The 238,671-nt window shown below is 41.4% G+C and overlaps 2 protein-coding genes and 2 non-coding genes across 5 annotated transcripts; all 4 read left to right on the forward strand.

Annotated features, from left to right (window-relative positions):
- The first annotated feature begins 4,809 nt into the window (after nucleotides 1–4,809).
- LOC102504600 (superoxide dismutase [Cu-Zn]-like) lies at nucleotides 4,810–5,481 on the forward strand. Its single transcript, XM_032494614.1, is given in 2 exon segments — nucleotides 4,810–4,843; nucleotides 4,846–5,481. Coding segments are annotated over 2 exon segments (459 nt in total). The 3' UTR covers nucleotides 5,271–5,481.
- Nucleotides 5,482–9,122: 3,641 nt separating this feature from the next.
- TRNAA-AGC lies at nucleotides 9,123–9,194 on the forward strand. The gene has a single exon. It is a non-coding gene; the product is annotated as a tRNA-Ala (tRNA).
- A 12,557-nt stretch (nucleotides 9,195–21,751) lies between these two features.
- Nucleotides 21,752–235,364, forward strand: AK5 (adenylate kinase 5). Of its 2 annotated transcripts, none has more exons than XM_032494623.1 (14): nucleotides 21,752–22,060; nucleotides 26,047–26,233; nucleotides 29,688–29,855; nucleotides 33,957–34,126; nucleotides 34,228–34,341; nucleotides 68,398–68,589; nucleotides 135,360–135,450; nucleotides 142,300–142,376; nucleotides 174,380–174,422; nucleotides 176,525–176,569; nucleotides 202,651–202,814; nucleotides 204,908–205,024; nucleotides 216,085–216,276; nucleotides 234,019–235,364. In XM_032494623.1, exons 1-14 carry the CDS (start codon nucleotides 22,001–22,003, stop codon nucleotides 234,085–234,087), a joined length of 1,689 nt encoding a protein of 562 aa, XP_032350514.1. In that variant the 5' UTR covers nucleotides 21,752–22,000; the 3' UTR covers nucleotides 234,088–235,364. The 2 variants fall into 2 exon arrangements, with proteins under 2 accessions (XP_032350514.1, XP_032350515.1); XM_032494624.1 differs by having other exon boundaries at nucleotides 21,761–22,060; nucleotides 29,760–29,855; nucleotides 234,019–235,359.
- TRNAV-GAC lies at nucleotides 160,443–160,514 on the forward strand. Its single transcript has one exon. It is a non-coding gene; the product is annotated as a tRNA-Val (tRNA).
- Nucleotides 235,365–238,671: the final 3,307 nt, after the last annotated feature.

The following is a 238,671-nucleotide window of genomic DNA, read 5'->3' on the forward strand; positions in this document are numbered from 1 at the left end:
CTGTGCTGTCTGGAACCCATCAATCATCAGCAGCAAACTCTCCTATTTTTTTGCTCTCTTCTCTCATCATTTTCTTCACCTTCTTGCTTCCTTGTAAACCTGGCTCTCCCCTGGGATCCTCCACATACTAGCGGTTTTTCCTCCATATACCTGGAAACATTGGGCCTGCGGGTAACATAAGATGTCCTCCTTACTCCACCTCCAGGTCATCCTCTTGTGCTCCTCCCTAAAATTTCCTGACTTTGAATCTCAGACCGTCTGTCCATATCACGCATTACCTCTTCTTCTTGCGGCCATCCGCCAGATTTCAAGTCCTGGCTCACGTCACTCTCAGCAACACAGTTACTGTCTTCATTCTTCAAAATCCAGACAGATGATCCTTCCAATTGTCTAACCTAAGGTCCTTTACCTCCTCTCTTCCGTGATCTTGTCCATCACCTTACATCAGCCACTCATTCCTATGGTATAGCTTAGACCTGGTATTTGCAGAACTTGCAAGCCTTCCATAATCTACATTTCCAGCCTCTAACTTACCACCACCACCTATTTTTCTAGCCTACTTTCGTAGAACCATGTCTCCAAAGATCTCTGACCATATCAAAACCAACAGTTCATTGATTCTACCACCTTTTCGCTTTTCCTCCCCTCATCAGAGGGGCTCACACCCCTCTTCATCTAACTTAACTTTCACAGTCAATCATTACCATCCATTGTCTTGTATTCATATCCACTTCATCATATTCCAGCATATAGCAGACATGCTTTCCTAAAGCCTAACCCTCGTTACATCCAAGTCTCCATCGACAGCATGTCGAAACCTCACATCTAATCCATCACCAAATGTGTCTTCAGAATACAACGTGCATACGACTGATTTTTTCACCTCTACCATCAACTCCCTGGTCCAACCCACCATCAGCCCCATCTCCCTCCCTCCCGCCCCAACTGGTTTTTCTGCCCTCGCTCTCTAAGCTCTACTCTTCATACAATAGCTGCAGTAAACTTGGTACCATGTTGAGTCAGATCACATCACCCCTCTGCTCAAAAACTCTAATCCCTTCCACCTCGCCCAGAATAGAAGCCAGAGGCCTTACAATGACCTACCAGGGCCTTTGTACTAAGTAAATATTTGTTGAATAAGTGAATATTTATGAGTAAAGAACTATTCTAAAAATGTATCCATGGTATCTAAGGATGACCTTCTGGACTCTCCTCCCTACAGTTAAGAGCTCAGGCTCAAAACTCAGGCCTGACCTACCTACCCTCCAGGCCATTAATGGAAACTTTTTCTTAATTTGACTTGAACTCTGTGAGGTCAAGAATGAAATGCTAGTTATTTTTACCACTTTATCACTTAATACAATGACTGGTACAGAGTAGACACTCATTATTTGTGGTGTTTACCACAAAATACCATATGTGAGGGAAGAAAGGACCTATGTGGAATTAGTGAACCTGCCCAGGGTGGCTTGAGAAGCTCATTAACCAATATAAAATAATTAGATCCCTGCCACCAGTCATACTGCCAAAACCTCTCACATGATGAAGACCTTCATCAGAAATCAACAGCTGCAATTTGGAGCACCTTCTTCTCTGGGTTTCCAGTTGGGACCCATGTCTGAAATCTGACTTCAATTTCTCTGCCCTTGACCTCTTCATCTGTACGGCACTTCTCTCCCCTTTGGCAGCACACAAGCTCCCTGTGTTTCAGTATCAGTCGCTTTCGAGGACAACTGTCTGCTACTTTACAATGACGCAACAGACTCTCCAAAGTGCCCTTCAACTGTGTTGTGTGCTCTGTATTTTAAGCCAAACCATCCACCATGAATTCCTCTCAAACATGATGGAATCTCATCCAGGTGTTACTGTATGATACTGTAAACACAGAGGCAATCTGAGAGAAACTTTATTGTATTTATTTGAAATAAAAATATACATGCTTCTGTATTTATAGATACTTTCCAGAAGGAAAAATAAGACACTATTAACAGTAGTAACCCTTGGCAATGGCATAAAGCATTCACATAGATGGTAAAAGAGGAGAATTTTCCTTTTTAACTTCTATATCTTTTGAAAGTTTAAATCCTTGGGTCTATGAGTTTATGAGCTCAAAACCATCCTTCCCTAGCCAGGCAGACTGACTGCGTCTGCCTCCCAGCTTGCATGTCTCCTCCTTCCAGAGCCCTTGCCTAGAGCTTCTTCAATTTGGGAAGAAAGGTTCTATTATTTTATACATTTTGTGAGTATATATCCCCCTCTATATCTTTCCTGTCTTCACTCAGGTACTGCACTTGGCCACAAAGTTCAAGCCTACCAGCAGTTTTCATGAAAGTGAAATAAAATAAAGAAGCAGTAATTTTACTGAAGATTTGGTGTCGGGCAAGTGGCATCTGGTGTCTATCACCAGAAGTCAAAGTCCAAGCTCTTCTGCCCACTGCTTCTTACTATCAAAGTCGCCAAGGAAACTGCAACAGAAGGACCTCGTCCCTTTCCTGCAGGGGACAGATACAGTAGTGGGGCTGGTCAGGTGCTGTATGGCACACATACGCTTAAGCAGAACAAAGAAGTACACATTGAGGGTTAAACTGGGAGAGAGAGTCCCACACAAGGTGACAAGTCTAGCCCCGGCTGTGGGTGCGTTTTATCTCATGATAAGGAAGTGTTCCAGGTTCAGGGCCATCCTTCTGTAGCCAAGAGGGGCTCGAAGGACTTGTGCATGAGACTGCATTTCCAAATATTTAGAAATATTATGGGTGAGTGATCTAGAAACTTTCTGGGCAACCAAGTACTAGGAAGCTGAAGGGGGAGTTGAGTGAGGAGGGATTAGAGCAGGAAGGCAAGGGTAGGAGGAAAAGGATAAGAGAATGTGTTGAGAAAATGGGACATTAAAGTTAGAAATACATAATCTTTTTTCCTAATGTGACTTAAAATGTCTTAAGTGAAGGATAAATATGACATATTTAGTTAATACTTTAAGTGGCTCAAATGCTTCTTTTTTTGAAGCTGGAAATGCTAAAAATAAAAAAATTGCTTAAACAAAATGAAATGTGCTGTCAGTCATTAGATCTGAAAACATTGGGTTAGTAGCAAAACGTGGAGGAAAAAAATAACAATTCCAAGGAAATTTCTAAGTCAAACTGCAAAGACATTAACAGATAACATTATCGTTTAGAAATAAGTTTAGAAATAAGTATTGTGTTTTATTCTCAAAAAGATATTATCTCTTTTGTAAGCCCTGCACTGTTTGTAACCTTCTGAAGCTAGAGAAGATTTCAGTTAATACTTCCCCCTGTCCTGTCACCCATCCAAAATGATGCAAAATATTTGAGATTTCAGACATTTCATTCATTTTACTCTAAGTCTTAATGTGTCTGTGGGGTTTTTTGTTTTGCTTTTCTCTAGCGGATTCCCTACTTTATTTCTCTTTATGTGGTGAAGTTCCCTTTATAGTCTCTGAGAGTTTAAAAACATATTGAAGGAACTCATTCTGACAATTGTTACTGGTATTATTATTTAATGAATAATTTTAATCAGCTGCTCTCTGTACAAACCTATTTTTTCACTAAGCAAACACAGAATCATAAAGTTCAGGCCTCAGAGGGGCTTGAGATGTTAATTCATACAAATCTCTTACTTTACAAATGAGAAAACTGCAACTCAAAGAGATTAAGTAATTCGGCCAGTATTATACTGTCAGTTTATTAGCAGTTTGGTCAGGACTCCCGAGTCCTTCAGAGCACTGAAAACTATTGAAGTGGAAATCATTTGTGTAATTTTTCATGTATAATCTGAACTCCCCCACCCTCAGTAAAAATAACACACTAAATTAAGCTCTGACAGAGGAGGAACTGTCTGTTTTGTCCTCTGCTGCATCCTCAGTGCCTAGCACAAGCTCTTGTAGTTAACAGGTACATAAAAAATATCTGTTAAATAAAGGAATGTATAATGGCTGGATAGATTCAACAAATATGTATGCAGATTCTACTGTGATTTAGATACAAAGATGCAAAGATGAACAAGACTTGGTTCAAAGAGAGGCAGACACAGAAACCAAGGGCTACAGAGGCCCCAAGGAATGATTCACTGTGGGAAGTGGTGTTTCTTCTCCTCTAATGCGAAGGCAGCCCTGGGAAATACAGGCTGAGAACCTCAGCCCTGGAGCCCTTCATGAGCTCCTGCGAGATCCAAGACATAGATCTCCACTCAAGACCTTGCACACCATTGCCCCCTAGACAATTGCATATTGCATTTCTGCTCCATTTTATTTCAGAAGAGTGGCTCATAGCAAGTTAAAAATACACCAGTGTGTCCACAATTTCAGCAGAATAGATGACTCACAGTTCAAATCACATGAAAAGAAATTGTTATAAGTCATCTATGAACTTACTGGTTCCAGAACAATTTAAGGCAATAACTAGCCTGCCTAGTTCAGCGAAGACACTGGTGGAATCTTTTCCACAGTGGCTCACAATGTGTAGAATTGATCTCCTAGGCTCCTTCAAATCCCTGTGATGCTGCCATGGGGTGCTGCAATAGAAGAAGTTATGTCACTGTCAGGTTGAATTATTTTTTTCCATCCAGGGAAGCACTAAAGGAGAGAGATGAGAGTCCTTCTCCCTGTCCTCACATTCAAACTGTCAGTCATGAGAAGTCAGAGGCCATAAGAAGTAAGTTCCCTTAGTTCACATTAACCACTCAACAAATCATTACCAGAGTCTGTCCTCCTAACCACTAGTAAGAAAGTGGTGAGGGGTCTCTGGCTTCCCCTGGAGCCCTAGCAGCCCGAACCGACACGCACCCCCACCAGTCATGGCAACCACGGCTGTGTGCGTGCTGACGGGCACCAGCCAGTGCAGGGCACCATCTACTTCCAGCAGAAGGGAAATGGGCCAGTCGTGGTGTCAGGATCCATTACAAGATTGACTGAAGGCGATCATGGAGTCCAAGTCCATCAATTTGGAGACAGTACACAAGGCTGTACCAGTGCAGGTCTTCACTTTAATCCCTTCTCCAAAACACATGGTGGGCCAGAGGTTCAAGAGAGGCGAGTTGGAGACCTGGGCAATGTGACTGCTAGCAAAGATGGTGTGGCCATTATGCCTATTGAAGATTCTTTGATCTCACTCTCAGGAGACCATTCTGTCATTGGCCATACAATGGAGGTCCATGGAACACCAGATGACTTGGCCAAAGGTGGAAAGGAAGAAAGTACAAAGACGGGAAACACTGGAAGTTGTTTGCCCTGTAGTGTAATTGGGATGGCCCAATAAACATTCCCTAGGAATGGTCTGATTCCTAGTAACTCTTCTGTTATCTTGCTAGCTGTAGAAGTTTAACTTGATAAACATTAAACACTGTAACCTTAAAAAAACTTTTTTTTTAAAAGAAAGTGGTTAATGCCACTGAAAAAGTAGGATAAATACTCTCCCCAAGGGCATCGGTTGTACCCATCCTTTAGATCTGCCTTCTCTCTTCCAGGAGGATACCCACACTAGGAACTACACCAGATGGCTGAGGTAGAAATGAAGATGCAGCTGCTGGATGTGCTTATAGTTGAAATACAAAGTAGATTTATAGAATTCTGTCACCAGTCCCTGACACTGTCATGGATCAAGTATTTCAAAATGAAATGCCTTGTCTAGACATTCAGCAGTGGGCAGTGGCCATCAGTAGATTGTTATCCATGGGGTAGTTGAATAATATAGGCCTTCTGTATAGAATAAAATAATTCAGAATTTTGGTTAAATAAAAAGATAAGATAAACAAGAAAAAACAGTATATCAAATCATAGAGAAAGTGGGAAATATATAGCAGAGATATTCAACACAAAAATCTTTACTATTAATAGAAATTAAAAAAAATTAAGAACTTGGAAAATTAAGAACAAAGTCTGTAGTAGTCTCAAGGGAAAAAAAAAGGAGTACTTATGCAATGCAATCTGCAGCCTGGCTGACAGAGACAGATGAAATGACCAAGATTTTGAGATTTAATGTATAGCATTGTTAAATCAACAACTAAAATTGTTCTGTAATTTCTAGCAGAAACGGTATAAGGAAGCAAACAGAAAGAGCTCATTTGCTTCATTGCATGGAGAGTGAAAGTGTATCTGTGAATAAAGTAGAGTTGATCGCAGGGTTGACTGAAACCATTTGTACATATTCATATATACATTCATATTGCACAGCATAATTCATACGTACTCATATTAACGTGAAAGGGAAGATGATGGCCATTACTGCAGAAAGAGGGTAAAATTGGCAGTATCAATGGACGTGCAAAACCATACACAACTGTTCACTGATTTGGTCCAACGTATTCTTGTCCCTTCTGGATGTTGATGACTGCCATAAAAGCCATGATAGTTCACCATCAGATCGTATTTACTCATCAGAGAGCCTAAGAATTTAATAGACATCTATGACCTTTAGTAATATTTGTACAAACACAAAAAATGAAGTTACTTTGTCAATGAATAATTTAAATTATTACATATTCTCAAACTTTAGAACAATGAGTACCTAATTACTGCTATGGAAAGTATTTCTTATGACGATGCAACATACTTATTGGTTGAATGATCTAACGACATGTGAAGCAAATGAGATTACCAGTGAAATCCATTCTTTCATCAATAAGTAAAACAGTTTGATGCTTTAGACATTCACGCTTTTCTAAGAATTCAAGGCTTTTGAGAGATGGTTCAAGGAAAAATAAGCCAACCTACCCATATTTACCAAGAACCAAGGTAACAACCTCACTTTGAAGTTGTTCATAAGGACTTATATGAGCTAGTTTTAATGTCTGGTTTATTGCCACCATTCCTACCTTATTTTAAGACATAAAAGCAGCTTCCTGAAGACAATGAGAAGAAAGTAAAAGTGGTGAAGAGGGAATAGCAAAGGTAAATTGAGGATTGAATATGAGGAAAGTTGAGCATCCCTGTTCCATACTCCATTAGTTTCTTTCCATTTCAGAGGTAAGATTCTTCCATCATATCTTCCACAAGCTTGAATTGACAAGCTGTTGCCACAGTTATAATGTTTCAATGCATAGATATTAATTATCATTCTCATTCTGATACTCAGTGTACCATATGATGCCTCATAAAAACAATCATTTAAAAAATTAGAACAAAATGCTACAGGATTTTATGGGAAGCAGTTATTTCATGCTGCAGAAACCAAGGAAAGCTTTATGAAGAAAATTATATTTCATCAAGACCCTTGAAGCAGGAAAAATTTAGACATGCAGAATTGGGGAGGTATTGTAGGCAGAAGGAAGAGCCTGAGCAAAGGAAAAAAGGCATCAGGCAAGTGTATCTAATAGGAACAGGAAGCAAATCCTTTAATTTGAGCTTATGATGTGGGAGAGGGAACAGTGGTAATCAGGATCAGGGTCTTAAATGACAGAATAAAAAATTCAGTAGGCAATGAACTGGAATCTGAAGGCAAAGAATTAAGTTGGATTTCAACTCTGACTTAGCAGCTCGATTAACCCTCACAGTAACTCAATGAGTTAAAAAATGAATATTCCCATTTTTATAAAAAAAAAACCTGAGGCTTAGACTGGTTAATAACTTGTGGATATCAGATAGTCTTACCCAGCTAGCGTGTCTCTGTTGTCTAAAAACCTAGCACAGTGCTTGGCATAGATATGTGATCAATAAATGTTGGCTGTATTCAGCCATAAAAACTGACAACATACGCCATTTGCAGCAACATGGATGCTCCTGGAGAATGTCATTCTAAGTGAAGTAAGCCAGAAAGAGAAAGAAAAATACCATATGAGATCGCTCATATGTGGAATCTAAAAAACAAAAACAAAAACAAAAAGCATAAATACAAAACAGAAATAGACTCATAGACATAGAATACAAACTTGTGGTTGCCAAGGGGGTGGAGGGTGGGAAGGGATAGACAGGATTTTAAAATTGTAGAATAGATAAACGAGACTATACTGTATAGCACAGGGAAATACATACAAGATCTTATGGTAGCTCACAGAGAAAAAAATGTGACAATGAATATATGTATGTTCACGTATAACTGAAAAATTGTGTTCTACACTGGAATTTGACACAACATTGTAAAATGATTATAAATCAATAAAAAATGTTAAAAGAAATGTTGGCTGAATGAAAGAATGAGTATCTAGCAACCTGTTTTAATGACAGAACTAAGCACAGACAAGGGAGAGGCCAAGGATGGAGATAAACAGATGCACAAGTCACCTGTGAAGAGGTCACTGGTGTAGTCAACAGATAGATGAGTTGATACATGCTTATAATAAATTCAAAGAACAGTTAATGAATATATGAACTTCAGGGTGACCATAAGAATACTTTCTCTTTCTCCTCTTGTTGAATGGTAGTTATCAAGTCCAGAGATATCAGGATGACTGTCCCCATGAAGCCATCAGGGTCATGTTAGGAGACACCTTCTTTGAAGGTGGGTACTCAAGATAGCAGAAATAGAAAAAGACTTCCTCATCTCTTTTCACAAAGGCAATTCCAACATTGGGACTTCCAACATTTCATTAGTATGAAATAATCTTCACAAATAACACTGGCCAATTTCTGAAAATTACAAATGAGAATGCTGTGGAAGACACGAGAAATGAAATTCAAAATTTCCCTACACGGAATGTGCCATGGTCTTGTGCTGTATTTTCTAGAGATGAGAGGAGTGATGACTTCCGGGAATCCATTTGGACCCTATAATTTGAAAATAGGTTAACGGGTGAGAGGCTTTGTTTTGCTTTAAAAAATGGAAGTGTAACAATGTCCAACAGGTTTTGAGAAAGGCATAAACAAGGTCATAACAACCTTCTTCTGTCCTGATGATTGTGATTCTGCAAAGCCAGTGACCAGAGACAGCTGACTAAAAATACATGTAGCGCCTAGTACCAATTATCAGGGATTAGTAGACGCTCTTTGTTTGATTGATTTAAATTGCATCCGGTTTTTTAGCTACAGGCATGAGACATAATGGAGAAGGCAGCTGAAATGCTTACATACTGAATTACAGCCAGGAAAAGATGTTTCTAAAACTTAATCCCCTTGTGCCTGTCCCTATCTAGGCTAGTCAACATAGATGGGGTTTGAAAATGGTGATCCTGGGGAGGAGGGTATAGCTCAGTGGTAGAGCACATGCTTAGCATGCATGAGGTCCTGGGTTCAATCCCCAGTACCTTCAATAAATAAATAACCCTAGACCTAATTACCTTCCCCCTCAAAAAAAGGCCTGAAAAAAATTTTTTAAATAAAATAATTTTTTATTTTACCAGGGGTTAAAAGGAGTGGGAAGGGACAAATTGGGAATTTGAAAATTGCACCTCTTGGGGAGTGATGGAAATGTTAGCTATCTTGATTGCGGTGGTGGTTTCATGGGTGTACACATCTATCAAAATTCATCAAATTGTACATCTGAAATATGTGTAGTTTACTGTATAGGAACCATACCACAATAAAGGTGTTAAAATTTTTAAGTGATAATTCTAAAAAATGGAGCAAATAAATTTACAAATTCAAAGCACGTCAAATAGTCCGGCTGTAAATACTCACACTGCAGAAGAAGTAATATTTAAATTTAATATAAATTACTCAGATCAATACTTTAGAATATTCATTATGCACATGACACTGTAGTAAGCTGCATAGTGGTCCACCCATGAAGATACATTTTAGGGGCTGGAGCAGATGACAGAAACAAAAGTACATAAATACTCTACCGGGTAGGATAGAGAGACAGGTTTTCCCTGCTCTCTGGAAGTAGAGCTTTCCTACGAAACCTTCCAGAAGCCAGAGTGGTGTAAGGCAAAGAAGCAGGTACCCTGGGACACATTTTGATAATAAAGGCACAAAATAAATCAAGATATGGCTGTCAGCCAAAAGGAGCAAAGAAATAATAAGTACTGGTGAGAATGTGGAGAAAAGGGAACTCTTGTGCACTGTTGGTGGGAAACAACTATGTAGACACTATGGAAACAGTATGGACATTTCTCCAAAAATTAAAAATAGAAATACCATACAATCCAGTAATTCAACCTCTGGATATTTATTTTGAAGAAAATGAAAACACTTATTCAAAAAGATATATGTAGCCCTCTACTCATTGCAGCAGTGTTTACAACAGCCAAGATATGGAGGCATCCTAAGTGTCCATCAATAGATGAATGGACAAAGATGACGTGAGATATATATGTGTGTATATATGGAATATTACTCAGCCATAAAAAGGAATGAAATTTTGCCATTTTCAGCAACATGGATGAAACTAGAGGATATTATGCTAAATGAAATAAGTCAGACAGACAAAGACAAATACTGTATGATTTCACTTATATGTCAGATCTGAAAAAAAACCAAAACACATGAAGAACAAGACAGAAACAGACTGATAGGTCGAGAACAAGCTGGTGGTTGCAAGAGGGGAGTGGGGAGAAGGGACAGGCAAAATAGGTGGAGGCTGATTAAGAGAAAGAAACTTCCAGTCATTAAAAAAAACAGGTCACAGAGATGTAATGTACAGCATAGGGATAATAGTCAATAATATTGTAATAACTTTGTATGATGACAAATGGTACATTTCTTAATGTATAAAAATATTAAATCACTATGTAGCACACTTGAAACTAATATAATATTGTAGGTCAATTATAATTCAAAAAAAAACCTAAAGAATGCTAGAAACAATAACAAATCAAGATAAACACAGATGCTCACAGACACAGTTCAAAGCTCTGGCAGCTTGATGCTGAAATGCGGTGGGTAGCTCCCAGGGGAGGAGCTCGGCGGTGCCGCTGTACTGCTCGGAGTGCGCGCTGCCTCTGTAACGCTAGCTGCAAAACAAACATTGAACGTGATTTTTGCTTTTCTCCTTTTTTCATAAAAGAAAAAACCTTCAGATTTCATTTGGTTAGAGAAAACAAGTACTAATGTCAGTCCTTCAAAAGGCAAAGGGACATAAAGCAAACTCTCAAAAAGCAGGGAATCCCTGTACAAGCACACTCTGGAGAGTGCAAAGACATTACTTCCATCCTCTAGGGCCGAACATGGCTGGCTTTTATGAAGAAAAGTGTGTTTAAGTGGATCCTTATAGATGTGGGAATATCTTGCTAAGTGGAAAACAGGGAACTAATAAGCTGAGGGAATCAAATAAGTAAAGGCCCAGAAATTTTAAAAACTATAGGACGCACAGGTCACACGTGATCAGTACAGTGGGAGGTATACCTAGTGCAGTAAACTGGAGTGAAATTGTGGAGGGTTTGGAACGCTATGCTAAAAAAAAAACTGCAAGTTATTCTCTCCACCAGCACTTTCCAATAGAACTTTCTGTGATGATGGAAATGTTTTGTATCTATATCTATATCTAACTCCATCCAACATGGTGGCCACCAGCCACACATGACTATTTAGTACCTGAAGTGTAGCTAGTTCAACTGAGAAACTGAAGTTTTAATTTTATTGTGTTGAAGTTACCATTAAAGAATTAATGTACTAAATTCAAATAGCTATATGTGGCTAGTGTACCATACTGGACAGTGCAGACAATGGTGGTCACTAAAATGTTTGCACAAGAGAATGACATGATTGCAGAAATGCTTTAGCATTAGTTTTCTTTTGCACAATCTAAAATGATGATTTATTCGGGGGAAGGGAACTCTTTAAATTAATCACCGCTCATGTGATCTCTACTAGGTCTTCAGTTTTATGACTTCACCTAATTAGACAAACAGCTAATAGAGAAAATGTGGCTAAATGGAAAAGATTTTAAAAAAAACAGTAGCAGATGGTAAATTCTGTTAAGTTTTAAATTTTTCTAGCACATCAACATGAATGTCATTTGACTCTTGAGAAACAACATTTCATTCCTTGGATGGAAAAAATGTATCTTACTCATCCTAAGCTGATTAATGTATGTTTTACTAATAGACTGTTCACAAGACATATAGTAAAAACACAAAAGTAAGCAGTGTAGACACTTAAAAGGGCATACTGGTTCTGACACATAAGTGTGATTTAGAAATTTTAGACCTTTAGGCTCACAGAATTGCCATTTGTTAATAATGATAAAAAAAGAATAATAAAAACTCAAATGTGTTATTTGCAAAACAAACTTAAAAATAAATTGATGTCATAGATTTGTTTTTCTCTGGGGCTTCTATGAGATTCAAAAAAGCTTTTACTTCAAAGCGTATGTCAGAATACTCATTTAAGTCAAAATGAAAATGCTTCTCCATGTATTTTAGCTACGGCATTTAAATTTAGAGGCTCCTTGGGGTTCGAATTGTTTCCTTATTTATATTTATCATAGCCAAGGTAGGCTGACTGATGAAGACCCGATTTGATGGAATTACAGATTTCCCACCTGGGACGTAAAATAGTTATACTGATGATTGGACATTGAAAGTCTAAAACATTAAGTTCTCAGTGTTCCTGAAATAAGTGGAAGTTTCTCTCTTTTACCTGCACAAGATGTTGACTTGGTGCAACATGTACATTAACCTAACATGAACTCAGAAGGCTGCCCTTAAGCCAAAGGTTGTGCATGAAAACAGAAGCATGGTCAGTAAATAGGACAGAGAACTCGCCATGTGCCAGGCTCCCTTCAAAGCCAATCAAAATTCCATTGTGTCTCTGTTTTTATAAGTTAGCAAGCTGCTTGTGGCCAATTGGTTAATAGTCTCCTACTATCCTCAGGCCGAAAAACATGAAGCCATCCTTGATGTCTTCTCTTTCATCTATTGCATTTGATCTGTCCGAAAATCCTGTTTGTTGTATCTTCAAAATACAGCTAGAATCTAACCAGTTCTCATCGCCTCTACTGACTTCATCACTCATCTGAGTCACATTAGCCTCTCAACTGTTCTCCCTGCTCCTACCTTTGCCCTCTTACCTCTTCCCAAACCAGCAGACAGATGTGCCTTTTAAAATGTGAGTCAGATCATATTAGTCTTGGCTCAAAACCCTTCACTAATTTCCCATTTCATTCAGAAGAACTAACGGGTTTACAAAGTCCTGTGTGACTTGGTCACATTCTTCTCTGCCTTTCCCATCCTTCACCTTGCTCCAGCCAACCGACCCCCTTGCTGCTTCCAGAACAAGTCTGGCATTCTCCCTCCCTAGGACATTTGAACTCACTGCTCCCCCAGATACTGGCAGGGTTAACTCCCTCACCTTCTCAAATCTTCACTGGAATGTCACCTTCTCCATGACACCTTCCCTCACCACTCTATTTAAAATTGTAACCAGCCATAGGCACATGAAAAGATGCTCAACGTCACTAACCATCAGGGAAATGCAAATCAAAACCACAACGAGACACCACCTCACACAGGTCAGAGTGGCTATCATCAAAAAGAGCACGAATAACAAAGGTTGGTGAGGAGAAAAGGGAACCTCTGCACGCTGTTAATGGGAATGTAAATTGGTACAGCCACCATGGAGGTTTCTCAAAAAATTGAAAATAGAACTACCATATGACTCAGCAATTCCACCCCTGGGTATATATGTGAAAAAACCAAAAACGTTAATTCGAAAAGATACATGTACCCCAATGTTCATAGCAGCATTATTTACAATTGCCAAGATATGGAAACAACCTAAGTGTCTATTAACAGATGAACAGATAAAGAAGATATGGGGCGTGTGTGTGTGTGTGTGTGTATCACAATGGACTACTACTCAGCCATAAAAAAAGAATGAAATTTTGCCATTTGCAGCAACATAGGTGGCTTGGAGGGCATTATGCTAAGTGAAATAAGTCAGACAGAGAAAGATAAATACTGTATGATATCACTTATATGTGAAATCTAAAAAATACAACAAATTAGTGGACATAACATAAAAGAAGCAGACTCACAGATATAGAGAACAAACTAGTGGTTATTAGTGGAAGAGGACAGTACAGGGGTGGGAGAGTGGGAGGTACAGACTATTGGGTGTAAGACAGGCTCAAGGGTATATTATACATCATGGAGAATACAGCCAATATTTTGTAATAGCTGTAAATGGAAAGTCACCTTTAAAAATTGTATAAAAATTTTAAAATTCTTAAAAAACTTGTAACTGGCCCCTGGCCCTCCTTATTCTCATCTACTTTTTCTTTTCCCATGATGTTTATCACATTCTAACAACATATGAAACACTAATGACTTGTGGCACATGTATCTTACTGTTTCTCTCTTCTAGATGCATGTCCCGTGCATGTGTCTTATTTGCCTGTGTGTTGGCAGCTCATAGTAGGTGCTCAAGAAATACTCGACTGAATGAATTATTGTAAAATGCTACTTTTGTTTTATGTAGCCTAATCATGTAGCTATAGACCATTATATTTCTAGACATTACAAAGGCATTGCTTGAGCTAGATTTTCTCAGCACCTGAACTCCCATATGGTAAATTAGAAATATCTACAAATGGCATTAACTCTTCCAAGTTAACATGGTGTAATTTTAAAAGGTTTCAACCTATTTGGATTTTTTTTGTTAATATTAGAAAGCTTACTCTTTCCTGCTAGGATATCTTTCTAAATTTCTTTGGCTGAATTCTAAGCATTCTATGTATTCAGATATAGATAGTTCATTCCTGCATTCATGTATCTATTTTAGGCCAGGCAGTGTCCAAAGCACTGGGAAAATGAAGATTTCTAGGACATGGCGGTCCAGCTGACGAGAAGCTCAGAAGCTTACACGGAAAGAGACTAAGCTACAAATAAGTTATTACTTACAAACGGCATAGTGTTGATAGCAGCAATTTGACTCTAAGTGAAATAATAAAGGCAGAAGCAAAGGGCCATGGATTGCAAATTCTCTTCTGATCTGCTTACTAAATGATAAAATAGCATGGAACTGTTAGGAGGGCATGGGATTTAAGAATGAGACGGTCTTGGGTTTAAATCCCATAGTTCACCATCTTTTACTTTTTAGTATGTCTCTTTATTGAAGTATAGTATACATACAGAGAAGTGCATGTTCTATTTGCACAGCGGAATGAGTGTTCACAAGATGAGCACACCCATGTCACCTGCACCCAAACCAAGGAGCAGCGTGGGCAGTATCCCCCAAACCTTCCTTGAGCTCTCTCCCTCACTTCATGCTCCTATGGGTAACCACTCTCCTGATTTCTAGCAGCATAGATTCTTTTGCCTGCTTTTGTACTTTATATAAATGAAATCACATAGCTTGTATCTCTTATGTCTGGTGCTTACTCAATATTGTGTCTGTGAGACCTGTCCATATTGTTACATGTAGCTGTAGACTGTTGACTCTTGTGGCTTATAGTATTCCACTTTGTGAATCTAACACAATTTCTGTATTCTATTGTTGGTGAACATTGGAGTAGTTTCTAGTTTAGAGCTATTTAGAATAGTGCTTCTATGAACATTCTAACACATCTTGGTAAATACAAAACTAATCAGCTTTAGTAGTTATTCCCAAATGGTTTTCTAAAGTGGTTGTCTAAGTTTGCGTTCCCCCAACAGTGTATATGTGTTCTGATTATTCCACAGCCTCATTAACACTGGTATTTACTTTCTTTCTTTCAATTTAACCCTATTGATGGGTATGGCTTAATTTGCATTTTCCTGATGACTAAAGAAATTGTTGCTTTTCACATATTTATTGGCCATTTGAATTTGGATATAGAGATCCCCACTTGAGAAGTGTCTGCTCAAGTCTTTTGTCCATTTTTCTATTAGAATTTTTTTCTTATTGATTTGTAGAAGTTCTTTATATATTCAAGTCCCTGACTGGATATATGTATTGCAGATATTTTCTCCTACTCAACAGAGTGCCTTTTCATTCTCTAATGATGTTTTTTGAGGAACAGAAGTTCTTACTCTTAATGTAGTCTGATTTATAATTTATTCTTTTACTACAAATGCCTTTTTTAAAAACCATTTTATTTTATTTTATTTTATTTTTGCATATATACCAGAAATCGACACGTTGTAAACTGACTATACTTCAATAAAAAATATATATATACAAACATCCTTAATGACTATTTAAGAAATTGTTATCTACTCCTTGGTCACAAACATGTTCTCCTTCGTTTTCTTCTAAAAGCTTTGTGGTTTTACCATTAATATTTAGATCTGAAATCCATCTGCACTTGATTTCTATGTATATATTTAAATCAGTTTTTACTTGTGTAATCTGCGACTCATTTTCGTTATCTTCTTATCTAAAAGTGGAAAATAATGCCTACTTCAAGATATTTTGTGAATTAAACAAGACATTGCGGTAAAGTATTTCATACGTTAGGCCTTACCACAATGTGCAAGAAACTGCACTGGGCACTGTGGCAGATACAAAGATAAAGTCCCTCCAAAAGGTGTTAACAGCCATCAAAGGACATGGACAGTTTTGCAAATAACTTCTCTATAAGGCATAATATAGTGAATACTATAATAGAGTCATAAACAAAGCATGATCGTGGGAGAACAGCAAAAGAAAGATAATGAAAGAAAAGGGAGTTATGAAGAAAAGGACCCAAGTGAGAAAGGAAATAACAGAAGGTAGGACTTATCAAGGTAGATGAGAATTAAGTTATGATGAAATTCTTTAAATGTGTAATTTTAATCTATTAAGGTAAAATTGAGAATTAAAAATAAATATTTCCTTCTTAGTGACAGTGTAGTAAAACTGGAACTCTCAAACACTACAAATATTGCTTACGGCACTGTAAATGGATTAGACCCTTCTGGAAATTTGATAAATAAATCAAGAACCACAAAATGCATTTTCCATTGTATCCAGTAACCCCATTTGGGCACATTTTTCTAGGGAATAATTTAAAATGTGAAAAAAAATATACACTGACTTCTTCATGTCAGATTTTCTTATAATAGCATAATGGTAGAAGCAACCAAAAATGTGCAGCCATGGGAAAAATTATTAAGTTGCTTATGCCAAAACTTCTGAACAAACTCTTAAAAAGTTATTTTTAAAGATAGCCATGTAAAGCATGGAAATGTGTGTAATTACAGTTAGGACAAAGTTTCTGAAAAGATATGTATCTGGGGGAAATTTGGAAGGGAAAACAACTGAAAAAACAAACACTTTTTGAGGGTGGTAAATAAATGCTGAAAGAAAGTATTTCTTTTTTCAACTTTCTAAGTGCTTTTTTTTTTTACCATATACATATATTTTTAAAAATTTTGTTTGTTTGTTTTATTTTATTTGGTTTATGTGGGGGGTAATTAGGTTTATTTACTTCTTTATTTTCAGAGAGGGGACTAGAGATTGAATCCAGCACCTCATGCATGCTAAGCATGTGCTCTACCCTTTGAGCTAAACCCTCCTACCCACCACCATATACATATTTATATGAGTCATACACGTTTGTGTCCCCACCAAAACAGCCTACCTCCACATATCTACTTCTATCATGTTATTAAAACATATCATTACATTTACCTGTACTTAATTATTACATCTCTCCCTACCAGGCAGTGAACCCCTTGAGTCTTGTTCTTTGTATTCCAAACATAGGTCTGGAACATAAAAGGTCATTTCATAATTGTTTGACCAATGGATGTATTACTGAATGAATAGTTAGACGAGTATATAAGACTTTCCAAATCTTAGCTATTCTTGGTGTATAAATTATATACTTGGAAATATTCCTTATGCTGTCAGACATTGTAGGAAAGTTTTCAATCTCTTACCTCTAACCTCCACTAGCCAAAGAATTTCTAGCAGTCTTTGAGATCCAGAATCCAAGTGTCTGGCTCAGCTACTTGGCCAGTATGGAGAAAAGAAATAGAGCATAGAGAAATTCTGCTTTGGCTGAACAATTGTGTTATACACTATAATTTCAGCCTGCATTTACCCAGATTCCACAGACCAGTATGTGTATTCCACACTTACAAAAAAAGTAAAAGACTCAGAAAGACAGTCTAAAAAAAAATGTAAATAAGGGGCATATTTATCAGGACAATATACCCAATATGGAAAGTCTTATATATTTAGATTTTTTTCTGGATAAGCAAAACATTTACAAATGTCCCTGAAAACACAAATGGCCCACTGGGTTGTCAATTAGTGAGGGAAACAGAATAATTAGGAGGGAGATTTTGGTGTGTGTGCCAAATGAGAGAAATAAACACTCAAGAATTCAATACATAGGAATGTTGTGGTGTCCGTTCAAACTCCAAACCCAGAAAAAACTTTCAAATAGAAAAGGATCTTGAACAATTAGAAAATCTATGAGGATAAACTTGTTATTGTACGTGTTCTGTGGTGGGGCCTGTGTTTTAAACAACATACTCCCCCTCAAACACAAAATACACCTGCTGAGAAAAAGAAAGGAAGGAAGGGAATAGGAGGAAGAATGAAAGAACCTTCAGAAAACACTGAAAGGTGCAAAGGAAAAACAGCTGCAGGCCTTTGTAACCATGAAAGGCATGATGATGACATTCTCAGGGTGAGGACGCTCAGGGTTTAGCAGTGGGACTGACAGTGACCACCAGTATAACCCTGCAGTTAGGCTCTCTGAATCTCAGTTATTTCATTTATATAATGAATATAAAATATATCTCACAGGTTGATTTAAGAACTAAATATGGCATATGTAATGCACTTTATAAAGGACTTATCACAATGCCTGACTTGTAACACTCAATAAATTTTTACCTTGTATTATGGCCAGACTTGTCATCATGTCATTACTATCAACTGTACCAGTGCTGATGACTGATCCCATTAGGGCCCCTCTCCTGGGGTGAGGAACTGTAAATGAGAAACAGTTGGCACATTATCAGTAAAATTTCCTGTGGTTAAGCTGGCTCCATTTAAACTATAGATGGGGTAAGTACCTGTTAGGAATGAATGAGGATTTAAGCATAGGCCCCAGCCATCTCTGTGGGTTGTGGGAAGTGCTGTCCTGGGTTTAGAGTCTTTGAGTCTTCTTTGTGTGGATGGAGCAAATGGTCTCTACTCTGAGACATCTACTTAACAGGGAGAGAGCAAGGGGTGGCCCTTTACTGAGACACAGCCTGTGTGCCAACACTGAGCTCCCTTTAGGGATCATCCAGAGAAATTCCCACCAAGAGACGCCTTCTCAAGGATGTCTAGACCTTTGGAAAGTTCTAGTTATCATCCCAAAGTTTATCAGGACTTCCTCCGCTACGTCCAGCAAATAATCTGGACTCCGCCCCCTTGCTTCATATCAACAGTTAAGCATTTTATTTTTTTAATTTTAATTGAAGTATAGTCAGTTTATAATGTGTCAATTTCTGGTGTACAGCATAATAGTTCAGTCATATGTTTGATTTTCATCATTACATTGATCACTATCTGGTATCTTACTTACGTCTTTTGGAGAGAGGGATAATTGTTTATCTGCCCTTCATTTATCACTACCCAATGTTGTTTGTGCATTTTTACTTGCTTATTGACCATCTGCACTTCTTACACTGCACTCACCAGGAGAATGTAAATTCCTTGACAGCAGGAATCATGTTTGTCTTATTCACTGCTGTATAAACTAGCACACTCTCCCAACAGGGGAGCAGAAGAGATTCTGCCCAGAGACACCAGGCATGCAATAGGCATCTTGATTTGTCAGAGTTGCAGGAATGCATCCCCAAGAGAACAAAGGGCAAAGGGCCATGAGCCCTTTATATACCCACCCTCAGAATTTCATGTCAGGAAATAATGAACCGGGTCTCCCATGGCAAGAACGTATTTGTTGTCCTTTGTCCTTTCTTTTTCCTCTCTTCCAAACCATCAGCTTGCCTTTGAAGCATTATACTTCCCCCATATAGCCCTTCCATAACAGGCTACAACTCCCATTGCAAAAGTAACTATGAGCATCTTGCTGCTCTCATACACTTGGAACACACCAAAAAGCACTGATTGTCAGTGCATAAGGCTACCTGAAAATCTGCCGTATCTCCAGCTGCTACATTTTTCAGGCTGTCCAGGGTATTTAATGCAATGCAGTCTTATCCATTCTCTTTATACAAGCAAGTTGCCATCCTTGCCTGACTACACTAAAGTGCTTTTAGTATCCTGTATCCCTTCAGGATCCATTCCTCCCCAGGAGGGAAGATGTGAGCTGTGCTCTGCCGGGTTCTTGTCTGTAAAGGGTGACCTTGAAAGGTCCGGCAGAAAGTGGCCTCTTCAGTCTTAGGTGCTTTGCCTTGGCTGTACCTGCTCATAAAGTAAGCTTTCATGCCACGGACCCTGGTATTCATAGCGTTGTCACGTTGGGAAGAGACAACGCTTCACTCCTGCCCTAACCTGCTCTTAAACAAGAAAAAGAATGTCAGAAGCTGGAACAGTAAGTGATGTGGCATATTCTGAGGGCAGAAACCCACTTCTATGGAATAGGAACACCTGCCTCATTTAAAGCTACCATATGACACATGGTTTCACAAGTGTTCAGAAAACTTCATTTACTTTACAAAACTCAATTAATTTTTGAGCCCCTCCTTTGGGGAAAACAAAACTGCAGCTATAGTGAAGGCATGAATAGCAGTTTTTCGTGTGACAAGAAATAGAACCAAGGAAAGATCGGCAAAGATGAACTTGAAATGGACATTCAGACACTGGTTTTTGGAAGCAGGTGCAGTGTTGCCTCTCTCCCTGGCCTGACCCCAGCTGTCAATGCCTATCAGAGCCTCCTTCCCTCTCACATGACCTCACAGTGTCAGGCCTTGCACAGAGTTAGAGGTCATGTTCTCAGGACAGCATGGACCATCTTTACAGCTGGCAATGAAAAGACATCATAATGGGGAAATGAGTCATGGAGGAGGATGTGTGCACTTTTACGATGGTCTGTAACAGGAAAATACTTGACCTGTATAGCTGCTTTAGCACATCCACTCACATCCACCCGTACCCACCCATACCCACCCATACTGACCCTGGGATGCTCCGACGGTCCACGGTCCACCAACTTCACACTCCGCACATCAGGTTAATGCTGGCACCCACCTCACCTACTAAACAAATTAAGCAGTCTCCAGTTCTCCACTGCCACCCACTTCTTTTTTCCACCTTCCCTCCCTCTCTACAGAAATAACTAGCTGATTACTTACTAATCCTTCTGTTAGTGAAGATTGCAACCTCACTGTAAAACCTTATACCGAAATCTGTAAGGTTTTGTAACACTAACAGAGAAAAAATTCGAAGCCAGCAACCAAAACTTTCCTGAAGGATAGAAATATCCAAGGTCTAAAAATTATCTTAAGGGGATGGATTCCGCACCGTCATTCCCGTTTTCTCCTTACTCCCAGTTGCCTATTATGAAAGATCGGTAGGTAACCTTAGGAATGAAAGATAAATTCTGTGACAATTAGGTGTCTTCCTGGGAGCTCCTTGGGCATGCAGGAGTAACTCGTGCGTGTGTGTGTGTGTGCGCGCGCGCGCCCGCCTGTGTAAAGAGGTCCGGAGAGGCGAAAGGGTGGCAGGTTCCTACAGACCCCCGTTCTGTTCCTCCGGCCACCTGGTCCCAGGTTGCTGCGTCCCGGGGGCGGCGCGCGCAGCGCCCAGGCGATGGTGTGACACGGAGGGGTGTGACTGCGAGCCCCCCGCGCACGCCGTCCCCACCCCCGCACCCCGCGCAGCCCACGCGCCGTGACTGGCGGCCGCCGCCGCAGACCCGACTCCGGAGGCGCAGAGCGCGGTGCGCGGAGCGGGAGAGGCGGGCGGGCTGCTGCCGTGCGTCCGCCGCGCGGTCCTCCCTCCTCCGCTCCCTCCGCCCCTCCCCCGGCGGCCGCGCCGCCAGCAGCCCGGGGAGCCGCCGCTCCGAATCCGCAGCTCGGGCGCGGGGACCAGCGCTTAGGCGGGGGCGGCGGGAACGCTGAAACCACAGCCCCCGGGGAGAGGCGGAGCGGGGGTCCGGCCTGGGCGGCCAGAGCTGAGCCTGTGAGCGTTTGCGCGTGAGAGCGAGGGCTGCACCGTGCTCGGCGCGGAACCCGCCAGCCCCAGCGCAGGTCTCCGCAGCCTGAGAGCCTCCCGCCTGCGCCCCAAGGCACGCGCGGCACAGCCATGAACACCAACGATGCCAAGGAGTATCTGGCCCGGAGGGAAATACCTCAGCTTTTCGAGGTAGGGGGCTAGGTATGGCAGAGAGGGACGGGAGGGTCGGGAGAGGGCACCTCCGGGGCTCTGGGTGAGGCAGCCGCGCCCCGTCCCACCTAGCTTACGCGGGGCACGGAAGTGAAGGTGCTTGCAGAAGCTCGCTCGCCCTCTTGCCGCGGGTAGCCGCCTTTCTGGTGGGTTGCGGGGGTTCTTGCGGGATGGCTGCGCTCAGAAGCCCCCATCTTGCAAATTAAGTTTCAGTCTTCTAGCCGGGTTATAGAAGCAGGCTGCCCCCAGCCCACCCCTCAGATGTGGACACCCAGGGTGGGCTACAGGCAACGTCTGGCCGCGCTCTCAGGGGGCCGGGGCCAGGCCAGGTGGGCACGCGGGCGCCCAGCGGCAAGCAAAGATTCGGAACCGAGGGGTCGAGAGCCCTAGTCCCTCCGCGCGCCCAGAGTGGGGACCCCCCACACCCCGCGTTGAAGAGGAAGTGGGGATGAAAGCAGCCCTCCCCCAGAGACCGCTTGAAAGAGAGGGATGAAGATGCAAAAAGCAAGTCCAAACCCAGCGAGTGCAGCGCTGCCTCTCGGGTGGCAGGCACCCAGCGCTGCTCTGCGCTTTCGGTGAATGAACTCCTGAGCACGTTTTCTGTCGCCGTGGAAAGGATGATTCTCCTTGCTCGCCTCCCCAGCCCATAGCTTTCGCCTGCCCTCTTCATCCCACTTAGAGAAAAAGAGTGGAAAGGGAGCAGCTAGGCGGGCGTTGACTCCTGTTGCTCTGTCTTCCGACCTCATCGCAGCATCGTCTGCACCAGGGACCCGGAGGATGAGGGACACTTTGGGAATGTGGGAGAGGAGGCTTGAGGGATGAACTGGAACCTTGGTTAGTTCTAAACCGTAGCTTATGTCGCGGAACGTTTTGCATCTTTCCTTCTCCCCGTATTTGAATTTTAAAACATTCCTGAATCCTGTGTTTTTACTTAGATTAAAAAAATAAAATAAAATGGAAACGAGCCAACCTTCACAGAGCGAGCCCTGAAAACTGGTCCCCCATTTCTGTGGACTGATGTAGTAAACTAAGTCATGCGTTGTTCTTTCTCCTGTTTGGGGGATTTGTTCTGCTAAAAGGAATTTTATAACACTACTTGGGAAAATAATTTTGGCTCTGTTTTCCCAAATTATCTTTAAAATGGGCCGCCATAATTACAGATCTTCATTTTCTCTCAGCTCTGTAAGCCACGGTTTACAGGTCCATCTGAAGCCATGATTTCCAGGTAAATCCCTCAATGAGCACAAGCCTGGTATGCGAAACCCAAATCTAGCAAGCGTTTACTAGTATTTGAAAATAACCAGGAGGTGTTGCATAAGGACAGATCTTGGGAGTATGTTGGATTCTTGTTAAAAGTTTTTTTTTTTTAATTTTCAAAAAGTAAATGTGGAAATGAAGAGCTGAAGGTTTTTGTCATGAATACTGCTACTGAAATTAATTTCATCCCTAAAATGGTAATTAGAAACATCCACAGGAAGGTCACCTGATTGCAAAGTGCTGCTTAATAGTACACCTTTTTTCTTTATAAATTTGGGGACTGTTTCCTCTTTGATAACCACAGAGAATTTTGATAGTTTGTTCATGAAAATCTATGCTGTGTATGCAAATAAGTGATGGCAGGCATTTTTGTTAAGGTACGATGCTTTTCCTTGGCCATTCTAAGATGTTTTAAAATAGGGCACACCCAGAAAAGGAATTCAACTTGCTTAAGTGAAATACAGAAATACAGTGTACTCAAATGCAATCCCAGGCAATAGGAAGATGGAAGGAGACTGCTGGTGACCTCCAAAGACTCCATCCTTCCAGTAGGAAGAGTCTGTGCTGTGCACAGCCCGAGAGAGAAGTCAAATCTGGCAGCTCTCCATGCAATGAGTATAGACAGCAAAACCAAATGCTTCAAGTTTCCAACTGGATTTTCTCCCTCAAAACCACGATATAGGTATACAGAGTTTCCAGGTATACGAAGTTTAGCAATTAGGTATCTACCAAACCCAAAACATTGGCCACAGTTGTGGATATTAGATATCGTTATAGACCAAGTGACTGATTATTGAATCTGCATATTGTCAAGCAACTAGCTGTATCTAACCGACCTTTTCAGATTTCTTCCTGACTTGAGACATCATGTAGGCTAAATGGGATATCTCTGGTAGGTTCAACTTTGAAATGTGTTTCCATTTTTAGATTAAATGTTTGAAACAAAAACCACTTTCCCCTGATTTTGTCTGAGTTCTTAACTCTAGTTAACCTAATGGTGTATATATTGATCTTGTATTGCTGCATTTTAGAGCAGAGATTTGGCAATTAATTTGAATACTGGGGAAAGTCAAATTAGATTATCCAAATTCTTGAAGGATTAATTCAAATAGAGTGATTTTTTTTTAATCTGCTGGTTGTTTTGGATCCTGATGGTGGCTGATTGTTAGAAGAAAGGATTCAAATTATTCACAGATAAGTGGAACCTATTCTCCCTCCTAAAATCAGTACCCTTTGGGGAGTCAGAGTCATTTAGGGAGGCTGGAAATGTATATTTTCCATTAAAAAACTGAGTTTGTACACTCATTTTAGGCAATAATAGGGATTTTTTAAAAATTAAAGACCTAATCTTGAGTGATTTGATGGAGCACAGATAATCTGACATCTCCTTTTTATCTCATATCATATTTTTGCAAGGTGTGGAAAAAGGAATGTATGGTTTTTGGAATCAAAACTACAGCGTAAGCACTGCCACGGAGTTGACTGGGAGGAGTGTGAGGCATTAATGCAATGTGCGTGTCAGTGGGTGTGTGGATGGCCACAAACTGGGTGTGGATGCTCGGGTTAGTTTCATCTGCTCCCTCTGCAGTTGACCTCCCTCTGCAGTCAGTCCTCTGATTGAACACTCTATCCCACACTATTTAGGATTTCAGAGGACAAATGTACCTGGTAGCAACTGCCTACCATTTTGAGCAAATTGCACCAGAATAATTTGACAATAAAATACTGTATTCAGGAAAGATGTCAGTCTTTCAAAGGGTGTGTGTTTTGTGTACAGATAATGGTGATAATAATCCTCTATGCTTTTTCCATGAAATACTCCGAAGGAAATATTTTGCACATCAGTTCAGTTCCAAGGAATCAGCATTTCCAGGTGTGTAGCATTTTTAGAAACTGTACATGTGACACATCAGACACCAGGTTTTCCTCTGTAACTTGAACAGGTACTGTAGTGACTTACTGTATAGCAAATATTTTTTTAGACTTAGACTCTATGTTTTGCTTGAATTTTTTCCTAATTAGAGAGCAGTCCAGTATGCACCTACCATGTGCAAGGGACAGTGTCAGAGGCTGGATATTGAAAAATAAATAAGACCCACAGTGTATTGTTGAAGAGCTTATAGGTTAAAAGAGGTGACCAACCAAAAACTGATGATTTTAGTATAAATGACAGGTAAGTTTTTTTTTCTGGGTGTCATGAACACCCAAGAAGGGATCCGAAAGCCAACCTGAGGGCACAGGGGAGACTTTCTGATGATGATGATGACAAAACCACCAACATTTGTTATTTACTATGTGTCAGGCACTTAATATGTACTTCACAGATATTGAATGTTTTAAGCCTTTAAAAAAAAACGTTCTGAAACTGAGGCTTGGAGACTTTAAGCATGGGTAGGAGTGAGATAAATCATGACTGGGGCATTTTACACGCTGCATTTTATCCCATTTCAATAGGTTTCTTCCATGTTAAACAATATAGTTCCTTTAATTGTTTTAAAAGACAGTGCTGAGTTGAAAACTAATTGGGCAAGAATTTTAGGGGTTATCTTAACTACTCAATCAGAGCATAATTTCAACTCAAATGGTTTATTTTCATAAATGCAAAGAACCAAAACAACCCAGAATTCAAAGATGGGATATACACTATTTCCACAAAGGTGGTTTTAAGACAGTATTTAATATGCGCACATTTTGTTGTTGTATTTCAGAGCCTTTTGAATGGGCTGATGTGTTCTAAGCCCGAAGACCCAGTAGAGTACTTGGAAAGTTGTTTGCAGAAAGTAAAGGAACTCGGCGGCTGTGACAAGGTGAAATGGGATACATTTGTGAGCCAGGAAAAGAAGACCTTACCTCCACTCAATGGAGGACAGTCACGGAGATCCTTTTTAAGAAATGGTAATGTGTATGTAGAATAATAGACAGTTTATAGTTAGAGCTGTTCTTTTTAATACCATACAGACTGCAGGCAGTGATTTAATGTATTCGGTTAACAAACGCCAGAAAGGATATTTGGTTCCAGAACATGACTGATCTCTCTCAGCTACTCATGGTAGGACAAACAAAATTACATAGCATCGCCCAGCACTTCACTAAAGGCTTGGTGAAATTTCTCATCACTGACTTCATTATTTTGCAAAATGAATTGCATTAGCAAACTATGACTCTTTCTTAAAATCGCAAATAAGACTTTTCCAAATAAGTGAGTAGAAGACAGACAAAATTGGTGGTTACTATATAACAACATGTTTTTATTAGCTGAGAAGAGATTTAACTTATCCGTGTGTTTTCACATTCAGAGTTCATATTATAAACGCATATAAAGTTTATACTAGTTCATTCAAGCAAGATTTATTTAGCAGCTACTGAATGCAATGCATGAGATTAGGCATCTGGGTGCTATAAAGGAAATGGAAGACATAAGCTTGTTTAACAATTTCGGTTCCTTTGGAACTAAGAACTGGAGTTCACTAGGGGAGATTCTTGGTATTCTGATAGCTTTCTGAAGTATGTGCTTATCAAAATTGGTAGTTCAACAACAGCCAATCTGCCTTTTAGGCTCCAGATAAAATTAAGATGTGTGTGCAAAATGGAGTCCGTTCCAATCAGAGGAAACTAATTAATTCTTTCTGAGTGACCAAGATCATTATATTTTCAAAATTTAAACCATTCTCAAAAGTTGCACCACAAAAAATTTCAGCTCTAAAGACAGAATTTGAAGTGAAGACAATTATTCTATTTGCAATAAATATATGGGGCAAATAAGTCTTAGTTTGTTTTATCTTACTTAGTCATGACCCACTTCGATTTTATTTGAATGTGGTGTGGGGAAAAGTCATAGTGTGTTAATTTTTAAGAAACACAAGCAGGGAGGGAAAGCAGAAACAATGTTTTCTCAGAAACATCTCCAGATGTTCCCTATCCATGCAGGGTCACCACTAGGTGATTTAGGATTGGGGTGCCTTTGGCCAGTTACCACTGCAGCACACCACTTAGTAAATTACTGCTTAGGTGAACCAGATGATATTTTTGTGAGCTTGAAAAGTTCACGCATCTTCCTAAGATGGCTAACTTACTTCCCAGAGTGTCTTCATTATGTTAGAATCTGGCTCAGTGTGAAATACATGCCCTGGGCCCTTATTAAATCAAGCGAGGTAAGTATGGAGAACTCTCTGAACTTTTACGCATTATGCTAACAAACCTCAGGTATTACTGGATTTAGTCTGAAATATTTTTACATTTTTTAATTTAAGTCTAAGAGGATATGACAGTCACTTAGTGGAATGGCTGCTTTCAGCCTAGTTATATAAAGTGACAGTTTTGTAACAAAATGAAATGTGAATAATGTGAATGCTTTTATTTTATACTGACTGTTACCTGATTATATGTAGAAGCTAGGCAGGCCAAGTATGTCATAGAGAATGAGGGTAGGGGGGACAAGAGAGAACAGTCATTGTCTAAGAGCAGTGAAACATAAATTTTGGGAAAATGTTGAGCTAAACAAAATGCGTCCAAGGGGCTACATTGGGCCAAAAAATGACTGGTTTGGAACTCGATCTAGCAGGATAAGCTAAAACATGAGTGGAAAATGTAGGTTTAACTTTTATTAGAATTGAAATTGCTTGTTAATTTTAATCTCCATACCTACTAATACTTTACTAGAATTTCCACTCAGAGGTCTCGTAATTAGTCATCAAATAGAACCTTTCACCTACTATAGTGACAAGAATGTTGTATCACATCATCCTATTCCTGGAACATATGCTAAAAGACAGAAAATGGTTTCCAAACTGAGTTATCATGTAATAGTAAAATTTTATTTTATGAGATGCTTTACACATTTGTGCTTTGTAGGTTTTAACTGTCATTTATGGAATAGCTTATTAAGATCAACAAAATTGCTTACTTCCTAGTAACTTAAAGCATTATTATTATTTCTAGAAATAAAAAGTGATTCATGCATTTTTGCTGAAATATTGTCATAGCTATGCTAATATCTATTAATCATGAAAAATTATTTTGTGAAGTGAAACATTCTAATAATTTTAAGCAAATTACTTTCCTAAGTAAAAATATGATAAAAGCAAAGATAAATTATTAGCTGTCAGTTTTTGAAAGCATTGTATCATAAATGTGAGATGAGCATCCATTTTTTTCTGCCATATGTGTACAATCATTACTCATGAATAAGAGTTTTAGTCCCATAGCTCCAAATGTCCGTAGAACTTTCCTTCTGAAATATCTGATTATCATCTTATACTCAACAGGTCCAAAACCAAACACACCATATTTTCTTCAAAACCAGCACTCCCTTCTATTTTTACTTCCGTGAAGACAGTCAATGAGTCAGTTGAGCAGTAAAGTAACCATTTATTGAGTACTACTATGTGTCAGACACTCTTTTAAGAATGAGGCTGTAGCCATCAAGAAAGAAAAAACATGGCACCTGCCCTCATGGAGCTTACAGTCTAGTGATGAAGTCAGACATTAAAAATATAATCAGAAGCATAATGGATGCAGTAGGAACAACCATATGCTATAGAACTAACCATATTAACAGGGGGATGGATCCAGCCTAGCCTTCCTGGAATCAATGGCAAATATTTGTTGTCGTGGTAGATGTGAATTTAAATCTTCATAGTTATATTTTTAAATCAAGGAGATTAAAGAAAACAAATATTGGGAAAATAAAATGATGTTGAAAGATATTTCAAATGTAGAAATTGTTTGCTGCTCTTTTACCTGTCTTGTAACAATATTTATGCCACCAAGCCATTCCACTGGACTACACTGGAGTCCCTGGATCATAGTGACCGTATGTCTATGTTTATAGGTAAATGAAATAAATTATGCATAAACATTGCCTCCATGGGCAGGAGCATATGGCTGTGAAAGTTTTGAAGGCTGTGCACTGCACAGCTCTGAGGAGCACCATTTTTGGAGACCAGGATGTATACCAACTACCAGACAAAACAAGGCACTACTTAAGAAGTTTCCACCAGGGCAGAGGTTGGCAAACTTATGACCCGTTGGCCAAGTCTGGCTCACTGCCTCTTTTTATAAACAAAGTTTTATTGGAACACAAGTACATCCAATTGTTTATATAGTGTCTAAGGCTGCTTTCCTGCTGTTGTGTCTGAGTATGAGACTCTGTGTCCAAAATATTGACCATCTGGCCCTTTAAGAGAAAGTTTGCTGACCGCTTAATGGATTTTTTAGAATCTTCTTCCCGTTGAAAAAGTCAAACTCCATTAAGTTTAATTTTCTAAATTTCTTCTCCTAATTGGTTAAGTGCAAAAAATGTTTTATTGTGCTTTTTTTCCCGTTTCAAAGTTATCTTACTCTTTTGCAGTAATGCCTGAAAATTCAAACTTTCCATATCGACGGTATGATCGGCTCCCTCCAATCCATCAATACTCCATAGAAAGTGATACGGACCTCTCTGAGACTGCGGAGTTAATTGAGGAGTATGAGGTTTTTGATCCTACAAGACCTCGACCCAAAATCATTCTTGTCATAGGTATGAGGCCGGAAAGCAGAATTCTCACACTGTTGCTAACTTTGTTTCTATATTTACATTTCAAGAATTATGCCAATTATGTATTGTATTTGCAAATACTTAGTTGGATAATGACAAACAATAGAAACAAGAGCTCAAGAGTCAGTAGATGGAAATATTAGCATAATTTTCAATAAACCATAAATTTTTATAATTATATAATTTAATGTTTATTACACGTTTATAGACTCTGTTTATGTCATAGAAATTCTCTATTTTGAATTGAAAGTAATCTCTTCAAGATTTATTGTCCTGTGATTTTATCTGCTTAATTTTAAACATAGATAACTGAATCCATTAGAAGTTTTCACCACATAATATGGTTTTCTTCCCTTTAACTCCACAAATTGAATTTATACTCACTATTAACTTTAGAGCAAAAAATAAATGTTAATAATAAGTTGGTAAAGACTCACAGATGACTCTTATGACAGACTGGCATCTACAATAAAATCTAAGTTTTGGTGTAATTAGACGAGCAAATCTAGTCGAATTGTGTTTTAGTTGGCACATAACATGAGTATTAATCAAAATAACAAGGATAATAGTTAATTTTAAAAATTGCCACTATGAATCTTATGTTGATTCTGAAAATATCAGTCTGATGCCATTTCACAAGGAATAGAGACGTTAAAAATGTTTTGAGCATTTTTACCACTCTTGCAAATTCTAAGTTCCTCAAAATTTATAAAATTACAGAGACCTGTGAAAACACAACATATATAGTCATTGTCTCACTGTCCAATTTGACTCAGCTTTTTACAGAGATGACCAAGAGCAGAAATCTATTGTGAGATGTTCAAAGCTATTCCAGCCAGAACTGTTAACAGAGGGCCAAATGTGTACAGCCCCAAGGAAGGAAGTGCTACTCCTAGGACATATAACGATGACGGCAATTGGGGGGAAAAAACATGCAAATAAACACAGCAAGTTAGAACAAGAATTTAAGATCACCAGACTGGAAGGAGTGACATTTGTACATCTCTCAGTGTAATGAAAATGAAATTGCATATATATTTAGCCCTAAATTGCTTAAAATAATGTAGAAAGAGAGTATAGAAATTGGCTTTCTAGAAGTCAAAATATTCTTATGGCTTTTGGTAGCCATCATTATGCCATAAATATCTGTTCTTGAAAATGGAATTTTTGTGTGTATGCTTAAAAATTTGAGGTTCCTACCTAGAAGATAAGGAATTGCTTTATTAAGAAATAGAGGGATTGGGGGTGTAGCTCAGTGGTTGACCACAAGCTTGCCGTGCATGTGGTCCTGGGTTCAATCCCCAGTGCCTCCATTAAGGGAAAAAATACATATATAGAGAGAGACAGCTACAGATAAAGAATAATTGGAAATTATTTCATCATTTTGTCATGAGATATTCTTTCAGTTTTGTTTTTCTTGTTGCTGTTAGTATGATACTGGTGATTATTAACAGGATGAGCAAACGAAGGCTTGATTGTCCATGAAAAAGTGTAATACATAAGTGCTCTCATATAAAACAGCATATATATGTGAAATTTTTGTGCGTTGTGGATTTTATATGGAAATGATTAAAGTAGTTCAGTAAACTAAAATCCGTGGAGAAGGTGTAAATGCTTAAACCTCCTCCACTTCACAGTTCATTTTTACTCAGTAAAATCAACTTGCTTCCCAAGGATGTGATTTTGGTTTTAGACTTACTTACACAGTGTGTTGTAACATTTCATGTTTTACGAGAAAGATGCAGAACCAGTGAGTGTAAATAACCTTTAGAGGACTGAGATAAGAGAAGAAAGGCAAAGCTGAACCTTAGGTTATCTGAGAAAATTAGGGCAATTTTATGACTTTTCTGTAATTATAAAATAATTGTGCCTGAACGTTAAAATTTTTTTATTAGTTCCAACCCAAAAAAGAGTTGAAGAGGTACAGATAGCCACATAGTATTACATTCAAATAAATAACATTTCTCTTCTGGCAATACAGATTTTTTTTTCCTTAAAGCTTGCCTTCTTGGCACAGATATGAATGAATCTCTCTTATGCTAGCATAAAAATCTGAGTTAGATCGATCCTAATATTTATAAGTAGTAAAGATAAATAATATAAAATTAAGCTCACTCTGGTTTCAGTGAAAAGAAAATAAGATTAATTTGTTAGGAAGCCTTGGTAATCTAACTTACCCAATAAATTAATGCCATTACCTTTCAGTTGTGCTAATCATATTTTTTTTGCTGACTGCTATTGCCGCCATTAATTGATAAAATTTTTTGTTTCCTTGAAGGTGTCATGACTTTCTTACCGTGTTTGAATTTTTTTAATTCAGTGGAATTTATAATCTGTTATTTTGATGATTTTTTGTAATCAGGTGTGGATATACAGTTTATGAAAGATAACTTTCATTCTGCAGGGATCAAGTCAGTTTGAATTTGTTAACAGCGTTGGTCATGTTATTTTTTTTTTTTTCTTTCAGTCAATACATGGTTTGCCCGTGGCTTAATAGACCAAAAGCAATTATTTGGAACCAAACTTACTTTTGATTTGCAAAGTAATGAATTTAATCTAGTAGTTCATAATGTTAAGTCTAATAGGATTGGGTTTAGAGTTTCTTAAAAAGCGAATGTCAAAAACGTAAACAGATTCCTATCCTAAATTTAATAAAGCAATGAAAAGGCAAAGCCAGCTTTATTAGGTGCATTATTTGGAATTGGGGTTAAGAAATTCTGCACATTAAAAATTTTAAAGAGGAAATAAGCCCTTGCCAACCAAGTCCACCCACTCAGAAGTCTTCTTATGGAAAACAAAACAAAGCAGAACAAACACCTTTCTTTTTCACTTATGTTATTTGCAACATGAATAAAAAATATGTGCTAAATAATATGTAAAATGACTTCTACCCTCTAAAAAACTTAATAAATTAAATTAGTAGGAAGAATATTAACTCACTTTCCTATTGAATTTTTATGTTCAGTATAGCTTAATCAATTATATTTCAGTGAATGTTACCAAAAACATTTCATTACTTATTATACATTGACTTTTAAAAACATTTTGTCTACAGTCAATAATTTATGCTTAAGAACTTGAAAATACTTTATTTTTATAATTGCCAACAAATAGCAAATCAGATTGGGCTGATTGTTACACATGCTATTTTGAAATTTATTCAGACCGTAGCTTCCAATTAGTCTAGGTTGTCTAGAAATATAAATTAACTAAAATAATGTAATATGACCTGGAAATAAAATCTGAGGCATATGTTTTATAATTATTTTAGTATTTATACTTTTAAAAAGTAAATGGCAGTTACTGACAATTAGTATTGAATTATGTTGCAAAATATTGATTGTTTTGTACTAATGAGTCACGAAATCAAAATTATCATGAGTTCTATGAAATTGTTCTACCTTAAAGACCTCTTCCATTCACTATACATATTTATTGAGTAAAGCTTTTGCATTCAAAGGCAATAAGGCAACGAGGTACATGAACAGACAGAGTTCAAATTAAGATTTAAATAAGCTGTATCAATATTGGTGTGGCTTTGATTAAAAATAATTGTTACATTTCACAAAACTGCTTATTAACTCTTTGTTGGCATGTAACCCATTTCTGTCACTTCCATCATTGTCTTCTTTTTATATATATATATATATATATATCTTTTTTTTTTAATTGAAGTATAGTCAGTTTACAACATTGTGTCAGTTTCGGGGGTACAGCATTGTCTTCTGTATCTCAGATTCTTCTTTGATTACAGAGGGAAAAACTATTACAGTTTACACAGAAAAACAGAAACGGTTTCTTTCAACTGCATTGTTCAATGTTTTAAATTAGTTGTTCACTAAAATAGGTAAAGCAAATAATGTTTCTTTCATCTAATACAGTCGATCACGACAACTCTACCTTTCCTTGGCTAAGTCTACACATGCTCTGCATTCAGGGGTAGCACCAAGAATGCCGCAAGTAGAATGGTTTCCACCCTGTTACTAGTCTGGACTCTGCATCTCAAAATGAGAAAAGTAATTGTGTAAAAGGGAGTTTCTTATTGGCTCAGAAATTCACAGTTTTGCCTGTTTTAAATGATAGGTGGTCCAGGAAGTGGAAAGGGTACGCAGAGTTTGAAAATCGCAGAACGTTATGGATTTCACTACATCTCAGTGGGAGAATTGTTAAGGAAGAAGATCCACAGTACCAGCAGCAATAGGAAATGGAGTCTTATTGCCAAAATAATTACAACTGGAGAATTGGCCCCACAGGTACTGTTGTATGATTTGCTTCTATCCTGCAAAGATTTTTGTACCAGTTGTGAGTATAAGTTTAACTGGGTTTTTTTTTTAATCTCTTTTCTTGAAAAAAGGAAACAACAATTACAGAGATAAAACAGAAACTGATGCAAATACCTGATGAAGTGGGCATTGTTATAGATGGATTCCCAAGAGATGTTGCCCAGGCTCTGTCTTTTGAGGATCAAGTAAGAACGTCTCCTTATATTTTAAATGACCTTTTTTTTTTTTTTTTTTGCTAAAAACTTTGAGATTAAAAAAATATATACTTCTTGGAAGACTTGCTGTTATTTTGAATGAATTTTGGCCTGAAAATTGGCAAGTACATTAGTGTAGGTTGGCAGAAGGTCATCTCCTTGGCACACATGCTTAAAAATTGAAGACGGTCTCTGCCAAAAAGAAAGGATAAAAACAAATAATAGAATTTGTTATTTTTATGAAAAGAATGCAAATCTCTCTAACCTTTATTTCAGAATACTTTCCCTAAGATTGTGGTTTTTTTAATCTTTAATTACTTAAAACAAGCCTTATTCAGCACAGCCCAGGGATATAAAATGCCACCCTGCATTTACATTGTTACCAATTAAGGAAGCCCTCTTCATGGGGATATGAAGTAATAAACCACCTGCCTATAACAAGGTAGCATTCAGTTTGCCAAAATTTACTCAAATTTGAGTAGACTGTGCCTGCTTAACACTCAGCACACTTATTTTAAAGAGAAATAAATCAATTAAAATGTTTTGTGTATCTAATCTTCAAAAAGCTAGTGTGACTCGTTTTTCATTTAAAATTTTAAGTACAAAAATAACAAATTTTAAGTCCTTGTGTACAAAGTGAACATCCATTAATACCCTCCTCCCATTCCTCTCCTGAGAATAGAAATACCGTTAGGCTTGTTATATGTCCTTTTTCCGGCCTTTTTCTGTGCATTACACTTGCACACACACCCGTGATTGGACATGTGTACATGCCCCTATACAAATGCAGTTTTAATTTTCAAAGCTGTTTCCAAACTGTCTTCCAAGAAGGCTTTCCCAGGTTCATCCCAACAGTGTTGAATGACAAAATATTTCTCCAGACCCTTTCCAACCAGCTATATAATTCATATTTTAAAATTTTGCCAACCTGGCAAATAAGAAGCAGTATTTCACTTTTGATGTTTATATTTCTTGAATTATTTCTAAGGTGAAGTATTTTTCAGATTCTTATTGACCATGTGTGTTTCTTCCTTGTGTGAATTGCCTGTTTTCCTTTGCCCATTTTTCTACAAACTTACTTCTCTTTCTCTTATTTAGAGAAGCTTTTATTGAATTACAGGTACTCCATCAAAGAGGACTTATAAATAAGTTGTAAGTTTATGTCTCATATAAAAGAAGTCTGGAGTTAAGCAGTTCAAGGCCAGAGGTCAGCTTCATGAAGCCTGTCTTTGAATGTTCGCATTGACTGGGGGCGTCTGTTGTGCTATGGAAAGTCTTTCCCCTCCTCAGGTTTCTCCCTCCCACAGCAAGTCCTGAACTTCTGGTGCTTACTCAGGTTAAGGACTTGGTTCTAATTGCTCTGGCCTTGAAGAGAGAAAAACTAGAAAAACCAATTTTTTGTTGTTGCTGTTGCTGCCAAGCAATATTGCTGTTGCAGATGAGAGCTGTGTCAGCCATTGCACGTGGTGTGTGGCCGTGGTGGAAGCGTGGTTGCCGGGCAGGCAGGAATTCACACCGAAACCTGGTCCACCCGACATGTGGAACAAAATGCCCGTGGCAGGTGCCAGCAGCAAAGCGGCGAGCTGCTGCCTGTTGCCTTTCAGATGTGCTGTGAGTCCCTCGCTTCTTCCCTGGGTAAGTAACTCGGGCCGGTTCTATAGTTTTCCTGGTCACTTTAAAATATTGGCAGATGGTTTCATTTTCAGGTATTAAAAAGCCCATTCTGCAATTACATCTCAATAAAGCTGGGAAAAAAATTTAATTAAAAAAAAAGTCCAGTCCAGCATACATCAAAACTTCAGTTTCTCATTCAGTTTAATATATGTCTGCTGTCCTCAGCTTGGACCTGGTTCGGGCTCAGAAACCTAAAGTGATGTCTCAGAATCCTGAATGTCTTCCTCATGTTCGCACTGGGGCAGGTAGTGGGGAAGGGGGCAGAAAACACGTGACTCTCCAGCAAACCTCTCTGGATACCTGATCAATCTTCACCTTCCCTTATGTAGCCCAGACATGAGTGATAAGCCTTCACCACAGGGGGTGAAGGGTCACCAATTGGTTTGGGGACAGCCGTTAGCAAGTTCTATAAGATGGTCCGGCATCTCTGTAGGATGTGCAGTCGCTTGCATTGACTGTACTCAACCATACTTCCGAGGCTAGAAAAGTCCAATTTAACATTTTCTTAGGCTGGCATGGTAGCAGCCTGGAGGTTCTCATCCTCTGCAGGCAGTGCAGTGGTGTCAGGTTTGTGCTATTGTTGCTGACCTGAGGAGTTTAGAGAGTGCAGAGGCAAACTGAGGTGTTCATGTAAAGCAAAGTGTTAGGGCCAGCCCTGATTCCTTCACACGCTATGTAGGCTTAAGCTCCTGTGGTGTCTTCTTTGGGGGTACCATTACTGACACCAAGTGCTGAGGGTGATATTCCACACTGATTATCCAAACCTCTGGCACCAACTAGATGTCCAATAATTGAGTTCATCTCTGACACTAAATACCCAGAGTTAGCGCAAACTCCACAGGGTAAGGGCTCAGTCCCACGTGACTGTCCCCCACTTCAGACTTCATTCAGACGTCCCAGGGGCCACCTGTACTTCTGTCCAACAAGCTATAAATCTGAAGGTTTCCACAAACCCTTCTCAAGTTTGATAATTCACTAGACCAACTTCAGAACTCAGGAAAATGCTTTACTTACATTTACTGATTTATCCTAAAAAATACAACTCAGCCAACAGCCAAACAGGATAGCTGTGCAGGGCGAGGTATCGGGCTGGGGACGCAGAACTTCCCTGCCCTCTCTGGGTGCACCACCCGCCCAGCACCTCAGTGTGTTTACAAACCCCAAAGCTCCCCAAACTTCATTGCTGAAGAGTTTTTATAAACCGGTCTCCAAATCCCCTCCCCCTTCCTGGACATTGGGGAGTGGGGCTCAAAGTTCCCACCTTGTAATCTCACATTTGGTCTTTCTGGCAACCAGCCCCCATCTGGATGCTATGTAAGGACCCTACCCTGAGTCACCTCATTAGCTCAGACTCGGGTATGGTCAGAAGGTGCTAATTATGAACAACAAAAGACACTCTTACCACTCAGGAAATTCCAAGTGTTTTAGAAGCTCTGTGCCAGGAATTAGGTACAAAGACTAAACACATATTTTTATTGTACCACACTCTTCAAGGTTTTTCTTTAACCAGCTTTTATTTTAACTGCACATGTAGGCATATATAAACACATGCAGAAATTTTCCCCTAAGATTTCCTCACTGGTTCAGAGTGTACAAAAAGTTGGATTTCTGACATGAGCATCTATATGAGTGATGGTAAGACCATTGTAACAGAAAGACCTAAGATGTAAGTGGATTTTTCCTATAGGGAGTAGTGTCAGTGTGAACAGTCAGACTGCCGGGGCAGCTTTTCTCCTTGAGGTCACTTAGGTTCCTGCCAAGTTGTTCCGCCACCTCCTAGGACACTGTCATCATCTGCATGGTCGAAGCAGGGTTGGTTGGCCTCATGTATGGGTTCCAGCTGGCATGTAAGGGGAAGAGGATGTGAAGGTCTGAAGTCCCAGATCTGGAAGTGGCATTCATCACCTCTGCTCACATGGCACTGCTGAGAATGTAGATGTGTTGTAATCACGAGGCAGGCTGGGACGTTTAGCTGGGTGGCAGTTCTGTTACTATGGGAAGTTGGGACAACGAACTAGCAGCTTCTGCCGCAGTTCTGCATGCTCCCTGCTTCCCACACGTAGAATGTGCTCGCTCACTTCCCGGGGGAAACAACCCAGAGCCCATCATCTGGTGCAAAAGTTGGGAATCTCGACTTGATGTTTAGTTCTCTCCGTTAGGTCCAGATTCGACCCCTCATCACAGCCACCTGTCAACTGAACACCAGGTTATCTTCCCTCCCTGCCAACAATAAACAGTGGCGGAGCAAGACCAGGAGAAGTGAAATAAAGGCCCCTACTCAGAAGAGGGAATTTTGGCACTGTGTGTGGTAGTCCCTGAACCGTAGCAAATAACAAATCCTGTGAGGCAGGGGTTGCCAACGGTCCTTGCCCTGGAAGTGGAGTGATTTCCTGGGTTAACCCGTTGGCAACTCCGTGTTCTCTCTTAAGGAATCATTGTTTGCCTGTTCTCTTCTGAGGCCCCTGGCCCTCTGAGAAGTTATTCTTATTATCCATTATTCTGCATGGGCCCATCAGAGTGATGTGTTGTGACTATGCCCTCCTTGGGAGCTATTTTAAGTTTGAAAAAAAAATACAAGCTTTTTCTGGGTAGGCTGATAGTTACTTTGGTAAAACCACTTCCTCAAAAATTTGGTAGGCTTCTCTTTTTGCTTCCAGTTAGTTCTATGTACAAGTAACTACATTCAAAGTTCTTTTCTGGATAATGCTGCAAATGGCATTATTTTATTATTTTTTATGTCTGAGTACTATTCCACTGTTGTATATATACACCACATTTTCTTTATCCAGTCATCTGTCGATGGACATTTGAGTTGTTTCCATGTCTTGGCTATTGAAAATAATGCTGCTGTGAACATTGGGGTGCATGTGTCTTTTCAAATTATATTTTCCTCCAGATATATGCCCAGGAGTAGGATTGCTGGATCACATGATAAGTCTATTTTTAGTTTTTTGAGGATTCCCCATACTGTCCTCCATAGTGGCTGCACTGATTTACTTTCCCACCAACAGTGCAGGAGAATTCCTTTCTCTCCACACCCTCTGCAGCATTTATTGCTTGTGAGCTTTTTAATGGTGGCCATTCTGACTGGCATGAGGTGATTTCTCATTGTCGTTTTGATTTGCATTTCTCTAACAATTAGTGATGTTGAGCATCTTTTCATGTGCTTGTTGGCCATCTAGATGTCTTCTTTGGAGAGATGTCTATTTAGATCTTCTGCCCATTTTTTGATAAGGTTGCATGTTGTTTTTTGTTTGTTTTTGATACTAAGCTGTATGAGCTGTTTGTATGTTTTGGAAATTAGTCCCTTGTCAGTCTCATCATTTGCAAATATTTTCTCCCCATCTGTAGGTTGTCTTTTTGTTCTGATCCTTAGCTATGCCAAAGCTTTTAAGTTTTAATCAGATCCCATTTGTTTATTTATGCTTTTATTTCCATTACTCTAGGAGCTGGTTCAAAAAAATATTGCTGTGATTTATGTCAGTGTGTGTCCTGCCTATGTTTTCCTCTAGGAGTTCTATAGTATCTCGTCTTACATTTAGGTCTTTAATCCGTTTTGAGTTTATCTTTGTATGTGGTGTTAGAGAATGTTCTAATTTAAGTCTTCTACAGGTAGCTGTCCAGTTTTCCCATCACCACTTGTTGAAGAGAATGTCATTTCTTCATTGTATATTCTTGCCTCCTTTGTCATAGATTAATTGACCATAAGTGTGTGGATTTATTTCTGGGCTTTCTATCCTGTTCCATTGATCTGTATGTCTGTTTTTGTGCCAGTACCATCCTGTTTTGATTACTGTAACTTTGTAGTATTGTGTGAAGTCAGAGAGCGTGATTCCCCCAGCTCTGTTCGCCTTTTTTTTTTTTAATATTGTTTTAGCTATTCAGAATCTTTTGTGTTTCCATACAAATTTTAATATTTTTTGTTCCAGCTCTGTGAAAAATGCCATTGGTAATTTGATAGGGATTGCATTGAATTGATACATTGCCTTGGGTAGTATGGCCATTTGAACAATATTGATTCTTCCAATCCAAGAGCACAGTGTATCTTTCCATTTGTTTATGTCATCTTCAATTTCTTTTATCAGTGTCATAGTTTTTGAAGTACAGGTTTTTGCCTCCTCGAGTAGGTTTGTTCCTAGGTATTTTATTCTTTTTTGGTGTGATGGTAAATGGTATTATATCCTCAATTTCTTTTTCTGCTATTTCATTGTTCATGTATAGAAATGCAACTGATTTCTGTATATTAATTTTGTGTCCTGCAAATTTACCAAATTAGTTGTTGAGCTCTAGTAGTTTTCTGGTCACTTCTTTAGGATTTTCTATGTAAAGCATTGTGTCATCTGTGAACAGTGACAGTTTTACTTCTTTTCTAATTTGAATTTCCTCTATCTCTTTTTCTTCTCTGATTTCTATGGCTATGACTTCCAAACTATGTTGAATAAAAGTGGTGAGAGTGGGCATCCTTGTCTTGTTTCTGATCTTAGAGGAAATGCTTTCAGCTTTTCATCATTAAGCATGATGTTAGCTGTGGGTTTGTAATATATGGCCTTTATTATATTGAGATACTTTCCCTCTATGCCCACTTCCTGGAGAGTTTTTTTTTTTTTATCATAAATGGATGTTGAATGTTATCAAAAGCTTTTTCTGCATCTATTGAGATGATCATATGGTTTTTATTCTTCAATTTGTTAATGTGGTGTATCATATTGATTGATTTGCAGACATTGAAAAATCCTTGCGTCCCTGGGATAAATCGCACTTGATCATGGTGTATGATCCTTTTAATGCAATTGTTGGAGTCGATTTGCTAGTATTTTGCTGAGGATTTTTGCATCTATATTTATAAGTGATATCGCCTGTAGTTTTCTTTTTTGTGATATATTTGTCTTGTTTTAGTATCAGGGTGATGTTGGCCTCATAAAATGAGTTCAGAAGTGTTTCTTCCTCTGCAATTTTTTGGAATAGCTTGAGAAGGATAGGTGTTAACTCTTCTCTAAATATTTGGTAGAATTCACCTGTGAAGCCATCTGGTCCTGGACTTTTGTTTGTTGGGAGTTTTTAAATTACTGATTCAATTTCAGTGCTGGTAATTGGTCTGTTCATATTTTCTATTCCTTCCTGATTCAGTGTTCGCAAATTGTACCTTTCTAAGAAGCTGTTCATTTCTTCTAGGTTGTTCTTTTTGTTGGCATATAGTTGCTCATAGTAGCCTCTTATGATCCCTTGTATTTCTGTGGTATTGGTTGTGACTTCTCCTTTTTCATTTTTGATTTTACTGAAGGTTTTATCTATTTCTTGTAAAATGTTGCCAAATACAACAGAGAATAGTCAACACATAGTAACCTTCTAGCTCTTTCTGGGCATTTCTTCTCTAGCTATGGGCCCCATAGGAACATGGTATGCCTTCCAGATTATCATAATATTTATACCTAATATCTTGCAGTGGCATAAAAGGGGTCATCAACTTTCCAGTCTAAAATATCTGTGCCCTTACTGCCCAAAAAAACCAACCAATACCACATATTTCAGCTTTTGATATGGTAATATCCCACTTATATGACTATTGTCTGTATTATTTAGACTAAATCCAAGGTGCTATAATAATAAGACCCCAGTGATACAGTGGCATCCTCATTCCTCTTATATGTGACAGCGTCACCATGAATGAGGGTTCTTATTCATTCACAGCGTCAGTCCTCACAGTCATTCATAGATGCAGGTTCTTTTCAAGTTATTGTTCCTCCAAAACCTAGGGCAATAGTTTTCAAATTTTTTGGTCATAAGACCCTTTTACACTTTTAAAAATTATTAAAGAACTCAAAAAGCTTTCATTCACATGGATTATATCTGTTGATATTTAGTATATGAGACATTAAAACAGACATTTAAAAATATTAAGTCATTTAAAAATAACAATAAAACCATACAAGTTGACAAAAATAACACATTTTTATGAAAAGTAACCATATCATTGCTTTACAGTTTTGCAAATCTCTTTAATTTCTGGCTTAATAGAAGAGAGCTGGATTCTTATGACTGCTTTTACATTCCACCTGCTATGATACCACACTTCACATAGCCACTGGAAAATTGTGCATTTGTGAGAGAACGAGAGTGAAAAAGACAGAATTTCTCAGTGTCAGTATGAAAATTGTTTTGACCCTTCACCTCCCTGAAAGAGTTTCAGCAATCCTCAGAGATCTCAAGACCACACTTTGACAACCACAGCCCTAGGACATGGTTGACGTCCGCATGGTGAAAGCTAGGTTGTGCCATGGTTGTTTTCAGGTGGTTGGAAGAGGGAGAAGAGTACAGAAGGGACATGCTCAACTACTTCAGTCCCAGACCCCAGGGCAGTACACATCACTACTCACAGCCCAGTAATGAGAACTCAGGTCACATGGCTACATCCTAACCATCACAAAAGTTGGGAGATGAGTCATGTGGTCAGGCATGAGCCTGGCTCTAGAGTTGTTATCATGGAAGAAAGGAAAACAGATTTTGAGAGACAAAGAGCCCTTTCCACCAGAAGTGACATGCTGCACCCCATCTTTCCTTCCCACCCCTACTTCTCAGCCCGAGCTGAGCCCTCCCAGCTCCCATCTGCCAGTTGACGGGGCAGATGGCGACTCTTCTCGTCACCATCACCATGGTAGAGTCCTGGTTCCCTTCCTTGCATTTTACAGTAGTTCCTTCCTCTCTGAAAAAAATCTCTTCTCGCCTTGGGTCTGATTGCTGAAGAGAGGTAACAGACTAGTGAGGGAAAGAAATCAAGCTAGGCAGAAATGGGAGGTCTCAGATCTCTTCACCACTGACCAAGCAGACTGCATAGCCAAGATTTACACAGGCAGTTCAGAGTCCACAGTTAGAACCCAAGCAAGGTGCTTTTTAAACATTGTGGAATTTCATTTTCCACGAGCTAGGAGTGGGGAGAAAAGCTGGATCTCTGTACTGAGGCTTTATTAACCAAACAGTAAAGCTGAAACCAGTGAGAACTCTGAGGTGCTATTATTAAAAATGAAGGCAGAACGCCTACGCTAAACCAATTTTTTTTAACTGACAATAATTAACAATATATTCAACTATCTGGCCCCAGCTAATCCTCCAGTTCTTTGTGTCTGCTTATGCTTTCTCCAAGCCGGATTACTTCCTGTCTCTCACAGTGACCTGCCCCTGCTGTTTCCTCAGTGCTGTTTATATCAACCCTTAATGTGCTTTTCTTCACTGTGCATTCTGCCTTTGAGCTCTGTCTGTTTTGATACATACAGACCAAGCTCATTCTTATGGCTGTTTCATAATGTTACATCATGTAAATATATCATATTTTATTAGTGGAATTTCAGATCGCTTTAAAATTACTATTACCAACAGCACGGTGAACAGCATTTCTGTACACATCTCCCTTGGCATATGTCAGAAAGATGTCTCAGGAATATTTCTAGAAATGGATTTTCTAGGGTAGAGGGAAGCTCTGTGTGTGTTTGTATATGTGTGTGTGTGGTTTTAAATCTACATTTTAGATTTTGTTAATACATTATTAAAAAGTGATCTAATAAATTTATGATTACTTCTTTCCTATTTCCCTGCATCGCACCAATACTTAATTTCAGGTTATTTTTATTTTAGGCTACCTGACAGATTAGATATGTTTTTGCATTGCCATTTTAACATGTATTCTCCTAACCACTAGTGAACTGAAACATTTAAGAGTGTATTTATTAGCCATTTGTATCTCCTCTTTTGAGAATTGTTAAAACATAACCTTGGCCCCTTGGATTACTTTTTATTAGTGATTTTGACATTCGTGATACTAATTCTTTGTTATATATCTTGATTACCTATTTTCCTCCACTGATATTTTTCTAAGTCATGCTTGAAACACATGCAGAATCATGACCTCTCTTTTGTCCTACAGAAGTTTTAAATGTTAATGTGGTAAATATATCAGTATTTTGCTTTTGGCTTTTGCATTTAGATATTAAGAACATGTTCTATCTATAGCCTCAAAAATATTCTATTTTTTCTAGCTATTTTAAGTTTTTGTCATGAAGATTCAGCTGTTTATTTTATCTGCATTACTTGCTGTGTATAGTGTGAGGCAGAGATAGAATTCTATTGTATGTTTTAAATGGAAATGAAAAATGTATCCAGTGGTCCAAAGATCATGTGTTGACTTGTACATCTTTTTCCCACTGAAATGACTTCTTCCTATATAGACATGGATCTGATTTATGGCTTCTCTCCTCAATTCTGTTGTCTCTTTATGTTCATCTGCGTCAACATCATGATTTCAGTCAAGGAACTCTAGATTATACCCTGATGTCTGAAAGACAGCCTACTCCCTTTCGTCTTCTTTTCTCAGTTAGTTACACCTATACATTTACTCTTCTTTATGGATTTTAGAATCAATTTGTCAGACTCATAAAAGCTATAGAGATTTTTATCTGAATTTCAATATAGATTATATCATATAGAGAATAATTTTCAGAGAACTGACATTTTCCCATCATGAGCATCGCCATATCGCTGTATTCATTCAGATCTTATTTTATGTTCCTCAGTAAGTAAAGTTTTTCAGTTTTCTGTAGAAAAGCCTTGTACATTTTTTGTTATCTTTGTTCCTAATTATTGCTACTGTTATGAATGAGCTACTTTTTTTCTAACCAATTATTCTCAGTATTCAATTGATCTTTGTGGAATTATTGTGTTTGTTTCTGTCTGTCTCCCCTCCAAGGCTGGCTTCTATTCTTTCTCTGTGTCATCCATGCCGTAAAATTCCATGCATTCTTCCTTTTCTCCGTTACCACCTCAGGACCCCCACACCTGCTCTGCTAATTTAGCACTTTCCTTTACTATATTGGGTTCCAATAAATGTTTGTCGACTGGAATTGGAAAATAAGTATTAGTGTCATGGATATCCAGAAAAAGAAGAATTTAAGTGACTGTTTGAAAAGTGATCCTGAGTTCAATTTCTCAGCTGTTCATCTAAATTATAGCAGGTTTGGACTCATTTAATCTGTGCTTTTGACTAATTTGCTGACCCTCTGGAGGCCTCAGTGTTTTCCTTTGAAGAATGAGGATAATAATACCTCACAGGACCATTATAAGGTTAAATAAGGTCGAGGGCCTGTAGTTCTTAGCAGTGTGTGTCTCATGGTAACGGCTCACCAACAGGCAGTGGTTCTTACTCCTCGGCACGGTGAGGATGGATGCTCCACAGATTTATGCTGTGGAAGGGTCTCCCCCAACTCTTCCCTCATTTTTGTCAGAGGCTTTGAAGGCAAAAGGGCCTCCAGGTCCCTTCTAGGACTGTTTTTTGAATTGATCGATGGCGCCCAGAGGCCGCCTTGAGATGCAAAGGCAGCCAGAACAGCTCTGCTTTATTTTATGTTTGGGCTTCCAGGTGAGACTCTGTTCAAAGACATTTTTCTGCTGCTGAAAATGGCTGGAACCACTCCAGTGATCTCTCCGCCAGCCCTGGGACGTTCACACTACGAGGCAGAAGCACTCAGAAGCTCACTGATTAGTGGCGGTGTTCTCAGTATGCATCTATATATATAAGCAGACCCCAAACTCCCTCCATTCTGTGCACCCACTTGGTTCCAGCCAGCTTCCTCCCAGCCTCTCCCTCTTCAGGGGCGGTCCCACAGAGCGGCCTCGGACCCTTTCCTGGCGAGGCTTGTGCATCCACGTCCATGTGATTTTCATGTGAGGAGTGGTTTGGTGCCTCTGGCTGCCTTGCTCAACATTTATGCAGAATTTGCTTGATGACAGTGCTGGTTGGTTTTCTTCCAAGTGTAATCAAAAAGAAGTAGGTTACGTGTCTTTGACCCAAATGTCCCAAGATCCAGAATTTTACTTCTATTGTATTGATAGGCATCAATTGGTGCTTCCACTGACTTCATTTTTCCATTGTTCCTATGCTTCTGATTCTGTTTTTGGTGGAAGCAAAGTATATTGTTTCTAGACATTTATATTTGAATGCACTAATTTTAAAATTGATTTTTATTATGTTATCACTTGACTCCCCAACTTTAGCTATTGTTATTCCACTCTGCAAGGTAAGGAAGCTGAAGCTCAGACAAGTTAAGTAACTTGCCTAAAGCCACCAGCAAGCAAAGTCAGAGCGAGGATTCCAAGGGAGGGAATACAGATATCCAATGCTGCTAGCTTTCAGTCAGTTTGAGGTCACACGTTCGCAGCTCTCAGGCTGAATGTGGGCTTCAGACAATTTTTAAAAGTGTGTCAAATTCTCAAATTGGAGGATTTCATATAAAAAGATTTCTGGCTTGTTTGGAAATTTTTGGAGATGTGGTAGCTCCCAGTCCACCTCCTACATGTGAGCAATGCTGCTGGCACAGTGTCGGTGCTGTCTGCTGCAGGGCCGTTCCCCGACTCCCTCCCCTGCCGGGAGCTCGCCTTTGCATCACCAACCTGGCCTCTAGAAGGCGTTGGAGTCCATACCCTGTGGTGCCATTGTCCCCCCCCATTGTCCTCCCCTTGTCTCAGCTGTGGCTGGTTTTCACTGTTGCTTTGTCACCAGAAGAATACCTCACAAAGATGTGTAGACCCTACATAGGTGGCACATGGCTGTCTGACATGGTGGGGGCCACACTGTCAGCCTATATGTTAAATATTTGTGGAGCTTAATTTCTCCCACTTGTCAAGTTTTAAAAGTTGATTTAAACAGAGGATCTAAGAATTCCTCCTGCACTCCAGTTCATCACCTTGAACCATCCTCCGGGGGTGCACGCATCCTACTTAAGGAATCCAGGACCAGGGGATTCAATAAGTCGGCTTCATCAGGGATCATTTGCAGAATATCTGAAGTAATGGCTTCTTTAACACACGTCCAGACTCTTGGTTAAATCAGCAGTTCGCCGTGGTTTGTTTTCTGAGATGCGTTGTCATAGTTTTGAGGTGCAATGTTCGTAGTTAAAGTACTGGTGCTCAGTAGTAGCAGGCACTAAGCATTGTCACTTGGGTGGTAGTGGAGTGAGTGGTCAAGTCGGGGAGTAGTGGGGAGGAAACTTGAAAGGCCCCCTCAAGACACCCTCGCTTTCGCCAGTGCTTGGGAATAATTATTTTAAATAAAGTAATGACCCAAGATTATCCCTATAATAATGCCACTCTTAATTTGACTCCTTTAGGCTCCTTGAGTGAGAGGTAAGGACTCCAGGAATTGTGCTTCCGAGGGTTGTGGCCCCCCCCAGCAGACACCGCCCTTGTGAATTCCATTTATGTTGCATCGTGAGATAACAGAGGGTGGGACCTGCTACAGCAGGTGTATATGACTGTTTTAAAATTCATTCTTTTTCTAGTTGTGATTTCCTTTAGAATCTGTAATTTAGCCTCACCTTTGCCATTTAAAAGGAGTCTAAAAATAGAGTTAAGTTCTGAGTCTGAGTGCGTGAGATTGAACATGTAAGAAGTTCTCGACTAGATAAATATAGTTTTAAAAAAATGCTTAGAGATGAAAGAAACTCAGTCCTCAGAGGGCTATCATCCTCCTTACATAGTGAATTGATTTGACAGACTCATAATTTGATTTGCTGTTCCTAAGGGAGACAAATTCGATTTGCTCCTAAGGGGGGATGATTTAATTTTAATTATACAAATTTTTTTTCTAAGCATTAGCACTTTCATGCAAAATAGTAAAGAAAATGTGGATATTTTCCCCTGCGACTAATTACTTGAAGCTTGCTTATAACTATTCAATAATTAGGCTTTGAAATTGAGAATATATTACTGAACGATTATTCATTTATTTTTATTGTGATGTGCTGTGACTACAAAAAAATTGAAGTTAAAAGGCTGATGAGATTTTTATAATTGCCCTATATAAAGTGAAAAGACAATTTCCAACTTTCCTACAAAGATAAGATCTGAGTCATCTTTGACTTTGCCACGCAACTTAGGTACTGTTGCTGCATAACAAATCACCTGAAACTTAGTGGCTTAAAACAACAATATGATAATTTCAGATGCTTTCGATGGTTCAGGAAGCCACGAGCTGCTCAGATGGTTGCTTTTGACTCAAGATCTCTCAGGACGTTGTACTTACATGGTGGTTGGAGTTAGTTAGATTTCTTTACTAACATTTGATGCCTGGTTGGGGAAGAAGACTCAAATAGCTGGGGGCTGGAACAGCTGGAGTTCCTCAGGCATCTCTTCTTATCCCACCATATGCGGGTCTCAGGGTGACTGGACTTCACTGTAGCCCAGGGCTCGGAGGCATGTCACCCACGGGAGCCAGGAGGAAGCCCTGTCACTTATGCTAACCCAGCTTCCAAAGTCATGCATCACATCTACCACTTTCTGTTTGTTAGAAATGAATCACTAAGTCAGCCCCATATTCAAGGAGAGGCAAATTAGAGCCACTATTTTTTTTTATAGGAGAGTGTGTAAAAAAAAAAAAATTTGGCATATTTTAAACCACAACACCCTGACACTGTAAATAAATACCTGCTCAGTCCTCACTTTGCTCACATCTGTTCCTTCCCTTCTTTTCTTTTCATCCCAGCCTTTTCATGCCAGGTACTCTTCCAGCTATTGGGACTTTCAGAGTCTTCACTTTTCTCCCTTTCTCGTCCTTATTCTCTCCACATCCAGCCTGTCTTGTATTGGCCAAATTAATCTTTCTAAAAGACCACCGTCATTAATTCGTGCTTCTGGTTGAAAGCCTTTAGTGTCGGTTATTGTTTCTCCCAGTGTGGTTTCTCCCTCTGTGGTTTGTATCAGAATCAGGTACACACCTTGTCAAAAAATGCGCATTCTTCAAGCCCCTTCATAGAATTACTGAATTAGAATTTGTCGTGGGTAGATCCCAAGTATCTGCAAGTTATCAAGTTAAAAGCCTTTAGCAAAGCTGACTCTTAGGCACGCTGAAGTGCAAACTGAATTGGTGTTTAAAGCACGCAGCAAAGGTTCTCAGCCGCGGCGTGTTGCTGTCGTTGTGGACCAAGCCAGCTGCTGCTAATCATACTGAAGTATGAGATTTGAGCACATTCACAGTTATCCAATAATGTCATCTTCCCTAGTCCTCATGCGCGCTTTCTTGAGTAGGAGAGAAATTCCTCAGAATGGGAGGGATTTCACACAAGATGGGTTCTCAGTATTAAGTGTCGTGAGGTTCTTGTGTCTCTGTGCAGTCACTGCCCCATGCAATCTCATCTGAGCCCGACGTGGCTTGTCTTACCACCATTTCTTGAACATGTTCTGCTCTAACTCCCTCGTTATTTGTGTCTCCTTGATAGTCATTTTTTACTACTTGTCATATCTCACCCTCCCCTGGACATCCTCCCTTAGGATCTTAAGCCTTGGAGATTTCTTTCTACTCACAGCTTGTTCAGCAAAATATTTTACTGTCTGTAATATTTACATGGCACTTAACATATGGTACCTTACATTAGTAACTGTTAGTGTTACGGAAACGACAGGCCAGCCAAGAAACAAGCACCACTTGGAGGGTTGGAGTGCTCAGATGTATTACGCCGGCGGGCTCAGAGGGGCTTCTGCTCCGAAGCTCTGAGCACCTCCAAGACGTGCGCATGAGGTTTTGTAGGGTAAAGTACAAGCTTGGGGGATTCGGCCAATAGGCATGGAACAGCTTTAGCAGCATCATTATCACAAAAGTGGAGGCGGGGAGGCAGCAAACCAACATTCCAAAGCCAGATATATCTCTTTGAAAATCCAGCTGGCTAACAAAAAAACATGAACAGCAAACCAACACTAATTAACTTAGATTTACGAGTTAGTCCAGCAGAACTCAGATCAGTATTCCGATACTTAGATTTGTGAGTCATCTTGTTGGGCCAGCCCGGCTTTTCCTTAACATTAGTTCATCAGATTTCTATGTCAGTCAAGTGCCAACAGGAAAGATATGGAACAGGCTAAACAGAAGAGTGTTTAATAAAGAAACTATTGAAAAAGGACACAAGGAAACTACAAAGGTTAGTTCAGTATCATGAGGCTGGTGAAAATGGGATCAGTTACCATCCATACCCAGGCTTACAGATTCAGTAGGAGGAACAAGTTACTTGAATCTAGAAAAAAGTCAGATAAATGAAGAAGCCTCCCTTACAGAAGCCTTGACCTTCAGCCTGTGATGACCCCACAGGACAAGAACCAAGAGAATACATGTCCAGGCTTTCCTCTCCTCCCTTCCTCAGATCTCCTGCTCGTGTTTACCATAGGCCAAAAGCAACTGGAAGCCAGAGGGAAGAGAACCCATAGATTCATTCCTGAAAGTCAACCAGCCAGGGCACGGAGTTGGGAAGAGAACGGTGGACAATGGGGCCAGAGAGACAAGGGGAAATAGACTGCATAAATACAGTTCATGAAGGCAGAGAGTTCTGCATCTATTTTTTGTCTTCCTCCCCGCCTGCGTATAGTCATTGTTCTGTAGCTACATCTTCATTTTTTTTTTAATGCCAATACACATTGGTTTTATTTCCCCAGAACGCTTGATAAAAATGAGTGATAAAAGGCTTTCCCAATGTTAACATCTTGCATTTCTTGCACAATGATTCACTCAAACACAAACTCCTGTATTTCCTTCATTTCCAGGCTCAATTCCTTTAATGTCTTTAATAGAAAAGGCCAGTTCCTTGAGAAAATGCAGATGCAGTTATAATTTGAGTCTCCTCAGTAATTACCAAAAATATAAATTCAAATTAAACTAGCTGTTGTATATTTTGGAAGCCCACGATACCGTTCTCAGATCCTCACTGTCACTAAGTGCATTACATTCTGTGTAGAGTGAATACGTTCACAGGTGTGCCCCCATCTTATTAAAAAATGTCAGAGATGCTGAATTTCTGTGACGAATAAACAGGGTTGTTTTCACTACAAAAGGACTCTTAACTTTACAGAAAGATTCAACTGGGATTTTTATTATTTGGGTAGAAGCATACTTTAGTTTTATAAGAGTTGCTTTTTAAAACTAAAGGCACAGACAGGTTGAAAATAATGGACAGAAAAAAGGTGTACCCTACAAATACTAAATATAAGAAATCTGGAATGACTTTATTGGTATTAGGGTAGACTTTAAGACAAAGACCGTTACCAGAAGTAAAGAGGAACATTTCATTGTGATAAAAAGGTCAACTCATCAGAAAGACAGGAAATTTATAATGTGTATATATGTAATAAAAAGAAGCTTCAAAATATGTGAATCTACCAACAACTGCAGAATAGATATTATTTTTGAGTACACGAGAGACTTTCATGAAGATAAACCATATACTAGGCTACAGCACAAATCTTAATAAATTTTAAAAGCTTGAAATTTTATAGAGTATGTTCTTTGGCCACAATGGCAGAAAAAGCCTCTGACAACATTCAACATTGGTTCATGGAAAAAACTCAGCAAATTGAGAATAGAAGGGAATTCTTTTAGTCTGATAAGGAGCATCTATGAAAAAACCAATAGCTAATATCGTACTTAATGATGAAATATTGAGTATTTTCCCCCTAAGATTGGGAACTGGAGAGATGTCCACTCTTAACTACATCTGTTAAACTTTGTACTGGAGGTTCTAAATAATACACCAAGGCAAGAAAAATAAATTAAAGGCATAAACATGGGAAAGAAAGAAGTAAAACTGTCTGTACTTGTGTATGGCATGATTGTTTACAAAGAAAATCTTAAGGAATCTACAAAATGACTACCAAAACTAATAAATTTAGCAAGGTCAGAATACAAGGTCAATGTACAAATCAATTGTAGTTCTATCTGTTAGCAGCAAATTTCTATGTCTTATAAAAACAGGGTGAGCCACCTCTAACTTATTGTTTAACTTCCCATCATGATCCTTTATTAAAATATTGACTCAGAAGGCTCTCTCATGCGTCTAAGCATTGTTTGAATACATAGTCATTGGTACTTGTCCATACACGTGGATGGGATGAAGGGTAATATGTGTATATCTGTTTACATCAGAAAAGTGTAGTGACAAATTTTCTAAAGTACTGAGTAGCACTTGACTATTGCATTTAATCTGGTGTAGTCCTCAGTTCCTTCTCCTTTTTTCCTGTGAATCATGGCAAAAAAAAAAAAACAAAAAAAACTTCCCATTCATGCTTTAAATAATGTCCTCCATGAGTATGAAGATTCACAGAAGCACAAATTTTAGAGGCTACTTTATCCTGCATGTCATAACTGTTGGTCCCTGTCTCTGGGAGTTGCTGAGTCATTCCAGAGACAAACAAAAGTAGGCAAAATAAGTACTTTCTCAATCAACTGACAGCAAAAGTATAGCTTTTACTACATGGAAATTCTTAGCATCCTTTTTTAAAAAGCTTTAAAAAGAATCTTCAAATTTAAAAAGCTTGGTAGCTACTGATCTCCTTTTGTAAATGAGAAAACTGAGGCCCAGAGAGGTTAAGTGACTGCCTGGGTTTCACAAATCTAGTTAATGTGAAAGCTAGGGTAAGCACCCCCAACTCCTGAGCCAGAAGAAGCAACCCACACTCCTATGTCCAGTGCTCTTTCCACCCAACTGCACTGTCTCCCTGAGCGATTAAAAAGGTCTAGGCTAGTCTCCAAGGACTAGGATTTACCACTTAAAAGAACCTCTTTAGAGTTAGATCCAAAAGGCAGTCCCAGAAACATTCTGAACAATGGACAGCATATTAAAATGAATTTTTAATTTCCCAGAAGGTCTGTTTTGAAGGAGAGAGCGCATTTCGTTTTACAAGTTCTGTTTACTTCAGTCGTTACTTGTCTTCATTGTCATTTCCTCGTAACTGTTGTCCCAAGCATGTCTAAGAATTTTATAAATAGTATATTGTCTGGTTCTTCTCTGCTGAGTAAATGTATTTGTATTTAAGAAAATAATTTTGAAGTACAAATGAGGAAAACCTCTTTCAAAGTACCAACTGTTAAGCATTAAGGCAAACTGTTAGAGCCAAACATTGATTCTTCTTGTCTAGAAATTTTAGGAATTCTTTAATATTATTTTTGCACACCTTGAACATCAGTATTTGCTGAATGAATGAGTATATGATTAAGTGATAATAAAATGGATGATGATTTAAAATCTCTGGTGGGTCTTTCCATATCCATGATCCTTTGCTTTCTATTCCAATTTAATAATGAGCCTTCTGGAAATTTACCCACGTATGTTTTTCTTGAACTTCCAAATATTCTAATATGTATTTTCATATTCACTTTTCAACAGTGTCTGTGTATACATGTATATATGTTTATACCTACACAGGGATGGATAGATAAGAGAGTGATAGATAAATAGGTAGGAGAGAAATATTTGGAAAGGGTTTTCATCTCAGATTTGTTTCTTCCCAAATTATTCCTGGATTTCAAAGCACTAAATTAATAATCTAAAAATATCCTGTTAGAGTGATTTTATTTCAGCACTCTGGCTCCCTGTTCAAGCAGAAAGGCGAAGATGAAGGCAGCTGCTGCTGTGGCCCCAAAAGACTTGAAAGTCTGGTGTCAACTCATTGGCACCAGGACGGTTTGAAAAGACCCATTTTTATAAAGGCTGTTTTCTTCTAGAGCCTTGGGAAATTACTCATTTATTAATGAGGAAGTACGCCATAAGTTAGCCTGCTAAAAACACTGAGCAGAACACTGAAAGTAGAAATCAACAATTTTGGAGGAAAATTTCATTGGCTTTAATTAAAAACAAAAACAAAAACAAAAAAAACCTCTTGTCTCCACCACTACTTAACATTGAAAATCCAGTTAGGGGTGTGTGTGTGTGTGTGTGTGTGTGTGTTACTCAGCATGACTATGGAGTGAGGCTGAAACTAATTTTCATGAGTGGCATGTGGAGCCACCTCACTAATGTGGATAAACCAGCAGTAGCAAAAATATTTCATCTGGTGTACTGTACTCAGATGATTAATGGCTCTCTGGCCTGCTGTGTTGAGAAAGCTGTCGAAGCTGAGTCCAGAGCGCTGTGGTCATTAGCAGCGATGACCCTCTGCCCGTTCCAGATAGAAAGCCTTCGGATGGGCCACATCTGTGGAGTATAGACTGGAGACTATAACACTGAATTCCCATCCCAGATGTCCTAGAACAGTGAATCTATCAAGCCATTTATTGGGTCTTTTTAGGAAAAAACCAAAACCTTTACCCTCCTCCTGGAAGTGGGGTTGTTTTTAAAGGAGCATGGAGTGGGATGGGGGTACCCACAGAGACTACTCCTGATTGTCAGGAAGAGTCCTGATTTTACATACAGTGCCAGTCATTTCACTGGGGAGTCTCAGCTTAGCTCACTACTCTGGAAATGGCAATGACTACCAGACCATCCATGTCTTAAACCTTGAGTTCATTACTTTCTGTTACATCAGAGCAATTTAGAGCTGGAGGCCACATTTTGAGCTACATTTTTAATACAAAATGCAACTACTATACTTCTGGTGCTTGGCAGTGTTGTGGGCAAGAGGTTCTTGTCGCAGGAAGAATTCAGAAACAAGACACGGAGGTCAAGAAGCAAAGCAAAGATTTATTAAGGAATAGACAGTATGCTTTCAAGGAAAGAGTGAGCAAATCCAGGTGGGTAGTTGCCCCAAGTTTCCTTGGCAAGCTCGTTATATGCGTGTAAAAAATGAATAGGCAGAATATTCATTGATGGGGAGGGGTTTGGGGTCGTCTTTCCTGAACTTCCTCCCAGCTCCACCTTCCCAGGTGGGGAGGAGGGATTTTTTGTCCTTATTTATTCTTGATCGGGAAGTTGGATGAGGTCATAGTGAACAAAAGGTTACATTCAGATGGGGGTATCATAAGCAAAAGGTTACATTTGGACAGAGGTCATAATGATCAAAAGGTTACATTCAGAAAATAGGGATTCCTGTCAGTCCTACCCTTCTGCCTCCAGGACACTTAGCAACCCAGAAAGTATGTTTTTTTATCAGTCCAGAGGATCCTGTTTTTCTTAGTCTATCCAAGGACCCCCGTTGTTCACAAGACGTATGGATTTCTGCCATTTGGCCCATGTCCCCCTTTCTCTGCTTATCTAGCTACCTGCCTGCTCTAACAGTAGTCCTCAACAAAATCTCACTAAGTGAATGAGTGAGTGATGGAAGGATAATTTGATTGTATCAGCAGTATTTCTCATAGACCCATGTTTGCTTACCAAACATAGACTTGGCTATAACTTCTTCGTTTCTTCTCTCTGTACACTTTCTCCAGGAAAAGCAGAGCCCTGGAAAGTTTCTGGGGAAAGGTGACATCCCATATAGCTGCGTGGTATTCACATGGGCCACAAGCTTCACAGCTCCAGGCCCTATTCTGTGCCTCTATTGTATCCTGCCCTGGCTTCCATTTGGAATTGTATTCCAACAGAGTGGAATGCCCACTGTATTGAAATAATAGTTTCTGTGTCTGCTTCAACACAGGACTGGGAGATCCTTGTGGACTGGGACCATGTCTTCCCCCCTTTTACATCTCTTTCAAATAATATGGTAGCTGGCTCATAGTAGCATGCTCAATGAATGTTTGTTGACCTGAAGGGGACACCTATAAATGCACTTCCAAGTAGCGCTAGAACTCTGCTTGTCAGATTTTTAAAAAGAAAAAGAAATGAATAGTTTAACCCCTTATAAGCACATATTAGAATAGTTTAAAAAAGCACTTGTGAATTGAACGAGTGGAAGAATGAAGAAATCTTCCTTAGTGATTCTCATACTTAGGGTGCTCGTGAAAATCTTGAGAACAAGATGTTCTAAAGATACATTCTCAAATTCTGACTAGAACTTGTTTGAGTCTTAATGCCTCAAATGTCTGAGGATATGAGTTTAAAGTAGTTTTCATCATTGTCAATATGAATGAGAAGAGTTACTCTAAGATAAGCTAAATGGAGAGATAACGTAACGTCTAAGGAATGGAGGGGAACCATCACCCCTCCTCCAGCCGCTAATAGCTTAATAGTCTTTTCTGCATTTCCTTGGAGACAGCCTTTGTGCTTGAGTGAATGCTAAGCAATCAAGGCAGATGAGTGTGAAAGAGACCTGTATTCAGCATACATCTTCTTTTGAAGTGTTAGCTTCTTTCAAGCCACACAAATCAAGATAACTTAACACCTGAGAAAAAGATACCAGTTTTTTCTTTGGAACGACACCAGAGTTTAAAAAAAAAAAAGTATTTCCATCTAAACTAAAAATGGAAATCTTCAATAATGGCATTTTGAGGTGAATTTTCAGCCAGTTTTCCACTCAGGAGTCTGCGCCTGGCGTAGTATTGGAACTATCACATAATTTCTTGTCTACTGTACATTCCTATATCAGTAAGCATTTAATATACTCTTTAATTTTCTTCCAAGAAATGCTTTTAAAAGATTTGAAAAGGTACTTTTTCTTTAATTTCTTAATCACTTTAGAATTCTAATACTGCCTTTGAATGGATACAGTATGTCTCAAAGCACAAACTCCAGTCATCTAAAATAGATAGGTCAGGGAGAAACTGCACTGCTCTTGCTTTATAAAATGAATGTATTTTATCTTATTTGATGCAAGTGAAAATATGTACTGTATTTAGCTCTAGCAGCTTGTTTCTTGGGAAACTGATTGCTAACGCGGTGGATCAAACAGGGATTTGGACCACATGGTCTTTAAGAATCCTTCCCTATCTTCTTTGCTTCCATGAATTTAGAATGTAGTTGACAATGTACGTCAGGACTGTGCCTGCCTACCAGTGACAGGATCTCATGGAGAGGTACTTCTATTGTCAATATTATGGATTTAAATGTTTGTAAAGAGGCGTAGTATAGAGAGGGGCTGGCTTAGAAGTTGGCTTAGGGTCAGGATTAGCCATAGGCTGAGATATTCCACTTCCTCAAGGTCTGTCCCTGCGGTGATTTCCGTGGCTGGGTCTGGCACCATCACCCAACAGCATCATACAGTCATTTGACTGCCTTTTGATCGATATTGTTTTCTGTGGTCCAGTCAGTCCTGAATCACAGGCAGCAGTGGTGCAGAGACATAATCTGACCACTACGACCCAGGCAGGCATGGCTCGCTCATCCCACCAGTGTGGAACAGCTGATATATTTTTTGGTTCTACCCATTTGCCTTCATTCCACTCTCCCCTCCAATGTCAGAACTGGGGCTGTTTGCCTAATGCTGGCTCTAGTGGTTTCTCCTGTTTCCTAAATAATCATTAAAATCAAGCACATCTATAAAGACAATATTAAGAATAATGATCATGTTTTACTTTATATTTCATTTGACCACTATTCATAAGGGGCACATCCCATAGACAGTTCAGGTGCATTAGCATTTCCAGATGATCTGCTTGCCTCCAGTCTCGCCCCATCCAATCTACTCCCTGCACTGCCATTGGCACTCATTCTAAGGCACAAAATAAATTGCTTCCATGTTTATAAGATATATTCCCCAAATGCTTAGCGTGGGAGGCAATGCCAGCCCATCTAGTCTCAGTCTACCTTTCCAGAACTTCAATTTCTGGCTGGTAATAGGATCTTAGTAAATATTTAATGAATGAATAGACACATGAATGAAATGGTTGCCTGCATAATCAAAGCACTGCTCAGGAAAAGACGTCTTGAAAAAAGTAGCCATGTAAGTTTACATTCATTTCTATATTGTCAACATGGTATATATTAAATAAAACCTTAATCTTTTCCTCTTCGTTAAATTCCTACATCTTGGCAGCTTAATGTTCCCCAATTGCTTTTATTGAAATAGAGATTTGCACCTTAAAAATGAAACCACAGAAATGTACTTTTCGTAAACTAATGATTTCTTTTTGAAACCGTTAATGGTTTACTCTCTTCAGAAGATATGATTAATCTGGCTTGTGACAAATTATGAAAGGACAGAGTAACCTAGATGACTACCTAACTCATGTAGTAGAAGCAACATGTATGTGAACTGTAAGAGGTCACTGCAGGGCCATGGAAATGGATAGAATATAGGCTTCCAACAAGAAATGCCCAAACTATAAAAATAAAGTTTCACATAGTAGTTTTCTCCTTAAGTGAAACAGAACAATTTCTTTCATTTTCGTACTTAATCAACTTGATCCACTTCTGATTTTTATTGTTATTTTACTTTTAAAGACCCTGCAACTTCATGAAGTTACTATTTTGAGTGTCCATGTCTACCTACAGGGTTTCTTGTAATACAAAGCTGAGGTTAAAACACAGGTTCCTGGTTCCCATCTCCAGAGCTTCTGACTCAGTAGACTGGAGCAGAGCTCATGAACGTGCATTTCTGACAAGCGTCCAGGGGATGCCCCAGCAAGGGCAGCTGGCGTAAGGACCACAGTAACGTGGCTGTAGGGTTTTCTTCACATTATTATCAAAGTGTGTCCCAGTGAAACAGACTTAATATAATTCCTGGAATTTCACGTAATTGTAACAATAATGGAGAGCTGGAATGGCATTTGTCTTGGAGAAAAGAAGACTTAGGGAGATTATGTTAACTGGCATCAGGTATTATAAGAATTGCCATATGGAAGTGGCCCTCCTCTTTATTCTCATATTTTTTTAAACATTGTGGTAGTCATATTGTATTATAATTATCTGTTCATCTCAACTACTAACCTATGAGCTCCTTAAGGTCAGAGAAAATGTCTTACTCCTCCTTCTAATCGAAGCCTAATCCTCCGTACTGATCATTGGAAGTATGAGAGGTTGGAGTTATATTTAGGGAGCAAGCAATCCTATGCTCAGTCTGCTGGTCCTCTACCATGATCCCTAAATCAAATATATGCAGGGACAGCAGTGTGTGTGTGTGTGTGTGTGTGTGTGTGTGTGTGTGTGTGTGTGTGTGTGTGTGTGTGTGTGTGTATTCTTTTACTGTGAAACTTTGTCTTTAAACCCAGTGGAGCCCAAAGTATCATCTGAATCACATGGAGAATTCTTTTTATCCCAGCTACTGGCAGGTTAGAGCCTAGGGCCAAAGCAGGCCAGGAGACCTCCTCCAACCATCATCCCACCCCCTAAGTCTCAGATTGTCACACTGTTGTCACAGAAATGTTGATCCAGGGAATGCCATTGGAAAAGCCAGGAAGTAAGGGCAAAAAACCGTAAATGGTGCCAGTGCTTAGAGCTGCCCAGTGCAGGCCTTCTGAAAATTAAGTCCAGCTGATCTCACTTGCTGGACAGAAAGAAGCAAGTTCAAAAAGAAAGGTGAGCAGCAGAGAGAAAGAGAAATGGGTATTACTTCTCAACCTCCTGGAAATAAAAGAGAGGATCCCAGGTGAGAGAAATCACACCCCTACCTAGGATGATGGCTCAGTGAAAAGTCCGACTCTGACCAACTTTTGCCACATCTTTCTCCTCAAAAGCGAAGAGAGGAGGATGAGGAAGAATGGAAGGGAGTCTTGAACTTGCTTTCCTTAGAGATGCACATTCTTCTACTTTTTGTCCTTTTCTATAAGCCCAAGGGTCTTAATAGCTCAAGTTATGGAGTTTATAACCAAGCTGCGTGGTGCAGAGCCCACGCGTGTTAGTTGGGAAAAGAGAATAGACCCAGAAGACAGATGATGGAACTTCATATATGCCAGGGTCCCAGTTCATCTGTTCCTGTGTCTAGAACCTTCCACCTGTCCACGTCAAACTTAATTTGGAAAGATCCCCCATCGAGATTAATTGCTTCTCCTATCCTGGGGAAAAAAATTGCCTACCTGTTTAGCTGGTCTCCTCTCTAGGAGTATGGTGTCTAAAAGATTCTCATTTGTGAGCTGCAAACTTCAGGCAAAATTTGGGTGTTGCATTCCTTTTTCATATTTATTAATGTGATCATATGATTTTTTTCCGCTTTTATTCTGTTGGTTTGGTAAATTACAGTGCTTGATTTTTGAACAGTAAACACATTTTTCATTCATGGAATAAACCCAAATTGGTCATGGTGTATATAATCCTTTTTATATATCAATGGATCTGTTTGTTAATATTTTACTTAGAATTTTTGCATGTGTGTTCATGAGTGAGATTGACCTATAATTTTTATTTCTTTTAGTGTCCTTGTCAGGCTTTGGATTCAAAGACTATGCAAGTCTAATAAAATGAATTGAGAAATACTCCCTCCTTTATATTTAGTAGAAGGGTTTCTGTTAGATTGGTGTCTGGTACAATTCACTGGTGAAGCCATCTGGATTCAGAATTTTCTTTGTGTGAGAGTTTTGAATTATGGATTTAATATCTATGAATATGGAACCATTCTGGCTTTATTATTATTTTTTTTTTTTTTTGATTTGGGAGAATTGTGTTTTTCTAGAAATTTGTCCATTTCATATAAATTTTCCAACTTGTTTTCACGAAGTTTTTCTTAATATTTCCTTTTATCGTCTTGTTTTCTGTAGAGTATTTGGGGTGCATCCCTTTTTATGCTCAATATTTATTTGTGCCTTTTCTTTTCCTTGACTAGTTTCACCAGGGATTATTAATCTTATTAGTGTTTGCAAAGAACGAGCCCTTGGCCATAATGTATTAATTATGCATTTAAACTGTGTTTGTATGATTTCTACTCATTATTTTCCCTTCTTTCTACATTTTAGTAGACCTTTTTAAGGTCTAATTTTTTTCTTTTTTCTTTTTTTTTTTTTTTACCATTTTAGGATGGATGCTTAGATCACTAATTTCAGCCTTTGTTTTTTCCCCTGATTTATTCATCGAAGGCACTGAGTGTCCCTCTAACTATAGACACAGTTCTATCCCACAAGTTCTGGAAGGGCATCATTTCATAATAATTTAATTAAAAATATTTTGTATTTCTATTGTGTTTTCTTTAACCCAGGAATTATATGGAAATGTATTGCTTATTTTCCAAACATGGGGGTTTTCTATTTATATTTTCATTATTTATGCAAAGTTTACTTCCACTGTAATCATTAAAGATAAAGTGATGACTTGAAATTGGTTTAGGTTTCCTTTATGGCTCAGAACATGGGCAACTTTTATAAATTTTCTGTCTGTGTTTTAAAAGTGCCTATGTTCAACTTGATGGTTATACTTTATAAAAATACATTAATTTGTTAATTCTATCTTCTATATCCTTACTGATTTTTTTTCCATACTGATTTTTTTTTTTGCCACTTGTTCTATCAGTTACTTGGAAAGGTATATTAAAATCTCCCACTATGGTTGTGGATTTGTAATTTTCTTCTTTTAGTTCTGTCCAAGATCAGTATACTGTGAGCCTATATTATTGGGTCATGCAGATTAAGAGTTGTTATTTCTTCCTGGATAATTAAAGCTTGTATCATAATGAAGTGACACTCTTTAGCGCTAGTAATACTTCTCTTCCCTAAGGTCTACTACTTTGTCTCGTTACTTTTTCACCTTTTTTGAGGTATAATTGATAAACAAAAATTGTATTATTTAAGGCATTCAATGTGATGTTTTGGTATATATGTACATATATATATGTATATATTGCAAAATAATCAGCACAGTCAAGCTAACTAACACATCCATCACCTCACATAGTAACAGCTTTCTTCTTTTTTAAAAAAAATTTTGTGATGAGAACACTGGAGATCTACCTTCTTAGCAAAGTTCAAGTATACAGTACAATACTGTTGACTATATGTAGTCACATTGCTGTACATTAGATCTCCAAAATTTACTCATCTTGTGTCACTGATACCTTGCATCCTTTGACCAACATCTCCCCATCTCCCCCTCTACCCAGCCTGACGGCCACCATTCTTCTCTTTGCATCTGTGAGTTTGACTGTTTTAGGTTCCACATGTAAGTGAGATCACGCAGTATTTGTCTTTCTATGTCTGGCTTATTACACTTAACATTGTGTCTACTAGGTTCATCAATTTTGTCACAAATGGAAAGATTTCCTGTTTGTTTAAGGCTGAATAATATTTAGTTGTGCATATACATATAACACATTTCCTTTACCCATTCATTGGTCAAGGGACACTTAGGGTGTTTCCATATCTTGGTTCTTGTGAATAATGCTCCAGTGATCCTGAGGGTGCAGATAGCTCTTTGAGATACTGGTTTTATTTCCTTGGATGTATCCCCAGAAGTGGGCTTGCCGAATTATGAGGTAGTTCTCTTTTTCAGTTTTTTGAGGAATCTCCATGCTGTTTTCCTTTGTGACTAAACCAATTTACATTCCCACCAACAGCACACAAGATTTCTCCTTTACTCACATCCTCACCAACACTTGTTACCTTTTGTCTTTTGATAACAGCCTTTCTAACAGGTGTGTGAGCTGATATCATTCTGGTTTGATTTGCATTTTCCTGATTATTAGTGATTCTGACTACCTTTTCTTATACCTATTGGTCATTTGCCTGTCCCCTTCTGAGAAATGTCTGTTCAAAGTCCTTTGCCCTTTATTTTATAGAAAATGGATTATTAGGCATTTTATTAATTAAAAAATTTTATTGGGGAATAATTGACATAACATTGTATTAGTCTCAGGTGTACAACCTAATGATTTCCATATTTGTATATATTGCAGAATGACTACGACAGTAAATCCAGTTAATATCCCTCACCCCACATAGTTACAAAATCTTTTTCTCATGATGAGAGCTTTCCAGATCCACTCTCCTAATAGATACGTTCAGTTGATACTTTCCATTTTTTTTCCTTTGCCTGTTTTTTAACCAGATTTGATATTTGTATTGTTTTCCCATCTTTCTCTTGGCTAATGTTTCCTTGGATGTGTTTTCCATCCCTTTCCTTTTCTGTATCTTTATATTTAAAGTGTACTGCTCCATCACGCACCTCTGATGCCCTACCTCATATTCTCTCAGGCCCCCTTGACCTTGGTCTTTGCTGCTGTGACCAGTTTTGTGCCTGGGTAATGCTGCCCAGGACAGCAACTCACTGTTCAATTTCCTGCTCTGAGACATACACAGTGTGAACGTATGAGGGAGGCAACACGCCAGGGGCAACTCTTGGCCTATAAGGGACAGGATCTGATAAATAAACACTCATCACACATGTCCCCTCAGAAGGCCCAGCAGCGTGGAGTCTAGGCTCCCGTCGCAGTGACTAACCCAGCACTGTACCTCTGCACTGGCTCACCTCCTCCTCTGCATTGGCCCAGCCCCACTCCTGCTTTCCTGTCCATGGCTGCTTGGATGCTACCAGACCACATGGCCTTGCAAAGCCTAAAAAATTTGCTATCTGGCCCTTTACAGAAAAAGTTAGCTGACTCCTGTTCTACAGATTATAACATCCATCATTAACTTATTCATGTCTCATAGAAATCAGTAGTTTTCCAACTTCCTGAACAAGACCTTGGAACAGTGAACTTCACTTAACCTGCCTCATGACTAATCTCTGTTTTTAAATACCACAACATGCTTTTAGTATTCTTTTATAGGGTCAGTCTTCACTTAGGTTCATCCACAGATTTACCATTTCATTGCTCTTCATTCACTCCTCTGGGCCAGCTTTCTAGCGTGGATCATTTTTCTTCTACCTGAAGAACATTCATTAATATTTCCATTAGAGTAGAATTTCTGATGAGAGTGCTCTCAGTTTGTGTTTGTTTGAAAAATATCTGCATTTACTCTTATTTTTTGAAAGATATATTTTACTGGATATAGAAACCTAGATGGGTAGTTATTTTTTTGTCGGCACCCTAAAGATGTCATTTCATTGTTTTCTGGCTTTCATTGTTTCTTTGGCAAATCTAGCTGTCTTACTGTTGCCCCTCTAAAGGTTATCTATCATTTCTTTCTTCTGGCTGATTTAAAGACTTTTTTTGTCTGTCTGGACTTTCAGCAGTTTTACTATGACATGCTTAGATCTGAGTCTTCTCTTTATTCTCTTGGTTTTCATATTGATTCCTACTTCTGGCACTTGATATTATTTGCGAGTTTGGAAAATTCTTAACTATTCCATTTTTAAACACTGCTTCTTCATTTTTCTCTCTTCTTCCAGAACTTTCCAGCTATTGTCTCATACATCTCTTTTGCTCTTTTCTGTTCTCCTCCTACCCTTCTCTCCCCCTTGTTTCATTCTGGATATTTTCTCGTGACCTTTTAGTTCACTAATTCTCCTTTCAGTGCCTAATTGGCTGTTAAACACATTTAATCACCTTAGTATAATGAGGATTTGAGATGATTCTAAATGGAATTTAGTCCTGGGAAGGCTGGTTCACACATGGTATAGCTGCCCCTTAGGATTCCAACCAAAAGCCTAAGGTGGGAGTAACAGCAGTAGTTTCTAGAGCTCCTTCTTCTTGGTGGGCCCCAAAGTCCAGTTTTTGTCCCTGAGCCCCATAATCCATTAGGAGATCTGCCCAGAAATTATCTCCATGTTAAATGATAAAGTCCAGTTACCCACCCTTTTTTCCTTTCATGATCTAGTCTAGCCTATGTGATAATGGTGTATATTCAATAAATGTTTCATGGGCGAAAGGAATCATTTACTTTACATTTTCCCTGTAGGTAGAATTAAGGGAGCAAAATTTAGCCCAGTATTAGAAAGAACTTCCCAGTGATTAGAGTTGTCCGGTAATGAAAGGGGCAACCTCATAAGTAGTGAGGCATCGCAAGAAATGCTCCCAAGAGCATTCAAGTTTAGAAATCACGTGTCAAGAGATTGTGGAGATGATTACAGGGTTGGCATTAATTGGGTTAAATAACCACCAAGATTTTTCCATCTCTTAGTTTCTATGATTCCAGTTTTTGTTCCAAGTGTGATCTTCTCTCTGTTTTTTGTTGTTTTTTTTTTCAGACTTTGCCTTTTGGTTTCTGACAGTGTGATCTGAATTACGGTGTCTAGGCCTTCTAATACATCTTCATAAACGATAGGGCAGTCAAAACCACTGACAGCTAAGAACAGGGACTATTAAAATAGGCTCACTTGGCTGTCTGACACAGTGAATATGTCTTTGCTCATCAAAGGTGATCATAAGGTCTTTTTAACAGAATAATTATTCAGGTAGAAAACTGAGACAATGGATAGAGGAAGACTGACTTGTCTGTATAATGACAGAAAAAAAAAATTGATCTCTTTGATCCAATGGGAAAAACAGTATCAGCGGTTGGGAAGTGTACTTTCATGCAGACAAAAGCGGTATCTCAGTCTTTGTTCTCACTGATATACTCATTTATTCAATCAGCAATAAACTTTTGAGGACATAGGCTAATAAAAGATGTGCCAAGGGTCCACTTTGGTGATAACTTTTCAATGTTTCATGAGTGAATTTCATGAAAACTTTCCTGGAGCTTCACATCTTCTGGAAAAGAATGGTGTCTGCTTCTGTTTTACATTTTGGGGAAAAAACCCAAACAATTAACATCTCTCATCCTTTAAAATGGAGCAGTATTGGAGGACGAGGGCCCTTATGTGTGGACATATGTGGGGTTACTAGGAATCAGATGAGCATCTTGTGGCTGAGGTCCCTCAGTTGAGCAGTCAGCTGGTTATCCCAGCTGCCACAGTGCTCTCGCCTGTGCCACATTTTAATTTTTTTTATTCTTAGTTATATGTAGCTTAATTTATACCAAGGAAAGACAGCAAGTTAATCACAATTATAAAATTAAGTAATTTTGCAGAGTCACTTCAAAGTCATCTATATCAGACCTGAAGTTGCATTCATTGATCAAAAATCTTAGATAGTCCACGCAAGTTATCTGTAAACTTACAACTGCTTTTTTAAAAAATCTACTAATTAAAATAAATAAATAAATTAGTTTTATTCGAAGTATAAAAAAGTCTTAGATGAATTTTAAGCTGCCTCTAGTATTTTGAAAACCAGTACTAAAAGGGAAAATATAGTGATGATTACATTCTTAAGTCTCTCCATGACCTTCTTGTGTTATGTAGGGAGAAGCAGTGACATTGTGTCTGTTGCAAAACACAAAATGTATTAAAGTAAACCATTCAATTTGTTGAAATGCAAAATGCAAGAATTTCTAAATGCAAGAAGTTTCTATCTGCTTTCAATCCTGAGTTAGTAGTTGAGGATTTTTCCATATTTTAATATACATTATGAATAAACCAAGCACAATATGTCATTTTAATTTATTTGTCAAAAATTATCTTCTCCCTTATATAATTTATTCAAAGTAAATTTTAAAAGATGTCATTTGTTATATTGGGTAAGACTGAATATTGCCAAAGATTTTCTTAAATATGAATTTTACACTATAATATGTGATAAGATAAAGTTTTAACTTCAGATAATCCTTTTATCATATATCACACAAAAATACAAAGTGACTTTCTAAATTGCTAAGGCTTCCCAAAAACTATTTAAAAGTGTTTTAAAAATTGGGAGATACTAAACCACTGGGATTAGAAGAGTTTCTTCTTTCTGTTTTTCTTACAATGGAGAAAACTGAAGCTCAGAGATATTGAACCATTTACCCATGGACAAACAACTAGTAGATAGCAGAGTCAAAATATAAAATCAGGATGATCTGATTCTAAAATTCATGCTCCTAATCACTTAGGCCAGTGTGTGCCTGTGCATACACAGTGGCCGTGGGAATTTGGGGAAGAGGAGTCTGAATAGTGTTTCAAGACAAAAATCCATAGTCAATGGTGAGAGCTCGGAGAGACTGAAGTTTTATAAGGATTAGAAATGATATTAAGACTTCTAGCTGAGAGAGTCAGGAAAGTAGTAGGGTTGCTATCATAAAAATAAACAAACAAATAAATGGCTCAGCAAGATGGGACATTCATGTAGATGAAAAGGTGCTGGAATTGATCCTGTCCTTGCTGGGTCACATGTAACATTAAGACTTTCAGGTAGAGCTGTCATGTAAGCATTTGCAAATATAGGATATAAGTGCTATTGAAAGTCGGTGCTGAAAAGTGTAGATTTAGAATCCATCAACACAGGACAGGTGGTCGAAACCAGAACAGCGGAAGGTTGCTGAGAGAATGAGAACTTGGAGAGGGAAAAGCAAAACAGAACATGATCTAAGCCTTGGAAATACCATTACTAGTGCGTTTAAGAAGGGGGCAAAAAATGAGAGCAAAGGGGAAAAAAACAACAAAATAAAAACCCAAAAGTTAAAGGAGAACCAGGACAACATAGAATCATGAAAACCAAGAGATAGCAAGCATTGCTAACATTCTTTGAGCACTTACCATCGGTCAGGTTTGTGTTACACATTTTACATACATTATCTTATTTAATCTTTATAACTCATGCAGGTAGGCTCATCTGTCTCTTCTGACAGATGAAGACATGGAGGCCTAGCAAAGTTAAGCCATATGCCGTACCTCAGCTGTTAAATCCTGGGGCTAGAACGGACCCCATGTTTCCCAGCCTCCAGGCTCCAGTTTCTAAACAGTGGTCTCCAGAGTGTGCAAGGCAAACCACTGTGATGTGGGAAGAAAATGTTAAAGTTATGATTATCATATCCCATTCTTTTTAAATTGCATTTTTGTGTTTATTTTACAGTATGCATACTATATTAGTATGGTTAAACATGCATATTATATATTCAAGCACATTTTATAAATTAATAAGTATATATTTATTGGGGTATATGCACAAATAATTTACTAATGTGAGGATACAATAAAAAATTGGGGAGATCATTTCCTTAAAGCACTGTGCAAAACTGCCCTTTTTTCTTGTCCCATCTTCAGCAAGAAACAACATTCATTTTATATGGCCATGTTATCTTTTAAATGTAGTACTAGTTCTAATTAAATTAAATAAGAACTCTTTATTACATAGGTTTTTTTCATGTCATTCCTTGGTATTTTCATAAATTCCTGAAGGTTTTTGAACCATTTGATTCTTTGTAATAGTGGAGGGAACACAGGCCATAGACCCGACAGACCTGGGTTCAAATACCACCTTTGACCTTGACCATGTGACCCCCGGAGAAGTACTTAATTTCTCAGAGCCTCTGTTTGCTCTTTATTTTATCTTTTTTTTTTTTTTTGGCTCATCTTTAAAATGGAGATAATATTTACCTTGCTAATTGTTCTGAAGTTTAGCAATATCATAGGAAATAACTTAGCATTGGGCCTGGCATGCAGTTGATACTTTTTAAAGGGCAACAGACAGTAATAATAGCAGGCCTTGTTTGCTGTAGAGAATTTCTGTAGCCCCGTGGTCATCTCCCCTCTGAAGTCAAGTCATGTCGGCCTTTGGCAGAGTTTGGCCTATATTGTTCTTTTTTTTTTTAATTTAATTTTTTTTTGGCCTATATTGTTCTTAATTCAACTTGGAAATGTATTTGAGCATAGACAAAAAGTCTTTTCCTGAAATAGGCGGGCCACTGCACACAGCTGTGTGGGTCGAAGTATGCCATTTACCTGGACTGTAATAACAATAGCTCCTCCTGGCTTTGCGTAGAGCCGTAGCCCTGGAAACACGCTGGCAAGACCATAACTGGTCAAAAATATGGCAGCCTCAACAGACCCAAAAGACTTGAATGCCACTACCCTCTCACCTTGTCTACTTGTTTGATGCTCTCCACAGATATGTACTCCCGACTTGGTGGTGTTCCTGGCTTGTGCCAATCAGAGACTCAAAGAAAGATTACTGAAGCGTGCAGAGCAACAGGGGCGACCTGATGACAACCTGAAAGCTACCCAAAGGAGACTGATGAACTTCAAGCAGAACGCTGCTCCGTTGGTTAAATACTTCCAGGAGAAGGGGCTCATCATGACAGTAAGTTAGCTGTACTTTTGCATGTCCAGTACGTGAACGACCTTTCAGATTTCTAATTGTCCCATGTTCTTCTCATTTAGAAATCTTTCTACCTTAAATATGTGGCTTCTGTTGGGTACAGATCCAATGAAAACAACTGGTAATTTTGACCTGATTTGCCTTTATTAAACCATTATTAAACCTTTATTAAGTCATTAAAAAACACTTTCACTTTCATTTAATTAATTTTTACAAAAAAAAAGTGGTAACCCTGGCTAGAATCTTATGGCCCTCAAGTTAAAAATAATTTTAAAATAATTTCTTGATAATTTTAAGCAAAACATGCCCAGTTTCTCAACTCTTCTATCTTTGGAAACCAAGTAAAATTGATAGACTTAAAATTACATAGTTGATAGTGTGTTATATTAGACTTAAACTGTAAATTAGACCTTATCATAGTGTACTGCTTAAAGAAATGAGGTGCTGACAACCCAGAAGACATTTGCGGAGAGTCTGACTTGTCATGGAGAAGTGATATTGTCTCAAAATGGAAGGCCTTGCTCTTTCGGCCCCACTGAACAGCGCAAATACTAATTTTTTCGTAAACATTCAATTTATGTTGTGGTTAATGATATTCAGTGCGCCAAAGAAGAATGAGGCTGAATCACTAGTTATTACGGTCATTAGAAGTTAGAGGAAGCTGGAGGTGAAGATGCAGCCTAAGTCATGATCCCTACATCAAAGAATCAAGTCTAAAATAGAGGAGACAAAGAGGCTCACTGGCCACCTGAGGAAGGCGTTTTACAGAAGATGACACTGAGACCGGAGCAGCTCCGTGGTGCTCCATGGTGGTCCCCGAGCTCCACAGAACCCTCCCCTCAGCCCTTTGGTCTTTCTCACCAGAGTAGAGATTCTTGCCTAGTGGGGTTTTAAGCCCCCGTGGAGAATCCTGTGAACGTGATGCGTCCCCATCCCAATAAAATGCACAGAGGACGCTTCTCATAAATTTTAGGTAAATCTGCTAAATCCCATCTGCAGAGCTCCTATAACCTAACAATTACTGTGTTAAAAAAAAAAATCTCTTCATTAGCCTAAAATGCCCTTAGACTGAAAGAGACTGTCACGACATTTGAATAATAGTTTTGGTCTTTCTAGCACTATAAGGAAATACTTATTAGAATTTGCCCTTTGAGTCAACGTTGTCATGGCAGAGAACTGTAAATCTGATCTGAAAAGTGTTCACAATGCCAGAGTTCATTTTTGGTCTAAAAGAGATATGAGTGATATGAAAGATTCAAGAAAATCAGGGTGGGTGTTTCTGTGGCTCTTTTTTTTGTCGGAGTTGTTGTTTGTTTCTCCTGCAAATTACCATTGCTGACTTCTGCGCTATGTCATGAAAATAGAAATTTACCCTACAGACCAAACCCCAAGCACAAGCTGCAGGGCCAGAGTTTTAATTGATGTTTTCAAGGCTTAAAGGTATTACCGGAGCGTCTCTGATTACTCCCTGTTTGTCACGTTCGTCATCACAAGCAGAGCAGATTTCCCAAATGAATGCAGAGTGAGGACTGTTAATTTACTAATATTTTGCATGGAGGTGAAATGCCATTGCCTCTAATTGAAGGAGTCAATAACAATGCAGATGACAGCCTGTAACCTCCCTGCTAAACCCAGATGAGCTTTAAGATAAACGCCTCTAATTACTGGGAGAAGCCTTGCATTGGAAAGTCACCTTTTGAAAAATGGTGAGCACAAACGCAGGCTGAGCTCTGGGAAATAGAATTTGAAAGTCTAGTCCGACAGAGGAGCAAGTACTGTATCCTGAACCACATGTCCTCCTGCAGAACCTGGATCGTAGTTCACTTTTGGAGTTAAAATATATTTGGTAGCCTTTCTGCTTTTAAAGATGAATTAAATCATTAAAGTGATCATCCTTACTAATCAAAAGCATATTAAGATCTCAGTAAAAATCAGGGAGTTAAAAGATTAAACCCAAATATTTCTTTTTCTCTGTAGTTTGTTTTCTTTTTCTTCTACTTGCTCCTCCTAATTAATTCATTTATTCATTCAGTAAATATTTATTAAGAACCGATGGGTGCCAGACACTCTGCTAGGTGTTAGGGGTGCAAAGCTAAATAAACAAGAGGTAAAGATCTTTATTTTATTTCATAACATAGTCCAAACGCCTGGAACAGTACCCCTCTGGTACATAGTATGTTCCCAGTAAATGAACAGAGCTTGCAGTCTGTGGGGAAACAGATAGTTAACATCGAGTTATTAAGTGTGATGACTGTTGCAAAAGAGAATGTACAGGGTGCCCTCACATATGTCAGGCACTACAGGAATTCCTTGTAGTGAGGAGAACAGACTCTCTCCCCAACCCTACCTCGCGAGTGGGATTAATCACTGATCTTGGTGTGACGTTCTTAAAGATCACAGAGACCACATACCGCTTAGTCCAGGTGAGAAACTTGGTCTTGGTGCTCTTCCTCCCTCGGGCTTTGGAATCTGAAACCTCACTTGGAATCTCAGCTCCACTGCCGTTGAGTAAATTCGCGGTGCTCTAGGACCTGGTCGCCATCTGTAGGTTGGAGATGGCACTCCTTACTGCATGTGTTGCTGTATGGGTGAAATGAGAGAATGCATGTGGCCTGGTAGGGAGAGACCGTGTGTAAGACACATCATGCAGCCACATTGCCTGGTCCAGATTCCTGCTGTGTCTCCTAGCACCTGTGTGACCCCCTGCAGGTTACTTCTTTTTCTCTGAGTCAAATGCTTGACCTGTAAAATGGGTATACTCATCCGTCCTACCTCAGTGTAATTACAAGGAGTAAGTGGATATCAAGTGCTTAGAACAGTGCCTGGAATGTCATAAGAGCGATGTGATTGACGTTGCTTTGTAATTTGCCTGTTTCCTCCTTTTTCTTCCTTCCACCTCAAATGCCAATTTTTGGAATCTACAATTACCACTTAAAAATCTGTGCTCTTTGAGGGTTTTCTGTTGCCTTTTCTCACATAGATGGATTATTGAAGAAATCCAAAATGAAGAATTTAGGTTGTAAAACCTTCTTGCCAGATTCACTGTTTTTCTTTGAAAGTGTCTGTTAATCTGTTATAAAATTGTCCCAATGTTTTCTTTGATATCTTTGTCACCCATATAATCAAGCTATACAATGGCTGTGTCTGAATATGGTGGTTGAATTGTAACAGATGTCAACTCATTCTTTTTTTCTTTTTTACTTCAGCATTAACGGTATCTGTTGGCAGATTTGACTAAAGAACAAACAAACCTAGTTTAACTGGAGAAAAAAATCTAATCAAAATAGCCAGGAAAACATGCTGTTGCCTGAAATACTGTATCTTATTGACATGGTTCCCATCACATGGACTGCTTCATTTTTATTCTTTTATTACACTTGTCTGTATACCGCCATCTGTGCAAGTATGAATTGAACGGTATGAAATCACAAGCCTGGTATACTGGGGACTTCAGAGAATCTTTTCAGACAAGCTTGTGGTTTTTTTTTTAACTTACCGTAGGTTGGATGTAATAGTTCATCATGTCTTTTACAGCTTTTTTGCTTCTAATTAAAGATTAGGATGCTGTGAGTTCCCAAAGATTGTCTGAAGTGTCTCTTCAAAGTTTGAGCAGCACTGGGATTAGGAAAGCTACTTATTTAGTCTTTAGTGAGTAAGTTATGTCTCATGACATTTTGGAGCAGTTGGACTTGATGAAACTGTATAAAAGCCTCAATAATAGATCTGTTTAGTGATAATTTTTTATTTTATTTTAAAAGCTTTTTTTATTAAAAAAAAAATAGCCTTCGTTTTAGTCATCTTCACAAGCTAGAACATTTTTAAAGAAATAGTTAAAACAGGCCAAGTCATTGTATGCTTGATGAACTCTTTAAAAAACAAATGCAGGGTTTTGTTTTTTTTTAAGAAGAGTCTTTTAATATGCTTGAAAAATAATAGGGTAAGATGTAGTGTTTATGTCATTATTTTCCAAAATGCATTGTGCCACTGGATATTCCAATCAGTGGGAACAAGACGCAGCTTGCCAGAGAAATGGTTGCCCGCCCATGTGCATCGAGCAAATGCTGCTTAATAGTGACGACCATCGTGAAGGCCCACATTAGTTTCAGACTGTGAAGTAAGCTAATGGTCATTGTTCTTCCAGACTTTTTATAGGAGGAAGCAAGAGAGGCAAAGTTTAAAACTGAGAAGTGAGCTATAGTCATAAGACGCAGGAAGAGACTTGCTAACTAGTACCTTGACTTACTGACTGGATCTCTTCAGCCAGGAAAGGGAGAGGGTCTTTGGTAAAATCAGGATTATTTCTTGTTCACCAACACCAACTTCCCTAGGGAAGCAGGTGAGGAACTAATTATAAACCATCTTAGCATATAGCAAGGCACATGGACCAGTAATTCCCTAATTTCAGTATATAGTAGATCAGAAAAAATTGTAATGGCACTGAGATGAAGTTGGCTTGTTTTTTAAGGCTTTACTTTTCTAAAGCAATTTTAGGTTCACAACAAACTTGAGAGGAAGAAACAAGAGATTTCTTATATACTCCCTGCCTCTATGCATGCATGGCCTCCCTCATTATAAACATCCCCCACCAGAGTGGGACATTTGTTACAACTGATGAACCTATGCTGACACATCACCATCACCCAAAGTCTGTAGTGTACCCTGGGGTTCACTCTTGGTGTTGTACATTCTGTGTTTTTGGACAAGTGAATAATGACATGTGTTCATCATTATCATATCATGCAGTGTTTTCACTGCCCTTAGATACCTCTGTGCTCTGCTTGTTCCTCTCTTACCCACCCCATCCCCTTAGCTTGGCTCCTGGCAACCACTGATGCTTTTACTATCTGCATAGCTTTACCTTTTCCAGAATGTCATATAGTTGGAATCACAATATGTAGCGTTTTCAGACTGGCTTCTCTCACTTAGTAATATACATTTTAATTTCCTCCATGTTGCTTCAAAGCTTGATAGCTCATTTGTTTTGAGCACTAAATAATATCCCCTTGTTTGGATATACCATAGTTTATTTATCCATTCACCTACTAAAGGGCATCATGGGTACTTCAGTTTTGGCAATTATGAATAAAGGCTGCTATAAATATTCATGTGCAGGTTTTTGTGTGGATGTAAGTTTTTAGTTCATTTGGATAAATACCAAGGAGCATGACTGGTAGATGATGTGGTAAAAGTATGTGTAGTTTTGTAAGAAACCATTAAACTGTCTTCCAAAGTGGCTGTACCATTTTGCATTCTCACCAGTGATGTGTGAGAGTTCCTGTTGCTCCACTTTGTCATCAGCATTTGGTGTAGTCAGTGTTCCAGATTTTGGCCATTCTAGTAGGTATACAGTGGTATCTTATTGTTGTTTTAATTTGCATTCCCAGGTTGACTTTTTAAAAATTTTACTAAGTGAGGGTATTAGAAAGAAAAAAAAATCTATTGATAGGGATATTTTGGGCACAAAAAATTTAGAAATGGCAGCTCCAAATAAAGTCTCTAAATGAATGTTGGCTTTCAGAAAAACTCCCAGTGTTTGCCTTATTTTCCTCATTTCTTTGTGGTTTAGGGAACGCTTCATCACAAACTGGCTTCGGTGCTAGGGCGCCCCGGCGTAGAGACACGTCCTTGTCAAAACCACACCACTGTTGAGGCATTGTGTCTGAGCCCTCAGAGGAACCCCCTGGCGCTGCATTTGCTCAATTTGCCCCATGTGACTTCCTTTGAATATGAGAATCCTCCCATTATGTATTTCAAATTTACCACTGAAATTATGTAATTCCCATCCCACCAGACACTCCTAGCCAGAGGGGAAATAAACAAGAATGGTAAAAGTTAATTTAGGCAGAGCTGCTGAGTACTTATCTGTTAATTAACTTCCATTTTCATAGGAATCAACACTAACCTTTAAAATACAAGTACTCTTATCCCTGAACTCCCAGTGCACAGTCCTCAGTTAGTTACCACCATCTCCACCAGCACCGCTGCACGGAATCGGAACAGCACAGACTCTCAGCAGACTCGGCAGCTCACCTAAACACAAGAAAGGCAATGAAAACACTTGGTAACAGTTTACTCAAACAAACCCGTTCCCCTAAAATTACGAGGAGGAAAATCCTGTCATTGTATCTCAATGCCTGAGGTTGATAAATTTGTAATATACAAAACAGGGAAGCTGTACTTCCTTTATTTTTTTTAAATTTTTTTCTTGAGTTATAGTCATTTTACAATGTTGTATCAAATTCCAGTGTAGAGCACGATTTTTCAGTTATGTATTTCCTTTAAATGCCATCACTTATTATATCCTGTTTAAACACCCGTTACGTAACCAAAATCCCCCACTAATCCTATTTAGTGGATTCAGTAACTAAAACAGAAAACAGTCGAGGAGGAGTTTTCAAAGGTTAATAGATGAGAAAGGCTGTGGAGCTATTCTGTAAGATATTTACCTGCGTGACAGTGGTGTATATGTGCACCTGGATATATGTCCCTCTGAATTGTTTTAAATTCAAAGTCTTTTTAAATCAAATAGACAGTACCTTCAGCATGAAACCTGATACTAAAAGAAACTCAATGTGAAGTGCTCTGAAGAAACATGAGAAATACCCATTTTTGACTTGACTCAAGAGTAGCTTACAAGGAGTCACACTGTCTGGGCAACAGCATTTATCAGATCCTCCCATGTGCAGAGCTGGCAAGACCGTGCTGCCCTGGAAAAAGTACCGTGGCTCACTTAGGAGGGTACCTTCTCGGTGGGTTCGTCAGTGGGACCCACTTAATTTACCTGTTAACATAAATCTTTGTAATCCTGGTTTTAAAATATCTAGAAATTGAAAAGTGAATCTGATTACTTTCAAAACTGTCATTACTGTAGGCTCTAAAAACTGAAATACTATTATGATACCCATTTCATTCTTGGATCTTTTGTATAGAAAGGAAAATTAAAAGCACTGAGAGATAGAGACAGTTATTTGCTCACGAAATAGCAATCCTACATCTAGCAAAGTAACATCCACAGTCCTGGGACAAATTATGCTGGTTGCTAAACAGCATCAAAACCAAAACAGGGAGAACACGCAGATACCGTATTTATAGCTAATTCTGGCGTTCTGTCTCAGTAACGAGCGAGCTGCCCTGACTCACAACTTTCCATACCCAGAGCTCACTCAGCATCAGGCCTATTCACACTCCACTGGCAGAGAGCAAACCAAGTGACTCAGAAAGCGCATTTCCTTTCAAAGTGGGAAATTGATGCCAATTATATGGTGAACCTATTTTCGGTGCCTATCGAGAAGAGCTCTCACGCCAGCAAATGCGGTATTCTCATTGTGATGTTTCGTAGAGGTGTTCACGGGAAGAACGAGGAGTGAACTTAAAGGATGAACATGACTCCTTCCCCAAAGGGACATAAGATACCTTTCTGTTAATGTTATTATTACAAACTCTCATGAAATGGAGTCCAAAAAGCCCCACTTAATACGCTTTAATCATCTTAAGTATAAAGTAGGGTCTTCACATGATAACCATGAAATAATGGTGTGGACAAAATCAAGATAATATTCAAGTGAACATATTTGGAAGATTCATGTTAAGAAAATGCTGATTCCAAGAACTATTATTGACAGGTCTACCTAAGAATAGTTTAAAGCCTGTGCTGTTTCCATGGGACTGCCTTTTACAACATCTTGTCTTTATTTGTAATTTTTGAAATAAAATAAAACAGATTCATAGATGGTGACTGAATGTCATGTCATACTAACCACTTCCTGTAAACTCTTGTTTCAAACCTACAGTTCCTGACAGAAAAAGGTACACACACACACACACACACACACACACTCATACACTCACACACACAGATTTTCAGCTGGTCACTTCTCCAAGAGATGCTCTGTGATCAGGGTGGTAATTACAATAGTGTCAATGAACATTCCACACACTTGCAGAATTAAGTCTTAATCTACTTTAATATGTTATACAGAAATTTACTGAGAACGTGGTAAAGTTCTTGGACTATTTTTTTTTATGTTTCAGACCAAACGAATGGCATTGGTCAATATTTTTAAATAGAGACAGCACTATAGTTGAATTAAGTGACCAAAAAAAAGGAAAGAAGACAAAAGAAAAGAAAAAGACCAGGCATGTAAGACTTAACTAGTGAGGAAAATACAAGAATATGTTATAAACAGATGGTGTCTTAAAAAACAATAGCTAACAATTTACAGTGTTTAATAGATGCTTGGTACTATTCAAAGTGCTTCACGTGTGGTAGGTCATTAATCCTCACCATATCTCCATGAGGCAAATATACTTATCATTTACATTTTTTAAAGGGAAAAGTGAAATACTTGAAAGGGTAGCTGGCCCAGGATCCCACAAGAGCAGTAGAGCCTTGGCCCAGATCCCGGGCACTGACCCCAGAAGCAGCCCTTGTGATTGCTATACTGTCCCTTCATTAAAATGTGACACTTACGACTCCAGATCGTGAAGAGAAGGCCCATTGCTGCTTTCTCCGGGCATTTATCATTTGATAAGCACTTCTATTCAGCTATAATCTCTTCATTTCTGTTTCTCAGGTTAGAATAAATGAGAACATGAATTCTATGAGTGCATTACACTGAGAGGTTTTTAAAAAAGTAATTTTGCTAGATGACAGATGTAAAATAATTAAGAAAATTCATAAAATTGATTAATCTGAGCACACAAGAAGAAAATTTTACCGGGAATGGCCAATTGTTGGGCCTTGTATATTTGCTTATCTACACCACCCATCATCTTCTGACCTTGCTCAGCTCTACAAATCAAATGCAGAACCAGGCCCGCAGTTCTGCTTCAGGCAAAGCCCTGTCCTTGTCTCCTCTGAGTTTTATAGTTCATCTTCCCCATTATGACAGTGCTTTTATAGTCATCCATTCAAACAATTGTATCGAGGGCCTACTGCGTGTCAGATGAAAAGCAAGGAGCAGACCAGGCACTGCAGGGAATACAGAGATGATGCGGAGACATAGGTCTGCCTTTGTGGAGTCTGCGTGCGGCAATGATGTAAACAAAAATAACTTGAATATAGCCCAGGAAAGGATCAGTGCCACACACAGCGGTATAATAACGTACCAGGATGAGTCAGGCGGGGAAGTGACTTCCTCCTGGAAAGAGTAACTAGAGTAACTTACTAGAAATGTTGGCCCTTGTGGGGTGGGTAAAAGAACCCAGAAATGGGAAGGTAGGCTTTAAAAGCAGACATGAGCAGACACAAGGCATGTAGGGTATATGACGGAGTCGTGAGAATTAGAAAAGAAGGGGGACAGTGTGCTGCAGTCACAGTAAGGAAGGCCTCGAAGTGCTCAGCTAAGGAAGAAGGGTTATTTTGTGGGCAGGGGTGAGCCATAAAGGCTCTGAGCAAAGGAATAACACAACTAGAAATATAAGCTGGTAGTTGTGTGTAAAACCCTGAGTGGAGGAAGTGTTTGGGAGGGAGTTGATAAGGGCATAGGATGGCATGGTTACTGGGGGTGCACAAGGCTTTACTTCTCCATGGGGCAGGACCTACAACTATCTGGAACCAACTACAAACATGGGAATAACCAAAAAAGAGCTTGAGTTAAAATAGCACTCATAGATCATCTGCAGATGAGATGTAACATGCTGTTTACCAACGTAACCATTTGGTTTCCCATTTGGACACTATTCATGGCAGAGTTGAAAGGAAAGGCAACGTAATGTACTAAGGACTGTGACTAGCTAAAGCACTGTCAGGTAACATCAAAATCCAAGCAAAGAGACAGCAGATTCAGTTGAATTATCAGTTATTCTTTCCATAAATAATTGTTTCAAAATAACTCACATAGTAAATAAGTTAATGACTTAAGTGGAAAAAAAGTTTAGATATATCTGGAACCATTTATTTCCAGGAAGACAGCCTGATACATCTTACAAATATGAGGGTCATGGTTCCATAGTCAGTTATCATTAAGAAAAGAAAAAGATTTATACCTTTCAGGGATGTGTTTGACTACAAGTAACAGAATGGCTGGATAGCAGTGGCTTAAACAAACAGGTTTATTTGACTTGTGCAAAAATAAATACAGTGATGGATGATCCAAGGCTAACATAGTGACTTAATGGTGTCATTAAGGAACCGTGCTCCTCCTGTCTTCCTGTTCCACCCTCTTTGATTCATTTCCTCATTGTAACAAAATGGTTGCTGCTGCTCTAGTCATCAAATTCACATTCCAAATAGGACAAAGGGGTTAGGGCAAGGGGCTGGGCAGCCATATCTATTTCCCTTCACTAGGAAAATAAGAGCTTTTCCATAAGTTTCCTCTCCCTCCCTCATTGACTCACACTTTGGTCTCATCATTTAGAACTGGGTCACATGTTTTTGCCTGCCTTCAAGGGAGGGTGGGAAATGAATTATTTAGCTCCCCAGGCTTTGAGGTAGAGGAAATCAAAGGAAAAGAGTTTGGACAAATGTTAAATAAACCAACCTACAATAATGACTACAGGGTTTTTTAAAAATTCCATTTTCTTTTTAAAAGATATTGGGAAATACATTTGCTAGTCATTCTGTCCAAAGTAGTTAAAGTAGAAAGTGCCTGTGCTTAATAATAACTACTTTTCAGTAAGTACTTTAAATATTCTATGACCTTTATCCCCTTTATGTCTAAGTCTCACAACTGTCCTTAAAGTTTAATGAAGGAAATAGGCTCAGAGAGGTTCAGGAACATACTGTCAGTGCCAGAGCCAGTAAAGGAGGGAGCTGAGGTTTGAAACAGGTCTTGTCTCACAGAGTCCACTCAGTTAATATAAGAGATTGAGTCACACTTGCAGCCAAGAAAAGAATTAGCCTCTCTCTCAAAACAGTCAGAAACGATACTGATAAAGCCATCGTGATGGGCAATGCAAGATGCTGTTGACTGAGAAATCTACTTTGGGGAGAAATGAAGGAGAACTCACATACTATAGCAAGGGCCACGCCAGCTCTATGCCTCTTTTACCTCCTTTAATCGTTATCCCTTTTAATCACTAAACTCTGTAAGGTAGGGATTAAAATTATTCAGTGCCTTGGATGTTCCAGCTGTTACACCTACCTTACCTCACTTCGGGTAAGGACAAGAGCTCGCAGTCCTTTCTCAGATAAATCCTAAACTGTACAGCCTGACCCTTGCCTCACTCACGCCGTGTCACACACTCTCATTACTCTTCCTTCTCCAGTCTGTCCTGCCTCACCCTTCAGATGCAGCACAGGCTGTTGTCGTGTCTGCTGTGTCTGCTCCCCTCATCTGTCATTCTGCCTCACCTCGCCAGCCTCTGGAAGCCTCTCACCCGGGCACAGTCCCAAGAATGGTGCTTCTACTTTGTTCACCCTGACCTAGCAGGTGGGACATAGACGGATATGCAGACCTGCCCCTGCTCTGAAGGACGCCCGTGGATAGGGGAGGAGAGGAGATGAATGAGTGGCCTCAGTGCATCGGACCATTACATGATAGAAGGATACACAGAGGGCTGCCAGAGGGAATGAATGGCCTCTGCCTTCTCCATGGCAACTCCTGTGGGACTAAATGAACTCAAAACACTCTGGGCCAATCTATGGAGGTTACTCCATGCATTCAAGGAAGTAATCAGATGCTTGAAATTACTGAGTGAGGAGTCATAGTCATTACCATGTTCAGGATTGGAAATGGGAATAGGTGGACAGAAAAGACAGAATCAAGGGCTAGACAGCCAGGGATGGAGTGAGGAAATAAAAGAAATTTTATGTTAACCATTCTGATTTCTTGTGGATTCCCCTCTACCTAATTTAGAAATTTGAGTATAGTATGAAATAAACTTTAAAACATACTCATCCATCAATTTCTTTCTAGGCAATTGTTTTGAGATTTCTAGTTAGTATAGAGTACTCGAATATTAATGAAGACGCTGATTTTTGGCTTTCACATCTCCTGTATAAAGTAACAAAATAAACCTGAATTTAAAAGGATGTCTGTAGAACAGAGGCCCGGACGTGACCTGGGCTGTTCTCTTCAGGAACCAGGTCAGCAGGAACAGCCAGAATAGTACTGGATACACAGAGTGCTTTAAAATGTTTATTGAATTCATGCATTAATGTAGGAGTTGGACTGAATGAATTAGTTCTAATAAGTTGAGTGTGAACGAGACCTTGTTGAGACTTCATTCATTTGGATAAGTAGCTTTTGTGGTAGTGTTTTAAACTCAGAAATGCCTGCTGTCTTCCTGTGGTCTGGCCTCTGACCATGGCCAGGTCACAGGTTATTTGAAGGTGTCAGCAACCGTGAGAGAAGATACCAAGGAGTATTGCGTCAAACAGTTTCTACAATTGCCGTCAAATTCAGGATCAAGGACGACAAAGAGAAACAATGGATTTATTTTAAGAATCTTGTTTCTTACCTGAAAATGTAATTTGAAAACATCCAGATTGTCGTGCAATGTAACAGGATTTTTCTTCTGTCCTGAAACTTCTGCTTAAAAATCTGAATACAGACATCACCGTCATTTGATATATACTTGATAGTGTTTATTTTTAGTTTTTCTGCCACAGCTTCAGAGTGCATATGTTCATGACAAATTCATTCTGACAGAAGTCCCGAAAGATGACATGATCCTTTACAACTGAATTCAGTGGTAATTTCCAACTAAACCCTCTCTGTCTCAGAAGATCTTAAAGCCTCAGGTGCAGTCCTCTTGGCGCTGTCAGCAGTGTTGGGTGACTGCAGCTTACTTCTGATTGCCTTTTCATTTCAGCAATCCCATCTGAATTCCTAAAACACTGAAATCTGATATTAACAATATCAATTAATTAGTTTCCTAAAATCTCATGGGTAGACAATTCCACACTGGCACTGCTTGACTCCGTTTTCTGTGAAATGACCGCTCTGCTTTAAAATTGGAAGAGAAGAGAAAAAACACGGGAGACTTCAGTTGACTCAGATTATTTTCTCTCACTTGTAGCTGCTCTCAGATTGCATTCTCTTCAGCTAGGGGCTGTTTGCCCAGGCTTTGCCCTCTCGCTGCAGTCCTGATCCCCTCCGCCACTCTGCCTGGACCTGGCTGGGCTGTCACGTTGGAGATGGCTTCCTCTGGGAAGCCACTCCGTCAGCAACAGATACCCCACCTATGAGCTCCCCTCACACTTCTTTGTGATCCCTTTTGTGACGCTTACTACATTCTTTTATAATTCCACTTCTTTGTGATTCTAGTGTCTTTGAACCATAATTCTGCTGTCTTTATAACTGCACTTCTACTTTATTCTTTATAATTTTACTATTGTCCTCAGTATTTTATTTCCAGCACCTGACTCAGAGGCTATAAGTTTGCCTTCGATATACAGTTTACTTAATGAATATTCATGGGTTGTCAATTATAGGATGACCTTCAGAAATATGTGGGGGAATACACGGGGAGAGAGGGAGCAAAAACAAAGCCAAAAATACTTTTCCACTCGAAAGCCTTTTCTTGCATCCTCTCCGCAGTTATTCCGAGGTAACACCATTTAAGAATTCTACTCTTAAGTCTTTTCTTGTTTTCCTTTTAAGTGTTAGTTCTCTGGATTCCAAAGTTAAGTCTTAAACTGCACATCTGATTTTGATTTCTTTTTTGTTCCACACTCTCATAAGATAAATTTGAATTCTTCAAATAACACAAATTTCAGAAAGAATATGCAATGTCACTGAGGCAAAAGTTCCCCGAGGGAAAATATTTTGACTGATTTCTTTACCACTATTACCCCAAGCGCCTAGAACACTGCCTGGCATGTAATAGATGCTCAATAAATAAATATGTAATGAATGAAACATAGATTTAAACCAGCACCCTAAAACATTCTAGATTTGGAGACATAAAGAGAAGAATCTAGAAAAACAATGAACATGACCAGACATGTGAGAGCAGCATCATTTATCAGTGAGAAATACAGGGCCAGTGATTTAAAATTTGGAAGCAAATAAAAAAACAAAAAAAACCATTGGAGGCAAACCGATCGTGGACATAGGTCATTAACCATCTCTTGACCTTGTACAAGTAACAGAAACTCTCAGGGCCTCAGTTATGAAATTTGAAAAACTGAATCTCATGCTATGTACCTCCTAGGTAGGTTGTGAGGATTAAGTAAGAAAAGGTAATTAAAGCATTTGACGCAGTGCCCCGCACAGAAAACACTGATCAGACATGGCTGTCGTTACTGGCATTATTACCTCGATGGTGCGGCCCCCTGTGTTACGGTGCTTTAGCGACCACATGTGCTGTGCTACTGTCTCGTCTTGACTCCTTTATTATGTTGGAGCTGACAAGAGAGAAATTCCTATATTCCAGTGACTTTTTTTTAAAGGTGGCCTCTGCAACGCCTGTGCAATGATGAACTGAGAAAATTGAGCCCAGCTGAACAGTCTGAAAGACGCGTTGCCAAACCTGCCGCCAGCTGTAAAAGCCCTTCAGAAGCTGCTTTACAGGCTCTCGATGTTGCTTGCTTTCTTCTCTCTTTTCTTCCAATTTTGCCTTCACTCCCTTCCCTGATTTCACCTCTGTTTCTCGCTCCCTGGGGATGGTCTCGGACACCAAGAACGATGGGCAGGGCTGCTGGTTCCTACATGTGTTCACGCCCGTATCATTCAAAACCCTGCTCAATCTCTAATGCAGTCAAAGGAACCCCATGCTAGGGAAATGCTGCAAGGGCACCGATGATAAATATGATATCCTGCAAAACGTAGCGCGGTATTGTCGGCCAACAGCTGGCTTTGAAGTCACAAAGACCGTGGTTTTGAATCCTGGCAAGGTTTTTAACTTTTCTAAGCTGGAGGATCCTCATCTGTAAAATGGGGTTGGAGTTAACTGACTTGCAAGATTAATTAAGATGAGAAATAATATGAATAAAGCACCCATATCACATGGGTGGTTAAATAAATGACATCTGCAGTTGTTAGTGGAGTCTGTAGCCCGGGCCCTAAAACACTTAGAAACAGGTCTAATCAAAATATGTCCAAAATACTAATAATGAATAACAGCTTACCCTTATCGAGCACCTCACTATCCTGCACAACATCATGCAAGTAAGGAAGTTTTAGGAAGATGACTGTGCCCGGGGATTAACTCCCCTCCATCAGGTGTTCATGATGTCTGAGGTACATCCATTCAAGGTGATGGGTTCCATGGGGAAGCTGAAATCCAGTTCTGAAAGCTACTCATTACTTTCCAAAATGACTAAATCAGGAGACAACTCCAACAGCTCCTTATTTTAATGGAGACATTTTTCAGAAGAAATGTCAGCCACAAATCTGTCTTGGCAGATGCATGCTATGTTATTTTCTATCCTTTTCTTTCTCAACATTGGCAAGCGGAGCTGCCTGAAGGATGAGCAGCTTTCAAGTTTCTCTCGAGAGGAGGAAAAATGGAGTCTGTTTACTTCTGTTTTTAATTCTTTTTCTGTAAAAATCTTCTGCTTCCATTTTAGAACAAGTAATATTTATGGAGAGGTTTTGTGTGTGTGTGTGCCCATGCGTGAGTGGGTGTCAGGGGTAAGGAATGCAGACAAGTACAAAGCATCCATTATTCTGCAACCCAGAAATAACCCCTGTTAACATTTTGGGTCTTTTCTAGGCAGTGTTTTTCTGTGATATTTTGACAATACGGTAGCTGAAATCATTTTGTACTCTGCACTAAACACTTTTTAACTTAAAATTATAGTATAAGCATATTTGCAAGACACTTATTTTCCATTTTGAAGCCTCAGTAATAGTGAGTGGCCTAGGGTATATACTCCAGAGAACTGACATGGAGTTCAGACAAGAGAAGATGTGAGAGCACACAAATGAGAGTATTGTTTACTCCAGTCCAGGTGATCTGAGGGGTTGAAAGGTCCATATTTCTTATGCATTTATAGGACACTGCAGATCACTGTGGGATCCATAAAAGACTCAACACAGCTCCTGACCCCGCAGAGTTTACAATCTGGTCCCAGAAATGAAGCTAAGATATGAAAACATTAGAGAAAAGCAGAGGGTTAAGCTGTTCTTTTGACTATAAGTACACCTTTGCCTTAATTATTGAAAAAGGATTCTCAGATCTTGAATTTCTTCTATCCTTAGCTCTACAGTTTTAAAATGAATCATGCTTTAGAGAAGTATTTCTTTCTTACCTCAGACATAATTATAATTTTACCCCCAACAATGTGATTTGCCAATTGAATAGTAAGTTTCCAGCCCACCTCAAAAAAAAAAAAAAAATGAGAGGAAAGAAAAGATCTATTTTTGTAAACTCAGATCATTTATAATGATTGGTTTAAATTAAAACTAGTATTTTATAGAGGAGAAAAAAGTCCCTTGGACTCAAAAAAGAAAAAAGAATTATAAAATGAGAAAGCTCTTTAAGATTCTGTTAGTTTGTGTTTTAGAAAAAAATGTAAATTATTTCTTTCTGCCAGAAGCATTATAAGGAATATTTTTACATGATTATGTTACTATGGAAAAATCCTATGTGTTTGGTTATGTCTGGAAGGTGGAATTAAGAATAATTTGTATCTTTTTTCTTCTCCTTTTCTACAAATTTTTCTATTATAATAAGTGTTCTTTTGATAATCTAAAAAAAGAAAAATTACTAAGAACTCATACACTTGAAGATCAAAAATAACAGAATGTGGACCAATTTAAATAAATAAGAAATAGGGGAATTAAGCTCAGATAAACAAAACACAGCAATATATCTATAGGAAACCAACGAAATATTTTCCATAAGGTAAAAGTCAGTACTAAGCTTACTTGAACTCTGTAAAACTTGCCCCTAGACAATTCACTAGCTTTACTTCAAATTATTTATTTGGTTTCATGGTATGTCAAACAACTGTCAAATTCAGTGCTAGTGTTTTTTGTCTCTCCAGGAAGTCTACTGGGAATTCATGTGATCAAAATTGTCCAAAGCTAAATAACTTCGTCAGAGCCAGGAATTGAATTAACAGACCTAGGGATGGTTTGTGGGTTAGCTGAGGCTCAGAGATAAATTGGAAATGGGACCAAGTAGAGTTTAGCAAGGTGCAGAAGATGCAAGAACAGCATACAGACAAGGTTAACTGAAACAGTCAGCACGAGGAGAAAGAAACTGATTTTCTTAGGGCTCAGCCCAACGAAGGTGGTAGGTTTTTTGTCCGTTCATTAATTCAGTAAGTATGTATTGTTGGTGGTAATTAGATTGCATAAAGAGCAACAGTCTTATATAAAATCAACATCTTAAGGCTGGTAGTAGAAGACCAGGCAAGGAGGAGAAGATGAAGTAGCCAAAGATGTGGCAGAAAAGGAGAACTGGGTACCACAGGTGCTAAATTAAAAGCATCAACTGTCCAAAGTTGCTTCTGTGGGAGGTCAAGCAAGATGAGAGCTGGAGAAAGCCCATTTGTTTTATAGATTGGCAAGTACTTAGAGAATTTTATTGTCCATTGTGTGTTAGGTGGATTGACAGAGACCCCAGATTGGAGTACGCAGAGGAGCAAGTGGGAAGTAAGAAAAGAGCTGGGTGAGCAGGTGCCAAAAACCCGACGTTTGACTGTGAGGGAAAGGAGGAAAACAAAGCGGTAGTTAGATGGGAAAGTGGAGCTGAGGAAACAGGTTTCGGTTTGTTTGTGCAGTGGTTTTTTTAGTTTAACATCACATTGTTTTAGGGCGAGGAGACTTCGGCGGGGGTCAGTGTTGGAAGAAGGGAACACGGTTGAAAGGAAGAGACTGACACGACTCTGTGTAGGCAGCCTTATCTAAAAGTCGAGAATGGATCAAAACCAGCAATTCAACCAATTTCAACAAATATATATTAAGTCTTTCTAGGCTAGGAATCAAAAATGAACAAGATAAATTCCTGGCCTTCTAGAAGCTACAGTTTGATAGAAATTCACAGAAAGCATATTAATTCAAGGGAAGAGACAGGAGGCCACATAATTAGTATGTGTCAAAATAAAACCCAGAAGAAAATTACCAGAAGAATAAGACAGACCAGCACAAACCCACAAGCCAGAACGCAAGCATTAACGGTCCCCTCGCAGGCCATCCTGGCTCATCCCCCAGGCTTCGCTCCTCTGGCTTAAGTTGCCCTTTCTCTTCCATCCTACCCTTCAGATCCTGTCTTTGCTCCTCGTTATCTCACTCTTTTCCCTGACTCTTCTGGCCTCCATCAGTCTCCTCTGTTTCTGAATTCCTTTACCGCTTAACCTGTGTACCACAGGGTTTGGCTCTTAACTATTTTCTGGGAGGCAGTGTTGTATCAGGGGAAGGAACCCCAACTTCTCCATCTCAAGATGACCTGGGTCCAGTCCAGTCCATCCTCTGTCACTTCCCGCCTGCAGGACCTGAGCGAGTCCTGTATCTAGTGTCTCCATCTCTAGAATGGGGAGCTGGATCTACCTCTGAAGGTCTCTAACAAGAGTAAATGAGGGTAGGGGGTATCACTCAGAGGTGAAGTGCGTGCTTGGCGTCCAGGAGGTCCTGGTTCAATCCCCAGGGTCTCCATTAGGGGAAAAAAATATATTATTTAGAGAGTAAATGAAATAATATGTATAAGGCAACTGAAACAGTTTGGGCTTTTGACTCGGACTGTGTGTGATAGAATTCGGGTTCTGCTGGGGCAGAATCTTGGGCAGGTTACTTATCCTATCTGGGGCTCACGTTCCTGCCCTCTAAAAGGAATGTCTAACTGATGCCCACCTCACAGAGTTGTTGAAAGAATGAGGTAATACAGACAAAGTGCTTAAAACATGACGAGGCCTGTAGTCAGTACTATGTAATGTGTGTTGTTATTATGACTTTCTTTACTGCTGTGTAGTATTAGACTAAAAAATGGTTTACCTAAAATGTTTGCTACTCACCCTTTAGCAATATTAACAATATTTCTAGTTTTTAGGTAATTTCACTTCAGTGAACAGTGTTTAAATTTTTTAAAAACTTTTATGTCATTTCAATTTTTCTTTCTATTATGTGTATTTAATAACAATCTGTATTATATATGCTTCCTCAATTGTAGTTTAATACTTTAAAACTGTTGAAAGTGCTAGATCCAGTTCCAACATGTGTGTGTGGGGCGATCGGTGGAGGGAGTGGTCCGCACACCAACAAGCAGTGCTCTGACACCAGCTGGGTATCCTGCAGTTCGGCTCAGTTCTGATACTGCCTGCCAGAAAATTGCACCAGATTCCATAGGTGAAGGGCTCAGCCCCACAAGCCTGTTCTCTCCTCATGCCCATCGACGCTTCGGACTCACTGACTATAGATGGAGGTTCCAAGGACCCCCTACCCTGGGTTCAGTTAATTAGCTAGAGCTACTCACAGAGCTCAGGGAAACATTTTACTTACTTGATTATCAGTTTATTTTAAAAGGGTGTAACTCAGGAACAGCCAGATGAAAGAAATGCACATGGGGAAGGGGCATGGGGCGTGGCTACGAGCATACCGCTCTCTCCAGACCTCCATGTGTTCACCAGCAGTGAAGCCTTCCAAACCCTCTTCTTTTGGGGTTTTTGTGGAGACTTCATTACATAGGTATGATTGGTTAAATCATTGGCCATTGGTGACTGAACTCAATATCCAGCTCTGCTCTTCTCCCCTCCCCAGCGGGAGGTCAGGGTGGGACGGAACCAACCCTCTAATCACATGGTAGGTTCTTTGGGCAACCAGCCTTCATCCTGAGATAGGGGTCCAAAAGCCACCTCATTAACATAACAAAAGACATCTTGCTTTTTCTCATCACTTAGGAAATTCTAAGGGTAAAAGTTTTAAGAGCTCTGTTCTGGAGACAGGGACTAAGATCACATACGTATTTCTTATTATAAATCACAATATTATAGTTGCCATTATCTGCCCAAGCAAATAAAAGGTCACAACTCATGAGTTACCAGAAAGGCCACCATGGCATCAGTCTGAACCCTCTTCTTAGCTTGTACTTCCTTATCTTATACATAAAAAACAAAAGATTGTAAGTAATTGATTAAAAGAATAAAGCTATAAATTATGCAAATTATAAATTTTTTAAAAAGTACTCCAACAAAAATCTTACTCTAATGCACAGAAGAAATAAAAATGATCAACAAACACATTATAAAAACTTTTTACTTCATTAGTCATCAGAAAATTCAAATCAACAATAAGATTCTATTTTTGTATGTGTCAAATTAAAAGAGATTAAAATATAATATTCAGTGTTAGCTGGTAATATAAATTGTTGCCACTTTGAAAAATAATTGGCAATATGTATTGAGAGCCTTGGCAATGACATGCCTTTTGACCCAATAATTTTATTCCTAGAAATCTGCCCTGATGAAATGACCATAGATAAGGACAAGTGTTTATGAAGAAGAATATTCATCAAAGATATATTGGCTTCCTTGGTGACTTCATCCACCCTCATGTGGATGAAGTCCTCTCTATACACTACTGGCTTCCAAATTTATATTTCCAAGTTCAACCTCTTCCTTGAATTCTGGACTCCCATGTCCCAACTAACCACTTGACATCTCCATTCGGGTATCTAATAGGCATCTCAGACTTAACTGTGCAAACTGGCTTCCTGCCTCCTGATCTCTCACCTCGAGCACCCCCCACCAACCCTGCTCTACTCCAGCCTTCTTTTCAGTTGATGGCACTTTTATCCTTCCAGAGTAGCTTAAGCCAAAAACTCTGTTATCTTTGGCTCCTCTCCAGTCTCACACCCTACATCCAGTCTGTCAACAGGCTCTTCCTTCAAAATATATCAAAATTCTACTGCTTCTCAAGACCTCCACCAACCACCACCACTCTAGTCCAGGCCACTCCATCTCTCTCCTGAATTATGGAATAGCCTCCTAACTGGTCTCCTTGCTTCCAGCCGTGCCCTCTAAAGACTGGTCACATTGCAGTCCAAGGACATATTTTTATTTCTTCTCTTTTTTTTAACATCCTAATCACTGTCACATTTTATTCCTTAACATAAATTCTACTTCTTATTGATCCTGTTGGAATTTTCTACTCCACCAGGTCAGTTGGTTCTTTAATTCTTTTCTTCACCAACAGCTGCTGTGAACTTCCGTCTTCTCCGTGCATAACAATAAGTAGCTGCTTTTTATAAATAGGAAGCCACACCCTCCCCCACAAAGTTCTGTTCTAATGTCTTTAGAAGTTTGCCTCCTTGCATATGAAAAACTCAGCAGCTTCTCTGGCAGCCTGGAGGGCTCAGTGTGTCCTCCGGGGAGGAAGTCTGGCACAGGGCAATGGCCTGAGAACATGGTGGTCTGTACTCAACCCAGTAACATAGCTACCGTGCTCACCCTAGCTGAGCATGGAGCCAAGGCTCCCAGGGTTAAGTGCAGGACTAAACTTGGCTTGCAGTGGGATCCAGAGATCCATGCCCCATCCTCCTTAGGATAGTGTGTCTCTCAGTCCTTTTTTTTTTTTTTTAAATTTTTCTAATTGAGGTATAGTTGATATATAATTTTGTGTTAATTTCTGGTGTACAACATAGTGATTCATTTATACATGTATATGTATATATATATATATATTCCTTTTCATATTCTTTTTCATTATAGGCCATTACAAAGTATTGAATATAGTTCCCAGTGCTATACAGTAGGACCTTGTTGTTTTTCTCTTGTATATATAGCAGTTTCTCAGTCCTTTATTCTGAGGCTGCCTTAACAGGTGCTGGCAGTGCTTTGCCTGATTCACTCCTTCGTTTAACCCCCAAAACCCAGTCATCACCAAGTCCCATTAATTTTTATTTTTCCTTCCTATTGCTTCGCCTATTGATCTCTCCTTTTTATTCACGCTGTTCCCACCCTGACCTTGGTGTTTTTACAAACCCTGCCTTCAGCTCTCCATCCCTCTGTCCTGCAGGTCCTCACAGTCCAGGCTTCAAGTCTGAATACCTCTCCTCTCTATGGACACCTATGCAAGTCCCAATCTGGTAGTGCTTCCAAAAAGCAGTTTTTTAGGATCTTCTATAATAATCTTTCCCATCCTATTATTTCCTTAGATTTCTCATGGCTGCTTACAAACTCTGTCTGCTCAAGTCAAGCCAGTTCTCATACTGTGTCTAGAATACACCGTCACTCCTTACTTTGTGTCTTTACTTCCAGTGGTTCATGTTCTAGCGCTGTGCCCCTAGCCTCCTTTTTAATGGTCCAGATCTAGTCTTGCCTCCCCTGGCTACTTCAGTCCCTATGGCCGCCTTCACTGACTCAGTGGATAGCATCTGCATGTGGAAGGTGATGCAGGCACCCAGGAAAACGAGGCACAGTCCTTGGCAATGTGTAGCTCAGCATGGGAAGCACATTCCTCTGCAGACGGCACCAGTCTGCTGTGCTCAGGACCATTATGGAGGCAGGAAGAAGAAAGTCCTGAGAGAGTGTTCCCTGGGGAGTCAGGCAGTCTTCACCTGGGAGACATGGAGAAGTGGGCCTCAGGCACGAGTCACCTTTCTTTGATGTGCAGTTCTTTGCTCTCACACATATGTAAGTGTTTCTAGATGAGGTTCCTCTAAGCATCTCCTCTCTCTTGAACTCAATCAGCCTTTGATCCTTGCTAATTAGCTCAAGAATATAAGGAGATACATGCCAGTATTTTCACAGCAGGGGCCTTACCCATGGCATTTTAAGAAGGCTTAGGTTAGATATTTAGTATTATTGGTTTTCCATGGATTTTTTCTGCATAACTTGGATCCTGAGATCAGATAGAACTTGGATCCTCAGATCTGGTGGAACACAACTGTATTCTGAAACCTGGATAGAAATCAGATGAGTGGAAGGGAAAGGGACAGAGTAATATAAGTAAAACCATGTCAGAAGATTTTTATCTTTTGAAACTTGGCATAACTCTTTCGAGTTTGGTTGTCATACAGTATTACTTTAAATTCTTTTCTGTGCAGTTGGAGGAGAAAGAGATGATTCACACACTCACAAAAATGAGTGGATGGTCCAGAAGTGGTGTATATTTTATACTTAATCACAGAGTACATCGGGACCCAAGGAAACCTTTTTAAAAGCTAATTAGATTATGTCGTTCCCCTGTTCAGATCCTTCAGTGGCATCTCATCTCAGGGTAAAAATCAAAATTTTCACTCGTTTGGCCCTATGTCTGCTGTGGTGTCCTGCTATCTCTCTGACCCCATGCCTCCTTCTTTCTCTTTGTTTATTCTGCTTCACTCACTGTCCTCCCTGCTGGTCTCAGAATGCTCCAGGCACAGTTCCACCACAGGGCTTTGCTTTTGCTGTGCCCCACCCCTGGAATGCTCTTCCTGTCCACACAGCTTGCTTCTTACGCCCTTCAAGTCTTTGTTTTGATATTACCTTCTCATTGAGCTCTTACTTGACCTGTTATTCAAAACTGCAGTGTCCCTTCACCCACACTCTCCATCCCCTTTACCTGCTTTATTTTTCTCCAGGACATTTATTACCTTATAGTATACCATTTAATTTATTTTATTCATTGTCTACCTCTCCCTATTAGATAATAATCCTCAAGAAGACAGAGGGTTTTTTTGTCTGTTTTATTCATTGCTGTGTCATATGCTTAGAATAGTACATGGTGCATGGTAGGTGTTAAGTAAACATTTGTTGAATGAATTAACAAAATTACAAGAGCAAAGAAAGGAAATAAACTCTGACAATCAGAGAACTATTCAATATATTATGGCGCACTCAAACAATGAAATGTTTATAAACATTGAGTCAAATTTTCGAAGACTTTTAGTGTCATAAAAATGTGCAAAATTAAAATTATCTTGTAGTATTATACTTTTTTTAATCTTGAAGGAAATACAGCAAAATCTTAACTTTGGTTATCTCTAGGTGATAACTTTATAAAATGTTTCTTTTATCTTTTTTGTAGTTCTTTTTTATTGCCAAGTATTTCGCATGAATATTGATTTTATAAAGATATTTTTCCCCAAAAAAACATGTAATGAAAAATAGGGTCATCATCATTATCATCATAGCTACGATTTACCAAGAGACCTTATGTACAAGTGCTGAGTCTTTTGTATACATCTGGAAGGAGACAGAATAACCAAGTTTTGGAGTCAGGTAGGTTCAGATCCCACTTAGTCTCCTTAAGCCTCCATTTGTTCATCTGTGAACTAGGCTAACAGTACCTCCAGAGAACTTCTTTCCAATTAAGTGTATACAGAATGCTTGGTCCAGTACCTAGCGCATTGTAAGCCCTCAATAATTTGAAGATACTATTGCTCTTTTTGTTTTGGCCGACATTATTAGCTCATCTGTTTAACACTCTTTAACTGTAATGTAGATAAGACTGCTGTTACATTTATAGGTTAAGGAATTTGCCCAAGTTCATGTAGCAAACGAGCGGCAGAGCCAGAATTCCTTCTGCGTCTGCCTAGTTGCAAAGACAACGTCTGTCGCGCCGGTCTACCTCTACCCCAGAAATAATGATCGCAAAGCTTTATTTTCACTGTGCATACTAAAAAGTATGGTATCAAGTTATCTGCACCCAGCTGCTTTATTTCTGACACTCTGCTTTAGATGAATGTATGAACATAAACCATATGTCTTAGAGTTAAATTATCAAGAAAGAGTATGTGCTTTTAACTTGTGGACGATTTTCAGTTTAAAATCTCTCTCTTCATTAAGAGAAGATCAAGTCCTAACAACAAGGGATTGTCAACTGGGCCAACATGCTGGTAAATCACTCAGTGATTTAAAATTGACTTTTGGCTTATATACTAAGGCAAAGGCCTTAGTGTTTCCTCTGTTACTTGAATAATTACAATTAATGCTTGTTAGTCGGCACACATTATTGTTAAAAGTCAGTGTTCATCTGTGAGTATATCATCAACATTTTTAAGGCCAAGACTCTACAGTTACTCCCTGTTACCCTTCAGCTCCAAAACTAATTATTATCAGGAGAACTTGCGAGGTATATTATAGAGCATTCTTTTCTCTTCTGATTGAATAATGTGATAATAGTTTACTAGTTATACATGCATCTTTAAAGATTAATTTACGTGTTTGTAATCTTAATTTAAGGGTCCAGCTCCATTTAACAATCAGACGTGGTCATGCATCACTCCTTAATCAGCCTGTACTATTTGCAGTTCATACCAGACTACCAAGTGCTTGGTTCATCGAAATGGTGCTCATTGTCATCCTTATTCAAGAGAGCTTTTGTTATCTCTTCCACCGATGAGAAAACTGAGGCTCAGAAAAGTTAAATAACCTTCCTAAAAATCAATCGGTACGTGATAAAGCCAGATTGCAAGCCAAGATCTCCCTAATTCCAAAGCTTGTTCTCTCTCCAATACATAACCTCAAATTTATTCAAAAGAATATACAGTTGGTGAGACTGACTTTCAAAACACAAACAGCAATCTAAATTTCCAAGGAAGTATTATATCAGCAAATTGTCTTTTCAGTGACAACGGACGCTACTGTTATTTTCTCTGATTTTCTTCTTCAAATAAGTAATGTACACGTGCATTTTGTAATGTTACAGCTTCTCTCAAATGATGCAAGTTAATACAATCTTCTGTTGTCATCTTAGTCTGTTATCACACACATAATCTTTGTGTCTCCTGCATCAGTTAAACATTAGAGCAACATTAATTTTGATCTCCTCCATCTGTATATTTGAAGACAAAATGGGACCATGCTGCCTTTTTTATAATAGGCATTATATGAAACAGTAAATGCAAATTATTTAAAATAAGAATCTATAGTAAGAGAATTACTTGTATTACAGGGAAATAGTATTTTACTTCAGAAGTAATTGTTACTTTCAAAATGTGGTAAACACTTAAGTAGTTTCAAGAAGCATTTTAACAAAAGCATTCAGGATAAATTCATCATAAATTATTAAAGGAAAATAGACACATTTTGGAGTTGAGCATACAGCCACGCTCTTCCAAAAGACAGCTTTAAAACCACTGCCAGTACATGCCACTTCCAAGATAGCATTGACAGTTGCTGTGATGTAGCAATTATATCTGCTTTGAGAAAGCGATGTAATTTCCCAGTATTGCTTTTCTTCCCAAAACAGCATCCAGTGCTGTTAGAGAAACTTTCCTAGAGGCATGTTTCTGCCCTTGTAGCCTGAGGCTGAACTGACAGGAGTCTGGGGCTGGAGACAAGCAGATGCCTTCATCAGGGCTCCGGTCCCACCCTGATGCTTCTCACCTGTGCACACCAGTCCCAGGCAACTGGTACCCAGCTCTTGCTTTCACATTTCACCTCCAGCCCTGTGGGGAGTTCAGCAGGGAACTTGGCTGCCTGTCACTTTTTCCTGTAAGTCACTGAAAAGTGAGTAAACCCCTAATCTCAAAACTGAAAGGAAGCAAATTCTCGCTTTTGGCCTCTAACAAATCATCCCCCACGTTATCTCTCTCATAAACTTTCAGGCAGCCTCAGCCTTACAGGCTTTCGCGAAGGCAAACTTTCACACCAAACGGGGGAAATTGCAAACAGACTGGGGGGAGTTTGGTTTACAATTGATTTTTCAACTCCATGTGTGATAACTGAATAATCCACTCTGTCCTAGTGAATGGAGTTTAAAAACTTTAAAGATGGACAAGATTGTCAGAAGGGGCATGTCAATCTAATAAATGGGTAAAATGAGGCACCACAAAATTGTTTAAAAATGAGCTCATTCAGCAAAATTTTGCCATTTACAGCAATATGGATGGACTTGGAGGGCACTGTGCTAAAGTGAAGTAAGTCAGAGAGAGGGAAATACTGAATGATATCACTTATACGTGGAATCTAAAAATATACAACAAACTAGTGAACATAACAAAAGAGAAGCAGCCTCACAGATAAAGAGAAAAAATTAGCCATTACCAGTGTGTGGGCGGGGCGGGCAATCTAGGAGTGGGGGAGTGAGAGGTATAAACTGTTGGGTTTAAGTTAGGCTGCAAGGATGTACTGTGCAACACAGAAAATAAGGCCAATGTTTCGTAATAACTGTAAATGGAGAATAACCTTTAAAATCATATAACAAATAAAATTTTTAAAAGATAGGTTCATTTGGGAATGAGCAGAGGAATACAGGCGAGTCTGCTGAGTGTTTGGGGTAGGCTGTACTTATGGGCAGTGAACGTTAAGAGGGGAGCAGTCAGTGGGAGTCTACTAAAATCAAGAACAAACCGAGACCAGCTTTGAAAATTTCCTGAACAGACAAAACCTGTCCAGTCATACAAACAAAATTCAATTCAGCTTATTGTGTGAAACCAACCCGACCTGGGTCATTTCTTGTTCATGCCCCTGGAAACCCTAAGTAAAACTCCCCAAGGTTGGTCTGAGGCAACCCCTGACCAGTTCCCTATCATTTAAGACAATTCCACTATCATCAGTTTTCTGTAAATCGGGCCTTTACAGGAAACCAGTCTTCCAGTCCTTAAGTTTTGTCTTGAGGGCACGTGCAGGAGATTTTCCATTTTATAGCCTCTGGTTCCAAGTTAGACTGAAACCCTTTCACAGACTGTGGAATGGGATGGAAACACTGGATGGCATTCACTGAAAGGAGTATTCTACCTGACCTTGTGCGAGGAGTGAGCTGCCGGCCTGCAGCCCCGGCCCAGTCCAGCTCAGCCAGCCTGCGGGCAGTGCAGGGCCAGACGCCTGGGAACCAGGCTCCAGGACCCTCCCTCCCCACTGGCATTGCTTCAGCACCTTCTTAACCATTCAAGTACTTCTGGCTGTCTCTTACTCTCCTGAAGTTAACGACTGCCATACTTTGGTCTACAGCTCCTTTCTAAAATCTTCCTTTTCACCAGTTCTGCTTTTTTATTCTTTTTTTTTTTTTTTAAATCATTTGTGCATGGCTGGATGTCATTTTTCATTACCTGCTAACTCCATCCCATGCCGAACAAGAGACTATGTGGTTGTGGGAGACTATAAAGAGCCACACTCTCTTTCCATTCACATGTCTTCACACAGTTAAGGGCATCTCTCTTGCAGTCAGAACCCTGCATAGGCTCTGATTCATGACACTCTGCTTTTATTCTGAGCTATAGCTCTCACATGACCAGGGGCCCTTCTTGGCATTATTTACAAGCCTTCCCAGAACATATATATGTGGCTGACTTAAAAGAACAGTCCTAGTTTGCCCAGGAGCTGGCTAGCTAGTCTGTCTAGATAGGCAAGAGGGGGCAGGGGCCCAATCTTACAATCTTCCTTGAAGCCTAGAGATCTCCAGATGGAAAGAATATTTTACAGCCTTGGAAGTGCTGTTTGGAAAGGAGATTTCAAAGGAGGCAGCAAAAGCAACAAGTTTGGAAGTCATTTCAATAGCACTTTTAGATCTGCTAGTAAGTCCCTTTCTGTCTGGAGTCCCCTGGTGTGGTGGGTTTTATTCTCACTGTTGCCCTGCCCTCAGGCATTTGAGAATCTAGCCGAAAGCTTGGTGGCCGAGAATGTGGGCTCCCAAGTCAGGTGGTCCTGTCTTCTGGTGGCTGCTCTGTCACTTGCCGCCATGGGCACTGGAGCAGCTTACCTTCCAGTGGGGTCAGCTGGCTTCTCTATAAAATAGAAATAGTATCTCCTACTCCACAGGGTTATTATGAGGATTTAAAAAGAAAACTTTGTAAGGAGCCTAACATTTAATAAACGTTTGATACGTGAAAGTCCCCATTATTTGACTATTCCATATTTAGTATACAGAGTAGAGAATACTAGAGGGAAAGGGAAGGCAGCTTTTAGTCCTTGAGTTCCGATACTTATTAACAGTCTTGGGAAAGGCTCATCCTGAGAGAGGGAGGAAGGATCGAGGCGGCAGAATTGACTTCGTTTAACTAGTCCTGCCCAGGGTGCTTGACTCTCAAAAATGACTTGGGAGGGGAGACCCGCCCTCCTCCACAAAAGCACCCACTCATCTGAACTCTTGGATCTCTTCTCCATCTGCATGTGATGTTGTTTATTGTTCTTATTCCTAATTCTTACTAACGCAGCATGCACTGTCAGCATGTGCTTATCTCTCCTAAATCACAAGTAATAATAACTCGCTCTCTTCATACATTTTCAATCACTGACACTTACCAGACCTTGACTAATACCACTGGATTTTTTAAAAATGTTTCCTATGAAATTTTACAGCAAATTTTAGAAAAGTACTTTTAAAAATTCTAAGAACAAAAATTGCACAACACGGAGAAATGCATGCGTCCTCTTTCACAGTAACAGGCATGAAAATCTGGGGACTTAGCCCAAGGATGATAATACTTCTTTTATGAGCACTTAAATACCGAAATGTAAACTTGCATAGACTCCCACACCTTTTCCCCCATCTTTTCATGGAAAAAAATTATTATTAAGTTTCAACACTCTGGGGAATTAGAAAAAAAAGAGAGACTGTAACAAAACTGGGCTTGTGACTAAATCTCTGCGTTTAATACTCTAAAACAAAACTGTGACTCTTTGTCATTTTTATTACATTTAACTTACTAATGTAAAAATGCTGATGTTTCAGAATGAGTTTCTGAACTCTATTCTCTCTTTGATCAAGAAAATGTATCTACCAAATCCATTTGGATGTATATGGACTCAGGTTTGCTCATGGAAAAAGTAGCATTGGGTAAAAGGGACTTTGAAAAGTCTTCTCCACCACCTGAATGCCACTAGACAAAAATCTTTAGCCACAATTTCCAAATATTTTGACATTCTTCTAAGTAAATTATAGCTACATATAGTGTATGTAGGTACAAGATGAAAACATCTTGTATATAATTAAATACCCAACTTTTGTTCTTAGAATTTTAGCATGAACACTTACCAGTTAAAAATTCCACATAAACTACTATATGACCCAACAGTTCCACTCCTGAGTATACATCTGAAAAAACGAAACAAAACTACTAATTTGAAAAGATACATGCACTGCAATGTTCATAGCAGCACTATTTACAATAGCCAAGACCTAGAAACAACCTAAAGTGTCCATCAACAGTTGAATGGATAAAGAAGTTGTGATATATAGATATATAGATAGATATATAGATAGATACACACACACACACACACACACACACACACACACCGTGGAATACTACTCGGCCATAAAAAAGAATGAAATTTTGCCATTTGCAGCAACATGGATGGCCTAGGAGGGCATTATGATAAATGAAGTAAGTCAGAGAAAGTTGAGTACCATATGATATCGCTTATATGTGGAATCTAAAAAATACAACAAACTAGTAACTATAATGTAAAAGAAGCAGACTCACAGATACAGAGAACAAACTAGTGGTGACCAGTGGGGAGGATGGGGCAATATAGAGGTGGGAGAGTGGGAGGTGCAGGCTTCTGGGTATAAGACAGGCTCAAGGATATACTGTACAACATGGGGAATACAGCCAATGTTTTGTAATAACTGTAAACAGAAAATAACATTTGAAAATTGTATAAAATAAAAAACTTTGTAAAAATTCCACATAAACACCATTTTAGGGCTGCCTTATATTCTATTGTAGGAAATCTCTCTAATTTGCCTCGGGTTTTTGTTGTTCTTTGATATTTAGGTTTCCAAGTTTTTACCTCCATTCATGTCCATGCTTTTTTTTTTTCATGTCCACACTTTTAATTATTTTTTCAGGATTGTTTCCAAGAAGTGAAATTTCTGGGGTTTTTTTTTTTCTTTTTTTTTTTTTTCAGATTCTTGATACCTATGGCAAAATTACTTTCCAGAATAAGCTTATAATAGTTTATACTCTCACCAGTGTATACAGAAAGTTCTCAGCTCACTGAGCTCCTGCCAGCATTGGGTACTATCATTTTTTAATATTTTATAGTTGAGACATAGGCTTAAAAATGAGAGATCTTAGATATCATTTGGTGTAACCTTTCGTTCAATATAGAATTTGTCTTCTCAGTACTTTTAACTGTTAAATTCCTTGAGTTAATCCATCATTATAATCCATCATTATAATCTTAGCACCTGCCATATAGTGATACAGTAATATTTGTTGAATTAAAGAGTGAATAAAAAGTAAACATATGATTGAATAGAAATCCTTAACAGATAGCCATCTAATTGCCAGATCATTATTCAAAATTTATTCTTGTACTCTCTGAAGTAAATTGTAAATGCTTTTGATGAAGCAAGTATATTTTTTATTTCTGAAATAACTTCTGAATCTTAAACATTACACTGTAGTCAGTATATCAGAAAAGTCTATTTTATTCCAACTAATATCGAAAATTGCCCAATAAACTATATGTATGTCTCTCAGCCCATAAAATACATACATTGGGTAAATGTGTTATTTCTGAAATTTCCATTTAGCACACCATCATTTTTCAGCTGAATTAATTTTAGCTCAAAGTCTGTAAACACTCATCTGAAATTAGATTGGTATCTCAGTTTCTTTACCAAAGCATGTGCCAAAAATACAGAATTTAGTTTTAGCCTCTTGTTTGCCTGCCGTTCTTAATAGTATCTCATGATACTTCAAAATGGGTATGCATAGCTCTTTTAAAACCCAGACCACTCTAGAAAGATTGTGGGGAACTTGTCCTTGAACAGTCTCCAGTTTTGTTTCCTTAGCCAAGCAAAATGCCCTTGGGCTTGCTTTTATTTTTTTCTCTTGACCTCGCTTGGTAGTAAAGTGATGAATAAATCCTCCAAATAGTTATCAAGAAATCCTCCCAGTAAGAATTTCCTTTTGGATTAAAGTTCTTCTCTGTTACATTGCAGTTTAGTTCTTTGATGCTAATTGAGGACATGCTCTTTCTAAGAACCAAGAGAAGGAAACAAAAAGGTATCAGGTTTAACAATATTCCTGCCAAATATGCTTTATTTTTGGTAAGTACAGGTTTGTTTTAAGGAGATAATATATAACAGAGAGACCTAAAAGTTGTCATTGAAAAAGCAGTTAATACATTTTTTAATATTCACTAAATTTATCTGATTCATTGATTTTAATGATATTAGTGAGTACATTTTTTATCAATTAATAAAATGAATCACTTTTCCTTTTGACAAGGGCCTTTTGTAACATCAACAGCAAAATCACTGTTTACTTTGTGCTTATTATGTGCCAAACAGTGAGTTAAATGGCCCATGTTTATTACCTCGTTTAGTCCTCTCAACAACAGTGTACTTTAAGATATTATTAGTCTCATTTTAGAGATGAGGAAGCTGAGGCTGGAGAGAGGCTTGAAAGTACTCGGCCAAGACTGTGCAGCCATAGAGATTCAAGCCAGACCAGAACCTCGTGCTCCTGGTGCTGCGACGTAACACGAGGCAGTTCAGACCATGGACCTAAAGCCGGCATGCCGGAGTACTTCACCTGGCATGCAAAACTCGATCAGTAGCCCACCTACAGGCTGTGCTGAGGCAGGTGAGCAAGGTGAGAGCTATCAGAAAGAGCGTCTTGGTCGCCTAGCAGGGTCAGCCATTAATACAGGAAAAGGAGATGACCGCTTGCCTGCAGGAGACCTGCGACCCATGCCGCAAAAGAAGTGATACTGGAGCAGGTAGAGATGAGAGCCAGCAGTCTTAGAGCTGTGCTTCCCTGCAGTCTTGATGCTCTGTGTCCCATCTACGTTATCCTCAGGGCCTGCTCAATGTGAGAAAAGTTTGTTGTTGTTGTTTTACAGTCTCTGTAAGTCACAAATATTTTTGATGCACTGAATTTTCCGCTGTTCTTCAGGGCTGCTTTCTAGGTCCCGGCCTGGGGATATAGTTCAGTAGATAATCTGTAGGGCAGGGAAACTCTGTCCCACTGGGTCACCTTAGTGCTGCACTAGCCGCCTTTCCCCTGTGCTCACGCAGTAGAATGCAGCTGCACAGAGAGGCTGCAGTAACCAAACAGATCCAAAGGAGACATGGTTTGCAGTTTGGAAGCCTGAGATTGATCCTCAGCCCTGCCACTTGCTGTATGTGTAACCTAATGACTTAACTTCTGAACCTCTATTTTCTCATGTTTGGAAATGGATAAAACATGTTGGTATCTATTTCACCAGGCTGTTGCTATGCTCAAGCGAAAGATGTGGGTGCAAACGTAAACTATCAAGAACTATCTGTTCTAGTTATTAGAGATTTTGTAACAGCTCATGTTTAATTTTTTTTTTATGTTTCAAAATTTCTTACGAGAAAAATAGCAGTAAAAGTCATGCTCCAGTGCTTTAACACACTCACCGCAGCCTCAGACTTCTGGCACTGCATGAAAACTCGAAGAGGGTGCCACTGGTTTGTGTCACTTGAGACTCCAGACACTGAACAATAGTTAGGGAACAGGACGATAATTTGATTTAGAGTCTGCAGCCACACAGTTCAGGCTCCTTGCTTCTCTCCTCATACTCACTCAGTACAAATCAAGAGGGAGGGCAAGTCATTTGAGGCAGGCTCTGAGATGCTCATATTTAAGTGACCAGGAACAGGGAGCCGACCGTGTCTACAGCTGATGCAAAACCAAGCTGCAAAGTGAAAACATCAGTGCACTCGATGCGAGGAAAAGACCTGTCTCACTTTTTAAAAATTATTACTGGCTTGATCAGTGCTGTGTGTAGATATTCCTATGGGGCTTCTTTTTTATTTTTGTTTTTCCTCTTGGATTTTCCGGAAGAACCATTGGCTTTTTGGTGTTGCGTTTACCAGAAAGGTTGCACAATGTCAGTCAATGTAAAAGGGATTTGGATAAAGTGAGAAATAAACAGAAGTCCCCCTTTCATTAAGTGATACCATTAAATAGCTTTGCTCTGTAGTAAACCTGAAATAAGCAATTCTGTCATTCCACCAGAGTGTTCAAAGTAACGTGACAGTCACTTGCCCCCAAAATATGGAGAATGTCCTGTCCTCACCTTTTGGGGGGTGTTTCTCCTCTCAGACTTTGCATTGTCATTCTTGGTTTCTCTCTTGACCCTCCTCTCTTTTCCTCATTCTCTCTGGAAGCCCCAGACCCATATAACAGACTCCTCGAGACTGGGATCATCTCTTCCTGGATGTCCCATGGACAATTAACACAGTCTGTCCAAGACTAATTTACAATCTCTGCCCTTCCTCAACCCTGCTTCTATCCTACATCTTACCTCAAAATATGACAATATCATCTCCTAAGGAGACTCCTGGGGAGTCACTCTAGTCCACTCTGTAATCAGTGACCAAGTTCTCATCATCCTAACTCCTGGATATCTCTTAGGATTGGCCCCTCCTCTGTATTCCTGCTGCTACAGCTTTCATTTAGCCCCTCACCCCGTTTCCTTCTTGCTGGCACAAGACACACTTATTGCCACAATATCCCACTGATTTCTCTTTTTCCAACCCACTCCTTTCCAGACAATATCCCCATGCCTCACGGGCAATACGTATGTCACTCAACTGCCTAAAAATCTTTCATTGCTTTTCTTTTCCCTCTTGAGTAAAAGTGAGGATTCCTTAGCATGAACTTAGGGCTACTCTACCACATTCCTTGCTGACTCCATTGATATACTAGTGGTTCCTTAAGTGGGGGATACAGTTTCATACCTTTGAGCTTTTGTAAAAGATGTTACTTTGCACACATTTTACCCTTGGAGAATTCCTACTTATTCTTTAAGACTTAACCTGAATGTCATGATCTCTGTAAAACTTTCTTCTTGCATTCCTCTAGCACCTTGTAAATGCCTCCTCCTTGATAACACTTATCATGTTGTTCTATTATGTTCTTTTTCTAAAAATTATGAAAAAAATTTATTCAACACAAGGACAGAATTAGAAAACTGCAAGATAGTTCCAATAGAAATTACTCAAAGTGAAACACAGAGGGGAACAACAGTGGAAAACAAACAAAAAAAACCCACAGAACTGTGCATACCAAATAATCTACCATGTATGTTATTTGAATCCCAGAAAGGGAAGGAGAGAGAATAGGGCAGAAGAATTTAAATTTAATTTAAATTGAAGAAATAATTTTCCAAAGATTAATGATGAACACCAAACCACAGATCTAAGAAGCTCAGAGAACACCAAGCAGGGTAAATACAAAAATACACAATGTCTCAGCATATAATAGTCGAACAGAAACAAAGAGGAAATCTTGAAGGCAGCCAATATATACAAGGGACCAAAGATAAGAACCATAGCACACTTCTGTCAAAAAACTTACAAGACAGAAGACAATGAAGTAACTTCTTTAAAGTGCTGAAGTGAAAAAATAAAGGGGGGAGGGGGCAACAACGAATTCTGTACCGAGTGAAAATACCTTCCAAAAATGAGGAAATCGACTTCCTCAGACAAACAAAAACTGAGAGAATTCATTGCCAGCACCTACAATTCAAGAAACATTAAAGGAAATTTAATTTTTTTTATTTTTAATTACTTAAAAAGAAAACTAAAGTAAAATCAACAGGCATGTATTGTGTGTTTATAGCATATGTAAAAGTAAAATACACAACAATGTAAATTGTAAAATGGAAAAGCCCTATATGTGTGAGTGCAATAGAGAAGAGATAGGATCTGGGAATATACTGTCTTGAGGATCTTAACACTACCTGTGAAGCAGTATGATAGTGTTTGAGGGAGGTGTCTGATTAATTAGAGGTGTGTGTTAAAGCAAGGTTGCATTGATGAAGAAACTGGGGCAAAGTCAACATATGAACTGAAGCGAAAGTACATGAAAAAGTATGCAAAACTGAGGACGCTCTCCAGGGACGATGATGGAGCTGCAAAGGCGACAAGGACTAGGTTGATGCAATTGAAGCGTCAGAAGTCCTGAGCATCTCTAGGCAGAGGGGAGTTTTAGATGTCTTAGGACAGCAAACGGCCACAGGTTTGAACAGAGAAGAGGTGCGATCGACAGTGTTTGAGGCGGGTTATTCTTCTGGCTGCCCGTCTAGATGGGGGGACGTGATTTCACCATCCTGCGAGTTCTCGGCCAAAACGCACCACAGCAGGTGCAGGAGAGAACACATTGCAGTAAAAACCATGTTCCTTAATTTTGCTCCCCAGTCACAACCACTAATGCCGCATTGTCCACCCCCCTCCCCACCCCTCTGTCTTGTGGTCTGAACATGCCACGTGCCTTTTGACCTTGGTGGGCCCAGGGTGACCCAGCGTGAGAAGGACCAGTGATTAGACAGGAGAAGTCGGGTATGGCAGAGATCCCTGGCTCTGGGTGCGCCCTGGCATGGAGCGTCAGCTGGCTGTCTCCCTACCGGATAAGTGCCGTGGATCCAGTTGGCATCTTCAGCCTCCTCTCTGGAGACCTGCCCACTGTGGTTTGCAGAGGCACTAATCACCATTATTATCACAGACCCCTGAGAGGGAGAAGCTTCAGGTTTCTTGCTTCCTTTCTCTGCAGACAGCAGGTGACAGTAGAATTATTTGTCCTTTGGATTGAGAAGCCCTACAGATTTAGCATCAGAGATTCCCGGGGGCTGTACTCTGCATACTCTGCAGACAAAGGACCAGTTAGAATCTTTTGTGTCCAGTGATCCCAATAATCTTCCCGGTGCCAGCAGGAGACCCTGCAAATTTAGTCAGTCTGAGGCTGGAGGGGCATGCTCTACGTCATGAATTTATGACTTAATTAGCGGTTTCCTTGTCTCCGTAACTAAGACACGTGGGCTTCAGGAGGCCCACCTGTTTTTAAAGAATAGGCAAGGTGTCCAAGCTGAAATTTGAAAAACAAAATAAGCGTAAGGACAGAAACAAGGAAGATAGGAGACACTGTGGGTCATGCCGTCTGCTCTCTGTGCTCTCGTTGCACGGCATTACTCAGATTATAACTGTTACATGACATGAACCTAAAAAGCATAAAATAACCAATCTGGGTCAGTGCTTTTAAAGTATGCATTTCACACAGGCCTTGGAAACCAAAGGAGTCTGAAACACATGTGACCGTTCCCTGTGGGAAGACTGGGTTTTCTGTTTCCGTAGCATGTCAACAACTTGCAGGGTTCCAAGGAACTAATAATTATTAATGACAGCATCCTGAAGGCTCCCAAAGAGCCCACAGAGTAAAGAGTGCTGGAAACTGTTCAGAAGGCAGGCACTGAACAGGCCGGCTGAGATGTGATGGCTGCAAGGCGGCTTCTATCTGGCATCTTCCCCAACAGGGCTGGGGTGGTGAAAACAACCGCCAGGAACAGTGTACAGTGCGGGGGTCGGTTACATCTCAATAAAACTGGGTGAAGGTGGGGGAAAAGGAACTGCTGGGTGCTCCACATCTCAGCCCTCGAGACTGGAAGGAAAGTGCAATAATGCACATAACCTGAGCCTAGAGCTCTCAGGGCTTCACGTCATCATCAGTAGCTCATTTTTAAAGCACTTGCCGAGCATCTGATACTGTACTAAGCATTTCACAGTCAGTCCTCCCAAACCCCAACGTCGTCATGGACACTGTTGTTATCCCTGGTTTTACAGACTAGAAACTGAGGTTTAGAGAAGATACATAACTGACTGAGGTCACAGAGCCGGCACGTGATGGAGCAGGTCCGGCTCCAGTGACTGTCTCAGGAGCCTGCAGTTCCAGCCAGCTGTGCTCTACCCGCTCCCGCCTCTGTGTATCTGGAGGATGTCCGTTCAGTTTCTCAAATATTTGCCGTGTAACATATTGTGTTAAGCCTCGATGGAAAATTGGGAGCACTTAATCAACAAGTGTTTACGGAGCATCTCTTCTGTACCAGGCATCGTGCTAAGCACTGTGGTACAAGCTCGGTTAAGACACGATCCTGCCTGCAAGGAAAGCACCGACTAGTGGTGCCAACAGACAGGTAACTCAACAGGACTGAGTCCCAAGTACTGTCAAGTTAGAGGTGTGTCACAAAGACAGGACCCTCTAAGAAGGTCAGGGAATGTCTCCAGGAGAAGGCATCCCTGAGCCGAGTTAGGAAGAAAAAATAGGAATTAGCTGAGTGAAGGATGGAGACCAAGGCATTCTAGCCATAGAGAGAGCATGGAGGTAAAAGAGTGTTGTGTGGTCAGGAATCACCAGATTGACTGACTGATTGATTTAAATAGAGGTGATGGGGATTGAACCCAGGACCTTGTGCATGTTAGCACACAGTCTACCACTGAGCTATTCCCCACCCCCATCAACAGATTTATTATGGCTGAGATTTAGACTGAGGAAGGGGACATGGCAGAGGTGAAATTAAAATCCGAACTCCACTTTTCAATTTAATACTGTTCGTGCTTTAAGATTCAAGTCCTCCCAGAACATTAATAAAGTAAATTCTCTCTTTCTTAAGCAAGATATTCAGTTTAGCTCAGATGTCAGCCATCCATTTATTTCTTCCACAAATACTTAACTCCAGCCAAGTTTGTACAAGACGCTGTGCTCAGCACCAGAGGCTGCAAAGAACAACCCAGAGTCCTTGCTTTCAGTGACATCCTGTCCTGGAGGGTGAGACAGATAAGGCAAACAGGCACTTATAAAATATCTTTACTGAGTCCTCAGCAGGATGGCATCCTTGACTCTTTCAGAGGTTTGCTTGACAGAATTCTGAAGGAGGAATTCTGAACCATCCTTCTTCAGCTCATGAACAAATGCTTATGAACTTTTGGGGTCCCCAGGTAATTCTGTCTTATCCTTACCAGTATTTCCCAGTTGTTACCACCTAGGACACTCAGCGTTCCCTCTTGTATGTATTCAGCTAAACTCTACACTCTATTATCTAAGAGTAACTCTCATTTTATTAAGGAAAATAAATTCCATGCTGATGTGGATACAACCCTAATGAGAAGACTAGACAACGTTAAAAATAAGCAAAAACCCAATCCATTATTAAATTTCAGGGACTGCTCGCCAGTTCTCGCTCACCACATGCACACAGTCAGTCGCCTCTCCCACCCCTCTATGCAGGGAGATGCTGATCAGGTCGAATGTCATTGTCACACTGCCTGTCTCAGGCAACAGGTTTCACCTAGCCATTCCTCCGTGAACTTTTGTAAAACAGATTTTCAAGTATCCCTTTCATTAAGAATTCTTTTTTTACGCGAAGATGATATTAGGCCTTTCAATATTTTCCCCTATAAATTAGATGAACCCAGTTCCTCTTAAATTTCTCTGTAAGACCTGTTTCCTAAGCCCTTGGTCATTCTTTCGTTTGTGCTTGGAGGTTGTGCACAAAATGTAAGACTGGGGGAAATGATGGCAATGACTATTTGATTTCAATATTGCTATCCCTTTAAGAGCTTACAACATATTTTTTATATGTTTTAATTCCGTTTTATGCCACCAACTATCTGTGGGCTCTTGAACAAATTATTCATGTTTTGCAGCCTCAGTTTCTTCAACTGTTAGCCAAGAGTTAGTTAATATTGGATATGAGATGTTCTCTAAGAGATCTTCCAGCCCTCATACCCTATTTGGTGTGATGTTATTGTTAACAGTAATGATAATTTTTTTATTGTTAACAGTAATAATAATCCAACGTCACAGGATTCTCGAGGCATCTATCATCTTGAGCCTAAATTTTGCTAAGTTTATTGCTGAAAGTAAGCCTCTTGTACAGACAGCTCACTGATGAGACTAAATAAAAGAAATGCAAAGAAAATAAATGAATATGTTCATCAGTTCATTTGCCATAACTAAATAAAGTTTATCCCTACAACACAATTTAGTACCATATGGGAAAAACCATTATTATGTTAAATATCAGCAGCGTGGCTGCTCAAAAAGACATTTGATAGAAATGTACATCCATCTAGATTTTTTTGAAGAATGAAACTTTAAATATAAAATCATTCTTTTGTGATAAGATTTACTTAAAAATTGTCATTATACTTAACAAAGACATATTCCAGACATTTGGAAACAAAGCAAAGGTCCACTTTCTTGTACCAGAGCTTTCTATGTTATTAGATTCCTGCCACTGTAATGAGTCCAAAAAAGGGGGATTGATAGAGGAATAAAGAGAGAAAAACATCACCTTTGCAAACTTTCTATAGCTAGAAATCCAGTTTTACTAAAAAAGCTATGTCTGAGCCTGCTCGGGCTGCCATAACAAAGAACCACAGACTGGGTGTGGGGTTTAAACAACAGAAATGTATTTTCTCACAGTTCTGGAGGCTGGAAGTTCAAGATCAAGGTGTCACTGGGGTTGGTTTCTGTTGCAGCCTCTCTTCCTGGCTTTTAGAGGGCTGCCTTCTTGTATCTCACATCGTGGAGGAGAGGCTCTCTGATATCCCTCCTCTTCTTGTAAAGACACTGGTCCTCTCAGGTGAGGGCCCCACTCTTCTGTACTCATTTGACCTTAGTTACTTCCCTAAGGGCCCTGTCTCCAAATAATCACACTGGGGTTAGGGCTTCAACCTGTGTATTTGGGGAGAGGACACAATTTAGTCTATAACAAACCATTAGGAAATGTAGTAAAGTGAGTTGTCGTAAAATGAGAAAAAATGAAGAAAAAAAGGATCCCACTTACTATATCAATGAAAATAATAAACATCTACAACTTAAGCTAATATGGCACTAATATAGCACTAAAATACCAAACCTTAATGGGAGGAATAAAGAACAATTTGCATGAAAGCCAACATAGGTCTTGCTCCTGACTGTAATATTTAAGACTCAAAGTTCAATTCTAATCAAAATATCAAAATATAATATCAAAATGTAAAGAATTTAATAAAATGATCTATGTATGATGGTAGAAAAAAACAAAACGTGATAACACATAGATTATATATTTTTTTAAATGCCAAAAAAACTATGTGAACACATTCAGAATGAGTCATAAATGCAAAGAAACATTTGCAGTTTTAGGTTGAGAAGTGCCATATTTATCTTTCTGTACCATTTGAAAAATATAGTTTTTTAAATTAACTTAAACTTGCAAAGGCAGTGTTTTGTCAAGGACTATACAGAATGTAAATATGAAATGAGACAGTGGTTCTCTGAGAAGGTTAGAGCATACAGCACCCAGGAACCCACAGTGACTGTCAGCATTTTACACACCTGCCTTGAAACTGTTCATGCAGAAATTGATGGCACTTCAGATATCTCCTGTAGCAGGCAACCAGTCAAGAAATGGAACTCAGAATCTTTTAATGACCCATTTCAGGTCACGTAATTCAGAAGAGAAAATAAAGTCTAGGGGCTGCTTAATAAGCAGAGGTCATTGGAAGCCTAACTAGGTTAAGTTCAGTCCAAATATCCATTATTAGGAGTCAGAGCAGAAGAGAACAAAAACAGAAACACACACTTACACGTTGTAAAGTCTCAGTTTAATTTTGTTTTATTTTTTATTTTACATTTTTTTACCTTTTTATTTATTTATTTTTGGTGGAGGTACTCAGGATTGAACCCAAGACCTCATGCATGCTAAGCGTGTGCTCTACCCTTGAGCTATATACCCACTCCACTCAGTTTAATTTTATGAAAGTAATATATCCAAAATATCACATGCAAGAGCTAAACTGCCCTGTTCTGAGTATCTCACCCACTTAATAGTAATCTATTGACAGATTTTAGTAAATACAATCTTTACTTCTGGTACCAACAATATACATTATTAAAATACTGTAATACACAAGCCAATTCATGTTATAATAAAACTACTCTAAATATTTGTTGTTGTATAATTTATGCTGTATTAATTTTACTATTTATAAATAGGATCAAATTTGGTTCAGAATTATGCCCTATTTTTCATGGTATAACTATTATATTTTCACTTTTAAATCCACAAGTAAACTATCTATATAGCCATAAAATGAAATCATAAAATTTAAGATTCAGTTGTAAATAATATTTTTAATCAGAAGTAAGACTACATTTAATCATGACTACATTTAATCCTGCTTTTAAGTAGCTAATTGGAAATGGCCTTTATTTCCAATGTTTAATATTGAGTAAAAATTTGAGTCAGATCAAGGATGGCTAGTTGACTTACTCATGTTCATTTCCTCTCCGTCCCAAGAGTCCAGTAACATGGTGAGAAAAGATACTTTTCTTTTTTTTTTTAACATTTTTTATTGAGTTATAATCATTTTACAATGCAATGTCAAATTCCAGTGTAGAGCACAATTTTTCAGTCATATATGAACATATATATTCATTGTCACATTTTCTTCTCTGTGAGCTACTGTAAGATCTTGTATATATTTCCCTGTGCTATACAGTATAATCCTGTCCATCTATTCTACATTTTGAAATCCCAGTCTGTCCCCTCCCACCCCCCGCCCCCTTGGCGACCACAAGTTTGTATTCTATGTCTATGAGTCTGTTTCTGTTTTGTATTTATGTTTTGTTTTCTTTAGTTTCTGCATATGAGTGATCTCATATAGTATTTTTCCTTCTCTTTCTGGCTTACTTCACTTAGAATGACATTCTCCAGGAACATCTATGTTGCTGCAAATGGTGTCATGTTGTTGGTTTTTATGGCTGAATAGTATTCCATTGTATACATATACTACATCTTCTTTACTCAGTCATCTGTTGATGGACATTTAGGCTGTTTCCATGTCTTGGCTATTGTAAATAGTGCTGCTATGAACATTGGGGTGCAGGCGTCATTTTGAAGTAGGCTTCCTTCTGGACTTATGCCCAGGAGCGGGACTCCTGGGTCATATGGTAAGTCTATTCCTAGTCTTTTGAGAAATCTCCATACTGTTTTCCACAGTGGCTGCACCAAACTGCATTCCTACCAGCAGTGTAGGAGGGTTCCCTTTTCTCCACAGCCTCTCCAGCATTTTTCATTTGTGGACTTTTGAATGATGGCCATTTTGACTGGTGTGAGGTGATACCTCATCTTAGCTTTGATTTGCATTTCTCTGATAATTAGTGATACTGAGCATTTTTTCATGTGCCTATTGATCATTTGTATGTCTTCCTTGGAGAATTGCTTGTTTAGGTCTTCTGCCCATTTTTGGATTGGGTTGTTTGTTTTTTTCTTATTAAGTCGTATGAGCTGCTTATATATTCTGGAGATCAAGCCTTTGTCGGTTTCATTTGCAAAAATTTTCTCCCATTCCGTAGGTTGTCTTTTTGTTTTACTTATGGTTTCCTTTGCTGTGCAGAAGCTTGTAAGTTTCATTAGGTCCCATTTGCTTATTCTTGTTTTTATTTCTATTGGTTGAGTAGACTGTTCTAGGAAAACATTTTTGAGATGTATGTCAGATAATGTTTTGCCTATATTTTCCTCTAGGAGGTTTATTGTATCTTGTCTTATGTTTAAGTCTTTGATCCATTTTGAGTTGATTTTTGTATATGGTGTAAGGGAGTGTTCTAGCTTCACTGATTTACATGCTGCTGTCCAGTTTTCCCAGCACCATTTCCTGAAGAGACTGTCTTTATTCCATTGTATATTCTTGCCTCCTTTGTCAAAGATTAGTTGACCAAAAGTTTGTGGGTTCATTTCTGGGCTCTCTATTCTGTTCCATTGGTCTATATGTCTGTTTTTGTACCAGTACCATGCTGTCTTGATGACTGTAGCTCTGTAGTATTGTCTGAAGTCTGGGAGAGTTATTCCTCCAGCCTCTTTCTTTTTCTTCAGTAATGCTTTGGAAATTCTCGGTCTTTTGTGGTTCCATATAAATTTTATTATGATTTGTTCTAGTTCTGTGAAATATGTCCTGGGTAATTTGATAGGGGTTGCATTAAATCTGTTAGATTGCCTTGAGCAGGGTGACCATTTTAACAATATTGATTCTTCCAGTCCAAGAGCATGGGATATCTTTCCATTTTTTTAAGTTTTCTTTAATTTCCTTCATCAATGGTTTATAGTTTTCTGTGTATAATTCTTTCACCTCCTTGGTTAGATTTATTCCTAGGTATTTTATTACTTTGGGTGCTATTTTAAAGAGGATTGTTTCTTTACTTTCTTCTTCTGTTGATTCATCGTTAGTGTAAAGAAATGCAACTGAATTTTGAACATTAATCTTGTAACCTACTACCTTGCTGAATTCTTCAGTCAGCTTTAGTAGTTTTTGTGTGGACCTTTTAGGGTTTTCCATATATACTAACATGTCATCGGCATATAGTGACACTTTTACCTCTTCTTTTCCAATTTGGGTCCCTTTTATTTCTCTCTCTTGCCTGATTGCTGTGGCTAGGACTTCCAAGACTATGTTGAATAGGAGTGGTGATAGTGGGCAGCCTTGTCTTGTCCCAGATTTTAGTGGGAAGCTTTTGAGTTTTTCACCATTGAGTGCTATGACTGTAGGTTTGTCATAGAGAGCTTTTCTTATGTTGAGATATGTTCCCTCTATACCCACTTTGGTGAGAGTTTGTATCATAAATGGGTGTTGAATTTTATCAGATGCTTTTTCTGCATCTATTGAGACGATCATGTGGTTTTTGTCCTTTCTCTTGTTGATATGATGTATTACATTGATTAATTTGTGTATGTGTACCACCCTTGTGTCCCTGGGATAAACCCCTCTTGTTCATGATGTACAATTTTTTTTATGTGCTGTTGGATTTTATTTGCTAATATTTTGGTGAGGATTTTGGCATCTATGTTCATCAGTGATATTGGCCTATAATTCTCTTTATTGGTAGAGTCTTTGCCTGGTTTTGGTATCAGGGTGATAGTGGCTTCATAGAGTGAGTTTGGGAGTATTTCCTCCTTTTCAATCTTCTGGAAGAGTTTGAGAAGGACTGGTATCAGTTCTTCTTTGTATGTTTGGTAGAATTCCCCAGTGAAGCCATCTGATCCTGGACTTTTATTTGTAGGGAGGTTTTTATTGCTATTTCAATTTCATTTCTAGTGATCGGATTGTTCAAGTGGTCAGTTTCTTCTTGATTCAGTCTTGGTGGACTGTATGTTTCCAGAACTTTGTCCATCTCCTCTAGGTTATCCATTTTGGTTCCATATAGTTTTTCATAATATTCTCATATGATATTCTGTATTTCTATGTTATTTGTTGTAATTTCTCCATTTTCCTTTCTTATTTTGCTTATTTGTGCTCTCTCTTTTTTCTTCTTTGTGAGTTTGGCCAGAGGTTTGTCAATTTTACTTACTCTTTCAAAAAAATCAGCTTTTCGGTTTGATTGATTTTTTTCTATGGTTTTTTAAATCTCTATTTTATTTATTTCCTCCCTGATCTTTATTATTTCCTTCCTTCTGCTGACTTTTGAGTGTTTTTGCTCTTCTTTTTCTAGTTCTTTTAGCTGGTGGGTTAGATTGTTTATTTGAGATTGTTCTTTTTTTTTTTTTTTTGAGGAAGGCCTGTATCACTATAAACTTCCCTCTTGCCTTTGTTGTGTCCCATAAATTTTGTGTGGTTGTGTTTTCATTTTCATTTGTCTTAAGGTGTTTTTTAAGTTTCAACTTTGATTTTATCATTGACTCATTGGTTTTTTAATAGCATGTTGTTTAATCTCCGTGCTTCCCTTTTTTTCTCCTTTGTTTCTCTGTAGTTGATTTCTAGTTTCATGGCATTGTGGTCAGTAAAGATGCTTGAGATAATTTCTATCTTCTTAAAATTGTTGAGGCTTCTTTTGTTCCAAAGTATATGATCAATCCTAGAAAATGTTCCATGTGCACTTGAAAAGAATGTATATCCTATTTTTGGGGGGTGTAATGCTCTGAAAATAAGGATATTTTTCTTAATGTACCAAACACAAGGACAATGATAACAGGAGAGGCCATCCATGAATAAGAGAATCCAATAAATGTTTGGAAGACAGAAGGCAGGTGGGATATAAATAACTGATTTAACAAGAAAGAAGTAAGACAGTTTAAAATGTGTAAAAAAGAGGTTTGAAAAATACATTTCCTTGCTAATAATGAAAAAAGCAAAGCCTTGGAGAGGGTCAGGGTTTGGATGCAGCCAGGTCTGGCAGACATAAAGATAAGGCTCAGCACCAAGTACTGACATTTACTGAAAATCAGTCTACAGAGGAGCTGGCTCCTCCCCAGTGATTCCCATGAACAGAGCTTGGTCACTCATGCCACTTCTCCTAGGAGGAAGTTTGAGGGCTCTTCCCCACAGAAATTAACCAGGAAAAACTCAAGATGCAAAAACCCCAAACATATTAGTATGCTGGGGCTGCCTTAACAAAGGACCACAGCCTGGGCAGCTTATACAACAGAGTTTATTTTCTCAGAGGTCCAGAGTCTTAGCAGTCTGAGATCAATGTGTAAACTGGCTTGATTTCTGCTGAGACCTCTCTCTCCTTGGCTTGCAGACAGCCACCTTCTCCCTGGGTTTTCACACGGCCTTCCCTCTGTGTCTCCTGTGTCCTAATATCTTCTTCTTATAAAGACCAGTCATATTGAATGAGGACCCATCCATATGAACCTCATTTTAATTTAATTACCTCTTTAAAGACTCTGTGTCTGAATACAGTCACATTCTGAGGTATTGGGGATGAAGATGTCAATATGTGAATTTGGGGGGACACAATTCAGTCCCTAAAGCCTACTAGAGCAGCCAAGGTGAGATATCAGCTGAGAGCCTGCCCACGAGGCCGTCAGACCGCAGCACTTTGCCCTGCCCTGGCCGCTGCACCAGCGGTCAAGATCCTCTCCTCTGACGAGATCAGTCATCCCTCTCTGGAGAAACTAATGGGCCCCAATGAAGTACATGCTACACTTGAGTTCTCTCTTGGCCTCTCAGAGGGGCCGTTACTCATGAATGGCCTCATGAATGAATGGGCTGACTCATAAATATGCCAACCAAAAAAGGACTTCTGAGGCAGCTTTCCAGCATGAAAGCAGGTGCAATATAAACAACAGAAAATAATGAATCTGGAAGAAATGGAAATATGCAGGAAATGAGAGGAAACATTAATAACATTCTAGTTATGCCTCTGGGGCAATAGGAGAAAAATAGTGAAAATAGTGTCACTACAAAACAGGAGCAAGATGCATGAAAGAGCATTAATTACTTAATGGAAAAGTGATAGGATATTCCTGGGAGATCACAGCAATAAGAGGCGGAAAGTGGTGTAAGAGGTAAATCCTAAAACTGATAAATCAAGAAATAGCTGTTAAAGTATATTACTCATAATGCCAATAATGTCCAGAAGAAGCAGCTAAAATAAAAATATGCTTTTCCTGCAAGAAAGAGTAGAGTGCTATTTTTCATTAAGCTTTTCAATAACATATTCTTTTTCTTTTTAATTCCATGGATGTATTGCTTTGATTTCATTATTTTTAAGTTAAAAAAAAAAAAAAAAGACTGGAATAGTCATAACCTTGCTAAATATAATAGCTGTGTTCCTGGTGATATGTGTAGATTCATTTTTATAAATCAATCAATATTAATTCTCTTTGAGCCCTTTTAGTAAAGCCCAATAAATTATTGTAGGCTCTGTGGAGAAATTCAAAGAGTAGTAAGACAGCCTGTTCCTTCCACGAGTCTGGTTTGTTCAGGATAACAATATTATCAGACAGCATATTCCAAATACTAAATAAAAGCGGGAGACTGGAATGTCTTAGGACTTCAGAAAGGAGATGATGTGATGTGGGCTTCAGTTCGTAGAGAAGAGGAGGGAGGCAGAGTTGAGCGTTGGGAAGAAGTGTGTGGTTAGCCGGGGGTGGAGGGTAGAGGGGAGAGGTGTGCGGAGGCCTTTCCCACAGAGGTGACAGGAGGCACATGGGAGCAAAGGCAGGGGACTCAGATGTGAGATGGATAGTGGGCTAGTTTGTTAGGGCTGCATGACAAAATACACTGACTGGGTGGCTTAAACAACAGAAATTTATTTTCTCCTGGTTCTGGAGGCCAGAAGTCCAAGATCAAGGTGTCAGCAGGTTTGGTTTCTTCTGAGACCTCTCTCTCTCGGCTTGAAGGTGGCCCCCTTCTTGCTTTGTTCTCACACAGTCTTCCCTCTGTGTCATCTGTATCCTAACCACATTTTCTTATAAGGATATCAGTGATATTGGATTAGCGCCCACCCTAACGACCCCATTTTTACCTAATGACCTCTTTAAAGGTCCTCTCCCAAGACAAGGTACTGGGGCGGGGGGCGGGGGGCTTCTACATATGAATCTGGGGGACACAGTTAGCTCATACCAGTAATAAACCAGTTTGGCAGCAGCATAAGATTTGTATTTTAAAAGGGGGATGCAGTGGGAATAATTCTGAAAGAGCAGTCTAGCGAGGCCAGGTGAGAACTTTATTTCATAGGAAATATGTCCCTGAACATTTCTGAGCAAGACGTAGGCAAGATCAGCCTGGTGGTGGTATGTGGGTTGCTGTCAGCAGGAGACCAGCCTAGAGGTCGGCAAATAATTAAGCAGTTGCTGCAATATCTCAGCTCGGAGATGAGAGTGATTTTAATTGTAGCAACAGCAGTGACAATGGAAAGGAAGGATACTGGAATGTTACAGATGGGAAAACTTAGGGATTCCCAATATTTATAACTCCAATAAACTTTAAAAGTCATTTTATCCTAATTGTCACTGGAAATTTCTAGAAGGTCATTGCAGCCAATCAGAGCCTTTGATTAGCATGAGCTAACCATTATTACTTTACCAAGTTGACAAGCGCAAGCAATAAACTCAAGGTTTTATTTGCTTCAAGAGCATTTTCGGGGAGGAAAGTACTATTTCCATAAGCATTCTGAAATACAAAATACTTAGAAAAATAACTTGTTCGATGCTTAACACTGCTTTCTGAAGCCGCAGGGAGAGTCCCAAGTCGGAAACCCCTGCCTGGACCCGGAATGTCTCCATTTATTGGTGAAGAGACTTAACCAGACACATCCCAAATCACACTTCAGGTTATTTGCAGAATGGAGCCAGAACGAGCCTGCTACATCTTGTTCTAGATCAGTTACATTCCGTTGAGAAGTAACAAGACCTGGTATCTGACTGGTAGCACTTTTAGGGAACACTATAGTCTCTCAAAAAGCAAATAATAATCCCCTCATTTATCCTTTGCTTAAGACTAGATTTTCCATGATTAAATGTTTGCTTAAAGCAAGATAAACCATTCATTCTGGTTTAAAATTTGTTGCTTAAAACCACCACTTGAATACTTCTTCTAACATTGATTTCTCAGCTACTCATTTTCTTATTATCCTGCCATTTTAAACGAGAACAAACATGACTGTTTCTTGAGCCATTCTGACATAATGGCACATTAACAATCACCTTGTTTAAAAGTTCCGTTGTCATATACATAAATAAGTGGGGCCTTCACAGGCTCAACGTCTGACTCCTGCTTACCCCACTCCATGACACTTTTCTTTTTTCCGTAAGTCTGTCAGCAGAATCTCACAAGTGCTGGGCGTTCGTTGCTAATACAGACCAGTCTCAAAGATCTCCGCAGTGACGTCTGTGTTTTATGGCACAAGTCAAGCTGCTGGATTAGCAGATGGTTACCATTAAAGGAAAGGAGAAATGAAACAGAGGTGCCCTGTCCCTGTTAGAGCTACATTTAGGGAGGAAATTAATACGCCTCGTCTCTTCTGGATGGACATCACAGAACCGTGCTCTCTCTCTCTCCTCCCTCTCAAGCCGTTTTCAGCATTCAGGCAGAGCCTTTGCTGCCAAACCTTTAGCATCTCAGAGTAACCCAAAAGCCATGTAGAATATTCTGCGTCTTACCTTTCTTTTTTCACATGAAGCAACTCCCCATGTATGGGAAACTACGATCATTCAGAATGAAATGTGGGTGAAACACTTTTAAATCTTGTCAGCTCCATAAACATCTGACATTTAAGAGAACTATATTTACTACTGAAAGCCACGTGTGGGAAGGATGAGATCTATTTTAATAAAAAGAAGGAGACTGATCACAGCCTTGATCTTTCTCCTCTTGGCCAGAAGGAGAATGACCAAGCAGCAAGGCCTTTTTTTGGTGGAATGGCTGTCAGTGAGCAGGCTGAGTCCCAGACCATAAACTAGGGAAGCAAAGTCAGAATATCAGAGACTGTGAAGGGAAGTAGAGACAAACTGGAGGACTGGACGGAAGAAGAGCCACCTCAGGGAGCGAGAACTATCCTGTCTGGAAAACAGATGGCTCAGTGGTACCTGGACAGCTTAATTAAGGATATGTAAAGCTTATGACACTGATGACAGTAACTGACTTCTTTGCCTAAACCAAAGCCTGCATTGCGAGCAACTGTATTTGGGGGCCTGCCACGTATTTAAGTTAGATATCCTGAGGACAATTTTCTGATGTTTCCAGAGGAAGACAGTAGAATCACTTTGATGAGGTACACTAGTGGTGAAAGTCAAAATCACAACTGCCTGAGAGAAGAAAATGGCAGAGATGGGGAAGGAATGGTAACGTTTGATGTTAAAACATGTGGGAAAGATATTTGCAAATTCTTGTTCCAAATGCTGGAAAAGAAACTGGATAAATCTATGGCTACCATAAGAAGAGTTTCTGGGTCTCACTGATAGGAAAGAAGAAAGGAGGAAAAGTAGCGTTATCCGGGGCACAGAGGTTGCCTGGGGTAGCAGAAATGCTGAATTATGTAAGTAAAGCACAGAAAAGTGACAGGAGGATGTGGCGAGAAGAGAGAAGACCACGGAAAAGAGGAAAATAGAGGAAATGAATACAATTGCAGCTTTTTAAAGAAATTGATAGTGTGATTCGTAAGGAATTTGTGGAATTGAGGAAGTAAAATAGTTACAAGTTATCACTTTTCACAAATTCTTATTATTTTGAAACCCACAGTTTCTCTAAAATTCTCTTTTTTTTTAAGAGTATGGTTTATGTGGCAAGAAGACTTCAGACACAGGTCTTTGAATTCAGTGAGAAGAGGACCTGAGCCGAACACTCGACCTGGGATTTTGTGACCTGGGGACAGATTACCAGTTATGAAGGATGACCAGTCATTCAGTAGGACGCTTACAGCATATTAAGAAGTGCATTCTGTTCTGGTGTGATCATCATATCCAATTACAATCAGTTATGCTTAGTTTCATAAAAAAAGCTACTTTGATGTAGCGTGATCTCTCATTAGGTGAAATGCCTGTTCCAGGCGCTCATCTGTTACTATTCATAACTGCATTACCTGCCATGGTTTATAAAACAAAGATGTAAAAGTTTTAATCAGAGCTCATCTCACTTTGTGAAATGTTTATTTCCCCAGACTGCTCTACGTGCCTCGGATGGCTCATTACGCTGTCAGTAAACAGTTGATAAGACTTCAACACTGGACACTTAGGTGAGAGTGTAGAAACCCACTCAGCTCAGAGTTTATGAAGCTAACAGCTAACTCCTACACAGAATCTCAAACCCAGACCCCTTGTAATGAGTAAAAGAGAAAAAATTCAATGGGGACAAACACTGAACTAAGAAAATGGTCAAAAATCACTAAGCCATCCAAAAAAAGAAAGGTTTTGTTTCAGTTTTGAAAGGACAGAGGAAATAAAAACAAATCCCAAAAGGTTTTTTTTTAATTCTTAAATTAGATTTTTGTCCTATTTACTTTATATGGCATGATTTCTTGGGTTTAAAGGTGGAGAAATTCTATTTTAAAAAAACTAAGTAAGATTTTTAAAAGGCAGAGTGAAACCTTAATAAGAATACTTTAAAAGTAGATGTTCAGTCCTCTAGAAGAACAATAGATTGCTTTTATCTGTGTATTTTGAAGAAGCTCTAGAAATTTGTGGCTAATCGTTGTTGGTGTGTCTACTTGATGTTTTGATATCAAATTGCTATGAGAGTGATACATGGCACGTTTTGTCTTGGGTTGGATCCCTGAGCGGCAGAGCCCCTGAGAGGGGGTCTGTTGAGGGAGTGATCTCAGAAGGCACCTGTCATTGAGCAAGGGAAAGGAGAGGGCTGGGAAAGAAGGCAGACACAAACAAATGGTTTCAGAAGCAATCCAGCCTCAGCCTGATCTCACCGGCAGCTCTGCACGGAGAATTGCACAGAGATGGTCCAGGAAGTGGGAGTGCAGCTCCCAGGTGACACCTGTCAGTGAGAGTAGTCCTCCAGAAAAGGGTCTGGGGGATGAGCTGTTAGCAGCCAACACTCTTAACAGCTGGGGATGGGTGTACCAAGCTGGTATATGTGTTTGTCTCTCTCACGATCTTCCTCATGTAAAAACATCCTCAGGCTGTTGGCGTTGCCCGGTGTCTGTCCACAGCAGGTATCCAAATCATAGCTAATGGGGAGTAAACAAGCGTCCTGATAGATGCTACAAGAAAGACACTGAAAACTAGATAGAAATGGGGGAGATGGGGATAGCTCAGTGGTAGAGTGCATGCTTAGTTAGTATGTACAGGGTCCTGGGTTCAATCCCCAGTACCTCCATCAAAAAAAAGAAATAGAAAATAATAATAACTAGTATTTATGAAGCATTTGCCACGTACAGATGCTGTGCGTGGATTATTTTTGTCAGGGAAGAACTGCTCTTAGCCCCGTTTTACACCTGCAGAAACTGAGGGACGTGTTTTCCAGAGCCACGTAGCTGGTGTGACATCAAAGCCCGCACTCTTAAGCTCGTCATTGTGCTGAATGCTCAGAAATGAGGAAGGTGGAACAGAGTAAAACAAATACTAAAAACCACTGATCCTGGGTCATTAACAGCTTCATGGAGTGGCTTTGTTTTCCTCATAAAAGATGGAATTACCAGCTGCTTCTCTCTCCTTCTAAAAGGCCAGGCATGTCCAAGATGGTGCTTGAATAAAAATTAGAAATTCTAGAATCCTTGGATCATGCCATGTGGTTGAACTAGCCAGGAGATTAGCAGTCTCTTTGTCGCTGCCTCGATGATAGATACCGTTGAGTGTGCACGTACGTAATTGTACCTTCCAACTTGGTTGTTTATGGTTAGCCTGGCTGTAGTTAAAAATAAACCATGAATATTATTGGAAGGGGTGAGATTAAACTGGATGTTAATTATTTTTCAGGATTCCTCCAAGGTTCAACTTTCCAAACTTACAATCTCATGGATCTTATGGGGAAAATCCTCTGACACATTTGGGGCCTTTCTAATGAGCTGCATTGCTCTTCCTCAGGGTAATTACTCACTTGCTCTGTGCCGTGTATGAGATAAGCGACTTAAAGTTTAAGCCACATCCCTCTGTAATTAGCTTGATATAGTAAAGAGAAACTTAAAATAACGTAATTCAAATGAATACTCATATTATCATATTATCTTAAAGTGAGATAAATATCTGGCTACTTACAAATCTTTAAAGATTCTGTATCTGAATTTTAAATAGAGGACCCGTATTGATTGCTCTTCAGTGTGTGCTCAGGGGATTACGTTTAAAACCCCTGGCTGTCACCCAGTTGTGCTCGCTGTCACTGGACAAATGCAGAACCTGAATCTGCACATTCATAATAATGGTTCTGACTCCCCTGACAAGACAGCTAAGTAGGTCATGATTTTATGCCAAAAGGAAATGGTCTTTTAGTGGCCAAAGGACTGTTTTTTATACTCCGTGGAAACCTGTTATGGTGATCTAGTACTAACATCATTGCTGAGTTTCTCATTCCAAATTCATCACTCTGCCCACAATCTTCCATTTTTTGCCTTTCTCACCAGGAAATAGTAGTGGGATTTCTTTTTAAATATCTTAAAATTCAGGAAAACATTTTATGATGCCACAGTTATTCCCAGCTTTCGAGATAAACACAGAAATCTAGCCTACCCCTTAGGGCATGATTTTTATACTGTCATACTTCTTTTTGAGACAGAACCATGGAGACCACAATTCATTTATGTATTCATTTATTCTCTTGCAGAGCGCTTGGTCCAAAAGAGATTGTGGAAAAGAGAAATTGAGGCGCAGATTAGGGTGATTTGTTGCTCTTGTGGCTTTTATTTCCTTTATCAATATTATGTTATTTATAAAACAAATGTAAGTCAGGGAGATTTTTAAAAAGCAGAAACAGTGATGAGACCTAAGAAGTTGTCAGAAAGAGATGTAAATCGTTTTGGACTTAAAAGAATTTATCCCATTTTAAATGCTTCCGGGAAAATGTGATTCTACAAAGACATCCATTTGCTACTTCCCTGTTATAGAAATAGATAAAACTTTTTTTTAATTGGCTTTTTTTTTTTTTTTTTTGGCCAACGGGAGGTAATCAGGTTTATTTCCTTCTTTATTTTTAGAGGGGTTACTGGGGATTGAACCCAAGACCTTGAGAATGCTAAGCATGTGCTCTACCACTTGAACTATACTGTCCCCCTTGCAGAAGACACGTTTTGAGATTTACTGTGTGCCAGGCTCTGCAGCGATAATGGCTTCTCTTACTTAACCCTTTTAGCAATCCACAACCTTATGACGTACACACTGTGGCTATCACCTTTCTATGGATGAGAAAAGAGGCTTAGAGAATCACAAAGCTACACAATCAGTAATGGTAGGGCTTGGATTTGAATCTAGATCGTCTGGCTTGAGAGTCTCTCTCTACACCTTACCACTTCCCTCAATCATTACCTGTGATCAAAGCAAAACAATTAATTATTATTGAGAGACCTAATTCTTCAACCAGATAAAGAATCATGCAAATCTGGCTGGGTGTTTTCTGATTTATATATTGTTGTCAGATAAAAAAGAATGAATATCTTTACTAGATCTGGTGGGGCAGCCACAAACTCAGACAAGAGTATTTATGAGTCCTGTATATTTGGGACTCAAATGCCGTCTCTCCTATGACACTTTATTTAATCCTCAGTCCCACCCACCCCACACATCCTTCTTAATCCCTCGTCCCTCTCTTATACCAGTTAATCCTCCTTTCTCCTCTGATCTCGCCTGTACATTTCTCTGTGGCTCTGTGACTGTCCTTATTCTCCTCTAATGTTAGGGCTCAAGTGGACGTTCCCCTTACGGGACTGTGCACTTTTTAAGGGCAAGAGTTCTGTTCTACCAAGCACTGACCCTCCAGTGTGTTGCATGTCGTAGGTACACTGTAAGTGTTTCTTAGTGGATGAATTAATAAAAGTTCCCACACATTCAATGGTGTCACTTTCTCACTTCTCTTTAATGGAGAGGACATTCATAACAGGTGAAAACACAGTCCTATCTATTCTACTCTATGATGCTGGAGTAAGACATCTTTGCATGCTGTGCCCTCAGCAGATGTTAGATACTCAATAAGTATTTGCTGAGTAAATGAAACTATGTATGAGAACCTTCTAACGAGCTTGCAAGAGGCCCTGCGGGATGTGGTAAATTTCCTAGATGTCCTAAAAAATCACTTCGTCATTTTGTAAAAGCTGACATATTGCCTTTGCTTTTGTGTAATCAGAGTTTCCTCATTCTGTGAGCCTGAAGGTTGCATTTGAAATTGGTGTTAATTTTGGTTTTCTCAGTCCCAGCTTTTTGCCCTGAGGCTCATAACAGATTCTCATTGGTTTTGGTCTCCAATGGCACATCCCATGTGTACCAAGTGGAATATTGTCCCTAAAATTTTGGGAAAGTCTGTTACTTTGCAAATACTTTGCACCCTTTATACGCCGGTAAACTTACCAGTTCCCATCCCCTTCAGGAGGAAGTTCACCATGTCCACGACAGCAGATATAAAAACATAAGAGCAGGCTTGGCTGGAGGCAGCATGGAAGTTAATCGGCTTTTCAGAGGCTATACTCATTTTGTCTTTGAGGGATGTCACTTTTTTGTAGAACAGAATCTCTCATTGCTGACATCTTCAGGAGGCTAGAAAGGATTTCTTCTAGGGTCTCAATCATATGTGAAAATGAAAAAGAGAAGAGGAATTATTAAACAAAAAATAGCCTCAAACAAAAATGATGGAGAAGTCGAAGCCAGGACACAGATGGACAAGTTCCCATGGGGTGAGTTACAGGCATATTCTGGATCTGGATCCTCTTTCTCAGTTGTCTTCATCCTCTCTAGCCACCCACCTCAGCTACTGCCTGAAAGACCCGTCAGCGCCACACTTAGCCAACAGAATCAACCCAACAGGGCTACGCATGAATCAAACTGGCTGAGTGCGTAGTTGGTTGAGTGGTATGTGGCCAGTGGAATTTCTAGATGATCCACTTCAAAATTCAACAAAATAAAATGTCAATATTATTTACGGATGGCAAGTAGTCTTTCTCTACATGTTGCTTCTAGTCAAAGGTCTAATGATTTTAGCAGAGAAATATGAAGAGTAATCACCATTTTAGTTGAGTCAGCTGAAGCCACATAAAGGCAGCATCAGAAGAATTAATACAGTTTTAACATCGATTTGCATATTAATTTCCCTCCTCTGTCTGTGGGCCGAAATATAAATCCCATCATTACAAATCTGATTTTCATTCTCATAATCTTCTTTTACTTGCTTCATTTATATTTTTTCTAAAACTTGGAACAAAATAGGTGACTTATCTAAAAGGCCCAATGGCTATCAAGTGGTTAAATAATCCTCCATTCGGTTTCTGGTTTCTAATCACTTTTTACCACCAAGCCTTTCATAGCCAACTGGTTAATAAGTTAATTATTCTGAAACAAAGACCAGTTTGGTTTTTTGGGAACTTGGTACAAACAACATAATCACGAAGTGCATAAGGGAAAAAATGAGGACGGTTGTTTAAAAGGCTCTGAATTTGGAAATGACCTTAAAACTAAAAATAGAGAGGAAAAAGAAATGAATGTGGGGTAACTAAGAACCCAGGATTTGTTCTTCCCAAAGCTAAAATAGCTTAGTTCTCAAGAGCACAAGCGTTGTACTAGGACAGACTTGAGTTCATACCGAAGCCCTGTTCTCCAGCCATTTTGACCTTAAATAAGTATTACGTTTCTGAGCCAACTATTCCCTTGGGAGAATGACACTCAGGTCGTTGTGGGGGTTAACTGAGAGGTTGACAAAGTGCTCTACCTATTGCCTGGCAGATCGTCAGTGCTCAGTAAGTAGTAACTACTGTTATGCCCATGCGCTCAGCTGTCCCCTTCCTGTGGACACAGCCCAGCACACAGTTACTGCATGCACATGCACAGGGATGTCTGGTAGAGGAAGCAGCTCCAGATCAAAAACACCCCAAGAAAGTTATCAGATAACTTCAGGAAGCAAGAAAGTGCGTCACCCAATCTCTTCTCAGAAGGTGAATCCCAAGATTTTAAGGCAAAGGCATCCTCATTTTCTTCAAAGAAAGTATGGCTTTCACACCTTCATTCCTTTTCACTAAAAGAAATATCCTTCCCTTCCTTTCTTCATTTAGTTTAGTTTCACTTGCTCAGAACTTGACTCATGGGTCAGCTTCTCCAAGAAGCCTTCTCTGACCAGCCCCAACCCCACACCGCCCACCTGCACAGCCCCAGCCCCCAGGGCACCCCATGTATACCCCCTCAAGGTCCTTCCCACCCGAAACTGTTATTAACGATTTACTTATCAAGTTTCTCAACATAGACCTTAAACTCCGTGAGGGCAGAGACACTGCCATATTTGACGGAATTAAATTATTTCTCCAAGGTCATACATACAACAAGGGGAAGCAGTAGTATGATTTTTCTAAGAGGTATTTTATAATCCCAAATGATTGCTATTCCAGAAAAATATGTTTTCATAAGTGTTAAATGCTGTCCTAAAGAAGTTTGTAAAGAGAGAGACGATCTCTCAGTACTGGCAACATAGAAAGTGTGTACTAACTAAAAGGGAATTTGATTTAAAATCCTAACTCTTTTTCTACTTGTACGTGATGTGTTTCAATGTAAGGTCCTGTGTTCACATTGCAAGATGCACTTCCCTTTGTTTTTCTGAGCGAATCTGATTCCACTTGATTTCCACTGAATTGCCCACATAATCATGGACTGGCCATATCTGGCCATGGTTGTTAAAGTCGACACTGCTGGTGAGAAATTTTTTAAAATAAAAATAAGAAGCATCTCAACTAAGGGGAAAAAGAAAAAGAAAAAGAAAAAAATCAGTAAAAGAAGTAAAACGAGCCTGTTCTCCCTAAATTAGCCCCTAGTCACACATCTGGCGCTTTGGCAGCGAGCAGTTTTCTCAGGCTTTCAGGGTACCACTTAGGGCTCTGCAGTAGGAGACACTCGAGCGCTGGAGGGAAGGGAGCCTGTAATTAGGAAAGGCACCCAAAGTCACACGGAGGTGAAATTTGACTTCTGAGACTCTTAACCAGTTTCTTCAGTTTGGAAGCTTTCTTGGCAGAGATTTCCATCTTTACGCCGCTGCTTTATAGTTTTAGAAAGTCTCAAATTGCTGGAATGCTGGGAGGAGAGCAGGGGAAAGAGAGAAAACAGGAAGGGAGAAGGGTATTTTAATTAATTGAATTTTCTGGTTCATGCAGTTTGACAGTTACTTGCTGTCTAACTGCTGGGCTCTGCACCCTGCTAGGTGCCGTGGGAAAAACACAGGAACCATGTGATGTGATTCTTGTCTACAGTGAGTTTGTCTTGCCTGTTCTCCTCCATTTTCTTCTTTTGACCTTTTTTAATCAAATCTTTCCAAATTATTTTAGTCCTTGTTGGCGCCTTTGTGATTACAGAAAATCTAACATGATTTAATATGCGGCAACTTAATTTGACTTTACTTTTTTTTTTCCAGTTTGAGATACAGTTGACATATAACATTGTGTAAGTTGCATTGTGATGATTTGATACACATATATGTTGAGAAGTGATTCCCGCAAGAAGGTTAGTTAACATACCCATCACCTCACGTATTATAGTGTGTGTGCAGTTAGAACATTTACAGTTTACTCTCTTAGCAATTTTCTAGTATACAATACAGTATTGTTAGCCGTAATCACCAAGCTGAATATTGGATCCATAGAATTTATTCATCTTATTCTGGAAATCTGTACCCTTTGACTGACATCTCTCAATTTCCCCACCCCTCAGCCCCTGGCAGCCACCATTCTGCTCTCTTGTTTCTGAAGTTTGGCTTTTTATTAAGATGCCACATGGAGCACCTTAATATTACAGTGGCCTATCAAAATGCCAACAGATTCGTGAGCAAGATATTGGACGCTTACTATCCGTTTCTGATCTGGGCATTGCTCAGCCTGAGGATGTCAGCTCTAGGGCTCTACCCGAGCCTGCAAAGTAGGAAAAATCAGCACCTGCAGCCACACACCCTTCAGCTCGAGAATTGTTCCAGACGCAGTTCCCACCACCAACTTGGATTCTTTAGGCGTTGGCTCTTCTCTCTCATCAGCAACCTTCTGCGTGTCCTAAGGCCGAGCCTCTCCCCTCTTATCATCGTGGGCGGTCTGCCTTTGGATTCCCCCATCCCTTGGGGAGACAGCCAGAGCAAGGAGATCTGGGAAAAGGGTCTGGAATGCTGCCTGTCAGTCAGAGGCAGAGCTGAAGCCCAGGGTGGGACTGGGGAGGAGCTGCGGGGCCAAAGCTGTGCCTCAGGCGCTGGGGGATGAGGAGCCACCTGGGGCGGAACCCGAGCAGCTTCTGCAGGAGGTGCTAGACTGAGATGGACCTCTATCAGAAATCTATCCTCCAAGCCCAGAGAGGCTCTCAGGAGGAGGGTAGACCTACTCTTTCTTTGATTACTGAAAAAGGGTTGGGTGGTAATGAGAGGAGAAAAACAGAATCCATGCTAGGTGACTTCCGTCCTCTTAAACTAAAGGGTAGGGTTGTTTGCAGAGAGAAGTTGAGAAGGCTACTGGGGAAGGTACAGCTGGAGCCAGCAGCAGACAGAGAGGATGAGGCACAGCAGCTGGCTTCCCTGTGCAACTGACAGCTCTCAGCTCAGAGACCCCAGGAGAGAGCTCTGTTTGGAGCTGGGAAACCATCTGCCTCTTACGGTCAACTTTGCCTGTCCTTGCTCCTTCCCGGGCTCCTGGCTGGCCTGACGGGAGGGTCTCCTGCCAACAGCCACATCCATCTGGCAGGGTACACAGAATCATACAGAGAAAGACAATCTCCTACTCTGGCCTCCACATGGAGAATAAGATCAAGAATATTTGAGTATATTGCCTCTGGATCTGGCTTGGCTTCAGAGGATTCCTAGAGGCCTGTCCTGAGAGTGCTCCTTTAGGACTTGAGCCCTGATTTGTTCTGTAAGAGCCCAGCTAAGATCTAAGGCTTCCCCAACTTCTCAAGGAGCTGAGACCTGATCCTGACAGTCTTGGCAGTTCAATGTAGACGGATGTGGATTTGGATCCTGGCTCAACCACCTCCATGACCTTGGACAAGTTATTTAATCTCTGAGGCTCAGTTTTTCAATCTGGGGAGAGTGACACACCTTTTTAATAATATTGTTGGGACTGAATGATAAAGTGTACAAAGAAAACCTCTCACAATGCATGGCACATAATAGATGCTCAAAAAAAAAATAGTGAAGGTGTCTGGTGCTTTATTTAGCACCCTCTTGTTGTTGAGTGCTGAAGAAGACTCTGAAAAATGTCCTCTGAGCTAGTGTAGTGAGAATGATCAAAATTCTCCGGATTTAGCCTTTGTTTCCAGGTCTCTGTAGCAGGACAAGTCAGACATGATTACATCATTAAGGGTTCAAGTTTGGGAAGAAATTTTTTCATAAAGCACTTCATAAATATTGCAGCAATTTTCACTGGAAGATCTTTACTGTGTCGACTATTTCCCAACAACATTTTCCAGATGTTGTCCATAATCTGAAGATCCAGGGAAAATTAAGATTCTGTACAAAAAGCTGAGAGAAGATGAGCCTTGTACTCAAGTTATCCACAACTTTCTAGTGTCCTTGTACCGATCACTTCACATACCAGTCATATCTGGTTTTAGATCTGCTTTCATTCACATTTTGCCCTTATTTCATTCTGTTGAGAAATATGTTCTACACATCTCAGTTCAGCCGGGTCATACCAGAGGGATTCTGCACATCAAAACATGGGGTTGATTTGGCTTTCTCAGACAGAATATTGTCCTACCCCATCCCCAGCCAAATCCACTTAGGTGCTTCTCTTTCAAATGTTGTGGTTAATTTTGAAGCCCTAGAAACACAGTTCAGCAGAATAATATAAACTGTCATTATTCCATGGCTGATAACTACAGATTTCATTTCAGCTATCACAAGTTTTTTACATTGTTACAATCTTAATGCAAACTCCTATTTTTGTTGGAGAAAAGCAAAGTAACCTAAAGAGAACACCAATCAATCCATTCTTTAGAAAGAAGTCTCTAGACATATGAAGATAGACTTGAAGGGCCAGTGTTTCCATGTTGAGGGATCCCCAGTAGCCATTGGTAGAGAATGTGCTTAACTGAAATCCCTTGCAGGAAACCAGGGACAAATAAAACGTTCAAGAAGCTGGTTTGATGCTCAGAGAATGATGCTTGTGGGATACATAAAACTAAGACAATGCTAGTAACATATCCAGTTTATTTCCTTCTCAAATGATGAAGCAGAGAGGAAAAAAAGAAAAAATAGGAGATAGACCCAAGTTTAATGAAAGGTGGAATCTGGGAAGGTTGACCTGTTAGTCTCTGTTTTGAATCCATTTAGGATATTTTGTAGACCTAACGTCCCTCGCTAGCAGAAGTAAGAATACAGAAAACCTTGTCTCTGTGGAGAAGATCTGGGCAGCCTGTGGCAGCTTGAAAGTCAGAGCCGAAAGAAAGCAAAATAAGAATTCATTTCTGCCATTAAAATTGCAAACCATCGTTGTTGCTTTCTGCTCAGATGGTGCCTAATTCTGCTCAATCTACTATAATTTCCTTTCCTAGTCTAGATATATTTTGTATGATTTTCAAAGCTGTTACAACATTTGTTTTTCAAATTAAAGCATGTGTTGTGAGTGAACTAGGGAATTTGGTAAGCATCTCATTTGGAAATTTCCCATTGACCTCCCCAGCCCTCTTACATTAAATGACATAAAACAAATGATGCAGACCATGTCCTCTGTGAGTTCTTTCCCTCAGAATAAGAAAGGAGTTTTGTTAACATTGCTGGACATTAAATAACAATCACTGAAAAGATAAAGTGCCCACAGAATTTCAGAGCTGGGAACAATCTCAGGCATCATCTGGTCTAATGGCTCACAATTACATCTGCCCGCTGAAGCATGTATCTGACCCATGAGGTCCAAATAAACTGCTATTCCCAGAACCTTCCTCATCATATACCGATGCTACCCTTGTGGTATTATCACTTCTGCTCTCCTTTGTATTTTGAAGTGAACTGCACAGGTTCTTGCAGCTCAAAACCAGAAAGAGACAGAGAGAGGGGCCGGGGAGAGAGGAGGGAGAGAGAGAGAGGGAAGGAGAGAGGAGAGAGAGAAAGATGGAAAGAAGATGGAAAGAAAGAGAGAAGGAAGGAAGGAAGGAAGGAAGGAAGGAAGGAAGGAAGGAAGGAAGAAGTAGGTAGATAGGTCAGTCGGTCGGTCGGTCACTGTTACACTGCTGCTTGGGTTTCAAAACACTATTTAGAGACCCAAAAACTGAGAATATGTTGGTGTGGATGAGGGTTTCTCAACTTTGGCACCACTGACATTCTAGCTGGAATAATTCTTTGCTGTGAGGGGCTGTCCTGTGCACTGTAAGACATTTAGCAGCATCCCCAGCCAGTAACCTCCCCTCTGCCAGGTGTGACAACCAAAAATATCTACCAATGTTGCCAAGTGCTGGGGAGGGTGGGGGAGGGATGGGCAGAATTATTCCTAGTTGAGAGCCATTGACATGTATGATTTGTGCAAAAACAAGTAGGAAGTGAAATGATGTTTGATGATTGAAAAGCCAGTTCCCCACTCACCATACACACAACCTCTTCAACATTGAGTGGCACCGTTTTGTAAACATCTTTATCCACTAAGTGGCAGTTGCTCTCGTAGTCCTCAATCAGAATGCTCTTCAAGGTCTATATGCCACGCTATTTGCCAGACGACTGGAGAGAAGGGTGCCATGCTAGTCCTGCAGCTGCGGAGGTGGGACGTGACAGAACATAAAAGGGAGTCTAGGTTAAGACCTGTGGTCCTGATGCAGGAGTAAATGGGCTACAGCAGAGCTGTGGAATCCCGGAGTTGAGTTGGCTGCGTGGGTGTCGTCTCCCGTCCTGTGGCTCCTTGTTCATCATCCAAACCCTTAGCAGTGGTCAAGTGAAGAGTCCACCCAGGACATTGTTGTCACTCAGCAGATATGTGTTGAATGCTTTCATGAATGATGTTTTACTGTTAGCATTTTGCCTTTTGGAATAGACAGTCAGGTGCTTTGGTCTGTGCCAGAACTAAACATATCCTTGTTCAGATCAGCTGGAGGATAAAATATCTCCCAGAAAATCTCAAAGTCTTTTGTGTTCTTTATTCCACAATCCCCCTAGTTTGAAAAAAATGTGTGTGTGGTGTGTGTGCACATGTCCAAAGTACAGAAGCAGTCAAAGATCTATAGAATATACGCCCAGAGGCTTAGGGAGGGAAAAAAAAAGGACTGCCGTTATGCCAGGCTGTGTGCTGGTGTGTTAAATACACCATCTCTTTAGTCCTCACAAAAATCCCATTGCGTAGATGCCAAGAACGTGGAAATAAGTCGTTCGAGGTCAGACAGCTGCTACAGGGGAAGCAGAAATTTAAATCAAGCTCTAGCTAAGTTTTAAGCGGCCCAAGCCCAGTTTACAAGCCTCCCCTGACTCACCTGGCCCATGTGCTCCGGGCCTCGGTTGCTTGTTGGATGGGGAGCTGCCCACCACTGCCCAGACCTGCAGCGTGGCTGACGGCCCCCGCCAGCCTCTTCAGGGTTGAGGGCCGGGCTTCATCGTCCACACCCTGGTGGGAGCCTCTGCAGAGACGGCCCCCAGGCCCAACCAGACCAGACCTACAGGGGTGGGCTCCTTCCAGCTCCTCTAGATCCGGATGCTGTGCCGCTCCCTGGGACGTGGGGTCTGGCTTCCCAGGGGCCGCCCCGGGGTCTAGGCAACACAGCCAAGAGGCGGGGGCACTTAACTCCACAAAGGGAAAACCTGGACCAATGGAAAGCAGGACACTGAAAAGACACCATATAAATGCCTCTCCCTTCCTCCCCCTCTCAGACTGCTCTGAGATGTACTGGTTCCATTTAGCCTTTCTGGAGATGAGCCATGTCTTCTTGTGAAGCAGGGGTCCAGCTCAGTAACATGCCACCTTACATTTGCTTTCCTTCCTTCCTCTTTCAAACTTACTGCCCTGGGGTTACACGCATGCACTCACGCACACACACACTGCCCCCCATAAAGTGTAACCTCGAAGTTTTGCCTTTGGCTCTGTTTTCTAGGAAATGATGATTAAAACATAAGCGGATGCTCTTTTATGTGTAAAATGACATGCTACCACCCATCCTTCTAGAGTCCAGGAAAAAAATAAAAACACCCCCCCCCCCCGGAATAGACCTTACCCCTTACTGATGATAGCTGACAGATGCCTTGAAAGGAGAAAACCAGCCATGGTGTGTGGGGGTGGGAAGCAGTGCATTAAGATGGTGCCCACCGTGCCTCGGTGGTCTCCTTGTATTTGCCCTAAACACCACCTGCTTTCCTCCCTTTGCTTTTAGACTGTGTTAACACTTACCTGAGCAGCAGGGCTGTACTTGTCTGACTGTGATGATCATATGTCTCCTGGTAGGACAGAAGTCATCAGTCATCCTGAGCTCAAACCCTGGTTCTCCTGCTTGTTAGCTGTTTGACTGGAGAAAGTCACAATTTCTCTGAGTAGACGTTTCCTTGCCTGTAAAACAGAAACAAGACGGCCTGCCTCACCTTTCCCATGGGCTGACGTGACCAAGTGAAGGCACTTTGATGCTCCATACGGATGTGCTTTAACTGTGTGAGGGGAGGCTAGGGGATAAGATTCTAACTTCGGTTTCTAAATTTCCCTCACTAAAAATAATGAAGCACTTCTGTAGGAAAATATAAAGGAATAAATCACTCAAGTCCTCTTAAATGTCTTCAAGATAATTACGATTAAAAGCCAAGATAGAATAAGAGAGATTGGACTTTCCCTCCCATGTGAAACAAATAAATTTAAAAAAAAAAACAGAAAAAAATGTATTAAAAATGTTTTTCCAAGACACTGGACATCAGACAATGAGGTGATTCCCTGAGAGAAAGGAAACAAATGAGGTGAGTCCTGCGGTCGCCCCAGCTTACTCCTGGAGAGTTTCCAGGCTACGGTGTAGGGAGAAAGAGGCCGTGGGGAGACTGGTGCCTCCAGGAATTGCGCAGATGGAGCTGAGAGCCCAAGAGACCAAGGTGACCGGAGTTCAGAGGACAGAGTATCAGAGCTGCAAGGGATCCACAGAATTCCCTTGCAGAGGGATCCCCTCCAGGATTCAGCAGAGAACTATTCAGGGCCTGCATATGAGGAAACTGTCTGAAGCTGAGGAAAAACCACCCAAAGGATCGGTGGGAACAGTCGCTGGGGCTCACACCAGGCTTGGAAGAGCACCCTTTTCTACCAGTCAGACTGGAAAATTCCTTCATCCACAAGGCACTAGGTAGAGTCTTGCCTCAACAGTGGCTAATAGTTAACCCTAAACTAAACCCTGCTCTGGTCCAGGCCAACAAATCTTAAAGACAAGACCTGAAAAGATCAAGTTGTTTCCAAATAACTAAACTGCATTCTGGAACAAAACTCAAGAATATTTATAGAAATACAAAAACAGCTAGCATCTAACAGGGTCAAATTGTCAATGCCTGGCATCCAGTAAAAAAATTTCCAGGCATGAAAAGAAACAGGAAAATATGTGCCATAATAATGAGGGAAAATCTATCATAGCCAACTCAGAACTGACACCAGAAGTTAGAATTGGTAGAAAGGGATATTAAAAGTTATTATAATTGTATTTCAAGTGTTCAAAGCCTTAAATAAAGACATGAATATTTTAAAGGCTCAAATCAAACATCTAGAGATGAAAACTACAATCTCTGAGATGAAAGATACCCGGGAAGTAATTAATAGTGTATCTATACAATGGAATACTACTCAGCAATGAAAAGGAATGAACTTGATGAATCTCAAAATAATTGTGCTGAATGAAAGAATCCAGACAGAAAGATTGCATGCTGTGAGATTCCTTTTACATGAAATCCTAGAAGATGCAAAAAGTAATCTCCAGTTACAGAAAACATATCAAGAATAACCTGGTTGCAGGGTAGCGGCAGGAGTAAGAGGAAGGGATACCCAAGGGACACAAGGAAACTTTTGGAGGTGACAGTGATGTTCACTATTTTGATTTTTATGCTGCTTCATGGGTGTATACAGATGTCAAAACATATCATTTTATGCACTTTGAATGTATGCAATTTATTGTATATTGATTATAACTCGGTAAAGCTATTTTTAAAAACTAAAGAGATAAAATTGTATTTCTAATAACCACTGAACAACTTGGAAAACGGAAGATTTATAAATGTAACCACACTTTTTAGTATTTAAATTTCTGTAAATTTTAGAGAATGGTAAAAATAAAGTTTGAAATATGTAATTTTTTGTTACATCTAAATCTATAGTATCTAGAGGGGAGGGTATAGCTCAGTGGTAGAGCACATGCTTAGCATGCCCAAGGTCCTGGGTTCAATCCTCAGTCCCTCCATTAAAATGAATAAATGGATAAACATAATTACCTCCTCTCCAAAATAAATAAATAATAAATCAGCTATGGTGTCTGTAAGTTACCTGTGTAATACAGCATCTTTAGTGTTAGTATGATATTTAAAATTTGGTTTAAGAGTTCTCTTTTTTTTATTTTTTTAACAGCAAATTAGAAAACCTTTCCCCTTGTTGTTTAGAGCCATGTATTTTCATTGGGTAGGGGTGGGGAGATATATTTCAAAACAAAACTAAGGGCCAGAAAGGCACAAGGTAAATTTTAGTTATGGTTTTTTCCAAAGCTTGCTTTAGAAACTAAGAAAATTCTACACATTTTCTTACCCATAAGAGACTGTACGTTTCACTCCCTAATAACCTCTTTGCTACGACGTCTGGGCTGGAAAAACCCTCTAAGTGTCTGATTAAATACTCAAGAGCTTTAACCCCTGCCGTCCTGCTTCATTAGACATACAGTTGTGTGCTGCATGCTTGTTATATTCTGGAATGTTCTTATTTCTGTATTCTCATGCTCTCAACTTGTCTGTCCTGATTTCCCCCAGTTTGATGCCGACCGGGACGAGGATGAGGTATTCTATGACATCAGCATGGCAGTTGACAGCAAGTTATTTCCAAACAAAGAGGCTGCAGCGGGTAAGTCACTGTGTCCTTTGGGCTGCAGGACATCCTGACCCCCTGCCAAGTGTCTGGGGCTTTGTAGTCATGTTGGAGCTCAGCAGACTGCTGTAAGGTTTTAAGGACGATGCTGTCCTCAGAGCTTTATACCTTCAGGCTTAAAAATTAAGGTACAAAACAACATATAAAAGAAGAACTCGACATCTGGCCCTTATGGTTACTGCCTTTCTTCCAGTTACTGCATGTGCAAATTAGCAGGTGGTCACAATGGAGCATTACATTTATGTTACTATAATTTTTAAACACTGATCTAACTCATTCTTTGTGCAACAATAGAAGTTACTGTTTCCCCAGGACTCCCTAACTCATACATGTCTCTCCTGTGCCACCTGGAAAAAGCCTCCCCTTTGATCTGATAGCTGCTTCCATCCCTGCCCACAGCCCCTGTCATGGCTCTGCCCCGTCTCTCCCTATGTCTAGGAGTTCAATGTTGGACAGTCATGCAGGGTAACCATATCCCGCTCAGAGTTCTAGCCTTGCCCCTTATCCCACCCTCTCCCTTGGTCAATTCATTGTCCCTCATGGTTTCAACCATCAGTTCTATGTGGATGACTCTTAAGTCCTTGTCCCAGTCCTGACCTTGCTTCTCAGTGTGGCCTGAGTAAATAAAGACCATAAATTCTGGGCTGTAAAGAAAAAGGCTAAACACCAAAACTTTTCAGCCATATTTGAAGCCCACTAAGAGTAGCTTCAAAGAGTGGTAGTCTTTCTGGGCAGATCCACAGTGCACAGATGACAGATGTTAACTCACCCGCCTGATTTTCCAGTGATATTTACCAAAGGATGGCCCATTGCAGGAAAAGATGGAATACTGAGATGCATGTAAGATCATATAAACAAGAGTAGTGCTGCTCTGGAAAATGCTGTGACACCTGCACTTTTTAAGTTAATATTTTACTTAGAACATTCATTTAGACCTCTAACAACAAATGCCTCTGCAAGACACCCTCAGTTTGCTAACACAGCGGAGCAGAGGAGCTGATTTAGCTGCCCGTTCTTTAGAACTCCCAGCACAAGTGGCATTTCTCCAAGGTGGCCGGGTCCTGTAGTAACGCAGCTGTGTTGGCTTCTGTGATAGTCGGTAAATGGTGACCTCATCCTCTCCAAGTCCCCGTGGTGGGGTGCACAGGGCCCGCCACAGCGGAGCTTTCCAGGGGCGGACTGCTTCCTTTCTGCAACTCTGGGCTTGTGAACAGAGGAGCCAGTGCCCACAGCCCCCACGCCCCCGTCTCCCTTCCACACCCAAGACCCCTGAAAATCGGGTTCTGCTCCAGCCTGAAAGTAAGCCTGCTCTGCATGTGACAGCCCTGGTGAGTGATGTGAACTGGAGGGCCTGTGGTAAACTAGAAATAACCCCACCTTCCCTACAGGAGGCGGCCACTTCACAGCCCCAGGCTACTGCTGCCGTAGGGGAGAGGCCAGTGTCGCTGGCTCCTCTCTTTCAAGAGAAAACAGAAAACCTGCACCAGCAGGTGAAATCTCGGTGGCTCACTCAGGCCGACAAGTCACGTCCAGGGCCTCTGCTCTGTGATTCAGTCCCTCCCTTCTCTCTGATCCTCTCTCTTTGCAGAATCTCAGCTGCCCTACGGCTCCCATATCACCTCCATGTGAATGGCTTTAAATTCTTTTAAATTTTTTTTTGCACAAAAATTGTATCTCTTTAAGATGTACCACATGCTGATTTGACTAGTGAAGTGATTACCCAGCTCAGCTAATTCACACGCTCTCTCTTCACATAGTTACCGTTTTTCTGTGTGTGATGAATGAGCACCTGGAACATATTCTCTTAGCACATCTCCAGCATTCATCACGTATTGTTACCTGTTGTCACCGTGCTACACCGGGGCTCTGGGCTTATTCTTCCTACGTAACTGCAGCGCTGGACCCTTTAGCCAACATCTCCCTGTGTCCCCCCTGCATGCCCATGGTAACCACCAGTCTACTGTCTGCCTCTGTGTATCTGACATTTTCAGGTTCCACTTGTAAGTGAGATTGCGCAGTCTTTCCCTTTTAAGAGGAAGAGTGTCTCTGCCCTCACAGCCCACACCAGCCATCGGTCCTATGGGGTCCGGGCCACGTTCTCCACTAGCCAAGGCTTTGACATCCCTGGCTGGCCTTTTACTTCATTCCTATCCCCTTCCATCTGTCATGAATCCTGTTACTGCCATGGGGATCCTCCCAGAAGGCAGCCTTGATCACTCTGCCTCTTGACAAAAAGAAAAAAAAAAAAAAAACCCTTCAATGACTTTTCTGCAGACTGAGCACCAACGTCCTTAAGGTGAGAAAAGTATCCAGGATGCTGTGGTCCTGTTCCCGGCACAGCGTCACTCCTCCCCTGCCCCATACCCTCCTCCAGCTCCTCGAATGCCTCAGGTACCTTCCTGTCTCCCGCCATGTGCACAGGTTACTTGGACCTGCTTGTCTCCATCTGTATCCCTCTACTCTCTCAACTCCTACTTCCATCTTTCACCTGGTCAGATCCTACTTTGTATCTCAGTGATGTCCCCAAGGAGGCATTTGCAGACCCCATTCCAGACCCGATTAGGCCCTTGAGTAGTACCTTGCCCTTTTCCTGCAGGGCATTCATCACAGCTATGATTATACGATCAAGTATATGAACGTTCGCTAAGCATCAATTCCCACATTAGATGCAAGCTTTCTCGGGGACAGAGCATAGGTGAGTGTCTGTCTGATACCCAGTGCGATGACACATAAGCCCTTTCTCATCCAGCTGGCCGCTTCAGCTGGGCTACTCCCCTGAATACCCAGACTCACAGCCACACTGAATTTTCTTTGGCTCCAGAGCAGAGTGTGCATTTGCTTGCTTGCATGTCATAGAATGCCATCCCCCAAATGTCCACACCCTGTCTGCGGTGTCTCCTCCTCCCTGGAGCCCTCCAGTAATACTTCCACTGAGCAGAATTGACTACAGCAGTCAATCTCTCTCGCCCCGGTTTGCTATCTATAAAGAAAGGATGCTGTTAGTGCTACCTCATAGGATTGCTGTGACCAGTAAATGGCTTATGCGTATAAAGTGTGTGGCTGTCACCCTGAAAAGGCTGTCTATATATAAGTTGGTATCTTTGCTGAGAGTTTGAGGGGTTGCAGGGAGACACCACATCTTATGCAACACATTTCCCCAGTTTCCTAGGTCACTTTCTACTCTCTTCTCCCCCTTCCTCCTTTCCGCAACCCGTATCGTGGAGTAACTGAAAAATTCTCCGCTTCCCTTCTCACCCAGCACAGGCCACCAACACCCAGTTCCCTCCAGGAGCTCCCTTCTAATCCCAAATACTGTCAGGATATCTTCCCAGAGATATGCAGTGCTCTTCTTCAAAGGAATGCTAATGCAACCTGCTGCTAACCCTTTCCACGCCTGCTGGAATTAGAGCTGGATTCTCCGTGCCTAATGCCTCGGACGCTTAGGAGGGATTTCATGTTTGTAGAGCGAATGAATAAGACTGAGATCCACAAAAGTAAAATGTATATGCCCTTTTATGCATTTTTCAGTCATTCACAAATATGTATCGAATGCATGTGATTTCTAAGTTTTGTTTTTAGATTCAGAGATGAAGTGCAGCCCCACCTAAAGCTGCTTCCAGTTTAGTGGCAACGTACAGGGCAAGGGAGAGACCCCTTTGCCTTTCCTCACAGAGGGGCAGGAGATGCACCTGTTAGAGGAGCCTTGTCTGCAGGCGCCCATCCCCGCCCTGGAAGCCCCGCCTTGCGGGAGTGTCCCTTTGCTTGGGACTCAAAGTGGGACAAGGACTTTCCTAAAACTTCAGAATGAAGATCCACAAGGAGGAAAAAAGTCTTTAACAGGGTCCCAGAAAGCAGTATGGTTAGCCTTCCTGTACCTCCAAAGCCAGTTTGTATCATCTTCCTGCTTAAATTTAAAGAGACAACCTGAAAATAGTATTTCCACAGAGCACTCTGCTTCTAAGGCTGGCGACACAGAGTGCCTCCGTGGGGTTCTAGTTTAGCTCATGACTTTCTCTGTTATCTATAGGAAAGATATTTTTAAATATGAAAAAATCAAGAAATTCAAAATAGGGGGAAATGAAGGCAGTACTATCATTTTTTCAAAATGTCCTGCTTCTGCTGTCTTTTCTGGGTAACAAGATCATTGCCATTGTTTTATGTGTTAAATTGTCCAGTGAAAGATGGTGAAAATGTGTACATATGGCGGTATTTACCTCCCTATTCTGAACGTCAAACCTTAGGCTATTATTAAAGGTTCCATTTTCAGCAAACCAAGCAACCGATACTAAAAGGAAATGAAAGTTATTCAATCATTATCTGAGCCGATAATGCCATCCTTTGTCTGTTGCCTTCCTTCTATGATCTGTTAGGACTGTTGCCAAGAGCAACAATATGTCAAGAAATTCCACCCCTTGATGATACAATAAAATTTCTGTTGAAAGCGTTTTATTAGGAAAGTCAATCTCTTCTTCCTAAGAAGCACGAGTTGTTGGTTTTTAAACCAAGACCTCTTCATTCTTTCATTCTAACCATTGCTGAAGTTAGTTTTCTAATAACCTTGTTCCATTTTCAAATATTAATGTGCAATATTTCTGTGAACTGGGTTAAGAGCTCTTCACATTGTCCGTTATTAAAACAACCAAAAGAACAGTTTCTGATTAAATAAGTAGGACGCAGGAACGGAAACAGCTATATGTTTAATAAGATCTCCGTGTTCCGATCACGCTGCGCACTCCACGTGAGTCACTCTGAATTCTGAGGGGAGGGTATCATCTGAGTGCCTGTCACCAAGTCCACTAGTCAGGGGTGGATAATATTCATACTGTGGAAGTGATGGAAGCTAATTAACTTCGGCGATGCCTCTGACGACGCTGTCAGTAGCAGCCACCTTGTCACAGGCTGGAGTGACTCTCCTTGATTCGCTTTTTGTTCTTCCATTTCCACAGCCACCCAGTGACCCCCCTCATTATCAGCCACTCACTGTTCCTCCCTTTCTCAGAATGTAGGCAAGGCGGCACACGCCTCCAGGTCCTGTCCTGTAGGGCACTGTAATGAAAGACCACCATTATATGGCCGTTTGGATTACGCCTGCTTGGAACTTGGAGTCAGCGGGACGTGTTCGAGGTGGGAGCTCTGACTCCTGTCTTGACGTCAACTGCTTTCTACAGGACCGTGGCCAAGTTATTTAACTTCGCCACGGCTCATTTTCCTCTTTTTCTAAAATGACAGGGTGGGAGTCAGTGAAATACTAAATTCTAAAATGTCTGTGTTCTTATAAGAGAGAACTGTGTTTTACTTCTGACATCTTTACTGCCTCAGTACACATAGGCAAACTGATCTTCAAAGTGGGCTCTGAGACGTCAAGTACTTTCATAAAAATTTATGAAAAATTTTATTTGAAAAATACCAAAAGCACAAAGATAGAAAAATCATACATGTACAATTCCTCTACTTAAAAACATATGTGTAAAATTGAAGTTTCCATTTCACCCCACTAGTCTCGCTGTATTAATAGCATGTGGTGCAGAGTCCTCCCAACTCCCCTCTAACAAGCACCTCAACCCTGGGGCTGCCGTGGGCGTCACCAAGAATTGTGCAGTATACGTTTATGCCACTAGACATGGCAGCTCTATGGTTACTTTTCCAAAATGGTTTGACAAGTCAAGTATCTCCATTTTGAAAATCTTTATCATCCTTAAAAAGTTTTTAATGATGCAGACACAAGGAACAATGACGTTACTGCTTAATACTTGGGAACACGTGCTAGTACTTAGTTTGTTAAACGGCAGAGGTAGTGATGAGAAGAAAAAAGAAAAAAAAAACTGGAAGACAAGAAAAAAGACTGTGGGGACATACCTTGGTTCTCTTTTTGGAGGAAGGTATGAAAGCAGCATCTCTGTGAGAGGTCCATGTCTGACAAGTGTGTGAGATGCTTGACATTTAAAAAAGAAATCCATCTTCATCACATATTACTCGTTGCAGATTCTAAATAAGAGTTATTTGGCAAAGGCACGTGTACAGTGAAGCGTGGAGTGTTTCAGGGGGCGCCTGGCGCTCTGTGGGCAGCACTGAAGGCTGCCTTTCTGGCTATTTAGGGAATATGTATTTCCCAGCAGGAGAGAGCCCTTAGATGAGGGTGATCAATCAGTTGTTCTTCAGGGACCCCATTATGGAAATCACTGGTTTAAGTCTCAGCCTTGGGGATTCATGGGCAGGCAATTCACTGTAACCTGTAGTACCCTGGGGGAAAAACTCTACATTAATACATTAAGTTAACCTGATTTTTCTCATCTTCAGGGACTCAGGTAATCCAAGGCTGGAGGAAAAATTTCTCGAGTTCTCATGGAGTGAGCAAACTCAGTCCCCTCTTTTTTTCTGGAAACCCCTTGCTCTGCTCCCACTCTGTATTTCACACCTGGTGTTCCTTCTTCCTCAGTTACTGCCACACAGTCCTAAACCACTTCTCCTTCTGGACAGCCCTTCCACACCCTCGCAGTCCAGGCTCGTAGACTAGCTCCTGTGGAGAACCCCACCTCCGTCAGCTCCTCCACTGCTAGTCAGAATCAGTAGCCTTTCCTTTCCGGTTTCTGAACTTCACTGCTGACAGATCAGTCGACAGGATCATCTTCTTCTTAAGGGTGGAGACGGTGTCCAGAGTATCTGCATTTCCCACCTGCAAGCCAAACAGTGCCTGGCCAATGGGAAGGGTCTATAAATATTTGATGTGATCATAAGGACAGTATGGAAACCTGGTGGGAGGCTGCTTGCTTTAGAAACTGTACACAGACAGCCTCCATCAGGTAATCTTTGTTTTCTGAATCTTAGGTTCAGTTGACCTTGATTCTTCGATGATGTTGGACGCTGGAGAGATCATTGATACAGGATCTGATTATGAAGATCAGGTAATTAAAATCTAAAAGTGTTTCTGTTTAAATGTTTTTAATTTTAGTCTTTATAAATGTTTCATGAAAATTGGAGTTATTAATCATTCTGTGAAATGTTTCCAGGTAACTAGTAACATTGTCCATGATAAATCACAGTAGCTCATAGCTTTTATTCACTAACTTTGGCCCTTTAGGCCTCCTGTATCCACAGACTCCAAATGGCAATTAACTGAGGAAAGATTTGTGGTCTAGAGTTACAGGAGATAGAAGTGAGGTTATGTGAGGTTCCCTTGCCCAGGAATTTGCCTGTGTCTTGATCCCTTTCCAATAACAAACTGACAGTATTAACCGCATTGACTACAGGGTCAGGGACCTGCTTTTCTCTTCCTAATCTTTGAAAGGGACTAATGACCAAGGACAACATAGCCAAGAAGTTAAATGTATTTTCTACTTGAATAAAACCAAAGAAACGTATCTGGCTCATTTTCTCTCGGCAAAGGAACTCTTCCTACTGCTAAGTTTTAATGATCCAAAATAGTTGGCAAATGTTCCCATTCTCCAATTAGGCTGTGTTTTTTAAAAAGAATAATGTCTGAAACTTCCTTCCACCTCTCAACAGTGCTCTTCTGCAGTGGCTGAAAGCCAAGCGAACATGTTCATCTGGGGTTTTTTTCACCCATTTTCAGCTAACACATGTCATGAGTAAAGCAGATAAATCTGACCAGTGTCCAAATGTAATGGCTGTCTTTCCATTTCATGTACGTGTTCAGAAGCTATTTTCATGAGCATTAAGTTTGTTCTATTATATCACAAAGCAAGGAGAAGATATTGGCAAGTATTTAAAAATATTTTTAGTATTTATTAAGCACTTTGTACATAGTAAACGTTGCGCTAACTTCCTTAACTTGATTATCTCGCTAATTCTTCACGACATCTCTCGGAAATAGGAATTACTGTCTTTATCTCCCAGATAAGAGAATGCAGTCTCCAAGAGTAATTTGCCCAGAGTTACACAGATGGTTTCACAGTGGAGAAGTGAGCTTCGGTCACCTTCCCTAACACACACATCTCCACCTCCCATCCTGACCTCCAAAGACAAGCCATTCAGTGGTGCATTTTGGGAGCCTTTTCAGTTGCTAACCCTTAAGACCCCAGCAGAGGCAAATGCCAGATAATCACTATGAAAAGTGAGCTCATCATCCAAAATTACAGACCACACAAAGAAATGACTCATAACAAGAAATCCAGCTGATTAAACAAATGGAAGGGCTCACACGCCAAAGACTAGAGATAACAGAAGAGTTGGAAAGAAATCTTAATATAGGAATATTTAAAATATCCAAAGAGATAAAGAGAAGATTAGAAACCATGAAACAAGTGCAGGAGAGAATGGAAAGGAAAAGGCAGGAAGGAAAAGGGGGGACCAAATAGAAATTCTAGGCACAAAAAATATTGTCATTGTAATAAAAATTCAATTAACGAGTTGAAGAATAGACTAGACACAGCTGAAAAGACAATGGTAGAGCTGAGGAAATTGCCTCAGAATAAAACAGAGGGCTAAATCATTGTCAAATATAAGAAAGAACTTAGGAGACACTGAGGATAGAATTATTTGTTCAACCTGCTCTGAAAGGAGTTCCAGAAGGAGAAGGTGGAGGGGATGGAGCAGAGCTGCATTATAGCAGATGATGGTTGAGAATATTACAGAGATGAGAGAAGACAAGTCCCCAGATTGAAGGAACACATCTAGTCCTGAGCAGGATAAAAAAATTCCTCACCTATTCTTTTCTTGTTTAGTCATTCAACAAATATTAATAGAGCACCTACTGTGTGTCAGGTACTGTTTAGTCACTTGGAATATCTAACTATGTAATTCAGGCAAGGAACTTTCATCCTGATGGGGAAGACAGATAGTAAACAATGAACATAATATAGTCATAAATTTAAAAATTAGTAAATTCTCACTCAGAAATAAAAAATAATAAAATAATGCCATTTGCAGCAACATGGATGGACCTGGAAACCATCATTCTAAGTGAAATAAGCCAGAAAGAAAAAGGATAACACCATATGATATCAATTATATGTGGAATCTACAAAAAAAAGACAAATGAGCTTATTTACAAAACAGAAACAGACTCACAGACGTAGAAAATTAGACTATGGTTACTAGAGGAGAAGGGGGTGGGAAGGGATAAACTGGGAGTTCAAGATTTGCAGATACTAACTATTATATTTTAAATAGATAAACAACAAGTTTATACTGTATAGCACAGGAAACAATATTCAATATCTTGTACTAACCTACACTGAAAAAGAATATGAAAATGCATATGTGTATGTATATGTATGACTGAAACATTATGCTGTACACCAGAAATTGACACAACATTGTAAACTGACTATACTTCAGTAAAAAAAATTTTTTTAGTGGGGAGGGTATAGCTTAAGTGAATAGAGTGCATGCTTAGCAAGCATGAGGTCCTGGGTTCAATCCCCAGTACCATCAAAAAACTAACTAAATAAATAAACCTAATTACCTCCTCTCTGTTAAAAAATTTTTTTATTGTTTTAATTTAAAAAAACAAAATAAATGAATGAGTAAATTCTCTAGACTGGTAAGTTCTATGAGAAAAAAAATGTAGAACTGGGTAGAAGGATTAGGAATGCTGGGGTGGGGGACAGATTACAGTATTAAATAAGACAGTCAGTATGAACTATGATGGCCTCATTAAAAAGGAGAGATTTGAGCAAAGACTTGGCGTATAGTGTAAAACATCAGAACACAGAAAACAAAATACAATATTCAAAGTGAAAAGGCACAAAGGCACAGCAATTTGGGGGGCAGCAGATTAAATTGAAGCAAGTGCTGCATTTATTGAGTACCTACTATGAGCTAGACACTGTGTTCTATGGTTTACGTGCATTATTGCTAATCTCTACAGTAACTCAAGAAGGCAGCTCTGTTTATCCCCAATTTACAGCTGAGAAAACTGAAGCTCATACAAGTTCAGTGACTTCCCTTGACTACACCGGTAACAAGCTGTAGAGCCAGAAATCAAACTATGATCAGCCTGGCACCAAAATCTCATTTATACTTTCACCACTCCAAACAAAGCCATTATCAAAGTCACTGGTAGTCTATCGCCAATTCCAGTTAATACTTTTTAAGTTACCTTTCTTGACCTTGGCTGCCTTTGATTCAGCATGCTTTTACTGTAAAGGGCCAGGCAGTAAATATTTAAGGCTTTGTGAGCCATAACATCTTCGTTGCAATTAGTCAGACCTGTCGTTGCGGTGCAGAAGTGGCTACGACTACACTTAAACAGGAGTACGGCCGTGTCCGAGTAGAGCTTCATTCATGGACACTGAAATTTGAATTCCACATATTTGCGTGTGATTTATTTCAACTATTTAAAAATGTGAAAGCCATTCTTAACTGAGAGGCTGAACACAAACAGGCAGCAGAGTGGATCTGACCTGAGGACCGCAGTTTGCTGACTGCATCTCTAAACCAGCCCCCTTCTTGACACTCTCCTCTCCATTAGCTTCTAACATTTCTACATTATTTAATACTGTTCTAAGTGCTTCACATATTACCTCATTTTTATCCTGAGACAATTACATGTAGATTGATATTATTATCCCCATTTTACTGTTAAGGGAACTGAGGCACAGAGATGTTAAGCAGTTTACTTAAGGTCACACAGCTGGCAAGAGGTAAAGACAGAATTCAAACACAGGCGTCTGACTGCAGAGCCAGGATCAGGAGAGACAGGTGCGGCTCTGCGATGGTAACAGATAAAACTCAGAATCTGAGTGCTTTCCTTCCAGAGGTCCTTTAACATGTGACTTCCAAAGAGACCATGGATGGGAAGGAAAAAAGCATGGGGAAAGGAGACCCACTCTTAACTGCACTTTACCTCACCCCACAATCGTTTTATGTCCCCAGTCGCTGGCTCTCCCTACATGCAAAGGCTGGAAAATGGAACTTACTTATGTGTCCAGGAAGGGAGAGATGGGTTTAGGGGGTATCAAGCCAGCCTGAGCCGCAAAGCTCTTGCCCCTCCCCTACAATGTATTCTCTCTCTCACAGTCCTCGTCCTTCTTGGTTTACTCATCCTTGGTTTCCTTGCTGAGCTCCTTTCCATTGGTCCATTCTGTCAGTTGGGTGCCTCCCAGCATCCTGGCCATGGTCCCTTCACTCCGCCCTGCACACGTTCTCCTTTGAGAAGCTGGACCACAGCCGTGATTTCCGCTTTACTCGGAGCTCGCTGGTGAGCTTCCAATGCCTATGTCTGCCTGCTAAGCAGCACTGGTTGTATTTCCCCTGTGCATCTCAAACTCCACACATCCAAAACTGAACTCACCATCTTCCCCCACAAAATCTGTTCTTCCTCCTGTTTTCCCTATTTCTGTGAATGACAGCACCATCCTCCCAGCTGTCCAAGCCGGAGACAAGGGTGTCTTCTTAGCCTCCCTCCTTTTTCCTCTCTCCCTGTATCAGTTGGATCAAGAAGCTGGTCGGTTCTGTGCAGGCATCACTCCTTCCCTCTACAGTTCCACTGCCACTGCCCTGGTCCACACCCTTATCCTTCATCCCCAGGACCACTGACACAGTCTTCTAACCAGTCTCTCTTCCCCAGGCTCCTCACCCATCAAAATCATCTTGCTGAAAAACGAAGCCAATCATCACAGTCCATTGCTCAAAACTCTTCTTGGTTCTTCACTGACGTCAGAATTAAATTGGAACCTCTTGTCATAATACATGGCAATTTTCAAATTACAGTCTGACCCCATCCTTCCCTCCCTCCCTCCCCAGACTCATCCCTTGCCAATTACCAAAACACACGGAATGCTCCAGCCACATCCATCCATCTGCAGTTCCTCCCAAGTGGGTTGTGCTTTGCACAATCTCTTTCCTCTACATGGAAGCTTCCACAACCCCAGTACCCCTATGCCAGACAACCCCTACTCATGCTCCATCAGGACCACCCTTCTCTTTGACTAAGCACTTCTCATTGCACATTTGATTCACCTTCTTGGGGGACTATGAGACCCAGTGTTACAATACCCCCCTGCATTGCAGGGACTGGGTTCTACTCTCCTGCCACTCAACCTAGCACACAGCATGTGCTTAATAAATGTCCATTTTTTTAAGCCAATAAAATGATTTCTAGTTCTTCTATTTAATATGTAACTTTTTGATAACTTGCTGACTCTTGCTAACTCTTTGAGCTGGGGTTTCCTCTTCTAGAAAACAATGAGGGTCACCTCACTTAGAAGTATTGTTGTGACATGGATGGACCTGGGTATCATCATTCTGAGTGAAGTAAGCCAGAAAGAGAAAGAAAAATACCATATGATATCACTTATATGTGGAATCTTTAAAAAAATGACACAAATGAACTTATTTACAAAACAGAAACAGACTTACAGACATAGAAAAACAAACTTATGGTTACCGGGGTGGGTGGGGAGGGGGTGGGAAGGGATAAATTGAGAGTTTGAGATTTGCAGATACTACTATATATAAAATAGATAAGCAACAAGTTCATACTGTATAGTGCAGGGAACTATATTCAATATCTTGTAGTGACTTATACTGAAAAAAATATGGCAAGGAGTGTATGTATGTATATGTATGACTGAAACATGATGCTGTACATCAGAAATTGACAAAGCATTGTAAACTAGCTATACTTCAATTTAAAAAGTTAAAGAAATGCAACTTGAATAAAGGGGAAAAAAGAAGTATCGTTGCAAGAAGTAGGGAGTGCAAGGTGCCTCGTATGGAGCAAACACTCCATAAACGTGAACCCCTTTCTTCCCTCCCTCAGACTCAACTTAGGCAGAACTTTTCCATGCCTTTCTGTAGCTGAGAGAGGCCACCACCCTTTCAGTTAAGTGAATGCTAGTAGAGCACTTAAGATTTTCAATCTGGCATGTAGGAGTGTAAAAATTACCACTATCCTCACAAGTGAAAAGCTGGACAAACTAAAAACTCTCTTCTTAGAAGTGAGGTCACAGGGCAAACTACTGCAGCCAGAACTGGAGAGACAGACAGGCCGACTCAGAGAATCACGACTTACCAGAGCAGAAACCCATGAGCAGGAACCTCCACAAGAACCAGGAGAGCCTGGGAAAGAAAACCTAAACTGTAAGTGATGAATTGCTGGAGACTCAGTGTGGGCAAGTCTGAGGATAAAAAAATCCAGGGGCATCCAGTCATGGGGTCCCCACACTTTTGTGGGTTTTACCTCCTGGAGCTCTACCAGAGCCTCACAGGGAATATCAGAGAAAAATCTCCTCATACTTCCAGCAGGTGGAGGAGAAAAAAGAATTTCTGGAGGAAGGCAAGACTGGATCTGGGAAGTCCAGCGGGAACTGCAGAGGTCCAGACAAGAGGTCATGGATGGTACCTTACACCAGAGTTGGGGAGGAGAGGGACAGAAAGGGATGTATTTGAGAGGTACTTGTGGAGTAAAATCAACAGGACTTCATGCTGGAATAGATATGAGAGCCAGTGAGGGGTGAGCTGTGGAATATGATGCCTGAGTTTTTCACTTGTACAGCTGGGTGGGCAGTAGTGACATTCACTAAGAAAGAACACTAAGAAAACACCAATTCCATAAGAAAAGAGCATGAGTGTAATTTTAGACACACTGAGTCCAAAGGGCTTTAATGCACCCAAGTAGAAAATTCAAGTGAAGAATTAAATATATAGGTCTGGTTTTAGAGGAAAGATCTGGACTGGAAATATAAATTTCTGAACTTCTGAACATAGGTAGACCTTGAAGCTGTGAGTGGAGATGAAATACTCATAGAATAGAGGACAGAACTGAGAAGCAAAGAGGGTCTAAAGCTGAGCACTGAGGAAATTTAAAGGCTGGGTAGAGGGAGACCAGGCAGCAAAAAAGATACAAAGGAAGTTGTTAGAGAGATAGGAGGAACGGCAGCAGAACGTGGTGTTCTAAAAGCCAAGGAAAACAGTATTTCAAGAAGCAGAGTGTCAAATGCTGATGAGAGGATTAGAAAAAGAGGGAATGGAAAGCGGCCATTGCATATGGAACCATGGAGGAAATTGTTGACCTTACAAAGAGCTTTTGGGGGACGCTGGCTTGTTTGTTTGTAATGGAGACATTTGGACATAGGAAGGATCCACTCACTCATGAGACGGAGAATGTACAAGAGAGTAGTATATACTCTGAAAGCAGAAGGACTGAGTTCTAAAGCACAGGTGGGGAGACTGGCCTTAGGACAGAAGAGCACGCACACCTGGGTTATAACAGAACAAGCACCAGTCAGGTGGGAGTGTAGGCTTGTATGTTTAATGGTGAGAAGTTGATGAGTTCCTGTCAGATGACTTCCAGAGGCAAAGCCATCTGTTGAGAGTCTAAGATTTGAAGCGAGGAGGGACTGAAATGTTGCAAAATCCAGCAAAGAATGGACGAAGGAAACACAGCAGGACTGGACTCGCATATAAAGTCCAAGAGCCCATTTGATGTTAGTGCCTGGAAATTAGTTTTAACCACTTGATCCTTTTCACGTTTTTCCATTTATTTAGCAGATGTTTGGTGGGTGTCCCATAGGTGCCAGATGCTCTTCTAGGTACTGAAGATTCAGAGGCCTGTGGAGCTTCCATGGGGCACAGAGACTGTCCATGGTTCGCTTCACTCAGTGATGGAGTTTCACCAAATACGTGCTTCAAAGAGAGCAGAGCAGAGCATTAGGGAGGGCGTGTACGGGAGGGCGGACCAAGGGCAGCAAGTTAAGTGGACAGAGGACGGTTAGGGGGCAAAGCCCAGAAGGACTAGAAGCACATTTGACTTCTTTAAAAATGTGACTTTATGTTACCAGTAGGAATTGGCTCTTTATTCAAAAGAATGTTTGATCCTAACAATCCTGCAAGGATCATTTCAAATCCTACTTCTTCTTCCTTGAGACCTTCTCTGATAATTAAACATTCATCTCTTGCCTGCCCCACTGAGCACCCAATGCACCTGAAGCTCGTACCCTAAGTCTCAGTGCTTGGTTCTGTGTAATTTCATATTTCACTACATTCTGCTTCGTGTTCCTCCCTGATTGCCTCCTCCATGAATCCATGATGAGAAAGAGCGTGGACTGTGAAGCTGGACAGACCTAGTTCAGATTCAGGGCTGCACCTGTGGGTTGGTTGCAAGTTACCTCTTCAAGCCTGAGTTTCTTCATCTGTAAAAATGGACATAACAACACCTTGCAGGCTCTTTGGGTTAAAAGAGACGATCCATGTAGAAGCACCTGGCACAGGAGACCATCCAGTAAATATCTCCTTTTCCTTCCCTCCTTCTCTAGAGGGAGGACCCCATCTTGTACTTCTTTTATGTCTGCTACACTGTGACAGGGACACGGTCAGGATCAAAATGGACTCACTGAATAAAATCATCATGGCACATTCCCTGATCAGAACAGACAGGCTTTACTGGTGGTTGGGTGTGTGTGTGTGTGTTTTAAGTGAATTTCCATAGTGATATTCAGCTTCTAAATCAAGAAATATTACACTAAGCCCAGTACCTGTGTTAGGTTGTATTTGTAAAGTTGGCTTAAGATGGGGCCATTCCCAAAGCTGTATCTTTCAGCAGCACAGCACTGATCATAATGTGGAGACGTACCGAGTTGCGAGCTGACACCCTGAGTCCTGTTCTGATGGGCAAGTCAAGTTGTTGTGACAAGTCCTGCAAGGACTGACTGCAGCTGGGAAGCTGGAGCGGCCAGGTGACTGCTCAGCTCTGCAGGAAGCATCTGTCCTTGGTAGTGAAGATTGTTGGTGATCTGTTGGAAAGACGACAGCAGGGACTTTGGAGAGGGAGAGGGACCGAGGTCCGAAAGATGTAAGGCTAGCCTTCCCCAAACATGGAAACAAAGTCCCTGCCGCAGGCTTAGGCGGCCGGCCCTTCCTGACCGTCCCCGCTGGCCTTGGGCAGTCTGGAGCTAAGTGATTCTGTAAGAAGAAAGACAAGTCCCGTTTTTAAACCTCATAAATTACATAAGGATGTATTTTATTTTGACCATTCTTCACTGCAAAGTCAGGGCTGTCCTTCATGTTTTCGGTATCGATATTAAACATCGAACAGTTACATTATGTCACTTCAGTTACCAGCTTTGAGCCAGGAGTTCAATACATTTCCACACTCGGAGACGTTAAAGTAAATGCCTCCACACAGCACACATCTGGTGTGCCCCATCCCAGGACTCTAGGAGAAATCTTTGCAGAAGGAAATGAAAACTAGAATTTTTTTACTTCAAAGCAGTAGGATACATTCCAGGGGTCAAAAACCTATGGGAGACGGACCAGTAGAGACTGTTTGCTTTTCTCTTTTCAAAAACCCTATTAGTCTTGTCAGACAGGTTTTATGATTAATCTCACGGGCTCCTGTAGCATCTTAAGAACTGGAATAACCTCGAATGTCCTGCCATTTTAAAGTAAAATGAAAACGTTTGTGATAACAGAAGAGCATGACTGCATAATAAAGGAGAGGAAATAGAACTCCTGTGGGACCTGTGGTCGGCTGTGCCTTGGAGCCTTAAAAGACAGGAGACTGTTGTTAATGGGAAACCAAATAACCTTCTGGGATTATTATGTATTTACAGAAGTAAGGGTGGGGAGGGTGCTCAAAAACCTGGGCATCAGTGGCCAAGGAGCAGAGTTACCATTGTCCACCTACTGGTGAATTATCATTCTTTTTCTGTGGGGTTTTGGGAATTTTCGTGTTGGATCTATGGTTTTATTAAGGGTGGTGGTTGCAGCTCAGCAAGCTAAGACCCTCAGGCTCACGGTCCTGGATGGATTTGAGTTCTGGTTCTACCACGTAGTGGCTTTGTGCTGTTGACACATCCACTTACTTCCGTGTGCCTCAGTTTCCAAATCTATAAAATGAAGAAAATAATGTGAAGATTCAAGAGCTGATTTCTATCAAGGCATTAGATCAGATATAAAGCACTATACACGTAGTAGTTCTAGAAACGTAAGTCTTCACATGGTGATTATTTACTGTAATTTCTCATGCCTTATTTTAAATGCAGGTAGAAAATACCATAGAACAACAGCTTTTTCACTTAGGCTTTTGAAAGGACCCCCCCCCAATACATTATAGAAAGAGAGGAAGAAAATAATAAAATAGTGAAAGTAAAAATCCACTTGGGATTCCAGTACCATCCTTAAAGCTTTCAGGATAGACTGCCCTTACTTTTACCAGCACTTGTCCCTGTTCCTGTCACAGCTCTTGTCACATGTATTATGGCCATTTGTGTACGTCTTTCTCCCCCAGGAGATTATAGATAAGGACCCGGACAGTGTCTCCTTCACTGTAATTCCTCAATTCTCTGCATAATGCTTGACAAGGTATAAGAGGCCAATTCAGAATATTTTCTCCACAAATAGAATGTAGAAGAATCTCAAAGGGCAGAAGTCTGACATTCTGTAAACTCTAACCAGAGAACAGGGAATTAAAAAAAAAATTATGGGGCGATGATGAAAAATGTTTTTAATTTACATGCTTTCCAAGGAGGGTTGCAAGGATGTTGAGGGATCCAAAAGCTATCAGACGAGACGTGGTTGGAGGATCTAGAAATATCTAGATGGAGAAGTACATTTTCGTGAGAGCGCAGTGGCTAGCCAGGCTCTTGTGGGCCTGTTCACGCCGTGGCGGGTGGGGTCTGCGGTCTGGTTCACACCTGTGTGCCCGGCACGGGCACAGCACCTGACATGCTCAATAATTAACCATTCAGTGAGGAAATTCAGTTATCTGTAAGGGGCTGTATCATTTAATAAGAAGGCGTTAAACTTCTGTATTACTATGTAATAGAGACTACGGCCCCGGAGATGGAACTTACAGAGCTGGAATTCAGGTCAATGCAGGAAGGCGTTTTCTAACTAGGGTTACCTTTGGATACATCATTGAAGATACTCAAATAAATTCTAGGCAGCCATTCCTCAGGGATGCTTAACATAAAGTGATTTCTGTACTGGGTAGAAAAATTATATGCCTCCTAAAGTCCTTTCCTTCTCTGAGTCTGTTTAAGTAAAGGCCAAAGTGTGTGTGTGTGTGTGTGTGTGTGTGTGTGTGTGTGTGTGTGTGTGTGTAACATCAGCTCCCACCATCGTTATCTCAGAAATATCTAAATTCACCCCCACTATCTTGCTTCAGTACCTAAAATCCCATCATATGGAATCCAAAGGGGATGGGGGTGATACTGTGTCACTAGAGGGTCTCTCTCAGTTTTTCATCATTAGCTTATGTGATTGAACCAGATGTGGCTAACTGCAGCTAAGTAAAACCTCCATCATCTTAGAACATTGTTAATTGCACATTCCTTTTCAGGTTTAAATTCAGACCAGTAGAAGTTACTGTATTATGAAATATCAAAAATCACAGAAGCTTTATTTTAAAAGGTAACCCTATTAGGAGGAGTAGAAACATATAAAGTCATTGTTGGCCATTGACCCTGAAGCATGAATGAGTTCTTTGTCACTAAGTAGAAGAGGTGGTGTACAGGGGTGCACAGTGGGTAAAACCACGGGCTGGGGGGCCGAGTGCCTGAGTCTGAGCCCGGTTTTGCTAATTACTACTCATGTGACCTCAAACTCCTCTACGCCAAAGTTTCCTCACTTGCAAAATGGGGTTTTGTGAAGACTAAATGAGATAATATACACAATACATTTACAACAATAGTAATAGCCAAAATGTATCAAGTGCCAACCCCCGAATCATTATTCAGTTATCCTAACAGCCCTACCTCCAGCCCCAAGGTTCAGTTGAGACTTAAGAGATATTAATGACTTTCCCCACGTTGCACACTCCGCTCTCTCCAGCACCAGAGCCTGAGGTCCTAGCCTCCACTACCTCCTCACTGAGGAGGCTGCTTTCTAGCCTTGCATTTATGAGGGATTTTTAGCGCAAGAACCTGGAAGAAGAGTAGTAACAATAATCACTAAAACTTCTCAAGTGCTTATTATGTTTCAGGCACTATTCAGAGCACATTATGTGCATGAAGCCTTGTCACAATCTTTATTTTTTATTGAAGTGCAGTTGATGTACAATATTATATAAGTTACAGGTGGACAATAACGTGATTCACAATTTTTAAAGGTTATATTCCATTTATAGTTATTATAAAATAGTGGTTGCATTCCCCATGTTGTACAATATATCCTTGTAACATATTTCATACCTAATAGCTTGTACCTTTTTCTCTCCCACCCCTAGGTTGCCCCTCCGTGCCCTCCCCACTGGTAACCACTAGTTTGTTCTCTATATTTGTGGGTCTGCTTTTTTGTTGTTGTTATATTCACTAGTTTGTTGTATTTTTAAAGTTTTTTTAATGGCGGTACTGGGGATTGAACCCAGGGCCTCACCCATGCTAAGCACACATTTTTTACCATGGAGGGTGCCATCCCCCCATCCCCTCTTGTATTTTTTTAGATTCCACATATAAGTGATGTCATACAGTGTTTATTGTTCTCTGACTTATTTCACTCAGCATTATACCCTCCCAAGTCCATCCATATTGCTGCAATGGCAAAATTTCATTCTTTTTATGACTGAGTAGTATTCCACATCTTTATCCATTCATCTGTTGATGTGAGCACTTAGGTTTCTTCCATACCTAAGCCTTGCCACAATCTTATGACTTTTTTTTTTAACCACTTTACAGATGTAGAACTAAAGCCCAGAAAGGCTAAGTAACATGGCAAACACTCAAAACCAAACAGTCTGACATCACTGAGACTAAGTTTTAGCCACCACACTATGGTTCCACTTCAGGATGGCCCTTGGTCTAGCTGAGGACTTTGGAAAACCAGGAAATGACGTTCAGTTCCAAGATGAAAAGGAAGAAAGGGTGTTGGGGTGAGGAGGGCAGCTGAGCCCATTTACCTCTTTGATTAATTTGCTAGGACTTCCCATGAGGTCAAGAAGGGAGTGGGCCCAGAGAGGAACAGATGGGATGGACTTTGGAGGCACGCCACATGGTCGTGGGGAGGCGCCTTTGTTTGCTTGTCTTGTCTTTGGTTTGGATGACTCATGAAGAACACACTTGGTTCTAAACAGTAAATGAGCAACACCCTTTTAAAACCACTTTGCCTTTCAGTTAATCTTGTCTAGAGGAAACTGGCAGAGAACGCAATCTAAAACTTGGAGTTTTTTTTACTGTATATTCATAACCTTGAAAAAAACTCAGAGTCAACAGCTTTTATTAAGTGCGTATCCTGCGCCAAGAGCTCTAATGATCTGGCTTAACCCTCACCACAGACCCGGGAGGAAAGCATCGTTATCCCCAAGGTCACACAACTAATGATGTGTTCACTCCAAGTGCATCTCTTTCCACTAAGCCATGCTGCTGCCCCAGAATCTATAATAACAACCCCTAGAAAAACCTCACCTCACACACACACACACACACACACACACACAAACTAGCTTGTATTTTATCCTAGTATTTGCAATCACAGGAGTTAATTTCACAGGCTTGTAAAATGAGCAAGCCATCTAAACAGAAGTCTAAGGTTGTTAAAAAATGTCAAGTCAGCGATTGCTTCTCCTTCGATGCTTAATATGCTTCCATTTCCTTGTGTTTTCTTAAACTTACCAACTTTTTTCTTATTTATAAAAGCAAAACTACCTGCCAGGGAAAGTTTGGAAAGTTACAGTGAATATAAAAAAGGAAATTAACATTAACATTTTTGAGTATTTCATTGATTAATAGATACTTAATAAAGTTTTAATCAAAAATTTTCATTTAATAATACAGACTTTCCCATGTTACTAAATAACTTTTGTAAACACATTTTTAATGACAGTATAAAATATAATTCTATAAGACTGTATTTATTTTCATCATTGCCCACTGCAGGGCACTTATTTTTCGTCTTTTCACTGTTATAAACAATGTGCCCTGGCATGTCATTGCACATCAGCTCTGCCCAAATCTCTGATTATTATTCTAGGAGAGGTTACTAATACCAGGATTTCAGGGTCAAAGGATATTAAGGGTACTATTACAATTTTCCTCTTCTTTTTATTCAGATATACTTCAGTAATAAAGCAAGCATTGTTGATGGGGGACAAGAGGATTCTAAAGAGAAAAAAAATTATTGGTGAGGCTGTTTATCTAATTTTTTTTGAAGTAAGAGCTGTCGAACTGGGTCCAGTTTAGTCCCACATGACTTAGGATGCAGAGCATACACTAATACTAAACTACCTGCAGTCCATTGACCAATAAGCCAGTCTTCCCAGATGCCAGCCAGCCTCGTGGCCAGGCTCAGGGAAGCCTCTAGGACACGCAGCAAATCCCTTCCCAAGCTTGTCCTTGCAGACAAGTTAGGTTCACATCAGTCTTGTGTTTCGTAAGCAGCATCTGCGTTTCTTTGCGCCTGGCTGTTTACTTGTGCTTCATGCCCTTCTTCCTTTCTCTAGAAAAATGCCCTAGTTCTCGTCATTTCGAAACACACAGGCTTTCTTAAATACTTACAGCTAGTTCCCAGAACATCTCCATTAATCTTCTTGTGTTTCATTTGACCTCTCTTTTATCAGTGGAGGAAATTGTGTTCTTACAGGCATGAAAGAAATTTGTAGAAGCGAAACTAAGAAACAAAAGTAAATCGATTCTGTAAGATATATAGGACAGACCAAAAGCTATAGAGAATGATTATAACAAACACTATTTACCCACTGAACAGCTTAGGAATGAAACATTGCACATAATTGAAACCCTCTGTGGCCCCCAATCACATTCCCCTTTCCCTTTCCGGGGGTGTCTACTGATCTGAATTCAGTGTTTACCAGTCCCACGTCTGTCTTTATATTTCTGCTCTCTATGCAGCTGGGTCACTAGAATGTAGGTTTCAGGAAAGCAGGCACTTTGCTTTCTTTGCTGCTGTATCACCATTATCTAGCACAGCCACTGGCACAGGTTAGGTATTCAATAAGTATTTATTGTATGTAAAATAGACTGTGTTGTTTGCAAGCAACGTAGGGTGTTTTTTTCATGTTTCCAGCCCTGTAAAAATTGCCCCATATTGTGCATATCCTTCTCAATCTATGCAGATGATGTAACTCTGCGTCACTCGTTTTTACTGCCATGTAACATCCCAGTGTAAGACCAAAACACAATTTAGTTACCCGTTCTTCTAATAATGAGCATTTAGGTTGTTTCTGATTCTTGATTTTGTAAATTTGGTGCAGTGAACTTCCTGGCACTTTCTTATTCAACTGTGTAAGGATTTCTCTATAACAGACAGCAGGGGAGAACATGGAAAGGGGCTGGCCCTTGCCTCTGATAAACCTCTTCCTCTTCCAGATCTTTCCTGGGGTGAACAGGAAGTTGGGAGGTCAGCACGCTCCTCTGGACATCAGCTTCCTCGCAAGTGATGTGGGGCCAGTCAGTCTTTCCGTGGGTTTGGGCATCTTCAACTTTAGCACACATTTCTAAGTTGCTCTCACTAAACTTACCCTTTTAAATATTTAAATGTAATAATTATATGCCAAAAATAATTAGACTCATGCAATTCTATCACTTTCTGCAATTCTACCAGTAAAAAACTGTGTAAGCCCGGTAAGGCTACACCTGAAATACACATTTCACTCTAAATTAGAAACATTTTTAGGAACAATGGTCCAGTAGTTAGGTAAGGTGTGTAGACTGCTTCCATGTAACATTTCTGTATTTTTCTAAATCAGGGCCTCTCTCCCTGTAGAAAATGGAAATTTCGTTCTCAGTCATGGTATGGGGAGCCCCTTCTTTCTCTCCTCCGGGGTCTTACTACAGTCTGAGAAGATTTACCTGGTCTAAGAAGTTTGAGGAAGGGGCTTCTGGTCTTCAGCTCTTTATGGTCAACCTGAGATGCCTACTGTTCAAGCCTAGGTGATCCACTCAAAAGTGGACTGCCCCCCTCACAGCATGCATGCTAGTGGGACCATCTGGACCACAGGGGCAGCTGAGAGCTCAGCCATCCACCTGCCAACCCCACTACTGGTCTTGGCATTTCCTGGGACTGTTGGCATGGGAGTGGGGTCAGATCTCCTCCATTCACAAACTGCCAGTCCCTTCCATGCTGGGATATTCCCACTCCCCTGGCTGGGGAAGGCAGTCTTGGTCTATTCCCCTCCCCTCAGTTCTCACTCTCACCACACTCTTTCTTGGACAGTATTACTCCTAAAGCATAGCATTCTCTTATATATATTTGTTTTTGTAATGAACCAATAGCAGAAAATAAGACACGGTTACTTCTTCATCACATGTCTGACTAGCTTTATTTCTAGGGATTTCTAATCATCTTGATTTTCATCAGCTTTTAATTACTCTGAGAATTAAATAGCACAGCAGGAAATTAATATGTATTGACAAGGAAAAAAATCATTGTCAGGCACAGTCAGGTTGCATAGATAACACCTCTTTCTACCTGCAGCTCTTCACTATGGAAAGTGAAGCCAGGCAAAACTAGGTTTTAAAAGCTCTGCAGCTGATTCTAATGTGCATCTGGGGTGAGACCCATTGCCACTGGCTAAGAAGGCTGATAGCTGAAAGGGATAAGAGCATGTTTATCTTAAGTTTCTTGAACTAGGAAATAGTTGCTTAAATATATGGGACTTTTGAATCAATAAAATTTTAATTTTTAATTAAATTCTAATTTTAAAAAATTTAATGTATCCTACTTTAAAGAAATAAAGCTTACACTCTTATCAAGTCCAGTGTGAGTACCAAGTAGAAACACTGACATACAGAGAAATCTGTGAAGGCTCTAAATCTTAGGGTCTTAAAACGAGCAGAGTGATCACTTCCGGCTTCGGGTACATCTAGTATCTGAAAGATAGGACACAGTTCTAGATCTTGCCCAAGAATTTAAATTTCACTAATGAAAGAGTCATCAAGGCAGAAAAAAAGAACATTTTCAAACACAGGGACGGAGTCTGGTGGATGCTGATAAACTGACTCAGACCTTATGGAACAGGTCACCATACACACACAGTAAGCAAAGGGGTAAATAAGAGGTTATGTTGTTCCTAGCTTCATTGCAAAACGTGGATCAAATGAAGAGCATTAAAATAATAGTAAATGTCACAGGAAACATACAAAGCAAGACAAAGAAAGAATGGATGTTTGCTTGGAGACCCACTCCTCCTTCCTTTAAACAGGGATTTGTTACCAAACTCAGATTAGAGCATAAATGTGTTTGCTCACATACATGAGCCTCAGTGAAAATGAAAAAAAGCATAATATCCATTCTCTTGTGGAAGTTAATTTGCGAATCCTACCATTCTACATTTCAAGTTGTTTTAAAATGATCCAGAGGGTCAATCAAAATGTTCTAGGAGCACTGTTTGAAGAACAGAAAGTTTTCTTTATAGAAGGACAAACGGTGGTCTTTGGAAAGCATTTCTGACTCTCTACTTTTTAAGAATACTTCCTGTCTTTCCTTTCCAAACTCTTATCCTATCAAAAAGTTGTAGAGAAGAGAGCAGATGGTGTATATTATCCACATTATTAACTTTAGCACTGCAGCTTCCACACAAGAAGGTGAACAAGCCAAGGAACGCTTCACTGCCTAGATCTGGGGTAACTTGGTCTGGCGCGTTGTAGGTACTTAGCAAATATTTGTTGACTAACAAGATGGATAGATGGATGAGTATTATATGTGAGTCCTGAATTTTTTGCTTATTTTTTTACTTGAATAATACATATTCATTTTATAGAAATTATTGAATGTAGATATTTAAAAGGAGAACACCTGTAACCAAGCACCCAAGTGTAAACCACTTAATGTTAACATTTTAATTTTTATAATAGATTTTTGTATGTACACAACCGTTTCTATAAAAATGGGGTCACAGTATTTCTACTCTTTAGTTGCCTATTTATTCACATAATACTATGTTGTAAATCTCTTTCAATATTAATCGATGTGCTTCCTCACTATGTTTGAGTAGTTGCATAAAACACAATAGTTTGGGAATCTTGTAGGTCTCTATGCCTTAAAATAATAAAACTGGGTTTGCTGACAATATTCTTGAGATAGGCTAAGAATATTATTATTAATATCTTGGGGTGGGGAGTATAGCTCAGTGGTAGAGTGAGTGCTTGACGTGCATGAGATCCTGGGTTCAATTCCCAGTGCCTCCCTTAAGGAGGAAGAATATATGTACATAGGTGTGTGTGTGTGTGTGTCTATATATTTAAAAAAAAAAAAAAACTTGTACCCTGCTTTATGGCAGAAAAGTAATTTGTATCAATTCTGTGTAAACTAGAACTTCTACCATGCTTCAATTTATCTGAAAATTTGCTCTCTTGACTACTTTGTGTTCCTGCTGCCTTATTTGCATCCTAGCATCAAATCCTTTTTTTATGGCTTGCAAAGAATTCAGATCCTAATGGATAATCCTGTGGGGTTATAATAAATACGGATTAGTTGGGTGTGAATTAATGAACCATTTCCAAAAAATTATAGGAGGGTGTTGGAGGGAGGACCTTCTTTTTCTCTCCTAATATTTGGGGGGACCCACTAACTAGCACCCTTTCTCCCTGTCTGACTTCTGAACAATTGAGAAGTCCCCAAAACACTCCCTGTCTCCTCTGGAGAGGAGTAAGTGGGCAGAGCTCAGCAGAGTTAGTCTGGTAATAAGTTAGGCTCACATTGACTTAATGCTTTATGGTTTTTGTACAGCATCCCATCTGAGTCAAGAAAATGTTGATGTGTTGATTCAACAACTACATTTTGAACACCTACTACATGTCAGGCCCGATGACGGATTCTGGGGTTACAAAACCTAATTAAGATTTTCTTAGTCCTTACCTTCAAAGATCTCAGTCTTGTGGGAAAGACAATCATGTTACAAAAGCATATCCTCATTATGTAAGTATCTTAGCTAAGATTTTTTTGGTTGCAAGTCACAAAAATCTGTTTAAATTAGCTTCAGCCAAAAAAAAAAAAAAAAAAGTAAACTTATTATAAAGCTTTGGGGACCTGTCACAAATCCAAAGAAAATGCACCTGAGCATTAGGAACAATGCTAAAGTAGGTGCCGAAAGGCCGTTAAGAATTTCCCTCCATTGTATGCAGTTCCTTCTTTTTCTCTCTTTGCAGACCTCTTTACATAGCGGTCTACCAACTGGTCCAGCCAACACTGAGGCCAGTCGTCTCAGTCTAAATTCCTCAGGAAGGATGGTAATTGTCCAAACTTGGTTCAGGTGCACTCTTGATCCAGTCACCTGTGGTCAGGATAACATTTTAGGGGCAGGATGCGCACAGAGTCCAATAGATGCACATTCTGTTGAGAAACTATGGAAACGCTGTGAGTCAACGAGGAGAGAGCCACTTACTCTGGCTTCTATGTTCAAGGCACTGTGGAAGGTGAATGACATACGCAACTAATTCTAATGTAGGACGGAGTGTGATGTGGTGTGCACTTTCACAGAGATGCAGCCTGCACTGGAGCACCTGGGAGAAGGAGATCCATCCCAACGGGAGGGAGGAGAGAGGTTCTTGAGTTCAGTCTTAAAATGGGTCTTCCAACGAGAGGGGTTGTAGGTAGCTAGACAGAGCATTCTAGGGAAAGGCAATAGGCTGAAGACAGAGGCTGGAAACAGCAGTGCGCACAGAGGAACAGCCAGGAGGGCATGTGGGGCAGACAGAGGCATGGACGAGCCTGGGGGGGTGTTGTTGACTGGCTGGCTGGTCTGACTCCTGCTGAAATTTCCAAGCCCTCTCTCCCCAGGACACATTTTTCTCATTCATGAAAGCGAAGTGCTGCCACTTCAGGGTCCCGTGGAGAGAATACAGATATCAGGCCAGGGGAGAAAAAGCAACCGCTCAAGATTCCCTTTTTGAAAAGCTCACTGCCACTTACAGTAGATGAAAACTGTGTCTCTGCAATTCATCGAAGGCAGTGAGTAGTCTGTTCCTGAGTTGCTGTGGCAACTGCTCAATTAAGTGGGAAAAAAAAATGAAGAAACATGCACTGTGGTGGTTCTTGAGCTGAACATTCTTTTTTTTAAAAGAAGGAAAGAAAGAAGGCAGTGTGTTTGGTGAGTTATTCTCCCTAGGCTGACCTAAGACTTTGAACTTCACTTTGCATTTCCAGCAGCGTGTCCTGTTCATCCCTCCCCACCAAGCCAGGTGCTAGGCTGCCGTCATCGTGGTTGGGAACACAAGCTCCAGATTTCGTCTTGGAACATCCTGTGGGAATGTTTGCCTACATCCGGCTTCCACCAAAGGACGCTTGGATAGATTCTGATTTTTAAGGTAGTGGAGTGGAGCCCATATGGAAAGAGCAGATGTGAAGAGTAGGTGGGTCTAGCACTGGATTTGACCCCAGGTTTAGCTTCGCACCTTAGACAGGGAATGTGGCTTTTGGAAGACATTAAAAAATAACTCCTGCCTTGATAGCCTAAGAAACAGAGGCTATAATAATAACACCTGAGATTTGTATGATGATTTACTATTTACAAAACTTTCAGTCGGCGTCGTATTTCCTCTCAGCCACCACCCTCCGGGGTGGACATGGTTCTTTCGGCTTTAGACAGGACGCCTCCAATCCATGATTCAGGGAATGAGCTTTAGGAAAACACAGAACTGATCACGTCACTTCCCAGCTTCCAGGCCTCCATGCCTTCCTGCCCTTTGCTCCTGGAGCAAAACCTGAGTCCTCACCGTGGCCTGGAGGCCCTGCCGGAGGCCTCAGCGCCCCAGCCTCCCTCGTGCCCTCCCGGCTCTGTGCCCAAGCCGGCCTCCCTCAGCTCCTCTGGGGTGCGGGCTGCACCTCCTTCGGGCCTTTGCAGCAGCTGAGGGCTCTTCCTGGGACAGACTTGTCTTTCCCCGCCCACCCTCCCCTTCCTTCCCCACTTGGTCAACTTAGAGTCCACTCCCTGACCCCAGTGCACACCAGGGCTCCTGTTTTAATTTTCCTAACACCCTGTGTTTGATATAATCCATATTTAATACACATTTTCTTATATGATTACCTAATTAATGTGTCTCCCCAACTAGGCACGCAGCTCCTGAGCACAGTGACCACTGTGTGTTCGCTGGCCCAGGCCAGCGCCCGGGAGAGCAGGCCTCGGTGTTGAATGTCGGCCTCAATGACGTGACCGAGAGCACCCAGCAGTTTGGACTCAAACCCAGTCCCTAGGAATCCAGGGCCTTTCCTAGCATTGCACACTGCATGGCAGGACTTAGGGAAAAACCCATTGTGTAAGCTACTGCACAAATATGAGGCACTGAAATCTAGAGAAAGTTCAGTGGGTTCTGTGGGACCAGATTAACTCAGATGTGGACGTGTGTGGACATATCACGAACAGTAACTCCTGGAATCTGTGCTGGTGTCCTCCTGCGTAGAAAAGAACGTCAGGGCTCCTCGTTTGTCCATTCTTAGAGAAAAGCTCACTGGGTCTTTGTACCTGATCCTCTGGTTCTCACGTGCAGAGGTGTGACACTGACATTTGCGTCACCCCTACCCCCAGGCCTCAGTTTCCCTTCTTGTAAAGGGGGGGGGGGTCCTGAGTCCTCCCGTGCAGACTTCCTTGAACCTATCCACGCATTGAGTATCCCTCTTTCCAGCCTGCAGTCTCTTGTGCACAGAGCTCGGTAGCGGGTGGACTCAGACCGGGGGCAACACTTGGGAAGGAGGAGGCTGACAACTTATAAGTGTTTCTGGGAAGCTAATGTTTGAAAGTAAACATTGCTTTCAGCATAAAATAATTATTGTATGGATCACCCAGTTCTCATATAGTAATTTCTTTTTTTAATTGAGATGTGACTGACACATATTATGCTCGTGTTAGGTGTATAACATAATGATTCCATATCTGTGTATCTTGCAAAATGATCCACACAATAAGTCTAGTTAACATCCACCACCACACAGTTACAAATATTTTTTCTCATGATGGGAACGTTTAAGAACTACTCCCATGGTAACTTTCACATATGCAATACAGTACAGTGCTAACTATAGTCACCATGCTGTACATCCCAGGACTTACTTACCTCATAACTGGGAGTTTGTGCTTTTTAACTGGAGGTTTATCACATCACCCATTTCATATGGTAACTTCTTACCTGATTTTTTCTTTTCTAAAATAGATACCAATGTGTCAGGTCCATGGCACCATCTCCTCCATTTTTAGCCCCCTTTAGGGCTTTTACTTCTTTCATTTTAGTACATATGCAGTAAAGACATGAAGAGGCAATGATGAGAAGGACTGATTCCAGCCTTTAAAGCATCCTCATTGTCCTTTAAAGTTCCATGTCTTGCAACTTCAGGGGAAGGAGACCATTCTGAGCTCACAAGATGTGTCCAAGCAGACAAGTCCTGCCCCTCTCCCAAGGCGGAGCGGGGTCACCGCAAGTAGCACACTGTGCACCCTGGCTTCCTCTTCATCTGATTCTCAAAACAGTGTCATTGTGTAAGTAGGGAAGGAATGGTGGTTCCTATATTGTGAATCAGGATGGGAGGCAGAGAGCAGCAGCGGAAGCGGGGCTTAAATTACTGGGACTGGGTCAGATCTGGGCTGGAGGCCTGGCCTGGGGCCGTGTAGGGACGGCAGGCACGGGATTGTAAGTACAGTGCGTGTTTACCCAGAACAGCTGAGGGCAGGAGGTGGTGGAGGGAGTGCCGTCTGACGGACACCACGATAGTGGCATTTGCAAAAGCTGTAAAACTCTCGTTTGCTTTTTCCTCCCATAGTTTCTTCATTTTCTATTCTGAGTATTTGATGGGGAAAAAAAGTTGATCGAACTGCAACTCAAGGCAGACCACTGCTAGTCCATGCAGTGCCTTTGTGAGAATTAGTAAAAGCCTCCCTTACTAGACACACACATTCTTGGGGGTGCACGGGTTGGTGAGTGGATTCGGCCCCCAGCCAAGAATATTTGCGCAGTGCACAACTATGGAACCGTACATGGCAACCCTGTCTCACAGGCAGGCCACCTTGCATTTGCAGCCACAGAGAGAGGGCTGCCTTCTCTCAGCAGGAGACATTCAGCCCTTCGTTTTGAATGTCCCAGCTTTTAAGGGTTAACTCCTCTTGTAGGCTTATCAGCTGAGCCTCCTTTATTTCTCTTTGGCAGTCGTTTATCTTTTCTGTACAGCATTCTGTATGAGGGACTTTGAGCAACAGAAAAGAGCAGTCCGGCTTCGTGGACTCCTGCATCTGTTTGCTTTTTGGTGGTGAGCTGGATGTGTGCTTTTCCAGTAAGATGTCATCGTGTCTTTTAAGTGTTCCCCAAATACTCTTTGTCAAAGGTTTTTCAAAAGATAATCAAATCTTTCTCTTTTCCTCCTGTGGAACTTTGTACAAAACAAAGAGACAATATAAAGTACAACATATTCCAGGAGGCCCACAGCTGGGTCACTCTAGAATCCAACCTGTTAACTCTGCTCTGCATTGTCTTGGGTAAATTATAACAGAGAGCCCAAAGAGACAGGGCAGAGTCCTTGGATTGGAAGATTTCCAAATATTGTTTCAAAATAAAAGGTGCTGTGTATCAGTGATCTGCTGCTGTGAAGCTGCCCAGAACTTAAAACAACATCTCCTTATTATTTCTCTTGAGACACCAGTGTTGGCTGAGCAGATCCACTGATCAAGGCTGGGCTCAGCTGGGCTCACTCACACATCCACAGTGTGAAGGTCACATTTATGTGTTAATTTGGCTGGGCTATATAGTTCCCAGTTATGTAATCAAACACCCATCTAGGCCTTACCGTGAAGGTACTTTGTAGATATGGTTAACATCTGCAATCGGTAGACGTAGATACAGTAACGTGTACAATCGGACTTGATGTAAAAGAGATTATCTTTTTTTAATTGAGACATAATTGGCATATTGTGTTAGTTTTAGGTATACAACATAATTTGATATGTGTATATATTGCAAAATGATCACCACAATAAGTCTAGTTATCAACACACATAATTACAATGTTTTTTCTTGTGATACCTTTTAAAATCTACTCTCTTAGCAGTCTGTCAAAGATACAATACAGGCGGAGGGTATAGCTCAAGTGGTAGAGCACATGCTTAACATGCATGAGGTCCTGGGTTCAATCCCCAGCACCTCCTCTAAAAATAAATAAACCTGATTACCTCCCCCACCTCCTGCCAAAATAAAAAATAATTAAATAATATGATAATAAATAGATAAAATATTAAAAAGAAACCTTTAAATTTTTAAATAAATTTTAAATTAAATTAAATTTAAATTTAATTAAAATTTTAAATAAAAATTTTTAAATAAATAAAAGATACAATATGGTATTATTAACTATAGTCACCATGCTGTACATTATATCCCTAGGGCTTATGTATCTTAGAACTGGAAGTTAGTACCTGTTAGCCATCTTCACCCATTTTGCCCACCACTGCCCTCACCTCTGGCAACCACCATTCTGTTCTCTGTATCCATGTTGTCACAAATGGCAAGATTTCCTTCTTTTTATGACTAAATAATATTCTATTGTGTATATATATATATATATATATATATATATATATATATATATACACCACATTTTCTTTATATAGTCATCTGTTGATGGGCATTTAGATTGCTTCCATGTCTTAGCTACTGTGAATAACACTGCATTAAACATGGGAGGACAGATATCTTTCTGAGATAGTATTTTCATTTCCTCTGTATAAAAACTCAGAAATGGAATTGCTGGATCATATGATAATTCTATTTTTAATTTTTTGAGGAACCTCCATACTGTCTTCTATAGTGGCTACACCAGTTTACATGCCCACAGATAGTGAGATTATCCTTGATAATATGGGTGGGCCTCATCCAATCAGTTGAAAGGCCTTAAGAGCAAAACTGAGGTTTCCAGAAGGAAGAGGAAATTCTGTCTATGGTCTCCCGTGTCATCTTCTGCCCTGGAGTTTCCAGCCTGCCAACCTGTCCTGTAGATTTCAGACTTGCCTAACCAGTTCCCACAACTGGGTAAGCCAGTTCCTTGTAGCAAATCTCTGATGGAAGAAAGATTCATTAGATCCTGCTGGTTCTGTTCCTTTGACAGAACTCTTAACTGGTCAGCTGCCTGGTCAGCCAGGGCCTGCCTGGGCCAGGATAGCCTCTCTGGATGAGTGGAACTCTGCTCCACGTGGTCGCTCATCCTCAAGCAGCCTCGCTCTGACTTGTCCTCATGGCAGGGGCAGGGGCCAAGGCAGAAGGTGGAAGCCTGCAAGGTTCTTGAAGCCTCAGGAATGGCACACCAGCACCTCTGCCTTATTCTGTCAGCTGAAGCAAGTCACAAGACTGGCCTGGCTTCAAGGGTGCGGAAAAATACTCACCTCTGGGTGAGAGGATCTGCCAAGCGACGTTGCAAGGGATGGAAATGCAGGGAAGAGTGAAAAATGTGAGGTCACAGTTGCCACTAACCTACCACAGACAGTTTGATACGATGATGCAGAAGTGGACAGACATCAGAACTATTTTTAACCATCAATATGCCTTTTCTCTCTTTTTAAGGCAGTAAAGTTCAGAGCCTTCATCTTCTCACTTATAAATGGAGGATAGTAAAGTCTGCCTTGTGGTGTCAGCATAGAATAATGAGGTATCTGTGAAACAGTACACTGTCTGCTGCTGTGCCTGGCAGGAGCTCAACAAATACTTTTCTTTGATAGAAACACTTGAACACCTACTGAAATGCAAGAAAAGAGAAGGCAAAATATATCTGAGGCACAGGACTGGGCATTTTTTAAGTGTTTTTGTAGAGTTAGCGTGCATGGGTAGGATCAATGGATAAAGGAGATGTGGCACATACACGCAATGAAGTATTATTCAGCCATCAAAGAGAAGAAAATCTTGCCATTGGCAACCAGGATGGACTTGAGGACATTGTGCTAGGTGAAATAAGCCAGACAGAGAAAGACAGATACTGTATGATCTTATTATATACAGAATCAAAAAACAAACAAATTCATAGGTACAGAGAACAGACTGGCTGTTGCCACAGGAGGGAGGTAAGATCAAAAGGTTCAAACTTCCAGTTATAAGGTAAATGTCATGGGGACATAGTGTCCAGCATGGAGACTATACTTAATGATACTGTATTGCACATTTGAAAGTTGCTAAGAGAGTAAATCTTAAAAATTCTCCTCACTACAAATGAGCCTCATCTGGTACACATGGAGCCAAGACCAAAGTGTTTCCTCCGTGGTCTCTGGGCAGTGAGTTGAGTTGGACATATTTTTGAGATGATGAGAACAAGAACTTATAGGAAAACATCAGGGAAAAACTTTTCTTTAAAATTCCTTATTAGAGACATCAACATTTCAATTTATACAGAAAAGAAGAAAAACAGCATTCCTCCTAGAGAACTGGGTCTGTAAACCACTACTTAAAGCAGTTCATGTTGAGAACCTGCAATTTAATAAGATGGGGGAAAGGCTAGCCTAGCATCCCCTATATTTTTTTCCTCCCTGTTTACCCAATTATACAAGTACTTCCACAGCAAGCAGACCTCTAATTGCGTAGTCTTCGGTGAAAGAGAAATGGAACTTGCTGTAAAATAAATTCTTGGGTGTAACTAAATTACATACCACTCCCCCTACTTTTTTTTTTTCAAATTGCCCATTACTTTAAGTGAAAACATGCTTTAGAAAAGAACTGTAAACACTCAAAACATTTCTCAAGGACCTATTTCCCTTCTCCCTGCTGATAAAATGTAGCTGTGTTTCCATTTTCCAATATTCCCTTCTGAAGATCCGAGGAATTTCAAAACTTCACTTACAGGTTTACCAGTAAAACTTGAGTTTCATTTTCAAGTCATGTGATAAGCATGCACCACCTTCAGCCCCTCTTTTAGCAAACAAATCCATCGTCATCTCTAGTCACATGTCATCACGAGCGGTCCCTGCCCTCGAGTGGTGAAGTCACTTGCGACAACACCGTCATCCTGCACGTCCCACGTGGACGGGTCATTACGCTCCTTCTGGGGCAGCAGCAGAGGCGTTAGAACACGGGCTTGGGCACCAGGAAACCCCACTGGCTGGGGCATCGTGCACGCGTCGTGTAAGCTTTCTGAGCCTGAGTTTCCCCACCTGAAAAATGGGAAATAGCAAACTTGCTTACCTCCTACTGCTTTCCGGAGATCACACATAGTGAAAACACCCTAAATGCTACCTAAATAGCAGTTCCAATAACCATTTAAAAAGCTGTTTATGTGAGGTGTTTTTGTTTTTAACTGACATAAAGAAAAAGAAGCGAAAAATTTCATTTTCGGGTTACAAAATTGGAAATGCTACTATTTCAGTTGTCTTTTTTAATTACTATTTTTTCCTATTAAGATTCTGGTTCTCAGTGAAGATAAGCCCTTCCGAGAACCACAGGACATTCTGTCCCTCACCTCCTCCTTACTTCCCTGCTGTTGCTTCTTGTAATCAGAGATGGGGTCGTTAGACCAAAATCCTCACATGCTAGCATTTCATGGTTCATGGTTCTCCCAGAATCTGGATTATCTGCTTAGTACTCGCTGAGGTAAGAAAAAATTAGAAAAGACTGCTCCTCTCATTGTCTCAGAAACTAGAAATCTCTTCGAAACCCTCTTTTTTTTTTTTTTTTTTTTTTTGAAGTTGGTATCTGTGCTCAGTGCCAGGGACAGAAAATAGTCCTTTTCTTTGCAGCGTTTGTGAATTTATTAATCTTTGCCATGACATTCTGTTGTTAGGTAAAGCCTCTTTCTCATAATTCCACTTGAAGCTATACGCATTTTAACATCATGAAACACGCACACTGTCTAATACAAACAGGAACTAGGAAAGCACTCCAAAAATGACCTACTGCTGCGCTCTCCTTCCCAGGAGAGCTTTTGTTTTGTGGTCCCCAAAAGAGTTTTTAAAAATCAGCACTGCCTACTCAAGGAGGAGCCGTAGGAGTATCTGCCTGCATGACCCCCACCTCCAACAGCAGTAAGAGGATGCTGACGGGGCAACGTAGGTTGTCCTCCGCCCAGCTCCGGGCGGTGGAAGCTCCGGCACCTCCCCATCCAGTGGCACCACAGAACCTTAGTTACATCATTCTTTATCCGCAGGGCTGCAGTGACGATGCAGTGAGGTCCTATATGCAGAAATGCTGTAAAGCATTATTTAAGGGTCAGCTTCCTATTATGATGTGATTTGCTTGTGGCAATACCACTGGTCCCGTGCCCAGGAGCACACGCTATGCTGCAAGCACAGTTGGAGAACGAACATAATTCCTTGTGACTGGTGAACCCTCTGTGAAGCTATGTTCTATTTTGATCTCGCCCACCAAAAATTCAATAATTCAAGGAAGTGGGAGTAACAAAACATCGATATCTCAAGGTGATAATAGGAGCTCTGATCCAAAAGGAAAAACACAAATGCGCACCAATGAGCTGCTCTTCTTACAGAGAACACCAGAATCCAGCCTTGCAAAGGCAGTTTCTTGCCTGCATATCCCTGCTGGGAAGTAAAGTCGAATGCAAGTTGCTTTTGCTCTCTTTGCAGCTCTGTCTTGACTGGAGAATGAGGGATGGAGACCAAAACAAATCTGTAGTCTGCATCCAGCTTCCCCATGAAGCCGTCGATCCTATCCTGAGGTTCTTAATGTGTCACTTCAGTAGGAGTCTAGATTTCTCAGCATCATATATCCAGCTGCAGGGGATGTGGCAGTCTGAGTTGGTCTGGGGGCTAGTGGTTTTGCTGCAGCCTCTCCCACCTTCGCCAGTATTAACAGCGTCGTTGCAGGTGCATCTTGGCTCCATGCTAGTGAGGCACAAATGGTGCTTACCTGTGCCAGTGTCTGCACTGTCTGTCTTTGTCAGTTTGTTCAGACTTGGTATGCTGCCTCATGCCCCCAAAGTCTGGTTCAATACTGCAGGAAGTCTTCTATGTCTCACTGAACCCACAAAGCCTAACCCCACATTCAGACTCACAGGTGACAGAGGGCTGACAGGAGGGAGCAGGAGCGAGGTGAAAGGCTGTGACCCCCAGAGGCACCCGCCGGCACCCGGGGTGGTACTTGGGAGTTGGTGAGTGGTTTCCTCCAGGAGTGCCTCCCTGAAGGCGCAGCTACAGTGTAACTGGAGATGAACACCTTGTCAGTGATTTCTCCAAAGAGCCTATATGATATTCTGCACCTTGTACATGTGACGTTCTGAAATTAATGCCTTTTATGCAGAACTTACCTAGCATTTGAAAAGAAAGGGACAAGATTTAGGGCCTCCGGGAACTGTATGGCATCTTTTCACCAAAGCCAGGAGTGTTTGCCATTTACTTGTCGTTCCGTGTGTGTGTGTGTGTGTGTGTGTGTGTGTGTGTGTAAGATATCAAGTAAACTTTGTCTCCAAAAGATCCACGTTGGAATCATGAAGTTTGCTGAGCATCACTGGGAAGTAACACCCTCCAGGCAAACGTCCCATTCACCTGGGCTTTCGTGTCAGTGAGCGTAATGCACCGCATTCCCGGTGGAGAGCTTCTGACAGTAGCATCTCTGCTCTGGAAACCTGTTCCCTATCAGTGCGTTCATAGAAATAAAGCTGGGGCTCATCTGAAGCATTTGGGCAAACTGAATAGAAGGCTGTGAGTAAGAGCTGTGGATAAAAACAGGTCAGACTCAAGAAGCCAAACAGGGGTCAGAGAGGCCCTTTTATAACCTGGTGCATCACTTTGTGAATTCAGATTAACCCTGATCAGACTCCAAAGACATGATAGCCAGCTACAGGAAAGATCTGATACAGTTTAGTCTACAAGGTGAGTGTAAGCCTGATAATTCAACAATAATATTAAAAATTGAGGGAGGGGACTTCATGGTTTCCTCTTAACATTACCTGAGTATATTCAAGAGCTATTTGACAAGCAATAAGCAGAGTCAGATTAAACAATCCTTTTTCCAACAAAGGCTACTGAGCCTCTTTCTGTGTAGCTGCATCTTAGGGCAGCATATTAGTTGTTTCAAGTAAGTCCCAGTCTCAGGTGGGCTTCCCTGGAAGCAGAGTCTGAGATGGGGAGTGCTCTTAGGAGACAGGGAGAGACGCAGGATAGGGCCGGGGTAGAAGCTGAGCAAGGATGTGGTCCCAGCTGGAGCTTAGCTTCAACTCGATCTCAAAGGGAGCACTGGGCAGCAGCTTATACCAGAGCTGCCCCAGCTTGAGGGCAGGACCAGACCAATGCTCAGCTCGGGGAGGGGTGCGCCAGCCAGGTGAGCAGCATGACCTGGCAGATCCACTTGGTAGCCAAGCTGATGGGACCAAGCCTCTAGGAGTCATGCTGCGGGGGAGGAGATGTGGTTCTCATCCCAGCCCTGACCTCACTAAGGACAGGAGGATGTAGCCTTGGGCCCCTCACAGGATCTCTCTAACCATCAATTTCCTCACCTGTAAAATGGGAGGAGGGGGGTGGGAGCATCAGATTAGATGACTCTTATCCTTTCAGCTGCAAAATGCAATGATTTCAATAAGGGAAGTAGCCGGGAGGCTCACTGAGGAACAATGAATGTTCTTTCTATTCGGGAAAGGAGTTAATGTAAATGTGTCCCCAAATGACCAATCCATTCAAAACTCTTCTCTCACCTGGAATAGCTCTGGATACACAGGCCAGTCTAAGAAGACAAACAGCAAAGTTGCCCTGAAGGCATGTGTTCTAAAAAAGGATGGTGAGGCTCTCTTTTCAAAGTGCTTTCATGGCAGTTTACCTAAAGGGAACACTCATGCCGCCAGGCTATCTCATTTAAGTGACTCCCGCATCAAAGAGCAGGAGACGCAAGAGGCTGGAGTATAGCGTGAGCCAGAAGCTGTCCCTGCAGAACAGCACAATCTCCAGCGAGAAGAGCAGTTTGGCAAAAACCTGTCAGAATTATAGATACATTTCCTCTTTGACTGTACAGCTCCCTCTCTGGGAATGTATCCTATAGGTAGATATGCATGAAATGACATTTGTATGAGTTTATTCATTTTGCTACTTTTTCAAAAATATTCCAAGGTTGCAAACAACTCAGTGGTCCATCAATAAAGGACTAGTGATATACAATAAGAACTACAGTACCTTCCGTACAACAGAATACAGTGTAACCAAAAGCATCTGTACTGATACGGAGAGTTCTTCAGGATGTACTGATAAGTGAAAAAGCTAAGAGAAGAGCAGCTCCGTCCTAGATCATTGTGTGTATTAGAAACACATATGCACGTATGAGTTTGTTTCTTTCTGTGTACATGGTGCAGGTAATAAGATTATGTATTCATATTCAAGTGCATCCATAGAGATCTGGGAGTCAGTTTTTGTGTATCTGGAAAGATATTTTTTTAAGCCTTCTATGAGTGTTTATCCATAAGGGATGAGGGGGAGGGAAAACAGGATGGATGGCCTGAGAAATCCCACCAATGTCTTTTTGCAAAATTTCTTTCTGGATTTTTTCCCAACCACCATGGTTTTCTATAAGGAAAATGGAGCAGCTGTTGGATTAAAAAATAAAATGAAAATTTTAAAGGCAGGCACCAATCAAAGCTAGTCTTTTCGACTTCCTTTATTTCATGCTGTAGTTCGGGGGTTGGCAAACATGGCCGGTGGTTAAACAGTTGAACGGAGACCAACTGGCTCCCAGTGCTGAAAATGTTCACTCTCTGGCCCTTTACAGAAAGTTTGCCAAATCATGGAGCTGTTAGTAAAACAGCTGTGACTACACCTATCAGTGAGCTTCAAGTACTGAAGGGTTTTGTCTTCTTTAAATCAGCTTTTCTGACCACAGATAGTTACGCGGCCAGAAAAAAAGGCAGGATATTGCACAAGCTGCAAAGAGCATGAACTCCAGGGACAGACAGCCCAGGTTTAAATCTGGGCTTTGTCCCTCACTGCTATGTGACCTCAGGCAACTAGCTTCTCAAACTCAGCATGGTTTTCATCCGTAAAAGGTGGGTAATAATGGTGCCTCCTACAGAGAGTTGTTTGGAAGGTTAAGTATGTTAATGTTGGCAAGAAGTTGAGAGCAATACCTGTTGGCGTTATCATCTAATAGTTTGATTTTTCTATAAACAGGGTGATGACCAGTTAAATGTATTTGGAGAGGACACCATGGGAGGTGAGTTTCCTTTACTGATCAGACCAGAGTTGTCATTTTAGTAGCTCTGAGCTTGTCTTTTTTATTAAACACCAACTAAGAGATAAACTACCAACAGTATGTACTTTTCCCTTAGCCAGGGAACATGAATAAGATGGGCTCTTTGGCTCTCTCCCCTCTTGGTCCACGTAAAGAACCAAAGAGATGCCTTACTAAGAGATGCACTTCCTCACTGCCCAGAGAACATGACCCCCAAGATGCTCAGTGAAGACAGGATACTGTGGTAAATACGTTTGGAAAACACAACACTCAATCCCCTTTGGAAGATTCACATGTATATTCGCACAGCAGGGCTCCCACATGTCCTGCGGTAAAGAGAGCTGACTAACTGTGATTCAGCATTCTTCACATTTATTGGAACCCAGAAGTCTTTTTTCCTGCGTAGTGGTTACTATTCTGCAGTGAGCCATTGGGATGCAACATAAGAAACATCCGAATTATACTGCTTTATAGTTTTGTCATTTTAAGTCTTGTCCAAACTTTAAAATCCAAGATAATTAGCTACACATGGAACTGAAAATAGATAAACTTACATGAATTTGAGGTTGTCTAAAAAAGATAAGGTTCACAATTGCCCCAGGAAAAATACCATCTAACATTTCCACTCTGTAATAAATGTAGTTATAATTATGGTCCTTGGAAATATGTTTATATTAACTGTGAGCACATACAAGTAAGTGTATGTGCTTTCTGAATAACCCTAGCTGTAATCCTGCACTGATCCATGAGCATGAGGTGGCAGATAAAGTGTCATTTTATGATAACGGCAATAGTAGTATGTGCAAATCACGGTCACCAAATGACATCATGCTGATTCAGAGCGAAAAGGCACATAAACCTGAGCCAAGTGCAAATAATCAACTCGGTCCCAACTGGATAGGGATTGATTGATTGTCGAATAAAGTTTCCTTTTTTCCTGGTTATAAAATTAACATGCATTCATGTGAAAAAGATTTTAAGGTGGAAAATAAGAACCATCTAAAATCTCATGACCTCTAGATAATCATGGTTAACATTCTGGTATATTTTATTCCAGCGTATTTGCCTATATACCTATTTTTACATAGTTGAGAATACATGTGTATATACAGATATTATCTCCCATATTCTGTGCCTATCATTAGTATGTTCCCATGTCATTAAAAACTCTCTATAAACTTAATTTGTAGTGACCACATTATATGACTGTACCATCATTAATTTTAAAATAACAATTTTTTAAAACAGGAGTAAAATACAATCATGCTAATAATAATAATAGTAGTAATAACCACAACCACTTTCCTAGATTGCAGATAGATTAAAAGTTGCTCAGCTTCATAAAAGGAAACTGAAAGTCTAGAGAACGTGAGATGACCATTTGGTCCCACATGTTAAGAGCTTCAATGGAGCTGCTCTTAATAGAAAGCTCCAGATAAAATAGTTTTTCACTTACCATGGGCTACTTTGTAAAAGAGATTGAAGCATCTGTTTGATATAAAAGAACAATTTTAAAAATCATCCTTTAGTGTGAAAATCAAATGTTTCCAAACCTTCAAATTCACTTCTTTCCTCTGTTTCCAGCTCTTTCTCCCTTGTCTCCTTCCCGTTCTATCCCCAACTCATTTCTTCATGCCCCATTCTCTCTCTCTCTCTCTCTCTCTCTCTCTCTCTCTCTCTCTCTCTCTCTCCCTCTCCCTCTCTCTCTCTCTCCGGTAGAGTTGGGCCTTTCACTCAGCCAATAGTGGATTCCTGCAAAAATGTAACATTGTGTGTATAAACGGACTGCCCCAGCCCTCATGGCTACCTACTACACCAAGTGACAACTGGAAATCTTTTAGGGTTCCACATCCTCTACAGAGTTTCCCACTTTGCCAAAAACTCCTGATCATTCCTTTGCCCTAAAGCAGTTGTTCCCAAAATTCAGCCCTCACTCCCCACCTTTGTGACTTTTATTTGATCTCTATGCCATCTGTACTATGTCTATTATGTATGACATCTGTAGTATATATACAATGTATTACAAAACCAAGATTTCAATACAGTATTTCTTGCCAATAACTTAAATTATTCTTATTTTAAAGGTTTCACAGAAGATTTGAGAAAGTGTAAAATTATTTTCATAATCGGTGAGTAACAGCCCTCAAATTTTTTAACGTAATTGCTAATAATAACAACTTGGTAGAGAAAAAAGACTTTTCATTTCTCAGCCTGTTTTGAAGTCTTGCCCCTTTTGTAGTCAAGATTAACACCCCCGAGGCTTCCAGCTTGTTCATTGATACAGTTTTATATCAGTTTTGGCTTTGTATCTTTCCAGCACAAAGCAGGACTCCGAGGAATGTCAAACTCCTCCTGAGTTCAGCTCTATAAAACAAAATGCGTTACAGTCTCACGGGTAGAAGGGAGCCTGTTAAAATCTAACACTTCTTCTGTTTGAACAATGACCCATTCCTCCCTAAATACGTCCGTGACCGCATATTCAAATATACCTCAGAAACCATAGCCTGCGTTCCATACAGCTAACAGCAAAAACAAGCTCATTTGCTTTATGCCCTAGGACGGTGAAACTCATTGGAAAATGAATTGTGGGACAAAATTCATTTGAACACCTGTTATATTCCAGGTTACCTCCTTGGCCAACCCCGTAGGTTGGTGGTCCTTCCCTGTTACATGGCTATTACACAGACAGGAAGACTGAGCCTCAGAAGGTTAAGGACCTCGTCGCAGAGCTAATGAGTTTGAGAGCCAAAGTTCTAGTTTTCCTTGTGGGAATAAACGGGACTAGTTGTACAGCAGTTAAAATTACACAGATTAGGACAAAATATTGTCAGAGCACCTCCCAAAACTTAGCGCTTTTCCCTCTAATCATTCAAGTCTATAGAAAAGTTAATACGGCTGCCTGTACATTTTTCAGAAATCTATCTATTTATATATAGAAATAATGGAAAAGTCCACACCTCCTCAATGAGTCTGAAAAAGAATGGTTATCAGCAGCCGAGAATTGTAATCAGATATAGCTAGAATCTCGCACCCTGAAGGCAGGATGCTTGCTTGGAAATCTCTCAGTAAATCTCCCTCATTGACAGATGAGGGAACTGAGTTGCAGAGAATTTAGGGGGTTCGATCAAGGTTGTTCAGGCAACTAGCAGAGAGGAGACCAGGGTCCAGGGCTGTGAGTCCCCACTCCAGGACTCTCCCCACTCACCCCCGAGTCATGTGGGCTGCCACCCTAGACCGCCTCCCACACTCAGTCATCCCCCAAATACTGACTGAGTATTGGACCCACGCTGGGCCACGAGCAGGGAAAGGAGAACAAATCAGATGAAAAGCCTTAGGAAGGAAACAGAGAGCTGAAACAGAGAACACCTGGGTGGAGTATTCAGGGTGAAAATGGGCGCTCAGGGAAGCCTGAGGAAGTGATGTTTAAGCAGGGAGCTACAGGAAGGGATGGGTGACTGAAGGGTTAGTGGGAGGTGAGAGGAGGGCGAATTCCAGCCAAAGGGAACAGCGTGTCTTAGGCAGTGAGAATTCTGGAGGGCAGCCTGAGATCCGCTCCTGAGCCCCTCGTCTCTAGCTGACCTTAGCCTTGGGAACTGGAGGGACTACAGCCACACTTTTATTTTACGTTCTTTCAGAAAGTAAAAGTCATTATGACCACTCTTTACTGAAGAGAAACTCATCGTCATAACTTCAAAGAAAGTTCCCCTTCCCACACAGACTGCAATCGGTTATCTTGGCATCTAGATAAGTTACAAACACAATAAATTACACTTTCTGTCCAGCTTTTATCTTAGGGGCCAAATTCGGGACAGGGAGACTCTTTAAAACAGGAAGTTCAGGAATCCAAAGAATGGACCTTTATTATCACTTAGAAATCTGTGTTTTTAATAGTGTAGTCCCCCCCCACAAAAAAAAAGCCTTTGAAAACAGTACAGCATGTTTTGTGGTGGTTGTTATTGTCTCTAGCAAAAATGTCATTTCAGATTTACTCATAGTCGAATTTTGAAGTGTATTTTCAAAAACTGCTGCTATCCAGCCAGACCTCTCCAGAGATCTCGGCTCACCCAGTTACTAAGTCCTGTGCCCTTCAGAAGGTGAACTAGCACAGTGTAAAATCTTTGCCATCACACAAACCGTAAGACCCGCCCCTGCAAGGGTCCACAGACCCCACTAAGCACTGCTGCTCTGAGTAAAGGTTTTCCTTCTATCAGCCAAACTCTCCTGTATTTCAACTTGTTGGTCAGTCACTATTGTAGTAAAAAAGATTTCAGCTTCCTGTGTGGGCAGTAGAAGGTACAAAGACTCTGCAACAAGGGGAAAAATGATTTTTCTTCTTCAGGCTATTTATTGGATTCTGCTTGAAAATTAAGGCTTTAGTTATAAACAGTCAAGCCTTGAACAACATGGGTTTGAACTGCGCAGGTCCACTGATAACGTGGATTTTTTTCAACAGTAATTACGACAGTACCGCACTGTCTGATTGGTGAATCCCCAGATGCGGAATCATGGATACACATGAACTGAGTATCTGGAGAGCTGACTATAAGTCATTTGCGGGTTTTCCTTTGCAGGGAGGGTTAGCACAACCACCCCTATGTTACTCAAGGGTCAGCTGTTCTTTCTTGGCAGATGGCAGAATGATATTTTGAGGCTGTATTATTGCAGGTCAATTTGAAGCTCATAAAAATACTCGTGATGTCAGAGACACACCCATAACAGTTTTGATGAGCTTCAACAGTCAGTTGATTTCAGTCAAACAAATGTGGTTTTGTCTGTATGAGAAGACGGCTAAATTTTTCACTTTGCAAATTATTGTCTTGATAGCTACCAAGTACGGTTGTAGTATAGCCAGAAGCTAGGTTGACATCCTCGCTGTTAGTCTTAAGATAAAATTAATATTCCTAAAGCATTCTTTCCCTTTTTTAAAGTATCCTGGTTCCCTTTTGTCCACTGACAGCTCCAAAGTCCTTCGACTGGCCTTCAGAGCTCTCTCGGTCCTGGCCTCAGTGTGTCTTCCCCCTTTCCACCACACCCCCATGTGCATCTTCAGCCTCAACTCCACCTGCACTGTTTTTCTCTCTTGAACTCTCCTGGCACTTGCCAGTCCTCTCACCTGAAATGTCTTCTCCGCTAGCTAATCATGCCCCACGGTCAGTGTCCAGCTCTAGCTCTCTGTGAGGTCTCTCTAATCTCTAGCCTTCCTCCCCTGCGCTCCTCCATCCCTGTGTCTGCATCTCTCACAAAGATACCCCGTAATGACTAGAACAACAATTATTTGTTGGAATAATGACTTCTTTGGGAAGCAGTGTGGTCAGTTTCCATAACAACTGGAATAGCAGTCGGAACTCCTGAACCGGAGCTGACAGGCAGGTTGCCGCTGCTGTGGCTGCTTCTGGCAGGATGGCTGTCAGGTTGATTATGAGCCTGATCAGATGCTTGTTACTCCACGTGCCTGCCACCTTCTCCCTGAGAGCAAGCAGCGACAGCTTCTGCCCACCCCCAAGCTGGTGCTATTTCTTGCTCATTTACAATATGGTTTTAAGTGGGGGCAAGTAATAGCACTGTCTGCCGTCTGAGTGGGAAAATACGTTCCAGGAAAATGAATCGTCTGGACCAAAGGGGAAAGTGACAAGGCTGGCCCTAGGTAGCTTTCTGAATGTCGTGCGACTGTTACTACTCCTTCGTTCATGAAGAAGGCAGCTCACTAGCTGTCTATAGAGAAATGCCTTCCAAAGGACAGAGAAAGGGTCTCACAGGAGAGGGCCTGGTGATCAAAAGGACTGAAAAAGGCTCTGTAATTGTTCACAAACAAGATCTAAGAACTGGACTGATGTATAAGATTGGGACTCAATCATTGCTGAAAACAGAAAATTATTTGGAAAAAGTAAAAATATCTTAAAGAGCCTCATTACAGCCCACTAACAGGCTCCTACAGTGTTTCACCTTTTCTGGCACATCTCCTTCCTTCTTTCTTCTTTTAAATCTTTTGATCATGATCTTGCTATTATCCAATCTATTTTGGTTTCTTTTTCCCTTCTCTGCTTTTCGTGGCCTGCCTATCCCCAACATTGGGGGACACGTGGCAGGCCGGTGTTGTGGGTGGTAAAAAAGAATTTACCAGAAACCAAGAGAAGTTTAAGAACAAAGGGAAAGTTTAATAGTTATGCCGCTCCAGGCAACAGCAGGCCACACAGGCAAGAGGTGCCTGCGTGCCCACCCAGTGTGGGACGTGCAGGGTGTTCTGCTGGGGAAGGGGCTGCGAACACAGAGGGGTGGGGGGGCAGCCCTCTGATTGGCTGTAAGTGAGGTAAGGGGCTTTGGTGTATGGAGGATAGTGGACTTACCACTCCAGTAAGATGGAGACATGTGCTAGCACAAGGGAGGTAGTGGGATTTACGGCTCCGATAAGGAGGAAAGTGGGCTGTGACAAGTCCGCCTGAGCTGCGGTAAAGTTAGCCATTTCCCAGGGTTGCTAACTTTGCTAAGGTGAATACCCATCAGGAGCTTATCTTCCAAAGAGAGGCAGGCAGGCAGACACCCAAGGGCTGGAAGTTTGGGGCCGCAGGGCCTCGGCAGGTACCAGTTGGCACTGCACCCACAATGTAACAGAACCTGAATTCCCATTAATTCTTATCCAAGGCCCTAGTAGAAGTGCTTCAGTTTGGAAAATCTTCTCCCTTTACAGGTGAGGTGTGGTGCTGACGGCATCATGATGAAGACATCATTCAAGGGCTGTTGCTTTCAGTAGCGCAGGGACACAGGTGGCCTTGTGTGCCCTGGTGTTGGTGCTGATAAGCTACGTTTAGGGAGTAGGCTTTGGGAGGTACTCGTAAAATAGTCTGTGTTGTTTTGTGTGTTTTTTAACCACCGCACAACTAGTCCTATTTATTTCCTGGAGGAAGACTAGAGAAATGAGAATTTTTGCTTAAAACCCAGTATCTCAACGCCTGTCATTATTTCAGCAGAGCCCTGTTGTCATTTCATAGTTGCCCTATTACTAAAGAAATATGAATAAATCTAATTTTTAGAGAGTATTTCCTTGGAGATCAGGTTGAACATTTTGGGTGGAACTGACTCACGTATTTGGTCAAATTACAAATGAAAAGCAAATCTGATTGTTTTCACTTGATGGAGCAATAATAGAAACCAACGTTTATTGAGCACAGCGCACACCAGGCATCGTATAAAACTGCTTTGTGATGTTACCTTATTTAATGCTTGTATCCTCTCTGTGGCATACGATCGCCAGTCTTACTTTTCAAGTAAGACCTCAGAGAGTTAAAGAGTTTGCTAGTGAGTGATGGGTCCAGGGCTTGAAAGCTTGGATTGTGTCTTTAGCAACAGATGATGCTAGTTGGTTTCCTTGAAGTGACAGGCTTACTTTATTTCTTTTCAAGAAAGTGTCTGCCAGATACTCAAATCCGGAAAACCACAGTTGATCTGTTATTCAGTCTTTCAGAAGGTAAAAGTGGCGTTCGACTAATAAAACAACTAGTTAAGCAACTCAATCACACAGCGCTCTGGCTTGAGAAAACCGTGCAGCGTACGCGAGTGTGCTAAGCGCCTTGCGCGTCTTCCTATTTTGTCACACGAGTGTTTCAATGATGTGTGCTTGAAGGTTAAAATTAAGTTAACCTCTTTCATCGCTTCGGCAAGAGCATTCTTAAGTAACACTGACATGGTTCATTCTTTTTTTTTTTTTTTAAACTGTGGATTCATGGCGGTAAAGAATCCATGATGGGAATAACTGGCTATGATTGCCATCACAGTTTACAGCCATGGCTTTTGCACCATCAGTGAAAAGCAAATAACCTCTCAGCATTGTAATGAAAATAGGGGACCAGCGTCTCTGGGCCACACTTTGAGAACCATCACCCTGGGGTTAATTGGACTTGGGGGTGGGGAATTTGTTGCGCAAGTATTATGAAATGCCAGACTTAGCATTTGGGAGATCTTGGAGGAAAAAAGTCCCTTATGCTTCGCTTTCACTTGTCCTTTCCAATGCAAATAACCTTACAAATTTGAGGAAGCGGTCAGGGAAAAGCAGGTGCATCTACTGAAAGCCCCTGTTTCTCTGGGCTCCTGTGGGCCTGGAGAAGTCCTGAATGTTTCTCAGTCCCCAGGGGTGAAGGGATGCCTTAAAGGAAAGTCTGGGTGCTTGTGGGAACTGGCAAAGAGAAATGCGTCAGCGGACCAGCAGGCGACTCCAAAGTGGGGGCTGGTGGAAGGTGGAGGGGGCACACCTCGGGGGGCCCACAGCACCAGGGAGAACCAGGGCTGGGGGAAGGGTGGTGAAGCAATCCAGCTGCGAGAGCAGCCCTGACCTGGGGCTGAACTTTGAGGTCCGCTCAGGCTGCTGTAACCAAATATCACAGACTGGGTGGTTTGTAAACAGCAGGCACTAACTTCTCACTGTTCTGGAGACAAGAAGTCTGAGGTCAAAGCACCAGCAGATTCAGCGACTGGCAAGAACCCACCTCCTGGCTCCTATACAGCTGTCCTTTCACCATGTCTCCACGTGGTGGAAAGAGAGAGGGAGCTCTCTGGGGCCTCTTTTCCAAGGGCACTAGTCCCCTTCCTGAGGGCTGCACCCTCATGGCCTCAGCATCTCCTAAAGGCCCCACCTCCTGACACCATCACAGTTGGGCTTTAGGATTTGACACAGGAATTGAGGGAGGGGGCACAGAAATTGGAACTATCAGGTTTATCAGAAGTCATTGGATTAAACTAAGAAAACCCAAACTAGACTTGACAGAGTTTCCACTATGAAGAGAAAACTGGCAGCTCACTGAGCGAGGCTGGGTTCAAGTGGAGAAATGTTTCCACCTGCCTCCAAAGCCCGGGGCCTGCCCTAACTGTGACACATCACCCTGCTCGCGACACAGCCGCAGGACCGCCACAGCTCTTTCCGCCCTGAAGGGGTGCAGGTTACCAAGGGCCCCTTTGACACTCACCCTGTGTGGGTACAAAGTCCTCACACACCTGTGTGTATAAAGTCTAGTGAACTCACCTGTGTGTCCAAAGTCCAGGCCATTGGGGATGGGAGAGAGACAATCTCAAATGCATTTACAAACTCACGGGACATCTTTCTAACGTTGGAGAAATGCAGGCATTGTGTGCTGACAATGAGCCCATGTAATTACCTGAACTTTTTCACTGCAGAAATCTGTAAGTATTGTTTGACTGGAACAAAACAGTTTCATTATTAAACAGACCAAATTAATAAACCTTTATCAAGGGCGCACTATGCTTAAAGAACTGTGAGGTTCAAAAAAAGACATTAAACAGTCCTTGGAACACTGCATCACAGGACAGAAGCGGTTCCCCTCCTCCATGTCTTTAAAATTATTTTCTCAAAGGAAAGAATGTTGCTGAGTTAATTGAGTTATCCAGAAAGGGCAAACTGCTACTAAAAAGGAAAGAGCACAAGTGAGTGAGTTTTACCAGGTAAAAAGGAGACCTCATAGCCTCACGCTCATTGTCTCCCTTCCCGTTTGTTGGCATCTTTTTGGAAACACCATTAACTCATCAATGGAGTCATGCGGTGAAGTTTTAGGTACTCAGCCTGTTCACCCAGGTAGGGCCTCATCTCCAAGCCTGACTCAGTGAAAGCCTCTTTTTCTTGTTCCAAGACCCACAAAGAATGATCAGGGGACACTGGCAGACACTATGGACACTAGAAGGACCCAACATTGGTGATGAGAGAACACTCAGAATCATGGGTTTGTGTCCAAGCTCTGTGCACCCTTGGGCCAGTCCCTTAGCTTCTCTGAATTTCTTTTAAAATGGCAAAATAATGTTTATCCTCTGTTACCCCAAGTTTGAGTAGCCAATGAATTGACATATTGCAAACTGTTGTACAAACATGTACAACAGAGACATAGTCTCAAGGAAATGAAATGTGGAAGCAATTTAATAAGCCAAAGTCTGCATCCTCTACCTCAAAAATATTTATTTTATTTCCCTCAGAGCAATATTAAAACCAACATATACTGGTGACTTACTCTGCCCCAGATATTGTGTTTTCTTTGTATTTGTTCTCTTATTTAATCCTGACACTAATCATCAGTACTTACATTCTTCCCCATTTTACAGATGAAGAAATGGAGGCTCAGAAAGGTTAAGTAACGTTCCCAAGGTCGCACAGTTAATAAGAGACAATTAGGACTTCAGACCAAGTTTCTCAGACTTCGAAGCCCATGCTCTAGAAGTGTATGTAAATACGTACTACGGAGGCCAAAATGTAGGTGAGGTTTTAAGAGTACTGTAGGGGAGGGAAGAGTTTGCCATCATCATTTGAATAAGTACCTCAATTTTCTGCTTTACTTTGTTCCTCTGTATCTAGCTATTGATGTCTGAAAACAACGACAAAATAATAAGACATCAAATGAATGTCAGTGACCTCTGAGTGCCCCAGCCATGTTTCTCCCAATTATGTGATATTCCATTTTAACTTCAAAAAAGGAAACAATTTGAATCCATAAAGCATCTGAACCGTTGCTGAACCCCTTCCCAAAGCACACTGATTTCAGAATATACATTGCATCTTTTACTGAGAAGACATAGTGTGGGTGCTTTTTGTGAGCATTACCAAAACTATCTCAGAGGGCCAAGGGCGACAATGAGCAAACATGTGACAATGTGGTGCTGGGCAGATCTGGGGGGGACCTGGTGCTTCCGAGGCTTTCTTCGTGGGTTGGATGGAGTGCCTTGACTACGGCTTGATCTCTCAAACGATGGCTGAGTGTGCAGGTGGCGGGGAAATAGCCTAGGCTAAAGGATGTATAGGCTTTAAGGGGGCTGTTTAAACTCCCTAATGATAATACCTTCCCTTGCTGTTATGGTAAATTCTTCCATTACGTATATATTCCTTTGAGTGACTTTCATTAATTCACTTGATACGTTTATGTTTTTTGAGCTTCTACTATGTGAGATATAAGTGATAGAGTTAATAAGCATACAAACATGAAAGATACGGCTTCCTAACCTCAAGGAGCTCACGTTGTAGGGACGGAGCAAAGAAATAGCACAGCTTGGTATGCGCAACAGCAGAAGCATGGGATGGAGAGAAAGATGAAGTGGGGATGTGGGGTGAAGAGGGGAAGTCAGGGCTGAAGTCCTGAAGAAAAGGAATTGGCCAAGTGCAAGCGGGAAGAAAATTGGGGTGGGCCCACAGCAAGGAGAGGGGACAGAAGTGCCAGAGAAAGGCTCGGAGATGAGGAGGTGGGAGGTGGTGAGGGCAGAGCTGGGGACGAGACAAAGGCTGGAGCATGAACGGCTAGTAAACCCCGGGCTAGGAAATAGGAGCCTAGTCCTGGAGCCGTGAGGAGCCACCAAGGCTTTATCAGTAAAGGGTCATCAGAATCAGATTTCAGAGAGAGCCTGTGGCAGCACTGAGAGGGAGGCCAGGCCTTGGCGGGAAGGCCCGTCGAGAGGTCGTCTGGTTGGCCAGACAGGTGAGGAACAAGGAGGCAGTGAGAGGGAAAAGAAGAAACAGATCCAAGAGCTTGTAGAGCATGGAATCAACAGGATTTAAAGATCCATCATGTGTACAGGTGAATGAGGTGAATCAGCATGACTCAGACAACCAGGCGAACAGAGGAGTCCTTCCAGGGGATAAGGGACGTGGGGAAGAAATGGTTTGGGGGACCATAAAGAGTTCAGCTTTAAACATTTCAAGATTGAGAGGCTGATGGGACATCCAGAAGTAATGTTCATTAAACAAGAGGTTTTTGAGATCCAGTACCCACCATACAAGTTCTGGCTGCAGACAGAGATGTGGAATTGAGGATGTCAGTGGTAGATGAGGTCACCCAGCAAGCTTGGGCAAAGGGACACTAGAGGAAGGCTGAGATCTAGAGGCTTAGAAGCACCCGTGCCAGAGCCGAAGGAGGAAATGGTGTCATAGAAGGCAAGGGAGGAGAGTTTCCATCTGGGAAAGTTTAAACTGAATGTAATGGAAAGTGTTGGGTTTAACAACCAAAGAGCTATTGGTGACTTTGGTGAGAGCCATTCCAGTGGAACCCAAGAAAGTAAAGCCAGTGGGTTTGGGGTGATTAAGGGGTAAGGAGGGGATAGGTTGTAGCTCAGTGGTAGAGCATATGCTTGGCATGCACGAGGTTCTGGGTTCAATCCCCAGTACCTCCTGTTAAATAAATAAATAAACCTCATTACCTCCCCCCACCCAAAAAAAAATTTTTTTTAAAGGTAAGGAAATGAGGATGTATTCAAAATACACTTTCAAGAAATTTGACTCTGAGAAAAAGGGAAGACTTGGGGCAGTATCTAAAGGGAAAGGAAGCTCGAGAGTGGAATATTTTTTAAAATACAGGAGAGTTAAGCACATGAGTTTAAGCAGAGAGGCAGTACAGAGTCTGGTTTAAGAGCATGAACTACTTGAGTTCAAATCCCGGCTCCCCCATGTCCTGGCCACATGAGCTCAGGCAGCATCCTTACACCCACTCGTCCTCAGTTTCCTTACCTGGGTTGTGGAAGCAATGACAGGACCAAGGTCAAAGGGTTGAAGTGAGGATGAATGAATTAACACATGTCACAGTGCTCTTAGTAAATCCTTAACAAGCACTCGCTTTCATTGTAACTATTATACGCTGAGTGAGGGAGACGACCAATAAGAGAGAGAACAAACCGATAAACGAGGGACAAAGATGCGATCAGAAGTGAATTGGAACGAAGAAAGGACACCTACAAGATAATGGGGCCGTGACAGAGGTCAGGAGAGGTTGGGTAAGGTCCTGATTCTGTTTCTGGTGTCATTTGTTCAAATTACACACTCCCTCAGGGACCGATCTGCTGAATGGGTTTCGCCCGACAACGGCTGTGGTTGGCTGGGATCAGGGCGAGGTGAAGTGAGAAAGTATCTCTTAGGTGGTTGGCTTAAACGCGCCTGTCGACTGCCATTCCCCTTGTGGACACATCCGTGCAGTTGTCCACAACCACGCAGCTCAGGTTTTGCAGCAGGAGACCGTATTTAGCCTTGAGGAAGGATGCGAAAAATAACAAGCCAGTGATTAAGGGTTCAGTGGCTGCTTCAGCCTGCCTCAATGTAGCATTCCACAGTATTTCCCTCTCATTTTGCTCTAGGCTCCAGAACCAAGAGTCTCGGAGCATCTTAGCTACTAGACGAAGTATATTTAAACCATCAGATGGTCAAAGCCATGAGAGACCCTTTCTCCTCTTGCCACCAGATGCAGCTATTGTACTTTAATGTGACAGGTCCCTGTGACCCAGCTGATACTTCCTTCTCATATTTTCTGGGGCACTGACTCTGAAGGCGGCGTTCCTCGTGGTTCTACCATGCCTCGAGGAACGTCTTCCACCAGAACGTTGATCACCGTGTTAGTGCCACACACCTACCCATCCCCACACCAGCCCGACAACCGTCAGTTTAAAAGGAAGGAATCTATTCAGTCTGATTACACATCTCCCTGCTTGGACTGACTCCTGTAGCAAATGCATGGGAAGACGGCGTGGGCAGAACGGCATGCAGAGCACAGCCGTGTTTTTCTTGGAAGCGTGGTCTCCTTGGAGCTGTTCAGGGAAGCCCCTGAAACTGCCCCTCGTTCCAACGTCTGTTGTTGAGAAAGGAAGAGTGTGTTAAATGGTGAGAAACCTGGCACTTCGTAAGCTTCAGTGTAAGTCTTTGATCTGAATGAATGAAAAAATAAGAAAGCAAGATGATGAGAGCTCAGATAGAGTTACTGTTGCCACGTCCCTCAAGCTCAGTTGTGGTAAATAAAGATGCATTGTCAGACATAACCATATTAACTTGTCTTTTATCTGTAACCATTTCAGAGTCATGATGATGAGAGTGGAGGTTTGAAGTACAATTATAATACTTGGCCACTTTTAAAAGCCAGTCATAACTAGAAGACTCTTCCTCTGGATGGGCCCTGAAGGAGCAATGTGGAGTCTTCACGTAGTCTTCCTGGCCCCTTCCCACCAAACAAAAACAGAAACAAACATGGCCTTTGCTCAGGAAGCTAGCATGCAGTTCCTATATCAGAACCAAGTTCCAGTCACTGCAGCTGTAACTAGCATAGATGCCAGGAAGCAAAGTACAAAAAAAAACAAACAGCTAGTAAATCATTCCAGTGGTGGTAGTGATTCCAAGTGTAACCAGCCTTCAAAAAGGGAGTATGGACTGGAGTTCATGGGTCACTAAGTCATCATTAAAGATAGAAGAGCAAAAAAAAAATCTGAATTATGCATTGTTACTACAGTAAATACAAGGCAGCATTTTTTTTTTATTTTTAATGTCACCATTCCTCAAGGAGCTTATAATCTATCTGATGAAGCAGGAATTTATGCTTGTGAAAACTTCAGAACCAATACAGAGCAGTGTAGACAAAGGAGACATTCAGGGAGTGTTAGCAGGGAGGAGAGGACAAAGAAAGCACAATGGCTGAATGGTCAGGAGCCCCTGCTGAGAAGCTGAGAAGCAAAGGGAGCCTTGGAGAACAGATGAGGGTCCCCTAAGGTTGAGGACTGGAAAGAGAGGAGGTCCAAGGAGGGAGATTTTAAGTAAGGAACAAATCACAGTAGTAGGAGTATGCCCCTCCTGGCCCAGTACAGAAAGGAGATGGGCCCAATCATGGAAGCCCTGGGTGCTGAGGAATGATGTGATAAAAGTGATGCTGAGCAAGGACCAGTCCAGGGCTGGTAAACAGGCAAGGAAGCACCAGGAGGGAAGAACTTCCCTTGATGAATCTGCCCATATTTCTCATATTTACCTTCTAGTTTTACAGGTTTTTTTTTTTTATAATGTTCTCAGGGGAAATGGGGGGGTGGAATGATACAAACTTAGAAAAGGTTTGCCCAGAAATAGACTCACAGACATAGATAACAAACTGGTTACCAGGGCGAAAGGTAGGGGGAGGGGTAGATTAGGAGTTTGGGATTAACAGATACACATTACTGCATATAAAACAGATAAACAACAAGGACCTCCTGTATAGCACAGGGAACCATATTCAACCTCTTGTAATGAGCTGTAATGGAAAAGAAACTGAAAAATATATATATTTATGTATATGTATAACTGAAACGCTTTACTGTACACCTAAAACTAACATTGTAAATTGACTACATTTCAATTTAAAAAATGGGAATTAAAAAAGAAAAGGTTTGCATTTGCAATGTCTCAGACCAAACAAACCAACGGGTTAGAGCCTTTGTTTTCAAGTCCTCTCCAAAGAAGGAAGAAGCCTGAATTAAAATGTCAACCCCAGCACTGCACATCACTGGAAGGGACTGCCCTGGCCTTGAGCCCCAGCGGAGAGCATTGGCTGCATCTGCTTGGTCTCCCCTGCAGGTGGGAGGTTCTCCTTCTGTTGGACGACTGCCGTCCTTAGGAAGGTCTTCCCACGACTCAGCTAAAACCTGCTCAGTCGAAACTTCTGCTGTTTTGCCCAGTCTTGCCTTGCAGAGCAACACAGAACAAATCAGCTTCCTCTCCATCATCGCAGCCATTCACACATTTGAAGACGTGTAACTTCCCTGTGAGTCACGTCTTCGTCTGATTCAGAACATCAGCCTCCTCTGTTACCCTACAGGCTGAAAGCTCCTCGAGAGTGTGTCGCTGTCTTCTCCTCCTTGTGTCCTCAGGACTGAAATACACTGCCTCACTCATGGATTCTTCATATTTACTTATGATATAAATGAATAAATTCTACTTTGATTATTTCCCACTCCCTCATGTCTCTTTGGACACATGTAGCCAAAATTTCTCCTACAACATGTTAGCCAGAATTTTTTTTTAATTTAAGGATTTTTCTTTTACAAAATAATACATCTTCATTCTAGAAAACATATATCAACAACAATAAATCACACAAAATCCCAAAGCCTGGGCATGCATACTATTAAGATTTTGATTTATATTTCTCTTAGATTTCCTTCTATGTGTATATTTTTTAAATATACATTTTTTATCAATATGAGAAACCTACTTTTTATCCTTAACAAGATATGATGGGCATCTTTCCAAGCCTGTAAAATTTTGAATATAATATTTTATTTTAAAAAAATTTTTGTTTGCCTTTATTGGGCACGGGGAGGTAATTAGGTTTGTTTGTTTATTTATTAATGGAGGTACGAGGGATTGAACTCAGGACCTCTTGCATGCTAAGCACTCACTCTACCACTGAGCTATAGCCTCCCCACCTCATTTCACTTTTAAAAGCTCTTTTGTAACTGAACTGAAACAAAACAGAAAAGCACTCAGATCATAAGTGTTCAGCTTGATGAATTTTCACTAAGTGGACACACCCATCTCACCAATATGCAGATCAAGAAGTTGACCATAACCAGAATCCCAGAAGTCTCCGTGTCCCATTCTATTCACTGGCCCCTGCAGGGAATGCCATAGATATTTTTGAACTTTATCTAAATGGAATCATACTGTTTGTATTCATTTGTATCTGACTTCTTTCAATATATCATTTTAATGACCACATACTATTCCTTTGTATTGCTATATTATAATTTATTCAGTTTATTCCTACGGTCATGCATTTTTCCTAAATTTTTTGCTTTCATTAAAAATGCGATCATGAATATCTGTGTAACCAAAACATAATTTTCCCCCTTAGGATAAATCCAAAACTTTAGACTTGTCACTTATATTACTAAATTGCCCTTCAGAAAGAGTGTACCAATTTTATATTCTCATCACAGCCTGTAAGACTTCCAGTGTCCATGGTATGGCCCAAAATTGAATACAAAACCCCAGATGTAACCCAACTAACACCCACCACGAATGCCCCTACGTGTCTTAAATATCCTCACATCCTTTTACAGTACAAAAATAGACTGCAAGCACAAGTATTCTCCAAGTTCTCTGACACAGACAAAAACAGAATGGTAGCACTGGAAATGACCTTGGAATTTATCTAGTCCAAGAAGCTCATTTTCAGATGAGAATACAAAAGCCCCAAAAGGAGAAATATCAGAGCAGATGGATTCCCAGTGAAAATCAAACCGGAAAATCACCATGTAGGAAAAAAGTTGCAAAGAAACAAAACAAAATGTATTTTTGGCGATTACACTTGGGGAGTAGGACCATAGGAGATCTTCTTTCTTTTCACTTTTCTGAGTTATCTAAATCTTCAAGAAGGAGCATATATTTCCTGTACAGTCAAGAAAAACTATTTTCTATAAAAGAAGGAAGAAAGCAGAAAAAAGGAGCTAAGTTTATAAATAGCTAAGTTATTAAATTTATCTAACGCACGCCTAAGATCATAGTGTGAAGGGGCTACAAAATAGGAAAAAAGGTGGCTTGACAAGTTTAAGAAGAATTTGGAGGAGAAAGGGCCCTCTAGAAGAATGAAGTCCAAGAGTTCAGAGACCCACACCAGGAGAGCCTGAGAAAGCAACTTTTCAAAGGCTGCAGTCCGTAAGCTGGGTGGGTTACGTCTGAAACAGACTCTGGAGACCGCTGGCTGAAGAAACAAAGGACAGGTTATTTAGTGACATTTGCTTGCGAGCAGTTTGGAGATTTTGTCTCTGTCCTTGGTGGGATGAGACGGGGTTCGGGTGGCATGAGCTGTAGGAGCATCATGGGTGGAAATGTTTAGGAGTCGGCACCTGGTACCTGCGATTTCCTCTCACCAATGACCTGAACCTTCCTCATCTTCCATCTGTGTAGGAGCTAGAGTCGTGGAATCCAGTTTGAGTCTTGTCTTGTTTAGATGTTTCACATGTCTCACTATGGCTGCCATGGGTTTTAGCTGAATGAATCACAGAATCGCAGACTATTAAGAGTTGTCAGAACAGAAAGAAAATCATTTCTCCCAAAATTCTCCAAATAAGTGGTGGGGCCTCATAGTCTTGCCAGATTTAACAGAAATGTTAGGCCCTTAATTAAATTTGGATTTTAGATATACAATGGCAGTGTTTAATGTAGGTGTGTCTCATGCACCGTCTGACTGGACGCTTGTGTGTCGTCTGGCAACCCTGTGGGACCGTGATGGAAGCCCAGCTCCCAGCGACCATTCTGACTGACTGAAAAGACTGGGCGGTGCTTTTCTGAGCAGCAGATCGGTCTGATTTCCAGAAGGGCCTTCCACAGGAGAGGCTGTAGGTCTTAGTGGTTACCAAGGTCCAGGTGGCCTTCGGGCACAATGTTTTCATTTGCATAATAGAGTTACAAACAGCACCCACTTCACATAGTTGTTGTAAAGATTAAAAATGAATTATTACAAATAAAACACATAGAACAGATACTTGTTAGGGTCAAACATCAAGCCAAAAGCATTGTGAACCAGAGAACTTTATCTGCATGGTCTGCAATGACTTCTCATACTTGTCTCTGAACCATGCCATTGGTAAAGTAGGCCACAGTCCCCCTTGCATCATCTCCGGCTTGATGCTGAGAAAACAGAAGGTTCCCCCTTATCTGCAACAGAAGGACAGCCCGTATTTGATAAAGCAATGAAGGTTTTTTATTAACCATTATAATCAGTATTTGCTCATGATAGAGCCATTATCTCAGCATTATTACACTGTAAATATTAAAAGAAAGATCCACACCACAGACTCCCTGCCGACCACTGGGGTATTCATAGCAAATTGCCTTCCTTAGGTTATCTAGTCTAGAAGTTCCAAATCAAGCTAACTGTCAGAATCACCTGGGGAATTTTTTTAAAGATCTTTATTTATTGTGAAAATATTTCAAACATTCAGCACAGCTGAAAGAATTTTATAGTGAACACTGTAAACCCACCATCTAGATTCTACCAGTGACATATACAATAACTTGTTTTATCACATATCTGTCCCTCTACCCATCCCTTTACCCATCCATCAATATCTCTTTTTTCCTGACCCATTTTGAAGTCAATTGCAGATATCTTTGTACTTTCCCTAGGAAAGTTTCTAAAACTATAAATTCCAAGGCCTAAACCACAGAGGTTCAGAGATCTACTGATTCAGGAATTTTTCACCCTCCCCAGGTGATTCTGATACACAGTTAATTTATCCTGGGAATGATACACTGATACACTGGGAACGTATCAGTCAGAAGAAGCTAGGCTATCCCGTAGTAACAAGTAAGCCCTCCTAAGAATCTCTGTGGTATAGACCAACAAACATATTCCTTCTTTTTCTTCTTCTTCCTCTACCTCCTCCTTCTCTTCTTCTTCTTGCTCCGGACTAATGCTACATGTTCATTAACATTTGACTGGGTTTCACCCTGGTAACCATGCTGATTGAGCCCCTCCTATCTGAAATATTGCTAGTATCATGGCAAAGAGAAAAGAGACACAGAAAACCACATATTAGCTATAAAAACCTCTACCTAAATGTAATACACATCCACCTCTGCCCACATTTCATTGGCCAAAGCAAGTCACTTATAGACTTTTAAGTTCAAAAAGGTGAAGATGAATAATCCTCCTTCAGGGAGGACTATGGAAGGGAAGCTGGAATATTTAGGAAAAGTAACATAAAATAACATAGGAAACCACTAATCTAACCGAGACTATTGGGTTTACAGACAAGGAGGCTAGCATCCGAAGAGGCAGGGTGATTCTCCCATGATCACTCAGCTAGTTCAAAGCAGGAATGGTCTAGAACCAAGGTCTCCAATCTTCCAATGTTATGTACCGGGCTACCTCCCTGAAGTTCCCAGATCATTCACCATCCAGTCATTCCTTCATTTATTCATTAATTGATCTAGTAACTGTTGAGTGCCTACTATATTCCAGGTACTGATAAATAAGTCCCTGCTATCCAGAAGTTTTCCAGTCCTGTATGAAATTCTTTCACATAACCTTCAGCTGACCCTGTGACTAGCATATTTCATTCTAGTCAGCAGGTAACCTGAAGCAGCAGTGTGTTTCAGAACTAATAGAGATATTGTCTTTGACGATAAAGGTCTACTTTTCTGCATTATTTCTGGTCAGAGAGCCAGTTCCCAGCAGCAGCCTGCTGGAACTCAGCACGGTGATACAGCTCATCCCAGACGCAGGATGTTTCAAGTGAGTCATGGGCCACAGTGGTTGAGGACCATTCCGAGGGCACAGTCAGTTCAGATCTGATGGCAGGAGAGCTTTTTTCCTGAAAGGAATCATCCACTTGCAAAAACCAGAACCCAACCTAAAGCCCATTTTCATTTAGAGAGAAAGAAACATTTCAAGAGGTAGAAATCGGATAGATTTTTAAGCAACTCTGAGGACTATCTAAAAATAGGATAGTTGAATTTGCAAAAGATATTTGACACCTTTGCAGGCTATTGCTTTAAAGACTATCCATCTTTAAAGATGTTAAAATATCCCCCAAATGTAAAAATGCTGCAGCTAATCTTTGTAAAAGCACGGAATGTCAGAGCTGGGAGGACTTCTAAGCGTCGCTAACACTGGCTGCCTCATTTACAGATAACAGTCATGATGCTTATTGAGTGCTTGGCCGTGCCAGCTACTGTTCCAGGCAGTTTATATCTATTATCACATTTTGTCCTCACAGCCAGTAGGCACTATAATCTTCCCTGTTTTGTCATTGAAGAGGTTGAAGCTCAGAGAGGATAAGTGACTCCATCAAAGTCATCTAACCAGATAAAGGTCTAGGGCGTGGACCTAGGGCTCCACGATGTGGAGGGAATATAGTTCAGGGCTCCTTTGATGTGAAAGGGAATATAGTTGTCACTTTTGTGGGGCCACCAAGCTCCTAGACATTGGCTCTATTCAACAACTGCCTGTGATACTTTGCAAGGTTCTGCGGGAATACCAACAGTAATAAAGCATTTTCCACTGCCTGTGAGCTTCTGCCTGGCGAAGGGAGGGAGAATTCACGGGCAAATTATATGTCCTGGAAGCCAGGGCAAGAGAGAATTTCAAGATATTTGTCAGTGGTGTTAAATGCTACTAAAGAGTCAAAGACAGTAAAGACTAGAAGAAGGTCATCGAATAATATGACAATTATGCAATTACTGCTGAACTTTAAAAGATCAATTTCAGTGAGTGAGGAGAGTAGGAGGGAGCTTGCAAGAGGATGGGGAATCAGTAAAAGAGGAGGAAATGGAAACAGGCAGTTTCAGGCTACAGAAAAAGGGAAAGAATGTAAAGATTACTAGAGGATGCAGACAATGGTGAAAATATTTTTATTTGGATTGGAAAGAACTAAACATGTTGTTTACAGAAGAGATGGTGCCAACAGAGAGGAATAAATGTAATGTAGACAAGAGAAAGAGGATCGAGTTTTGGGAGCAGGCAGGAGGAGAAGACCCATTCACCATTTATGTACTATTTCAGCCACTATTAGAAATTGTCTTCCGTGTTCCTGGCACTATGTTTGGACACTGTGGTAAGCAAAGCCTACCCATATCCTGCAGAGTCTGACATGGAAGACAGACTTTAAGTAAACTATAGATGATAGATAGATATGATAGGTGCCAGAGATACTAGATGATGGATAGATAGATAGATAGATAGAAAGAAGATAGATAGATAGATAGATAGATAGATAGATAGATAGATAGATAGATAAATTATATTCTGTGAAAAATGCTGTGAAGGAAAATGCCAAGGTGCTACAAGAGCCAAAGCAGAGAAGTTAGCCTTAGTCTGAAGAGTCGTACAATGTCTTCCAGATAAAAAAAAAGGAGAGATGGAGGGCAAACTGAAGATACACATGTTTTGAAAGGTAATCTTCATCTCCTTAGTGAATAAGAAGATTTTAATGGCTGTTACAAGTGAGAAGAATAACAGCATATTGGGAATTTAAGAACAATGGCGAAATATATTAGAATCCATCCATGGACATCGAATTTGGTGTCAGCTCAAGAGGAATGTGTATGTGCCAAGAAGCATTAAAAGCAATTGTGAAGTTAGAAAGCGTGACTCTGTTGGCTCGGTTTTCTGACCTTCTCAAGGAATTCTTAGCAGCACAGAGTAGATGCAAATTGAGCAAATGGCGGGGTGGGCAGAGAGAGCAGGCTGGTGGTTCTCGTGGTAAGCACAGTCGAGTTCAGAGGGTGCAAAGGATCCAGAGTTACTACAAAGGGCCTGCTGTCCAGCTGGTCAGGGAGGCGAGTGGAGCCTAAAGGGAATGGACCAAGTCAGTAAGGTCATGGTGAGAACAGAGAACGAGGTGAGAAGAAGTGAGGTCAAGGGAAGAGAGACAGGGAGACATGATCAAGATGGGAGGATAGACCCAAGCAGTGACGAACTCTCAGGATCAGCCAGATCGATAGGGAGTGAAATTTGGGTTAGAGGTGAAGGTCATTGGTGCTGAAGAGGTGAAGGGAACACTGAGGCTGGGGTGGGACGGGAATTAAAGCCTGGAAAGCTCTGCTGATGGCAGTTAGAACCTGGAGAATGCTGTCCCCTGCTGTGCCTTACAGAAAATAAACTTCTTGAGTTTTCCAAACTAGATACATGTATTTGTACATATAATGTCATATACATGTGTGTGTGCTTATGTGTGTGACCACACACACTAGTATCTTAATTATCTGCAAGTGGTCTGGACAACTCAAGGTGATGGCTCGTCCCCATACTTCTGTTGGATTGTGCTTGATTCGAACCTCGATATGCTGGGTGACACCCTGCAGATGTAACTCAGGAGGAGCTAAAGGGATGAGTAACCTCCTCTCATTATAAATAGCATTTATCAAGCACCCATTTTTTTGGCAGAGAAATGGGACGAGGGAAACTTTCAGTGAGATTTGGGACAAAAGGACAGATTTCAGAGACTTTTCAAATGTGGACTCAACTTTTCAAAGTTGCTTAACAACCGCCTGGTTATGGGAGATGAGGACAAAGGAGAGTCAAAGGTAGAATGAAGAGGAGAATTGGTTCTTATTTCCCCCCATTTTACAGATGAGGAAACTAAGGCTCAGAGAAATTAAAAGACTTACCTAGAGCCACATGACCAGTAAGTGGTAGAGCCAGGGTTTATTGCTAGATCTGTCTGTCCCGTGCCCTTCCCAGCACACCACACTCCCCGTCCCCCAATCCTCCGCAGGACCCTTTCCGCTCCAGGCCACTTTCCTGAAGACTCCAGGCTCAGCCTTAGGCTCTTCTTCTCCACTTTTCCGTGTTAGCAAAGATGATGGTGCAGGCGCCCGGATTCCCCTTCCCCCGCCTGGGCGAGGAGTCCCTCCCAGGGCCCCTGCAACGATGTTGGCAGGCCTGGCTCACACTGCTGTCACACTGCGCTCGCCTGTCAGCCTCCCCTTAGACAGTGAATCCTCTCATGGAAAAGACAGAGCCTCAGTCTTTTTACTCCCAGTGATCAGCGCAGCGTCTGACCTATCATAGCTGCCCAAAAGACGTCTGTGTAGTGAAGAGCTGCATTAGTAGGTCTCATGCCTTGTTCCAGGTTGCAGTTCACAGTTAACAGGGACACAATAATACGTCAGCAAAGGACACTGGAGCCTGCTCTACGCATTACTATTCGAAGCATATTTTAAGTGTAATAGAAACTTCCAGCCCTGCATTTGTTTGTATTTGGGATTCAGCTAGTTACCTACCTGACATCATTAGTCACTTGGGCTTGCTTTCTGAGTCCAGAATGTGCTCTAACACACCAGCTTTGCCATTTCGGTTTTTTGTCCCGAGGCCAAGCACCCTGCAAAGTCAAGTAGGAGGCAGGTGTCCTCTTGCAGAGCCCAGCTAATGAATCCAGGGGCTGTCCCCTAAGAGGACCACCCCAGAAGGTAAAAAGCACACTGGACGAGGTGGCTCAGGTGGGCAGGCCGAGGTGATGCAGTTTGCCTCACTTCCACCTCAGAGCTCACCGGGTACCACGGAGAATGCACCACGAAGAGTCCAGACATGGGCCCCGCGCTCCCCGATCTCCTGCAGGCTCGTCCCCTCCCTCCCGCACAGCATTAGGGGGAAGTGATGTGTGGAGCTGGAAGGTGGGAGTTCACAGGATTTGCACTCCTCACAAGATAGCACCTTTGGTCTCACATGGAAAAAATTTTAAATTACATTGGAGGGTTGACAATAAAGGGGTTTTTTTTTAACCTTTTTTTTTTTAAGTGTTCACAGACCCTTTCAAAATGGAACCTCATAGTCTAGGCTCTCTTTGTGAATCACGCCACGCGGGATGGTGTATGGGTTTGTCCAGGAGGTTGAGCCTTGGGTAATGGTACAGGAAGGATCGGCGAGATGGCGGTAACTGTGACAGCTCCTCGTCTTCCGTTAGTCATCTTGTCACCGAAGAACACCGCCTACTCATTTGGATACGTGACACCCCGAAAGACTTTTTTCCGGTGTAATCCTTCCAATTATCCTGGAAGGATATCAGGGCTCCACTGTTTTTTATTTAAAAGTCATAAATTAAGGCCTCAAAGACTAGTACATGACAGTGTATGAAAATTCATACATCTACTAGCAAGTTCTGCGCCCTCACGGGGGTGAGAGTAATCACTCTGTTCTCCGGTTTGGAGCCACGGGAAGAATCCAGCCATTGTGTCGATTACTTAAAATTCCACCGAGCCTGCACCACTCACCCAAAGAATGTTAAGAATTTGCAGCTGTCACTCCCACGAAAGGTTTCTCACTAGGGCAGCGGCTGCTGTTGAACACACAGCTGTTGTTAATTTGATCTGAAGTTTTTCAATTGCCTCTGTGTCGAGATTTATTAAACAACATTTTGGAGGAACAAAAACTGTAATAGTCATATTAGTAGGATGCTGAAGGGAGAAAATAATTGGAACTGCAGCATTTCTGCCTTATAAGCCAAGGCTACAAGTTCCTTTTCCACGTGACCGGCTTCCAGCCATCCCAGGGAAAAGAGTTTCTAGGTAAATCCTGGCCGCAGAAGCCCTCGTGGCCGCTGCAGGAGTCCAGCCGTTTGTTCCCCTGACCTCTTGATCTGGAAGCACTGCTCCTCTGAGTGGCTCTCCCTTGTCCCCACTCTCCATTTCCATTATCTCCGGACACAGGAGTCATCGTGCTTGGAGCAAACATAGCATTAGCTGGCAGTCGGCCGCTCCTGCTAAGTGGTCTGCGTTATAGTTTTGAGCCTCTGTAATTGCTGTTTTCTGACTGCATTGAGGCCATCGGTGACATTACTGGGGTGGGGTCTGTGCCCTCCCCATTTGGCATGGATGAGCGGAAGACAGAAAATGTGGGCCTTTCCTGGAATTTTCTGCCCAGGCAGAGGGGAGGGAATGAGAGGCCCCTGTACTAATGGGAGATGACAACTCCTGCCCCTCCAGAGGGATGGGGCCCATTGTTGGGAGAAAGGGGTTTTGACTGTGAGAGAGGCCAGCCAGGAAAATTACAGAACAAGTCGTAAATTCTCACTACCGTGCTAAAATCTCAATCGTGTTTTACACTTCAGTGTTAAACACTTCCTTTTGTAGGGAAAACCTCCAGGCACAAAGCAGCGCCTGCTCTGTACAGGGCGCTGCGGGGCAGAAGGTCTAGACAGAGACCTGGACTGAGTGTCAGACAGGCCGAGGGCATCCAAGCCAAGCCCTGTTTACACCGCTCACTCCAACCTAGGCAGGCGGACAGATCCAGCTCCTGCCGGGAGGAGGAAGCATTGGATCCGGGCCTGAGGGATGAAAAGGATCTTGTTACAGGAGGATGCAAGAGCCTTCCAGGCTGAGGACCCAGAAGAGCAGAAGCACATTGGAAAAGTCTATCTTGATGTCTATGATTCCATTTATATACTTTTCTCAAAATGACAAAATTACAGATCCAGCGGTTGCCGGAGGTTAAGGAAGGAGAGTTGGGTGTGTAGGGGAGAAGTGGGTGTGGCTGTAAAAGGACCACTTGAGGGATTCTCGTGGTGACAGGAATGTTCTCTGTCTTTATTACATCAGTGCTCATATTCTGGTGGTGATCCTGTGCGGTACTTTTGTTAAGATGTCACCACAAGGGAAAGCTGGTAAAGGATACGTGGGATCTCTCTGTACGATTCTTTAAAATGCATGTGAATCTGCACTTATCTCAAAATACAAAGCTGGGCAAGGACAAGAAATTTTTTTTTTAAGTTGGAGAGATTGAATGGAACTAGATTCTGGAAGGTTGAAATACCACTCTAAGGATTTGGAATTTTTCTGTTGGGCATGGGAAGCCATTGAATGCTCTGCAGCTGGGAAGTGACACGCTTCTCAGGCAAATCACTCTGCTAGCAGGTCTGCTGGACCCCAAAGCCTCACACGTTGCCCCACGCAGAGGGGAAGTGACTGTCATACAAGAGCATGAGGACCTGATTGTGGCAGGTAAATCTGGGCACAGCAGGGAAGAGGAGGAACCACCTCTGAGAGCCAGAGTCCAGGCTTCACATCCTAGACGCGCTACTTGCTTACTCAGGCATTTAACTTTTCTGTGCCTCCACTTCCCCGTCTATCTGTAAAATGGGGATGATACCAGTGTCTGCCTCTCTTAAGATGATTTAAAATTAATACACACAAAATGCTTAGAACAGTAGCTGGTACAGTAAGCACCTGACAAAACTTATCTATTAGTATTTTTAAGATGTAAAATCTTATTTTTTTAACATTTTTTATTGAGTTATAGTCATTTTACAATGTTGTGTCAAATTCCAGTGTAGAGCACAATTCTTCAGTCATATATGAACATATATATTCATTGTCACATTTTCTTCTCTGTGAGCTACCGTAAGATCTTGTATATATTTCCCTGTGCTATACAGCATAATCTTGTCTATCTATTCTACATTTTGAAATCCCAGTCTGTCCCTTCCCACCCCCCGCCCCCTTGGCAACCACAAGTTTGTATTCTATGTCTATGAGTCTGTTTCTGTTTTGTATTTATGTTTTGTTTGGTTTTTTTTAGTTTCTGCATATGAGCGATCTCATATGGTATTTTTCTTTCTCTTTCTGGCTTATTTCACTTCGAATGACATTCTCCAGGAGCATCCATGTTGCTGCAAATGGTGTTATGTTGTTGGTTTTTATGGCTGAATAGTATTCCATTGTATAAATATACCACATCTTCTTTACCCAGTCATCTGTTGATGGACATTTAGGTTGCTTCCATGTCTTGGCTATTGTAAATAGTGCTGCTATGAACATTGGGGTGCAGGTGTCATTTTGAAGTAGGCTTCCTTCTGGACATATGCCCAGGAGCGGGATTCCTGGGTCATATGATAAGTCTATTCCTAGTCTTTTGAGGGATCGCCATACTATTTTCCACAGTGGCTGCACCAAACTGCATTTCCACCAGCAGTGTAGGAGGGTTCCCTTTTCTCCACAGCCTCTCCAGCATTTGTCATTTGTGGACTTTTGAATGATGGCCATTCTGACTGGTGTGAGGTGATATCTCATTGTAGTTTTAATTAAGATGTAAAATCTTATAACTTAGCAACGCGTTGAACTTAGAGGGGGTAAGGAAAGAGTCAAAGGTATAATGTTCATCAGAGGAATATGGGAGATAAGCAACAATAATAGCTAGAAAACAACAGAAAAATTTCACATGGAGGGACGTTCTATGAAATAACTATTTACAGTCTTCAAAAGTGTCAAGGAAGCACGGAGGAACTGTTCCATATGGAAAAAGATCAGGGCATGACAACTGAAGACGTGGTTCTGAACTTGACCCATGACTTCAGAGGACATCACCGGGACCACTGGGACAATTCCACTGAACCGTGAATGGGGTCTGAAGACGCAGTTCTGTAGGAGGTGGTGCTTGGTTTCCTGTCTGGAGGAAAGGACACTAAAGTGCTCTGTAGGGATGAGGCATCAGGTTGGCATCTGATTCTCAAACGTTTCAGAAAGTTCTTTGTGCTCATAACTCTTCTGTATGTTTGTGATTGTTTGAAAATGAAAGCAACTTGTTTTAAAACTAACGGCTAATATTTGTGGAGCCTTCACAGTGTATCAGGCACTGTGGTCCCTGCTCCACAAAGGAGCGGATTCAGTGCCTCAGGAAACCTCTCTGACCTGCATGTCTACCAAAATGAGATCTTGCGCCCCTTCCTCAGTGCCCCTGTATCAGCCTGAACTCCTCCCCACCAGGCCACCTAGAGTGACAGCTGTTGTTTGCCTAAAACACCCACTGCCCTTCACAGACAGTAAGCTCTTTGAGCACAAGGTCTTTGCCGCATTCTGCACTGTATCCGCAGCTCCCGACGTACTCCCGGTAAATCCTAAGTACTCAGTACATGCTGGTGAATGAAGCCCTGAGACCTGCTCACCATGGTGGCTACTGCCCAACACGAGGCACCAGACTTGGGATGGATGTCTGATATGTGACTTCTTTTCCAGGCGGCCCAGGCTCTGGCAAAGGCACACAGTGTGAAAAGCTAGTGGAAAAATACGGATTTACACGCCTCTCCACTGGTGAGCTGCTGCGGAATGAGCTGTCATCAGAGTCTGAGAGAAGCAGGTTGATCAGAGACGCCGTGGAACGTGGGGAGCTGGTGCCCTCGGTAAGCAGCAGCTGCTTCTCTGGCTGGGCAGAGGTTTGGGGGCGCTGCAGTTCACCTCAGCTGCTGGAACAAAGAAACCCCGAAGGACAAGAGCCGTATTTTCTTTCTCTCTTCTGTAACAGTCCAGAGGCAGCTGGGTCTCCACAGCAGAGGCCCACTTGCCAGACCAGGGTGTCCGGACCCAGGTTCCTTCTGTCTTGTTGCTCTGCCAGCCCCTTGAATGTTAACCTGTTTCGTATTTTCCCCTAAAACTGTTCCCCGTCTTTAGAGTCGAAATCTTCAAAGCAGAGGTGAGTACGGTGCAACAGAGTCTAGAATTAGAACCCTCTGGAAAATAAAAAACAACATTTTGGTCTAGTGCCGGAAGGTATAATAGCATTAACTTGAAATCTGGTATCTTCCCTGTGTAGCTTAAATAAAAAATACCCCTTTTAGGTGTATTTTTTTCAAGTCATCATCCATCTCTGGGAAGCTGGATGCCACAGGTATCAAAAAATATTCATCCCTGCCAGTCTAGGTCCTGTGCTAGGCTTTGTGGTCCCTATTAGCTAACAGAGCTTTCCACTGCTTCTTTAACCAGCTGCAGTCTGTTTCCCACCTGGAAGCCAGGAGGGTCCTCACGAGAGGGAGCCGACCACTGCAATTGCCTCTTAGTGGACCCCCTTCTGCCCATTCTTTTCCTCCTACAGTTTACACTTTTCACAGCAGTGAGAGTGATATCTTGAAAACGTTTCTTCCTTTTCCCAGAACCTTTCAATGACTCCCCTCTGCACTTAGAATGAAATCCAGACTCCTTCCCACGGCTCTGGACTCCAGCTGGCTTCTCCAGCACTGTTTCCCACCACTCTCACCTTGCTCACTCCTGCCCAGCCACTGACCTCCTCATTGTTCCTCCCACCGGCCAGCCTGTTCCTGCCTCAGGGCCTTTGCACTTGCTATTTCCTCAGCCTGAGTGCTCTTCCATCTTACATGCACATAGTTTGCTCCTTTACATCATCCAGATCTCTACTTAAATACTGCAGTGTACCAGAGAGGCTCTCCCTGAGCACCCCATCTAAAATAGCACCTCCAGCATTCTGCTTCTCTTTGCCCTGCTTTTATTTTGTTGAGAGTAGTTCTCTCTAGCTGATTATTTTTTATATTTATTTTTGCATCTATCATCTATTTTTTTTCACTAGAATATAAACTTCATGAGGATGTCATTCCCTATTATCTAGGGATAGTTTCTGTCCGCCCTTACAATGGCCACATTCCCCAAGCCCGTGCCAAAAGTCAGAGGATGCCAGGGAACCAGCCATCACAAAGACTTCCCCACATTTGGGCAGCTGGTTGCATTTGTTTTTCATCCATTCCCAAGCTTCTGTGTCTTTCTCCTTCTGTATTTTCCATAAACACAAGTTAAATCAAAAATTTTAACAGTGTAGGGAGGGTATAGCTCAAGTGGTAGAACGCATGCTTAGCATGCATGAGGTTTGGGGTTCAATCCCCAGTACCGCCTCTAAAAGTAAACAAATGAATGAGCCTAATTACCTCCCCACCACCAAAAAAAACAAAAAAAAAAAAAAAACTGAAAAAAAGATGATTAAAAAATTTTAACAGAGAAAGTGATTGTGCTAGAAAATGCTACTTCTTCTCTGCTGATAGTCTCCTCAAGTCAATGAATGTCAAACCTTATAAAGTATTTACTGGAAAAAAAATCAAGAGTGAAGCGTGTTTTATACCATCTCTTGTCTAGTTTTAAACTGCAGTTAGGCCTAATTCATGGAGAGCTACCGTCTGAAACGGAGCACCATATTTCATCTGATCTAAGATGCCATTGCTTTTAGACACCCCAGTAAAATATAACCGATAAAAATATGCCAGTCAGGAAAAACACGAACAATTAAACTGTGACCCAGCACTGATTGTAAGATACCTGCCAAATCCATAGCTATTAAAATGGGGAGGTGGGGGGTGAGAGATTTAGAAAGGATGAAATACGGTGTACTGCTGACCGCTGTTCATGCTGCCGAGACTCCCGCGATGGGACCCGGGCAACCCGAGCGCTGTCCTGCGGGAGGGCCCGGGGCCTGACCGCGCTGCCTCTGCTCTAGGGCGTCATGCTGGAGCTCCTGAGGGAGGCCGTGGTGGCCGGCCTCCGCGGCACCAAGGGCTTCCTGATCGATGGCTACCCTCGGGAAGTGAAGCAAGCGGAAGAGTTCGGACGTCGGGTGAGTGTTGTGTGGGGACCGTCCCAGAAGGAAAACAGGGGACATCACTGAGGTTGGGGGATAAATTCAGAGTCTATCTCTTTCCCCAATACATTAAACAAAACTTTCTATTACAAATGGCTGAAACTCAGCATGCAGGCAAGAAAAGGGTTGGGGGATGGGGGACGGTGGTGGGGGATTTATTGGTTCAAACAGCTAAAATCAAGAGTGGTTCACACTTGGTTGGATCCATGAATTCAAATTTGTTCATCAGTCTTCTGACTTTATCCACCTCTTGGATTTTCTTTCTTTGTGTTGGCCTTATTTTCTTCCTTCAGCAGGCTTATAGTCTACTATCTAAGTGATTTCACAGGAAAGTGTTTCTGTTCTCCAGTGGGTCCAGCAAAAAAAAAAAAAAAAAAAAAAACCAGGGTTTTATTTCTTTATCCTGGGTTATTAGGTCATGGGCCATCACTGAATCAATCATTGTGGATATTCAGGAATGTCCTGGTCCAGCCTGGAGGACCAGGGCAGGGATGGGAAGGGAGAATGGGCACCACACCTGAACCACACAGACTGAGAAAGGCAAGAGAATTACCCAAAGGAAAACTAAGATGCCCTTAGAAGAAGGCAGGGAGAAAGGATGCTGGACAGACAGTCAGGTCTATGTATCCTTCCACCTCCCTGCATCCCAGCCTCACCCACTCCTAGTGAAGAGGGTGGCTCAGGGCCACTCACAGAAAGAGCAGTAAGTAAAAACCATCATTGCTCTCATTCACTGAACCTTCTCTGGGCTGAGCCCTGTGCTGCACATTTCACATACATTGTCTGTAATTTTACAAAACCCAAATGAGGGAAACAATTGTCCCCATTTATTAAACAAAGACTCCAGAGCCTACACGAATTAATTTTCATATGGACATCTCTTTAGACTATATTAAACATTTTTATTATATTATTTCATTTGATAGACTTGTAATAACCTTCATGGTACAGGTGATGAATTAAGCCCAGAGAGATTATGTGACTTGCCCACAGCCACACAGCTAGTAAGAGACAATTCATCGGTAAGTGACTACTGGTAGGACTAGAACTGGGGGGGCCCATCTCCGTCCGTCTCTAGTGCTGCAGCATTGATTAAGTGGGATAGTACTTGTGTGTCTCCTAGGGGTTAGTGTGACCTCCTCCTGAGCCTCTGTTTTATCTAGTTTCCTTAGGTGGTATCTAAATATTTAAAGGACTGTGGCTCACCTTGCCTTGCATTTCCTGCTTGCAACCAAAAATTCCCCTGGCCCCATTGGCAAGGGTGGGCCCTGACCACCCCCCACCCAGGGCTGACTTTCTCCATCACAGCTCAGAAACCTTTGTCGGCAGGATGGGGGTGGGCAGGGAGAAGTGGATTTGTGAGCAGAGCTTTGTGCCTGTAAGGGTTCCAGGTAACTCCTGGTGAGCGCTCATGGACCAGAATTCTAATGAGCTTTTTCCGACAAAACAAACCACTTTTAAGAGTTCAGACTTCTATATAATCAACTACTTTTTAACAAAATGGAATTGGGAGGATTGTTCTATTTTTTAAAAAAATCACTAGTAATATTTTACCATGTTCTATATATTTACAGAACCTAGAATTTACCATCTTAACCAATTTTCAGGGTACACTTCAGTCATATTAAGTGTGTTCGTATGGTCGTGCAGCCAGTCTCCAGAACTCTTTTCATGTGAAGCTGAAACTCTACACTCATTAAACAACAACTCCCCACTCCCCCCTCCTCAGCCCCTGGCAACCGCGTGTCCACTTCCCGTCTTTTTGAACTGACGACTCTAGTTACCTCACATAAGGGGAATCAGACAGATCTGTCCTTTTGTTACCGGCTTATTTCATTTGGCATAATGTCCTCAGAGTTCATTCATGCTGTAGCATGTGTTAAAACTTCCTTCCCGGTGAAGGCTGAATAATACTTTGTTTTTCCATTCATTCATCGATGGCTGCTTGGGTTACTTCCACGACTTCCATAGTAACCATCCTAATGGGTGCGAGGTGGTACCTCACTGTGGTTTTGGTTTGCATTTCCCTAATGATTAATGATGCTGAGCATCCTTTCGTGTGCCTGTTAGCCATTCGTATGTCTTCTTTCAGGAAATACCTATTTAAGTCTTTTGCCCATTTTTTTAACCAGGTTTTTGGGTTTTTTTGTTGTTGTTGAGTTGTAGGAGTTTTTGGTGTATTCTGGATTTTAACCCCTTATCAGATGTATGACTCCCTAATATTTTCTCCCATTAAACAGGTTGCCTTCTCACTCTGTTGATTGTGTCCTTTGGTGCACAGAAGTTTTTAATTTTGATATAAACCCAGTTTATCTATTTTTGCTTTGTTTCCTATGCTTTTGGTGTTGTGTCCAAGAAATTATCACCAAATCCAGTGTCATGAGGTTTTTACCTATCTTTTTTCCCACGAATTTTGTAGTCGTCACTTTTACATTCAGGTCTTTAAATCATTTTGACCTAATTTTTGTATATCGTGTAAAGCAAGGGTCCAGCTCTATTCTTTGCATATAGATATCCAGCTTTCCCAACACCATTTCTTGAAAAGACTGTTTTTTTCCCCACTGAATGGTCTTGGCACCCTTGTCAAAAATCACTTGACCACACATTCAAGAGTTTATTTCCAGGCTCTATATTATATTCCATTGGTCTAAATTATTGACTTTATGCCAGTACTACCCCTGTTTTAATTACTATAGATTTGTAATAAGTTTTTTTAGTTTCTTTAATTGAAGTGCAGTTGATTTACAATGTCAGTTTCAGATGTACAGCAAAGTGATCCAGTTATACATACACATACACATATATATGTATATAGTCAGATTCTTTCCCATTATTATAGTAGGCTTTTAAATCAGAAGTGTGAGACCTACAACTTTGTTCTTTTTCAAGACTGCTTTGGCTATTCAGGGTCCCTTGAGAGCCCGCATGAATTTTAGGTTGGATATTTCTACTTCTGAAAAAAAAATGACGTTGGAACTTGGACAGGGATTATGTTAAATCTGTCGATCGCTTTGGTAGTGTTGACATCTTAACAATATTAAGTCTTCGGTGGATTGTCATACATTTTTGTTTATTCTAATCTTCTAGCCAGTGTTCAGGTTGTTAATAAGGCTCCTGGGGATGCCCTGAGTAACTGAGGGGTGAAGGCGTCTTTCTTGCACCACCTCAGAATTAGGGCCAGGGTGGGCGAGGGGAGATCCAGAGAAGAGGAAGGTGTGACGGGCACTGGAGGGGCTTCCTGCCAGGTGGGGGTGGCGGTTGTGTAAACACGCCATCAAAACCCAGAGGGTATGGGTGCATGCTGCTGCTGGTCTGCGGTGTTGACTGAGGTTCAGGCTTCAAGGCGGCAGCACTCCAACAGGTGACTTCACACTCGACCTTGCCTATGAACTGAAGGTCTCAAAGCCCTGGAAGGGTCTCCAGAAGGGTCAGGCCAGGCCATGTACTTGCTTAGGAGTGCTGGGGAAAATATGCTTTTAAAAGCCTTTTTTTATGTAATTGCTCTCAGTTGGACTGAAATATTCTTTTGAACCCTCCAAATGGCCACGTGGGAAAAATAAGATGTGTGGGGAAGATGAGCATCTTTGTTGGTCACCTACTGTGTGCCGACAACAGCAGCAAAATTATGATCTTTATTCTCCTTTGGGGACTTTTTGAACTGGATCCGATGGCAAAACCCTGAACTTAGGCCTGTGGGGTTCCAGACTGTTAAGAGCAGCGACAGCACTGTTGGTGTTCACGGAGGGCCTTCCAAGGTAACTTCTTCAAAGCTCGTCACTTGTGGTGCCTGGAGTCAGAGAAGCTGGATTTTCACCTCAGCCATATTTTAGTGTGACCCTGGACACGTCACTCAACCTCAGCTTCCTCCCCTGTAGAAGATAGTGGGATATCTGGCAAACCCTATTCAGAGAGTTTTTGTGAGCATTAAATGACGTAACACGCATATTGTGTTTTCTAAGCTATAAAAAGCTATAAAATATTATCTAGTTTAGGGTCACACATGTTTTTAATCACACTTCATACAAAGCCATACATTCCTGCTCCATCACCCCCTTCTCCTTTGCTTATAACCTAGGTAGGGTGAGGTAAGGACTTTAGATGGCCACCTGGTCTGTCACTGGCCTTTGGGTGAGTCTGAATTCAAATCATCCATACGATCTTCCTTTAAAAAAGCAAAATTTTCCTACTGTGAGCACCATTCAGACAGGTTTCACAATGTGCAAAGAAGCCTAACTAAAATTTAGGAGCAAGAAAGAGTCATCAACGTGGCAACTGGATAGTTTCAACCAATGCTAAAATACATGGTGCCCTTTCAAAAGGTATACAGGGGCCTCCTCCTTTTCATTACTGAATTGACGTCCTTCCAATGAGGTATTTATTTTTAAAAAAGTCTTTTGCATTCTGCTCGGAGAAGTTTGCAAAGATGAAGCATGATCTTGATTTGTCCCTGGGTACAGCAATTTAGAAGCTTCTAATATCAGTTTGACTTGTGGGCAAGAGAATGCATCCAGCCCTCCAACACACACACCTGCTTTAAACCTGACCAGAAGAAAAAGATGCTACAAGCACAGGGTGAGGTACTGCTGATTTGCTTGTGCCCTGCAGGGACCCCATCATTTGTACAGCCCCTTCCAAATTACAGGCAAGTAATTAATTTGAAATTTGGCAAAGACAAATACCTGATTTTCCCGAGATTCAGAGGCATCAGCCTGGCTGAGAGCCCAGTGAGTGTTCCTGGCAAACCTGTCAGGCCTGCGACTCTGTTTGAAGCCCGTTCAGGGCTGTGGATGGTTTTCTAGCCCACAGACGTCTCCCCAGCCCATCCGTATCCCAGGGACTGTTGTGCCTGATGCTCGGCACCATCTGTTGCTCAAAAAAATCCGATTCAGTTAGTTAGGCTGATGCTTTTGCAGACCTGGAGCTGACTGCTCCGAGAGCAGGTGCTTTGAGGCTCTGCTTGGCTGCTGTACATGACACCACAAAGACCAGCACAAACTAATATCCACAGCTTAGGGGTAACTCTGTATGCGATTTCTCTATTACCACCCTGTCTTCTGTTCCCAAAGGTGTTTTTTTCCCCTGTTGAATTAATGATCTGTGTCTTCAGTATGCAACATAGTGTTTTAGGGAAGGGAAGGGTGGGTGGGTGTATGGCAGAGAGAGAGAGAGAATGAGAGAGAAGAAATATGAAAGAGGGGTCGGGGTTTCTAACCACCATCCCTGTCAACTACCCCATATGTGAACCCCTAGGTATAATGGCTTCAGTATTCACAGACCTGTATTCAAAACCTGCACATGAAAAAAATGCTCAGTATCGCTAATTATCAGAGAAATGCAAATCAAAATTACAATGAGGTATCATCTCACACCAGTCAGAATGGTCATCATTCAGAAGTCCACAAATGATAAATGTTGGAGAGGGCGTGGAGAAAAGTGAAACTTCCTATGCTGCTGGTGGGAATGCAGTTTGGTGTAGCCACTGTGGAAAACAGTATGGAGATTCTGCAAAAGACTAAAAATAGACTTATCATATGATCCAGCAATCCCACTCCTGGGCATATATCCAGAGGGAACCTTAATTCAAAAAGATACATGCACCCCAATGTTCATAGCAGCACTACTTACAATAGCCAAGACATGGAAACAACCTAAATGTCCATCAACAGATGACTGGATAAAGAAGTTGTACATTTGTACAATGGAATACTATTCTGCCATAAAAAAGAATAAAATAATGCCATTTGCAGCAATGTGGATGGACCTGGAGATTATCATTCTAAGTGAAATAAGCCAGAAAGAGAAAGAAAAATACCATATGGTATCACTTACATGTGGACTCTAAAAAAAATAAAAAGACAAGCGATCTTATTTACAAAACAGAAACAGACTCACAGACGTAGAGAACAAACTTGTGGTTACTGGAGGGGAAGCGGATAAGAAGGGGTAAATTGGGAGTTCAAGATTTTGCAGATACTAACTGCTAAATATAAAATAGATAAATAATTAGTTTGTACTGTATAGCACAGGGAACTATATTCAATACCTTGTAATATCCTATAACAAAAAAGAATATGGAAAGGAATATATATATGTATAATTGAAGCACTATGCTGTACACCACAAATTAACACAACATTGTAAACTGACTATACTTCAATAGAAAAGAAAGAGGAGGAAACAGACACAAAAAACAATTACAGTAAGATTCAAAATGTTGACTAAAGTAAATCATATTTGATTTCAAAAATAATAAGTCCATGACAAGTCCCTTAACTATACTTTTTAATTTCAATTTCCTCCTCTGTAAAATACAGATTTAAAAGTTGCCTCCAGTGGTTTAAAAAAAATGTATCTTTCCATTTGCAACATAGGTGGATCCAGAAGGTATTATGCTAAGTGAAAAAAGTGAGACAGAAAAAGACAAATTCAGCATGATCTACTTCTATGTGGAATATAAAACAAACCCCCAAAAACAAAAAACAGACTCATAGATACAGAGAACAAACAGGTAGGTGGTTGGCAGAAGGGAGTGGGTGGAGGTAGGCGAAATAGATGAGGGAGATGAAGAGGTACCAGCCCTCAGTTATATAGTAAATAAGTCACGGGGAGGTACGGTACGGCTCAGGGAGCACGGTCAGTAATAGTGTAATAACCTTGTATGGGGACAGATGGTGACCCGACCGCTGTGGTGATCATTTCATAATGTATGTGGACATCAAATCCCTGTACACCTGAAGCTGACACAGTGTTGTGTGTCAACTATATTTCCATTTAAAAAGAAAGAAAGTAGCTACCTCAGTGTTTTGGGGGAAAGATTGGGTGAAATCCTTCAAAAGTGTCTCAATACATATATAAGCCTGGTATGGTGTTCAATCAATTGTTACAGTTTTTTTCAAAATTAAGTAGATTTTTTTCTGACTATAGAAACAGAAATTATATAGACATGTGACAATACAAGAAGGTATAAAACGAAGGTAACTAACCAGAGAGAACACGCTGATGTCTGGGCTCCCAGCCTCTGTTCTACCTGTCCTTACGCAGTTAAAAATCACACAGAGTACAGAACCAACTGAATGATAGCTGTTATTTTCTGAGCACTTAAAATGTGCAGGAACTGCACTCAGTGCCCACCTATGTCGTTTTATTAATCTTCACAGTCCTGTGCAGACGGTGTTATTATCCCCACTTTACAGATGATCATCCCCCCAAGGAGGGCGTGTGCTTGGCCTGACTCCCAGGTGTGAAACTGAAACACTCTGCTGTGGGAACCCAGCGTTTACTCCACAGCAGCCAACCTAAACACACGTTAACAGAAGTTTGCGCTCGCCTTTCCCTCGCAGGAGCCTCTTAGCTGAAATTCTGCCCTGAGCCTGATTATGCAGATGGTTTTCCTGGCTGTATAAATATGACAGTGTATTCTGACTGCCTTTAACCATCTCCTAACATTCCTCAGCTCCACAATCAGTGAGTCTGTTTACAAATGTACTGTCATCTTCAGAATGAGCTCTCAGCCAAGAAAAAGGTCTGAGTCTAGCCACGGGACTTTCTAGTGGGTGTTTCTGGTTGTTTGGGGACCACCTTGGGATTTTTCCACCTGAGATTTCCAGCCCTCCTCTTCTGACTGCTGGTTCACTGCAGAACTTTGAGCTGTGTGATGGCCGTGTTGGGGCAGGTGTTGTAGTGGCAGTGTGGTGGTGTTCCTGTCATGGGGCTTGTGTGTTCAGGAATGCTGGGATGACCCTGTCACCCCCACTCAGTGAGGCTCCCCAAGGGGACATACCTCAGGGGTGAGAGCAAATGGGAAATAGGCCCGTGGCTCTCTTGTTAGCCAGCGTCACCTCCCAGCGCGGTGAGGCTGGTCAGTGCCGGAGCGTGTGACTTAGGCTAAAAGTGTAGACTGGGCCTCCGACTCTTTCTAAACCCAAATCTGACCAACTGGGGCTTTTACAAAATTTAAAGGGATGAAAATACTGCCAGGCCCACATTAGCTCACATTTATGTAGTGCTTGAAATGGCCCACATATTAACTGATTTAACCATCACAATCATCCTATAAGGTAAAAACTATTGTAATCCTCACTGAAAATGAGCAGACGGAGGCCCCAGTGAGAACAAGAAAGCTGGTATTCTGAACCATAGAGAGTTCCTGGATGGCAGGCCCCTGCCCACTGGTAATATGGTCTTAACCTGTGTCCTGACCTGATCAGAAGAAAACTAAAGTTGGGGCCGAGGAGGCCCAGGTAACCGCCTCCTCCTGCTCCACCCGCTGGAATTATCCAGGCAAAGTCATCATCACAAGTCAGCTAACGCTGACAGCCTCATCCTGGTGGGCTGCTCTCAGCCCAGGTGAGTGCCGACCCCAGCCAGAACCCCACAAAGTAAAATGAGGTGGCCTCTGACACCAACCGCTTCTTTTCCTGCCACCCCATCCTCCCCTCCCGGCTCCATGTGGCCCACCAGGCGTCCGGCCCAAGTCCCGTTCTGTAGGCTCTGGTGCCCTCCACTAGGGTGAGGTCACCAGGCTTTGGAGTTCCATGCAGCTGGCCCAGGACTGTCACTCACTAGTCCTCAGTGACCTCGGGCAAGTTAACCTCCGTGGGCCTCCGTTTCCTCCCCACAGAGGGGCTGGAGGGGTCCGAGGGGTGGCCCGGTGCGTAGGCTGCTGAAAGTGTCCTTATGGGATCTCAACGCCCTTCCGAGGCACTTGTGCGCTGATAGGTTCCCCTGACTTCCCAAAGGCCATGAGGAGCCCAGTGCTGCTGTGGCGGAGTTCCCAGGAGCCAGCAGGGGGATGTTAGGGACATGGAGTTGTCCCCAAGTCTCTGTGATTCATTCCGACAAGGACAGAGTCCTCTGCTCTCCCGCCCATGGGATGTTAGAGGCTTACCAGCCAAAAAGAGGCTGAGCTACCCCCAAGGGACTGTCTAAAGGTGCAGATCAAAGCGTTTTGAAAAACAATGCAATGCTATTTCATTCAACCAGTTCACTAACGTTTAGGTATTAAAGACATCAGTGGTCCAGGCCACTTCCAAATGGAATGACTGCACAGTACCTTTTTAGGTGGGAAGGGTGTGCTGACTGCAGGAGAGGCGGGTTAGGTGAGACCCCAGCCTTGGCCCGAGGAACTGGTCTGGTAGAGCAGCTTCTCAAGCTGTTATTTTGTGAAGAGTCACCTCTTAAAATGCAGACTCAGTAGGTCAGGGATGGTGCCTGATCCTCTGCATTTCAAACGAGCTCCCAGATCACGCCTGTGCTGCTGGTCCACGGCCCACACTTTGAGAATTGATGTGGAAGACAGAGCTACCTCCAGGTCTTGCACTTATTTTGGGTCCATTTACTGCCAGCTCCTGCTCAGACACTCATTATCTCTGTTTGTACCCAAATGAGTCCCAGAATTATTTTTCATGTCCCCACGAGTGGCCTGAAAAACCCCACAATAAGAAAAATCGCTTAGTCTCGCACAAACCCAACCAGAAACTGCTTTGGGAGCCAAACTCTGTAACCGAACCCCGGGCTGCCTCCCAAGCTCGCCCTCTGCCGGTGGACAGGGGCCATTGTCTTCTAAACGTTCACCCAGCTTTTCTACTGTTCAAATGCTTTTTTTTTTTTTCCTTCCAATTAATAAAGGCAGAAAAGTTATGTGACATGTTCTAGAGGTTTATTTCACTTTTCTAGATTTTGGAGAATCCCCCATTCTGTTCCTTAAAATACATCCTTCAGACGAGCTAGATAAATAAATGTCTGAATAACGCTTACTAACAACTTATGACTGTGTCGTCTTAAAGTCCTCCCCTACCCTGACTTTGTTCCCATCCCTCCCAGGACCTTACTACAGCAGAGCAGAAAGCCTTCGTTTACATTGCGAAATCAGGAGGGAGCAACAGTTTCTTTTGATCCAGGGATCGTAAGCCAATATGGGAAATGAGCATAATAGCTAATACTTCCTGAGTGTCTGCTGTATGCCAAGCAATCTACTTACATTACCTTATTTAATCATATTTAATCCTCACAGCAATTCTTTGATCATCCTCACTGTACAAATGGGAAAGTTGTGATGCAGAGAAATTAAGTGACATTTTTACTTAATGTGGAAGTCAGGTAACTTAAAGTAGTAATTTTTTATTTTCTCTGATAGGGTTTTGAGTGGGGGTGGTTGATGAGCTTGGCTGTCTGGCTCTCACTTAAGGTCCTTTATTCAGTTGCAGTCAGGCAGTGGCTAAGGCTGAGTACACACATCCGGAGCAGGCGCTGGGATGTCTAAAACAGCCCAGGGCTGGTTGGGGATCTCTGCCCACGTAGCCTCTCCGTGTGGCTAACTTGGGCTTCCTCACGGCTCTGTAGTCAGAGTAGCTGGGCATCCTAGATGCAGTTGACCAGGCAGGAACTGCAAATCTTATGATCTTGCTTCTAAAAGCATGTGGTATCATTTCCACCATATTCTATTGGTGGAGAACGTTACAATTCAGCTCAGATTCAAGGAGATGAAGGAATGGGCTTATGTCTCAGTGGAGGAAGAGCTTAAATTACATCAGGGTAAGGAATTGATGAAGACCATCGTGGAGACAAGTCACCACACCAGGATTTGACCTTAAGCAGCCTGACTCCAACCTCTGTGTGCCCAATCATTATGCTCCACTGAGCCCCAGGTAATGCGGGCACAGTCTCACCATGCCACTGGGGGCTGGTGCCACATCCAGTGGTGGAACAAAGGAGAACGTGGTTAACTTGCCTTAGTAGGTCAGGAAAGGATTCCCGCAGGAAACACCACACACGTACGTGCACACATACGCACACACATCCCTCCCCTTAGTGTGGAGGACAGAGTGTGACTGCCCTGGGTAGCATTCTGTGTAATCCCTGGAATTATATAATAACCTGGAAATGAGGAGCCATGAAGTCTAGTCCCAACTCTGCTGCAGTGTTGGCCTGGGACCTTGAGAGGAAGCAGAAGCCCAGGAAAGAACTAGGGCCCCCAGGTCTTTCCAGAACCTGGCAGAGTGGACTTTCTGACCGTGCTGTGCTCCCCCAACCCCCAGATTGGAGACCCGCACTTGGTAATCTGCATGGACTGCTCAGCAGACACCATGACCAACCGCCTTCTCCAGAAGAGCCGAGGAAGTGCGCGCGCCGACGACAGCACCACCACCATCGCCAAGCGCCTTGAAACCTACTACCGAGCCTCCATCCCCGTGGTCGCCTACTATGAGACGAGAACACAGCTGCATAAGGTGAGGCACCCCACTCCCCCTGACATGAGTCAGCCCCCCTCTTCTTTTTTAAGAAAAGAGAATAAAATGGAGAATTTGGAGTTATGGGATCTTGGAATTAGGCAGCTGCACAATTTGGGCCAAAACTTGGGTCCCTTCCTCTCATCACTTTTGTATCAATCAAAATTAAATATCCATCATCACGTGGACCATGAAAAGCTGGTTGTACAGTTTTTACAGATGCCATTAGAGTTGCTGAAAACAACTCCTTTTTCCAAGAAAGGGGTGAGGGGGTGGGTGGGCATAAGTCCCGCCCTGTAGACCTCAGCTGAACTGGTGGAGCCGAAAGGTCTCATCTACATGTCAAATTCAACAATTTTGCATTTCTAGATTTTTACGTGGTTCATAACTGGCACTTGGCTGCTTTGCCTCAGTTTCTTGCAATGACTAGTGTTATTGGGAGAAGCAGCATATGGGGCCGGGGGGGCAGCTTCGGTGAAACATTGAGGAGACGAGTGGTGTCCGCTTAATGCTCATGAGTGATAATCCATGCTGAGTCACCACCATTAATTTCATGAATTTGGGGAGACTACGCAATCCCCATTCATTCGCTCATTTCATGAATGTGTATCAGGTACCTCCGATGGGCCGTCCATTGCCCTAGTGGCTTGGATGCAGACTGTGAGATGCGGTTCTCGCCTGCTAAAGCCTCGGGCTTAGGAGGGGAGAGAGACAAACCTGTGAGACCAGATCAAGATGAACCTGTTGTGGGAGCAAATAGCTATTCCTGAGGATGAGGGGGACTCTGAGGGGACAGACACGGCGAGGGCTTCAGAAGGAGCTCTCCGTCAGCCTTGTGAGGAACGGATCCCAAGAAGGTGAGGCCAGGAGACCCCTGGGAGGCTGGGAAGTACTCCCAGAACTAAATCCTGAGGACCCAAAGCAGATTAGAGTGGGTATCTACTGTCTGCTTTTCACAGGAAGTTCAAAGGAGACATCAGTCAGTCAATAACGGACTTGTCTCTCAGGCAGCTATGTGACTGACTCCTCGGGGAAAACCCTTGCTAATGAATTCTTCTCTTCTAAGCCTGTTAAATGTCCATTTTCCAGACTCCTAAGAACCTAGCCCTGTATAGAATCTGAAAGGTGCCCCATGATTTAACTCAGGGACGTCACGCATGTGACATGAGAGCCGTCAGCCCCCCAGCCGTGCCCACGGCAGACACTGTGGCCTCGGGACGTTAGCACAGCGCTCCAGGCAGCTCCGCCCACTTACTAGGACTCGGTGTGCAAGATGAATTTTATTTGCTGAGCTTTATGTCACCTCGGGTTGCCATGGAAAACAAAGACCTAGATCTGTAAAAACAAGCAAATCGATAGTACATTACGTAAGAGCAGGGTCTTAAGAATTCAGGTAGCAAAGGCCTTTCCAAGATTGGTGATTTCCACCCTTCGTGTAGACTGGAACCCACAGGCAAATTATCCCGAGAGAAGAGAATTTCTTCCACTTTCCAGATTTGCAGGGGTGAGAAAATCCCTAAGGAATTTAGAGTTTAACCACTTTCATAAGCAGAAAAATCTCTTTCATGTCTCTCCCATTTTATTCCAACCTAAATCCTACACACTCACAAATGGGTGGCCTGCGGATACAGGGCTAAGCGAGTTCTCAGAGAAAGCTGATTTCTGGAATCCTCCTTAGAAATACCTGAGTCAGTGGGAAAGGGAGTTTCCTGTCCCGTTTGGCTCATCTCTTCAGCTCCCCCAGCATTTTGGGGGTGCCGGCAGCTGGGTTCGTAGTGAGGTAACATTTACGTTCCACTTTGCAAATACCTAACACCACTGCAGCCCCAACTCCAGGGCGGTGTGGGCTCTAGGCCCCAGGACTCCCCAAGGGCCTGCGGGCCCCTCCCGGGGCTGTCCTCTACCCACCTGTCTGCAGAGAATGAACAAACAGGCTTTCTCCCCGACCTGGTGCAGAGACAGCGCGGGCTGAGCGCCGGCCTGGGGCCCAGGGAGGCGCGGATGGTTTGCAGGTGCCCAGTGTGACTTGCCAGCAGCTCGGGCTACAGAGGGGCCAGGAGGAGAAGCTGGGGAGCTGGCCGGCAGTGGAGAACCGGAGCGCCTCAGTCCCTGTGTGTTCTCTGGCCTCTGGGCTCCTGTCTGGGCTCCTCGCATCAGCTTGATCACCCCCTGATTTGAAGTGGCGGCTTGTGTCTTGTTCCTGTGATGCTTTTTGGAGTGTTAGGATCCGTTCCTCTCTCACTGGTTATTGAGCCCAAGGCAGGGCTGCTCAGCTCTCCAGGGGGTGCTCCTGAATCATTTCAGGAGTTTTCTTAAACTAGGTGGAGTGGTGAATGCCCTTCAAGATGCAAGTCAGACAAATTAGTAGTTCAGCGAGGTTTTTTTTTTTTTAGGAATAGGCCTCGCTGTGGTCCAGCCCAGAAATAGACCGCCCTCCACAAGCTCCTCCCTTTGGCCTCTGTGTTGCCCAGCTATGCTTATGCTGAAACCATAGCTGACACCCTTCCTGACTAATGGCAGTCATGCTTTTGGCCACCAACTAGCCAGAAAAGAGCAGTGAAATTTCAAACAAAAGTAATAAACAGGCAAACCAGGATTTATGTAGCCACTACTTTGTCGCTTATATATCTGTTACATCATCATTGTGCAATGAGTTAGAACTTCTTGAGAAAGACAGATCTCATATGTTATCACTTACATGTGGAATCTTAAAAAAAAAAAAAAAAAAGCAAGATACAAATGAAGTTAAACCAGAAGTAGACTCACAGACATAGAAAGCAAACTCACAGTTACCAAAGAGGAAGGAGCGGGGAAGGGTAAACTAGGAGTTTGGGATTAGCATATACAAACTACTATATATAAAACAAGGAAATCACAAGGACCTACCCTATAGCACAGGGAACTATATTCAATATCTTATAATAACCTGTAATGGAAAAGAATCTGAAAAAGAATATATGTATGTATATATATAACTGAATCACTTTGCTGTACACCTGAAACTAACACTGTTACGGAAACAACAGGCCAGCCAAGAAACAAGCACCACTCGGAGGGTTGGAGTGCTCAGATGTATTACGCCGGCGGGCTCAGAGCGGCTTCTGCTCCGAAGCTCTGAGCACCTTCAAGATGTGCATATGAGGTTTTATAGGGTAAAGTACAAGCTTGGGGGATTCGGCCAATAGGCATGGAACAGCTTTAGCAGCAGCATCATCACAAAAGTGGAGGCGGGGAGGCAGCAAACCAACATTCCAAAGCCAGATATGTGTCTTTGAAAATCCAGTTGGCTAGCAAAAAAACATGAACAGCAAACCAACACTAATTAACCTAGATTTACAAGTTAGTCCAGCAGAACTCAGATCAGTATTCCAGCACTTAGAGTTGTGAGTTATCTTGTTAGCCCAGCCCGGCCTGTCCTTCACATTCCTAGACCTGTGCATTATCTTGTTAGACCAGCCTGGCTTTCCCTTCACAACACAAGATTGTAAATCAGCTATTCTTCAATTTTTTTTTTTAAATTAGAACTTCTTGTAACATAAACCAAGGGGTAGTAGCGTGTGTGATCCAAATGGGTCTCCTGACCTTCCGTTTTCTCCCCTCATAAAGCCAGCTTTGCTCTGCATCTAAGAAAGAACTGACAGAAATTTTGTCCTCCTCACTCCCTCCCCATGCACTCGGGGCAGACCTGTTAGTCAGCCCTGGGACTTCCCACCCAGCCTGGACGCTGCCCCAGAAACTTCCTCAGCTCAGCAGCACAGACAGTCTCGCCCAACTCACTAGAGGTAATCCAGAAAGAAAGCTTGTTTCACCTTGAGTGAGAGAATTTATTATTGAAAACATAACTGAAATGCAGTGTTTTGAGGTGAAAACATAGTAACTGTCCAGAGACCCCCTGGTTGGGGGAATCCTGGCCTGGGTGTAAGAAAGTGTGAGTGAGCCTGGGGAACTCGGTGAGTCACCTCACTGCTCAGCCTCGCAGCTGGATGAAATGGATGGACAGAGTGGCGTCGCCTGCAATCCTCCAGGTCCGTCACTCTATGCTTCTCCAGGAAAAAATTAAAGATATGTGTGTGTGTGTATTTTTGTAATCATAAGAGTAACAAATAGTCATTTTAGAAAATATAGAAAACTAGGTGGTCCCACCACTCGGAGGCAACCATTCTGGAGTATTTTCTCCAAATCTTTCTGCTGTGAGTTTTTAAAGGATGACTGTGACCACAGGTATATTCCTGAGGTTGTAGGCGACAGGCACCGACTCCAGCTGGCCTGAGCTGAAACACGGCACTTGATGATAAGGGCGTGGGGGCCGAGGCTGAGCACAGCAGGCCCAGCAGGTCTGTGGGCCCAGGCTCCCCACTGCGCCTCACACCTGTCTCCCCTCTTCTCTCCCTCATGCTGATTTTTCTTGCTCTGGCCCAGAAGCTGGAATGTGACCACCCTGCAGCTTTCACATTCACGTTACCACAACAGTTTCAAATTCCAGAGAGAAGTGTTCCGACTGGCCTTGCTTTGCTCAGGGCCCTGGTCCCTTTAGCTGTGGCCAGGTAGGCGGGGTCCAGCGGGCTTTTCTGTTTGTTCTGTGGCTGTTTTATTGAGTGCAAACCTCGGGTCAGATTCTCGGTGCTGGAGACACAGCAGGAAACAAGACAAAGTCCCTCACTGGAAAGAGAAGAGCTGTAGGCAAGACAATGACATAACTGCTAACAGGATGAGCTCTATGAATAAAACAAAACACAGTGAGTTGTTGAGGGTGGGTGTTTTAGGTGGGTTTTGGAAGCTCTCTGTGGAAGTAGCGTTTGGATGAAGACTTGAGTGATAATAAACGTGGTTGCCTGGTGGCCCAGGACTCCTCCCTGGAGCCTGGGTGGGGAACAAGCTCCTGTGAACCTGGGACAAACCCCAGAAATAACTTCCCCACGTGGCATATACAGAATTGTATAAACTGATGTTTAAAACCTCTCCTTTTGTTAAGGATAAAAGTAACAGCCACTTCTTAAAAAAGAAACTAACCAGAAAATGTGAGCGTATAAAGTGAAAATCCTCAGAATTCTTCCAGCCAAAGATAACCACCAATGACCATTTTGATGTATTTTCTTACATTTGTTTTTCTTCATTTTTTAATGTGTGTTTGCTCATGGCATAAAGAGCCCAGAAACACCACGGGCCATAGAGGAAATGGTCCTGATAACAGATGATACCGGTCCCTGCGTTATTTATTAGTGTTCATCAATTTAAAAAATAAAGAGAGGCCAGTGACTCATTAAACATGCATTTAACGGATGCAGAAACTCCACTTCCTTGGCACCTCGGCTCCTGTAAAGCGGAAGACAGGTTAATCAGTCAGCAGTTCTGCTGCCGCAGTGCCCCGCCTTCACAGACAGTCTTGCGATTTGTAGCAAGTCCTGAAACACAGCAGAACCTGTCATTGTTCTGGGTACTCGTCCAACCTGGCAGGAGGCTTCCTGTGAACTGGGGGACAAAGGATGAGAAACGCAGTTGCTGGTACCACCGTGAAAGACATGGAAGCAGAAGGCACCGGCAGGTCAAGTTTTACCCCTGGTGCAAAATCCAGTGGATACCCTGTAATCAACCGGATTCCTAAGATAGGAATCTAACACAAGGAAAGGAAAACCCAAAATTACTTCTATATCTTGAATTCTCTGTGCTTGAACTCTTTTTTCTTATCATTACCTTGTGGTTGGGGGAAGGGTAATTAGGCTTATTTATTTATTAAATGGAGGTACTGGCAATGGAACCCAGGACCTCGTGCCGGCTAAGCATGTGCTCTGCCACTGAGCTAGACCCTCCCTCCTTGAACCTCTCATTTTGATTCTTCTTTCTGTTGGCTAAAGTAACCCTTAAACTAACTTTCAGTTCAGTCTCTCTGTGAATATCTGAGAGTGTCACTGTGATGGCTCTCTACACAAATGACAGTTTCCCTGGATGTAAAATTTAGGTCTTAATACTTCTTTATCCAGTCAGTAAACATTGCTCCACTGTTTTGGGGCATTTCGTGTTGTGGAGGAAAGGCAAAAAATTTGAAAGTAAAGTTTTCTCAGCTGCTGTTTTTAAAGAAAACTTTTTTAAATGTTTTCCCACATAATTTAAAACTTGTGTCTGGAAATGGGTCTGCTCTTCCCTGATTTTCAGTGGCACAGACAACTTTTTTAAACTCAAGAAACGTTTTCTTTATTTTTTATGTCCCACTGTGCCTTGTTTTTCTCAAGAACGCACAATTCTTGGGTTTCTGTTCTCCCTTCTATACCAGTGCCATTCAGTAGAAATTTAATGTGAGCCACGTATGTAATTTTACATTTTCCAGTAGCCACACTTTAACAAGTAAAAAGAAACAAGACTCTGATTTTATCAGGGCTTTGAAATCTGGTGTGTACTTCATCTACACAACACATCTGAATTCAGAGGAGCCACGTTTCAAGTGCTCAGTAGCAACAAGTGACTTCTGTCCTGGAGAACACTGTCTCTATAAGCCACTCCATTGTTTCCATTTTTGCTGTCTGCTTTCTAGGAAAAAAAAAAAAAAAAAAATCCCAGATTTGTCTTCCACATCATCCAGCTCAGTTTTCCAGGCTGTGGTTCCTGCTTTCAGCTCCAAGATTGCTTTTGAGTCTCATGGGTGTTTGTCGTTTACGTGAGCTCATTCTTTTCATCTCGTGCTGTTGCTGTTCCAGGCTAATCCTGCTCTCATTTCATGACTCTCTGCTCTTATCTCTAGCAACCTCGAGTTCTCGCATGCTGCATCTGTTTAAGCTAGCAGCAGCAGACACTCATCGTTCCTCCCGCGTGCTCTTACAAGCCCTGTGCCTCGCTCCATCTTTGTGTTTGTCACGCTGTGTTACTTCTTTACTTGTTGTATCTACCAACAAGAAGTAAATTCGCCCTCCCCTCTCTTCTTTCTGACATCAGTCTATCTGCTCTGTATAAACACACACCCTCTATGGTGCAGAGTTCTGATATCATGAGAAATACTACTACCATCCTGCACACAGTTCTCTGAAACATCTGAAAGTCAACGCATATTGCAAACACGTTTTCTTTTAAGTTACCTGAAACTCCATAATACGGATATTCTCTAATTTATTCAACCAGTTTGTTTCTGATTTAGCTGAGTGACTACAAATAACTATGCATTGAACAAACACACTTACTTAGACTTTCATTTCTTGTATGAGGTTGCTGAGCTATATTAAGCTTTTTTTTTAATTGAAGTGCAGTTGACCTACAGTATAATGTTAAATTCAGGTGCACAACATAGTGATTCGAAATTCAAATATATTACAAAATGATCACCACAGCAAATCTAGTAACCATCTGTCCCCTTACCAAGTGATGACAGTATTGTTGACTGTATTTCTTAGGCTGTATATCACATCCCCATGACTTTTTCCCCCCAAGACTTATTTATTTTGTAACTGGAAGCATGTACCTCTTAATTCCCTTCACCAATTTGGCCCAGCCACCCTCCTCCTCTCCTCTGGCAACCACTCACTTGTTCTCTGTGTCTGAGTCTGTTTTCATTTTGTTTTGCCTGTTTCTTTTGTTTTTTAGATTCTACATATACATGAGATCATGTAGCATTTGTCTTTCTCTGATTTATTTCACTTAGCATAATACTCTCTAGGTCCATCTATGTTGTTGCAAGATGGCAAAATTTCATTCTTTTTTATGGCTGGGTAATATTCCATTGTGTATGTAAGTCGTATCTTCTCTATCCATTCATCTGTTAAAGGACACTTAGGTTGCTTCTATATCTTGGCTATTGTGAATGATGGTGTATATGTTTTCAAATCAGTGTTTTTGTTTTCTTTGAGTAAATACCCAGAAGTAGGATTGCTGGATCACACAATAGTTTTATTTTTAATTTTTTGAGAAACCTCTATACTGTTCTTCATAGTGGCTACACCAATTTACATTCTCACCAACAGTGCATAAGGGTTCCCTTTGCTCCACATCCTCACCAACACTTACTCTTTTTTGTCTTTTTGATGATAGCCACTCTGACAGGTGTGAGGTGACATGTCATTGTGGTTTTGATTTACATTTCCCTGATTATTGACATTGAGTATCTTTTCGTGTGTCTGTTGGCCATCTGTATGTCTTTGGAGAAATGTCTATTCAGGTCCTAAGCAGAGGGTTTTTTTTCCCCCATTCATTTCCACTTTTCTTTGCCTCCATGTTGCCCTGAGAAGAGTTCTTTGAAATCTAGAAAAGCTTTGGGATTTCCTAGTTCCTGGATGTTTGCCCTCTTTGATCAGGGCCCATCTCAGTTGAGTTTACTTCTCAGTTCTGAGTCTGAAGCTTCCCCGAATTCAATCTGGACCCCCCCCCCCCCGGTTGAGTGCTCCTAGCAACCTGGATCTGGAGACAACCCTCCCTCCCACCCCCTGGCCCAGCAGAAAGAATGATGCACGAAGGAGAGCGTGACCTGGGGGCCCTGATGGTCTGTCCTCTCACTTGACAGACAAGGCATAACCTTCCATCTGTCTCCAAGAGACTGAAGAGACTCGTTTGTCACGACTCTGCTTGAAAGTCTCCCCTCCACCCCGCACTTCCATAGTCAGGACTTCACTAGATTCCCACAGAGAGCTTTTGATTCCGTGCAGTGTTCTTTGCACTCCCGTGGTCCTGTTGAAAAGAGTTGTGCTCCCTGTGTGGTTGAGTCCTCCCAGAACAGCAGGCAGGAGAGAACGCCAGACCTTTGTTCTCGTCTGTACACGATCTTGATTGTCTTCCTCGGTGGGGGCTTTCATCGCAGGGCGGGGCTTACCTTTGCCTCCCCCCTGCCTCAGGGCAGTCCCTTCACTGGGCTCCACTTTAACTCAGAACTTCTCCAGGAGCCACGGCCAAGGATTCTACCAGCAGAGAAGTGGCACTGTTCCATCTAAGGTCCTTGACATATTCTGCCGACATTTATGGGGTGTCTCCAATGTCCTCATGCTGGGTGCTTAATGCTGGGAATTCAAAGGGGAAAAGAGACACGTGAAACTCTGCACCCACAGCAAGGTTCTTAATGTAGTAATAGGATTCACAGAATGTTCTAGGTCTTGGGGAGCACAGAGCTTGGGCCTGGAGAGGTGCATAAAGGCTTCAGAGAGAAGAAGACCTTTGAGCTGGGTCCTAAAGGATGAGCAGAAGTTCATGCCAGACAGAGAGGAGGGCACCAAGGCTCTGACACAAGAAAGACCCCAGGAGTGCTAGCACAGGACATAGTGCAAACAGGTGAGTTAAAGTGGGGGCATGAAGGGATAAATGGGGAGTTCAAGATTTGCAGACACTAACTACTATCTATAAAATAGATAAACAGCAAATTTCTTCCGTATAGCACAGGGAACTATATTCAATATCTTGAAGTAACCTATAATGAAGAAGAATATGAAAATGAAATATGTATGTATATGTATAACTGAAACATTTAGCTCTACACCAGAAATTGACACATTGTAACTGACTATACTTCAATTAAAAAGAAAAAAGAGGAGAAAAACTAAAAACATAAAAATAAAACAGTCATGGCAGACTAGACTGAAAAGCAAGGTGGAGTCTTTATTCCTGGGGAGATTTTATTCTTCCCTCATGCAATTGATTTTCTAGACCAGCGCTGTCCAATAGAAATATAATCTGGGCCATGTAGGTAATTTAAAAATATCCTAGTATTTGCATTAACCAAAAAAAAAATGTAAAAAGAAACAAATGAAATTCATTTAACAATATATTTTATTTAATCTAATATAGCCTAAGTATTATCATTTTATGTAATCAATATAAAAATTATTAATGAGATAGCTTTACATTCCTTTTTTTTAATCTATGCCTTCAAAACCTGGTACTTAAGCATTTCTCAATTTAAATGTTAAATTTTCATCAGAAGTACTAGAATTGTATTTGTATTTCATAAAATTTATAGCTAAAAAGGTAGATTTCACATCTCCAAGTTGTTCAAATACATTTTTTGATTTTCCAACAACTGAGTCAATATTAGTTTTAAAAGTTAGACTAATTTTAATTACACAGTATTAAAAACCCAGTTCCTCAGCTGTGCTAGCCACATTTCACATGTTCGGAGACCACTTGTGGCTGGGGGCTCCTGTATCTTGGGTAGTTCTAGACTATTCGAGAAAAGTTTGAACTAAATACTGCAAGTAATGAAGAGAACTGCTGAGCAATTTCAAGTAGAGAAATGACCGATCAGATCTGTTTTAGAAAGGTTTTTTCTTTTTTTTTAAGTGAAAGCAAGTTTATTTAGAGGAACACACAGTCCAGACAGAATGTGGTCCATCGCAGAAGGCAGAGCAGCCAAAAGATCGCTTTCAGGAAGGATGTTTTTTTTTCGCATGTCTATGAAAAGATCTGTTAGTCAAATTTAAACTTCAGACAGAATTGGGAGGAGGAGAAAGAAGGAAAGGGTACCGTGTAACATTTTAAATGGACAAACTGTTGGTATTTTGGGAAGTCCTCTATATAAGGCAGCCGTTAATGTGCGTATTATAAATCATCCTTATATTTTTGCTGACGCTTGTCCTTCAAGCTCATTAAAGCAAAGGTATACATAGTCCTCCTTCTTTCTAAGACCTTGAGAGTGAGGAGGAATATGTGGCCTGACCGGACCGGTAAAACGGCCGTCTCCCCAGGGGCAGCCTGTTTCATGACCCTGACTTTGGAATCCAAGCGCATCTTATGATTGTCGCAGACGGTGCTCAGGGGCTGCACATGAAGGGCTTGGCCGTGTCTGAGCACCGCGCTCTCCCCCGGCCGCAAAGGATCCCTGTGGTGTGGGGCTCCACCTGGTTTCCCAGAGGACAGGATTAGAAGAGGAAGAAGGTGGCCCACACCACAATCACACACCACTCAGCGGCAGCTTGGGTTTGTCCCAGAAGCTCCGTGGCGCCAACACGTGAAAAACAAACTCAAAAATGTTTTTAACAGTGTGGGAAAATTCAGGAGGAACACTCTATCTGGGCAGTGTTTGAACTAGCCAACTGCTTTATGGTTTACAATTTAATAAAACTAAAAAGAAAGCGTAGACAAAACACGCAGCTCCCAAGGCGGTGGGACCACTTTCCTAATTTAGCGATGTGTTCCGCTGACGGCCAGGCAGGAATATTACCTCTGCTCTACTTCTCCTTCAAAAAGTCAAGTGATAACTCAGAAATTTAATCATATTTCCTGTTTGCTTGACTTCAGTTTTTTATTTAAAAATCTTTTGTACATTGATCAGGATATCACTTACTGCAGGATTTTGTATCAGATCTCAGACTAAATTGGGTAAGTTCTCCAAGTCAGAAGCAAATCCACTTACCTGGTGTTCTATTAAATTAAATACATTAAAGGCTCTGCATTCTGACTCTGCTGATTCAGAATTGGAGATCCTTTTGGGAGGAGACCATCCTGGATCCTACTTTTACTCTTCATGGGGAAAGAGGGTTCCTGTAAATTAACATTATCAGCATTGATTATGGAATGAAAACTTACCGTCTGTGGGTGGACACCTTGTTTTCAAGTTTGCACAATTGCTGAGGAAGTCCTCTTCACATGAAACAGGGTGCTAACTGCACAAGATTCTTATCTGTTCACTGAGGACTAAACACTAGCACTTTGTGAGCTGGTTCAAATTTGCTGAAGTTGTGAGCACTGAGAATAGTTCCTGCAGCATGGAAAGCACTTAGGAAGTTGGTTCTTCCCCATTTCCTTTGAGTTACACAGTTACAGATGAAAATATAAAAGGCACTTTTTGTTCTCTTAAAATAGTCTCCATGTGGAAATTAGATGAGATTCGGGAAATGTCCAGGTAACCTCTGGAGAACTGAAGGGGAAGTTTGGAGAGCAGGCGGGAGGACACACACACATGCACGCGCACGTGCGCGCACACACACACACACACACACACACACAGAGCTTCTATAGGAAAAAGTTGCCCCACTGCCTTTAGAATTTTATTCTCAGAATTTTGGTTCTTGGGCCTAATGAGGGTCCCAGATGAGCGTCATAGATTTCCCAAGGCTGCTTTTTCCATCTAAAAAGACTGATTCTTTGATTTTGTCTCTAAATCTCCTCACGTCCTTGGACTCCGCAAAGCGCACACCACAGCACGTGACTCTGGGTGGCAGTGAGAAGCTTTCTTCTATTTAATTGAATAAATAAAGCCCTGGATTGAAGCCACGAAGCAAAGTGAAGAGGGAGGTTTGGGATGGAAATAGAAGCGGGACACGGTCCAGCTGACGCTCCGGGGCATGACTCACTCCTGCAGCCCGGCTCCCGGCTTCCCCCGACGTCAGCCTTGGCCTGAGTGACACAGCCCCACTGAAAAGCCTCCCACCGCCCAGTCCCAGCCGTCACGGAAAGTCCGCTGTCGCCTGCAGGTGTTTGTGCTAATCCGCCCTGGTTTCTGCTTTTCCAAGAGAGGATCCCATATCGTTGTACAAAGTTCAGATTGTGGGTCGGAAAATGGGCTCCAAGAACCTATTTCTGCCCCACAACAGCCCGTTTCTGTAAGGAAGGGAAGAGGGGGTGGGAGAATGAAGATGCTTTCTTCCTGTTGCCTTCTCTTGTCTTTGCCTGCCTGTCTAGAGCCGAGCTTTGAGGGTGCCAATGCTGAGTAATGGCCTTGTCCTCACGGAGCGTGGCAGCCCGCTAGACATGCAGCTATTTGGGGCTTATGATGGATCGTATCTGGCCAAGGAGTGAGAAGCTGAACATCACTGTTGAGTTGCAACCCACTGAAGGTGTTGAAGGAGCCTTTAGTTCATTGTGCTGATGAAAGGGCAAAAGGAGCAGTGGAAAGATAGGACGTTGTAATGAGCAAATATGTCTTCATCAGAGTCTAAAAGAAATTCTGGATAATGGTCAACCCAAATAGTGTGAATCCGTTGCTGGTGTTACATTGAAGAAACAGGTTATCAATCAACAGGAAAATGGAGAAAAAGAGAGAGGATGTAACAATCAGTGTTCTTTTAAAATAACTTTTTGTACTAATGATGTATCCGTTAAAAGAGAAATGATGACTGTTAGACAGGAGATAAGGATGTGGGAAGTAACATGGCTTTCTTTTGGAAGAATGACAAACTTAGAAAAGTGCATGAGGTTGAAGACTGTTGGGTAGTATTGGTTAGAGAAGAATGGGCTGGAGGAGGGAAATGTTTCAGGGCTGGTTAGAAATAGGACATGTTAAGTCAGTTAAATGCAAGTAACTAGAGAAGTCAGTTAAGACATTGTGGAGAACAGAGAAATAAAGAGGGAGACTGCAAGACGTGGACCACCTTATGAGGACAAGAGAAGTCCCAGAACCAGGTGGGGTTTGTTCAAGGGAAGCAGAGGGTGTAGCTAAGCTGAAAGTCCCACTACAGGCTTCCACCGACCAGGCAATTGTATTATAATGAGAACACTTACATGCAAATGAAGTAGAAATGACTTGGGGTCAAGTCTAATTAGCTTTCTCCTCTGGGGAAGATCTGGAGTGAACTCTGGGAAGTGTCCGTGCCAAGGACAGAGCATTGGACACTAGGACGGAGAACTTGCAAGATGTACCAAAGGGTTGTTGTACTGAGTCTTTGTGCTCAGGGAGCTTCCTGGGGACAAGAGACCTGATGCATCTCCCACTGATATGGACACAGATAATGCACATTATAAGCCTAGTGCTTGTGGATTTACGTCTTCTCAGGGCCCTTGCTATAGGGGAGGGAAGCTGAAAGTGTGTGGGGAGAGTTCACAGCTGCTTCCTCTCCTCCCTCCTCCCAGGGCTTGAAAAGACCAGGTCAGGTGACCGCTCAGCAGGGCAGTGGCAGAGGACAGAGAACGAAGGGCTGACGCATGCTACAGCGTGGAAGAACCTTGAAAATGTTAAGTGAAAGAAACCAGTCACAAAAGACTGCATATTACTATTCCATTTATAGAAAATGTCCAGAATAGGCAGATCTATGGAGACACAAGTTCATCCCAACCCATTCTTCCAGCCTCCTCTCCTTCTCCTTCCCCCAGCCGAGCTGTTTGTGTGAGATCCTCAAGGAATGACCCACTGCTCCCTGAGAACATCCAGATGCTTTCAGATCTCTGTTCTCTTCCCTGGGGAAGCTCACATTCTTCTTTATGATTTTCAAGTACAGGTCCATTCCTCCAGGTCCAGCCTTACTGGCAACACCAAACTAAACTGGACAAACCTGATGCCTCCTGGTCGGAGCCTCATCCCCACCAAGATTCAGACTCAGATTTGGAAACACTTTGTCAGAGCTGGAACCAGAGCTGGGGGGTATCAGGTCCTAGTTCAGTCTTTCATGTAGTAGAGGGGGAAGCTGAGGCCCCAGGAGCGCGAGGGGCCGGCCCAGGTCCGGAAGCTCACCAGGGACAGCACCAGGTGTCATCTCTCCTGACACGGTGCTCTTTGCTTCCACGTCACACTTTCTGTTCAATTAAACAACTCTTTATCAAAGATTTTTTAACGTACCTGCGTTTGATCGTATCAACCGATTCCTTAGAACCCTTACCCAGCTCCCCGTTATTCTTAGGCAATAGAGGATATAAGCCTCTTTATTGTCAACCTCTGCTTGCTAGTCCAGCTTCACTCCTTGCAACTTCCACTCAGTTCAGCCATCCAGACGTTTTGAACTGGTGCATGTAGCATAATGTAGTCGACAAGTGCAAGGACTTTGGAGTCAGAGACCTGAGTTTGAACCAAGTCTCTGCCACTTGCTTAGCTGTATGACTGGGAAATTTAATTCATCTTTCAGGGCCTCAGTTTCATCATCTGCAAAATGGGGACAACAATACCTGTGCCCTAAGATCATTGTTAGAAATACCTGTTTGCTTATAAGCACTTTCGCTGGGGAGGACGGGAGGATGCACAGGGGTGGGAATAAGGGAGCAAGTGAGGAGTGAGAGAGGAGCAGAAATGAGAAGGAGGGAGTGAGGGAGGGAGGCAGTGACGGATGGAGTGAGGGAGCGAGCAAAGCAGGGATGGAGCGATGGAGGGGATTGAGAGCAGGCTGGAGGGACGGGGGGAAGGCAGGGACGTCTAGCAAGGGCAGAGTGAAGCAAGGGTGGAAGTGGAAAAAAAAATGAATGAGTGAATGGCAGTCATGCCTCATTAGTGGTAAAGTGTATTATTTTAAATGATGATGATGATAATGTCTTTCCTCAGGAAACTTCCTGCTCTTCTGAGATTGTGTAAGGTGCCCCTTTTACCCATGGCTCCTCTGCTTGCCTCACAACAGTGTAAATTCTCATTATTTGTCTCTGCCCTTGAGCTGTGAACTTCTTGAGAGCAGGACTGTTGGGTCTAGTTCAGCGTGGTTTCCCCGGCACATAGTACATGGTTGGTACCCAGGAGATGCTGGATGGTTGAAAGGGAAAGTAAGAAGAGGTGAAGCGCCAAGCAATGTGCTGTGAGGGAGTAAACACGGCAAACTCCCTGCCCTCCAGACAGAGCGCCACCAGCTGGGGAGACGAGCTGACTGCAGGTTGCTCTTTGACCCTCCTGTAAGGATCAAGTATGGGGGGAAGAAGGGGAGAAGCTTAAGAAATGTTTTTAGGTTTTAATTTATTTTTTCCGTGTGAGATACATCTTACATACATGAATGCGTGAAAGTAATACCGTTTGAAGAATTATAAAATGAACACCGTGTCATCACCACGCAGGTCAAGAAAACAGCTGGGATTCCTAGATGCTCCCCACCGTGTCTCTCCCAGTCACATCTCCCTTCTTCTCCCCAAGAAGTAACCACCATCCTGATTTTTATGATAATCATTTCCTTGGTTCTCTGTGGTTTTACCACCTATGTATGGATCTCTAACCAATGTAATTAAGCTTTGCTCGTTTTTAAACTTCACATAAATTGAATCATATCATATGCATATTCTTTTGCAACTTGCTTCTCTCTTTCAGCTTTGTGGGATTAATCCATGCTGTTGGATGTAGCTGTGGGTTTTTTTTATTACTATACTATTCCATTATCTGACTAGGACATAGTCATATATATAATCCACCTCCTGTTGATAGACATTTGCAAATTTTTCCAGTATGGGATTATGGCCAACATTCTTGTATCTATTTTCCAGGACATTTAAATATGCACTTTTTTTTTTTCTTTCTGAGGGTTCATTTTACCTCTGGAATCCCAAGGGTTGTGAAATTGAAACTAGTTTGCACAAAGAAGAAGCTAGACAGGAGCTGAAGAAATCACCTAGTGTTTCTCAAAGTGTGGTCCGAGATGACCCACAGCAAAATCATCTGTAGAACTTGTCAAATATGCAGATTGGAAGTCCCAGCCCAAACTTGCCAAATGTGAACCTCTGGAGATGGGGTCTGAAAAAGCTGCATTTTTGCAAGCTCACCACCACTCCTTGCGTGAGTCTCACTTGGACCAACAGGCCTCTGCTTTCTCTGATGTTACGTGTGTGGTGGGACATAGCTCAGTGGCTGGCACGACATTAGGAGATTTTGAGAGGAAAGGGTAGTGGTGCCTTCTTGCCCAGGAAATCGGCTTCCTCCTGCCGCCTCTGTCATTGGCTCCTTGTGCTGGTGTGTCAGCCAGCGCAGGAGGACCCTGCCCTGAGCTCGGGGCCCCTGCAAGCCGAGGTCCCAGCTGCAGCTTTCTCCTCCACAGCCGACCCTCAACCCCGAGCCTCTGCCCTCTGCCCACCCTGCTCCAAACGCTCCAGAACACTCAAAAGTCTCACTTTAACTCAGCCTTCCTGTGACCTGTAACAATACTTTAGTTACCTCAATAAGGCATCTAGTTTTTGTTGTGGTTGTTGTTTTAAATCTTTTTTTTTTCCTAAGAGTAGTTTTAGGCTCGCAGCAAAATTGAGAGTTCTCATCTACCCCTGTCCCCAGACACGTGCAACTCTCCCCACTATCAACATCCCACACTAGCACGTCTGCTGCCATCGACACATTACCACCCAAAGTCCATAGTTCACAGTAGGGTTCATTCTTGGTGTTGCATTCTTTGGGTTTTGAAAAATGTACAATGACATGTATCCACCACTATAGCATCACACAGGATAGTCTCCTACCATAAAAGTCCTGTGTTCCCCCGTCCATTCTTCTCTCCCTCCAACTCCTGATCGTTTTCACTGTCTCCATAGTTCTCCCATTTCCCCATGGTCATGTGGTAGGTAGCCTTTTGAGACTGGCTCCTTTCACTTAGTGACATGCATTTAAGTCTCCTGCATGTCTGTGCATAGCCTGATAGCTCATTGCTTTTGAGCACTAAGTAATATCCCACTGTCTGGATGTACTGCAATTTATCCACTCACTTAATAAAGGACATCCTGGTTGCTTCCAAGTTTTAACAATCATAAATGAAGCTCCTATACACAGGTTTTGTGTGGACAGAAGTTTTCTACTCCTTTGGGTACATATTAATCCAGCACAAATTGCTGGATCCTATGCTAACATGTAAGAAACTGCTAAACTGTCTTCCAAAGTGGTGGTCCCTTTCTGCATCCCCATCAGCAAAGAATGAGGGCCCCTGTTGCTCCATACCCCCACCAGCATTTGATGATGTGCTTTACATTTTGGCCATTCTAACAGGTGTGTAGTGGTATCTCTTGTTTTAATTAGGCACCTAGTTCTTAAACTAGTCTTTTCTCTGTGGTTTTGGTGTGCTGTGTTTTAAAATTTTTACAGCAAGTTATAAACAGGTGATCTTTATTATTAAAAGTGGTCTTATTTACAAACATTTCTTAAGACTAATTTTCTTTTTTTTTTTTTTTTTTTCCTTTTAAACATAGATCAATGCTGAGGGGACACCAGAGGAAGTTTTTCTTCAACTCTGCACAGCTATTGACTCCATTTTCTGAAGGCAAAAATGCATGTGTGTTAAGGAGAATGAAGACAGAAGAATATTTAAAGGTTCATCTCTTAACAGTGTTACAACTTAAATCTTTTGTGTCCTGCCCCGCCACCCTCCAAATCCTGACATTGCCGTTTGCTTCCCAGCTTGACCTGAGAGGTGTCTGGAAACCATGCATGGTGTATTTGGTATTACCCGACCTTGTCTTTGTAAGTCAGACTGCTGTCTGCACTCACAGCACGCACACCTTCCCGTCACCTCAGAGCTGCATTAGGATGTGAACAGCAGTGCAGTGCCCGTCTGTCAGCTGTGCCTTCAGGACTCGCTAGAGTGATCATTTGGTTCTACTTTCATCAAATAGGGAGTTAGCCTCCCTAGCGCCCCAGCACACCTTCCCTCCTCTCCCCAAGCTCTGTGTGCCGTTAGGTGACGAAGGCCCTTAAGAAGGGGGGCAGGCCTGGGCGTCTTCCTCGGAGAGCTGTTTGTCTCAAGTCTCATCCAGCTCCGAGCCAGAGTGACTGGGTTGACAAAGACACAACCACTTGCTGATGAGAAATCTGATTAAATCTGAAAATGTGACAAATTTTTTAAATGTGAAATTGTAGCTTTTGCAAGATAGCAAAATCCAGACTAGTCACCAATAACATTTCTCTATCCATTTCTATGAAACCGGCTACTTGGAATATTGTCACACTGGCTAAGAGAACAAATCGGATAAATTGTCGAGCCTCTTCTATACGTGGTGGTGTATTTTGGGAATTATGCATTAATACCAATGACCAAACATAATTTAAAAGTATGAAGTGACTTGCTACTGCATTCACTGGACTGATGTCAACTTATGGTTTTGGTTTGATCACTTATTTCTGTTGCCAAACAAGTAAGAGATACAGTAATAAAACTGACGGTGGTGGGAGAGGCATGGCAGTACATGGTGTTTAACAGATTGCAGTGCGTTATTTGTTCCATACAGGCTTTTGCAGGGTTTTGCAAACCTTATCATAACCATATGTAAAATTGTGTTTCCTTGAATCAAACCAGTGAAGTTTGGGTTCTCTTTTGTGCTGTCAGTTGCCAAATCAGATAGATATTCTACTGGGATAACTGCATCGTCAGTCACATCCAGTCACTACAAAAGACCTTGGTTTCAGTTTGCATGATTTTTTTTTTCCTTTAATGGTTGTGCAGATAAGGCTCCATTTCTGGGACAGAACTGTATTTTCAAAGTTCTTTTTTTTTTTTCTCTTGAAATGGATATGTACAAATAAAATAAATGGAACACAGGATAACTCTTTTTCTATTTATTCGTAACTCACATCATTCTGGAAAGCATTTGAAGCCTTATTCCAAACAGAATTAGAAGCAAACACAGTAATAGTTGAGATTTATGGTAAGTTCATATGGTTTTGATTTTGGCCATAGATCAGTTTTGAGCTATTACAGAGAGAACTCTCAGTGTGTTCATGATACATGGTAATTTTCTTATTTCCTTTTACTCTAGCAATCATTCTGAAACAGCAACGTCAGTGTGTGCTAAAGGAGAAATTAAATTTCTTTGGTTACAATTATGCTATTAACAAAAAGGGGCACGTTCCTACAACTCACACAGTTGTCAAATACTTTATTACAACCCCAAGTTGTCACACTCTCCATGCCGGAGCACATGGAGTATTTAAGCAAATTAGAAAAAGAGAATTGCAGGATGAAAACTGTCGGTTGTGCCAGAAAACACAAAATGACTTTGTAGGGTTTAACGTTCTTTAAACACATACCACACATTGGCACACACAGTCCCTGCCCGCCACAGCTCTGACAGACAGCACAGCAGGCGGGCCCAGCCACGGCTTTAACGGCTGCAGCTGGCTGCCCTCTTGAAAGAACTCAGCCCAGGGGCCGATGGCTTTGTATCTAGAGGTGCAGTCAGGTCTTCCACAGAACCGCTAAAACACGCTGGCTGATTTGAATGGCTTGACACACGACATCACTACTTTAAAGTCATACAGGATTTTAAAGCAGGTAAGGACCTTAGAGGTCTCTGCCTCACAGACCTTGTGCTGTAGGGAGAAGACATCAGAACACAATTCGGACTCCTTTGCAATGATGTGCGTTCAGGGCCTCACCTGATCTGCCCTGTGCCCTCTCACCAGCCACCACCGCTCTCCTCTTGCTCGTTTGACTCGAGCTACAACGGCCCTCTCGGCGTTGCCTGAACGCGCCTCGCTCTCTACTGGGTCAGGGTCCTCGCCCTTGCTAACCTTCTGCCTCTTCCTCCAGATTATCCACAAGGCTAATTCCCTCACTCCGTTCAGGTCTCTGTTCAGATTTACCCTTGTCATTGAGGGGTTCTTTGACTGTTCCTTCTCTAATGGCACACTGGTCCCGATTGTTCCATCGTTTTTCTTCAAGCGTTAGTTTTCTTCACGGCATTTCTCTGTTTCTGCCTAAAATTACACGGTATTTCTTACTTACTTGTTTACTGCTGGTCTTTGGCACTAGACTGGAAGCTTCAGAAGGGCAAGGCTTTGTATCCTCAGCCCCACACACAGCAATTACAGTGGAGAGAAAACATTTAAATCCTCTAAACCCTAGTTCTCATCTGTACAGCAGAGGTCACAATAGAGGCAACCTCAGAGGTGTTGTGAGGACTAGACGGGTTAATAACACATGCACATCCTCTGCTAGCTCCTGGTGCTCAATAAAAGGCGGTTCTGTGTTAACATATCGAGTGTCTCACTTCCTCAACAGAGACTAGGACCCAGACTTTCCATGCTTGTGCCCTTCCCATCACTCTCATAGCATGGCAGAGAACTAGATACATGGCCTAACTAGGGTCCTAGAGAAACCCAAAATCCCTGCCACCCAGGTTTGAGCCGCATCCTCCAGGAGAGAGAGGGTGCAATTCTGCAGGCCTCCCAGAGCCCTGTAAGTGAGATCTGCTGAGGCAAAGCCTCTAAGGGTCCCACAGACGCACTCAGAGACACACTCAGACACAGGCAGTTTCTCTAACTTCCTGGAGGAAAAAATGTAACTCACCAAAACACTGGGCCTACTACCAGTAAATATTTATTGAGAATCTATTAAGAGCCAGATCCTAGGGATACAGATCAACATGGATGGTCTCCATCCTCATGGAGCTAAATGACACCATGCTCAACAATCCATTTAATCAGTCACTTGAACTGTTGGGGGGGGGGATTTTTTTTCTGGGATCATATAAACAGGAGCACATTTTTCATCAAGATGTGAAATTTAAAAAACACTTTAGAGTCTAAAAAGGACAGTATCTCCATAACCTTGTAGAAAAACCTACTTGTTACCTGGAGACATTCCATTCCATCCAGCGTACCCAGAACAATGGCCTTCGGACTTTGTTACCCACAGTAAGAAATACAGTTTATACAGCATGCTGCTCTTATATGTGTAACTAAAAAAGAAACTTCACAAAGTATTTATCTTACTACATGCCATATACTATTTTCTCCATGTCATTAAAAAATGTTCCTCATACCTCAGTAAATTGTTGTGTTCTGCAATTTAATTTCAACAAAAGGGAAAGGGGGAGAAAAATGGACAAGGCATACGATTAGGTTAAGTGAGAATCAACAAACATGCACGGAAACAAACCCTGCCTGGGGCAGGAGACCCGCACCTTAGTCCCCAGCTTTGCCTAAAGCCCCACAACCACGTGTTTGCTGTCAGATTAGATGTAAATTACAGCTTCTGTGTGTTTTTCTAATTCACTGTGGGGCAGGCCATTTCCGCGCCTTCCCCGCACCCACGGGTATACGTTTCTGTTCTGAGCCACAAAACTGCACGTGTCTAGGATGAATACCACACTAGAAAAAGGGACTGAAAAGCAACAGCTCCTGCACACCTCAGCGACCCTGACACCAAAGGAATATTCTTGCTCGGGGAACAGGGAAGTTAGGCAGGCCCTGGCTCTGGGGCAATCTGTTCAGGTTAAAATCCAGGCAGCACCACTCTACTAACTATGTGCCCCTGAGCAAGTTATTTAACCTCTCTGGCTAGATTCTCTCACATTAAAACAGGATAGTAAATGAACCTGCTTCATAAGGTTATGAGAATTAAATCCATTACTACTATACGCTCGCTTGGCTCATCGCAAGCGCTCTGTAAGTGTTCGCTATTATTCTTACTGCACATCACACCAACCACACCCCCCAAAATCTAAACCTTAAAGCAGTGATTTTAGATGTTATTAAAAGTTCCTTCAGTTCCTACCAAATAACTTGAGCATAATATTTCAGCAAGTACAACGGACGCAATGAGTACTACGAGATACGTGATGCTTTAACATGTAGGTCTACGTCGTCTTTTACAGCCAACGCCTCTGTGTAGGGGACGGAGGGCCCACTTGCAAATGACAGCCCTGTGCATTCCTGCAGGCCTCCAATCAAAATACCACCACATATTTCCAAGACTACTACCCTTTCAGAGCTCTATTTGTTTGGAGCTGAAAAATGCAAAATAAACACATCTCTGCCCAAACAGAAAATAATCCTCTTTGCCATTCAAAATTCTCAAACTCTTTGCCCTTAAAAAATACATTTAAGTGGATTTATTATGTCTA

Source organism: Camelus ferus, chromosome 13, assembly GCF_009834535.1.
Source record: "Camelus ferus isolate YT-003-E chromosome 13, BCGSAC_Cfer_1.0, whole genome shotgun sequence".
NCBI classification, from domain to species: domain Eukaryota; kingdom Metazoa; phylum Chordata; class Mammalia; order Artiodactyla; family Camelidae; genus Camelus; species Camelus ferus.

Coding starts and splice junctions, on each gene's coding strand:
- AK5 (XM_032494623.1), top strand. CDS start 22,001: ATGAACACCAACGATGCCAAGGAGTATCTGGCCCGGAGGGAAATACCT. Junction 68,590..135,359: donor AGAAGGGGCTCATCATGACA/GTAAGTTAGCTG, acceptor GATTTCCCCCAG/TTTGATGCCGACCGGGACGA. Junction 205,025..216,084: donor CGGAAGAGTTCGGACGTCGG/GTGAGTGTTGTG, acceptor CCCAACCCCCAG/ATTGGAGACCCGCACTTGGT.